General features: G+C 40.7%; 1 protein-coding gene and 1 long non-coding RNA gene across 36 annotated transcripts; both read left to right on the top strand.

Moving 5' to 3' along the window:
* Nucleotides 1-80,620: 80,620 nt before the first annotated feature.
* On the top strand, nt 80,621-221,779 carry adgrl2a (adhesion G protein-coupled receptor L2a). 30 transcript variants are annotated; one of them, XM_058074180.1, is made up of 28 exons: nt 80,621-81,290; nt 108,667-108,840; nt 137,615-137,828; nt 153,184-153,293; nt 155,905-155,964; nt 163,413-163,427; nt 166,940-167,740; nt 185,584-185,889; nt 186,215-186,318; nt 187,213-187,398; nt 188,788-188,826; nt 192,751-192,934; nt 193,395-193,517; nt 194,630-194,829; nt 195,454-195,627; nt 196,493-196,699; nt 197,811-198,031; nt 199,739-199,805; nt 205,975-206,066; nt 208,299-208,343; nt 208,471-208,497; nt 210,098-210,266; nt 210,374-210,502; nt 211,925-212,021; nt 213,907-214,035; nt 216,242-216,259; nt 218,835-218,854; nt 218,926-219,122. In XM_058074180.1, the coding sequence occupies exons 2-28, from the start codon at nt 108,777-108,779 to the stop codon at nt 218,977-218,979; spliced, it is 3,855 nt and encodes a 1,284-aa protein (XP_057930163.1). In that variant the 5' UTR covers nt 80,621-81,290; nt 108,667-108,776; the 3' UTR covers nt 218,980-219,122. The 30 variants fall into 30 exon arrangements, with proteins under 30 accessions (XP_057930163.1, XP_057930164.1, XP_057930162.1 ...); XM_058074183.1 differs by adding an exon at nt 217,207-217,245 and having other exon boundaries at nt 80,622-81,290; nt 218,835-218,983; XM_058074185.1 differs by lacking the exon at nt 216,242-216,259 and adding an exon at nt 217,207-217,245 and having other exon boundaries at nt 80,622-81,290; nt 218,926-218,974.
* A 1,441-nt stretch (nt 221,780-223,220) lies between these two features.
* LOC131129930 (uncharacterized) lies at nt 223,221-270,747 on the top strand. 6 transcript variants are annotated; one of them, XR_009129928.1, is made up of 6 exons: nt 223,221-224,383; nt 224,468-224,581; nt 241,659-241,706; nt 241,902-242,011; nt 267,258-267,326; nt 270,466-270,747. It is a non-coding gene; the product is annotated as an uncharacterized LOC131129930 (long non-coding RNA). The 6 variants fall into 6 exon arrangements; XR_009129926.1 differs by lacking the exons at nt 267,258-267,326; nt 270,466-270,747 and adding exons at nt 244,646-244,687; nt 244,845-244,946; XR_009129925.1 differs by lacking the exon at nt 270,466-270,747 and having other exon boundaries at nt 267,258-267,559.
* Nucleotides 270,748-288,358: the final 17,611 nt, after the last annotated feature.

Here is a 288,358-nt window from a genome sequence, read left to right as displayed (position 1 = left end):
AAAAGGAGTTGGAAGAAGCAAAGGTTATTAAATCCTACCCCTCCATCTGGTACTTTTACAATCAGTAACTTACATTTGTTCACTTCCTGCTTTCCTAATATAGTTTAAGATTTTTTAATTTTAATTATTATTTTTTTTTTTTTGTCATGTACCGAAGTACGAGGTGATATGAGCATCCAATGCCATAATGGGTACCATAGTAAGTGTCAATATAGTGATATATATAGCACATCATGACTGGTTCAAGACTCTTCATCCTTGTATTTAGCAAACATCAACTGCTTGTATTGTTTCTTGAATTGGCTCATCGTTGTGCATTGTTTGATTTCCTTACTCAATCCATTCCATAGTTTGATTCCACATACTGAAATGCTATGGCTAGCATAACGTAGTCCTAGCATACATAGAAGTGTTTCAAATTTAGTTCTTCCCTGAGTGTTTGGAGTTCCAAGACTAATGCATATATTATGTTTTAAACTGTGGTTGAAAATGTTTACGTTTGGCAAATACCGTATTTTCTGGACTATAAGTCGCACCGGAGTATAAGTCGCACAAGGCCGAAAATGCATAATTCAGTAGAAAAAAAACATACATAAGTCGCACTGTAGTATAAATCGCATTTTTTGCGAGTAAATTATTTTACAAACTACTTGACCAAAACAGACATTACGTCCTCTTGGAAGGCAAGTTCTAACAATAAAAGAATAGAGAACAGGCTAAATAGGTGTAAGATATGCTAACACAATGGTTATTCAGCTACACAAAAAATAAACATGAACAGAAAAGGTGTCCAGTGTTTATGTAACATAAACAGTTTTTTCATTTATAAGTCGCTCTGGAGTATAAGTCGCAGGAACAGCCAACCTATGAAAAAAGTGCGACTTATAGTCCGGAAAATACGATATATGTAACATTTCCTTAAATCCAAGTATTTTTGACTAATAATAGGCTGTAGTCAACCATATAAAGTTACCATATTTTGAAAAGCTGCAGAAGTTGATGCGCCAAGTACCGAGGGACGACTACACTTACTTTCTCGCATTGCAGACAAAAACAAGATTTAATCAAAAAATATGCTAAGTTGCTGGAAAGAATGGTTTCTTAACAATCATCTTTATTCTCATGGTTTAGAATATCTTGCCTAACTCAAATACTCCATTTGTGCAATTAGGCCTTTGTGTTGTGTTAAAATTGCGGGTAATTTTAAAAACAGCTTTTTTTTTTCTTATTAGCATTTAGATAGGCGTGCTAAATAGGACACCACACCCAGGACACGCCGTAAAAGCAACAACCGACCCACTGACTCCGCACTAACCACTCCAAATACATCAATAAAAACAATCTGACGCTGCTCATCCTTGCCGTTTGAATTATTTCAATTCCATTTAACTACACGCTCCCCCTCCCTCGCCAGCACCTCAGCAACATTCTAAGTGCTCGCTGACTTCTTATTTTGAACTAATAATCCAGAAAACAAATTTCTCCTTTCAGACCAGTAAGTTAAGCATCAATTGATAGTTAAAGGAAGACATTAGCATGAGTCGGTGCTTAATGATGTTGTTTAATGGTGTGTTCACTTTGTTAATATGGCTGACAACACAGACACATTACGCTACCAACTTTGTTCAACGCCGCTGTGACTTTCCAGCAGGAAAAGTCACTTTCGGGGGCCAAGTTGAAACATCGTCGACAACAGTTTTTTGTCTCTAAATGACTTTTTACCCAGAGGCGTGTTTACAAGACGAGTGAAGTGATGACTGGATTTAAATAAAAAAAAAAAAAGTGAAACGTAATTAGCAATGAGATCGCCCAATTGCATCAATTCCCGGAAAAAGACTGATAGGTGCACAATCTTTCAAAAGATAAACTTTCTTTCCTTTGTGCTGAATTTACGTTTGATTTAAGAAGCGGGTGTTGGTGGTTATGTTGAGTACAGTCGGGAGATCTGGGTTGGTATCTTCGTTTGGGCATCTCTGTTTTTGCATGTTCTCTTCCTCCATGTGTGGGTTTTCTCCAGCTACTACGGATTCCTCCCACATTCCCCAAATATGCATCTTAGGTATGAATATGAATGGCAATGTTTGTTTGACTGTATGTGAGGACAGGTGCCATAGAAAAAGAATGAAGGAGCATTTTTATAAAGACACCCCCTTCAGTTCTGGCCATTTAAGACTGACCTTAAGGCACATGTTGTGTCCTATGGTTATCATCTTTTATCAGAATTTTTTTTTGTTTGTTTTTTTACCTATTTCCATTCAGTAAACAGCAGTGGAACATACAGTAGATAAGTTTCAGGAAAATATGAGTTCCTAACTAAAAAGGGAGAAAACTAGCTTTTTTGTTAAAAGATACATTTCAAACACTTTCACTTTAACACATTTATTTTCTTTTTGTGACAGCTCTTTTATATCTAAACGGTGATACATTACAGTTACATTGAAATAAAAACATGCTAGGTTAATTGGCGACTCCAAATTGTCCATAGGTATGAATGTGAGTGTGAATGGTTGTTTGTCTATATGTGCCCTGTGATTGGCTGGCCACCAGTCCAGGGTGTACCCCGCCTCTCGCCTGAAGACAACTGGGATAGGCTCCAGCACCCCCGCGACCCTCGTGAGGATAAGCGGTAGAAAATGAATGAATAAATAACTATTTACAAATATAACACCATAAACTATTTACAAATTTCACATTTGGAACTGAACTATGTGTCTTTTCTTCTTCTCTAACCAACGTTACACTACTAAAATCTTTTTTTTCCTTTTTCCTCATAAATTATGTGTTTATTATTTTTTTTGCGACTTTTTCTTCTTGTTAGAATGTATTGTTTCTGCTTAATATTTGTACTTTATTCTTGTGAAATTATTTTTCCAGCTATATACATATTTCTTGTAACTTTTCTTCTCAGATTTAGGATATTCCCAAAATATTTAGGCCTTATTCCTATTATTTATTTATTTGTTATTTTTTCAGCAACCTAATTTTCCAAAAGTTTGATCTTTATTCATTGTTTTATTTGTTTCTCAGAATTGTGACTTTGAAAAAATAAATATTTAATATTTCCACGTTATGCTACTAATTCTTTTTTCCCCCCCTCATAAAGCTACAGCGTTAGTCAGTCTAACATTTTTACTTTTTTAAAAGTTACCTTGTTCATCTGCATTTTTTACAATGTGCCGCGGGTCAATAAAAAACAGCTTTGGGCCACATAAGGAGCGCTACTCTGTGCTATATGTTCATTCACAATGATAATACAATAAAAATTTGATTTTTAACCCCCCCCCAGTTCTTGGGGGCAACTAGAATCAGGGTTTTTCGCTAGTGTACCCTTCCTGACACCACCTTTCTGTTGCATTCGGAGCAATTTTAAAAGCTTGGTGCACTCAACCTTGAGAACGTATCAATAATTCAAACACATCATCCTCTCATGATTGTGGAGGGGAGGGGTTGGGGGGGCTGGGGTATAATATTGCACGCTGTCACATCTGACAATCGCTGTCACCTGCCGGAGCGTGCGTGGCGGCACCCTGCTAATACATGCACAGTCCACAGGAGCACATTTCCACACTTTGCAGTGCGGTGACGGCTGTCCTCGGTGGGAAAGGTGACTTTGAAATCCGACGTTGTTGGATATTTGGAGCCCAGGACTGCCACGGCACTTTGATTTCTGCTCTGCATTAATTAGAAGTGTTTTTTTTTTAAACTACGTCTACATTGTGCAAATCAAGCCTTTTTGTGTAAACCAGATTCAGAATCTCATATCAACTGCTTTTATGGATTCCCGACTAAGCTGCTAACCTGGCCAGCAATTAGCAATTGCAAATTGTGTAATCTTGCAAAGGATGAAATATCACATGACCTGAACAATGACTTGACTTCACTACTTCAGCATGTAGCGATCCCTCATTCGACACAATATTCACTCTACTTAAAGGGGACCTATTATGCTTTTTCCACTTTTCTGACCTATACATGTCATTAGAATGTTGTATTCTCGTGTTAAACCATGCCAAAGTTTTAGATAATGAAGTTTCGCTCGATTGCAGGTTTTTTTCTAGCCTTCCTTATATGGAATATTTTGAATATTATCCACTCTGTTCCTGATGGATGTACTATGTGTGCTATCTATAACAGACATAACACACTCATACACTCCTAAGACTTTTCACCTGGAACACAAACCTTGCTCATTATGACGTAGACAAACAAATCGTTCATAGGAAGCTGCTTGATTATTGGGATCGCCTCCACAGCAGGAGGAAGAGGAACTCACTTTCAGTTTATAGACCTCTTGGACCTCGCTAGGCCTTGGCTGGAGGGGCTGACCGTTCTCTCCAGGCAGGCATTTCTTGCATCTACTCATTTTAATTGCAAACCTTGAGAATTATTTCTAGGTGGATTTGTGCCCTACTAAAAGGGCAGGTCCATGGCATATCGGAGATTATGCATTGGAAGATTAATTGGGTTAACCGAGGTTAACTGGGTTTTGTGCTTGATTAGTAACTGTATTAATCTTCAATGCACAAAACATCCCTTTCTCTCCATTGCAATGTCTTAGTAGAGGTATTCAGACTTGAGTTAAGTCGGTGAAGTCCTCAACTGAAGGCCCAGGTACCAAGCCCGCCACTGCCATTTTGATATTATGTCCTAAAACTGGGTTATTGCTCATGTTTATTCCCACTTCACACGCTACAAAGATTTTCATTTGTCACAGTCTCTTAAAAGCTATCAGTGAAATCCATCAACTAAGATGGCAGCCGCAAATCCCATCGTTACATCTGTTGTCATTCGTCCTACTTAATACGTGAAAATTGATTGTGGAGTGTCAGTACTTTTTAATTCATTCACTTATTGGTTGAAAATTATTACAGTAGGGTTCGCTTGATCAGATTGGCTTCCTCCAATTACGGTCTTGTCCAAGATAACCAAACCAGGATAATGAGTAGATTCATTGTCATTTCCAGTATCAGCAGCACACAGAATGTGACACCCATGTAATGCTATCAGAAATGTCTATCCGAAACAAATATTGGCACAATTAGCTCTCCTGAACACTCAGCAATGGCGTGCTGTGCTCATTTTGTCCTCCATGCAGCACCTGCAGGGCTGTCAAGCCAAGAAAATAGGCTATCACCAATGAAGCACTGATAAATTGTTCAGAAAATAATAATCGCCGCTATCATTTTGGGTTGAACTGAAAGGTTGGCAATGGACAGGATACTTGATGGAGAACTGGACGAGGCAACTTGGTTCGTCACATTACAGAGTCGTTACTAGGGACTGGTCAATCAGTCTTCCTGGGAACCTGCCATGCTTTCTTTGGACTGGGATGGCTGAGTTAAAAATCGGCCAAAAGTCTGACCAATGACTCGTTTGACTTTCAGCGCATTTCATAAATAATCTGCCCCGGTGGGTAATTAGTCCAGGTGTTTACATATATATCTGCCACCAAGATGCAGAGTAAGATCCCAGTTGGATGAGAAGGTTTTGGGTTATTAAATGGGGCCCCCAAGTAAGCAGCAAGAAGGATGAGCTACAGTTGGGCAGGTATGGAAGCAACATGTCTGCCTATTCATCATCCTTCCCTGGTTAAGTTTCTCCTCCCGGGAGCGGATTTTGGGGAGGTACTTAAAGGGGGTTAGACAATGAAATATTTCAATTTCTACCATTGCTGTGTTCCCGTCTGAATTACAAGCAAACATGAAATGTACCTACTACCAGTGCAGTTGGATGAAAACATTCTAGTATTCAGCAGTTGCTCACTTTGGAAAGTCCTCACAAATCCTGTCGTATTGTGTCATCAAAATACACATTTTCCTGCATTTCACAATTTTCTTTTTCCATTTCACAAACATTTGTATCCATTTCCCAAACAATGAAAATGAATGAGATGATTTTCAAAGAAGGATGAACATTTTTGCATAGAGGCCTACTATCAACAACTGTCAGTCCACCATCAATCTCCTGGTATGGCTGCTAATCCAAGTTCATCATTTTATAAGGCTAATAGATGATTAGAAAAGCCATCTAAAAATTGTAACTAAAACTAAAATCTCTTACCGTGCTGTTAACTACTCCCTTCAGAGAGCAGCACAAACTGGGTCTAACAAGGACAGAAAAACGACACACAACTGTGCAAGAAGACAAATATCTGAGATGCCTCACAGTACTGTCAGTATCAACAGTGAAGCGGCGACATCAGGATGCTGAACTTCATAGCAGGACTGCCAAGAAAAAGCCATATCCCAGACTGGCCAAAAAAAAATCCAAGTGATCCCAAATTTTTGAAAGGTAGTGTATAGTATTTCATTTGTTTACAAAGTATTAGGCCACCAATGGTGTTTCAGGACTTTATCCTAAGTAGAGTGTCACTCATACTTGTTTTTTTTGAACAAGCAAAGAATGCATGTAGTGAACATTCTAACAGGAGCTGCTGTCAGCCGCTCTCTACATTGCTAACCTGCTGATAATAAAAAAAACATATGCTAATGATCAACTCTAACCGGCTGACGACACATGTCACTTTCCAGGCCACGCTACTGATGTGCCTTTAAATATATATATATATATATATATATATATTATATTTGTATTTTTTTTTTATGCTGAATTTAAGTCATGAACGCTTTTATGTATTTTAGACGGCAGTATTGTTTCATTAGGACACCAATTACTGTATGTCTATCTATCTTGTAGATTGTAGCTGCTGTCCGCCACAGCATAAACACACATGGATGATTTTCAGTCTATTTTAATTCCTTTGTTTGTTTTGATGTTAAAATATCACAGTTGGGGGTGATTGGTTCCAACAACGATCATTATTTCCTTGGCAATACCAGTCGTCATGATAAAAAAATCAGTTTTCAGGTGAGGACGTAATCACTCCCTCTGACAAGGGGTCAACTGTCTGCAATTGCTGTTAAAGCAGCAACGCTGCATAAAGTCTTCATGTGATGACAGGCAGGTCTCCCGAGGTCCGTGTGGTTATCCTGTACCCCCCACTACCCCCACATGGAGGACAAAACTATCAACTCAAAACACACATAGTACTCTCTATGTTACTTAGGGAGGATATAGATACACTACCGCTCGCTCAAAAGTTTGGGATCACTTGGAAATGTTTTTTGGGCCAGTCTGAGATATGGCTTTTTCTTGGCACTCTCAGATATTTGTCTTCTTGCACAGTTGTGCAGCGTTTTTCTGTCCTTGTTAGACACAGTTTGTGCTGCTCTCTGAAGGGAGTAGTTAACAGCATGGTAAGAGATTTTAGTTTTAGTTACGATTTTTAGATGGCTTTTCTAATCATCTATTAGCCTTATAAAATGATGAACTTGGATTAGCAGCCATACCAGGAGATTGATGCAGAGGTTGTTGATAGTAGGCCTCTATGCAAAAATGTACATCCTTCTTTGAAAATCATCTCATTCATTTTCATTGTTTGTGAAATGGATACAAATGTTTGTGAAATGCATGAAAATGTGTTTTTATTTGGAAAACAAAAACATTTGCAAGTGATCCCAAACTTTTGAGTGGTACTGTACCCGGTCATACAAGACCCCATCAAACTTGAAAAGTTGAAAAATTGCTAGAATATGTGTTTTGCACATTTGGACCTTAATGAGGTTTTTAGTAGAATTACAATATGCACAAGCAAGAACCTTGTTATCAAAAAAAGATGAAATGTGTTGTTTTTCACATGATCAGGCATTCAGGGTCATGCCCTCCTGATGTTGAAAGCTTTCTATTCTTGAATATATATATATATATATATATATATATATATATATATATATATATATATATATATATATATATATATATATATATATATATATATATATATATATATATATATATATATATATATATATTCTCTATTCTTGTTTGTCGAGCTGCCTACGGAACAAAAAAGTCAAGTGGAAGACCCAAATTACACCTGTGCTGAGCTGGTGGTTCCGATTGGCCATCCGTCAAGACACATGGCGGTCCTCGACCTAAATTAAGGCCCTTCCTGGTGCCGACTGCAGCTTCTCTATCAATGAGGGCCATAATGAAGTGTGTACCAATCTTGGCAGGCTGTCAACCGTTTAATCATGAAGTCCAGTCTTGACGATCATGAAGGAAGAATTATAATATTTGCTTTTCGGTTTATTAAGCTGATGAGGTCCACTCCTTACCCTTAAACACTGGCACATCTTTAGCAAGCTGCAGAGACTGTGAGAAGATCTGCTTTACACTTTTGATTCTATTTTCGTCGCTGGGCACTTTCAGCAGTCAACCGGCGATGATTTCACAGCTCTACTGATGACTTCAAACTTGTCAGAGTTCCGCACATCACAGTCCACTACTGTTTTTTTTTTGTTTTTTGTTTTTTTTTACATGCACATTTTACCACGAAAATATTGGCACCTGCATTTTATCATATGCTTGCTGTAAAATGAAAACAGCATTACTTGATTTCATACCTCATTAGATGCTATATTTAAAGGGTCCCTGACATGATTTATAAACTCTGTCACACAGGTGACATCACTTCTGGAAACGAAACCGAGGAGCGAGAGCAAGCTTGTTATGGGTGGTGCCATGAACTACAAATATAATTTATGCAAATTTAGCAACTGTATAACATATTTAGGAACAATATACAGTAAAAAAAAATATTTAAGCAAAGTCTTGCCAGGGACCCTTTAATGCCACCATTTGACTTTAAAATTTTTGAATGCTATAAACATCCCATAACATCCCTGTCTTCAGGTGAGAAGCGGGGAACACTCTGGACTGGTGGCCAGCCAATCACAGGGCACATATAGACAAACAACCATTCACACTCACATTCATACCTATGGACAATTTTGAGTCGGCAATTAACCTAGCATGTTTTTGGAATGTGGGAGGAAACCGGAGTACCCGGAGAAAACCCACGCATGCACGGGGAGAACATGCAAACTCCACACAGAGATGGCCGAGGGTGGAATTGAACCGGTTTTCCTAGCTGTGAGGTCTGCACGCTAATCACTCGACCGCCATGCAGCCCAAAATAAAATTTAAATCTACAAAAAACTTTTTTCTTTCCTGTTTCTGTACAGTAATTCCTGAGGTGGCTATTGTCTCATCCATTTATTATTACTGACACCTAGTGACCAGTGTGGAATACTACATGTCCTCACAACATATTTGAATGCGCCTTTTGAACGCCTTATATTTGTATTTTACTACAATTAGCCATTTTTTATGCTTTGAAATGCTTCATTGACACCAGAAATGTGTAAAATGTGCATAAATACGTATGCATTTTTTATTTTTTTTTTACCAATAATAGGCTTTATTTAACCTCAAAACTGCATGGTGTGTTAAGTAGTATATTTAAAAAAAAATAACTGAGAGCGATAGACTGAAGCTGCAAAATTTAGCTCAGAGACCCAAAAGTCAACACATGACAAGTGTGAAATAAAGTGATGAAGCCCGGTTCTCTTGAGTGTCAAAAAGTAATGGACTGCATCGTTGCAGAGGTACAGTGACCCTCATGTTGCTGAAAAAACATTGAGGCAGAGCATAATATATTTACAACTATTGCCGGAGGTGTTGCTTTTGGTTTCGGGGCTTTTGATAGGCAAATTACGCAAAAATAAAAGACCAATTTACATTATTTGTCAAAGAGTATGTCGAGCAATCCATTAAATTTGAATGTCAATGTGTGATAAAGGTGTAGTAAAAGAGTTTCACTTTTTGCCTTGACAGTCCACTTGCATTGGGTCCAAGTGGGGTAGTCACCCACCAGATCCAGGAGAGGTGGAGGCAGACACTACATCGGCATTGTTCAATCAAACAAATGTTCAGGATGACTTCATGACCTGAATAAAAAAGTCTGTAGAAGGGAGACTTACACTACCATTTGTATCCATTTCACAAACAATGAAAATGAATGAGATGATTTTCAAAGAAGGATGTACATTTTTGCATAGAGGCCTACTATCAACAACTGTCAGTCCTCTGCATCAATCTCCTGGTATGGCTGCTAATCCAAGTTCATAATTTTATAAGTCTAATAGATGATTAGAAAAGCCATCTAAAAATCTAAATTAAAACTAAAATCTCTCTTCAGAGAACAGCACAAACTGGGTCTAACAAGGACAGAAAAACGTCATCACCTGGCAGCTGCACTAAATGGTAGCCGTCTAACACCAGTGTCAGTATCAACAGTGAAGCGGTGACTTCAGGATGCTGGACTTCATAGCAAGACTGCCAAGAAAAAGCCATATCTCAGACTGGACAAAAACATTTTCCAAGTGATCCCAAATTTTTCAGCGGTAGTGTATTAAATATTTTGAAATACAAGTCACATCTGACCATAAGGGTGGGTCCAACCCTTGAATACCCCTTTTGTAAATTTGCTCCTATTTTTAAGAATCTCAGTGGACCTCTCTCACATTTTGGTGCAAAACCAGCAGGATGGTAGGGAGAGAATACCTGGATTGCTGTCCTCACTATTCTCAAATATGGCCGCCTGCCTGGATCTTTGGCGCCATGAAAAAAAAAAAGTGGAGCGAGAGAAGGAGAGTGAAATCCTTGGTGACAGCTGCTTTCCCCATCGCGCTCCATGTTGTAGAGATGTTACGCTCCGAGCCGTATTGAGACAACTGACCCATTGTTCCCGTGGTAATTAAAGAGACCGCAGCTGAAGACACCCAGCCGCACAGCCAACGGGTTTCCGCACACTATCAGATGTAAGTCAATGAAAGGTCAAACCCTGGCACAGATTGTACTCGCAGCTCGAAAATGTGGGCCAAGCGGAGAATAAACAGCATTGCGGAAAAAGGAAAATAGTTATTGCTAAATAATACCAGGCAATTTGCAATTTACAAGCATGTCATTACAGTGGATCCCTGCACATTTGCATTTCTGCATTCATGGCCAAGCAAATTTGTGGATTTTTTTTTTTTGTCAAAAAAATATGTTTTATTTTTCTCCAAAATAAGGCAGATTTATTTCTGCATAAACACATTTCATTCATTCTAAGTCTGTCATAATTCATAAATACGTACGCGATAATATAGGAGAAATGTAATTATACCACAGTTTGTCTTTATGCTGATAATTATTATTACTGATAATGTATTTTTTTAAACATTAAATTTCCCGACTTTGTTCGGCGATCCTTGTTTGCACAAATATTTGGTACAAAGTGTGGAATTGGAGAAAAATCTGATTATGTTGTAACATTGTCCAACTCTAGTTGTGCTATGTGAGTGTTTGTGTGCGTGTCAAATGGCCTCTTGTAAGCGACTAGATTGAAAATGCACCGAGCTAATAGACTGAATGTCAAGGTACAAGAGTCCGAGTATGTACACGTTATAATTGAAATAGCTTTAGCGGTAGCTTGACGACCAGGCTAAAGGCTACAGATACATACCTCAATACCGATTTTCAATTAGGCTTTGGAGCATTCTTGAGCAATATACGTATCTGATGGAGTTCAACAATTTTATCATACATAGTGACAAGCGTTCCATGCTCTGCGATCTGGTCGTCCTCAGCATCCCGTGAGCCCCGAGCAGCTGGAAAAACCAATCATTTCACAGTCGCGTGAAAAGCCGAAGACAGGCTTAGCAACAATGTCAAGCAAGACATTTATCAGCCTTGGTGACTATTTGATGCATATCTACTGGAGCTTTGAAAACAGACTCTCCTCGGCAGATAATGTCAAGAAATGTCTTTGCTAATTAAAGCCATGGTGTGGGCCCAAGCCACATTCCACAGGCAGCAATCTGATGGAGCTCTCATATTCACCAGGAACAGTGTTGGATCAGACTCGGCTTAATGAGGTCATACCTGGATGTCAATCATTCAGCATACCTGAAACCTATTTGATATCTGATATACATGTTTTTTTTTGTTAATATTTGTTGTGAGGGTATGGTCTCAGTCAGCCTCAAATGTATTTCTTACAAAGTTAAGAAGCCAAAAACCTACCACTTCCACACCGAATGGGAGGATACCATTTTTTCACTCTATCATGTGGGATGTGCCTTGACTGACTTCACGCAATGTGAAGTTCATGTCTCAATGTTTTGTGTCATTACTGCCACCGAGTGACCAAAATACTACGTCTCTTGCATTTTAATATGTTTTGACTAAAAATAGATAATAGTCGGCAAACGTTCATTAATTGATCAATTTGTGAAAAACAGTGATATAGCGAGGTAGTGATAATAGAACTGCTATATGAGAAGGGATTACTGTAATGCTGTAAAGTTACTGGTGTTTTATTGTGAAAGCACAATGCAGGAATGATCTTAGGGGTTTGTATTTGCCTCGTTGATTGCCACATAAATTACTGCACCTGCTGCTTATTAATGTGTTCAATCATGAGTTTAGAATTGAAAAAAGTAAACACAATTAAGCGAATCAACAGTTCGCTTTGGTTATTTTTTTTTTAAGTCTGCCATTATTATTGGCCTGACTTTCCCAGTATTTAAATCCCAGCTAAATTTAACAAAGACTTTCTCCAATAATGAGTTGTGCGCTGTGTGACTCCATGAGCTGTCTCCAGGCTGACGCTATTATGCACGGGAAAGACGATTTTTCCTTGACTGTTGGCCAAATTTACAGTCTGATAAGACTTGTGGGATCTTCACGGACATCCAGCTGTGCGGTGAATACACATCTCCTCGGGTAGCCAAACCGCCTCCACTTTGGAGATGCGCGAAATAGAAGCTTCAAATAAACGATGAGCTGGTTTACACACCGATGCTTGAATTGAAGTCGTGTCAAAGTCGCTCTCCTGCAGGGCTGAAATAATAACTATATTTTTATTCCCGTCATGAGGTGCCTCTTTTTAGCATTTCCAGTCAATGAAAAAGTGTTCCTCAGCGGGAGTAGAGCAAGGCCATGAATGGTCTTATGAATGAACTTCCTGACACACTGATATCTGTATCAGTGATATAGATAGCTTCAGTCGTCATTGGTCACTACACTGCAGCTAAATAGCTAAATAGCTAGTCATCAAGAAAACACTGCCCCTTGGTTTTGGTAGCAAATTGCAAGCCACAAGCCTAATGTGTTTATACTATAAATGCATGAAATACATCTTGCACCAATTTCTCAAACTAGGCTAGTCCGATCTAGTCAGACCGGAGCTCTCCTATCTAGTCATTGAGCATGAACTGATGAAGCCTCTCGGATGAGAATGAATGACCTCACAGTCACCACTGTTGTGGCTGTAAGCCATGCCAAACTGCGCGGTGGTTGAGTGGTTAGCGCGCAAACCTCACAGCTAGGGTTCAATTTCCACCCTCGGCCATCTCTGTGTGGAGTTTGCATGTTCTCCCTGTGCCTGCGTGGGTTTTTTCCAAGGACTCCGGTTTCCTCCCACATTACAAAAACATGCTAGGTTAATTAGCGACTCCAAATTGTCCATAGGTATGAATGTGAGTGTGAATGGTTGTTTGTCTATACTATGTGCCCTGTGATTGGCTGGCGACCGGTCCAGGGTGTACTCCGCCTCTCAACCAAAGACAGCTGGGATAGGCTCCAGCACCCCCACAACAGTATCAGTCGGATACTGTGAACATCCAGCAGCAACACAACATTTTGGCATGACTACTATTTTGATGAAAAATATACTGAACCAGGGCTGCACAGCCGGCGGGTGGTAAGCACACAGGCTTCACAGCAAGGAGACCCGAATTCAATTCCATCCTCGGCCATCTCTGTGTGGAGTTTGCATGTTCTCCCCGTGCATGCGTGGACTTTCTCCGGGGACTCCGGTTTCCTCCCACATTCCAAAAACATGCTAGGTTAATTGGCGACTCCAAATTGTCCATAGGTATGAATGTGAGTGTGAATGGTTGTTTGTCTGTATGTGCTCTGTGATTGGCTGGCCACCAGTCCAGGGTGTACCCTGCCTTTCGCCCGAAGACAGCTGGGATAGGCTCCAGCACCCCCGCAACCCTTGTGAGGATAAGCGGTAGAAAATGAATGAATGAATGAACACAACTATTCTTTATTTGTTATTTTTTCTTCTATCTATTATATTGGGTAATACACATATAAAGCTGCTCTGATATGTTATAAACTTGATTTTAAAAGGTGATAAACAGGTTTTCTGTGCTCACACAACAAAAAGATCCCATTAATAAGAAAAGGAATCCTACCAATCCACCGCAATAAACCAGAGATTACCGTAATTTGCGGGGTATCCATTCTACAGTCATCTTTTATAGAGAGAATATACAATCACTCCTTCAGAATCCCCTCATTAAAATGCACTGATTCATCTGTAAAAGTGGATATCTTGCACGTCTATATTTGGTATAATTAATCATCTATGCTAATTTCTCAATATGATACATGAAAGGTTGCAACCGGCAAGGCAAAGATGAGTGATATATCGTATTAACATTTAAGGGCCTCTCATCACAGTGTTGATGGGGATCTTTGGAAACAACTAAATGGTGACGTTATTAAGGAGGATAGATATTTAATCACTAAGTGCAGCACAGCAGCGTTATTATGACATCTATTCACCAGGACTCCAAGCTGTGCCTTATCAGCGTGACAAGATGGCGTTAGTGGGACGACATGTTCCAAAGAGCCATTAGTGTCCCCTTCTTCATTTGGACTTCTGGATATCTGCCATCACTTAATATTATATTACAGCTTAAAAAAAAATCCCTCATTTATCTTTATTACTGGCTCCTAATCGCTTGTGACAGTTAATCATGTTACAAGTTCTTCGGGTGGCTTCATTTTGTTTTACAGTGTTCATATTGTCTTTGTGTCTGCCATAATATTTACAACTCGGGATCACTGACTGCTTCATTATGCCGCGTCTTGCTGAGGGTCCGCGTAAGTGAAGTCGCCCGTGTTCCCTCAGTGCTGCTTAGCTGCGCAGTGATGAATGTCTTCATGGCTTGGTCAAAGTGTCGATATCTTCACCAGCTGGGCCCATCTGTCATGTTTTTTCCTGTGACACTCCTGAATGGAACTCAGGTTCTATCAGGGAGGCCATCCATCAAAGTGGTAAACAGAGACATCGCCCATTAGCGGCCCTGAACACTTCTCATCATATAGCATAACAGACAAGCGATCGTCAGGTATTATGTAGCGCCACAGGCTAATGTGAAATATTAACACAAATACTACAGCTGCTGATTGGCTGGTGCATCTGTGCAAAGCATCATGGGCGGATAACGTTGTGAAGACACTATATGTGTAAGGTCAGTTCTTTCTTTTGAGGTGCAATTAAAATATGTTTTTACACCTAAAACAGAGTCCAAAATGTTAAATTGTGCACACAGGCCACTGTATAATGTTAAGATAACTGGCAATTGATTTTCCATTCTGTCGCAAATTAGAGTTGCACAACACTTCAATATGACTCATGGAAAAATACATGGACAAGAGGCAAAGACACACAAGCTTAACTTTCACTTTCTAGAGGGAAGCTGCAGCTTTCGGTCTTCTTAACTGATGCTAAGAGTCCAGCGAGCTAACCAAATATATTGCTCTTATTTTCCAAAACAATTTTAACAACATTTTAACGCAATCATTGACAATTTCTCCGATAGGAACATGATCCAATAACTGGGAAGAAAAGAAGGAGGTGATACCTTATTGCAGTCATAGCGCTCAAATAGTGACCAGATCTAACAATAATAAATGAATTTCCGCGACATAAAATTCGATGTTGATGAATGAAACATTTCACAATTCCGACTTTGTTTTTAACTTCATTAGAGCCCTATAGACATGAAATAACACCCCTATAGTCACATTTACATTCCTGTTAGTCATTGTTTACATCACATTGTGCAACTCATGCGACAGGCAAGCTAGTGTGCTAACCAGTTACCCTCAAATTTATTTATTCTTCGAAGAAGAATAAATAAATTGAAGAAGCCAAAAACATCCACTTCCTCACGAAACGGGAGGAGAACCTTTTCTCACTCTGTCTTGTTGGACGTGATGATGTTTCAAGATATGTCTCGTCAATGAACACTTGCATCTCTGCAATCGTCAGGTATTATGTAGTGCTACTGGCTAATGCGAAATATTAACCCAAATCTGTGCAACATCGTGAGTGGATAACATACAGTATAGTATGTGTTGATAGAAGGTCAGTTCTTTCAATTAAAGGATGTTTCCCTACCTAAATGCTTTTTAAACTTACGGTTGAGTTTTTCGAGTATTGTGCACACGATACAAAATACAAAAAAAATTTGGCAAAATTTTGACAAAAAAAGGTGAACTTTTTCTTGTAAGTCACGGGCCGCTAATGCTAATGCTAATGTGCTGCAAATTTGTCCCAAAAAACTGATTTTCTGTTTCCCCTGCTCAACTGTTTACTCACTTCATTCGTCTCATCATTTTCGTTCATTTTCCCTGTGACGGAACTGAAGTTACATTGAGAAAAAAAAACTTCTTGTGATGTTTTTACGTATTCTGGTGAGACCTGCCTCACGCTTTCACCCCCCCTCGATCCAGTATGTAGTCAGGCAAGCAAAGTAGATTTGTAGAAATGTTAAATAGTTTCCTGTGGGGTTCAACACGTGAAGGCTAAGTTCAACATTCTTTTCATCTAAGCAATAAGCGATATTGGATCCATCACCGTTCCTGCTCCGTTAAATACCGGAGGTCATATTTAGCTTACCAGGGATCAACGTCCTCATTTTCCTGCCCTCTGTCGCCACGGCATCATGGTCAGAGTGTGCTTTTTTTTTTTTTTTTGCTGGAAAATCAAGATGTGCTGTGAAAGAATGAAGATAAGTAAGGTTTCCAGTGACTACATTTTTTTTGTATCCATAACTAAAACCCAGATAATCATCAGAGCAGCAGTGGGGATTCTGAAGGATAAAGCCGTTCAAGTTGAAGATGGAGATAAAACATCAGACATTTGGTCCGCGTGGTTGGCTATTTACATCAAGCCCTCTGAGAACCACATGGCATTTAAAAGAGAATCCTTTAGAAGGTAAAACAGCCAAAAATGAAGGACAGGTTTACAGAAATTGAAGCAAGATAATGTTTCTCTGACTCTTTGAAACCCAAGCATGATTTGGCACACATTTAGAAGAGAGGCGAATCGCTTCAGCACCTCTGCTTGAAAACCCAGTCACTTGTGAAAACTCTAATAGGAAACAGAATTCTCTTGTGAAACGCGCATCATTTTCACCCCCGCAGTCGGAATTTCTCTTGTCTTGAATTTGTATTTTTTTTTGCTGAAATTGTACCATTTGTAAGCGCACTTAAAAGAAACTAGTTTCATTTCCTTTGGTGTAAACAAATACTCCACGTTGTCCCCTGACCAGCGCACCGGGTAATTGGCCGCTGGAACTCAACAGAACGCTTTGCCCTGAGCTACACATAATACTTCCTGCACTTAACTAAATCCATTTCGCAAACCTCAGAAGAGTTATGACACACTAATGCATTATTGCGCAAATGTCTGACCAAGTTAGACCTGCACAAAAACACGAAACAGCAAAATCTAATCATCCGAGAGCTGTTAATTGTTTAAGAAGCTTCAAAGAAGACACTGCGTTTTTTTTTTCGTTTTTTTTTTTTTTGGGGGGGGGGGGGATTGGTTTCAATTCAAGGATGGTTTTGTTGATGTATTCTTGAGTAGATTGTAAAAAATGGAAATGCTCGGAGTCCCTCGATTTGAAGTTATTTTGTAAATATGTTAGCAGACCTGCCAACTTTGAAGAAATTTTGAGCGCTTTTCTATAGTTTTTAACTTTGGAATTTTTTTCTTTTTTTTTAATTCGATACATACAAATTTCATACATATCTAAATAGAAAGCTTTGTGTTATTATTAATTATTAATATCAACATTTCAATATTTTCTTGTAACATGAAGAGTTATGATCTTCTTCCATTGTTTCCGTTTGTAAAAACAATTCTAAAAACATATCTTTGTCATCTCTGTGATTTATCTATTATATTTATTAACCACATTAACAAAATAATGATTGCTGCTTTGTGGTGGAATGTGACCTATTCATCCAAAATATGCATATTCAATCAGGCTTTGTTGTATATGAATAATTTTGATGAATAATGAATTTTTGGATGAATAAAATGACTAACTGAATGAAGATATTGAGCTAACACTTTCAAAATGTATGTAAAATTCTACACTGGTCACTAGATGTCAGTAATAAAACTCTGATGAGGCAGGAAGTACGCTGTCAAAAAAAACCAAGGAACTCTTCTAATGCTAATGTGAGTCTCAGGTTTAGAGGGTTCCAATGTTTAAAAACCAGATAAGTTGTAAACAAGATTTCAATATATACCTACACTGCGTACACAGAGTCAACATTATGTAAACAAGACATGACTTGTTGACTCTTTTTGGTTTTGTTTTGATCGTTCTTTGTTGTCGTGTTTCGGTGTCTTACACGATGGCAAGTCTGTGTTCGAGTTTTTTTTCCATGGCAAATACTAGTAATACAAATAGGTTCTTCCTTTTGAATACATATTCTAAAATAAAGCTAAACAAATGTCCAGATTTAATCATTTGATAGCATCATGTCTTGAGGTGTAGCGTATTGATGTTATTTAGGTAATTTTATTCATTTTTGTAATTAATTATTTAATTTTACTTCTGAGTTATTAATCTTCAGGTGTTTGCTTGGTGTATTTAATATTATTTTGTGCTTATTTGTCTACTTTTTTTAACCTTTTTGTTTCAGACAATCACAGTGCCAACATCAGATAAAAACACGCCCACTTTGAGCGAAATATACAGTTCTGAAAAGAGCAATGCCAATAAAGGACAATGTATGTGGAAGTGGGAATACAACCTTTACTCTGAAAGCTGCAACATGTTATGGCATACAGCCAAGATTTACATTAATGGATTCATATAATTGTGGACATATTTGAAATGTCAGAGCTGGTGTGACCCACCTTTTTACATAAACGTTACAAAAACACATTTAATGGTGATTATTTACCTTGAGCTTTAGCTTTCATGTAGGTTGTGCGGTAATTTATTTATTTACCTCTCACCTCCGACTTGTTTGTCCACCTTTCTTGTTTGATTTTACATGACATTACATTATTGCCAATGACAGTCAAACGGCATAAATGTCGTATGATTCGCTTTGCAACAAACATTCACAGCAAATCTTTGCCTCTGCTTGGTTATTACACACCAATGGTTGTATTTTCTGAGGTGGACATGCTAACCACCCCGCCATCTTGTGGCTCCTCATGTGTGGTTGAATACAAGTATAAGGCATTTGAAGATGTTGATATTCTAAACTGGTCACTAAGGTGTCATTGATGTTCAATCAGACACACAAGCACCAGACATGATTGTTCTGCTTATCGAGGTCAGGTCACAGGAGTCCAGACTTACCTTTCCCCACCTATTTTGTCCAGCACCTCCCGGCGGATTCTGAGGTGTTCCCAGCCCAGCTGAAAGGTGTTCCCTGAGGCCTCCTACCAGTCCGGCGTGGCCTGAACGCGTCTCCAGATGCCCGAGCCACCTCATCTGGCTCCTCCCAGTGCGAAGGAGCAGTGGTTCTCCTCTGAGCTTTTCCGGGATGTCCGTACGTCTCAAATGGAAATAACTTACTTATACCACCTGCATTTTATTCTTTCCATCACTTCCCAAAGCTCATGACCACACTCAAAAGTTGTCTTCTTGCACAGTTGTGCAGCGTTTTTCTGTCCTTGTTAGACCCAGTTTGTGCTGCTCTCTGAAGGGAGTAGTTAACAGCATGGTAAGAGATTTTAGTTTTAGTTTAGATTTTTAGATGGCTTTTCTAATCATCTATTAGCCTTATAAAAGGATGAACTTGGATTAGCAGCCATACCAGGAGATTGATGCAGAGGACTGACAGTTGTTGATAGTAGGCCTCTATGCAAAAATGTACATCCTTCTTTGAAAATCATCTCATTCATTTTCATTGTTTGTGAAATAGATACAAATGTTTGTGAAATGCATGAAAATGTGTTTTTCTTTGGAAAACAAAGAAATTTGCAAGTGATCCCATCTTGGATTAGCAGCCATACCAGGAGATTGATGCAGAGGACTGACAGTTGTTGATAGTAGGCCTCTATGCATAAATGTACATCCTTCTTTGAAAATCATCATCTCATTCATTTGTTCATCTCATCATTGTTTGGGAAATGGATACAAATGTTTGTGAAATACATGAAAATGTGTTTTTCTTTGGAAAACAAAAATTTTGCAAGTGATCCCAAACTTTTGAGCGGTAGTGTACATATCACTATATTTTGTGGATATATCAAATTGTAAACCACATTTATTTATTGGTAGCAAACTAGCTAACTTTTCAAATAGGATGCTACTAAATCAACAAACTGTAATGCCTGTCCTCGTGGTTAAGGAAGATGTAGTCACCCATGCAATTCCAACGGCATATGAAAGACGAGCAACATTGAAAAATGTTTGTGAAATGCATGAAAATGTGTTTTTCTTTGGAAAAAAAAGAAATTTGCAAGTGATCCCAAACTTTTGAGCGGTCGTGTATGACAACAATAATGGGGAATAGGAGTGTCAAGGTGACTGTCGGGGTATCATTTCTTGGGCTCTAATAACGGTAAAACCAGTATTTAAATGGTCGTAGACAGGTTTTCCATTTATAAATTAAACCCTACTTTGCAGAAATTAATTTCAGTGTCAGGCCAACAATTCATTACTGCATTAGCATAGTCATAAAACAGTTAGTGTGTTTACCAATCAATATCCAGGTCAAAATGTCCAGCTTCCCCATGCAAAGTCGGTGGTAATCATCATTTTTCAATCGGAAGCTGCTTGGATCAGTTGGGTGGCAGATGGAGCAGAATCTCACCCAATCACAGGATGGTAGAGGGCATCTATTTGCCTTCTCCAGGTGGTATGACTCCCACTGTGCTACCTGCTGGACAAACTTGTCCCATGAACCAATGCAAATACATCTTTTACGCCTCATGCCGTTGATGTCATTTGTACAACCTTGTATTGGCTGAACTTGTAATGATGCTCGACGCGTTCGGAGCGTGTGCACGTTTCAGTCCATATCTCAGTAGAGAAGCAGTAGACAGGTTGGTCCAAGTGCCCGCTGTGAGGCAATGGTACATAAAGCACACGCCAGGTGAAAACATACAAGGCCACGGTCCATTAGATCACTCCCTATGCTATTCCTGAGACGGCATTCTCAATTAGAAGGCCCTTGGATCTTGCATTGGAAATGTAGCTTTTACTGCCCTCATAAAATGCGGTGGAACAAGGCAGGGGTGTACAGTATATTATGAATATATGCTGTAATTGACACGACTTTGCAAATGCTTTATGGCTTAATGTAGAACTTGTGCTTTCTGTCCGCCTTGTCTTTGGTGATTAGCCTGTTATCTACCTGTACTTCCTCCCAAGACAATGGCCCGTTCTGCTCATGCAAATGATTTGGTCGTGGTAGCAGAGCCAAATGAGTTGGCTGCCAATTAGGGAGGGACTGCACTTACATTTCATGGCGAACCCCACCCCCCCACTCCCGCCCGTAACTGCACCCTGTTGTGATACTGCTTCATAAGTGGACTCGAGCAGTTGCTGCTTATTCACTGCAAGATTATGCTGTTGTGTTGGCCTCTTCTGTATGAACTCACTGGAGACTGAACGGTAGAAATGTGGGCATGCAGTACATGCTTTTCAAAATGTTCTGTGGAAAGTCAGCGCTTATCACACGGGAGCAATGATGTTAGCCTTCACGTCGAACGTTTGGTTCAGGGCTGTTCTTCTCAAGTGCTGTAGGCGGCAGTAATCCCTCGTTTATTGCGGTTCATTGGTTCCAGATGACATATTTTTGTAATTAGAGTATAGAAAACCTGTAGCATGGATTTTAATATGCACGGCGGTCGAGTGGTTAGCGCGCAGGCCACACAGCTAGGAGACCCGAGTTCGATTCCATCCTCAGCCATCTCTGTGTGGAGTTTGCATGTTCTCCCCGTGCATGTGTGGGTTATCTCCAGGTACTCCGGTTTCCTCCCACATTCCAAAAACATGCTAGGTTAATTGGTGACTCCAAATAAATATAAGTGCATATAGTGCTTTTACACAACACAAAAAATAGACTGTCTATTTTTAATGTGGTTTTTTTAATGCGTTTACATATAAATTCAGCAGCAAACCAGTAGGAGAAAAAAAACACAAAACATTTTCTGGTGTTCTTCTATGTCTATCTTGTTTTGTAAAACAAACGAGTAAAATACAGCTGTATTCCAAAAATGAGATGAGAGTTGAGGATACATGACGGCTTGTGAATGTGAATTGAGGTTTTAAATCTACGTATACACTAACCGGACATGACGTGTTCTGTATGTGTCTGGTGTGAATTCTGGGTTATAGTATCTTTTGTTTGTTTACACCACATCACAGGTTGACAAGATGACAAGTTACCAAGCTAAATAATAAATTAAATAAATTAAAAAGAAAAGTATTTCATCAGGAAAAATCATGGTAATTAGTTAATCATGGTCAGGTCTAGAACCAATTAACTGCTATAAATGAGGGTCAACTGTATTGGGTAATACTAGCCTAAAGGTGAATATACACTACCGCTCAAAAGTTTGGGATAACTTGGAATTTTTTTGAGCCAGTCTGAGATATGGCTTTTTCTTGGCAGTCCTGCTTATGAAGTCCAGCATCCTGAAGTCGCCGCTTCACTGTTGATACTGACACTGGTGTTTGACGGCTACTATTTAGTGCAGCTGCCGGGTGACGACCTGTGAGGCGTCTTTGTCTTAAACTACACACTCTCATATATTTGTCTTCTTGCACAGTTGTGCATCGTTTTTCTGTCCTTGTTAGACCCAGTTTGTGCTGCTCTCTAAGGGAGTAGTTAACAGCATGGTAAGAGATTTTAATGGAAAAAAGTGTTTGTGAAATGCATGAAAATGTGTTTTTCTTTGGAAAACAAATACATTTGCAAGTGATCCCAAACTTTTGAGCAGTAGTGTAAGTGTGTTATTTCATGTTCAGGCCACTCTAACAGTAACATATTTAGGTCAAACAGGTTTTCTATTCTGACTATGAAAATATCCCATTTAAGGAATCCTATAAATGAGGGATTCCTGTACCGTAGGTCTCCACTATAATGTGAGTTATTGCTACACCCATAAAAAATTTCGATTTTTGACACACCGCTCTCTTGCATAAAAATCGATGCCGTAGGATGTATTTACCAACCTGTTCTTTGAATGATGCAAAAGCTTTAAATGAAAGGGGAAATCAATAAATGCTGGCCAAAATGGTAAGAAAAAAATACTGTCCTTTAAATGGAAATGTTGAGTTATTCCACTCAAAGGGAAAGCAGTCAGAAGAAGCTTACCGCTTTAAATCTCCACTCTCTACCTCTGTGATTGCCCAGTCCACCGTGGAATAACGATTAGAAGAAAATCACTAATCACGGCGGATGTCATTAGCATATTACCAATAACGACATGCAAATGGGAGAAAAAAAGGCAACCGGCGTATAATGCGGGTTAAAGTAGGAATTAATGCCATGTATGGATGCACACAGCTGCTTGACAAACAGAGACATTCACTTCCAAACATGAGTCAAGGAAGTGTCTAAAAATGATGTTTTTTTCCCATGTTTTGTCTGAATGCCTCGCTGAAGCACTTGATGCTAACATGGCATCTTTTGATCAGCTTTTGCAGCTGGGCTGCCCTGCTTCACTGGGAAGCATCAACAAAGCGTGAAGTGGCCACTCTAATCTGGGTAAGTATTGCCTGGTTGGGAAGAAATTAGGCAGATTCTTTTAACTTTTCAAACAAACATAATGCAGTCAAACTTGCTGGATGAGAATCAATAACATGAACTGGAGGGGGTTGGGGGGGTGGGGGGGGAGAAAAGGTTCAGCGAGCGATTTTGCTCATTTTGACAAATCAGCTTTGAAAAGCACGCTGCTGCTGTGGCGTTGCATGGTAGCTGTTTTTTTTTTTTTTTCCAGTCTGCTGAAATGAATGCAGCCGGCTGTTGAAAAGCAGCACCTCACAAATATTAAATCTGAAGAGGCTGTGGGGTCATATTGAATTTTATTGACAGTGGAAGCCCGAAGGTCAAACACCGTTCCTTCTGCATCGCTGGTCAACCTGTTGGGATTTTAAGGGGAGGCTCAAAGTGTGACTATTATGAAAAAAACGTCATGGTTTTAACTCAAATATCTTAACTATACCAACAAAAACACAAAAAAGTGTGGTTTTACATCAAAATAACAATGTATTTACAAACATAACCCCATGAACTCGTTACAATTTTCACATTTGAAACCGAGCTAGGTGCATGTGTGCATGCGTTAAAATTTCCCTACAATGCGTAACCTTATGCACGGTACACTCCTCCATGCGCTCACTTCTTCCACCTTGTAGCCATTTTTAGGGCTTAAAATTGCTCAGAAAGTGACATGGAATAGTGTAGAATTGCTTCATCACCTCTTATTGCTTCTGGCATTTTCTGGCATGAAAGACATACAAATCAAGCATTTAAGCATTTGGCATTTAAGCACAGTGGAGCATAACGGTGTTAGCATGTTTTTCAGTTTCACGTCAAAATTTACGACACAATTTAGCCTCTGTGTGTGTGTATGTGTGTGTATTCCCCACTTACTATGAATAAGTAAGTAAGTATAGTAAAGTGTGGCGCACATCCTGTCATGTTATTTTGTGTTTGTTTTTTCAACCCGACTGCTCGCTCCCAAAAATGTATTTATACGTTTTTTTTTTTTACACAAAGAGGTGATGATGCAACTCCACAATAGAAGAGATCATGTTTGATGCAGTTTGAAGCCGAAAATAAGGCCGAAGTGCATTTGTAAGAACTCAGCATGCGTCCCTCCCATTGAAAGTAATGGTTGAAATGTATCTTATCACAAAAAGATTGCTGCCCATACGACCCGGACGCGGAAAATGGATCTTGGAAATGTATCTTTTTTTTTTTTTTTAAAGACTTTTTGTTGAGAACTGATGTTTTGCTGACACAAAAGGTAGAAAGAAACTTTATTTTTCTGATAACAGAAGACAGTCTAGTTTTTGTTTTGGTATATACCATGTCTACATACTGTAGCCCTGGTACACAATATTCTGTGCGCCTTGAAAAATCAGTCAAATCAAATAATAATAATAAAAAATGGCCAGTCCAGAGAGGGACAGCTTTTGGAAAATGGCTGGGTTAATGAGTTAATGTACTTTAATTACAACATGTCCTTGCTAGCTTGCTAACAAAATCGAAACTGGATCCAGAAGTCAGTCAAGTCTCTGCTTTTCTTCGTGATCATTTCAGCAAAATATATGGAGCCAATGAAAGTTGCAAGTGCCAGGTGAGAAAGGCTATTAAACTCAAAAAATAACTCAAAACACAAATGAGTTCACAATGAGTTCGCTGACAGTCACTGAAGGTGAAATGAACCTTAAATGTTCATTTAGCTCTTTATTTTGTTGATTAACTATGATTGTAAAATGCTAAAAATGTGCTTTATGCTAAACTTTGAAAGAGTCAGCCGCTGATAATGACTTGCGCTTCCTGTTTCCATGTGTTAGCAAGCTGCTAACCAGGATGTTTTGTAAAAACAATACATTAAAAACACAGTTGGACTCATGCAGTGTATTACTAATACAACAATGCGTGTACACCAACCAGAAAATGTACTGAGCCAAAATTTTTCCACAAGTCCAAAAAAATATTTTCAGATAAAATAATTGCCCCCAAAAATCGATGTGCATTGACATAAAATTAAATGTATTTATTTACGGGTCCGTGGTCGGGGACGAGGCCATTTAGTTAGAAACATCTTCTTTCATCACGAGCCAAAAAGGCGTCTTTTCTATCAACCATATGGTTTCCTGGGAATAAAAGAAAGTGATCACAATGCAAACATTTTGGTATTGCTCCTATTGGATCTCAAGGCAGATTGTGTCGATTTTTCAACATGTCCAAGTCCTTTGTTGGTGAGAGCTCCGTTAAATCCGTCTTGCTGCTAATAAACTGCCTTTATTCCCCCCTCCACGGCTGCACTCATTAATAATGCTTCTGTCAGATGCCCATTCTCCTCTGTGAAAATAGAAAATATCATTAATTACAGTTTCTGTCACCCCCTGACAGCTCCAGCAATTGTTCCAGTCCCTGAGTTCTGTTTCATTGTGTCCACACCTAGTGGCCACCTATTCTTTGCTGCCTCAATGGGGATGTCCAGCATGAGAACCACAATGGGTCTGGGAGATCTCACCATGCATTGCAGAACTCTGGTCACAGCAACGCATTCGTCATCGAGTGCGGTAGGGAAATACAGATTTATCTCACTCTAGCAGATATTAGAGAGCAGTATCAGTATGATTGAGTCGCTATTCTTTTAGGATTTGGTTGCCGCTCTCACACAAATGCCTTTCCTGGGGAGACAATTTAGGATTTAAGTTTGCCGTGACTGAAGGAGTCTGAACATTCTTTTTCCTGAATCCAGTCAGATCCGATTGCATGCACAATGCAAATGTTTCCAAAATTTCCAAAAGGCACAAAGGAAAGCGGGAAGAGAGCCCAACTCTGACAACGTGATGACGTTGCATGATGGATTATTTTGTTTTACTTTACATTACAGCTCCATCATAGACTGAGACCACCACCATTGTGAAGTCATAGTGCAGTAATCCCTTGCTACTTTAAAATCTTACATACTTTATTCATTCCCACGAGAACCTACTAATTGCTATACTTTTATGAATTCATTATAATAACATATTACATTACAAATATTAATAAAAATATGCATGTGGAACAATTGTATAATTGAACACTTTTGTAATTGAAAAAAGGACTACATTAACTACAGTATACACTACCGCTCAAAAGTTTGGGATCACTTGCAAATTTCTTTGTTTTCCAAAGAAAAACACATTTTCATGCATTTCACAAACATTTGTATCTATTTCACAAACAATGAAAATGAATGAGATGATTTTCAAAGAAGGATGTCCATTTTTGCATAGAGGCCTACTATCAACAACTGTCAGTCCTCTGCATCAATCTCCTGGTATGGCTGCTAATCCAAGTACATCATTTTATAAGGCTAATAGATGATTAGAAAAGCCATCTAAAAATCGAAACTAAAACTAAAATCTCTTACCATGCTGTTAACTACTCCCTTCAGAGAGCAGCGCAAACTGGGTCTAACAAGGACATAAAAACGATGCATGTGCAAGAAGACACATATCTGAGAGTGTGTAGTTTAAGACAAAGACGCCTCACAGGTCGTCACCTGGCAGCTGCACTAAATAGTAGCCGTCAAACACCAGTGTCAGTATCAACAGTGAAGAGGCGACTTCAGGATGCTGGACTTCATAGCAGGACTGCCAAGAAAAAGCCACATTTCAGACCGGCCCAAAAAATTTCCAAGTGATCCCAAACTTTTGAGCGGTAGTGCAAATGCAAGACATTCAGAAAACACAATGAAAGATATGTAGTAGTCTACACTGTTCACTAGGTGTCAGTAATTTTAAATAGGCATCGGACTTGTACTCCTAGACGTATAAAAAAAAGACACAACAAGAAACTCTCCTAAATTATGTCTATTATGTCTAATTTTCTCTTACTTCTACGACAGATTATTGGCTAACATCGTAAAGGCGACTATAGGGTTTTTAGTACATTTATAGAGTGCTCTATAGTAATAACATTAAAAAACGTATTTAGAAGAGCGGCCGATCAACTAAAATTTCCCCAAAAGCACAGCAATGACTCATTCCAAGAGGTCATAAAAGACCCCACTATAACATCCCAACAACTGCAGGCCGTATTAAGGTCGGTGTTCATGACTCCACCATCAGAAAAACACTGGGCCAAAATGGAGTTCCAAGACCAAAAACATCTTGATGACCCCCCAAGACCTTTGGAGAAATAATATGGTCTGGTGAAACAAAAGTTGAACTTTTTGGAAGGTGTGTGTGGCCCATTACATCAACAGTAAAATATGGTGGTGGTAGTGTGATGGTCTGGAACCTGGAATAAATAGAACCATGGATCCGACTGTCTACCAAAACATCCTGAAAGATGATTTCTGATTTCTTTTGTTGCCGCATGATTCTTGTCTAACATACTTTGCATTATACATTTCTTTTTAACGCAGCATAAAAAAAATAAAAAATAGGTCATAAATATAAGCAGGAAGCCCAGTTATGCCTAAATCTGACTCTTACAAGAGAAAAAGGCTTCAAAGAGTAGATCTAAGTATGCTTTTTATTATTCATGTGTAGTCCAGGAAGAGGCCAAATAATTTTGTTATGTGTGGCTATGATAAGCCACAGAGTATTTATGGAAAAGCTGTCCAAATAGCATTCTCTCTCTTCCGTTATTGCTGATATATTCCGCTGTCACACACTGGATTATATGACACGATGGCATTATACAGCACCGTTTCCCAAGATGGATAAGCTTTGAAAGATATGATAGCAGACCCCATACAGGCATGTCATTAAACAAGGGCAAGTGAGCGAACACAATAATGGATCACTCACCAGAGCTGAGGTCCTGGCCCACGAGAAAGCAAAGCAGAGACAAATGGCTTGCTTCAGTCACCGGTGTTGCTTTTAACTTTGCATGGTGCTGCCAAGACAAATGGGCGGTCATGATAAAACTCGGGGTGAATGTGCTTTATTAAATATAACATAACTTTCTTACTGTGGGTTTTGGATCCCTTTGTTCATTATTACACACATGCATGAGTCATACCTGACACTTATATTTTGGATTTTCTTCTTTCCAGTAGTCATTCTTCCCACTTGATTGTTACCTACTCCTCCAAAAAACAAAAAAACAAAAAACTAAAGTACGCAGATCAAAGTAGGGCACAGCATTCTGTGTAATTAAGTCGGACAAAATGCACAGTGGGTTTAAACATGCATTTTCAAGTGGCCTAAATTTAGACACTCATTATGGTATCTAGTGGCAAATAGTGCTTATCTATTCAGTTACAGGATGTTCTGTTTAGACCATCCATGGAGGAACTGCTGACACGGGGGGATTTAGCTCTTATTGCATATCATTACATAAATGAAATATGTGTATGGTTACATGCTTGAGGTGGAAATACGAGTCGCCAATTTAGGTTTGTTTGCCCAGCTGATGTTAACTTGTCAATGCACTTTTGCCAGTAGATTCAAGATTGCATAAAACTCAATATACACTACCGCTCAAAAGTTTGGGATCATTTGCAAATGTCTTTGTTTTCCAAAGAAAAACACATTTTCATGCATTTCAAAACCATTTTTTTCCATTTCACAAACAATTAACATGTATCAGATGATTTTCAAAGAAGGATGTACATTTTTGCATAGAGGCCTACTATCAACAACTGTCAGTCCTCTGCATCAATCTCCTGGTATGGCTGCTAATCCAAGTTCATCATTTTACAAGGCTAATAGATGATTAGAAAAGCCATCTAAAAATCTAAACTAAAGCTAAAATCTCTTACCATGCTGTTAACGACTCCCTTCAGAGAGCAGCACAAACTGGGTTTAACAAGGACAGAAAAACGATGCATGTGCAAGAAGACAAATATCTGAGAGTGTGTAGTTTAAGACAAAGAGGCCTCACAGGTCGTCACCTGGCAGCTGCACTAAATAGTAGCCGTCAAACACCAGTGTCAGTATCAACAGTGAAGCGGTGACTTCAGGATGCTGGACTTCATAGCAGGACTGCCAAGAAAAAGCCATATCTCAGACAGGCCAAAAAACAGGGAATGATATCATACCAACAAATCTGATAACGATATTTTAAATCAATCAATAAATAAAATAAATAATAAAATAAACTCCAATGAGGCTAGATTACCCGTACCGTATGGGTGAGCAAATCACAGCGTTCCTTTTTTTAGTCATTTCAGGTGGGATTACCTCGTCGTGCCAGTAACATTGGAAGCCATCAACACCACCAAGGTTACATTTTTTCTCGTCAGAGAATAAAACTCTGATGATTGGTTCTTTTCTGTGGTTTTTGTTCTTGAAAGCCTCCCCCCTTAGACACCGTCTGATGGGTGTTGGACTGCACTCGGAACCAGTGACAACCTTCATTTGAGTCAAGGATCAACCCATGCCTTCACGAACAGCCAGGCCCGGTGACATTTTTGTTGGATCTATTGGACTTTTTGGTTTTCAAACAATCAGGCCACTGACGTGACAAAAAACAAAACAAAATTTCCATCACTAACATGAACTGCAATAGTTACTGCTAAGTGGCGACACATACGGCACCACACATTTTCACAGAAAACATCAGAAAAGAGAAGAAAAAAAACCTAGTTCACTTCAAAGAACCGACGCCTACTGTTTACTTCTAAAAGTCAGACCTGGTTTGTAAGAAAACGACCTATCACTGCACTGCGGTGTACACCTGCAAGTTGTGATTGACACTATCGTTTCCAACTGTTTTCCCAACCAACTGCGTTTTTGGGCAAATATAGCAGATGAACATGGAGAAAAAGAAAAACACATCTGCCTTGGAGGATTTCTGGATTCGTATCTCCCGATCAATCTGCACTAAAGTCAAAGCAAAAGAAAGGTTTTTATCACCAAATCGGTCATGGCCATGAGAAACAACCAATATAATCTTTTACATTTGACACTTCCATCCACTCCATTCTGACAGCTGTCTTCTCCCCATCTTTTATTCCCTTTGGCGGGTACTTCACACTCTCCAAAACATTTGTGTTCCTCTCACACGCGACGACAACACAGCAGAGGCCTGCAGTGATACCAAAATCATTTATAGCTTCGTATGTCCTGGGCGGCTCTCCAGGGGGTGCTACGTTGTGTTAAGGGAATGCAAAACAACCATTTAGACATACACTACCTGGGATGGATTCTTGCACACTAAAAGCCCTCAAAGGAGTCTTTTTATACAATATTTGTTCTGGAAAAGGTCATTGCTTTTTATGGCTTAAGAGCGGGCAAACTCTCATTTCACCCCATCAATTAGTCAGTCATTCCCATGAGTAATGTTGCACAAAAGCATATATTGCTCTTAGCTGAAAGTTACTGTGAGAATAGTTAATCAGCATATATTCACCAACAAATAGTCCGAGTCTTACTGTCAGTTATAATGAAAAACAATTGTGCTTGAAATGCATTCATTTTTATTCCCGTTTATTTGTGGCCGTTGTTTATAGTTTTACTTCACAATTTTCATTGTTTACATTATTAGTATTAATACACTTTGGGTGTTATCATTGCACATCAAAACCAAAAAGACTTTTTTTTTTTTTTTTACCTTTTTACCTTTCAATTAATCATGATATTTGTACCAGGATCAAACTACTACCATCATAAAAGCTCTATTTTCCTTATTTATCTTTATTTCTGTAGATCAGGGGTGACTTCGGGAGTACCACTTTGCTACTCCCTGTAACTTCACTGTCATGGACAGGTTTTCTAACGACAAACATACACTACCGCTCAAAAGTCTGGGATCACTTGCAAATTTCTTTGTGTTCCAAAGAAAAAAAAAATCACAAACATTTGTATCCATTTCACAAACAATTTAAATGAATCAGATTATGTTCAAAGAAGGATGTACATTTTTGCATAGAGGCCTACTATCAACAACTGTCAGTCCTCTGCATCAATCTCCTGGTATGGCTGCTAATCCAAGTTCATCATTTTATAAGGCTAATAGATGATTAGAAAAGCCATCTAAAAATCACAACTAAAACTAAAATCTCTTACCATGCTGTCAACTACTCCCTTCAGAGAGCAGCACAAACTGGGTCTAACAAGGACAGAAAAAACGCTGCACAACTGAAGACAAATATCTGAGAGTGTGTAGTTTAAGACAAAGACGCCTCACAGGTCGTCACCTGACAGCTGCACTAAATAGTAGCCGTCAAACACCAGTGTCAGTATCAACATGGAAGCGGCGACTTCAGGATGCTGGACTTCATAGCAGGACTGCCAAAAAAGCCATATCTCAGACTGGCCAAAAACATTTCCAAGTGATCCCAAACTTTGAAGCGGTAGTGTTTAGTTGTTTTCATTGGTGTGACTGATTTTTCAAGGTTCTAGGGCTATGTAAACATGTTTCATACCAAAAGAAAAGTTAGACTCTCATCTTTCATCAGAAAATACCTTTAACCATTCTTTAGTAAGCAGCAGTAGAAAATATAGGTCATTTCAGTGAAATTGCAGCTTTCAACAAAAGGGAGAAAAACAGCTTTTTGCATTAAAATTGCCCTCCAATGCACAACCTTTTGTACACTACAGGGCTCCATGCTTTTTAACTTCCTGCTTGCTGTGGAAGGCTCTACTACATGGGAAAGATGCACGCCAAGCTCTTATCAAATGCATGTGTGGCCGTTTTTATGGCTTCCAACTGCACCAAACATCATCACTGCCTGGGACTGAAAACCCATGTTTCACATCACCCGTATGATGTTCCCATATAAATGTGAAAGTGATGCTATGAATTACGTCAGATAAGTTGGCTTCTGTATGAGGCGTGTAATTTTGGGGCACTTCCTGTCGCCATAGGTTGAACCGGGATTAATTATATGATGAATTATGGAAGGGGCGTATGGATCTCTCCAGGGTGCCATATTCATCATACACACCAATTATGATCAAAGTCTGAGTCTCGTGGAGCAGAGTTATTCGAGTTATCAAAGGTGCGTCCTAGATGCGGTACTGAGTGAGTTTGGGCATTGGCAGTGGTGCTTGGTGCAAAAATGGAGGCAATTAAAATACTGATAATGATGTGTGCTGCACGGCGGGCAAGATGGCCGGCCATCTTTGTGTGGAGTTTGCATGTTCTCCTGTGCATGTGTGGATTTTCTCCGGGTACTCCGGTTTCCTCCCACATTTCATAAACATGTTGATTAATTGGCGACTCCAAATTGTCCATAGGTATGAATGTGAGTGTGAATGGTTGTTTGTCTATATGTGCCCTGTGATTGGCTGACGGCCAATCCAGGGTGTACCCCGCCTCTCGCCCGAAGACAGTTGGGATAGGCTCCAGCACCCCCGCAACCCTCGTGAGGATAAGCAAAAAAGAAAATGAATGAATGAATGAAAATGTAACATTTATGTTTGTGTCCACACAAGTACAATTTTCTTTTTTTAAAACACATTTTTCTTTTTTTGTGTTTTTTTTGTGTGTGTCCTGTCCAAACATGGGATGTTTTTAACTGATATTTGGAAAACTCCAGCCAGGGTTTTCCAAATATAATAATTTTATAAATTGGTATAAAATAGTATTTAATGTATATTAGTGTGCAAGCGTCTATTGCACTCGTTTGTGGTCTGTGTACTTTTGTTAGTACGCCACTGCTACATTGCAATACTATGTCATAGTTATTGTTTGATGGTCACTATCACACCTCTTCTTCTTTTAATGTACCTGTAGAGTTATACGTAAAATGTACCCACAGATGGTTCCACTATTTGTGTTTTGCAAACCTGTTGTCCATTTGGGGGATGTAAAATCTGCTGATTAAACAGCACAGTACATTGTGTTCCAACAAGAATGTTACAGGGAACAGAAGTGAAAGTTAAGCTCACTTATTAGATAAATGGACAATTATGGAGCTACACACATTTGCAAACGCTGTGTACTCCCAAATACGCATATCCTGCAGCTACATACTTAACACACATGCAATGGCCTGCTGCAGTATGATAAAAAAAAAAACTCAAAAATGAGTGTTTTGTCCTATTTACACTGTTACTTTTGGTAAAAACTCTCTTGAGGACATCTTCCCTAACAACCAGTGCGGCCCAAATATTAGCGACAACTCCGACGCTAATGAGACCGGGAGAAAGAGATGGTTTCTTGTAAGGCTGTCGCCCAATTATCCACAATGCATTTCCTCTCTGAGACAGGTAGTGTAGAATAAATGAAATGTAACTGTGTGTGCGTGTGTGTGGGGAGGTTGCGTTAATGTGCGCAGACAAGGTGCTGCGTGAAGGCCAGGCACTGTGGATTACAAGCAAGGCTGATGTTGCGATGCCACCGCAGACAAAATGACTCATAATCCCTTAAGAGCTGCCACATATGCCTGCACTGTAAATCCATTTGTGTTACGACAACATGACCTTTGGATTCGAACCCATCTGTTCCGCTCTAAATATTTACGTAAGAGTGCAGTTTTCAGAGCACATAGTATAACCCTAACACACAGTTTTTACTCAATAGTTTAAGACATTTTGACATTACTATTTGGATATTATTGATTAAAAACAGGCAGCATCTGCGTCACAGTCAAGAATCATGTGTGAATGCCTGTTTGCAGAAACACTACCAGTCCAAAGTTTTTTGTCAGTTGATTATATGAGAAAGTGTGTGTCTCCTGGAATTGACTACTGCCCAATCCAGGGTCCCAAAGTCAGCTGGGCTTAGGGTCCAGTTCAACTGTGACCCAGACGGGAAACACACACAGTACCTTGGTTTTCCTAGGAACATCGAAACATTGAAAGCTTTAAGTCTCTCTTAAGTCTTTTTTAGTTCTTTCTTTTTATTTTAATTGGTTTTATTTTTATACTTTTATTGCTTTGCTTCTTGTTTTTAATAATTTAATATCTATTTTATTTGATTTTTTATTTTTGGATTAAATTCAATTTGTCCCCTCATTTGTTGTATTTTATTTTTATTTTTTTACTAGTCTGTGCAGCACTTTGGAAACTCTGTTTATAAAATAGGCTATATAAATAAAGTGGATTGGATTGGATTTAGTTTTTGGGAGAAAAAAAAATTGCCTTAAATGTCCCTGTTATCATCTGGCCAACCAGTTCACAAACGCATAAAAATGAATTGTGATTCTTTTAGAGTTAGGACACTATAGACAGATTTCAACCTTCGAAGAAGCCTCAAATGACTTGATGAAATGAAGTGGTCCTGAACTTTTGATCAGCTGATGAACAACCTGTTTCACTTGAATGCTTGTCTGTAATATTTTTCACTGTCATTTATTTATTTTTAATTTTTTTATTTTGTATATTTTTTTTATCTACTTAGAATCTCCTAATGATCCAACAGTGGAAAATGTAAATTCCTGGAATTTTTCAACTGCTCTTAAACATTAAACATTATGAAGTTCTCAAACTTGATGATTTTAGTTGAATACCCCGACACTACAGTGTGTAGTTTAGGCTACCACTTACCAGACTCATCCTTCAGAAACCTAAAAAGGTTAAAGTACACAACCGTGCCGACATGTGGAACTGTTCGACGACATAGAACAGATACACGCAGACCCTAAACAAACCTTCCTTTGACAGTCTGTTAGAATCATGCCTTTGCTGCCCGTACAGCTGACGGTTGCCATTATTCTTACTTGACCTGGCCTGGAAAGCTATTCATCAGTGACAAATACCGACGTGTTCATTATAACCACTGCTCCGTCGACAATGTTGGACTTGTTGGGAATTTCATGAAATACAAAATGCAGATGACCATTTTTTGTTGTTTTCATCCAAAATGTGAGTTGCGGATATCAACATTTTGTTGACGTTGTGGCAAAACAAGCTTTAAATGGCCATTTTTCTTTCTCAGAAGAAAAAAAAAGCTTGGGAATCCCTGCATTAAACCCAAAAACAGCAATTATCTTGTCAATCGTGAGCTGTGATGCTACAGCTAAAATGTGCACACAGTAATAGCACTGATTATCTTCCTTTCAAAACATCAGGTAGTCAAGCAAGCAAGCAAGCAAGCAAGCAAGCGGATGTGTGAGGTGCCAACAATCGGTCGCCGTAAACAAGCCGCTCATGTGAAACAAGTATCTAACAGAGGAAGCTGATAAGTAAATAAGGCTCAGGGAAACTAAACGTCAGATAATGTAAAGGACTGGCAAGAGTTTTCATCCCTGATTGGATGTTTTGTTTTAGGTCAGGAAGTGACCCCCCGTCCCCTTTTCCTGAAGAAATCTGATCTAGTAACGGGGGTCAGCATCTTGCCACAATTATCCTGGAGGTCCTTTCACTTCCACGTTGTTGTCTCGGCCAGCTCTGGCCCAATCAGGAGTGTCGCAGCAACGGAACAAAACACTTAACAAATGCTTTATCTTCCCATCAGCACCAAGGCATGACACAGGAAGACAGCCAGACATGCTTCTCACAGGAGTGGGTCCTCTGCCACTTCACGATGGCTGATAGGAAGCCATTTGGAAGCCAGACATGCCTGGGCTGCCTGGAGGTGGCCTGAAGTGAAGGCAATAAGCAGATGCAGTCCTTATAATGAAAGTTCCCGAGCAGCAATGCTCAGCTTGTTTTGAAAGCGTGTTGTCTTTCCATCTGATGAAGGTCCGTCCGTCTGTTATGCATTTACCAGAGTGGCCAGAAGGCAACTTTGTCTGCAAAAGTGCACAGATGTGGTATGAAATATTGCAAGGTGTCATTGAAGGAGACCACGACAATGACACAGGGTATCACAACTAGGCCTCCTTTAGATATTTTGTTTTAGCAATACTTTAATGACTGCATATACTGTATTTTCCAGACTAGTTTGTCTTTGAGGTGCAGGTGGACAGCCGAGTCCTGACCTGAAGAGTCGGTCTGTGTTGTGGCATATGCCTGCTCAGTGGCTGCCCAGTTTTCCCGGTATAAAAAAGTGACTAACATCCTGAACAGTCCAGTTCAATGCTCTGAGAAGACCGGAAATGATCAACAAAGTTGGGGAAATAGGTTTACACAGTAATCTTTAACACCGGACAATGTAGAAGAGGTCGTATTCAAACACAAAACATCATGATTTATCAATTAATATACACTACCGCTCAAAAGTTTGGGATCAATTGGAATTTTTTTTTGGATCAGTCTGAGATATGGCTTTTTCTTGGCAGTCCTGATATGAAGTCCAGCATCCTGGAGTCGCCGCTTCACTGTTGATACTGACACTGGTGTTTGACGGCTACTATTTAGTGCAGCTGCCAGGTGACGACCTGTGAGGCGTCTTTGTCTTAAACTACACACTCTCAGATATTTGTCTTCTTGCACAGTTGTGCAGCGTTTTTCTGTCCTTGTTAGACCCAGTTTGTGCTGCTCTCTGAAGGGAGTAGTTAACAGCATGGTAAGAGATTTTAGTTTTAGTTATGATTTTTAGATGGCTTTTCTAATCATCTATTAGCCTTATAAAATGATGAACTTGGATTAGCAGCCATACCAGGAGATTGATGCAGAGGACTGACAGTTGTTGATAGTAGGCCTCTAAGCAAAAATGTACATTCTTCTTTGAAAATCATCTGATTCAGTTTAATTGTTTGTGAAATGGAAAAAGATTGTTTGTGAAATGCATGAAAATGTGTTTTTCTTTGGAAAACAACGAAATTTGCAAGCGATCCCAAACTTTTGAGCGGTAGTGTATGTTATTTTAGCAATACTTTAATGACTGCATATACTGTATTCTCCAGACTAGTGCAGGTTGATAGCCGAGTCCTGACCTGAAGAGTCTGTCTGTGTTGTGACATATGCCTGCTCAGTTTTCCCACGTGTAAAAAGTGACTAACATCCTGAACAGTCTGGTTGCAATCAACAGCATCATTTATTAATTAATATATTTTTGACAAATCGTGAGAGTGAAGCTGCAAAATCCGAAGCGCCAAGTGGTGAGGGACGTCTGCGTACCTTAAAAGCGGAGTGAATCAGCATTTGGTTAGCAACCCACAAACCGTCTGCACTGAACCAAGGTTTTTTTTGACATGTTTAGAGCTGGAGCTTTTAGATCTTAAACTAATATATAGCCTATTAATCAAATTTATGTGCCATATACTCTCTTCTTGGGGATGTGCTGCCTAATTAGCCCACACGATGAATGATATTGTAGTGCTTTATTAAGGTTCCAAGGCACTGCCAGGGAAAACCAATAAATATGACACTGGGGATTCTACCATATGAAATGGGAATATTTCAGTCTTTTAATGAAGCGCTGTCAATGCAAACCGCGCATACCCTTTAAGTTATTTAAATATGCACATGCTGGTATTATATAGGGATGTATAAGTGATGGTAGCTGGCTTCGTTTTTACAACCGAGGAGCTGCTTTGCCCAGCTTTAGGTCCTTCTTGGTAAGAAAAGCAGCTGCATACAGATAAGCTTTACTGCATGCTTTTTATTATGATGATATTGCTCACTAGGTAGAGCTAATGAGCATCTTGGGGCCCTGGAATAAGTAAAGTATCTCTTTCAATATGTCTAATTCTGTTGCATGTAATGGGAAAAGTTGTGGGGAGCAATGGGTGAGGACATCAAGGAAGCGAACTTGATTGATCTCACCTCTCATTGAAACATAATGGAAAATCAAACATCATTATTGGTGCATTGAACCATAAAAGACAAATGTGTCTTAGTGCTCACTCTCTGTTTTCTTCAGTGTTTTATGGGCTCCCATAGGACGTGTTCGGGCCTGTTGCAGGTCAGCTATAAATCCCCAACTTATCCAAAGGGGGGTTGGCTGTCTGGCCGAAGATGGACCGTGTATCAGGTCTGGATAGAGACCTCGATGACAGGCCCCACCGAGGATTGAATGGATAGCCGTGTCTGATGAATGGTCGACCTCCTCTCTAATCGCCCTCCTAAAAGGCGCTCCGAGAGAGACGCCAACACGGGGAAGGTTGGTAAGTTGGAGCACAGGAACGATCTCCCTGCAGGAGTCCATTATTCATAACTAAGCTTATCAATTCATCTTTCCCAGTGACTAGCTAGTACACCTACGGTGTGATAGTATCACCTACAAAATCCTTCTGCAAGTCCATCCATAACCTTGCCCCCCCTTACCTCTCTGACCTCGTCCACATTCTCAAGCCATCCTGTTCCCTCAGATCTTCCTCCTCCCTCCATCTCACTGTACCCACTGCACGCCTTAGCACTATGGGGATCCCCAACTCTGGAACTCATTGCCACCAGACCTCCGTAACTCTGCCACCTTTCCCATCTTCAAATCCAAACTCAAAACTCATCTGTTCAAACTTGCCTATTCTCTTTAACTGCTTCACATGCCCCTACATACTGGTAGTGCTCGGTATGCTCTGGTTGTCAGCGTACTCTATAACAACTCAACTCTCAGCAGTACAGTTCAAATAGTATATAACTTATAATAATGTTGGCACACATTTTATTTGTAATTTTGTCTTTGTTCTTTTATCCCATTTGCTTTTATAAGTTATTTACAACACAAACACATTTAGATGTAGATTTTGTTTTTTTTTCCAAAAAGTATTAATGATGCAACTGCACAAAAGAAGTGATCATGTTTTGTGCAGTTTTAAGCTGTAAAAGGTGAAAGAAGTGCATTTTATAAGAACTTGGCATGCATCCCTCCAATATAAGAGAGCGCCACAGCAACCAGGAAGTCAAAAAGCATGGATACATGTAGAGTCCACAAGTTTACGCAGTTTCAATGTATGCACACACAAACGAGTGCACACACACACAGTTCAGTTTTGCATATGAAAATTGTAAATAGTTCATGGTTTTATAGTTGTAAATAAATGGTTATTTTCATGAAGCCATTTTTTGTTCTGTTTATGTTGTGGCATAGTTGTTTAGCTATTTTTGTCAAAATATATATGGCTAAATTTGTGCCAAAGTGACAGTTATGCTTAAAATGACTCTTTTCACAAGCCTTTTTTTAGTTGGGAACTGCTATTTTACCCATGTCCTCCAGCTGAGTACTATAGAATGGAAAAAGGCAGAAACAAACTCTTTTCTCTGATTCTCTATTGGTATGTACCATTTCTTTATAACCCTAGAACACAATATTTTGTGTGCCTTGAAAAATCAGTCAAAATCATCAAAAATGGCAGCTACTGACAGGGATGCATTTAAAAAAATGGCTGGTATTGAATGAACAGAATGTACAGAGATTCTATTTATGTGATATTTTACCATTCGCAACTGTGTAAATATGAGCGTAAAAAAGAAGTTAAAGGATAAATCAAAATGTACAAGTCGTGTTCATACTTGAATTTTGTGCGACATTAAGAGCATGTTTTTCTTGAATTCTGAATGACAGGACCTGAGTGGTTTCAACATTTGAGGCTACACTGTCATTTTCAGGACAGAATAGCATGATCAACTGAATTGCACGTGTGCATGTTTATTTTAAACGTGCCAAACACTCGATGCTGTGTACCGAAAGATGAACGCAAGAGTCCCCGGTTTGTTCATGCTTCAAGTGTAGCAAACAACCCCTTTTAAAGTGCTAACGCTTGCTCTTGAGTATCAATTTCAGCAGTGCATTTGGATAAATCGTCCCAAAATGCTGTGAACTCGTTGCACACCTCCCGATATAGCAATGTGTTTTCAAGAAAAGCTTTTAAGCAGTTAGTGTGCCTCCCATTTGACAGTGAATTCTGAAATGCAAATCCTAATAGTCCGACAAAAAAGCTCCTGTCAGTGGAAAAAGGTGACCCTAAATACATCCTTCAGTGGCTGCACATTGATGAGTCAAAGGAAGCAAAATTGTCCTTCAGAGCCTGTTATTATTTGAGCAAGCTAATGCGATGCACGCTGCACACTGAACCCGGAGCAAGAGCTGCATTTGCTGTACACTCCACTGCAAAATGAGACTAGTCAAGCCCTAATGTAACCAGCAAAAGCTGGATAAAAATCTATACAAACTCAATTATGAATCAATTTGAGTTTGTGTCAGACAGTCTGGTGCCAACAGAGTGGATTTTTTATTAACTTATGGTCTGGGAAGAATGAAACACTTTTCATTTGTGTACTTCACTATGTTGCTTCATGATTCAGAGGCAGGGTGTTCACATTTAGTCTCATGTGGAGGACTAGCTTGAGAAGCCTGATTATGACATCAAAAATGTTTTTTTTTCTTTTGTATTACTGCTAAAGATATACAGTAGCGATGATGCGGTTATGTGGAGAAGGCCTGGTTCATTGAGCGATGAGATCAAATCCCTTCTATTTCACTACAGTGGAAGTTTGGTTGGATTTCTTCAGTGCAGCACCATGTCCTGCATATAAAATTAGGTCACTGGCTTGAATATTCATGATCCGCTATGACAACTCCCTGCTAGTCCGTGTCAAGACCTATGTTAATTCTTGGATTTGCACATGAGAGCCTATACTTGGAACTCTTTACCGCCGCAAATGTTCAGAGTTTGACACTTACAAGCTTGCTGAAATACAAATATGGAGATGTGACACATTTTTCGAACCTAGTACTGAACATCCAATATTTGGATTTGGCATGTTTTTAATGGTTTGCGGGACATATGGCGGCCTTTTTTTTTTTTGGAGGGTCACAAGGCTACAGCTGTTGCCAGGAAAATATGGTTTGTTATTGCCCTTACAAAATATCTTTTGTCCACTATTTTGATAGGTTTTACTAATATTACTTGTAGGGGTTTCGTCAGATCTTGTGACATTAAAACGTGACAAGATTTGTAATTTGGAAAAAGCAGTATAGTGGGCAGGGCAGCCAGAAGCCAATCAGACTGTGAATTGTGGAATGGCTACTTTGAATGATGATACAGTATTTTGGAAGTGGCAGGATGGTAGGTGTTATTAGGAGTGCACATTAAGTGCTTTAGGCAAACCTTGCAATCCAACCCACCTTGTGTTCACAGGCTGTTTTTTCTATCATAGTTAAACCGCTGCTTGCACAAGCTGTAGTAAATTGTACATTTGATTAATTATGCGTTAAAATTTGTCACATCAACCCATGTAGATGTTAGGACTTGTCTGCAGCCTTAATCACTGGTTCTGTTTCATAACACACCTCATACATAGAAGAGATCCATGTTGCATTTTTTTTTGTTTTCCAAAGAAAAACATTTTCATACATTTCACAAACAATTGTATCCATTTCACAAACAATGAAAATGAATGAGATGATTTTCAAAGAAGGATGTCCATTTTTGCATAGAGGCCTACTATCAACAACTGTCAGTCCTCTGCATCAATCTCCTGGTATGGCTGCTAATCCAAGTTCATCATTTTATAAGGCTAATAGATGATTAGAAAAGCCATCTAAAAATCTAAACTAAAACTAAAATCTCTTACCATGCTGTTAACTACTCCCTTCAGAGAGCAGCACAAACTGGGTCTAACAAGAACAGAAGAACAATGCACAACTGTACAAGAAGACAAATATCTGAGAGTGTGTAGTTTAAGACAAAGACGCCTCACAGGTCGTCACCTGGCAGCTGCACTAAATAGTAGCCGTCAAACACCAGTGTCAGTATCAACAGTGAAGCGGCGACTTCAGGATGCTGGACTTCATAGCAGGACTGCCAAGAAAAAGGCATATCTCAATGATCCCAAGCTTTTGAGTGGTAGTGTAGATGGGCAGGAGAGCAGGAGTGAGCTACACTCTTGTACAGCCGTGCAATGGTAAAAAAAAAAAAGGTTAAAAAAAACCCTCCACAGTGCAACCCAGCCCTTGACCAAGAGAGCCAAGAAGGTAGGGTTTGAACACAATCTGTTGCCTCTCTGCACCACACCTTCCTGACAAGTGTGTTGCAGGGGCCATATTTGGAACATGGATATTGCAGAAACAAAATAAAAGCTGAGAAAAAGTGAAAAAATTTAGCAAAAAGGCATAATTTAACTAGCAAAACCTACAAGGTCGATACTAATATCTAATCGCTCCTGAAAAGTGACTTCTGCCCCCACGATCCAGATCCGGATAAGCAGAAGAAAATGGATAGTCAAATATTTGTCAAGAAGCCGTATGTTCAGCTTTTCACCTGGAATTCAAGTTTTATTAAATTGTACCTCATTATTGTCAAATGTCCTTTCTGGTCTCTCATCTGTTTTGAGCCAATTTACAGCCAAACCAGACCAAACAGCCAATTTACCATTGACAGCCAACTGGTACCGACTGGAGAAGAAATTAATGGGTATATCTTAATCTTATATTGATATCAGATATCAATATCATATATCATATATCAGCCTGCAGCTAAAATCTCTGATCGAAGCACTCTGACACAGGCAGTCCATTTCGTAGTCCGCTCCAGCACTTCTATGTAGCAGAGCCCGAACCCAGAATGCAGACCCTCTGTGACCATAACATCAATGTGTTCTAATGAGCTAACAAAGTTTTGGCAAGGATGTTTTGTTCAAGTAAAAAAAGAAGATCTTGCAGGTTAGTCAAAAACTTGTCATGCACAAGTTTCCGTGGTGGCGGAGAACCAGGGAAGTTTATTACAACCAACCTCATTGTGCAGATCCCAAGAAACAGCATGAGCATTTTGGCAAGACCGCAGCTCCCTCAAACATCCAACGCTGTCCGAAGCGTTGGAACTCAATTCAGCGTTGGAAGCTGAGGAACTCCCATGAGACGGGAATATGTTTATGAGCTATAACAGAAAAGAACCAGCACCTGTTGGTTATGAGTAATTTTGGTTTTAAATTCTGGCTATTCGTTGAGTCCTTCACTGATTTGCGCTATCAGTATCAGTGAGTGAAAAAGTTGCATCCGAACTACAGTAGTTCCTGTTTTAAACACAACAACCAGGTGAGCTATGGGATTCCATGGAATGCTGTCATACAAAACAGATATCTCTTTCGACGTGAATCCAGTGTATCCCGAAAAGCAGTTTGTTATACCCGCCCATATATTCTACGCATCGCAATCCAACTGTCAGTCGAACTATTATTTTCCTAGTTGTCATAATATTGTAGTGTGTGTGGACAACGCATTTGGACAGGCACACAAACACATACAGGTCCCATTGGTTCTATTAAAAGTTGCCCTACAGTAGTTTGTTGTATTTTCTCCATCTCATACTCCACGCCATGAGGCAGGAGTGCCTGCTATGTCCCTTAAGGTCGAGAAACTACTGGAGAAATGACAGCGTTTTCCCCCAGACATTTATACCCACAGTGTGATGGCCTCTCATTAGTAAGAAAGTGGGTCACAGAGGACAGAGTGGTTATCAATTGTTGGATGAGGAATGGAAGTTTGTGTCAACCCCATCTTGGGAAATGAAACAACCCTTCCAGTGGTCATTTACTACTTTTCTGCCAAGAGCAGCACCTAATGCAAGAAATGGTGTGGGATTTTTGGCATGGCCATTTTCTAACAAGCTGACACACAATTTGGGACTTTCGGCCCAACGTCGGGTGCATACAGTCTGCAGAATAAAGTATGCATAATGGCTTGTGCGTTCAGATGAAAAATTAGACATTTCTGTGGATGGGTTTCCCCTACAGTTATGAAATGTAATTTACTTTTAACTCACCATGGTGAAAACGTATTCAACAGTAGTTAATGAGTATTTGTTGACCAGCTGACTCAGGTGAAACAAGTCAGTTATTGGCTATTGAACACTGCCGTTTCATGGACCTGCTAAATAATTACATAACTCATCTGTTATTACTTTTGGTACCACAGAGACTGGGCGGCACCATGACCAATGTCTGTGTAGCAATTAAAGTGGTTCTGGGTTTTAAACCAGTCCAGACTTTCTGTGTTCTCATAGGGCTTACATGGGTCAAAAACTGTTTTCCTGTATTGGGTATTTTAATTACTGCATGTTCTCCCTGTGCATGCATGGGTTTTCTGCAAGTACTCCGGTTTCCTCCCACATTCCAAAAAACATGCTAGGTTAATTGGTGACTCCAAACTGTCCATAGGTATGAATGTGAGTGTGAATGGTTGTTTGTCTATATGTGCCCTGTGATTGGCTGGCAACCAGTCCAGGGTGTACCCTGCATCTCGCCCGGAGACAGCTGGGATAGGCTCCAGCACCCCCGACCCTTGTGAGGATAAGCGGTAGAAAATGAATGAATTAATTCATTAATTACCACAGTGGTACCTCGATTTTTTTGTTCCAAAATGTCTGATAAAAAACGTTTTTCCCATAGGAAATATTGTAAATCGATTGACGATTCGATTAGAGCACCCTCCCAGAAATTAATTAATTCATTAATGACTACTGTTTCATGGTAGACTATGGTCTATTATTTGTCAAAACATATTAAATACAAGTGATATGTAGTATTCTGACACAAAACATTGAGACATTAGCTTCCATTACATTACGTACTGCAGTATAAAAGTTGCGATGGGTGTAAACAATGACTAATATGTCTGTAAAGGTGACTATAGGGGTGTTATTTCATATCGACAGGACTCTGATAATGTCATTACGTCAAATTACATTGTTAAAGTTACTTACATGAAATGTAGTGCGCTATTTTCTGCGATAATAGAAATGTCACTCCAAAAGAACAGAGTCTACTATGACACTATGACAATGACAACAATTTGAACATATAATAAGATACTGTATAAAAATAAGCAGTTCTTACTTGCACCTGGGAATCGGCTTCCATCAACTTGAAAGACACATAAACGTCATGGGACGGGAACTCGATGCAACAATGGTGAGCCAAAGTGTTGTGGAGTTAAAAGTGTGGTTTTCAGGATGTACTATAAGCTTTATAAAGGTGCGAATGCCAGTGTGAATGGTTGTTTGTGATAGGGCAATAGTCTTGGGCGTACCCCATCTCTCACCCAAAATCAGGTAGTATAGACTCCAGCCCTGAACAAGTGGAAGGAACAGAGACAGAGGACATTACAAGCCAATGTAGCGTCCACATTTGTAGCTGTTATTCGAATGCAATTGCTGCTTTAAAGTAACGACTTCCACTCAGACTATCAAGCTGACATGAAATCTACCGTACAATTGTTTTTACTTTCACTTTGTCTTGGTTTCACTGTTTTTTGTGCCCCCCCCCAGTCGCTCCGAATCACAAGCGCTCTGTTGGTGCATCTTGAAGATGATTATCCACTGAGATTGAGCTTCTCTAGCTTAACACGCCCAAGGGAGCCTCATCACCCCCACCGTAATAGACGAGAACAAAAGAAGTAGAGAGAGAAGGAGAGGCAAGAATTCCACCGAGTTCCAACAAAGAACACAGCGGAATCTTCAACACCCTCTCCCTCTCTGGCTTACACTGACTTTAGCAGCCATTAAACCTGCGTGCTGTGCGGATACCGCCACCTTCATCTCATCCAGGGAGAGAAATACTGACAAGTATCTACCGACCGCTATCATTAATTGAAGTATCTGTGTGATTATGAGGTGTGTTGTGTCCATACACACAGAAATCTTGGAGAACTGGGACTGCCGTGATCAATTCCCAATTGTTTGCTTGAGACTCTAAAGTGTTCATCTGTGTGAACGATTGTTGGTCTGTATGTGTTCTGTGATTGACAGGTTCACAATCAATCAATCACACGTTCATCCAAAGTCAGATAGAGAGATAGCGAGAGAGGTCATTGGCTGTGTTCGAAACCGCATACTTACCTACTACTCATAGTAACGTTTTGAGTATGCAGTGTGTCTAAACTGGCAGTATGTGATTTTTGAGTATGCAAGATGCATACTGCATTCGCCAGAAATGTTGATTGCGTATCGTCAGCTTACTACACACACACTCAAATTACCCAGGATGCAATGTCACCATGGAAAAAAAAAAAACCAAAAAACGTTGGATGAACACTGAGCAGCAGGATGGACCAAACGGCGGTGTCAAGCAGGATACATTGCGAGTTGGTTCGCTTCTTGTTTTCAAAGTAAAAGCAGTGATTTATCACTATGGTTTTTCGTATGAGAAAAGTAAGGGGGTGTTTTATTTTGTGAAAATAACCGGAAGTGGTAATGGTAATGGTTTTATTTCATTTGAACATGCATCAGATTACAATTGAGTGCATCCCATAATCAGTTCACATGCCCAAAAGGAGTAGGAAGAAGCAAAGCTTATTAAATCCTACAAATCGGGTACTTTTACAAACAGTAACTGTTACATTTGTTCACTTCCTGCTTTCCTAATATAGTTTAAGTTTTTTTTTAATATTTATTTCATGATTTTTTTTTGTCACGTACCGAAGTACGAGGTGATATGACCATACAATGACATAATGGTTACCATAGTAAGTGTCAATATAGTGATACATATATATAGCACATCATGACTGGTTCAAGACTCTTCATCCTTGTATTTAGCAAACATCAACTGCTTGTATTGTTTCTTGAATTGGCTCATCGTTGTGCATTGTTTACTGAAATGCATACTGAAAATGCTATGGCTTTTTAACGTAGTCCTAGCATATAAGTGTTTCAAATGTACTTCTTCCCTGAGATCATATTTCTCCTCTTTGCATTGCTAACTTCGGCTAGCTTAAATTTGCAGAATTCATTTGAACGACATTGTAAACAGTTGGTATTTGGACAAATAAATGGCACACTCGGGATCTAAACGGCCACTTTCTCACCTGATTTAAAAAAAAAATAATCTCAACATGATGTATTTAAAGCGTTTAGAGCTAAAGTGCAATGCATTGTGGGTTATCATGTAGTACGCTGTAGTGTAAACGCTTTGCATACTGACTGATGGATTGGGTATGCAGTATGGAGTGTGGATAGTATGGGCATGGAAGTATGTAGTAGTTAGTATGCGGTTTCGAACACAGCCATTATCTTATGTTTACCCGGGTGTGCGTCTTGGGGGCTGCATTGTCAGGAACTGCAGACCTCCCTGATTTTGGCTCCCTGTTCCAGCTCCACCAGGGGGGATACTGAGGTGTTCCCTGGCCAGCGAGTCCTAGATCTAACGCACGGCCTCCTCTTGGCCGGAACACCACATCAGGGAGGCCCAAGCACCCTAGCTTGTGTAATGGTCGCTACCAATAGCTCATGACTATAGCCAATCAGGATTTATTTACATATGAACTTTTCACTGGACTGCTGGTATCCCAGTGAAACTATAGCTAACCATGTTGTTGGTGTGAGTTCAATTCCCTACGAATGTCCCGTTCATTTCAGTTTACTCATAACCAGTCCCAGATGTCCACTGGGGTATGTTCTAGCTCACGAGGAACCCTACAGAAAATCGAGAGATGAGCCAATACCTTTGGACTACAATGGCTTCTTGGCTTGAAGTTACATCACCACTTGTTGCTTTGTGGGGACGCTATTTGTGTTTTACCCTCGCTGTTGCTATGAATGCCTAGCATACACCTCCGCCTAGCGTGACACGGATGCTATCCCTGTCCACCTCTGCCAGCCAAATCCAACGTTTAAAGATTTATCTCTTAAATGAGAACCTGTGGTACACAAACTAATCTGTTTGGCGGCGCTCGTGGTCATGGCTGAATAAAACATTTGACAGCACTAAGCCCCTGAATCGTCCTATCTCTCGCCGGCAAAAGGCTTCTCTCCGCCTCCCTTCGGGGCTCCTTCATTGTTAATCCCACCGATTGCATTCTTTGCCCTGCTGCAGGGGCGTGGCCAGACTTTTGTCTTGTCTGGCATGGAGTTCATTATATGATTGGCGACCGGCTAATGCAATCACGCAGATCATGTGCCTCATAGCGGCCATTCTAGAAGCGCTAGGCTCATCTTTCCTCTCTTCTTCTGGAGGCAGGCTGTCACCACCAGAGAGGTGACAGCTTCCCTCTAAGGTATTTAACCACTTGTCTTGCAAAACCTCTTTTAATTGAAATTAGCCACTGGCTGATAAGCTGCCGTAGCTTTATCGAAGCATTGATATTGTGGTTCAGGTCTGTCAGGTGCTAGCTTCTTCTCAATGTGAACTTTGTCTTCTTGCACAAATAGACGCTCAAACGTTTGTTTATTTCTGCCTGCTTCTCTTTACATTCAGAGTCGAGCAGGTACTGTTGATGGAGATGTGTGTCCAAAACACCACGCAATCCAGCCATTTTTACCTTTTGACAGTTACGAGTTTTGATCATTTGGTTAACAAGATTACACAATAAATTATGGTTGGTGCACAGAATAAATAACTCATAAATAAATAATTTTACTGCAATTTCTGCATTTTTAATATATGAATACACTACCGCTCAAAAGTTTGGATCACCTGGAAATGTTTTGGGCCAGTCTCAGACATGGCTTTTTCTTGGCAGTCCTGCTATGAAGTCCAGCATCCTGAAGTCGCCGCTTCACTGTTGATACTGACACTGGTGTTTGACGGCTACTATTTATACTTTGTCTTAAACTACACACTCTCAGATATTTGTGCAGCGTTTTTCTGTCCTTGTTAGACCCAGTTTGTGCTGCTCTCTGAAGGGAGTAGTTAACAGCATGGTAAGAGATTTTAGTTTTAGCTTAGATTTTTAGATGGCTTTTCTAATCATCTATTAGCCTTATAAAATGATGAACTTGGATTAGCAGCCATACCAGGAGATTGATGCAGAGGACTGACAGTTGTTGATAGTAGGCCTCTATGCAAAAATGTACATCCTTCTTTGAAAATCATCTCATTCATTTTCATTGTTTGTGAAATGGATACAACACATGTAGATACGGTATATGAAAAAGTTGTATATCGTTCAAGAAAAGACTGCATGTCAGCATTGTGATACTATACTATGTGAAAAAATCTATTATTAGTATTATTAACTATTATTAGTAACTTTGATCTCTGCTCTTTTCGTCACATTTTTGGTGTTGTAAAATTATTACATTTTTATGTTAGATTACTAATTTTTTGTCAATATTTTGCCATTCATTCATTCATTTTCTACCGCTTTTCCTCACAAGAGTTGCGGGGGTGCTGGAGCCTATCCCAGCTGTCTTCGGGCGAGAGGCGGGGTACACCCTGGACTGGTGGCCAGCCAATCACAGGGCACATATAGACAAATAACCATTCACACTCACATTCATACCTATGGACAATTTGGAGTCACCAATTAACCTAGCATGTTTTTGGAATGTGGGAGGAAACCGGAGTACCCGGAGAAAACCCACAAATGCATGGGGAGAACATGCAAACTCCACACAGAGATGGCCGAGGGTGGAATTGAACCCTGGTCTCCTAGCTTTGAGGTCTGCGCGCTAACCACTCGACCGCCGTGCAGCCATTATTATTATTATTTGTGTAAAATTACTGCTGATTTTCCCATTTTTGTGTTGTTTATCTGGCCTGTCATTCCCTATGAACCAGAAAGTAAACTGCAGGGTCTAAAAGAGTATTGAGGCAACATTGGAGAAAAAAGGAGAGATTTTAAGAAGAAAGTCATACCATAAAAAATCATACATTTATGAGAAAAAAGTCATAATATTACTTTTGCCCAAGGCTAAAGTCACATAAGTTCCCCGTTGTCTCAGGGAATGCCAGACTATTAAAATAATCTGAGATATCAATAAAGTCAGATTTATGAGAAAAAGCTAATTAATTTATGTTACAGGCATTGACTGAGACAGCTGTGAAAAGGGGGTCCTTACAGTATGTGACCATTGTACCTGGGCAAAGGTAATATTCTGACTTATTTTTACAACTTTTTTCCTTCTGACACATGACACGGAATTTTACAACTTTTTTTCTCGTAAAGTTACTATTTTTTTCTTGTAAATTGACCACTCTTTGTCTTGTAAATTACTACTTTATTCTTGAAATCTCAGGGTTTTTTTCAATATGTAGTCCGAATATTCCATCATAGCAGGACAGCAAACTGGCTAGTAAATATTTTTTTTTGCAGTTGGAGTCACACAGGACGCATTCTCCCCCGCACCAGAATAAAAGAAAAACAGCGTCATCCTCAACATTACTAGAGACAGCTTAATGTCATCAATCATCACTCTCTGTGTTACTAAATGTTATTGTTCTTTGCAGTTGTTGTTTTTTGGGATCACTTTAAATCTGCAGGCTCACCGCAGCCATTGTGAGACTTTCTGAGTCACAAGTCAAGTCAGAGTCATTACTGTTGGCCTGTTGTGTTTTCAAAAATAAGTCTCATCAGTCAGCATAATTAGCAAAGTGCTAATTTCTCATTTTGCTGGTTATGGCCCATTAAACACTGATGCAGATGTCCCATAATTAGGCCAGTAGGAATCTGTTATTTAAATTCTGTGCAAATTTGTAAACTCACACACACACACACACACATTTTAAGACAGGCAGAATAAAAGGCAGCAAACCTCAACTTCATGTTCATGGACTCATAATATATTTTATGATTAGAGGCCCATGTCCAACAACTCACAATGCCTTGACAAATTATTCCGTGGTCATTTATGATGAAAATCTGTGTTTCTGACTAATATGAACAAATCAATGTCACACATGTGAATTATTCATCAGCTGTTATTATACCCCGTCGTTTGCATATTGTATTTTGAAAGACGACGCTTAGAGTGGATGAAAAGGCTCATAAATCCCATAAGTTCACGTGGTGTGAGCACCAATATGCCAGTGGTTCCCAACCTTTTTACAGTAACGTACCCCTTGACCCGAAGCCATGTACCCCACTACTCCTGCACACGTAAACATAAACCTTATTATGTTAATTAACTTGAAATATTAAACATAAATCAATGGTTTATTGGTAACTCCGAGTGAAAAATGTGTACTTTGCATGGTGACATTAGGATAAAATTTGACATGATCACTGATGAATAGATAAATCATCATCCTACTATCTTTTATTCCACTCTGATGTTGGCATCCTTCCATTTCAATCCATCTCATTTGAATAAACTTCATTTAAGCTTCGCTTTCAGGTTTAAGTCTGGCATATTCATTTCATACCGAATTGGAGGGGAAAGTTTCACAATCATGATAAAGCACAGACCGTCCAAAGGTTGGTGTAACACTGATGTCTGTTAGAAGTAGAACATTTTCCAACATCACACAGCAGTTTGCTAGTTTTGATCCTGCTTGTTGAGAATGAAGTGTCCGTTATCTGACTGGAATCTTTCCATGGTGTCCCAACTGTAGAATGTAGAACCACACTACCTCCTTCTTAATAGTATCTGAAATTAAAAAAAAAATACATACAACCATCAATAAAGCCTCATTTTCAGGTGAATCTCCACTCACAGTGCCAAGGTTTTCAACACTCTTAATGCACAAAGTAATCTTTCAAACTTACTTAATTGTTGAGGAGTTTGGGTGCACTCGTAATTTTGAGTGTTAGGTGCTAATTATTTTTTCATTTTTATTCACATACCCCATACCTCAATTTGGCAACCATTGAAATATGCAATCTAATTTTTTTTAATCAGCACAACCAAAAAAATAGACAAAAATAGGAAAACTATTTTACTAAACTAAACTAAAACTAAACTAAAACTACACACTTACTGAAGTCGAAATTTTGTGACATTTCCATTCACTTCAGTCTCAAGGAAACTACTGTGGACGCAGCCATTATCCATCCCAAAAGAGGCTGTTTCAACTTTAATACAGTCAAATCTCGGATTTCGTATGCCCTGGTTTTTGTTCAGAGGCAGTAGGCAGCCATTTTCTACCACAGATTCTACCACATCACGCAACTTTGTTTTCATCAACCCTGTTACTGCTTGTGTACTGTACCATTTCCATTAGTGACTAGTATGTTAAATACAATTTGTCTTTCAACATTTTTGACTAATAGGCCATAGTCAACCACTAAATAGTGATCATATATTGATTATTTTGAGAAAAAAAACAAAGTGAGGGCACAACCGTGAAGTGATGAGGGACGACTGTATTGAGCTACTTTCTGTGGTTCTTCCGTTTTCATACGGTACTGAATTCGTTTGACTTTGGAACCAATTTTGGTTGAAAAGTTGGGTGAAATTGTTTGACTGATGGCTGCACGGTGGATCGAGTGGTTAGCGCGCAGGCCTCAGAGCTAGGATACCCAAGTTCAATTCCACCCTCGGCCATCTCTATGTGGAGTTTGCATGTTCTCCCCGTGCATGCGTGGGTTTTCTCCGGGTACTCCGGTTTCCTCCCCCATTCCAAAAACATGCTAGGTTAATTGGCCACTCCAAATTGTCCATAGGTAATGTGAGTGTGAATGGTTGTTTGTCTATATGTGCTCTGTGATTGGATGGCCACCAGTCCAGGGTGTACCCCGCCTTTTGCCCGAAGACAGCTGGGTCAGGCTCCAGCACCCCCCGTGACCCTTGCGAGGATAAGCGGTAGAAAATGAATGAATGAATGAATGTTTGACTGATAAACCGTTGGAAGTCTGTAATGCTGTACTGTAGTGTTCTATGACATTGTATTAGGTATGAAAAAATAGTAGAAATTTGTGCCTGACAAGCAAAATGTACATTTTAGTTTAGTTATCGTGGTGTTAATTTTAGATATCCTAAATGTCCAGATTGGAGACAAAGTTGAATAATGAAGAACGGAAGGAGGTAAGTACAGCAGATGGACTGCGGTGTGGAAAGGTGAACGTTTCCGGACGTGAGTGAAATGCCACGTGGCGCTGGAACGGCCCACCGGAGCTACCTGAGACTCAAGTCTGTCTGAAACAGGAGTGCTTTGTTGACAAGCCGTCACTGGGAGACTCCGACAAGGGCTTTCAGCAGACCCCCGTGCACTCGGGCCATTCCCACCCCAAGACACCCGCTTGAACCCGACACCACGACATATGTCAGCGCTGTCATTAGCGTAATTGCTGATCATGGCCACAATGGTCTCACCCAAGTCTTGCAGGCATGCGTCAATCCTCAGCCGGCTTTTCTTTACAACAACAGATCTGGGCAAACATCGTTCACAATCTTGACTTCTTCCTGTTCGTTTTGTAGACCAAGGTTATTCTACTTTTACTCGTCTTTGAGTCAATGTTTACGTGCCCTTTGTGAGAAATGCCTCACCAGATGTTGCGGTCTCCAGATGAAAACTCTGAGACCTGCTGACGGATAAGAGGACAATGTGTCACGCACAGGTAGCTGTGAAAAATTGCCCTTGTTATTCTTGTTGACAGTTGTCACGGTTTGGAATTCAAAGCGGTGAAAGTCCTTGTGGATTACCGCCCCCGTTTTCTGTGAAAGACATCGTTTGTTGACATTTTGCCCTTCTTAATAGCAGGATCACATACATATCACAGATAGGGCTTCTGTTGAGCTTTGCAATACTGCTCAATTTGGATTCTACCGATGAAGTTCCTGTCTGAAGTTTGGAATTACAATGGAATCCCCAGGGTAGAACAGAAGCAAGACCTATCAGAGCGAAGGTCAACAGTTTTATTATTTCTGTTTGACAGTAGTTAATGTCTTTCCATGCCAGAACCAGGCTGTTAAAAAAGTTTTTGCCCTTGGATATAATAAAATACATTGGCGTCTTGGTTAGCATCATTAACCCATTGCAGAAAATACAACGGTGACCAAAACACTTCTTTCTCTTTTGGCTTTTCGCAGCGATTCTATCTCCTCCATCCAACCTTGTCTCTCTCACACCAACTACCCTCATGTCCTCATTCAATACATCCATAAACCTCCTCTTTGGTCTTCCTCTACACCTCCTACCTGGCAGCTCTAAATCCTTCTAGCAATATATTCACTATCCCTCTGGACATGTCAGAACCATCTCAGTCTGGCCTCTCTAACTTTATCTCCAAGGCCTCTAACATGTAATGCCCCTCTGATGTACTCGTTCCTGATCCTATCCATCCTGGTCACACCCAATGAGGACCTCAGCATCCCCATCCCTGCTACCTCCAGTTCTGCTCCCTGTCTTTTCCTCAGTTGCACTGTCTCTAGACCAAAGTCTCTAGGCCACAGTTTTGCAAGCTAATAGTATGCTAACAAGGATGTTTTGTGATACAAATACATGAAGAACTCATTTGACTCACCCAGTGTATTACTGATATACAGTGTATACAAGATGTGTGTCATATTGTGATAACTGGAAAATGGCCAAATTTTACATAAATGTTCGATGTTAACTAAAAAACATTGTAACTGTGGCGTACGCTAACCAAGGTTCCATTGTATAGATGTGTATTTTGGGGCAAAAATCTGCAAATTTGCAGTCCATTTTCTTCTCTTGTTCACCGTCTTCTTCTTTTGCACTGAAAGTTGTAAAATTGTCAGAAAAACAAAAAATCTAAACACTCGAAGTTCAAGTTTTGATACGTCTGGGATGTAGAAAGTGACAGCTGATCAAAGTCTGAAGTGTTGTGTGACTTTGGTGGCATATTTTGCTCCATATGGTACAAACTAAGAAGCATGAGCACTTAATGCTCCACTATCATTATTTTGAATGAAAGGGCTATCATACGTACTTCTCCTGTTTTTATAGATATGGCATTACTTCATGACACCTGCAAGCATTCACACACAAGCTGACATTTTTATGACAACAATTTGAAAAGGAGGCCATCAAGTGTGGATGACATTGAGTTTCCCATGTCTTATTTACGTCAGTCTGAGAACATAACTTGAGGAGAAAATTGCTCCTTCGTCAAAGGTTTGTGCTTGCTGATGTGAGGTCACAAACCAGTGGAGGTGGTCTGGTCCAGACAGCCGGCCATGATGCCGGAGGTGCTCAGTCCCCCATCAGCATCAGGTGATGAGTTTATGCGTCCTCACTCCCCATCGGCCCTGAGGCCATGACCTCCTATTCTTTGCATGATTCTTCATTCATTCCACTTTCATAGGCAGCGATGATGACTTCAGTGAGAGGAAGGCTGATACACTTGTTGGATGAAAGTGGATTTTTTTTTTCTCTCTTCAAGATGGGAACTGGTGGTGTGTACATGCAGACGTATCATCATTACCCAGGTCACATTGGATGGAAACAACATAATCATTTACACCTTGTGTATGTTCCTTGCTTTACACAGCTGGCACTCCAACAGATTGACACATGCCTAAACGCTGGCATGCATGTACTGACAGCACGTGCGTCCACAGTGGCTGACTCTGTGCATTGTAATATGCTTGGAGCATGTACGGGGATTAACAGCTCATTTCAGTGGCTGCAGAGTTGGCTCTCACTGGGTCCCCGAGGAGGGAAAAAAACGACTGTGCGGGGGTGCTGTTTCTGTTTAGAGAGCGGGTAGTGATGTATGTATGAGTTTAGGGCGGCGGGGGGGGAGGACATTCCATGGCATATATATATATTTATCTGACACCACAGGGCATATTTGAGATGATCCAACACCAGGTTAACCATTACACTTAAAAGGGAGTGTGTGCAACTGGTTCCCCAGAGAACATTCAAATGTGCTTTGAGCTTTATATCCCTCCTTTTCCTGCTTGGAGTACGCAGAGTGGGAAAATGTTGTAGATAATATTCATTCATATAGCTTATGTAGCATGTAGCTTATCCTCACGAGGGTTGCGAGGGTGCTGGAGTCTATCCCAGCTGTCTGGCGGGGAACACCCCAGACTGGTTGCCAGCCAATCACAGGGCACATATAGACAAACAACCATTCACACTCACATTCATACCTATGGACAATTTGGAGTCACCAATTAACCGAGCATGTTTTTGGATTGTGAGAGGAAACCGGAGTACCCGGAGAAAACCCACGCATGCACAGCGAGAACATGCAAACTCCACACAGAGATGGCCGAAGGTGGAATTGAACTGGGGTCTCCTAACTGCAAGGCCTGTGCACTAACCACTCCAGCACCATGCAGCCCTGTAGATAATATATATATATATATATATATATATATATATATATATATATATATATATATATATATATATCCAAAACCAATCTACAAAATATTCCATTCCTAGAAAGAATGACCAAGAAAGAAAACTAGGCCATATGAAAACCGAGGTTTGACTATTATAACATGAACATACAGTGGGACCTCGGTTAGTGTCTGCCCCGGTTAACATGTTTTTCAGTTAACTTCAAAAATCGATGCCAAATCCGATTAGTGCACAATATGGCGTGCACCTTGTCATGTTACTAAAAACTGCCCGAGTCCAACTGTGTTCTTAATGTACTTTTCTCACAAAATGTTAGCAGTTTGCTAATGCATGCTAACGTCAGCTCTATCCAAAACCAATCTACAAAATATTCCATTCCTAACAACAAGAAAACTAGGCCATATGAAAACCGATTTTTGACTATTTTAACAACAATAAGAACATACAGTGGGACCTCGGTTAGTGTCTGCCCCGGTTATCATGTTTTTCATTCATTCATTCATTTATTTTCTACCGCTTATCCTCACGAGGGTCGCGGGGGTGCTGGAGCCTATCCCAGCTGTCCTTGGGTGAGAGGCGGGGTACACCCTGGACTGGTTGCCAGCCAATCACAGGGCACATATAGACAAACAACCATTCACACTCACATTCATACCTATAGACAATTTGGAGTCGCCAAATAACCTACCGTGTTTTTGGAATGTGGAAGGAAACCAGAGTACCCGGGCGAGAACAACTCCACATAGAGATGGCCGAGGGTGGAATTGAACTCGGGTCTCCTAGCTGTGAGGCATGCGCGCTAACCACTCCGTGCAGCAGCCCTGTAGATAATATATATATCCAAAACCAATCTACAAAATATATAATTGCTAACAACAAGAAAACTAGGCCATATGAAAACCAAGGTTTGACAACATGAACATACAGTTGAACCTCGGTTAGTGTCCGCCCCGGTTAACATGTTTTTCAGTTAACTTCAAAAATCGATGCCAAATCCGATTAGTGCACAATATGACTCTCTTGCTAAAGACTGCCCGAGTCCAACTGTGTTCTTAATGTACTTTTCTCACAAAATGTTAGCAGTTGGCTAATGCATGCTAAAGTCAGCTCTGTTGCCTGTCTATGATATCATCAGCAGTAGTTCTTTTTTTAAACTAACAGAAAGCTGTGATTGACAGTAATATTAATCAGACTGAACGGACATTTTTATGCGGTTCAACTCGTAATTGTAAAAAATATACAAACCACCTTGAACTGACTCCTTCCTCTTTCTCACCATATCTCAGTTTAAACAAACTACTTGAGTGGATGTGACAAAAGCGCCCATGCTGAAGAAGATTTGCCATGGATCCCTCGGAGATCCCATTTAATTTTAAAGAAGTCTTCCGACTCATTTAAGAAAGACAAACACAAACATTGGTTTCTTTTCTCAACAAAGTACTTTGGCTTCACAAGACCCAGACTTTGTTGTGATAATTACATGTGAAACCACTAAGTTTAATTACATTTTCAGCAGACAAACTGCTCTGGTGGCTTCTGGTTATCGGATCCAGGTGGGACTTATTATGGAAATGCTGGGGGTGCCGAGAGGTCATGTGAAGATGTGCCTTGACCGAAACCCAAATAAATATTTAAGTACTCTTCTGTTCTGTCAGCTGGGCCGGGTTTCTTGACTCCTGGCTTCTGGATTGACAACTTATGAATTTTTAAGTTTTGCTGACCTGCACTTGAGCCTCTCTTGACTCACCTTGCAACTCGTGCAAGTGGTTTTCTTCTCCAATGAAGACAACCACAGTAGTTGTATTTTCCTTTGCCATCATCGTCTCATCATTTAGGATTTTTTTGTTGATGTTGTTCTTGCAAAATGCTGGACTTTGTTGGTCCAGGTTCAAATGTCGTGTCCGCCGCTGGGTTTAAGCAAACACTGCCAAGACCAGCAAAAGTGAATTCAAGAACAAATACAGAGTTCAGGACTTAAAGAAAACCCCTGGCAAAGTAAGACTTTCAAACAATGAACTGCATTTCCTGGCCGCTGTCAGAGTTTTCCAAAAGTCAGACTAGAAAAGTGCAAACCTCCAACCAGGTTTGCACACAACAATTGCATTCACTGTGTTGTTTGTGTTAAAGAAAAACACACAGCACTTTTGACATCACATCAGAACACAGCATTAATGCGACTTTCCTGATAGGGTGTCCAAAATGCAGCCCGGGGACTATAAAGCAGCCAGTGTCTGGTTTTATGGACTCACTGCAATTTAACAAGAAAACAAACAAAAAAATGGGGAAATTGAAAAAACTCAGTCCAGACAATAATCGGAAAGAGTTGTAATCTCAAAAAAAAAAAAAAAAAATAGGCTGTGGACAACATTACGTTACGAGAACAAAACCGTATGCAAATAAAGTCATAATAATATACAAGAAAAATTTGGATATACATGGAAAATTCAAAAAACAAAATTAGCAGAAACTGAAAAAAAAACATTTTACAGGGAATAAAGTCAAGTAAAATTCCTGGCTAAAATCGTCCCCTTTAGCAACCTGCTGTTAGCATGGAAACCAGAATTGTCAACTGTCTATGATGACAATGGTTGACTCTAGTTTTTTGCAATCTAACAGTTACGCCAAAAGTTTCTGTGTTTTTCTTTTATCACAGTTGTAAAATCACTCAAAATGGAGCCAGTATTTTGACAAAGTAGGTGAGAAACACTATTGAATTAAAAAAAAAAAAAAAACTCATGGCAAAACACGAAGGTGGTGTCTGTGTCGATCCCCCTGCTTATAGCCATCTTTGTCAACAATGAAGTCTTCAAATAAGGTAAAAGTGATCTTATATGTTAATGTTTCCCTGTCATTCGGAATTTATATGAATTTCAAACTGTTTTGTGTAAAACTAGAATTATAAAACAATTTTTTTAAAGGTTTTATTTATTTATTTATTTTTACATTTTTGGGTCCATGAAGTGACAAGATCCAAAAACTTCCAGGACCCACATATTCATTCAAATTCAAATCACTAACGAACTAACAAAAGTGATGTTCACTTCTGTAATTTTGTGGACAGCAAATCTTTTTGGGGAGGGGGTCAAAGCCTTTCGACTGTGTCGCATACGACGACCTGGGGTGGCATTTACATGAGAACTAGGACCGGTGGTGTGCCGCAGCGCCATCGCACAGTTTGCTATCGCCCTAATCCAATCTCGTCCTACCGTGCTGGCAATGCTGTGCCAAGGCTGCAGCAGCGGGGGACTGCTTTGTGCGGAGAGGATGGGTGTTAGAACCTTGGGAAACCAAAACCATGGAGTGGTTTCCCTTTCTATGATACCACCCGGTATGGGATCGGGCGGCATTGTGAAGTCAGAGGTTCGCTTTGAATCGCTTGTCATATACAATCTGGATATGACAAAAATGATGACTCAATTGCACGATAAATATTTAACAGCCATGCAAGTTTAAAAATATATTGATAGCAAAATGATGCCATAATTCATTGTGAACTGAGCCTTAAAGATCCCCCTACTATAAAAGACTGACCATTATCTTAACAGTCCCTAGATCAGGGGTGTCCAAACTCTGGAGCCATTTATAGCCTACAACTATGTTTTTATTTGTGGTACATTCTGAAAAATATTTAACAAGAAAATTACAAAAAATGGAAGAAGCAGCAGTAAATTTCCAAGAATAAAGTCAAAATATGAACAGAAAAATAGTTGCATTATAACAAGAAAAAGTCATATTTTTACAAAAATATGAAGACTTAAAATAGGAATACTGAAAAGAAACCTGAAATCAGATTTTAGTTTCTGGACAATTAGGTTGCGGATAATATTGTAATAAAAACATATGAGAATAAAGTCATACAGTAATTAATACTTGAAATTGTTGTCAAATAAAAAAAATAATGCGAAAAATGAAAAAAAATCTGTATTTTTTCCAAGAATTAAGTAAAAATATTACAGAATTAAGGCGTATTCAAATGAGAAAAAAGTCACACTTCTACAGGAATTAACATTAAAAAATAAGGTCATTTTAGTATTACATTTAACTTTAATTGTAGTATTTTAAATATGATACAATTTTTTAAATATGTAATATCGCTACACATATTAAAATGTATTTTATTTTGACGATCCATCAGTCGGCTGCAGACGCGAGAGCTGTTTGTTTGCTCTTGTTGTTTTTGCTCTACAAACAGGCTAACTCTGTTAAAATGCGACTGCACTGTTAGCATTGCAATTTATTGTTGACATGTGTCACTGAGCAGCTTGGACAAATATTCATGTACTGCCTACAGTACATTTCCTCTTCTGTGGTCATGATGTAAAATGTGTTTGGAGATAGTAGATAGCAGCTTGAACTCAAACTTGAACTTTTTATGAAAGTATTTTCATGTGATGTTCCACACATTTCCTGCTTTTGTAGCCATTTGTATTGTAGGACTCAACCTTTTCACGTAAGACCTTCATGTCGCTCAAAAGCAGACAGAAAAACCCATCAGTATTTACTAAGCCCTCACAGACAGTTCAGTTATTATGCAATTGTGTCCATCAGACATCCGCCTATTGTGGTCCCCCGCCACTCAAACACACATCTTCTGCCAACGCTTCTCTGTTTGGGTTCTGGAGAGGCTTCCGAAGAGTCCTGGCCTCATTGTCCCGAGCACAACAGCTGTGACTTAATGAGTTCATTCCAAAGTGCTCACCCCGTGCCCGAGTCTGAGCTGATTCCACTGCTGCCTCCTCATTGACCACATGACCATTGTGGCCAAGGTATTCACTGGGTCTTAATGGTAAGACACACAAGAATGCACAAGTGGTTCAGCCTTTGGCACCTCGCCGCCTTGGTGGGAAAGCTGCTGAACTCAATTCCAGCAGCTTATGTTTACCATGACAAACCGGTGACCTGGGGGTTCACTCTCTTAATTTGGGGGAAAACCACCCACACACACACACAAATATTCACCCAACTTTCTTGAGGTCGCTCAATTTATTATTTTTTAGTCTCTCTCAAAATGTTACAAACTCATTTTGAGTTAAAAATAGATTATACTATATGTCGGATACTGGGAACAAATATTCCTTTAGAGGGGACAGAGACAATCCTGATTTGTATCCGCATAAAGTTGTACTGTAAATACCCACCTGTTGCCAATTTGGCGACTTTGTTTCAAGTTGTCTTGAACTACACACTTTCAGATATTTGTCTTCTTGCACAGTTGTGCAGCGTTTTTCTGTCCTTGTTAGACCCAGTTTGTGCTGCTCTCTGAAGGGAGTAGTTAACAGCATGGTAAGAGATTTTAGTTTCAGTTTAGATTTTTAGATGGCTTTTCTAATCATCTATTAGCCTTATAAAATGATGAACTTGGATTAGCAGCCATACCAGGAGATTGATGATGAGGATTGACAGTTGTTGATAGTAGGCCTGGGATATACATAAATGTACAAGAATGTAGTACATACTTCTTTGAAAATCATCTCATTCATTTTCATTGTTGTGAAATGCATGAAAATGTGTTTTTCTTTGGAAAACGAAGACATTTGCAAGTGATCCCAAACTTTTGAGCAGTAGTGTATGTTAAAGTCATCAAACAGTACTTATGGTCCACTTATACTCCACCTAGGTTCTCAGTCATTCAGGTCACGATGATGGTAATCTGTAAGAATTGAATCTGGGCAACTGGAGTGTTCTTGTTTCTTGAAGACATTTCACCAAAAATAAAATGTATAAATTTAGAATCACCCTACTTGTGTATGGATATGGCGTGGAGGTGGGTGTGTCCCCTGGGGGTGGTGACATCAGGGTATGTTAAGGATGAAATATTTCCAATCTGCTTTGAACAGAGCTGTTGAAGGCTTGTTGATAGCAGAAACATGACACACTCTTTCTAATAGCGATATTGCACAAACACACAGTTTCTAGATATGTCACCATCTTAAGCTCTGTCTGAGGAGCGATTAGCTGTCCAACTGAGACGGACTGGTGCTTCACGTCCTAACAATGAAAAAAGGGAAGTTTACACTCATTGTACCATGTCTCTGACAATAGTCATAAAAGAAAGCTAAACTGGATTCCTCTTCAGAGAAAACCTTCATGGCAGCTCATCGCTATCTCCAGTGTTGGCAGTACAATTGCTTGAATCGACTCCGGTTTGAATTAAATTGTATACTGTCCTTGAGACTTCTAGACTCATTTCACTGCTGTTCGAATAAAATAATGTGAAGGGACTTTTGTCCTGTAAAAGGGCCGGTTCCAATAGGTAGTAGTTCTGGTTTGTTTCCAGGCATGACTAGTTTGCCCCAAAGACAAAATCCCAACAAAATGTTGTCGTGAGGAGTCTCATGACCCTGACATTGGAGGGATCAAAACAACCTTATACAATGGCATAGCAAAACATAGTTTGGACTAGTTCGCCCCAAAGACAAACTCCCAACAAAATGTTGTCGTGAGGAGTCTAGTGACCCTGACATTGGAGGGACCAAAACAACCCTCATACAATGACATGGCAAAACATAATTTCGACTAGTTCGCGCCCAAGAGAAAACTCCCAACAAAACGTTGTCTTGAGGAGTCTAGTGATTCCGACATTGGAGGTACCAAAACAACCTAATACAATGGCATGGCAAAACATAGTTTGGACTAGTTCGCCCCAAAAACCAAATCCCAACAAAACGTTGTCGTGAGGAGTCTATGGGCCCCGACATTGGAGAGACCAAAACAACCTTTTACAATGGCATGGCAAAACATAGTTTCGACTAGTTCGCCCCAAAGACAAACTCCCAACAAAATGTTGTCGTGAGAAGTCTAGTGACCCTGACATTGGAGAGACCAAAACTTGCTTTTGTGTCTTTGAGTATTTTGAAAAGCGCTATACAAATAAAATGTATTATTATTATTAAAATGTATTAAAACAACCGTATACAATGGTATGGCAAAACATATTTTCGACTAGTTCCCAACAAAACGTTGTCATGAGGGGTCGAGTGACCTCGACATTGGAGAGACCAAAACAACATTATACAATGGCATGGCAAAACATAGTTCCTCCCATCTAAGGGAGAGCCCCGCCACCCTACAGAGAGAGCTCATTTCGATCTTGTCCTTTCGGTCACCACCCAAAAATCATGACCATAGGTGAGGGTCGGAACATAGATGGGCCGGTAAGTTGAGAGCTTTGCCTTTGGGCTCAGCTCCCTCTTCACCACAACGGATCGATGCAGAGTCTGCCTCACTGCAGACACCCCACCCATCCGCCTGTTGATCTCACATTCCATCCTTCCCTCGCTCGTGAACAAGACCCCGAGGTGCTTCAACTCTTTCACTTGGGGCAGGACCTCATGCACCTGGAGATGGCACTCCACCCTCATCCAGCAGAGATCCATGGACTTGCACTACTGCTGTTTCGGATGAACACCAAAAGTCACAGTGCCTACCACTCATGCCTTGCACGGGCATGGTACATGTCCCTGGCTCAGCATGGATTCAAGAGGCGGGGTCCAGCAGGGAATGCCTGCCCATGCACGTTATAAATGAGTTCGGGTAACTGCTAAAGCATAGTACCATAAAACTGGCACAAGCATCCATTCCAGTCATAAACATGTCCGCCTGACCCAATGGATTAGAAAATGGTGGGTGCTGGGTGTTGTTTCATCCTAAAGTGCATTCCAAAGTGGGTGCCAACTGCCGCACACAGCAAACCTTTTTTTTTAATTCATATTTTCCTTGGATGTTTTGTGTGAAAAAAGCAACCCTATATAAAATGTAAATGTAAAAGTCTTTCCCTGCCAATCCAATTGCTCTTTGTAAAGCTGGCTCCTGTGAGATCGCCGTGGCAGCAGATCAGCGTCGCCGGAGAGAAGTTGGGAAGTCGTCACTGCAATTGAGTTGACATGCAGAAGTAGCTCTTTTACTGATTTCATCTTATTTTGTGACAATAAGCATTACGGGTCCATTTTTGCGGAACCACTCCTGAATAGACGTGATTTGAAATGGAAATGAATGAATTCTGTTTATCGTTGTCTCAAGGCAGTAATACAAAGCCGTACATCAAGTGACCAGAATTCTTATAGTGTTGTAATCTATATTCTGCTAAGTGGTACCACAACAATACTCGTACTGTCGAGGCTGCACCGGAGGAGACTGTCTGTCACCGCCACATATGCATACAAATGGGTGTACTTGTGTATTAATGTCTGAACAAACAAGGCTGTATTAAATGCCAAAGATGATGTGGAAGAGCCTGGAGTCACACCCCCTTAGCCCCAGGAATTACACAGCATGGGGCTGTCACTTGAGTCAGGCGTCATTATCGCTGCAGGTCTGAGTTCTTAGTGAAGGCTGACAACTTTATAATTTGATTCACTTGAGGTGAGAAGTAATTAAAAAGGTAGCGCTGAAAACCCATAATGAACAGGTATTATTCATGCATTTTATTGCATGATGTTATGCAAATGCATGAAATCTGCGCACAGTGAGGGCACACCAAAGCATATCTTAAATCTTACATTTGCCACAGTTATTCGCCTTTCATTGCATACGCGTGAATTGTCACTGCTATTGTGTGCATGAATATACAGTACATCGCATTTCATACACGTCCGCTCAAAAGTTTGGGATCACTTGGAATTTTTTTGGCCAGTCTGAGATATGGCTTTTTCTTGGCTTTCTTGGTCCTGCTATGAAGTCCAGCATCCTGAAGTCGCCGCTTCACTGTTGATAATGACACTGGTGCCTTTGTCTTAAACTACACACTCTCAGATGTTTGCCTCCTGCACAGTTGTGCAGTGTTTTTCTGTCCTTGTTAGACCCAGTTTGTGCTGCTCTCTGAAGGGAGTAGTTAACAGCATGGTAAGAGATTTTAGTTTTAGTTTTGATTTTTAGATGGCTTTTCTAATCATCTATTAGCCTTATAAAATGATGAACTTGGATTAGCAGCCATACCAGGAGATTGATGCAGAGGATTGACAGTTGTTGATAGTAGGCCTCTATGCAAAAATGTACATTCTTCTTTGATGGATACAATTGAAATGCATGAAAATGTGTTTTTCTTTGGAAAACAACGACATTTGCAAAGTGATCCCAAACATTTCTCAAACTGAAGCTTTCACAGGGCACATACAGTAATCCCTTGTTTATCGTAGTTAGTATTTGGTCCCAGACCCGGCCGTGATAAGTGAATTTCCACAAAGTAGAATTCCTTTTTTCATAAATTAGAGCATAGAAAGCCTGTTTACAACTTCATAAATATCGTTTTTCACATGATAAGCCCGTTCTACATGAAATAACACCTCATCATTCTCATGATATGATTGGGTTCTTTTTGTTGTGGCTTTAATAATAACCAATTGTAATTAGATCTTCTATAAGGAGTCGACCTACTTGTTTATTTTTTGTATTCATCCAAAAACTCAACCAAGATAAAGTTCCTGTAAAAGAACCAAATCTAATTGTCCAACTCCATGAAAACAACCCTCCCGAAGGTAAAATATAATATTATATATTATATAATATTTCCCTGCTTAACTCATTGATGCAAAGTAAATGGCATAATATTAGAACACTTCCTCATCAAGAGATAAAAATGTATATTTCCCATGCCCGAAGGCAGTCAATTATATGACAAGTACATCTAATGAACAATGCAAGACTAGTCAGAATTTAATCAAAAGGCAGTGACAGGGTCCCAGTGCAGATGGGGAATGATTAACACAGTTAATCAAACATCCCAGCGTTGGGTTAAACATGGCCAGCCTTTGCCATCATCTGAAATATGGATGCTGTTCCTTTCATTTCCTTTTTCGTCTTTGGAGCATTTATAGCATTTATCATGTTTAGCCTGTTTGTTCTGCTGCTTTTGTATAAAGGTACTAGTATTTATGTTAGTCCTGGTGTATTTAATGTCTTCTCGATGGAGAAACCACTTACATTACATTACATCACTACAATTTCCAAACACTCTTTTGCAGCCAACTGGGTTGAGAAGATGAGGTGAAACAAAAGTATTTCTATTAAATTATAGTCCTGAATTTTTCTTCGATCATGTTACTGAAAATTCATTCAAAATTCAACCGTTTATCCTCATGAGGGCCGCGAGGGTGCTGGAGCCTATCCCAGCCGTCTTTGGGTGAGAGGCGGGATACTGGTTGCCAGGGTACTCCGGTTTTGTCCCCCATTCCAAAAACATGCTAGGTTAATTGGCGACTCTAAATTGTCCATAAGTATGAATGTGAGTGTGAAAGGTTGTTTGTCTATATGTGCCCTGTGATTGGAGACAGCTGGGATAGGCTTCAGCACCCCCAGCGACCCTCGTGAGGATTAGCGGCAACAAATGAATAAATGAAAATGTATTTCCTACGATTTCCGAGCATACTTAAATGCAGCAAATTTTACTTTTACAGTAAGAGTTACACTCAACTTTTGACAAGTCAGACCACAGAATATTTTGCCAAAGGTCTTGAGGATCATCAAGATGTTTTCTGGCAAAATTGAGACAAGCCTTAATGTTCTTTTTGTTCAGCAGTGGTTTTGATCTTGGAACTCTGCCATGCAGGCCTTTTTTGCCCAGTGTCTTTCTTATGGTGGAGTCATGAACCAAGACCTTAACTGAGGCAAGTGAGCCCTGCAGTTCTTTGGATGTTGTTGTGGGGTCTTTTGTGACCTCTTGGAGTTGTCGTTGCACTTTTGGGGTAAATTTTGTCGGCCGGCCACCCCTGGGAAGGTTCACCACTGTTCCATGTGTTCGCTATTTGTGGTAAATGGCTCACACTGTGGTCCCAGAAAATGGTTTCATAACCTTTTCCAGAATTATAATTTCAATTTCAATCAACGTTTTAATGTGCTTTTGTTTGATTGACGGCGTTTTCAACACACAGAAATACCTTGATAAGATCTTGAGGCCCATTCTTGTCCCATTTATCCCTGACCGACAATGCATGGCTCCCTGCAGAATCTGGAATCTGAAACATCCCAGTTGATGTCACCCATTGACCAAGTTTGGGGTGCTTTCAGCGTATACACTATTTGAGGCAAATGGTGGTCACACCATTTCACACCACTACTCCAGCGAATGGACTCATGAGGAACATAGTCCAGGGACTATGTCTCTCACCTGGCCTGGGAACCCCTTAGTATCCGCTCGGAGGAATTCGACAAAGCATCCGCTTGGGCTTTTTGTCTTGGGCTGCTGCCCTCGTGACTCGACCTCGGATAAGAGAAAGAAGATGGATGGATTGGTGGTCACACTAGCTACTGACACCAGATACTGACTGTTATCTGGGAGTACTTCTTCTTATTGATTTGGGGCTGTTTGTTGGTGCGTCGTCACATCCCAGTAGGTTGCATTACTGCGCGATGGAAAAGCAGCAGTCGAAGAATACCTGTCCTGCGTTCAGATCAATCTGCCTCTCGTGGAGTTCAACCATCATCTCTCTTTTTAGGACAGTATCTAAAAGTGAAATGAACACAACCGTACATATTTGTCAGTGTTTTACACAAGTGTACATTTGTCTTTTATGCATCCTCCTCGTCGTCGGCGGCGTCATTCCTTTGTTCATTTTGCAATTTACCATGCAATGGTAATTAGCCATGATTACAAAGTATCTCTTGAGAAATTGGGACGGAACAATTTAGTGCATTGTCCTCAGGAATGAAGAGATGCCCTTCCCTTACATGTCGTTCTCCACTCTTGGATTCATTCGTTCTCTCATGAAGACACACTACTAATCAAGAAAACGATTTGATTGCCTTCTTTTGGCATAATTAAGTTCAATAATTAGGATGACTCGTTCCACACTTTAAACTGTGGAAATTAAATTGTTTGATATTGTGCACAGTGCCATACTTTATATGCATATGTGAATGGGAAAATATTTGCGCTTTTCACAAGTTTGGATTAAAGTTTGTTGACTTGGTAATAAGCTCCGGCATCCATAGCTTGTATCATTTTTCTTAAACCCCAGGGATCACCTTCTGTGTTTGGAACAGTAATGTTTTATGGAAATAAGCTATATGTATTTAAAACTTATAATTGTGTTCCTTTATACTTGGACAAAGCAGTTACTTTTAATTTGGCAGAATTAATCGGAATCGAAAATTGAAGGGAGGAATGTCTGTCCGCAATGATGAATGCTTAAGTAAGATTTTGCCTCAATTAAATTTCAGGCAATTATTCTGGAAGATTATTGACCTCTAAAGGGACTGCCGAGGTCACATACTGTCCTCTGCCTTTGCAGTATTCATCTTCATTAGGGAGAACAATTGAAGTTGTTTCCTGCTCAAAGTAGAGGGTATTAACGCAGACAGATTATCCCCTGCACACTTCACTAAGAAAGTTGATTTCTCTTATTGTCAGTCCAGGTAAAAATGAGATTTTCTAGCACTGCCTTTTTTTATATTGACTTAATCATCAACGTTTTTTAGGCTGGATTTACGCTACATGGTACAGGCGTTTATCCCAGTTGGAATATTTGTCATTGCTGTGTAGAGAGAAAACAAATGCATGGAATCGGATATCCTAACGTTGGCATCAGGTCTCTTTAAGATGTGGATTATGGTAGAAAGACCCCGGTATTTAACAGCGTGATTTGCAGACTCGGCCAGACAACTAGATCGGAAGGGAACTAAATGCTAACTATATGTCGTTAGGATACTCTCAAAGGGTTAGCATTACAGATCTGACATTAATTAGGGTTAGGATTAGAGACCTGACATCAGTTTGGGTTTAGTAGGGTTAGAGGCCTGACATTACTCTAAACCTGACATGGGTATGGGTTTGAGTTCGGGCTAGAGACCTGAGATTAGTTTGGGTTCGGGTTAGGTTTAAAGGACATTAGTTAGGTCTAGGGTTAGCGAGCTGATAGTAGTTAAGAGACCTGACATTAGCGTGGGTTAGGGACCTGACAATAATAAGGGTTAGAGTTTGGGACCTGACATTAGTTAGGTTTAGGGTTAGGGACCTGACATTAGTTAGGTTTAGGGTTAGGGACCTGACAATAATAAGGGTTAGAGTTTGGGACCTGACATTAGTTAGGTTTAGGGTTAGGGACCTGACATTAGTTAGGTTTAGGGTTAGGGACCTGACAATAATTAGGGTTAGAGTTTGGGACCTGACAATAATTAGGGTTAGAGTTTGGAACCTGACAATAATTAGGGTTAGAGTTAGGGACCTGACAATAATTAGGGTTAGAGTTAGGGACCTGACATTAGTTAGGTTTCGGGACCTGACATTCGTTAGGTCTAGAGTTAGAGACCTGATAGTCGTTTAGAGACCTGATATTAGCTTGGGTTAGGGACTGACCTCACATTAATTTGGGTTATAGTTAGAGACCTGACAGTGGCGTGGGTTCAGGTTAAGGACCTGACATTAGTTAAGTTTAGGGTTAGGGACTTGACATTAGTTAGAGTTGGAGTTAGGGACCTGACAATAATTAGGCTTAGAGTTAGGGACCTGACATTAGTTAGGTTTAGGGTTAGGGACCTGGCATTAGTTAGAGTTAGAGTTAGGGACCTGACAATAATTGGGCTTAGAGTTAAGGACCTGACATTAGTCAGGGTTAGAGTTTGGGACCTGACATTAGTTAGGGTTAGAGTTAGGGACCTGACATTAGTTAGGTTTAGGGTTAGGGACCTGACATTAGTTAGGGTTAGATTTAGGGACCTGACAATAATTAGGGTTAGAGTTAGGGATCTGACATTAGTTAGGTTTCAGGACCTGACATTAGTTAGAGTTGGAGTTAGGGACCTGACAATAATTAGGCTTAGAGTTAGGGACCTGACATTAGTTAGGTTTAGGGTGAGAGACCTGATAGTAGTTAAGACACCTGATATTAGCTTGGGTTAGGGACTGACCTCACATTAATTAGGGTTATAGTTAGAGACCTGACATTGACGTGGGTTCAGGTTAGGGACTGACAGTAATTAGGGTTAGCAATAGAGCACTGACATTAGCGTGGGTTAGGGTTAGGGACCTGACTTTAGTTTGAGAGAATCGCTGTTTATATTGGTATTGGTAGATATTGATATATAAAAAAATGAGGTGCTTCTGCAAAGATTAGAAGTGGCTGAGACTAAAAGAAAATAAGTAGGACTTTTACAACAAAGTAACAGAACCTTTCCCATGTGAAACCGCATGTGAGACCACAAGTATGCAAAAAAAAACACAAAAGACCACAAAAAAAATAGCGACAAAAAACCATCATGTATCGGCACAAAATCCCAATTAGTGGCTTTGACTTGCAGTTTAAATCCAGCCTAAGTCACCTTATCCTGTCATTAGACACAGGAAGGATATTTGTGCTATGGTGCCAATATGTCGATTATCCGTACCGTGATTTCTAGACTTTTCCTCTGAGGGAAAAGTAAGTTGTTGCATGTACTTTACTGGAAGGTAATGTAGGGGCTTTGTGAAAGAATGCCCTTATACAACAAATATGTCAGCTTAATATTTTTGGAATGCTGAGAGTCATTCATACACAGTGGTACAGTATTGCATTCGAACGTCTACTTTGTCAGTATTTCAACCAAATAGAATCATTTTAAGGAGGGTGACAAAAAAAGATGGTGGGAGCTCACTGGATGTCGCACATCAAACCATGAAAGAAGCCTCCATGGCGGTGTTGATCAACATACATCGACGTTCAACACGGCTGCTTATTTACATACGATCGTCCACATGCCAGGCATGAAGATTTTTGAACATTTCAGGTCAAAAAGGAAAATAAGCCCCAGCCCAGAGCAAAACCAACCATATGAACTACCCACGCAAAACTAATCGCAGGAACGACAACTCTTATAAGATGACTCATTCTGTACTTTAACGCCGCATTGTCGCCTTCTCATTTCCAAATGGCTTACATCAAAGAACAAAATGTACAGCTCATTCTGGACATTTGAATAAAATGTGTTGATTCATAGCACATTAAAGCAATTGAGGTGAAATGGTGTGTGCTACTTGGCTGCAGCCAGCAGAGGCGCTGTATTAGCTCATGGTGTCAGGAAGAACACGATTTTAGCTATGGAAAGCTAACAGACTTTTTTTGGATTTATCCACAATCCTTATGCGAGCCATGAATGTGTCTTTCTGATATAAAAACTGCTAAAAAGAGACAGCTAAGAATGCACGAAAGAGGATGCACCTATTCTGCTTATTATTATTATTATGTAATTCTCAAAGATTTTTAAAGAAAAATATTGAAATATGATATTTTGAAAATTACCTTAAAAAAAAACAAAGACTGAAGTTCACGCTGTCTTAATAGTATGTTTTTTCACCGATATCCCAAAGCCATCCATCCATCCATCCATCCATCCATTTTCCTCTGCTTATCCCGGCCCGGGTCAGCAGTCTCAGTAGGGAAGCCCAGACTTCCCGGTCCCAAAGCCCTCGGAGGAATAAGTTAGCACACTGCTATTCTACAGGATGACTGATGGCTCAGTTACTAGATTGTTTGTCTCCCAAGCTGGTGGTTGCTGGTTCTATCCTCGGTCATTGTTTAACTGTTGAACTTATTCATGCATTTTAGCAATTGCAGTTTTTTTTATCCGATAACTAGTTCCACACATGTAGACATGAAAACTCACATTAAGCCTTTTTTAAAAATCAAAAAAAAATTTTTTTCCATAATTCAGTATTTTCTGTGACATTTATCTCATTGATATGGACAATTTCAATGTTAAATTGATGTCACAGTAACATTCTGCCTATTCTGTGCACGGTGGAATGGCCAAGGTGGTTTTTCCAACCTGATTGTTGCTGGTTCTATCCCAAGTGGCTGCATTGATTTCAGCACATTCCTAGGATATGTCAGCATTTATTTTACATTTTCACACACAGTTTCAACTAAAATTGCTTCATCAATTCCTGGTTGTCAGGTCTTTCTGTGTTTATTTTTAGTCCGTCTGATTGCTGCGTTACTGTTGTTGGCATGACACGTGTAGTCTTCCACATTCTTGTCGTGTGGTAACGATTGTGCATATTGACGTCTGGAGACAATTGGAGAATAACTGCCTTATGATGAAAAAGTGATGCTTTATTATTTCAGATTACTTTCGAAAGCCTCGCAGGACGAGCAAAGCTCACAGATGTTCTCGTTGGCTTGAGCCGTGTTTTATAATTTCTGATTATGATACATTAGCTTGATGGATTCTAATTATGATAGCTGCACTGTATGGGTGTCTCGCTCAATCATCAGGGGTTGGGTTTACAGTGGAAATGCCACATCTTTTGAAAAATATGTCAATTTTTCCGCGGGACGGAGTTCTAGCGTGGGCAAAGTGAAGCAAATTGGAAGTGTTGGCCTCTGCTGAACCATATTACTGGCGACCATATATCATTTTTTATAGGTCACAAGTGAAGCACATCTGTTTCCACTTGCCCAAGTTTCCATACAAAACATTTGAATAGAGATTCTTCATGTATATCCTTTGCTCCCCTGCTCTTGTGCCTCAGACATTAATCCCCTCCTGAAAAGAGCAAAAAGGCTGCATCGCGCTCCAACTTTCCCAGTCCGTGTGATGAAAGAACGCAGCTGGAGAAGGTGCACGGTGTTTACTCCACAACACTGTTTGCTCCCTGTGATTTGTTTACGTAGCGCCGACTTTTAACAGTCAACTTTTCTGACAGTTGTGCAAGCCAGAGGCCAATATGGCCACGTTGGACCCAGGTTTTTCACTCAAATTTGATCTCAAAGCCCCGCATGTGTTTGACTTCTTTTTAATTACTTCCTGTCTGCTGGGTCAATTAGAAGTCCTGGGTTCTTTTAAGGCAGGGGGGTGGGGGGGTGTGCTGGCTCCCAGCAGCTTTTTGAACAGACAGTGATTAAATAACTGAGATGTTATGAGCGCAACGATGAGATCATTCATTGGGGTTTGATTTGACGGTACTGTATGTTAGCTTTTCCAAATGTACGCTTTTATGTTTCGACAAACGATGGTAACTCGCACCACACTCTTGGATCCATTTTAATTAAACAAGGAGAAAAGACAAAGAAGTCTTTATCGATTCAGGTAAGTTGAAGACTTAAGTCTGACTCTGTTTTTCCATGATTGATTTCAGTTGCACGGCTGCCACCCTATTCGGATTTAATTAAGTGATCACATTTAACAAAAACTGATTAGAAGATGTGACAGTACTAGACAAAAGAAAAAGACAGATTAACCCAAAAACAATTGGACAGTGTCAGTCTGCAGTCTGTGCAATTTGGGGATACTTGGGCAATTATTGTCACCGACACTTCAACAAGTAAAGTCACCAAAAACTTTTGATGTTTCGTCCAAAAGTAACACTCCAGTGTCAATATATCTTCTATTCATCATCAAAGTTAAGGTAGAATGATGTATTATTTAAAACAGAGTAGAACTCTTGAAGAACAAGCTAACTCATTCAGTCCCAGTCATTTTTCATAATACACCCCCTAGACGGTTTTGACTGATCTTTCAAGGCACACAGAATAGTGTGTTCTATGACTATATGAACACGGAACCTACCAAAAGAAAGAGCAGACTACGGGTTTTCATCAGAAAATTAAATTTGTATTTACACTACCGCTCAAAAGTTTGGGCTCATTTGCAAATTTCTTTGTTTTCCAAAGAAAAACACATTTTCATGCATTTCACAAACATCTGTATCCATTTCACAAACAATTAAAATGAATGAGATGATTTTCAAAGAAGGATATACATTTTTGCATAGAGGCCTACTATCAACAACTGTCAGTCCTCTGCATCAATATCCTGGTATGGCTGCTAATCCAAGTTCATCAATTTAGATAGATTGTGAGAAAACCCATCTAAAAATCTAAACTAAAATCTCTTACCATGCTGTTAACTACTCCCTTCAGAGAGCAGCACAAACTGGGTCTAACAAGGACAGAAAAACGATGCAAAATCTATTAATAAATCATGCTGTTTTGTGGTATGTTATTAAGTCACATAGAATATTGTGTTTTAGGGCTACACTACCGCTCAAAAGTTTGGGATCACTTGCAAACACATTTTCATGCATTTCACAAACAATTTTTTCAAATAAAACTAAAATCTCTTACCATGCTGTTAACTACTCCCTTCAGAGAGCAGCACAAACTGGGTCTAACAAGGACAGAAAAACACTGCACAACTGTGCAAGAAGACAAATATCTGAGAGTGTGTAGTTTAAGACAAAGACGCCTCACAGGTCGTCACCTGGCAGCTGCACTAAATAGTAGCCGTCAAACACCAGTGTCAGTATCAACAGTGAAGCGGCGACTTCAGGATGCTGGACTTCATAGCAGGACTGCCAAGAAAAAGCCATATCTCAGACTGGCCCAAAAACATTTCCAAGTGATCCCAAACTTTTGAGTGGTAGTGTAGCTTTTTCTGTTCTTTAGTAATCAGCAGCAGAGCATAGGTACTGTACGTTTCAGCCCCCGACAACAGCGAGCATTCATGGTGATGCAGCCACATATCCAATAAAACATACTATAAAAAGCCCTTTACACTCATTAAAAAGCCAATTGAAACCAATAATTGGAGGATAAGCAACTCCGGAGTAATTTAGCCTTACCATTTTGTGTTTTGAAGGCAACAGATGTTCTCTTTTTCATCTTCAAATGTTCCTTCCTCCTGGAAAACCAATGACTTATCACTCAAATCGTCCTCTATCTTGTGCACCACCAACAGAATAAATCTCAAGGCAGTTTACACATGCTCCTCATCAGCTGAAGCCCACACAAGCTTTGGCAATCAAGGAAAGAACTCCGCCTGGTACTGGGCGGCCGTCTGCCTCGAATGGGTTCCATTAGGAAGACATGTCATTATTTTTTAAAGATGCAAGATACATTCCAGAAGTACAGTAATCACCACAAGATCACCCGCCCCCCGACAACAAAACATCCACTTTCTAAAAAAAATAAAGAAAGATCATCTTGCCAACACAAAGGAAGCCCGGTTCAAGCAGAGTAAAAACAGGGCAGCTCCTTGTAGAGGTGGAGAAGTGAGGTCAAGTCTCCCAAGTTGCATGGTTGCCCGTGGCTACATAAATATTAACCGAGTCTCCACTGTGTTGAGACAGGCCTTCTTTGATTGGGAGTCTGCTCCAAGAGCTCGATATCCAAGGAGACCACTCCCGTTTTCCCAGAGAAACTCACGTATTTTGCCCTTCTTTCTCGGCATCCAAACGTTTTGATAGTTTCCTGTATTTTAACTTTCGTGACAAAAAAATGGTATCGCAGGAGCAGCACAGCCTCCGGTCTGCTCTGCAACAATCTGGCAACAGTGTGGCATCAGAAATATGCATCTTTAAGCAAAGTTGACTTATTTTTTTAAATTAAGCATTTTCAAGGCTAAAATGAACTAAAGTACAAATTATAAAGTCCAAGCATAAAGCATTGTTACTATATAAGCATGTAAGGGTATGAAATGTATGTGTGAGTGTGTTTTGTATATCTTGCAAATTAAATAAGCATAAAAAATATTAAATTAACTATAACACAAATTATAATTATGTGTAGTAAGAGTTTCAAATGAAACAAACCTTGGGGTAGCGATATGATCATCACTCTATATTATGTCTTATTTATATTTTTATTCTGACTGTAAGTGCTAAATCGGATAATATGAGTGCACTGGTGATAATAGGGTGGCATTTGAAAACCGTCTTTAGAATGGCGTAGATAGGTTTAGAAATAACAATTCCTACTGAAGTTAGTTATTATTAATTTATTATTATTATTTCATATTTTCGTGTGTTGATATCTAACGTTACTTCATCGCTTGCCACAACAAAGCCTGCAAGTAAAAATAGGCAAATATTGCAAATAGGATGAAAGGTGCAATTGTTGCTTTAAAGTATATGTCATGTCCTACACCATCGAACTGTACACGGTTCAAGGTCAAGACCAATAAACGTGCATCAATGTCACAAGGACTCCAGCAGAAACGATTACATGACTGGAAGAAATTGAACAATGAGTCATAGTACTTAGAAGCTGCTTTGTTAATTGTGCTCTGAAACTCTAAACCTGACTGAGCTCTAATTTATCAGGGTCAGTCTGGCAGTCCTGTGACTGGTCATGTGTGCCTGACATGTCAATCATGTGCAAATATTTTGGGAAGGAACCAATAAGCATTGTTAGTGGAACAATTGGAGGTTAAGAGGCAGGCTTTGAGCCACATGGGAAATGGGGAGACATGTTTGCGCTCACCATGGATGACTGAAGCCCGTCCAAAGCATCTTCACGTGATAAGACAACGGAACAACAACAGCAGTCGTGTCTGTACAATCAGGCAAACAAACCTTTTTCTGGTTTTTACCAGGAGAGATTTTGTGTTTGGAGTACTTGACAAATCTGGCTGATATTGCCCCCTCAAACCATCCAACTAGCTTGACATTGATGTTAACCTCATTTACAATAAAAGTGAGGAATGACTCGGGTGCTTGAAGAAAACTCGAGTTTCACTAAATCGCGGTTACTTAATGAAGACTCAAGATTCATTGATTTCAGGGTAGTCTACAAAGCCAGTTACTCTACAAATTACACAAGTTTTACTGATGAGCGGGTGCTTGATGAACACTCAAGTTTCACTGACTCTCAGGTGTTTGAGGAAGACTCTAGTTTCACTGACTCACGGTTACTTGACAAAGACTCGGGTTTCACTGACTGGTAGTTACTTGACAAAGACTCAAGCATTACTGACTCATGGTTACTTAATGAAGACTCGAGTTTCACTGACTCGCGGTTACTTGACAAAGACTCAGGTTTCACTGACTTGTATTTACTTGACAAAGACTCGGGTTTCACTGACTGGTAGTTACTTGACAAAGACTCAAGCATTACTGACTCATGATTACTTAATGAAGACTCGAGTTTCACTGACTTGTATTTACTTGACAAACACTCGGGTTTCACTGACTTGTAGTTACTTGACAAAGACTCAAGCATTACTGACTAATGGTTACTTAATGAAGACTCGAGTTTCACTGTCTCACGGTTACTTGACAAAGACTCAGTTTTCACTGACTTGTATTTACTTGACAAAGACTCAAGCATTACTGACTCATGGTTACTTAATGAAGACTCGAGTTTCACTGACTCACAAATAATCAATGAATACTCGAGTTTCACTGTCTCACGATTACCTGACAACGATATGAGTTTTAATGACTCATGGCTGCTAGACAAGGTCTCAACTTTCATTGACTCACGGGTGCTTGACTAAGACTCGAGTTGGTTACTTGATGAAGACTCAAGTTTGATTGACTCACAGGTCCTTGACAGAGACCCAGACTTCACTGACTTATGGTTAGTCAATTTTCACTGATTCCAGTTTCACTAACTCACAAGTGCTCGGCAAAGATTTGAGTTTTACTGACCCACGGGTAGTCCACAAATACTTAAGTTCCATCGACTCTAGGGTGTGCGATAAAAACTCGATTTTCACTCACTCACAGGTATTTGACAAAGATTTTTTCTTCTGGTGAATGATAACTGAGATAACTGTGAGATGATTCATGAACAGATGGAATCAGCACACAACTGTGGTGCGTTCAAGGACTGCCATACATTAGTGCAGCATCCCAAAACATGACAAAAAAACATTATCAATGAATCATCGAGATGTAAAAATTATGTGCTTTTTTTTCACTGGTGGTACATGCATGCTGTACATTTTACCTGTATTGTCACATATTTATAAATTGTGAGATGTTTTTGGTGAAAAAAATGCCTATTTTTAGAGGAAAATTTGGAAAAAATCTGCAAAACTATCTTTCAGCACTTGGTAGTATTGCGCCTCCTTTTGGAAAGCAATATCCCCGTATCACAAAGCTTGCCGTGGCTATGTAAGAAATATGGCACAAATAGGTTTAACATGCAAAAACACACACAAATGGGGTGAATTACTTCACAATTCCTCTGATAATGCTGTCTTCACCTCTTGATGTTTTCTGTTGAGTTATGTGTCAGCTATCTTTTCAAAGGAATAGTTTCATGCCCTCTGTTGGCAATTTAAGGCTGCAGACTAGAATGAATACAAAATTGCTGTTTAACAAAGTCCTATGAAGACACCACATGTGTTTTAAGTCTCCGCTTATAAATAAACATGTTTCCAGCTATGGATGCTTGCCACGAGGTGACCTTTTATTACATCTGTTTTCTCTTTTTTTTGCGCTTCCCCTCCCCAAAATATGGCATGTATATTATTATGTAAAATTATGCTTATGAAAACATAAGTCGGCCCCCTCTCCCGCGTTCACCTTCACCTGGCAAGCATGACTCAACTTCACATTTCCCCACCGCGGGTGAAAGACAGTTTTTATTGAAGCCAGGTGGGTACCCATGTCCTGCCTCATAATGTTTCAGGACACAACTGCTCGGCCACGTCACAACGTCCCCGATGCGGAAGCGAACGGGGAACTCTTGTGCATAGACTTGCTTTGTTTCATTCAATTTGTAAAAACACAGTGAATAGTAACAAACTCGCACCTCAACTTAAGGTAAACTAGCCGAACCTAATCAGATACTTGTCTCCATTAACCTGTTTACTTAGTCACCCTGACTCACGTGTACTTGACAAAGACTCTGGTTTCACTCATGGGTAGTCAACAAAAACTTGTGTTTCACTGACTCACGTGTACTGGACGATGACTTGAGTTTCACCGACTCTGGTGTAGTCGAAGAAAAGTCCAGTTTCAGGGACTCACGGTTCCTAAACAAAGACTCGAGTTACACTGACTCTCGGGTCATCATCAAAGACTTCTATTTCATTGAGTGGGTAGTTGACAACGACTCAGTCACAGTTACTAGATGAAGACTCGAGTTACACTGACTCACAATTCCTTTTTGTAGACTATAGTTTCACTTGACAACGATTCTCACTGACTCATGGGTGCTCGATAAAAACTATTGTTTCACTGACACAAGGCGTAGTTGGCAAAGACTCGAGTTTTAGTGATTCATGGGTAGTCAACAAAAACATGTGTTTCACTGACTCACGGGTACTGGACGATGACTTGAGTTTCACCGACTCTTGTGTAGTCGAAGAAAAGTCCAGTTTCACTGACTCACGGTTCCTAAACAAAGACTGGAGTTACACTGACTCCCGGGTCGTCGTCAAAGACTTAGACTTCTCAAGGTTACTTGATGATGACTTGAGTTTCACTGACTGGGTAGTTGACAACGACTCAAATTTCACTGACTCCCGGGTACTCCAGAAAGACTCGAGTTACACTGACTCGCAATTCCTTTTTGATGACTCTAGTTTCACCTGACTAAGATTCGACTTTCACAGATTCATGGGTGATCGACAAAAACTATTGTTTCACTGACTCAAGGCGTAGTTGGCAAAGACTTGAGTTTCACTCATGGTAGTCAACAAAAAATTGTGTTTCACTGACTCACGGGTACTGGACGATGACTTGAGTTTCACCGACTCTCGTGTAGTCGAAGAAAAGTCCAGTTTGAGGGACTCACAGTTCCTAAACAAAGACTCGAGTTTAATTGACTCCCGGGTCGTCGTCAAAAACTTAGATTTCATTGACTCAGGGTTATTTGAGTTTCACTGACTGGGTAGTTGACAACAACTCAAATTTCACTGACTCCCGAGTACTCCAGAAAGACTCCAGTTTGACCGACTTCACTGTGTTACAGTTACTAGATGAAGACTCGAGTTAGACTGACTCGCAATTCCTTTTTGTAGACTCTAGTTTCACTTGACGAAGATTTGACTTTCACTGACTCGACAAAAACTATTGTTTCACTGACTTAAGGCTTAGTTGGCAGTTTCAGTGACTCATAGGTGCTTGAGACAGCCTCATGTTTTACTGATTCACGGGTCCTTGACGTTGATAAAGACTTAAGTTTCACTGACTCACAGCGTCTCGATGTAGACTTTTGACGTAGACTTGACTTTCACTGGCTCATGAGTGCTCCATGAAGATCATAACTTGAAGACTTGACTTTCAACAAAACAGAATGCCAATTCTTTTACATGTAGTATTTGAAGGTTCTGGAAAAAAAGTGTAGCAGTAATTACTCTCCCTGGTAACTAATTTTGGTCATATAATTCCATTATAAAAATACTTATTTTGAAAAGTAACTAGGAACTAAAATTACTTTTTGACTTTGTGTGAGAAGGTGGAATCCCTATAATTCCATCATATAAGTGATAAGTGATAAAAAAAAATGCTGATCCATAGTTGAGTTTAAAGAATGTGCTTTCATAAATGCTTCAAGTCACCAAATCCTCCTTTTCATTGGTTGAGAGTCAGGACTGCCCACCATTGCATGAGCCTGCTTGCACGAAAGCAAAGAACACATCTCACAGTAGAAAAAAGAGCCAACAATTAATGTATCGATAACATCATCGCTGTGATTTCATTAGAATTTTCCCCAAAAGAAGATGGCGAGCTAATAAGGCGCCTGCTGCTACTCCTGCTGCTGCGCTCATCAAGTCCAGATCCGGTAAAGTCCAGTCCGTGCTTTCGTCCCGACCCTGCTCTCAGTGGGTGCCCGCACACTGCATCCTGCTCCCGGCCGAGGCACTGACTGGCTCTGCTTACTGGAAGTCTGCCGCTCATCGCTTCCTCCACTAACGGGTGAGCGGGCTCCCTTTCGGCTTCATAACTTCCACGCGTTCGACCCACGGACAGAGCACACGCCTGGGATAGAAGCGCCATCCAGCCGTCACTTTTTGCTTTTTGTTTCGCCGGGGGTGCCGCTCCACAGACTAGATGGTGTCGGCTGGGTTCCGCAGAGGTGTTAATGAGACTGGACTGTGAGCGACTGTTGGCTATGGAAGTGTGCCCCAGGAAGAGAGGCACGGCCGGGCTGAGAGGAGGACCCGTCGCCGTCGCCGCCTGAGAAGCTGCCCATGAAAGACCCTCACAGGACCGCTCCATCACACACCACCTGACTTATTTTCTTTTTCATTCTTTCCCACCAATTCCCATCCATTCTGACTTGCAAGGTACGTTTCCTTTCCACACCTTTAATTCATGAATGCTGCTTTTAAAGTTGAATGCAAAGTCACTTTCCTCTCTCATGCGTGACTCAATGAAATAGCTTTTTCCTCTTGCAGCTTAAAAAGTCACAAGCAAATAACCCCAAAATACAGAAAAATCCCTGAGCAACAGATGTGCAGCCTTGTGGAGCCCACAGTGCATTTCAGTGATGGAAGCATTTTAACTTTGGTCTTTAAAAAAAACAAAAAAAAAATAAAGCCATTGATGCTTTTGTTGCATTCAGTGGGGATTTCTGGTGGAGCAATGTGACCTGAAGTGATTTCTAATCCTTCATAATTGGACCAGAGCTATTTTTTTCCCAAGACATGGAAGAAAAAGGGGAGAAAATGAGGCAATAATTAATTTGGAGGTAGCCTATGTGATTTAAATGGTCCATGTAGATGAGTAGAAAAATGGCTGCGCAGAAAAGAAGCATAATATACATATGTATATCTTATAAAAGATGTTAAATGCATGCGTTGAGCAGCACGCCGTGGCGGGTTTGGTGATGCACGGCACCCCCCCTCTCCAAACACAGCAGCACTCATCGGTGATCCATCACTGGATTATTGGTGAAATGTAGCCCCGTGCTTGACATAGTCTCAGTTTTACAGGTTGGAAATAGTCCTGCAAATTCCTGCATGGATTTACGTCTCCGGTGTGCTTAGCGGACGTCACATATCGCCACTAGTATTTTTGGGGGGATGTAAAAAGAACACCATTTGGAGGATAAAGTGCCACAAATGTGAGTCCAAGTGCTTTTGTGAGAAAACGTGGTGACCTAATGCAAAGAGGTAGGTCGCCACTCCTGAATGGATTTGTGTTTATCTGCATAAAAAAGTGCAACATTCAGCCTCTCGGAAAATAAACACATTAACATATCAGAGGGGTCTTTTCTGCTTTTTTGGAGTCTCTGTTGGCTGGAATGTTGCCTCGTCTCACCCCGTTGTGTTGTGCTGCGTTTGCCAAGCTTCCTCGTACAGTGACTCACGGCTGGTGAGGTGTTTTGTAGGCCAACAAAAGTGGGTCAATTGATGAAATTAATGAAGAAAACGTCTTTTCCAAGTCTGAGTTCCGGTGTATTTGAAAGGAAGTAGAACTGGGCCTGGCTTATGTAGCGTTTTGGCTTCTCAATACGGATCGATTACGGACCGTCTCACTTCTCAGAAGGGTTTGGTTGCAGTCACAAGTGCCTTCCATCCATTTTCTCAACTCTGTGATTTTTTTTCATTATTTCACACTCCGGCTAGTGAGTGTGAAAACGGAGGGAGCGGGTGTGAGCTCATCAAAATTTGTGACATTATGGGCTGTTGCTTGATTCTCCGCACCCGCCCAACCCGCCCTTCCTTCTTTGGCTCCCTTTTCTCTCACAATAGACAACAGCATCCCAGATTGGCTTCTCTTGACGAATCATATGTTGTGATCGGCGCTCGGCTACGGGAGCCTGGTTGGGGATTCTTGAGTCGGGTACTTTGGCTTTATTAAGCTAATTTGTTATTTATTTAATATTGATTTATGATTGAATGGAGTCTTTTCCATGTCACATTGTTGTAAACGCACCTTGATGAGCGTCCACATTCTTTTGTCCGCCTCTTCACTAAAGCCTGATGTCAGAATGGTGTCTTCTTCCATGAGCGAGGCTGCCGATGCCTCAGAAGTCGGCAGAGCAGGGAGTGGATGCATTAAGATTTACACTCTGATGCTTATTTTGGCATATAAATTGTGGGTCTGCTTTTTCTCCCTAAACCACCTACATGGAGTCATACTGGGCGGATAAGTACTTGCCATTAAATGGAATAAACCCGGCTGTAAAGAGGTCGAACGTAACGGAAGGCGCACGTTTTGTGCTTCGCCTTCATAGGACAAATTTTATTTTACGATTGCTGATCGGTAAAAGACTGAGAGAGCTACTGTGTGCACCCCCCCACACTCTTACGCCGCCCACCTCCAACACCAAACATTTGTTTCCACTTCCCTAAAGGCCCTGCAGTGCAGAAAGGTGGAGGGGTGCCGGCGGTGGTGGTGGTGGGGGGATTCGATTTGCGGGTTTCGGCTGAAGAAACTTCCGCTTGCCGAAGTAATTTCATAGCGAGACGTGACGCGATAGCTTGCGTTTCAACTCTGGTGATGAGAAACAACATGGATGTTAGCCTACAGGGCAGCTCCACGCGCTGGTTAGGCAGCTGCCTTGAGTGCAAAGTCTAAGATACGACTGGCAACCTGATTGTAAGTCATATTTTACAGCATGTTGCGCACATGTTTGGCTTTCAAAATGCTGTGCATGAGTAAAGCTGAGGATTGGTCACACCCAACATGGGGAAGCAGGAGGAAATAGAACCAAAAAAATCAAAAGCAACCGTGCACCGGATTTTTATTGAAAAAAAAAAAAAAGAAATACATTGCACAGATTTCACAGAATTATAAGAAGATGCAATTCATTTAAAATATTTTATTCATTTAAGAACAACACACAAACACACACACATTTATTGTGCTATATGTGAACAAGACTCGTGCTTATCTGTGCACAGCTGCAACACTGTTTGGGGAAAATATTCAATTTGTGCGTGTCAGAGGAGATGGGAGGCTGTGAGCAAACAGCAGTTATTGCCGCTCCGCCATAGCAGCCGGGAGCAGGGCGTGCATTGGGGGAAAAAAGGGGGAGCTGCACACGTCTGCCCGGGGAAGGGAGTCATGTCTCGGCAGGATTATAGCACAGCGAAGCACTTAAAAGCCCCTCTGCCGACAGGACAGGGATGGTGTGGGTAAACACGGCCGAGCGATATATCTGTCCTTGACTATTGTTGTTCATGGCGCGTGACTAAAGTTTTAGTTTCAGTCATATAATGTCAGGTTTTTAGCGCTTTAGTAGTGGGAACCATTTTTGGTAACGTATGACCTCAAAACAATTTACAATAAATTAGCGATCAATGTATTATAAATAGTTTCATATAAAAAAAGTGAAACAAATATAAAAAAATGCAAAACAAGAATAAAAAATATTTATTAAATAAAATCAGGTTAAAAAATGATTTACCTCCTGTTTCGCTAATTAAAAGTTCAAAAGTTCATAATCTGCATTATTTGATCATAAACGTTTATTTGACAGTATATGAATACACCCACAAGTTTTTATGTACTTTGCAGACTTTTTAAAAAAAATAACACACAGCGTCCCATTGAATTTGATATGTGGCTCTTTAAAAGTTAAAATATGTAAAAAAAAAAAAAAATCATATCTAAGGCCCTGAAAAAAAGAAATAAAAATATATATTTAAAAATACATATATTTTTTATAAATTATTCCGGTTATCCTTTCCTCTGAAAAAAAAAAATTATCACCTGATTTATCTAATTAAAAATGGAAAAAAGTTGATTTACTTTGCAGACTTTTTAAAAATACCACATAATGTCACATTTAATTCGTCTGTCCAGTACTTTAGGTCTCCTAAGTTGCTTAAAAAAAATGGAAAAAAATGCAAAAAAAAAGAAAGAAAAATATATATTAAAAAAATAGTTTTTATGAAATATTCAGGTCATGCTTTCCTTGGTAAAAATATTTGCCTCCTGATTTATGTTATTAAAAAAAAATACTAATCTGAGTTTCAGTATATGAATACACACTCCCATTACACACTCCCATACAAACCTTACGAAACACAAAAAGTTTGAATGTACTTTTCAGACACTCACCGTCCCACTGAATTCGATATGTGCCTGTCTGGCGAATTGGGTCTCCTAAGTTGCTATTGTACACTGCAGCGTGTGCTTGGCTGTGTTGGGCGCTTTGTTCTTGCACGGCGGCCTCGTTGCCAACTCAGATGGAGCGCAGCGTCTGGCCTGGGACTTTCAGAGGAATATCACAATATCACAGGCCTGCTAAGTTGCCTAAAAACTAAGCTAATCAAGAAAATAATTATCTGTTCAATTGCAAGCATGCCAGAGACATCAAACACGGAGGAGGAGGAGGGGAGGGAAAAAACAATCAAATTATGTGTTAATGATTGCTCACGCTGACAGGAGGCGCGGTTTTATTATTATTTTTTAAGTGTACGCGAGGAAAGATGGAGCAAAGAAAAGAGTTGAAAAAAATGGAGTGTACGTTTTTCAAATCAACATAAACGTCCATCATCGCCTCTAATGAGCTTCTTACGTGGGTTTTTTTGGAATTGAAACAGAGAGAGAACAGTATTAGTCTATTAATTTCCTGCAGTGAATCATGGAACCTGCTGCTTTTATCATCACACTGCGCTCCATGTGTGGGCCACCAAAAAAAGCTTTATGTTTGCCTCACACACTCACAAGTTTGGCCTGCTGAGCGTCCCCCCCCCCCACCCTTTCACTCTGGGCATAGATAATGTCTCTGCATATGAATCAACCGCCCTCGTTGAGCGTCTTCTTTCCAGTAATTGAGCAAGCAGACGCCGTAAAGCAATCGTCATAGTATCACTCCTGTGTGCTTCGAGGAGCTGCGTTCCACTTCTGTTTGGAGTTCACCCTCCCTGTTGGAGAATGAAATGGTTTTTTTTTTAATTTCCTGGGTGCAGTTAGAATGTTGTGCTTGATTGAAATCTAGCGGGAGGTAAAGTGCAGCCTCAGGAGGAATGGCGCCGGTCTTCTGCCTAATTGTAAAGTGTTATGATAATTGATCAGAAATGCGGTTTTGACAGCAGAAATTAGGATGAAATAGGGCTGTACACTGCATTAACCACGCCCACCACCGACCTGACGCACGTCCGCCTTCACAAAGACAACAGAATCGTAACATTGATAGACAAATATGTTGAGAATGGCGGTGGCTGTTTGTGCCTTAGACATAAACAACAAAGAACGGGTTACAGGGTTTAGAAGACTTCAACAATTAATCGATGATTAGTCAATTATCTGATTAATCAACTATTAATCAACTAATCAACAACTATTTTGGACTCGTTTTCTGGATTGACACACATCAGCTTTGACTTTGGACAACAGCGGTGGACATTTTTTGGGATATGTAGCCAACCAAACCATTATTTAACAGCAAAAATGTCAACATTTTACATGAATAAAGTCAAAATATTTAGAGATGAAAGTTGGAATCCAATGAGAAAAAGACACATTTTAAAAAAATGAAAATAACATCGTAATATTATGATTAAAAATGTAATTTTACTAGCATAAAGTTGAGATATAAAAAAAAAAACATTTTTTACGGTTGTAACATCCTAAGAAGACAAATAAAATGGTCATTGTTGCTTTGCTGAAAAAGTGGTAATGTGAGAATAAAGTCAAAATATTATGGGAATAATTTCATGCTTAAGATAATAAACTTTGCTAGACAAAAATTGAAATAGCTGAAAAAAACAGCTGTAATTTTACAAGCAAGGTCAAAGTATTAAGAGAAGAAATCTGTAGAATGAAAGAATGTTGTAATATTTTGAGGTAAAATGTCAAAATTTTATATTAGTTGAAATGTTGAAAGTGTTGAAAAAAAAGTGAGAAAAAAACTAAAGTAAGTTGTAATTTTCGTTATAATATTTAATTAATTTAAGTTATAATATTATGGGAATAAAGTCATAATATTACATGAGGAAAATATTTGAAGAAAGATACAATATTTGTATCTTTGTATAAATTAGAAAGAAAATCAGTAAAAATTGATGCAAAGAGTGACGTTCATGCTAATAATGCTAATAATAATAATGCTCTTTGAACTATATCACATACACGTGCTGCTTTACAGAGTATCAAAGTGCCCAAATCGCATGCTTTCATTTTTCTTCATACTGTAAAAAATTTGGACACCCCCGGTCACGGACCTGACCGATTCCTCCAGATTAATCGACTAAGAAAACAATCGTTAGTTGCAAAGGTGCAGAAAACTAAAATTGAGTTGAGTTGCGTGTAACACCATTTTGTTAAAACACGTTTATTGAAATAAGCAAAGTAAATAAATGTGACAAAAGAGTCGCTCTTGGAAGATAAAAGGCAGGATATCCCTTCTCGAAAATCAGTGTGCATGTGTATCCAATCACGATCAGTGCAGTACAACAATTCAGATGTAAATACATGCCATGTTTGTGAGTTGGCTGGAATTAGTTTTGTTGTTTTGGCGATGGAGCTTTTGATTGTGTTGCGGCGGCGGCACAGTGTGTGTTTGTGTGTGTGTGTTTGCGTGTCAGAATGATGTTTTCTCTGCTGTCTTACCAACACAACACTCCTCGCAGAGCAGAATGGCCCGAGGAGGAGTTGTTGCTGACAGAGATGCATTGTTCCAGGCGCGCACTGAGTGGCTACATCTGTGAACCTCATCTTGACTACAGTGTGGGCCGAGCGACAACATGGCAACTGTCACAGCTGCACCTGCTGCTCTGTCCTCGCGCACGGCCTCTCTCGCCATGTGCCGAGTCGCCACCGCCACCGCCGCCGCTGCCCCATACCGCGTCTCCGTCTCCACCGTGACCAACTGCCTTTGCTCGGGTCAACTAGACAGGAGCTTCTTGAGTTAACGCGTATAAAACAGAGGAAGAGAGAAATGAAATTGTTACCCCCGGGGGGGTGGCTGTTCGGATTTAGTCGTGCTGGTGTGCAAAAAAACAAAAAGAGGTTCAAGAGAGCTGGTTTAATAAACTGACCAGTCTGGAGAGGGATTTCAAAGCCAGTTGACTCTCTGTTAGTGTTGATGGAGAATAAATCTACACACACACACACACACACACGCTTACTTTTATAATGAGGACATTAAGAGCATTAAAAATAAATACGTGCTTATATATGCTACACTGCTGTGAACTCAACTCATTTAAATACTGGCAAATTTACCATTCCAAACCAAAACATGGAGTGCTTTTTTTAATTTAGATTTTATTTTTTTGCTGATTTATCCAATGTTTTATCGATTAATTATTCCATTGATATTGCTCCATTTTGTTTCATAATTTCGTCTACATTTTTGGCATTTTTCCCAACATTGCGGTGGTGCAAGGAAGCCTAGGTGGGGCTGACGTCAGTGTTGTCAGGTACAGCGGATCTTTACTTATTAGCGATTCAGTACACGCCACCCTCAATTTTGTGATGTAATTATTAGACCTTTTGGGGTTTTTTTCCGACGAAAATAGGCTTTTTCTGCAAAGTGACTCTGAAATAATTGATTCATTCATTCATTTTCTACCACTTTTCCTCACGATGGTAGTGGGGGGTGCTGGAGTCTATACCAGCTGTCTCCGGGCGAGAAGCGGGCTACACCCTGGACTGTCGCCATCCAATCACAGGGCACATATAGAAACAACCATTCACACTCACATTCATACCTATGGACAATTTGGAGTCGCCAATTAATCTAGCATGTTTTTGGAATGTGGGAGGAAACCGGAGTACCCGGAGAAAACCCACACATGCACGGGGAGAATATGCAAACTCCACACAGAGATGGCCGAGGGTGGAATTAAACCCTGGTGTCCTATCTGTGAGGTCTGCGCGCTAACCACTCGACCGCCGTACAGCCCTCCCTGAAATAATAATTTAAATAATCATTTTTAATGTATTTTAATTTTATTTTATTTAAATATATTTTAATTTAATTTATTTTTTATTTTAATAATTTTTAATCACATTTTTAAAATGTAAATAAAAAATTCAGAAAAATTACCAATTTTTGCGTAAAGTAAAATAATTGTATCACTGAATTGCGAATATGAAAAACCCACAATGTTTACGCGTTTATGTCTTTATGATCTGATCATTGAGATTTGGCGATCCTTGAACGCACCAAAGTCATATGCTACGAGATGCAAAAAAATAGTAGCTACGCAAGCCCTTGCCTTGGACAGTCACGGTATCATTCAGTCGTGGTACCTTTACAGGAAGGTAAACTACGTTAAAATACGCCCTTGACTGATATTTGACCGATTTATTTGGGGACAATGGCGGAACCTTGAACAGGCTTGTGACAAAGCGGTGAGGCGTCAAAGCCTGATGTGAGCGTCAACGTCATGGACTGACAGAGTTGGGGGCTGAGATTGACTTCCCGGTGTCAGCTCTGCTAGTACATCTGTGCCAGGCTTGGCTGGCATTGGCGTCTGCCAACGCCTCCACCGCGGGGGTGGTTAAGTAATAAACATCTTTAACGTGCTTGATAAGTAACCCCCCACCTTCCAATTGCCATTGGGTTGACGGAGATGTCAAATGAGTCACGTATTTACAATGAAAATTTGGATGAAGAATATTGACGTCTCTGATTTGTTTATTTTTTTTGGCCCGTGAAGGAAAGGTACATGTATGAAGGCTTGTCTAATAATGCAGCGTGATGAAGCCCACACATCCCCTCGCCGCTGGCTTCCTAAGGCTTCCTACACGTATTGTTCTTTAATATCCTGTAAGTGAGAGATGCGGATCACACCTGTTTTGTTATCACCGCATCCACGCCTGAATGTGACAAAGCAATAAATATATAACACTTAACATCTGAAGCGGCTGGACGTCCATCTTGAACTCATTTGCATGCAATACTTGCAGTGATTGTTGGAGTTGGATGAACACAAGTGTGTCATGAAGATGGAACAATCCTCTTAGCATCTTCTTGTGCCAAGAACTCGTAATTGTACATAAAAAAAGTTGTAGAAACTTTTTACAGACTGTTGTTATGCAACTTTTAAGGCTGTCTATAAAAACAAAATTCACCATGTCTTGTTTTTCAAAACTACATTATTGGTGGAAAAAATACACATAGTTATTCACATTTGACACATTTCATTGCCTAAATTATGCATTTTCAAGCATAAAAGGGGCTAAATGAAATAAAATACCGTATTTTCTGGACTATAAGTTGCTCCAGAGTACAAGTTGCACAGGGCCAAAAATGCATAATTGGGTGGAAAAAAACATACCGTATTTTCCCGGACTATAAGTTGCACTTTTTTTCATAGGTTGGCTGTTCCTGCGACAGAGCAGGGGTGCTCATTAAGTCGATCGCGAGCTACCGGTCGATCGCGGAGGTGGTACTGGTCGATCGCTGGTCGGTCGCGGTGTGACATTAAAAAAATATCATCCCAGCATCAATGCCGTCACTTGATTGATATACAGGGCAGCCATTCAGATGACAACTGAATGTTGCCCTTCGGGTGACCAATCAAATCAAACAACGTCTCTAAGTGCAGCAGAACTTACGATGTCAGCCTATCATCCATCGCCGTTACTTGATTGACATACAGGACAACCAGTCAGATGACAACTGAATTTTGACCTTTAGCTCACCGCTCATGCGTAAACAACGATGCAAAGTGCTAAGCTAGTCAGCGAATTGCGAGATTTTAAGCCCTCGCTAAAGTTTATGGTCACTAAAATGAGTGAAGGAGCTGGACCAAGTAAAAAGGCAAAAACTGGACCAAGTAAAAAGGCAAAAAACATATCACTTCCATACGGATATGGAATATTATACGGATATTATGATACGGATATTATCCATGACTGATAAACATTTGGAAGTGTGCTTGAGGCTGGCTATCAGCAGCTACTGTTCGGACTATGCATCCCTGGCTGGTTCAATTCAGTGCAAGTCATCAAAGTAAACTCAGGTAATTACAAAAAAATTTAATAGTTAATTATGTGTGTTTTGCAATATTGGCTCATTTGGTTATGTAAGGTACATCAACATACATTGTACGTACAAATAATCCTCAATACATTTGAAAATAAATAGATGTTTTGCATTTTTGTAGTGGGTAGATCATTTTGACTCGGTCATTTTAAAAGTAGCTCGCATGCTGAAAAAGTGTGAGCACCCCTGCTCCAGAGCGACTTATAAATGGAAAAAAAAAAAAAAAAACTGTTTATGCTACATAAACACTGGAGGACGTAATGTGTCGGTTTTGGTGATAAAATAAATTACCCACAAAAAATGTGACTTATACTCCAGTGCGACTTATGTATGTTTTTTTCGACCTAATTATGCATTTTTAGCCTTGTGCGACTTATACTCCGGAGCGACTTATTGTCCAGAAAATACGGTACATAAGTCGCACTGGAGTATAAGTCGCATTTTTTGCGGGTAATTTATAATAACCATAAAATAATAGAGAACAGGCTGAATAGGTGTAAGATATGCTAACACAATGCTTATTCAGCTACACAAAAAATAAACATGAACTGAAAAGATGTCCAGTGTTTATGTAACATTACAAACACTTTTAAATACAGTAACTGTTTTGTTTTGTTTTTTTAAGTTTCTCACTTACTCCAAACTTTCTCACTGATGCTCGATTACCTATTTTCAGCTGCAAATTTGCAGCTCGTATTCTGCAGAATATGATTTTCTTATGGGGGGGGGGCATTTGTGTTCGTTCTCAATTGTCTTTGTAAGCTAATGTTACTGTTTAAATATTGAATTAAGGAGTAGGAGATATCGCAGGAACAGCCAACCTATGGAAAAAAAAAAACGTGCGACTTATAGTCCGGAAAATACGGTACATTCAGAAGATGCTTTCAAAGACGCTGTGATATTCCGTCACAATATTCAGTCAGTTATGTTATTATAAGGTTTAGTGAGACACACAAGCACCAGACAAGAGGCAAAGTAATCCCTAATCCTGAATTAACTTTGTTTTTTTTACAAGAACGACATAAGAAAAAGCCTGGCGCTGAACATCAACAACGTTAGATATCTACGGTACGTTAAGTACACATATGTTAAGTACTCAGTAGTATAGTAGTGTACTACTGAGTTGTACTGATGCATCTAACGTGAATTGAGCTTTGTTAATCTGCACGTGTAAAACGCTATGTGAACGTGACATGTGTGATTTGGAAGGTGGGTGGGAAACCGGAGTACCCGGGGAAAAGGCATGAGGCCAAGATGCTAACCACTCATAGTAGACACCAGCGGTTCTTTGCATCCTCCATTGATTCTGCAGTACCTTGAACTTGAGCAGCAGTTCACCAGAGTGATGAGCATGGGTCCATATAGGAGCTGAAAAAGGAACAAAAAGCACCCCAGAGAGGTCAATCAAACACGGCGGGAGAGCAAAATATATATATATTTTTTTTTGTCATTGCCTTGGCATTTGTGGCATCATTCATCAACCCTAGCTGATTACAGCTGAGGCTGGAGAGACAGGATGCGGCTGCTGTAACCATTTCCATCACAAGTAGGTCCGGCCCCCCTGCAGGTAGACAAGAAGCCACAGCTCAGAAGAGGCCGAGACCTGCCCAAAGGGTGTCGTTTTTTTTTTTTTTTGCCTGATAGCATCTCCCTGACTGTGGAGGTGAGTGTGTTCCCTATTTAGCATATTTAGCTACTACCTATGCTACAGCAGTGGACCTTACGCTATGGAAATGTTGCAACTAGACACAGAACAACGCCTACTTAAAGGTTTTTTATGCTCTCACCTTTATGGGCCACGCGGTTCCTTGTGCATAATGGAGTTGCAGACATACTGTAACTTAGGTGCCGTAAGGAAAGTGACAAAAGCCACATGGTTGCTTCAAACTTAAAGAGAACTTTGTGCCCGGATAGAAATGTTTAATGAAGCTGTGGTAACACAGTGCATCCAAGTAGAGCGTGCAGCTGATAGCCTCAAACTAAAGTGCTAATTGATGCTTGGGATATTTTTGGCATGTAAGACAAACGGGGGATGACAGAGATGGAAAATAATCACACAGCCGGGGCGGAATATTTATTAGCCGGGCAAGACGGACTCTTTTGAAGTGGCAATGTGTTCCCGTTTATAATGTGGAGAGCTTTGTGTACGTTTACAGACAGATCCTGCAAAGATATGCAGTCATTTGCTTTAAATGGCATCATTACAGTTTGTGCTGTGCAGATGGAAAATGGAAGATGTTCTTCATTTGGGGAACAGCGGAGCCTCAGTTACGTAAAAACATTCAAAGTGTACGTCACAACACACATCTTGTTATGAATACACTGCATGAATCCAACTGTGTTCTTAATGTATTTTTAGCGTGAAAGGTTCTTGCTAGCAGCTTGCTAATACATGGCGACAGGAAGCGGAAGTCAGGGCTGTCACTCGTTAATGACGTCATCAACGGTTGGCACTGTAGTTCTTATATTTTACATATTTTATAAAAAAATAGATGCATATAAATAATGAGCATTAAAAATTGAAGTTACTTTTTTGATTGTTGGCAAAGACACTATGTGACAGTGAGATCAACACAAACACCACCTTCTTGTTTTGCCATGAATTATTTCTTGAAGTCAAGTGTTTCTAACCATCTTTATCAAAATGTTGGCACTTTTAACTTTTTTTGGCTCCATTTTGGAAGATTTTGCAACCGTGATCAAAATAAAAGCAGAGACTTGATGTGTGAATTAAAAAAATAAGGCATGCAAAGCAGGAAGGCGTTGTTAATCTCGCTTCCAAATCGCATCTTTGATAAAAGTCAATCCAGGTAAAAGTAACCTGAAATGTTCATTTATCTCTTCCATTGATCAATTATATGTATTTTTTTTAAATTATTTTCTGCATGTAAAACTATAAAAAAGTATATTGTGTTAACATTTGTTATTTCTTATGGGAAGAATGGATTTGGTTAGAGTACATTTTGGTTAGACTCTGACCTTCTGGAGCGGACTAATGTTGATTAATGATGCTAACCAAGGTTCCACTGTACTGGGGTGGGAGGATACCCAAAGTGGACAGTCTTGGCTCAACGACTACATTTGACTTCCAACATTGCAATTTGGCCCTTTCTGCTCCAGCATGACGGCGGCCAATGCAAGGTCCAAAAAGTCAATCTCAAATACCTGTGAGGTTTTTGTATTCCATATAAATATTGTGCATCTTTTTCACGTTTACTAGGAATAAAATGGACATTCTTAAGACAGCGCTCCTGCTTTCAGATTGATTATTATCAAGACGACCTGTGTTTGTCTCAGTTGGCGCCACCCCTCGCCGTTCCTGTCTTTGGAAAAACAAACATGAGTTGCAAAACGTGATGATGATGTAAATGACAAACGTGCGGCCCTGGAGCCCAAGAGATGACGTCAGAAATAATGCATGGCTTGGGACTACAACAAAAATTATTAATTTAGTTATTTAACTTTTTTGTGATTTTTAAATATAATGGGTCTCAAAGAGGACAAAAAAACCCAAATAATTTAGCAAAATCCTTCATGTCCCTGATCCTTCAGATGTTGAACAACATTTCATGTATTTATTTTATAATTTTGAGGACATTTGTGCACACACACACACACACACATTTATATATATTTTTTTATTTTGCCAAAAGATTAAAAAATGTGGTACATGTTGTATTTATTTATTTATTTCACTTTTTGCTGTATTTCTCCAATTTTAGGATTTTAGATTTAAGAATTTTTTTCAATTTAAAAAAATAAGCGGATATGAATACTTCAGTCACTATTTACCAAAATTTTTACATTTAATAGGATATTTAAGGATTTTTACATCTTAAAAAAAAAGATTAATCAAATTAATTGGATAATTGATTAATCATTGCTTCATCAATTAATCCCCAAAATATTCACATTTGAGAGGCTAAAATCAAAGTTTATGTACGTTTTTAAATAAAAGATTCTCCAATTTTCTCCAAAATAATCGAATATGAATACTTACTTCAGTCACTATTTACCAGAATTTTTACATTTAAGAGGATATTTACATCTTTAAATAAAAAACAATTAAACAAATTAATTGGATAACTGATTAATCATTGCTTCATCAATTAATTCCCAAAATATTCACATTTGAGAGGCTAAAATCAAAGTTTATGTACATTTTTAAATAAAAAAATTAATTGAATGTCAAAGTATTTGTTGATTAATTCGATAATTTATTAATCATTGATTTAATTGTTGCAGCTGTACTTACTTGAGTGTGTAGTCCCCCAAAATATTCACATTTGAAATCAGCGAATATTTACATTTTTGGAATTACAATATCGTTGAGGATTAGTTAGACAACTGATTAATCACTAATTAATTGTTGCAAGTGCAGTAGCGACTGATGCACATCATTCATATTTTATTCCCTGACCTTGCCATGAACATCGACTTTGTATTCGGGGCGAGCCGTCCCCCCCCCCTGTCGTTGTTTGGTACCAGCGACATCAGTAGCTATCACCCTTTGGTTTGGATTACCCATGCAGAGATCGTGACCTCCATTCACGTCCCAACTTCATACCCGCTCCCAAGCGGCGGTTCAAAAGGTGCGACCTGAAATTGTTCTGCTTTTTCTGAGTTTGTTTGAGAATTGGAATCCCTTTTGGTATTCAAAGCGCGGGGAGATAATTTGCCAGTGGATGTTTTATCGCTCTCTGCTCGACTGTCTTGTGTAGCTTTTCTCCTTGTGTCTTTAGATTCCCTGAAAATTATTCACTGAAAGGGGAAAAAAAAGAAAAAAAAACGAATTATCCTTCCCCCTTTGCTTATCAGCAGAAAGCAAGCACATATTAAACACACACAAGGTGGAACACAAGTGATTGCTGTATCTGCTGTCCAGCTGTGGGTCTTAGCAGATGATAACACAGGCCATGAATGCAAAATGTGTTTCAATTATACTTGAATCATGTTGGAAGGGCGTGATATTTGTTTCCTCTCTTTAACAAACACAGTAAAAAAAAATAATCATTTTTTCTATTCCTCCCGTCATTTACCCATGTTGGGCCGGGCCACTGTCATCATCTCATGAATTTAAATACGAGCCTGACAACTTCAGCCTGAGCTGGCAAAGCGTCATTGTGAAAAACTGCAGCAGCTCCCGGCCTTGTGGCGCCATTGTACAGTCGGCAGAGCAGCGCCGGGTTCACCAGCACCTTAGTTATTAAAATGGAGGCTTGAAGGGTGAGCTTGTTTGCATCACAATCCGCCACTCCGTCCTGATGTTATGCTAATGAACACGGAGACGACTCAGCCCCCCCCCCCCCCAAAAAAAAGTCCTCTTCTTTTCTCCCAGCCGAGGGCGGGGCCGGGTAAAGGGAGCTGTGACACCGAAACTGCTGGAGGAAATCTAATGGTGCACCTCGGAAATTTCAAAGCATGGCTCCTTGTGCCGTGTTGCTGTGAATTAATGTTCGGAATAGCATGTTTTTACTTTTGCTATTGCTGTTCTAATGCATTTTCTGTAAGGAACAAAAAAAAAAAAAACAAGCCAAATATAGCTTCATCAGGTTTAACAAGCACCATTACCTGTCCGGGCACTGTGATTTAGGGCTGACAGGTGATTGGATTTGGGAAAGACGACACCCGGCTCTTTGTGTGCATATGTGAGTGTGCGTGTGTGAGAGAGCTTCTTGACGAGACACAGAGCCATACCTTGTTTTAGGTTGACATAATGTGCTTCTCTTGTCGGATGAAGGCATTCATGGCGCCTTTGGGTTTGAAGATATATCCGGCAGCGGTGCGGGATTTGTAATGTGCCAGGATGAAGCTGGCGGTGGTCGATTTTAAATAATTACTCGCTTTGTTTGTGTTTTGCTGGACGGAATCAACCCTTTGCATGGATTGCTTCCATTATGAACTGAATTTTGTTCAAATTTTAGCACGTTCTTGTGTTCCAATAAATGTCAATTTTTCATTGTAATTACAGTCATCTCTCGCCACATTGCGGCTTCACGAACTCAATAATATACAAATTAATAAAACATGCAGTTTCGTGGTTGAATATGGCCAATTATTACAGAAGCTCGAGCTTCAATAACTAATTGCTTAGTCGATTCATTTTCTACCGCTTATCCTCACGAGGGTCGCGGGGGCGCTGGAGCCTATCCCAGCTGTCTTCGGGCAAGAGGCGGGGTACACCCTAGACTGGTGGCCAGCCAATCACAGGGCACATATAGACAAACAACCATTCACACTCACATTCATACCTATGGACAATTTGGAGTCGCCAATTAACCTAGCATGTTTTTGGAATGTGGGAGGAAACCGGAGTACCCGGACAAAAAAAAAAACATGCATGCAAGGGGAGAACATGCAAACTCGCTAACCACTCGACCGTGCTTAGTCAATGATTAACCCAATTAATTGAATACTATTTTGGTGTTTTGGTGATTTATTTTTCTATGTAAATAGCCTCTGATTTTAGCCTCTCAAATGTGACCACCAAATCACTAACTGTTCGATTTTGAATCATAGTAATTGATGATAGATTACCCGATTAATGGAAACAGCAAGCTTCAGATTAATCAACAAAGCAACTAATTAGTTGCAACCTTAAATTTAAGCAAATTGTCAGATATTTCATTTCATATTTCATATTATCTTGCAAACTGTATTTGTATATAACCCTGGGTAAAATTGTTGCCAGAGATGGCCGAGGGTGGAATTGAACCCTGGTGTCCTCGCTGTGAGGTCTGTGCGCAAACCACTCGACCCCTCTTCACTATACTATATTTATTATGAGGGAATTGTACAGACTGGAATCAATTAACCGTTATAAAGGAGGGATTTCTGTACACAAAGATCTCTATCAGTGCTTCTCGGAACCTGTGTTATTATTAAGTGTAAGATCGTCATGCTTTGTTCTGTTTAAGTGCCATATTGTGGCGTCTCTTCGAATGTCCTTCATCCGGACAGTAGAAGGTTAAAAGCATCAATTAGACAGCGAGTCACGTTGGCCACATTCAGACCAGTGCCTTTAATCTCACAGTATTAGCACAGAGCAGGTACTGCTTTCCAAGGTATAGCATTATTGTGTCTTCAATTATGCGCAACATGCAGAGAAGCTGGTATATTAGGACATTGTTCAGCGTAAGGATGAGGTGGACGAGGGTCAGTGGTGTTACGGAGCTTCCTTAAGGTATTAGTCACTAAGGAAGTAATGGTAATGGTTTAATTTCATTTGAACATGCATCAGATTACAATTGAGTGCATCCCATAATCAGTTCACAGTTCCACAAGCAAAGCTTATTAAATCCTACCCCTCCATCTGGTACTTTTACAATCAGTAACTGTTACATTTGTTCACTTCCTGCTTTCCTAATATAATTTAAGTGTATATATATATATATATATATATATATATATATATATATATATATATATATATATATATATATATATATATATATATATATATATATATATATATATATATATATATATATATATATATATATATATATATATATTTTGTAATTAAAAAAAATTGTCACATACATTTGTTCACTTCCTGCTTTCTTTTTTAAAAGTTTGTTATTATTATAATATTTTTAAAACTTTATTTTATAAAAAATGTTTTGTTCTCTGTAGGCGGCATTATGAATTATCCTTACTGACCTTTTTTGCAGTACATTTAGCGAGTGAAGATTGCTTTTAGAGTTATTACCCCATATTTCCACACAATAAGTAAGATACAGTAGAACCAGAGAAGTGATGGAACTATGGAAGAATCTCAACGTATGCCAACATAACCTGTCAATAGTTTTGTTATTGTCACTTTATTTGTGTTTGTAATGGTAAACTTTTAGTCGGATTGTTTTTTTGTTGTCTGGTCAACAAATCCTAGGTTTTACAAACCAATGTCAATTTCCCAACTCCCAAATAATAATCCATTAATACGTTGTTCCTGGCATAGATAGCGTTTGACCTGAGAGGTTCCGCCACATTTGGGTTTTATCTTCCGTTTGAGTCAAGAATTTCCGACCAGTAACGCATCTTTCATTTCAGATGGATTTCCAGTGTTAGCTCTTGGTAGATGACTTATTTTCCCTTCGCTTCCATTTTATTTTACCAGCATCATGATCTCAGTTACCTTTTTTGTGTTTTGTGTCGCTGCCCGCTACCTTAAAAATTAATAATCTGTTTAATAACGCCTGGCGATCACAGTGCATTATTGATGGTGTGGCCCTGAATAGAAAGACGAAGCCGTGTTTTTACCCACATAGCTGCTCATTTTGAGGGGGGGTCAGCCAAGCTGCTTACTGGCGCACATCCGTGTAAATACAGCAGCGTTATTATCTAACACAAAAAGCAAGCCTTGTGCATCTAAAGGCCGTTGCTCCCTTTTGGCAAACAAACACGGACATGGAAACACATAATAGTCACTGAGATATGACCTGGTTGTTTGTTAGCCGACACGGTTGACTCGGGAGCCTTTGACATGACACCCAGAGTCGCTCACGTTGTGTGTTTTTTTTTTTTTTCCTCGTGTAGTAATGACACGCTCGTGCAGAATCCGAGAAGACTGATTCAGGGAAGTGTTTTGGCCGACTGCCGAGCTCGGTTTGCATCATCCCCCAATTTGTTTGGACTAGTTTAGCCACGGCCAACTGGGCCCCACTGTAAATGTTACTTTTATGATGTCCTGATGTACTCTCTAGCAACAACCCCACAGAGTATTTATGTGCACATTCTAATTGGATTGGGTTTCCGGTTACATGCATTCTGGGTATTTCAAGGTGAATCAAACCTGGTCAAGGACCTATTGGACTTGATTGGCAGCTCCTATCACTGTGAGATGCCCGTGTAATGGCCGGGCTCCCGTTCCTGACCTTCCTATTTATCTTACTGTATTAATGTCAGCCTATTAATTCCTAAGCGTGGGTACATTTGGCAAAGACACCGTTTAATGGTCCTGGCTGAATCATTCTTATCTGAACGGAGCTGAAAGGAGTAGTTTTGTGCTATCAGCAAGTGGAAATGACATTTTGAAATTCTCTTCCAGATAATCCACTTCACTTGCCAGTAAAACATCAAAATTACAACTCACATTTATGGAACCTGTATTACAACTTTGTTGCCGTGGTGAATCATTTAGCTATAATCCGCACGGATGGACAGGTATGGGTATCTTACGGCACAAATAGGATTTTGGTGCATTACTAAAGTGATTATGATGCTATGGATATCATATTTTCAGGCAGAGGGCTATACGGGGGAATCACAGTGCACAACTTTTCCAATTTTCACCTATTTGCTGCAATTTTTTTCTCTTCAAGCCGAGCTCGAATGGATTATCTTTTTGTGTTTGTGGATAAATCTCCAATATTTGTCTCCACACAGCCAACCATTTGTATTGTTCCAAGCGATGGCTCATGATTGCTTTATTTAGTAGCCATATGTCGCGATCGGTGGGGAGCACAGCTCATCGATGAATTGAGTGGCTCGTAAAAATGATGAATGGCGCAAACACTAAAAGCAATGGGGCTGACAAGCACCATGCTGCTGTCACACGCTTCTTGTGTGCGTTTGTTTTTATCTAGGAAAGTGACGCTTGCATAGCAATAAAATCATAATTTATTTCAGCTAAGATGACCTCATCAGGCCATAATGGGTTTGATCAGGCATTACTTTCCCCATAAAACGGGGAAGCTTTGGGAGAAGCTTGAATTCTTTTGTCCTCTGCTTTCCTTTGTTTTGTCCTTTTATTATAGAGTCCCATCTTCCACCCCCCACCCCCCACCCACACCCTGAAACAGTCACCCCATCCTACACCCGACAACCGCCCCAATCCATCCTGTTGCGCGTTGTGCAAGTGTGACCCGATATTCCCGTTGCGTGATCCCCGGTCAGGGTCGTTGTTTTGGAAAGGATTGTATATGTTGTTTGGTGCGAGTGACAACTGGTTGCACTTTGTTGGAAGGTCCTTGAACGCACCATCAAACTTTCTCAGATTGACTACTATCGTTCTGGTGGACGGTGGCTCTTTATTTTTTGGGTGTTTTTGATGTTGTTCCTGTCTGGTTTTCCATAATACATAATATGGTAATGGTAATGGTAATATTTCATTTGGACATGCATCAGATTACAATTGAATGCATCACATAATCAGTTCACAGTTCCACATGTCCAAAAGGAGTAGGAAGAAGCAAAGCTTATTAAATCCTACCCCTCCATCTGGTACTTTTACAATCACTAACTGTTACATTTGTTCACTTCCTGTTTTCCTAATATACGTAGTTTAAGTTTAAAACAAATTTTTTTTGTTTGTAATATTTTGATAATACATAGCTACTATTTACATTCTTCATCTTCAGTCACGGTAAGCTAGGACTGATTCTTATCGATCTTGGAGGCATCCACCAGTGCGAAGATATGTCTTGTTTGCAAAACTACATATCCGTTCTTTTTTTTTTATGCATTTTGCCGGTTTCAGTTTCAAAGTCTCGGAAATTTGGATTATCCTCCTGTTTTGTTTTGTAGCATGACAAGCACCTCAGAAAAAAATCAAACTTTGCAGTCCATGAAGGCTATGATTTATCGTTTTGTGGAACGTGACTTCCTGTGAAGCTAAGAAGCTAAATCGTCGTGTTGTGTTGCTCACAGAGTTGACGTCACGATAAAGCGCTATGAAAGCAAATTGCCAAAGTGTGAGTCGTTTTTATCGGCCCGCGACACAATGTAAAACTAGCATAAGAGTAACCAGGCTACTAAAATTGGAGCCTAACGTAACCAGAAGTGACATGTAGATGCTTCTAACTAATAAGACAAAGCTTTTTCTTTGTCTGGGGGTGGGCAGTCTGTCATCCGGGGCTGCTCTCAATCATTCCCTCACCAAGAGGTCAAGGCCTGATTCCTCGCTGCCCCATATCGGGCCCAGCGGGGCTCCAGACTCATCCGATCAGCAGCCCAATCGCTTTCCTCTGGAGTAGGACTTTTCCGATTTCCCCTTGCAAATTGTACTTCTTCAGCCATGTCAAAACATGAAGGCAATCTCTTTTAAAGGGGGGAATATTTTTCTTGCTCTGCAGTGTTTGGCTTCTCAGCTCAGAGTCCCCAGGTAGTTGAGTCTTTTCGAGATCGGAGATGAGAGGGGGGTCTTACAGTATGTATGAATTCACATGTGAGCATGCCGTTGGAAAGAACCAATAGAAACAACCCCCCCTATTCAACATGTGCTGGTCTGTTGGCTCAGATTTACATTTGAGTGAATATCCAGGCCTCTCGCCAACCCCCCCCCGGGCCCCCCCACCCTTTGCATCCCTGTGATGTCCGCTGACAATTAACATCCCAACTCTTTCTTGGGTTTTGTTGGAAGCTGAGGGGCTAATTCAAGGGTCAAGCAAGACTTGCAAGCTGTCAATCTTTTATTGTAACTTGAATCCCCTCCCCCACTCAAGTCCTTTATTCTGAGGACACCACCCCCTCGCCCCCTTCTCTCCTAGACCTCGTTTAATAGAAAAGCCCAGCTCTTCCTCTATTCTCCTGTGGCCCTCTAACAGCCAAAGAGGGACAGCCAAAAGCTTTGTCTTGGAGAAGCCAGGCATTCTTTCACATCTGCCTCTTGTTTTCAGAACCCCCCCATTCAAATTTCAAACTGCCCTTTTCAATCAGCTCTCCGCCTGTCTCTTCTAATAACCCCCTTCCTCTTCGCTACTAAGCCCCCTTTTTTTTAACTCTATCAAAACAACGCATCCATCGCAGTTTGTGTGTATATTCGGATCTTCATTTTCCGAAGAATTAAAGATCCGCAAAAGCAGTTATCGATCTGCCACCTGGCCGATTCGTGCTTAACAATCACACAACCGTTGCCTCAATCGGGTATTTGGAATGGAGCCACACGACCAACACCGATGCCCTTCGTCATCTGTCGCGCTCGAGCCCTGCAGATGCAAACACCTGTTCTTAGATCACGCCAGCTCCGATCACTAGCGGCGTCTCTGTTTCAAGGCACGGGGAGGGGAGAAAAAAAAGCAACCTCCAGCTGAGAGGGGAGACCTCGGCACGTCTAATGAGGAGAACGCCGGTCGTATAGTCTCCCTCCGGTCTGCGCCTTTGGTGTCTGCGCATGTTGAACACTCACAGCATGATACAAAACGCACTAAGTATACGACTGTTATCATCGATTTACTGAACAACCACCACCATGTACGAGGGATGTACACTCTGCATTTACTTCATGGCGGGGGGGCTCGACTGCCTCCGAGGCAAAACATTTAGAGGCATCTGGTCTTTGTCTTCAGACACTTGAGGTATGTTGAGCACGCCGCCAGCAGACGATGGCAGCGAAGAAAGAATTATTTATGGATCTGGTAATAGTTTGTTTACAGACTGGATGTAAAGGCTGTCTTGTCAGACGCAATTAAAGTGTCTATGGGTTTGTTTATGAAATATAGACGCTGGAGCACGCGAGGATTAAATTAATAGTTTGGTGCTGAAAGGGAAGCAACATGATTTAGACGGAAGATGTGCGAGCGTCCTCCTGATAACTCCAGACAAGTTTAAGGTTAAGCTTTTAATGCAACCCATTAATCTCAACCGTAGCGGGGAAATCTTTTTGTTAATGTGCATTTCCATTAAAATTAGAGGAGGCCAAAACACAGACCGGGGATGCAAACACCGTAACCCGTCCATTGCGCTGGCTCAAGGTCGTGAGCTCCTCGGCATTGGTATTTCAAATCGCACTTGACACCTGAATACTTAGTGTATCCCATAATAACTTGTTGGGGATTCTATGCATGCTCGGGAAAGGTCAGAGTGAACCGCATTCTAGATTTGTGGTGAAATCGTGTCAAGGATGCGGGGGGTAAAACTGATTTCAAATGACATTGGTACAAATATATTCATGTTTCCCTTTGGCCGGAAAGCCGCCATCGCAGATGATTGTTTTATCTTTACCATTCTTTTAGCGCACAAGGTAGCTGTTGGAGGAGATTATCGTCATTGCTGTCGTCTAAGTCTTGTACAGTAAGTGGACAAAACAGTCACTGCTAAGGCTGTGCATGTTTGGAAGGATCTTAAAGGAAAACTGCACTTTTGGGGGGAATTTGCCCATCATCTATAATTCTTTTCTGTGCGTTGTAAAGATACAAAAACAGATAAAAAGAGACAGCTCGGTTGAGTGGTTAGCACGCAGACCTCACAGCTAGGAGACCCGAGTTCAATCCCATCCTCGGCCATCTCTGTGTGGAGTTTGCATGTTCTCTCCGGGTACTGCGGTTTCGTCCCACATTCCAAAAACATGCTAGGCTAATTGGCCACTCCAAATTGCCCATAGGTATGAATGTGAGTGTGAATGGTTGTTTGTCTATATGTGCCCTGTGATTGGCTGGCCACCAGTCCAGGGTGTACCCCGCCTCTCGCCCGGAGACAGCTGGGATAGGCTCCAGCGCCACCGTGACCCGCGTGAGGATAAGCGGTAGAAAATGAATGAATGAATGATTAATATGAGGCTGCACAGGGCCGAGTGGTTAGCACGCAGGCCTCACAGCTAAGAGACCCGAGTTCAATTCCACCAATTGCATGTTCTCTCCATGCATGTGTGGGTTTTCTCTGGGTACTCCCGTTTCTTCCCACATTGCAAAAACATTGCAAAAACATGCTAGGTTAATTGGCGACTCCAAATTGTCCATAGGTATGAATGTGAGTGTGAATGGTTGTTTGTCTATATGTGCCCTGTGATTGGCTGGCCACCAGTCCACAGTGTACCCTGTCTGTCGCCCGAAGACAGCTCGGATAGGCTCCAGCAAGCGGTAGAAAATTAATGAATGATTGAATGAATGAAGAGACAGCTCATAACTGCATGTAATGGGACACGCCGTTCATATCTCACATAAGGATTGTGGATAATGGGCAAAATTCCAAAACAAGTTCAGTTTTCCTTTAACGCCTTCATGCCCCCGTGCAGCTTTATTCCATGTTTTCATGATACTGCCGGGACTTGCATTGGTCAACTATCATGGCCCTGGATCACCGACACAAGAGCTACCCCTTCATATATACCAACCGTTATACACGTCGCCACTCTCTGGCTTTTTGTGAGCTCTTTTCAGTTTTCTTGTTCAGGTCTGCCAAAGAAGTGTTGCTTTGTGTTTGCTTGTACATATGGCATGTGTGTGAGAATCTATATTACGTCTTATATGTTTTATTTTCTTATATATTGAGTGTATGATTGACTACGGGGGTCTTTTTCTCCATTTTAGAGGGCTCTAATAATGTTACAAACCGTATTAAGAAGGTCGTCAGCAAGCTTTTTATGCTATGTTAATTATAATGGTAATGGTTTTATTGCATTTGAACATGCATCAGATTACAATTGAGTGCATCACATAATCAGTTCCCAGTTCCACATGTCCAAAAGTAAAGAGTAGGAAGAAGCAAAGCTTATTAAATCCTACCCCTCCATCTGGTACATTTGTTCACTTCCTGCTTTCCTAATATAGTTTTTTTTAATTATTTTTGTCACGTACCAAAGTACGAGGTGATGTGACCATACAACAATAATGTTTGTTCAAAATATGCATATTTAACTAAATTTATTGAATTCCAATAATTAAGTATTATGACTACATAAGTGTGGAGTAAGCATATGTGTGGGCGTGTGAGTCTATATTATGTCTTATTTTCTCTTATGTGCACTATATTGGGTCATTGGAGTTCAAAGGTCACTATAGGGGTATTATTTCATGTTTAGAGGGCTCTAGTAAACCCAACCGCACACCCCATTGAAAAAGGAAATACAATGGTGTAAAGCTAATTCCTCTCACAGAGGTAATGAGCCTGTTCGGAGCCTTGTAAATGTTATTAAAATGAACATTGCTGAAAAACAAAACAGGTTTTGTGTTGTGCAATCAAAACCCATGAAATTCCAAACTCAACGTATTAATTCACTGAACCTAAACATACAGCGATGTCGTGCCCCATACTCCCCCTAACCCTTTTTTAATGGCTTTGAAATTAGAGGTCTCACGTGAGGCATAATGTCACATTAGATGAGGTGATTATGGCAGGCTTAATTACAACTTTGTTGCCTCATGTGTGTGTATGTGTGTGTGTGCTGCGTGTTTTCATGCTCATGAAGCACTCGGCTGTCTGGGAAGCAGCAAATGCAAAATACAGTAGATCAAACGCTCTGCAGCCTGTGGATATTCTCCAATGAGAAGGTGCCGGCCCAAGCTGACTTTTACATCTCTGGCTGCATGCGACAAGCTGAGTGTCTCAGTCGTGCATGAAGGCTAACGTTCACAGAAAAGTTGCAGACACATAAAAAAAAGGACATGGTTGTTTTTGATTTGATAGCGCTAAAAAAAGACGAAGGGAAAACAGTTTCTAATGGGGTCCTGTGCGCCTCGTTGGCTGAGTGATGCTGTATCCCTTGGTAAATGTGCTAATGGTTCATAGGGGCTGAGAGGACGGAGTTGAACCCAGCAGTGTAAACAGGGCGGACAAAAGGGAGCCGTTAGTAGTGCGAAACGCATGCCTGGGCGCGCAGGTCGGCATTCGGTTTCACACAAGTGTATCCATGACTCGGGAGGAGGCCATTGGCTTTTGTAGTAAAAGAGACCGAAAACAAACATTCAAACAGAGTCGTACTAGCGGGACAGGTATGGATGAGGTATGGATGAGGTTTGGATGTGGCATGGATGAGGCGGGCGGACAGGAATCCTGCTCAGGAGTGATGGCAGAGAAAGGGAGGGGAAACAGAGATAAGTTTGTGGTCAGTCACAACAGAGAGTGTTGACCATTTGCTCTCAAGTGTTTATTTGTTTGACAGGGCCTGGGGGGTAGAAAAGGCAATTCTTCTTCTTAACTTGCGGCCAGAATATCTCAAGCTGAAAATAGTGGAAAATATTCACTCAAGTAAGTAGAGCTGCAACAATGAATCGCTGATTAATCGATTACCCACTTAATGTGCAACTATTTTGGTAGTCAAGTCATTGTTTTTAATGAAAAGTGGAAATATCCTCTGATTTCAGCCTCTCGAATGTGAATATTTATTAATTTCTTCGGTCATTCATGATAGCAGATGCAAGCGTTGCAGACCAAAGCACTAAATGTTTGTGTTTTTTTGCTTGTTGGGTGTCCAAAGTGTAGCTCATAGGCCTTTTGCAACCTTGCAACATTGTAGAATTTAACAAGAAATCTGAAAGAAACAACAGCAGTAATTTTCCAAGAATAAAGTCAAAATAACAAATATAAAAAAACAAAACAAGAAAAATATAAATTTTCTGAGAATAATTATTAATATTAATTATTATATTTTTTATTATTCGTTTTTAAGTCATCTTTTAGTTTTAATGTAATTTTAATAATACATCAAAACTAAAAGATTTTTTATCTGAACATGCACCAGATTTTTAAAAAATCTGAAAGAAACAACAGCAATAATTGTTCAAGAATGAAGTCAAAATGTATGTTAAAAAACAAGAAAAATATACATTTCTGAGAATAATTATTAATATAAATTATTATTTTTTAAATTATTTGTTTTTAAGTCATCTTTTAGTTTTAATGTAATTTTAATAATACATTAAAACTAAAAAATGACTTAAAAACGTTTTAAAAAGTTTTAATGTAATTTTAAAATACATTAAAACTAAACTTAGACTTAAAAACGAATAACATACTTAAAAATATAATAATTAATATTAATAATTATTCTCAGAAAATTTATATTTTTCTTGTTTTTTTTACATATATTTTGACATTATTCTTGGAAAATTATTGCTGTTGTTTCTTTCGGATTACTTGTTAAATTGGTTATTACAATCGGTAATCTGAGGAAAAAGTATGTCATCATAGCCTCATGGTGTTGAAATATATATATATATTAATATTTTTTTTGTAATACTATGATGAACAAACAAAATAAAACAAAAAATAAGTTGGTTAAGTTATTTTATTATGGGAACAAAGTCCAAATATTAAATAAATCAAGTTTTTGTTAATAATAATATGTTTTTTCACTTATATGACAAAGCTGAGATGCAGGTTTTTCTTTTTAGCATATGAGCATGTGTTGCTTTACATCATGCATGTGGCCCTCGCTGGGAAAACTTTGGATGCCCCTGAACTGGGGCAGGCCTGCTTACTCGATTAATCAAAGCAGCAAGCTTCAGATTAATAAGAATAAGAAAACATTAGAACTCCGCTTCACCAAACCGTAAGATTTTTGCATTTAACGTTGCTGTCAGTGGATTTAGTATCTCCAGTCCAAGTGGACGCAGAGAGCATTTGGGCTCACAGTTGGCCGCTTCCTCTCCATTTGGAGCGTTTTCACTCTGGGCTGGTGTCAACTTTTTGTCGGCGAGCGAGAGCCGACTCCAAATGTGAGATGTCTTCATAAATCAACGTGGCTTTAAAATCTTTATGATATGTCTGCTGTGCTGCTGGGTGGTATGATTTATAGATGTGGATGTTTTGTGTTTTTTTTTTCCCCAAAAGTACAATACTGGAATTTGATGTGGGGTTGATAAGGTGTAGCATCCGTCTCCTGCGGGTCGGCGTGGGTCCGAATGAGGGCAGGAAACACTTCCTGCAAGTGAGGTGGTCCGCATATGAGGGATTTTCCTCTCTCACGATTATTGACCTCATTTGCTGGTGTGTGTGTGTGTGTGTGGTGGCTTCCCCCCCTACATTTCTGAAGTGAGAGAGTTCCCTGTGGAATTTAGCACGGCGCTTACGTTTCCTTTTTTTTGCTGTGCTCCCCCATTTTTCCGCAGGTGAGAGAATCAATGATGACCGTCTCCGACCACGTTTGGATTGGACTTTTTTAATCCCAACCCTTTTGTTGCTGCACAAAACCTGCAAGAAACCACCAACTGTCGGCGCCATGTGGAAACGACACACCTTCTGCTGGTTTATCATCACCCTGGCCCAAGTCCACTTCGCTGAGGGTAAGTGCACGTGGAACGCGGTGTGGGCCTGTAAAAACACGGCACTTTGTTTTCATACCACTGTTTTACAGCGTCCGGCGAAAAGGAGTATTTCAGGCTCGGTGACAGTCAGGCACCCAGTGGGGATTTTTCTCTCTTACCACTTATTTAGGGATTCTCGCATGAGCAATGAAAACGGAGCGCTCACACCGCTCCTCCGAGGTCCTACCGTGCATGTGTAAGTAATGTGGCTCCAAGGACCGTGGGCTCAGGCGGATCGCGAGCGCTTTCATTAGTTGGTCGATCTCGGACAAATTGTGATTTGTCAGATATTTTCTGCTTGAGAGCGCCGGTCGTTCCCAGTGGCGGCGGAGCTGGACGCATTGGGAGATTTTTGGGCTAAAATGTTTCTGTCTCGTGGCCAGCGCTCACAGATTTCACACCTCAGAAAACTCTTTAACGCGTTTTAATCATGGCTCTGATTGAATCACTCTCAGCTGTATCCTAATGGCCAGATTTATGCGTCTAAACTGCATATCATAAACGCTTTCCTCTACTTATTAGTGTTTAATCACTGCAGTAGTGGTGCACTACTTGAGGTAATTGATGATTGCTTTAAAAATTGGCTTCTGTTTAGTGCAATATTTCAGAAAAGCTATTACAGATTTGTTTCCTCTCTGCCAACTCTCGTGGCTCTCACCCAGTATTCCCTTTTCATGGATTTTTAAGAAGTTCTTTCATGTAGGATTATTGATACAAGTTTGCGAGTTGATGAATTCTGCATGGTTGAACCAACCTACAACAATTAATCCATGAAGCGCTCATTAATCGATGCCTATTTTGGTATTTGTTTCATCGCTTTTTGGTATAAAAATGTAAATATGGGCCGCAAATGGCCCCTGGGCCGGTGTTTGGACACCCCTGTCATACTGTGTGTAATGGTAATGGTAATGGTTTTATTTCATTTGAACATGCATCAGATTACAATTGAGTGCATCACATAATCAGTTCACAGGTCCACATTACAATCAGTAACTTACATTTGTTCACTTCCTGCTTTCCTAATATAATTTAAGTATTTAATTTTTTTACTTGATGTTATTAATTTTTATTTTATTTTTTATTATATATTTATATATATTTTTTTATTACCTGGCTTGGATTTGATGGATTTTTAAGACATTCTTTCATGTTTGCGAATTGATGAATTCTGCATGATTGAACCAACCTACAACAATTAATCCATGAAGCGCTCATTTATCGACTGCTATTTTGGTATTTGTTTCATCGCTTTTTGGTATATAAAGTCTGGTTTCAGGCTCTCAGATGATTTATTTTTATTTTTTTAATTGTTTATATATATATATATTTTCTTTTTTTTCCATCTGGCTTGGATTTTTTTGCATTGACACAAGAAGCTATCAGAGGAGTGTGTGTCTCTTTTCAGCTTCAGCGGGCTTGGCAAACAGGGAGAGGCAGAATTGCGTCAACGCCAACGACATACATCATCTCAGAAACATCATGCGGTGATAAGAGTCTGCAATTTCAAGGCTCGGATATGTGACTACACCTATTTAGAGCAAAGGGAGATAGTTGGCACTCTCGAGAGCTTTTAGACCTCATTGTAGCACATAGAGCTGCAGCAGTTAATGGATAATGCAATTAATTGACAATAATTTTGGTGTTCTATTAATGTTTTTATTGTTTTAAAGATGCTAATATCCTCTGATTTCAGCTTTCAAATGTGGATATTTTTGTAATTTCCTGAGTCATCCATGAAAGCAGCCTGTTATCTTTGTGTTATAGATAACATATTTACACACATCAGCTTTGACTTTGGAAACCAGCCATCAGTACATACTGTGTGTTGCGGACCAAATCACGGACTGTGTTTGATTCCTAATGATTTGATTTGTCTAGGGCGAATAAGAAAATATTCACAGCCCAAGTGGCACTTTAGCTTCTTAAATGGTATTTTTTTAAACATTTTTCACCCAGAAACCTTTGTCTAAACACCACCAGGAATAGGATATTAAACAACCCAACACCGGAAATACTATACAAGACCTTTAATTATTTTATTTTTAAGGAAATGTGGCAAAGCTCAGAGTCTTCCAAACTTTTTTTTTTTTTTTACTTTCATGCAACATCTAAATAGAGGTAAGCAAAAAAACCAACAAAAATCATTAAATAATATACACAGTTTTATTATTGATAACATTTGTCATTTATGTTAGTTTGCATGCCCCCCCTACATCAGTGCCATTTTCCATCACGGCTGCCGAGATCAGCCCTGAAACAGTTCATTACAAACAATATCCCCAAGTCTGCATGCTTCATTAAACTGCGTCTATCCCTAATATCTTTTTAATGCATTTTTATAATTGAATTAAATAGTTTAGTGGAATGTTGTAAATAGTTTAAAGTTTGTATTTGGAAGGACAAACTCCATATATCCAACATTGTTTTCGCTGTAGGGGTCTCTTGTTATGGCCCCCCACCCTCCTCCCCCCACTTCATAACGTAGTCTCATCCTCTGCATCCGGCGATCTTGCTTGGACTGTGTGTATACATGTCTTTCATCTATATTTGCACAGCTGGTTCGCTGTCATCCTCAGCCTTTCATCCCATATTCCATCTTTTTTTTTCCCCATACAATCTTATCTATGAAAGGAAAACGGGCTCTATAGCGTGAGCGCATGAGTGACGAGGGTTTGTTTCAGAAATTGAACTACATACTTCAGAAATGAATTATTGAGTAAATGGTGTCTGTTTCCTGCCAGACTATTGTCTGATGTATTGAGATAAGTCATATGTGGTATTCGGGTCACTAGGTGGCAGTACACACAGACACAAAACATTGAGACATTACATCACATTAAAATAGGGTTGGGCGATGAATTGAAAAATAACCAAAAGCGACATTTGAGCTTCTAATGGATGTAAAACTGCTGTGTCGGTTATTTCGTTTATTTTTATTATATACACTACCTCTCAAAAGTTCACTTGCAAATTTCTTTGTTTTCCAAAGAAAAACACATTTTCATGGATTTCTCAAACATTTGTATCCATTTCCCAAACAATGAAAATGAATGAGATGATTTTCAAAGAAGGATGTACATTTTTGCATAGAGGCCTACTATCAACAACTGTCAGTCGTCTGCATCAATCTCCTGGTATGGCTGCTAATCCAAGTTCATCATTTTATAAGGCTAATAGATGATTAGAAAAGCCATCTAAAAATCTAAACTAAAACTAAAATCTTTTGCCATACTGTGAACTACTCCCTTCAGAGAGCAGCACAAACTGGGTCTAACAAGGACAGAAAAACACCAGTGTCAGTATCAACAGTGAAGTGGCAACTTCAGGATGCTAGACTTCATAGCAGGACTGCCAAGAAAAAGCCATATCTCAGACTGGCCAAAAACATTTCCAAGTGATCCCAAACTTTTGAACGGTAGTGTGTATATATATATATATATATATATATAATGTTAATCATAAATATGTGGTTGACTATGGTCTATTATTAGTCACTAACATTCATATTGAAGCAATTTTTGTAATTTTGTAGTCTAAATTATGCATTTACAATCATAAAAATGAACCAAAAATACAAATATAAGAAGATGCATGCAGACGATGCATTAAAATACATGTTGTTGTATTCTACACCGGTCAGTAGGTGTCAGTAATGGCACACTGATTAGATAGTAGCCACCACAGGAAGTAATGGTAATGAGTAACTCTCCCTGTGCTAATGTGCAAGTCTTTATTTTGTCTCATTTTGGTCTCTTATGCCTACTATATCGGGTAACACAAGTGTACAGGTGACTATAGGGATGCTATTTCATGTCAGTGGGGTTCTGATAATGTTAAAAACTGTATATAGAAAGCTTTAAACATGTTTTCTATGGTCTAACTGCAAGAATATTAAAGTTATAATATTCTATTTATACTTTAAATTTCACTTATTGTGGTTTGGTCTGGAACCAATTAACCACGAGGGATTACCGTAATTGGAAATATTTCCTTTGTGTCACAGGTGACAACATTTCATTCACATTCAGTGTTTATCAGCACATTCTGTTGTTATTGGCTAATTCTGTGATTAGGAATCAAACTATGGAATGGATTGAGTAAGACCCTTAAACAATGCACAACGATGGGCCAATTCAAGAAACAATACAAGCAGTTGATGTTTGCTAAATACAAGGATGAAGAGTCTTGAACCAGTCATGATGTGCTATACATATCACTATATTGACACTTACTATGGTACCCATTATGTCATTGGATGGTCATATCACCTCGTACTTCGGTACGTGACAAAAAAACAAAAAACCCCAAAAAACGAAAAAAAAAACCTAAACTATATTAGGAAAGCAGGAAGTGAACAAATGTAACAGTTACTGATTGTAAAAGTACTTCTTCCTAGTAGCTTCTTCCTACTCCTTTTGGACATGTGGAACTGTGAACTGATTATGGGATGCACTCAATTGTAATCTGATGCATGTTCAAATGAAATAAAACCATTACCATTACCATGTAAAACAACAGGAATCACAAGGCCCAAAGAAAACTGAGGTACCACTGTACCAGTAAAGATAGTCTGGAAAGAAACTGTGAATTCAAGACTACTAATCTGATGCGCAAGGTGACCAGACATCCACTTTTCTCTCGCACCAGTCGGCCATTATATCAGTCATGCCGACTGCATGCTGCATTACCCCGTTTGGAGTCGGTATATGAGGTCAAAAGTCAGTAGTGGCAGGGAGTCGTCAGTGTTTACATTGCTTCAGCATTGAGACTAATTGTTTCTTTGCCTCAGAAAGCCTTCATTATTGGGGTGTGGCGCTTGAATGACATGGGCGTTTACGAGGCAGACGGTTGTCTAACAAAGGACCCCGACGGGTCCGTGTCATTCTCTCTCATTCTTGACTCACAGAATTGCACATTCTTAAGTGAGACGGAAACCTGTTGGGCAGTTTTCACGTGTAATCACTCAAACAAGCTTATTCTAAGTACACTATTTACATGACACCAAATGGGGATTTAAACCATTCATTCATGTTCTACCTCACAAGAGTCGCGGGGGTTGCCGGAGCCTATCCCAGCTGTCTTCGGGCAAGAGGCGAGGTACACCCTGGACTGGTGGCCAGCCAATCACAGGGCACATATAGACAAACAACCATTCACACTCACATTCATACCTATGGACAATTTGGAGTCGCCAATTAACTATTGGAACAATTGGAATGTGGGAGGAAACCGGAGTACCCGGAGAAAACCCATGCATGCACGGGGAGAACATGTAATTGGAATTGAACTCGGGTCTCCTAGCTGTGAGGCCTGCGAGCAGCCTTTGCAGCCACTCTTTAAAATAGTCCAGAAAACAAGGGACATGGAGGTCTCTCAACTTTATGAAAAATACGATGAAATTGACCGCATAGCGATGTTTACATGACCGTGTTTGTAGTATTACCTTGATCACACCGATGGGAATACTGATATTCACGCAAACGCATTCAATGATGCTGTACTCGGAGAAAATCCACGCATGCACAGGGAGAACATGCAAACTCCACACAGAGATGAATCCAGGTTTAAACCCAGAAATTCCTTGTGAAGTATAAAATGTATCGGTACTCAAAACTAATGAACGATAATAGGACGGAATCGGAGTCACAGTTGAGCCTTTAGCCTGGTTGTCAGGCTAACGCTGCAGCGGAAGTAGCGCAACAACATTTTTACAGATTTTTAGTATGCTTTATTGTGTGTACAATACTATACTATTGACTTGGGGAAAATTACATGTTTTTTCTGGATAAAAAGAAAAAAAAAACTATTTTGGGAGAAAAAAAATGCAAATTTGCCCCAATGTGCAGAGAGCCACTGTTTAGGGAATTAGATTATTTCCAAGAGTAAGGAGGCATTCGATGCTCACCACACCGGCCAGCACGCAGCATGATACTGACGATTTGGACAAAAGCACATTTAACAAGCAATCTTTTTGTCTTTCATCAGCACACGTCTGACTGCAGGTCCATTTCCTTTGTCCTGCTGGTGTCCTCTGTGAACGTCACTATGGCAACCGGGACAAATTTAGCCGAGCGTCGACTTACAAAGAAATAAGTGTTTTCGGCAACACTTAATGCAGCGATGATTTTCTTCTTTTGTGTCACGTGATCAAATTGGCTCGCGAGTCCGCCTGCGTTATTTAGTCAGGCTGAGGGGATTTGTCGGCATCAGCAAGCGAATAACAATTCACACTTAGCTCCGGCGTGCACTCTCTTCAAAGACTTCACCAAATATTGTTGGAATTACAGAGCGGAGCAAGGTTTCTGTGTCAAGAAGAAGGGAGGATTGCAACATGTCACAGGCACAGCTGAGAATCAATCAGGACAAAATGTGCTCCATTTCTCTGCTAGCGGTGCTGCCAACTTGATTCCTTCTTTCTTTTAAGCTGTGAATAATCAGAAAAATAAAAGCAAATAGACTTAGAGATGCTGGATACGGGATTTCTTACCAATGCAGTAATTCCTCGTTTATCACAGTTAATTGGTTCCAGACCTGACCGTGATAAGTCTATTTCCGCCAAGTAGGATTCCCTGTCTTTGACAAATGGACTATTTTTATAGTTTGGGCATAAACATCCTGTTTACTACCTTCTAAATACAATTTCAACCACTGTTAGAGCCCTCTAGACATGTATTACCCGACATAGTAAGACAATCTAGTAAGACAATATACACTAAAAGTTTAGGATCACTTGCAAATTTCTTTGTTTTCCAAAGAAAAACACATTTTCCTGCATTTCACAAACATTTGTATCCATTTCACAAACAATGAAAATGAACCAGATGATTTTCAAAGACTGATCTACATTTTTGCATAGAAGCCTACTATCAACAACTGTCAGTCCTCTGCATCAATCTCCTGGTATGGCTGCTAATCCAAGTTCATCATTTTATAAAGCTAATAGATTATTAGAAAACCCATCAAAAAATCTAAACTAAAACTAAAATATCTTACCATGCTGTTAGCTACTCCCTTCAGAGAGCAGCATAAACTGGGTCTAACAAGGACAGAAAAACGACGCACAATTGTGCAAGAAGACAAATATCTGAGAGTGTGTAGTTTAAGACAAAGACGCCTCACAGGTCGTCACCTGGCAGCTGCACTAAATAGTAGCCATCAAACACCAGTGTCAGTATCAACAGTGAAGCGGCGACTTCAGGATGCTGTACTTCATAGCAGGACTGCCAAGAAAAAGCCATATCTCAGACTGGCGCAAAAAAAATTCCAAGTGATCCCAAACTTTTGAGCGGTAGTGCAAGACATAATAAAAACTGACACATTGGCATCGGGGGTGTTCTTTTTCTTTTTTTGCTTCCTGGTCTGTGCAGTACTTCCTGTGGTGGCTATTGTCACGTGTGCAGATACCTTACAGCAGTGCCTGTTTGTCATTGTTTAGGTAAACATACACTCAAAGAGCTAAAGGTTACAGTTTACTTTACAAATTTAATATAGTGGAACCTTGGTTATAGTTTGCACGGTTTAGTGTGTTTGTTGGATAATGTTGAAAATTTCCGTGAAAATTTTGCCTCGGTTAGGGTCCAATATGTCATGCGTCTTGTTCAAGTTTTTAATAAACTGCATGAGTCCAACGTCCTTGTTAAAAAAGGCAAGCGGGACTGAATGCCATCTCCGATCACAAAACAGCCTTTTGTAGTTTTATAAGCATAAAATAAACTAAATGCACCTAAACGGGGAATAAACGGGATAACTGAACATTTAAGCTGAGGTTCCCGATTAATTAGATTTACATTATTTGTTTTGGAATGGGAAAAACGTGTTTGGTTAACATCCGTTTCAGGCGAGAAAGAATTTATGAAGTAAACCAAGGTTCCACTGTATTTACTGGAATTAATTCCACACGGTGAGCAAACTGTTGTGCAGTTTGACGAAGATGCATTCGTCCACTGACACCATTATTGGCAGAAAAATCAATCCCAATACGATCCAGTGTCTCCTTATTATAGGACATACCTCCAAACAATACAACTAGGATAACAGAACTCTGTTTATCTGTGGGAGTTTTTTTCCGAATTGTATGTTTTCATTCCATTTTGCTGGCGATGTCTCCAAGTTTAATGGAACATAAACATGCCATGATATAAAAGCTGTTGTTTCAGAGGCTGAACTTTTGTGAGCAAGCTTGACACATAAAGTGTACCCCCTCCTCCAATCCTCCCCAGACCAAACTCTTGTTTCTTGTCACAGCTTGAATTGTTTGAAGTACATGGAATTTCTCAAGGGCATCAGAGAAGAAGGGCACCTTTAAAAGTCCTTTTTTTTGGAGCATGTGAAAGCAAAGGAGAAGAGGCTTTAAACCTTAATCTCAAAGTGAATGGAGTGAAATAGACAATCAAGGTGTTCCGAAATGTAATTACACGAAGTAAAAGCTGAGGGCTTAATGCCAGCCAGAACCTGTGAGAACACCATCTCGCACCACCCACGTCCGTGCCGTCACCTGTTTGCTCTGGTGAGTGCTACCTGCAGGCTTCGAGCAAGCCCATCGGCTAATTTAGACAGCGGAACCAAAATACCCCTTGAGACGTACTGTTTCCACTGGGCGCTTTCTTCTTATGAAAGGAAAAGAAAGCATAATAGTATCTGTCAAGCAAGCATTTGTGGAACCACAGGCATTTTCTGTTGCAATACAAAGGAAAAGTCAACCACTGTGGTACAACATTCCAGTTGGCTCACCATGCCGCAGCAATCTGGCGTGTGAGGCATTAAGTACGGCATATAAAAGATGGGGTTATTTCTAAATATACACCATAAGCTGGTTGCGATTTCTTTTTCAGTGCATCAAATATAAGGGGTCTTTTTCATGGTACACAACTGTCATTTTGACTACAAAAAGTAAAGGTTTTTAGCGGTCTCCAGTTGAAGGCTTAAAGAAAAACAGCTGCTTAATTGTTTCAATTGAAATAATGATAAAACCCTCATCTGAAAAAAAATGGCGGAACAACTGTGTTGCAAAAACGAAACTGTCAGCTTAACGGTGTCAAAACTACAGGCCAAGTCGACTGTATGCAGAATTGGCAAGTCGCTGCAGTATCCTTGAGCATGTTAAAGGATCTGCTACAATGAACATTAGACAATAATATCCAAGCATGGTTGTGGTCTTATTATTGCAATGGAAAGTTTGCTAGTGCTCTGGAATGGAATTTACATATCAGATTCGACTTACACCAAAACTCGACTTACATCACCGGCAAGGAATGGAATTTGTACGCAACGACTGCGGACCACCTGTACAGCCATGAGTAAACAAGTCCTGTTAGCTTTGTCTCCCCTTCTCCTGCTTGATGTCATTGTGGTTGTTTGCAGCCAACTGTTGATTCGGATCCCCTTGGAGCCGGGCGGGCGTGGGGCCTTGTGTACGGAGGCCCACCTTGCTGTCACGTCTCTTTCATCACCAGCCGGGCTTACAGATAAGGAGACAATGAGCGGGAGAGTAAGCAGCGGCAATGTGTAGCCACAGCCCCTGGGTCTCCTCCCTGCCGAGCACTTCAAATCCTCATTAGGATTTTTCAGCAAAGGAAGGAGGGATTTTGTTGGATTAGTGCTTTGTCACAGCTGGCCCCAGGTTGGTGTTTGTCATGCAGAGCGTTGCGGAGTGCTGACATGCTCCCACCCAACCCAAACACAAACCACCTCTACCCCCAATCTCCTTTCACCTGGCTGCTGAGGGAGGGAATGGCATGCCTCCATCAAGCAGAACAACTCTGTTCTGGGTACTTGTTTTTGTAATATGTAAAGTCGCTAGACGCAGTCCGGTATGTCAATTGGTCTACAGAGGTTGAAAATAGGGCTGGGTTAAACGATTATTTCTGTAATCGATTAATCTAGACAATAGTTTTTCGATGCATTGATTAATCCCTGCAGTCCCCACTGCATTGTTACCTTTTGGCGTGAAGTATTCCCATACTTTGGATACTCTGTTGCGCGATCTTTTCTTCTGGTCGGACTCACTGACTCGGACTCGCCGCCATGTTTTGACTCTGAGTAGTGGTGTGGCGTTCGTGAACGAAAGGGTCAAAAGAACTAGTTCTTTTTTGCGAACGAATGAAACGCCCATAAAATACCGTTCAGTCCGCCGGCCGTTTTGTTCATGACCGACACAGCACTAGTTAGTGAGCTGTTGAGTCGGAACGAACGTGAACATGAGTGAACGGACTGACTCGACACGAATGACCGGGTGTATGCACAGGGGGAGATCACAGGCTAACGAACAATTGACTGAAATGAACGGCTATTTTTACTGAATGAAACGGAATGATCCTGTTCACTGAAATGAACGGAAGGCACATAGACATGCAGTTTTTGTGTCAACCTATTTTTTGTGTCGATCTCATCGATATATCTCGACACGTCGTCCCAGCCCAAATTGAAAATGAAAGTAGTGGCGGATTTGATTATGACCAGGTGACTCTAAGCCATTTTCAACTTGCTGAATATTAGCATCCAGCACATCCCTGAGCTGAAACGCAAGTGACACCAACAACGGTCGAAGAGCACCTGTGATCCATGAGCTGGCTCGTCGCAGTCACCTTCAATATGATGCCGTCCAGACAGGAACACACTGCTTTCTTTCAACACCAATATTGTCTCATGCGTTCTAACAAGAAGATTACAATTTGCTGCAGATGTCTCACAGACTGCAACTTTGTTTGTCAAAGTGTAGCTGAAGCTCTAATGCGGTTCTTAATTGGGTTTCTGGAGAGAAGATTGGTTTAGCGTGACAGGGCTTCCATGTTGGTGTAAAAGCTACCTTCTCTCATCATTCTCTGCTGATCCTTGTGGATAATGTGCATTCAAGCCGGTCCCTCTAGGCCCTCACTGGGTGGGATCTCTGGCACTCTTGATTAGTCATCTACCCTCATCATGTCCCTGTCGGCCTTGTATTTTACCGTCACGCTTTGTCTCACTTTGTTCTTGCTCAGACGGAATCATGGGGCTTTCTAACAAGCATATCTTTAAGAATCTGTAAAACATGTTTTTATAACCCAATGAGTCTCCACCGTGAATCCCAAATGCAAGCAAAGATGTATGACATATCTCCAAGCTTGTGGTCTACACCCAAATTCATGAAACATGTCTGAGATCTAAGGTTATGTTCTATACCTGTGACTAATTGCTGTACGGTTGATTTTACTCTATAAAAGGACTTTAAAAAGATGCAGAATATAACTCTGCTTTTAAAACCGATGTGCTGAGGACATAAAAGGCGGCAGCAGATATGCCTTATATGATTGCTGATCAAATGCTCTCTGGAAAGGGCAGATGAGGAGACTGTTTTTGATTATGTACTAGATGGTATTTCAAAACGAAACCAGCATGGAGGCTTCAAGCCAGACAAATGAACCAGCTCGACTGGGTCAAAGGGTAGATGTAGCTGGGTTTCCTGTTTGCTACTGTATTACTGTGGAATTTTCAAGGTAATGTTGGGGTCACATGGAGCTGCAGTGGTCATCTTGAGTTTCTTTGTGCTCTGCCAATTAGTGACCCGTACCAAGATAATAATGATGCAAATACTACACTGTATAGAGAATTGAGAATCCCATGCATTTATTACAATTTACCCATCTGCTACTTTCTGCTTCCATTACTCAAACTGTGTTTTATGAAACAATTGGCTCATGCCTGCGAGTTTTCCCCTGAACGTGAGCTGTGAAAGCAAATTTAGGCACATGTCCAAGAGAGATGTTGTCACTGCTGTTGAAAGGTATTTTCATCCCAGTACATGGAAGTGCAATTAGTTTGCTGTTCTCTTTCTAAAAGCAATACTTCCACAGGATTCAGATTTAGCTGATTTTGCAGTTTGGATGCAAGATATTGAGGCTTTCCTCCACCGGAGTCCTCTTTGTCCTTTTGCTTTGCTTTGTCCTGATTTAGAGCAGCTATAAATCCAGAAGAGGCTCCTGTAAACGAGGGGTGGTGAAACCAAAGTCGTAAATATAAAAGAGGTAGTAGTAGACCCAGACCCGGAGCCTTAAGGAGGCAGTCTGAGTTCCTTTTTAGGAAGTGTTTACAAGTTTTGTTGGTACATGGTAGGGACGGGCATTGAACAAATGAACATTAATGGTCAGTTAATCACATAATAATAATAATTGTTCTGTGATAATATTGTCACCGGTATCGGGGGTTCTGTAATGTTTCTGTCTCTCAGGATTCATGTCTGTAATGGCACTCCCTTTTACCTCACTTGCTTAGCCACAGGTAATCAACTTCAGGTATTCCATACACAATCGACTAAAATGCAGAATGACCGATAAATTTGCAGATTCAGCATTGACAACCCTTTGAATCTGTGCCTTTTTCATTTGGAAACCTGCCATTTGATGCTTATAATCTCCATAATCGGGCTGTGCATTGGTAGGATATGTCAAGATCTTACCCCTTCATGGCCACCACAACTATGTTCTCTATAAACCAAATTACATAATAAACTGTAGTGCGTTCTTATGGTGAGGTTCATCTACTCATTGGATTTGTTTACAAGTGACCAAAGGCTATATCCCACAAAAACAAACAAACAAACAAAAAACATCTTGGAGCTCATTACACAATTTCACAAAGTCACCATTTCGAATAAAAGGTCATGAATTGTTGGTTTGCTTGCTGTCAGCTTCAACTTGTCATCCCAGGCCATTTGTCCGGTGACAGATGACTACGTCTTGACCCCATGTGACTCAGCTTTTGACCTTGTGAGTCATGATGACCCCTAAGTGTGTCCATATGTCAAAGGCTTGGCTGTCTTTTCTTTCGCCCCAAAAGTAAGCGATTGCCTGATGAAAAAAGCAAGCCGAGGTTTCCCATGTGGAAACATTACAAATCAATATCAATAGAGTAAGTCATCTTGAATTAACTTAGATAGATGTCCACTGGCAGACTGATTCGGCTTGACAGGATTATTATCTCTCTGTGTGTTACAATAAAGTCATTTCAATCATGTGGTTTACATATTCTGTTGACATCCAAAAGTATGTTTGAACATCGGAAGCTAAAACATCTCATCTAACACCTAATACATGGTGAAAAAACCTTTTTTCACACATGTACAGCAAATGTGAATATTAAATGAAGATATTATTTTTATAGACTGGACATTGTACCAGACTTTTCCTAATGATTTCTCAATCTGTAATGTCCATGTCTTTATAGACTGCGCTGGAGTGTATTGATCAATTTAACCTGCCACTGCGGGAGGCAGAGTCAAAAGTTCATACCACCCGAAGTTACTAAACTACTGTACTTTTTTAGGATGTAAGAATGAATCGATCATTAAGAATTCAGTCGATTGTGTGGAATTGCTTGTTGATTAATCACAGCCTGAAGCAGGGTGTTTAGAATGCAGTACATGGCTTCAACCAGCAGAGGCGATGTTGATTCAGTCTCAACTCACTTTTCCCCTCCTCACAATGACAGTGTTTCATGTCAATTTCCATTAAATTCCATATTTAACATTAGATTTTGCTATTCTTGGCCAATTCTGAGATTCTGTCCTCCATTCTGCTAGGAATCGGGAATTATAGGGCCCTGTTGCAGCTATGTATCTCATATTTCCATGTTCTGGTTTTTCGATTGTTTTTATGGTCTGAATTGGCCAAGCATTTCCCGCCGGTGCCTTTGAGACTAGGAAAGAACTTCACAGCCAGCAAGATTCCAACCCTTTTGATGGAAAATTGCCGACATGCTCCATAAATAAATGCTCTGGGACTTGGTTGTTTAACAACACAGATCCAAAATTTTGGTTCTAATATGTTCAACACATAGTCTACTGTTGTGATGTACTGTATACAACTCAAACTGAAAACAACTCTTGGCAGTGTTTCAGTGAAACAGAAGATGTGTTTTTCAAGTGGTGCTTGTAGAAATGACTGACATACATTCTCAAATGAAGGTAATTTCAATCAAATCTGGGAGGACTAAGACTCAGGATTGTACTGAATGTAACATTTTTGATCCGTTGTGGAAAATACTAAGCTTTGTCTTGAGCAAAAAATGAGAAAAATATACACTACCGCTCAAAAGTTTTGGGATCGCTTGCAAATTTCTTTGTTTTCCAAAGAAAAACACATTTTCATGCATTTCCCAAACATTTTTTTTCCCATTTCCAATAGATGATTAACACAAAAACATTTCCAAGTGATCCCAAACTTTTGAGCGGTAGCATATATATATATATATATATATATATATATATATATATATATATATATATATATATATATATATATATATATATATATATATATATATATATATACTGTCATCATGGCAGTGGTCAGGGGACTTCAATGCCAGGTGGGGGTCAGCGGAAGTTAACTGAATAATGTAGCACAAATTCATGCACATGAGTGTGTGGGAACAAGCACTGGTCTGCTTGAGGAAGTGCACCTTGGGAATGCAAAACCAAGCAGATGGACTTCTCTCATTTGTGTGTGCCGCCACTAGTGACCCACTGGGAAATGCTTCCTTATTGAATCAAGGAGCATCAAACGCTTCATTGGAGCACAGAAAGAACTGAGTTGGAGCCCGCCCGACGTATATGAGTTCATTTTTTCATCATTTGTATTGGAAACAATAGCAATGAGCTGGCAAACACTTCCTAAATCCAGTTTGAAAGGCCTTTCAAAGAAATTATGGCACACATCCTTATCGCATTTAAACTCCGGATCATCTGATAGAAAATGAAATATTGTTAGATATAAGGCAGTGTAATGGGGTCAAAAGTGCCTGCTCTCGTGAAAAGACTGAATTAAGCTTTGAAGGAACTGCTTAATATCTGGAGTCTTAGGAATAGCCCCTTGGTTCAGTTAACTAGGAATTAAACACAAAAACATCAGAAACGACTTTAAAGACACCCTGTAAGTTTACGTAATGTCTTGCTGAAATGACTTCAAGAAACAAAAGTGCAATCATAGCTGAAAATACTGGGAGGTATTTTGTTAAGGATCATGGGACATAGTGTGATATCTGATGGCCATTGCAGCTATTTCATTACAAGAACATGTCCTTGCTTTTTTTGTATGACCTAAAAAGCACTCACCCTTTCTCTCTCTCTCACACACACACACACACACACACACACACGACGGCCCCAGGGCGATCCGATATTGGACGGTGAGATGACAGCGTGTGCTTGTGTGAGTGCAGCCAGCCGACATGTGCTGATGATGGGAAGTCAATAATGCATTATGAAAAAAGGGGGGATTTATGACCTTGATGAGCTCCATTGAGCTTAATTAGGCTTAGAGGTTGATTTACATAAAAGTGTACATGGTGTCTGTCTGGTTAGGCTGTGTATTTCAGTGCACAGCATTTCTATCTCACCAGCACCACTTGGTGCCTTTGACTTTGTGTGAACATAAATATAGACCGTCATGAGACCACAACTGTTGGCTACAGTGGTACCTTGGTTATTGTTATTAATTTGTTCCGGAAGATCAGATGAAAAAAACTGAAATTTAGCAAACTGAAAGCAATTTTTTCCTTCAAAAGTAATGTAAATCCAACTAATCCATTCCAGACACCTCCAAATATTGACACAAAATACTGTGTATAGACAATAATTATTTTTACACTCAGGAAACAATACGAAATAATTTTAAATGATGACTGAAATTGATCGGTGAACATTTTACATCACTTTTACTCGTATAGAAGACTTGGGTCAAAAACCAAGACATGCTCAACCCGGGGTGTTCGAAAACCGAATCAATTTTTCCCGTAGGAGATAATGTAAATACAAATAATCCCTCCTAGACACCCAAAAATTATTACTAAAGCATACGTACATTTTATGGATAATAATTATCGTTTTAAAAGGAGAAAAAAATGTGAAATAATTTTAAATGACGGCTGAATTGGCTTTTGTCTTCTTTGAAGACTCTTGACAAAACCATGAATCATACGAAAACTGGAATTCGAAAATAGAAAACAATAAATAGAAAACATGGAAAATAATAAGTAATTCCAATTAATCAGCTCCAAAAATTTGTTCCAAAAATATTAACTAAACATACATTTTATAGAGAATAATCTAAAATAATAATAATAGTCTAAAAATAATCTAAAATAAAATAATTTTAAATGGTCACTGAAATGGATAAATGCACATTTAATATCACTTTCACCTGTACTAAAGACTCTTGACAAGAATTTTAGACAGAAAAACGAAAACTAGACGAAAACTCTCTTCAACTAGCATGCCACCAACTCGTTGATATATGGGACTTATCTGGTCGATCACTGTAGTACATTCCCTAATTATACATCTCATGTTTCATGGACTTCATGTTTCTTACGTCAGGGACCTTGCAGGGTAGCTAAGGATCTTTCTTTGGACCTTTCTTCCTGCCATTGAAATTTGTGTATATGTTTATGTCTGTGTTGTTGACAAAATGTACGAGACAAATACATCAGACGTTAGATCAATCGATATCGATGTTCCATTGTCAATCTTGTTTAGGTTCATGGCTGAGACCAGGGATCTTGGGCTCATAAAGGTCAGTGACTGCAGAGCTAAGACCTACAGTACATCCACGTCTGCCTGCATAATTATTTGGTTTAATATTATATCCTATACAAATGTATCCCTACTTTGAGTTGTCTGACAAGAGTAAAGCCAGCAAGTACAAACAGAGCCAAGATCAGGTATCTCTTGTGTGCATTAATGGCATTTCCCGAGTAGGCTTTTGTTTCCTCAAGTGGGTGGGTGAAGAAGTGGAAGAGTGTGGTAACAAGTACCCGGCAGGGTACACACTTGGTAAAGAAGACCACCTTAACATCGAAAGTGTGTGCGAGCAGATAAATGACAGGCTGTAGTTCAGAGTCATGTAACTATATCAAAGATGCTCTTGATAGCCCCCCTGCTGTTGCTATGGAAGTAGCAGAAATGTAAATGAACTGAAGGCAGTTGGATGGTAGAGAATACAAATGAGGCTCAAACACTTGTTTCCCTGGTGCTCTTTGCCTCGTCGTCTTCCTCGCACACTATCATCTTTTTTTGGGTATCTTTCTGTCATGGCAACTTTTCTGAAACGTGTACCACGACAAGAAATATTCTGTGATGAAATTCCAGTAAAATTTTAATTACATTATATTTCTGTAGTGCTAAACCTCTATAGACGTTCTCTCAGAGGCATAGAACCAGGTTCCTCATAAAGTAAAGCAAGCATGGAGGCAAGGAAAAACACCTTCCGGGGAAGAAACCTTGAACAGAAATCAGGCTCTGTGGGGCGGCCATCTGTCTTGACCGGCTGGTTTGAATGGACGGGTGGTCAAAATAGGTACAACAACAGTAATGATCCTGTGATGCCGACGCAACGCTGATGGGCCGAGCTTGGTAGGCTATATCAAGGGAGACCCACCAGATTCTCCAAGGGAGGAGTTTCCCATTCTACTTTTGAAAAAGATTCTTGAAACCACAAGTAGGTGTGTGGGAACATAGTGTTCTGATTTCAAATGAGGTTCTGAGCAACAATCCACCATGTCACTAAGAAGAGCTCATCTCTTTTGAGAGACTTAGCTGGCACAAATCCACAACATTTAGTGCTTTTCTGACAGCAAGCTGTTGTTCTGCAAACAGTGTTGGCGTCTGGTGTGATATTCTCACATTGTGCCAGCTTTCCCTCGAATGTTGGTTTGGGTGTGTGACTACCTTCCTTGCCGGCTGCATGGAGGTACAATGGCCACCGTTATTTTATTTTGTTCCTCTAATTGGTCATATTTTTTAAATTTTACCACTTATGCAGATGCTAAAGGCAGAACTACAATGTACCGGGAATGGACTCAAAAATAATCCCAATCAAACATGGTAGCATTTACTCTGAGAAGCTATGGAAATGTTGCCAAGACGACATGTTGGATGCAATATGAATCGAGGACTAAAGCACCAGTTTTACCCTCAGACACCAGGCAAATATGCCCCCTGTGTGAGTATTACGAGGCATAGGAGTCAAACAATCAGATACTTAGGCTGCATTTCTGACTGCTCGGTGGAAAGAAATATTCCACTTGGAACTTGAGCAGTCCGACCTCAAAGTAAATTGATTTGCATGCAGAACAAGATATGATAAAGGTTGTTTTAGTAGTCTATATTTATGAATCCAATAGATATTAGCCTACTTTTCAAAGTCAATTTTTTTGCACAAGTCAAGTTCCAATTGCTACCAAACCTAATTTCTAACCTAACTTTTCTGTAAAGCAGCGCTATTGATTGCTTTGATGCAATGACATCATTGGTTCATTGTGTCTTGCTTCATTCGGAAAAAAACAAGTCCGGTATTTAATAACCAAGGTGTTGTTCTGAAGAGAAGCCGTAGCACAAATGCCTCAAATCGGCTGCACATTTTGTTCTTGTGAATCAGTCGAAATCCCGACTAACAATCGCAACTAATACGATTAAGGAAGGGAAAAATAAACAGTAGGATATACTCTACTGCTCAAAAGTTTGGGATCACTTGGAAATTTTTCGGGCCAGTCTGAGATATGGCTTTTCCTTGGCAGTCCAGTTCATTTTAATTGTTTGTGAAATGGATAAAAATGTTTGTGAAGTGGAAAAAATTGTTAGTGAAATTTGTTTTTCTTTGGAAAACAAATACATTTGCAAGTGATCCCAAACTTTTGAGAGGTAGTGTATGTTGGCCTCAATCACACACACAAAAAAAGAAAGAAAGTGAAGGGAACATGTTTCATACCAAAGTTACAATTCATTCTCCACAATAGGGGCACAGAGTCAGTAGTCAACCTCATACCCTGCTGTTTGCACGTTATATGAAATATTTGGTTTCTTCACCCCTGGGTGGAACTGACTTCTGTTTTTGTAAAGGATATCTATGGATTATAGAATCAGCTCTGTGGGAAGAGTCTTAGCTTTAAGGTTTCATTTCCCTCATAGACTCCTTTTACTTGGAGCACAGAGAAAGGCTCGGGGTGGCAGAACTTGGGGGACTCAAGCTGTGCTTCCTGTAGCTCCACACTAATGCTGTGCGTTCTTTCACCCCAAATCCTCCCTCAGCAAGAGACCTTGTCCGCTCAAGATTGCCAAATAATAGCCGGTCAAGGGGAGACACTTGCTCATTTAAAGGCAGCTGTTCAGCTCTCACTGGAAGGGAAATCAAAGGGTTACGCTAACAGTTGACGACAAGCATCAGGAGCGTCCGTGTCACACTTCTTGTGGGCTCTCGACTGAAAAATTATCTGGTTTCACATCAAAATAAGCTGGGGACCTTTGTGCTCTGGTCAGAGTGATGGTGAGGGTAAGTGGGTGAATAGGCCTTTTGATCAGCCTGAGGCCCTGGACTCTCCCTGGAAGCATGGGTTACTCAAGTTACAAAGGGTCATTTTAATAAGAAAACCTTTAGTGTGTGCAAAAAAGACCCGATCAGAAGCTGAATAGTTACTCATAGTTATTTGTGCCACTGAGGTTACTACGTATATGTGAGTAAAAAGGGGAGTATTTCTTTTTTTTGTTGTTTTTGAAATGATTCACCAACAGAAAATGCTGTCTTACGTATGCTATGTTCATAGCTGACAGTGACACTTTATCGAGACCCAATTGTTGTGGGTTTGGTCTAGGGATGTTCCGATCAAGGTTTCATGCTACTGATAACAATCAAACAATCAATGAGTGAAATCGTCCAAAACCGATACCAATACTTAACACATACTACTGCATTAATTGGCCCTATACACTAGAAACCGCCCATGAATGATACGGGAAAAGGCCAAAATGATACTGATAAAATATAGAGTTTAACCATGTCCAGTATCAGGCCCGTGAAACAACCAATCAGAGAACAGCGCACTAGCGTGTACATTCCTAATGCTTCTCCAGTAGCCAAAAAAAACAAAACTTGATTAATAGAACTTTAATTGTAAGACATATTGATAAGATAAGACTGTTGATAAATTGTTGAAATATTGTTGAAATTATTGTGTTTACATTGTTTACATATGCATGTAATACATGTAATAAACTTAACAATTTTTTGAAATAAAATGGTCTTTTGATTAAATAGTATGTGATAATAAGATCATCACATGGTTTGTCTGGTATCAGGCCCAGTATCATGCCCCCAAGTGCCAGTATCAGCCCGAGACCGAAGACTGAGACTGGGCCTGATGCCAGACAAACCATGTGATAACCATGCGATACATTCATTCATTTTCTACCGCTGGAGCGGTGCTGGAGCCTATCCCAGCTCTCCTCGGGCGAGAATGGTCGCCAGCCAATCACAGGGCACATATAGACAAACAACCATTCACACTCACATTCATACCTATGAAACAACTGAGTATCCGGAGAAAACTCCATGCAACATGCAAACTCCACACAGATGGCCGAGGGTGGAATTGAACTCGAGTCTCCTAGCTGTGAGGTCTGCGTGCTAACCACTCGTCCGCCGTGCAGCCTGATCACATACAAGCAGTGTAAATGTTTAAATGTACTCCATTATATAACAGGCTGTAAAGAGCCCGTTTAGCTGGGTATGCGGTGGATTCTTCGGACGGTTGCAGATGAACCATGTGCGGGGAAAAAAATAATCTTTTGTGGCTTAGAAACGTTGGTCGTACTTTTCACAGCGAGATTCGAGAAAAGATGAAAGTTATAACTGTTTTGCGATCAGATACAACAAATTTCAAGCAATGGCTGTTAAACTGAATTATGCTTGTGTCATGCTGATAGCTGACTGCAGTGTAAATACACTCCAACTTTCTTTTTCCGCCCTTTCTTTCCAACACACAAACCTAAATCTTTATAACCGGCGCCTTGCCGACAACCTCAGGTGGACGTATGTTTTGCACGACATTCACTAAAATAATGAGCTAACCATTTAACATTGCAAGGTGTAACTTGTGGTATTCTTATAAGACCGCAAACCACAAGATAATTTTGGACATTCATGGTTCAGAGGTTGTTGCCTTTTGGTTTAGTATGTTCTCAATGTCCTTGGTATGTCCAATAATGAGTCATTCTGTGGGAGTACATGGTTTAAGATTTCTACATGGCCGATGAAGATCCTAATGACTCCCTATTGCCATGAAATAGGGAGGTGCTTTGCTCATTACCCCTGCTTCAGTGACACTCATATCCGACCAGATGGTCACTTTCCAATTGATTTGGCTCATCTGCAAAATAAAATCATTATTATATTATTGCACCAAAGAGACTGTGCATAATGGCTTCGTCTTACATGTGGGGATACCGTGCAGTTCCTAAGCTGCAGATTCCATATTGGCCTGATGTCATTGCAAAGGTGACACACAGTAATAAATGTCAACCAGGGAAGCTTTAAATAGAGGTTCCTCATTGGTGTAATAAAGTGCTATAACCCATGGAAATGGAGGTCCTTTGCACCAATCAAAGTCAATTAACAGCATGGTATAACAATATGTACAATAATGAGATGCCCACTTGAGTTGTCACACTGTGGACGACAATATCACTTAAATAAGACCCCAATGCTCAAAAGTGAGATTTTTGCTTAATCCTGATAGTAACAGATATACTTTATTACTGAATCACGATACAAAAATGGCTGTTTTATTGTTGGTGTAGATATGCGGCAATGTACATCCTACTGAGCCAAGTGGTGTTAGCTCTTCATTTAATTTGTCACCTGTCTCTGATGGAGAAGAGGCTTGAATGCTTTTCAAGTGCTCGGATGGACGGATTGACCAGAATGCCTGATTAGAAGGCATGTCGACAAGACTATGATAAGGATCTGGCCAGTTATCTCTGTCTCTCATTGATGCTGCGCCGAGTTGCCATGGTCACAGGGCTGTGCTTGCTTCATGACATTCGACTGATCATGCATTTGAATTAGGTTTTTGCAGTTTTAACACATCATGCAGACATGGTTTTTGTTTTACTGATGGGCATCAGTCTTTCATCAACATTTTTGTTTGGTGGTGTTAAATATATTTTCCTAGCAGTAGGGATGCTTACTGAAAGGCTGTAATGATAATAGAACAGCAATATTTCCAGGGATGACTGTAAACCGAAAAACACGCTAACCAGAGCGTACGCTAACCAAGGTTCTACTGTAGTTAATGCCCTCTTATTACGACTGTGTTCCGCTCGACTCCAGCATATAGGATTAACATTGCCACAATTGTGTATCAATTCCCAATATCTGCTTCAGTTGTTTTGCTGTTTTAGTTTTGAATTTGATTTCATTTTGGTGAATTGATTTTTTATCAAAGTACCCATTTGGAACTGGTATTGGATAATAGAAGAGGAACAATAAACACAATGCCATATTCTTCTCCAGCACTGTTTGGTTCTCATTGCAGCTTCTTCCCAAAAAACAGAAGCAGACGCAAACGCAGCATGACAAGTCACAATCAAAACAAAATGAACTGTTCTGATCCGTCTGGATGCTGAGAAGAAAACATTGTCAGAGCCAATATTTGAACATCAACTATATTGATATCCCTGACTTGCATTACTGTCACCATATGGAGAGTAAATTATTTTCATATCATTGACCTGAATAATTATGTTTATGATTCCAAGCGCAAAATAACTCTTAGTTTTATGGCTCATTTGCATAATGAAATTATTTAGTTAAATGAGACAGTAAGCACCGGGTTTGGTTTATGCGAGATCACACGGAGTGATCAAATTATTCTCTTGTAATTGCGATTCATGGATACACCAGTCCGAGACTGATGGTGCTGTGTCGTTTTCATATCTTTGGTGTGTGGAAACCGAGACCTGAATTACAGCTGCATAAAACCCCAAACGGCATTACACAACGTCAAATACTACACGCTGATCCCACATGGAAAGGTGGGCCTCAGTTCATTTGCAGGTCGGGATGAGGGGCGTACTTTTTAGTAGTAATGTAGTTAGGGCTGCAGCTGATGATTATTTTCTTAGTTGATTAATCTGAGACTTGTTGCTTTGATTAATCGAGTAATCTGTGAGGCCCGAGACAGACCAGTTGTTTGGTCTGTGACACATCACTCTAGATCAAGGGTTTTTATATTTTTCAATCAAAAAACCTTTTATGGAATACGGAAATAGTTGACGATTAATCGGATAATCAACTCATTGATCAATTGTTGCAGCCCTACACGGCGGAATGTTGCTGGGATAGTACACCTGTAAAGGCGAGGGCTCAGTTCATTTGCAGGTCAGGACGAGGGACGTACTTTTTAGTAGTGATGTAGTTAGGGCTGCAGCTAATGATTATTTTCTTAGTTGATTAATCTGAGACTTGTTGCTTTGATTAATCGAGTAATCTGTGAGCCCCAAGACAGGCCGGGTGTTTGGTCTGTGACACATCAGTCTGAAATCAAGGCTTTTTATATTTTTCAATCAAAAAACCTTTTGATGGAATACGGAAATAGTTGACGATTAATCGGATAATAAACTCATTAATCAATTGTTGCAGCCCTGCACGGTGGAATGCTGCTGGGATAGTACACCTGTAAAGGCGAACACAATCCAACTACCATGTACAAGAGTAAAATTACAACCTAAAGAAGTACCTGGAGTACTAGGTACCAACTACTGTTGAAATTAAAGCATCAAAATAATACTTTACAAAGCATTAGAGTCGCACCCTAGTTTTTGTATGATTCAGTTTAGGACACAAAAAAAAACGTATACCGTCTCGGTTATCACACAATCAAACACTAAGTTGCTTATCATTCCACAGAGAGAATGAATTGTCAAGTAAAATGTTTTTTGTTAACATTTTTGAATGTCTGGAATGGATTAATCGAATTTATCGTGTTTGTTGTATATTTGCTTCTTGTACGATTTGGTTTTTGTGAGACCTATTGGAACAGAACCGCTGATACCGATACCGCTGCAGTTAAATTTAATGACTTTTGAGGAGAGGGCCAAAAGTTATAACCACTTGTAAAAGAGAAAAATAAAACACTATATAACTTTGACAACAAATGACAGCGTATATAGCTAGTAAACCTGCAAGACATTAGGGGCATTCCACTGTCAAGGCCCCGGCGTGATCCAGGGCTTTTTCTAAATGTAGATCTCTATCTAACAAGTGATATTCATGACCTCAACTAAATACAATTTCTTTTATTTCTGTATTGTGCATTAATACTAATAATAAGCATGACTGTATATAGGATTTACAGTGTCTGATATAGGATTGAGCATCCTTGGTGGAGGTCTGTTCTGACTTCCATTATAGTTGTGCTTAAAAAAAATCTCTAGCCTGCGGAGTTACTGATCTGTTGACTTTTCATTTGTCCCACATGTAGCATATACCAAAAGAATAAAACCCGACACCAGGCTGAAAAACTAGTCCAGCCTTGGGGCCTAATCAATGGAAAGAGGCTTTTTTTTTGGACAATAATGTACCGAGACAGCTGAGGAATTTAGTTCATTTAGGGGACATCACATTATAGACAATGTCTGGATTTTAACCCAATAATCAAGCGTTATTACAGAGCCTGCGTGGTCGGAACTACGGTACTTCATATTACCGGAATGCATCAGGCTTATAGCGTTCACACGTGTCACTCTTACTGCTTGCAGCCTGTTTTCGTACTTAAGAAGAACGACTACGCATCCGTTTGGAATCATAAAACCAGAAAGAGATTTCAAAGGCTCTCCTGAGTGATTTAAGTATTTTAACAGCAATCGCTCCACGCTGAGCATGGGTGGGTTTGGCTGTTGAGTTGGCGATCAAACTCAAAAGTCCTTCCACGTGGCCACAAAAACCCGAATCACATGCACTGCGGGGCCCACAAAGAGAAGCTGAATTCAGGCTAGAAAATAACATGCTGCATCGCCCACATGTGCGTACTCTCCGAAACCTTTTTCTAAATGTGAAATAAGGTTTTAGAACAGGTGTCTCAATCTCAATTTACCCAGGGGCTGCTGGAGGGAGAGTCTGGTTACAGTACAGTAGAACCTTGGTTTTCATCATTTTCATCATTACAGTACATTACAGTGGCTACATTACGCTGCTTTTGCATGTTTTGACTAAATAAGTATTTTCAAGCATAAAAATGGCCAAATAAAATAAAATACAAACACAAGGCACTCAGAAAATGCTAGTACTAGTGTAGTAATAGTGTAGTATTTTATACTGTTCATGAGGCGTCAGTAGTACTTTACAGAACAGGAAATAAAAAAAAAAAAAGTTGACCTCTCCTAAGGCTAACATGTGAGTCGATATTATGTCATATTTATGTCTAATGTCTTTGTTTCTATTATTATATCCACTCTATCAGTGCATATATGTGTAAAAGTCACTATAGGGGTGTTATTTCATGTCTAGAAGGCTCTAATAATGTCAGGTTAAAAAAAAAAAACACTTATCACAATCCGCTCTGGAACGAATAATTGTAATTAATTCTTCAGACTTCTTCTTATATCTTCAGGTCAGACAGAAACCAAAACGTATGAAAGCCTTCTACTCATAGGAAGTCATGTGAATCGAATGAATTCTTTCTCAACACCCATTTTTAATTTTTGGGTGGGTTGCAAAAACGTCCACATAGTGTTGCATTAGTAAATCCTTGCATCCACATGAGGAAGGATTACTGGGTGAAAAGGATGTAATACACAAGGCTATGTAGGCTAAGGGTACGTAGGCTACACCTACTTACACTACCGCTCAACAGTGTGGGATCACTTGGAAATGTTTTTGTCCAGTCTGAAATATGGCTTTTTCTTGGCAGTCCTGCTATGAAGTCCAGCATCCTGAAGTGGCCGCTTCACTGTTGATACTGACACTGGTGTTTGACGGCTACTATTTAGTGCAGCTGCCAGGTGACGACCTGTGAGGCGTCTTTGTCTTAAACTACACACTCTCAGATATTTGTCTTCTTGCACAGTTGTGCATCATTTTTCTGTCCTTGTTAGACCCAGTTTGTGCTGCTCTCTGAAGGGAGTAGTTAACAGCATGGTAAGAGATTTTAGTTTTAGTTTAGATTTTTAGATTTTCTAATCATCTATTAGCCTTATAAAATGATGAACTTGGATTAGCAGCCATACCAGGAGATTGATGCAGAGGACTGACAGTTGTTGATAGTAGGCCTCTATGCAAAAATGTATATCCCTCTTTGAAAATCATCTCATTCATTTTCATTGGAAAACAAAGACATTTGCAAGTGATCCCAAACTTTTGAGCGGTAGTTTACGACAAAGTGAAATTATTGGAATAACACAACAAAATATCAGGAAAACGTTGACTGGGTTGGGTCATGTCGAAATATTCAAACATTCTGTTGGCTTGTGGTCAAAGTGGACTTTCAGGTCATGTGACGGTGACGGTTTGGCAATGTTATTGATTTCATAAACCACTTGTTTACACACAAACAAATTGTCAAAAAAATATCATGTCAGAGCACCCAGAATGTCATTTTTCCGTGTGGATGAAAGGCTGAAACGATAAAATAATTTTGACCGTATAACATTTCTGTACTTGTTACATGTTGTTCTGTCATTTTTGTGCCTACTCTGATTGTTGGTAGTGTTGTTTTTAGTGAAGCCCAGTGTTGAGTTCAGTGTTGGTTTTTGCTTGCCCAATTTAAGACCCCTTTGCTGTGCACACTTAGACTAAACGTTGAAGTCAAGTCGCGGGTTACCCAACATCTAAGTATATCTAAATTTTTATCTTGAATTAGAAATAAAACTTTTTGAGTGTCATGACTCTGGTAGCAGCAGACCTGATTCCACTGTACAGGTTAGTGTTTGCACATGAAACGTGGCACTGACTGATGTTGTACAACGGTCGTTCTCGACCGCAACGGCATGAACTCCAGATTGGCTGTCAAGCCCTGTTCCTAACACGCCATGTTTTCTTTTTTTCCTTCTTCGCCGCTCGCAGATTTTTGTCACGAGCCAACACAGATGATAAATTGTTTAGCACCTTAAGCATTTCTTTTTTGACACATGGGTCACAAACATGGAACAAGTATCATGGTGCTTGTGTTGTTTGTAGAAAAGAGCCAGGAGAGTAAAAAAAAAATCCTTCCTTGATTGGATGCCCCGAAACAAATGAAGTCTTAGAGAGGTTAGCAAGGCTCTGGCAGCTGCCCCTTCAAACAAATATCTCCTTTGTTTACCTTGATCTCTCCGCTGAGCACCTTTAGAGGAAGAGCTTTCACCTGATTGGTGCACAAATGGGGGATCAGGCAATACAAACTGACATTTATCTTCCTTTGTGAAATACCACGGTAGCATTTTCGAGTGAGGGCCACAATCCAGCAACCTTAATCCCCTTTCAATGTAGCGTAGCATTTAATCAAACAAAGATAATTGCATTTTCACTTAATTGATGAAGTATCCAATAAAGTAAAATAAACTCAGCTATTCCGGGTGGTTTCAGCAGGGATGGAGTCAGTAGTTAAGGCAACTGCTGCCACATAAACAGATTGAAAGTCGAAAAAAAATACTTTCCAAACAAATGTATGACTGGATTGGTCTCATTTGTCCAGGTGCCAATGCAATACAGTGGAACAAGTGCATGTAAGCAGCCACGAAAGCTCATTAGAGAGGCTGCGGCGCCGCGATGTAGCTAACAGCCAGGCTGCAGGTTACACACGCTGGCATTTATGGGACAAAAAAAAAGGCAACAGATGCTGAAAAAATGGATATTATTATTATTCACTGCTGCTTGTGGTTGAGAACAGAGGAGCAGCTGGCAGTCTGGTTAGGATATACAGCGCCGTGCCGCAACACTTGGCACTTGGCGAGCGAGTGCGTTTCTATATGTTCACTTTCTGTTGAGAACTTGTGGCTTCATTCAGCTGAAGTTTTTTAATTGCATGTACGTATATAACGCTGATTTCCGCTTATTATTTTAAAATATGCTTTCTTAGTGCCTTGTATTGTGATGCAACACAGGACAGGAATTGAGGACCCACTCAAGCTGACCGTGTTTACAAAAAAAAAAAAAAAAAATACAGATCCATATTTTGCTGGGCAGTTGTCAGATTGTGTTAGTTGTGTTTATGCGTGTTTGCTCATTTGGTGTATTGAAAGAACCTCCAACTGACCTGACCTTTTTTTAAGCCTACAACCAAACAAAAACATATTTAAAAAATCACATTAAACTTAAAATATAACAAATTGTGGACTCGGTTTACTAATACTAATTGACAAAAATCTGAAAAACTTAATGAAGCTCAATTAGTGTCCACCCCGGTTAGCATTTTTTTTAGTTGGCATGGAAACCTTGTAAGTCAGCTTCGTCGCCATTCCATTGCTGACTCTCAAAAATTGCAACACATTTTTATAGTTTTACATGCAGAAAACAGTTCTAAATTATTAATTAAAGGAAGGGCTGCACGGCGGTTGAGTGGTTAGCGCGCAGGCCTCACAGCTAGTTTTCTCCGGGTACTCCAGCTTCCTCCCACATTCCAAAAACATGCTAGTTTAATTGGCGACTCCAAATTGACCAGAGGTATGAATGTGAGTATGAATGGTTGTTTGTCTATATGTGCCCTGTGATTGGCTGGCCACTATCCTCGTGAGGATAAGCGGTAGAAAATGAATGAATGAATGACTACTAAGTACACAAAATGGAGTTGATTGTTTTCGTCAAAGCTGGTGAACTATAACTATACCAAGTGTGCCTAAGTATGTCTAATTGATGTGAGCAGAATACCGTATGTAAGACTACAAAGACATTCCCATTGCTAGTGTCTCCCATGTTAGTGTCAGCCGAGGTCCGCATTGATTTGCTCTGATGATGCTCTCTTTCTACGCCCTCAGGCTTCAGTCGGGCCGCCCTGCCATTTGGCCTAGTACGGAGAGAGCTGTCTTGTGAGGGTTACCCCATTGATCTGCGCTGCCCAGGAAGTGATGTCATAACCATCGAAAGCGCCAACTACGGGCGGACAGATGACAAGATCTGCGATGCTGACCCATTCCAGATGGAAAACATCAACTGTTACCTTCCGGAAGCCTACAAGATCATGGCACAAAGGTAAAGTAACACCACGGAGTCTGTACTGGAAGTTGTAGTAGGTGTATGGAATGCTCTGATGCCTGGTTGCCCCGAGTAACCACCTCTGGATTGCTGTCAACTGGTTGTTTTTTGGAAAGTTGCCCCTTTTTGGCTGACCTTTTTTCAAAATCCCTCTGCTTCCTCGCTTTTAGAGGAAAATCAGCGCGGTTGCAGCCCGATTGATTGACTCCATCAAAAATAGACAAACTCAATATAGCTGTGGAGTTGGGGGAGGAGATCAGAGAAGGCAGTGAGATCACATCAGCATCAGTAACCTGCTAGGAAAATAATATCGACAGTTATGCTAGGGCTACTGTTTATGGTATTGGTAGAAATTTGTATTAATCTGTATTAATGCCAGTAATGGATGATACATTCAGTGTGGAAAGTAAACTCATCCATCCATATTTCAGTTGCCTTTTAGCACGTTTTTTCCCATTCAATATTTTTTCCATGATAAATGCAAACATAAGCATCATAGCCAGCATAAGGCCAACATTTCGGCGGCAGTACCTCAGCAGGTGGAGCAGGTCGTCCTGAAACCGGAAGGTCGGCGGTTCGATCCTCGCTCCCTCCACCCAGTTACTGGGCAAGATACCCACCAGTGCTGCTCACACTGGTGTACGGATGTGGATGAATGTTTGGTGGCGGTCAAATTGGCAGCCATGTTTCCGTCAGACTACCCCATGGCAGCTCTGGCTACAAGATGTAGTACCACCACCAGTGGGTGACTGAGGAGTGAATGAATGATGGCTTCATGTGAAGTGTTTTGGGTACTATATAAAATCGTTATATGAAATTGATTTTTATTTTTATTTTTATTTTTATTTTTATTTTTATTTTTATTTTTATTTTTATTTTTATTTTTATTTTTATTTTTATTTTTATTTTTATTTTTATTTTTATTTTTATTTTTATTTTTATTTTTATTTTTATTTTTATTTTTGTAGGTGTGAATGGTTGTTTGTCTATATGTGCCGTGTGATTGGCTGGTGACGGTCCAGGGTGTACCCCACCTCTCGCTTGAAGACAGCTGGGATAGGCTCCAGCACCCCCACAAACCCCCCCCCTCCCCCTTGTGAGGATAAGCGGTAGAAAATGAATGAATTATTATTATTATTATTATTATTATTATTATTATTATTATTATTATTATTATTATTATTATTATTATTATTATTATTATTATTATTATTATTATTATTATTATTATTATTATTATTATTATTATTATTATTATTATTATTATTATTATTATTATTATTATTATTGCCTACACTAATCCCTCCTTTATCACGGTTAATTGGTTCTCGACCTGACCATTATAAGAAGTAGGAGTCTTTGATAAGAAGTAGGAGTCTTTGTTTGTAAATTGAATATTTTTAACTTCCTCTAGACATGAAATAATACCCCTATAGTCACCTTTACAATAAAATCTAAGATTCCCAGAAGAGGGAAATTGGCACAGCCGCACTCCTATTTTAATTGCATTTCCACTTCCTTTTGGTCTTACGTACGGCCAGGTGTCCTAATACCAAGCATGGTTTAGTGTGGAATTGAACATGTGGCGTGCCCATATGCTCCCGTAGGCTTCCACTACCAGCACTGGAAATATGAGTCCTTAAACATGAGAGCAGTTGTCACGCCGGGATGCCATCGGAGCCAAAGTGCACAAGATAGAATGACATATGAATGCCACCGAGAGATATTGGATGATAGAGGGGCGTCAGCAACTTTGGCAAGCCGCCTTGGGAAATGAAGGGGAAGAAACAATGAAATAAAACAGCAGATCCTGTGTATGCGGGGAGCTTATTGTCAAGCCCAGTTTGATGAAGTCAGATAGCTGACTCACATTGTCTGTCTTGAAAGGCTGCCGCCTGCCTGCTCGCTTCTCGTGGCCGCGTGCCTTACGCAGGCCTCCACCCTTTCGTTCGGACAACAGAAATAGTCCACTGAAACACAAATCCCGCCAGGAGGACTGCAGTTCTGGTCGTTTTGCACATTATGAGAGTACATGTTATCGTCTAAGGCAGTGGCTCTCAACTGATTGGGCTGTTCTGTGCCGTTAAAATGGCCGTTGGTGCTCTTTGTTTGTGAGCTATTAATTATTATTATTCATTCATTCATTTTCTAAAACTTTTACACACAAGGGTCACGGGGGTGCTGGAGCCTATCCCAGCTGTCTTTGGGCAAGAGGCGGGGTACACCCTGGACTGGTGGCCAGCCAATCACAGGGCACATATAGACAAACAACCATTCACACTCACATTCATACCTATGGACAATTTGGAGTGGCCGATTAACCTAGCATGTTTTTGGAATGTGGGAGGAAACCGGAGTACCCGGAGTAAACCCACGCATGCACGGGGAGAACATGCATCTCCACACAGAGATGGCCATGGGTGGAATTGAACCCTGGTCTCCTAGTTGTGAGGTCTGCGCGCTAACCACTCGACCTATGATTATGATTATGATTCTTATTATGATTCTTCTTATGTATTGTTATTATTTATTATTATTATTACTTTTTTCTTCTCATTCTCATTCTTATAATGTTATTATAATAATAATTATTATTATTTTTATATTATTATATTATTATTATTATTAATTATTTATATATATATATATATATATATATATATATATATATATATATATATATATATATATATATATATATATATATATATATATATATATATATATATATATATATATATATATATATATATATATATATATATATATATATATATATATATATATACATATATAATTTTATATATTTTTTATTATATTATTTTAATTATTATTCTTATTCTTCCTCTTTTTCTTCGTCTCATTGTTCGTCTTCGTCTTTTTCTTGATTTTTTTAAATTATTATTTCACACAGGTACTTTTATGCAGGTTTATGCAGAAAGAGCCTATAAGGGAGTGTGAACTCAGTCTGCCGACCCAAATAGGCAGACCAAGACCGCATGAGAAATGGGTCTCAGCCCGCGTGCAATCTCATAGGTTATGTTTTGCCGCATAATTTAACTTGAGTACATTGATGCTGTACAGTAGTCACAAAACATCTTGTCTCTGGAGTAGATTAAATGTATTAAGTACAAGCATAACACCAATAAATATTTTAGCTTTTGAATAGAAAACAACATTCTCTCACTTGGCACGGTTTTTCCTATTTCAGAATAGCATTATATTTCATTGCTGAAAATGTGTGATCCATGCTGCTGTTCATCTATACTTTAACGGAATGCATATTGAATATCTAAACGCAGTGTTGGTGTGAGCAATGCCAACACTACCCACTGTTAATTCTTAAAATAAATCAATACAAATAATTTCCAGTCTTGTAAAGTCACCTGTCAAATAAAAACATAATAATTCGACCATGGAGTTCATGTTCACACCCACATACAGTATCATATATGGTCAAGAAGCAAGAGGAATTGGAAGGAGCCTCCGCCATGTTTGATAGATCCTGTTGGCACTCCTAGCGTTTGGGTATATTCCATCCATTTGCACAGTGCTAAAATGGGAATAGCTGAGGCTCAATTAGGACGTTCATTCATTAGCGATCAGGTGGCTGATCATCTCAAGGCCGACCCCAGCAGATGTGACGGTTCGATAGTTGTATATAATTCATATTTTAAAAATATAACAGAAAAAATATACAGCAGTAGGATACGGTATTGGATTTTGATTAGAATTCTGAACATTATCAACACAAATATTGTGTATTATGTGTTAATAACAATGTCAATGATTTTAATAATAATGAAAAAGTATTGCTTCACGGTACTAATAGATATGATGATGACAATGCCATTAATGATGATGGTAGATCAAAGACATTACAAAAGAAACGATGAGGGCTCTGACTGATCAATCTCCCAACAATAGAACTCAAATGAGACAAGAAGCCGTCTCTCCGCTTTGTGGAAAATGAAGATGCAAGACTGGAAATAGACCACAAAGTCATAGAAATTACGGTAATCAGGCCCCTCGCAAGTCGTCAATGAAAGTGGCAATGTAATGCAAGATACTGAAAACAACCCTAATTAACACTTGGAATAGTCCACAAAGTCAGAGAAATTGCAGTAATGCAGCGGGATAAAAGACGTTGTTTAATCAATGGGATCGCAAGTCAATAATGACTTGAATCTTGGGAAAAGATGTTGAGGGACTGTCTTGGCTGACACGTCTCTTCAACATTGCATGGAAGTCGGGAACAGTACCTTTGGATTGGCAGACCGGGGTGGTGGTCCCCCTTTTCAAGAAGGGTGACCAGAGGGTGTGTTCCAACTACAGGGGGATCACACTCCTCAGCCTCCCTGGGAAAGTCTATTCCAGGGTGCTGGAGAGAAGGGTACGACCGTTGGCCGAACCTCTGATACAAGAGGTCCAATGCGGTTTTCGTCCTGGTCGTGGAACACTGGACCAGCTCTACACCCTCACGAGGGTGCTTGAGGGTGCATGGGAGTTTGCCCAACCAGTCTACATGTGCTTTGTGGACCTGGAAAAGGCATTTGACCGTGTCCCTCGTAGCGTCCTTTGGGGGGTGCTCCGGGAGTACGGGATTGGTGGCGCGCTACTACGTGCTATCCGGTCCTTGTACAAACGGGGCAGGAGTCTGGTTCGCATTGCCAGTAGTAAGTCGAGCCTGTTTCCGGTAAACGTTGGTCTCCGCCAAGGCTGCCCTTTGTCACCGATTCTGTTCACAATTTTCATGGACAGAATTTCTAGGCGCAGCCAAGGTGTTGAGGGAGTCCAGTTCGGGGGCCTTAGAATCTCATCTCTGCTATTTGCAGATGATGTGGTTCTTATGGCTTCTTCGGGCTGCGACCTTCAGCGTTTACTGGGACGGTTTGCATCTGAGTGTGAAGCGGCTGGGATGAGACTCAGTACCTTCAAATCAGAGGCCATGGTTCTCAGTCGGAAAAGGGTGGAGTGCTCTCTCCGGGTTGGGAATGAGGTCCTGCCCCAGGTGGAGGAGTTTAAGTATCTCGGGGTCTTGTTCACGAGTGAGGGAAAGTGGGAGCGTGAGGTCGACAGACGGATCGGTGCAGCCTCGGCAGTAATGCGGTCGCTGTACCGGACCGTCGTGGTGAAAAGAGAGCTGAGCCGGAGGGCAAAGCTCTCAATTTTCCGGTCGATCTATGTTCCCACCCTCACCTATGGTCATGAGCTTTGGGTCATGACCGAAAGAATGAGATCGCGGATACAGGCGGCTGAAATGAGTTTCCTCCGTAGGGTAGCGGGACTCACCCTAAGAGATAGGGTGAGGAGCTCAGCCATCCGGGAGGGGCTCAGAGTAGAGCCGCTTCTCCTTCACATCGAGAGGAGTCAGTTGAGGTGGCTCGGGCATCTAGTCCGGATGCCTCCCGGACGCCTCCCTGGGGAGGTGTTCCGGGCATGCCCAGCCGGGAAAAGGCCCCGGGGCAGACCTAGGACACGCTGGAGGGACTATGTCTCACAGCTGGCCTGGGAACGCCTTGGTGTCCTCCCGGTGGAGCTGGAGGAGGTGGCCGGGGACCGGGAAGTCTGGGCTTCCCTTCTAAGACTGCTGCCCCTGCGACCCGGACCCGGATAAGCGGAGGAAAATGGATGGATGGATGGATCTTGGGAAAAGGTTGGAAATATTCCAAAAAGTCATATTAATTGAAGTTCTACAGCAGCATAGAATGTTCCATATTATTAATGCGATCACGTCTTGATTTAAAAAAAAAAGAAATAATAAGAATTCCAGATAAGACTGGAGATAGTCCACCAAGTCAGATAAATTGCAGTAATGCAGCGGGATAGAAGGCGTTGCTTAATCAATGGGATCACCTGTCTCGCAAGTAATTAATAACAATGGCAATCCAGGGCAAAGGCTGGAAATATTCCACAAAGTCATATTAATTGAAGTCATAGAGCAGCATATAATGTTCCATATTATTAATGTGATCACCCGTCTTGTTTTTTTTTTTGATAAATAAATAATCAGAATAACTCTAGATAAGACTGAACATAGTCCACAAAGTCAGATAAATTGCAGGAATGCAGCAAAATGTCAATCATGCAATTACCACTTTTGCAAGTCATTTAAGACAGGAAATATCTTGCACAAAATAAACACCAGATAAGGATGGAAATAATCCACAATGTCATAGAAATTGTGTTTTTTTTATAGCAAAATAGAAGGTGTGATGTACGTAATTAATGTCATTGCCCTTTTTGCAAGTATTCATGATGGCACCAATCTTTTTAGAAAACGGCACAATCAGAAGGACTCCCGATAGGACTGGAAATAGTCCACAAAGTCATATTAATTGAAGTTATACAGCAGCATAGAATGTTCCATATTATTAATGCGATCACCTGTCTTGTTTTTTTGTTTTTTTAAATAAATAATCAGAATAACTCCAGATAAAACGGGAGATAGTCCACAAAGGATGGAAATACTCCACGATGTCATAGAAATTGTGTTGGAAAACACAATTTTCTTGTGTTAGAAAACCGCACCATCAGAAGGACTCCGGATTAAGACTGGAAATAGTCCACAAAGTCAGAGAAATTGTAGTAAAATGGCAGAATAGACAGTGTCATATAATTAATGTGATCTCTTTCTCGCAATATTCATGACGGCAGCAATCTTTTTGGAAAATGTATCATCATCAGGACTCCAGATAGGACTGGAAACGGTCCACAGAGTCAGAGAAATTGCAGTAAAGCAGCAGAATAGAAGGTGCCATTTCATTAATGAGATCACATCTCTTCAAAAGGTGATTGATAACATCCACAGCAACTCTAACTGCGTTATCAGAGCGATGGCGATGGTCTATTTTATGTTAAAGTATGAAGACATTGTGACGTAACCTCCGGAAGCGGGATTAAGAGGAGCTCTTCATGGCCTCCCAAAGGTTCTTTTGTATCAAGATCTCCCCCCCAGCATTTGAACAGTCCCAGACCAAGCAGGGGGAAATATAATCACCTCTAATCAGACGTTGATGAACACAAATTAGGGCTGGAAAGGTTCCCACATGACATGCTATGTTATGCAGATATTCACCAAAGAAGTTCTCTCAGTAGCGTGAATCACTCTTCGACACTTTTTTGCCACACGTTAGAAGGTCAGCCCCGCAGAGCTCATCTCACCGAGTATTCTTGGCTTATTTTTAGTCGGACGCCATCTCTGGTTCAGGTGTTTGGCGGTTTACACCCCTCAGTCTCTTGACATTAATACACATCCCGAGTGAAGCACATGAGGATACACAATACCAATAAGTGGCTTCCATTGATTGATTTGTTTTTGACTCACAAGCTTCATTGCGAGCATTCCATATCAAAGGCATTGATCTCAGCGCTCTAACATGGCTGAGTCGTGCCATGCTGGCACATCATCGCTTTTCCAGGAGGTGTATCATTCACAAAAATGATCAATGCTCATAGCGCTCTAATAGATGAGGTGAAAGTTATCAGTATGAACGTAAGACCCTTACGGCCTGGACTGACATGAAAATCGTTATTAATAATCATGCAAAGGAACATTGCCGTTCAAATAAATAAAAGAGACATTGGCTGTAATAACATTCTGGGTATTGTTTGTACGTTAATCCCTTTTTCATTCATTTTCTACCGCTTATCCTCACGAGGGTCACAGTGGCACTGGAGCCTATCCCAGCTGTCTCCGGGCGAGAGGTGGGGTACACCCTGGACTGGTGGCCAGCCAATCACAGGGCACATATAGACAAACAACCATTCACACTCACATTCATACCTATGGACAATTTGGAGTCGCTAATTAACCTAGCATGTTTTTGGAATGTGGGAGGAAACCGGAGTACCCGGAGGAAACCCACGCATGCATGGGGAGAACATGCAATTGGTGGAATTGAACTCGGGTCTCCTAGCTGTGAGGCCTGTGTGCTAACCACTTCTCCCCGTGCAGCCTCTTATTATTATTATTATATTATTAATTACTTCATTTTCGACCGCTTATCCTCACGAGGGTTGCGGTGGCGCTGGAACCTATCCCAGCTGTCTCCAGGCGAGAGGCGGGGCACACCCTGGACTGGTGGCCAGCCAATCACAGGGCACATATAGACAAACAACCATTCACACTCACATTCATACCTATGGACAATTTGGAGTCACCAATTAACCTAGCATGTTTTTGGAATGTGAGAGTCAACCGGAGCACCCGGAGAAAACGGGGAGAACATGCAAATTCCACACAGAGATGGCCGAGGGTGGGATTGAACTCTGATCTCCTAGCTGTGAGGTCTGTGCGCTAACCACTTGACCGCCGTGCAGCCCAATCCCTGGTTTATAATGCTAAATTGTTTCCAGTTCCGGCCTTTTTGATGCTGCTTAATCCTCATTACAGTCACGGGTCACGTATACTGGAGCCTATCCCAGCTCACTTTTGGGAGAGCAACCCCAAAAGTGGGGCACCACTGTGCTGCTTCACTCTTGTCAATCAATCCGAGGCAGCGGTGGCGCTTAAATGATAGCGCCGGCACTATTTATATCGGTGACCGCGGCGCATGCACGGCTCTCTGAGGAGCTCCATTGTTGCCGCTTGACAGCGCAGCGCCTTGTTCCTCTCCGGCGTATGCACGGCGAGAGTTTTATTTAAAGCGAGGCAGATAAACATTTCATAAAGATCCACATGCAGCCCGGCTGTTGCAGAGGGGCGTGCACAAGTTCATGAGCCGTGAAACTGCTCCTCGCTCAACACTTTATTGATGATGATGGCCTCAACGCCAAGCATTTTAGCAGTCGTCTTGTTATTCTCAGCGGGCAAACGTCTGCTAATACCAATAAAAGATCACTTATGGGCTCAATATTATTCATTAAGGAGACAAGTTGAGGAGATTGAAGTCGGTGGGTGCTGCATTTATCTTCGCTTAATGCAAATAAAAGTGTTGGGGCCGCGTCAACAATCAAACGCGATCCGTTTTGCCATGCCTTGCCCTCTTTAGCTGCAATCAGTCAACCGTATTTATTGTCGGCAAAGGAGTACCGTATTTTCTGGACTACGAGTCGCTCCGGAGTATAAGTCGCACAAGGCCAAAAATGCATAATTAGGCAGGAAAAAAAAACAAAAACATACATAAGTCAATAAAAGAATAGAGAACTGGCTGAATAGGTGTAAGATATGCTAACACAATGGTTAATCAGCTACACAAAAAATAAACATGAACAGAAAAGGTGTCCAGTGTTTATATAACATAAACACTTTTTTCATTTATAAGTCGCAGGAACAGTTCCATATTATCTGCATACTGTATTTGTATATAACTCTGGGCAAAACTCTTGATTTTGTTGTTTATATCGTCTATTTTTCTATATTGTGTATTTTGTACTGCTTAACTGATTCTGTACTCTTGCTGCTGTGCAATGCAAATTTCCCCACTGAGGGACGAATAAAGGCATATCTTATCTCTAACAGCCAACCTATGAAAAAAAGTGTGACTTATAGTTTGGAAAATACAGTATTAATTATTGTTTTTTGAAGATGACAAACAATAACTTCCACTGCCAGGAATTCCTTTAAGACCAATGCTGGAAAATGGTACACCTGTCAATAAATGAAATGTGTCATTAATGGTGAAGAACGGATGTGAGTCAGACGCCATTATCCAAGTTGCGCCAGTACACTATCGCTCAAAAGTTTGGGATCACTTGCAAATGTCTTTGTTTTCCAAAGAAAAGCACATTTTCATGCATTTCACAAACAATTTTTTCGATTTCCCAAACAATGAAAATGAATGAGATGATTTTCAAAGAAGGATGTACATTTTTGCATAGAGGCCTACTATCAACAACTGTCAGTCCTCTGCATCAATCTCCTGGTATGGCTGCTAATCCAAGTTCATCATTTTATAAGGCTAATAGATGATTAAAAAAGCCATCTAAAAATCATAACTAAAACTAAAATCTCTTACCATGCTATTAACTACTCCCTTCAGAGAGCAGCACAAACTGGGTCTAACAAGGACAGAAAAACGATGCAGACAAATATCTGAGAGTGTGTAGTTTAAGACAAAGACGCCTCACAGGTCGTCACCTGGCAGCTGCACTAAATAGTAGCCGTCAAACACCAGTGTCAGTATCAACAGTGAAGCGGCGACTTCAGGATGCTGGACTTCATAGCAGGACTGCCAAGAAAAAGCCATATCTCAAACTGGCCCCGAAAAAATTCCAAGTGATCCCAAACTTTTGAGCGGTAGTGTATATAAACACAAGCACATGACAGTAATTACGCCTTCCTAGACGGCCTTACCCGGATATCGGCTCAGGCTTAAGTTGAAAGCAGGATGCTAATGGTTAATTCCTAACAGGGTATTTCCTGCGACATTATTGGGCCACCCCCTGAGAAAAAGCCGGTGTTGGGGGGGGTGACCGAGCAAGTGTGTGCACCGCATGGCGTGATTAGAGTTTTTTTTTTTTTTTTTAGTTCCAGCCCTGGAAATGATTTTATTGTCTCCGATCAACTGGCCAGACGCTTGAGAGGCATGTCTGCTTTGATAATTGCGCCTCGGACCTCATCAGCATTTGAGATGAAATGGAGCTAGACGGGTCACTTTGAGTTTAAGAGATGCTAATTTGATTGAAATTCAAACTGGGAGCGCCGGGAAGTAGACGGCGCCATTTCTGTTAAGCCCCCCTCCCCCATCTCTCCTGTGGTTGCAATTGCGATTGTTTTTCATCACCGCTTACTTCGTGACTTCCAAATGGCCTCTTAGGATCTTATGGACTTTTGAAGGATGGAGGGGGGGCATCTTCACATGAGAGGTATCAGATGAGCCACATGAGCGGCTGTTCTGTGTGTGTTGGGACGCTTTCCCCACTCCACAATAACGCTGATAGCTGTACATTTACTAGCATTGCCACAACAGTGTTACTGGTATGGAGCATTATGCTCAACAAAAATATCGTTTTTGCTCCCTCGTTTTATGAGCTGAAGTCAACCATGCAAAACTTTTACACTCTAGGGTGACTATAGGGGTGTTATTTTACGTTTAGAGGTTTTTTATGCTCCAAATACAAAGAAAGTGGAAGTATTTGGAAAATAATACAGCAAAAATGTGGGGAAAAGGGTCTACTGGCCTAGTTGATACTAATAAAAGTATATATAGAAAAAATATATATTTTTTCTTGAAAATATACACTGTAACTTCGAAGAAAATATCCAATTGGCCCCTGCTTCCTTTCATTTGCCACTATGTGGCTCTCAGCGGAGGAAGTTTAGACGTCCCTGATGTCGTCTTATTTACGCTATCAAACAACATTTTCCCCTTAAAATGAGTTTTCATTCTCCAGACAGTTCTTCTCCTTCTTCTACCGTCTGCACTTGTTTTCCTTGTTACTCCCAGACATTCCTTCATTTGAAAGTAAACTGTCATTTCTTGTATATTTGCCGTTTAAAACCTCCCCGATGTCAAGCGGGTACGTGGCGGTGTTGGGGATATCGTGTCAAGCCAAGCCTTTTAAGTGCTCTAATGACGGTTTGAAGCATTTTCTCACTCAAGGTAATGAGGTGCAGGCCACGGAGGCTGACTGGCCATGTAATGCCATTGTCAGTACCCCTGCCTCCACCCTTAAGCCGCAATGCCAAAGGCCGCTGAGGACTTAATTGAAAGTGTAACGGCGCCAAAACACAAGACCCACTCTTCCAAACCACTGACACCCCCCCCTCCTAGACACACACACACTTCCTTCCTTTATAGTTAGATTTAGGCCATTACGTCTCTGTCCAATTATTCCTTCGACATGCTTTATGACGGCGGTGGAAAAGGTTAAATTGCATGTGGATATGCGCTATCAGGAGAGGCATCAGTTACATCTTGTTGGCACCTCATCACACTCTTACTTGGCAGTGCACACCAGATAAACCTTTGCATGCCATGCAAGCTTTTTTTTTGAGGTAGTTACTTGAAAAAAGGATGTACGAGAAAAAAATAGCATTTCCAATCATTAATCCTGATGAAACGCCAGAAGGTGTTGAAGTGAGTAGACTTTGTCGTTGACTTTGTGGTTTTGATTCCTGTTAAACAATTGGAAACTGCAAGCAAGATACACTACCGCTCAAAAGTTTGGGATCACATGGTAATTTTTATGGCTAGTCTGAGATATGTTTTTTTTCTTGGCAGTCCTGCTATGAAGTCCAGCATCCTGAAGTCGCCGCTTCACTGTTGATACTGACACTGGTGTTTGATGGCTACTATTTAGTGCAGTTGCCAGGTGACGACCTGTGAGGCATCTTTGTCTTAAACTACACACTCTCTGCAGCGTTTTTCTGTCCTTGTTAGACCCAGTTTGTGCTATTGCTCAGGATTTTTTTGTTTTTTGTCTTTCATGATTACAGTGACCTCTGGCTTAATTAATTGGTTGAAGATCTGCCAGCGATAAATTCATTTCCACGATATAGATTCCAAGTCAATAAATGGAATATTTTTGTAGTTAATGCATGGAAAATCTATTTATGACTCGAGGGATTTTTGTTGCCGATTTTGATACCACTCATCCATGAGTGAAACTGACCGATTCCGACACCGGTCATATGGAATAATTCTCTTGTTTCTTCTTGCACAGTTGTGCATCGTTTTTGTGTCCTTGTTAGACCCAGTTTATGCTGCTCTCTGAATGGAATAGTTAATAGCATGGTAAGAGATTTTAGTTTTAGTTCAGATTTTTAGATGACTTTTCTAATCATCTATTAGCCTTATAAAATGATGAACTTGGATTAGCAGCCATACCATTGATGCAGAGGACTGACAGTTGTTGATAGTAGGCCTCTATGCAAAAATGTACATCCTTCTTTGAAAATCAATTTTCAATGTTTGTGAAATGGATGAAAATGTGTTTCTCTTTGGAAAACAAATAAATTTGCAAGTGATTCCTGACTTTTGAGCGGTAGTGTATTATTTGAATTTTTTGTAGCAATATTAAACTTCTTGACGGTTCCAAATTTGAAAATACATTACAGAAATGTTAAAATATGTATTGACATGCACAGTAAGATGCAGTATATGATGGCATAATCATGAGGCATAATCCTGTAAATTTGCTGATTTTTTTTTTTTTTTCTAAAACGTTTTGGCTGTCCTTCAACATGCCTCAGTTTCTTGGAAATAGGCTGTTTTCCCACGGTAAATGCATCTGACTATATCAACGCATCCCTTTGACCCCAAGTGGATCATATATCAGAAATAGATGATAATATCAGTAAAACATACAGCATACATAAACCATTGTTATTCATGCTTCATTTTCCGGCAAGCTTTGCAACGTCACACTTTGTGGGGCGGTCCATGAACACACCATATCTCGCATATTTAGTAATTAGTAAAATACCAAAAATCTGCAGCAATTGATACCGATGCCTTTTCTTTTATTCCAATTGTACATTAATTAGCATATGGCCTCAGACGATGAAAAGATAGAGTAATATGATATCGTATATGTATTTAATTGGGGTGCACGCTGAGACCTGTGCCCTGGCAGGCTACTGCACTTTTTTTTTTATATACCAGGGATTGCAATTACATGCACAATCACAGATTGCGGGCTCCGGCTTTGCATAGACGTCATTAAATCTTCTTCAGTTGGTCTCGGGAGAAGCCCGAGGTTTCACAGATGAGACAACCAGGGTCCCTCACTCCCATAGATCAGGACGCCCCGTCTCCACTGCTCCAAAATGAGGCCAATGCATCAGAAAGCTATCAACTCTTACGTCAACATTGTTACACAAATGGGAAGTGTTTTTTTTTGTCTTCCTCCTTTTTCTGCTTATGTCCTCTTGTTTAACACGCATACCTCTGGAACAATTGCAAGACTCATTAGTGTCACCATTTTTATTTTGGGCATTTTTCTGTTTCAAGAGCCGCTAAAGCTGTAAGGCTCCTGTGCGACGAGCTTATGCATGAGCAAAGCTGGCAGCGTGGTCACAGTGACCCTATAAAGTATAGGCTATATACGTAGCAAGCACAGTCACGGCGTATTAAGCATTGTGTTTTATAGCTGCGGGTTGAAATGAATTCATGAAACGGGTTTCTTCATTTCCCTACAAAGCAGTCATAAAAGATATGATCTGTTATCACAGTAATGACGTGAAAGGTGCACACATATAGACTAAAGAAACAAAGCAGTAATATATGTTTGTGGTGTAATACATTTCTGCCATTACGAGTATATACAATATGTATATTTTTTAAAAAAGGCACACAAGGAACTAATTTTATTCCTTGTCATAAAAATGCAATTTATCATGTGCCAAGAGAAGAATATTCCCACCCTAAAGGTGGTAAAGCACGACATATTGCATCTATTCATGACTTTATGTAAAAAAAAAAAAAAACAGAAATACAGCTGTATTCAAATCCTCCTCTTTGTTCAGTGCCTTGACTGGAACCAAGCCGCCTCTGTTCCAATACTCCGCAGCACTCCCTAATATTATTTTAATAACATTTGGACACGGCAATGATGACTGCAGCATCTCAGAACAAAAGAGTGGGGGCACAATACGAGGCGGCCTATAATATACTTTTCAATGATGCGGTGGGGGGGAGACGACACAAATGTTATCTCCGTTGCCACTAAATCAGCAGAACACCGTTATTGATCTACAGCGTTCATTCGCCAATAGAATTATGTGTCCCCTCGGCACCAAAGATGGTTGGGTTTGGTGTATTGACGCCAGTTTCGGCGGCCCTCAGGGTCCTAGACAGTGATTTTTAGTGTAAGGGGAAACGGTACTGAAATCCTAGGTCAAAGGACACATGAAGGTCATATAAAAGGATGAAACGCAAGAATGCAATGAAAAAGGGTCCTCAAAGAATCGTGCTTAACTTGTCACTGTCTCGTTTTCGTCGACAAAATAATTAGCATAGTCAATAATTTTGTCATTGTTGACGAAAACATCACTGCACAATTTAAATAATTTATTTGAACAATTGCAGGCTGCAAGGCGGTCGAGTGGTTAGCGTGCAGACCTCACAACTAGGAGACCCCAGTTCAATCCCACCCTCGGCCATCTCTGTGTGGAGTTTGCATGTTCTCCCCGTGGGTTTTTCCCAGGGAACTCTGGTTTCCTCCCACATTCCAAAAACATGCTAGGTTAATTAGCTACTCCAAATTGTCCATAGGTATGAATGTGAGTGTGAATGGTTGTTTTTCTATACACTACGACCGGTCCAGGGTGTACCCCACTTCTCGCCTGAAGACAGCTGGGATAGGCTCCAGCAACCCTGCGACCCTCGTAAGCGGGAGAAAATGAATTAATGAATGAATTTGAATAATGAATAAAAATTGCTTAATGGTGAACTCCTGTCCACAGATGCAACAATCGGACCCAGTGCATCGTGATCACGGGCTCAGATGTCTTTCCGGACCCCTGCCCAGGGACCTACAAGTACCTGGAGGTCCAGTATGAGTGTGTCCCATACAGTAAGTATATACAGTAGCCATACCTTCCCTCCACCTTGGTCATACATTGAAAAGTTGGAAAAGTCACCCTCCTCCTGTTTCCTGCTCGGCATCACCGTCCCATTTCTTGCTCCGACCTTGTCTGGATGCTCTGCCCGCTTTGTCTGCAACCCTTTCCCCTCCATCTCCGCTTCCGTCTGTGTCACGTCATGAACTTTTCATGAAATATGACCTGTGAAACACTTTGGTACTTTGCTGTATTATTGATGCGCTCGCCATGTTTTCAGCCAGTCCGACGAGCCAGGTTATGAGTTGGCAGAATGGAGAGGGAGGGGGAATGGAGGAAGTCATGCTGACTCTTCGGTAATAGCCAGCGAGCGTTTCATTACTCTAGCTCGGAGACGTCTGTCAGGCAAAAAGCGCAGCTCACCTTGATGGCTTAATAGAAGTCAATACAACAGGTGTGGAGGCACGCTAACAGATGTTTCATTATGTAAGAGAACAGAACGGCTGCACTCATAAGTCAGCGCCGTAATCTTTCCTACGAGGCGATATTGTCAGCATTTTTTTTTTTTTTTTACCTGTTCCCTGGTTGCTAAAATATTCATTGCCATTCAGCTCCCAAACAAAATTTAGATTGCCCTTTGCATTAAAAATCCCCGTTGTCCTTTGAGCTGTCATGTTCATTAGCAATTTGTGAAGAATATTCCCCCATGTAACCTTTACAACCTGATTAACGACATAGATTTACATGAATTGCCAGACTCGCTAATCAGGTGGAACTGAAATAATTAGAGTGGAAATAATGGGAAGATGATATTCGCTGGCTCTTTTCGATGAAAATGAATATTTTGCTCACCGGTGTCAAATAATGACACGGACGTATGCCGTATTTCTCTTTGAGATTCTACAGCGGGGCTGTCCAAACTTGGTCTACTGGAAAATTAAAGGATGTAACTTTGCCACTTTGATATTTGTGAAGCAACACTTGCAGATATGATTAAAAGTTATATATATTCCAAGAAAAAAAAACAAAAACAAAACAGCATCTCAGCTTTGTTTTACAGGTGAAAAAGCCTCTTCCCATTTTTATTTTATAGATTTCGTCTGAAATAATCTTTGTGACTTTTCTTTTTGTAATATTAGGACTTTATTTTCATAATATTTTTGACTTAATTCCCATAATATTATATTTTCCCCCCACATAATTTTCAAAAAGAAATTGTTACTCATTAAATTTTGACTTTTTAAGTATTTCTTTTACTCTATGCAACTAAAACTAGATTATTTTTCCTCATTATATTTAGAGTTTATTCTCATTATGAAATTGCAACTTTTTCCCCTCCTTTTTGTCTCTTTTTCTTAAAATATTCCTTTTAATATTTGGACTTGTGCTCAAAAGAGTCCAGCTGTTTTTTTGTTTTTTTTATTTGTTACTGTCCGCACTTTCTTCTTGAAAGTTTGTTCTTATAAATATGACTTTATTGCCATAATATTTAGACTTTTTTTTTACAATAATGGCAAATAATAATGACAAAAAATAACCCAACTAAAAGAACTTTTTACTCATAAGATTACATCTTTATTCTCGTAAAATTGCTAATTTTTTCTTATCATACAACATTTCCTCTTAATATTTTTGTCTTCGTACTTAAAAAAATCCAGCAGTTTTTTGTAAATTTTCCAGCTATTTTAACTTTCTTGTTGGAACTTTGTTCTCGTAATTTACTTTAATGATATTTTGTATTAATTATGAATTAATTACTGATGAATTACTAATTAATTAATTTTATTAAATAATTCATTAATATTTTATTTTTTTCCACAACAAAAAAAAATCCCAATTCATTTGATTTAATTAAATAATAATAATAATACAATTACTACCTTTTTTGCCTTCCTTGTTCTTCCTGTTTCAACTTTATGGAACCGAAATGATTATTTTACGATGTTATTCTCATACAATTGTGGCTTTTTCTTTTTCGCGTCCATCTTTTTTTCACCTAATATGACTTTATTCTTGTAAAATTACTGCAGATTTCTCAATATTTGCTGTTTTTTTGTTAAATTTTGTTTCCAGCATGTGCTACCAGCCAGTGAAAAAACAACCAAGGGCCCCAAATGGCCCCTATGTCGCACTTTGGCCACTCCTGCTCAATAGGGTTAGCATTATTAGTGTACCTGTGTGAGCTGACCCCATTAGTATAGATTCAGATTCCATTGGTGAATATCATTAGATGGTGAACGTCTTGACAAGTGAACGCCCCACCTCCCCAGGGCTTGAAGGACCTATGGTTCAAAGGAATGAGTCATAATGAGTCGTCAGTTCTTGTTCTTCAAATCAAATCCTGTTGTTTCACCTCAAACACGCATTTGTTGCTTTTATTTATTTTTTTAACCTTGCCTCATTATTAAGTATTGATGATATGTCTTCCTGTGTCACCTGAGGCCTTAATGTGGGGATTAGCTTAAGAAGCATTTGCCTCCACCCACTCTTTCGACGTGGTCTTTCTCAGAGGATGCAGTCAGGACTGCTCCAACACGAGAAAACAGAACCTCCTGAGGGATTCACGAGTTTATTCTAAGTCTTCAATCTATGCATGTCTGTAGCGCCATGTTTTTGCCTCTCAAGGTCCATGCCCAACCAGAATAGGACCAAGAACACAGAATGTTTCCTATCGCAACTGTCCTGGTAAGTCTTCTTCCAGTGTGACCTCCCCGCAGTCAGTCCGCACGAGCCCGACTTTTCCCAAACTAGTCCGACTGGAAGTGTTTAGTGCTCTCCTTCAACCGATCCTCTGTTTCCTTTTGTCCGTGTGTGTATCCCCCAAAAGAATCCTCGAAAGACTGCCAACTGATCAGATAATCATCAGTCAAACATGATTCAACCCAGGAGGACCCTCTGAGGGGAGCAGTTTTGGCGTAGCCAAATACGTCAAAAGTGACAAGTGTAAAAACAATGGTAGTTCCCAGAGGTTTTGTCAGAACGGACGGTTCTTCCTCAAAGAAGAAACAGAAATGATGTATTTTTCTAATCTCCAGAATCTCAGTCAAACCAACGGTACATGGTATACGCTGACCCTAATAGACCGTTTCTGTTGGTTTTCTGGAACATATTAGTGTGCAACCTCTCGGGTCGAGCACAAGACGCTGGTTAACCTCTGATCTGTTTGGATGTTGCAACCTTTTTTTCCCATCGGAAATAAAAAACAATCTGTTGGAGTCAAAACAGAATGAAAGAGCGAGGGAAGGACGGAACGCCAGATTGTTGCGGCCTCCGCATAGTCACCCACAAAACAGTGATTATGTATTAATTGAAAAAATTCAATGCAGCGCAGAACAACTGTACCGCAGAATCAGAATCTTTTGTGGACATCATATCCCAAAAATATAAAACAAACAGCAGAAAATCTACAAAAAAAAAACAAAAAAACGTAAACAATGTATGTATTCCATAGGCCATTCCCAATCGGAGGATTCTCAAGCTAACGCCACAAAAAGATGAAGAAGAAGAAAAAAACAAATGGCTAAATAAGTCAGCATCCAAGCACAGAAAATAGGCTTTTCAATAAAATAACAAGATTAAAGGTAGTGTCAAGCATTTCCAGATCTTGGATCGGAGAATAACTCGGTTTGGACTGCATGAGATCTACCATCTAGTACCATGCAGTTGTCAGTTGTTTGCAGACACGGCGGATCACATGCCAAATATCGAGATTTGTGATTAAAACATTACAGTGGCTCAGAGGCTTAGAGGCCGCTGGATTTACTGGGATACAAGACTTGAGAAGTTGATTTACAAGACAACATATTAAATCCCTATTAAGCTGATCAACGGCGGGCAGGGCTGCAGACAGTGTCCTCATTTCGACTATAGCACCCGCAGTCCCTCAAAAGCTTTCAGGCCAATGGAACAAATAATATGCGGTATTTAGCGGCCTACTCAATGTGATGGAGTTGGGAATTGAAGTTTTTGCATTAATGCAAAGCAATTTGGGGGATTTTTTGCGTATGTGCGGGTGGCCTTGGCAGCATGTTTCCACCATTTCATCCTTTTTGCTTGTCATAAAGTGGCCTCATTAGAGACATATCTTCCATGTTTCTGCCAAGAATGTACATTCTGATTTGTCTGAAATAATGGCTTGAATCGGGCAGCACGTAAGCCAAGATGTATTTTTATTAGGACTGAACTTTGCACACTATTTTCAGTTGGCAACAAAAAAAGACAAAGACGTCCCTGGTGATTTTCTGTGCTAATAGCGCTAGCAGAATGTCCTGCCTTTAGTGTTTTAGTGGGACTTATTTGCCAATTGATATAAATTAGACCTTTAGGTTCCCTTGGGTATTTTTGTTACTCAGTTATTCAACTGTGTGATATTGTATTGCAGCTTGCATGAACCTAACAAACTCAAAGGGTCCTTGACATGATTATCAACTTTTCTTCAATCTGTTATATTTTGTTTGTAATTATGTTCGACATTGTTAAATTTTTGAAAGTGGATGCTAATTTTGCAAAAGTTCCATTTGTAGTTCATGGCGCTATCACTCAGCAACACAAACAGATGATGTTTACATTGATTATAGTGAATATTTGAGCGACTTGACAATATTTTTTGAGGGGCAAAACAATTGGAAATGAAATGACTAAAGTCTTAAGACATGGATATGAAGATTGGTGGCCTTCAAATCAAAGAATGGTAAGTAGAGTTGTTTATCCTTCAATTATTGTTTCAAATCAGGTTCTTAATGAACGCTAAGGGGTCTTTATATCCTAATTTATGTTATATTTTGTCATCCGCCCCCCCACACAGTAAACATACATACTGTTTATATAACATGTATATAACATTTATATTAGAGTATCACTCGCACATTATGAACATCCAGCAGCAACACAACATTTTGGCATGACTACTATTATGATGATAAACCACCATCTACTGTTTATATAACATGTATAATGCTTTACAGACTTATCACTATCATGGAATATTATTTAGATACATTATTTTAACAAGACATGACAGATCATCAGGTGGGCATCCATCCGTCTCTCATCCTTTGCTCTTGGTGCGTCCATTTTGTCTTAAACCGTTTTCTGGAAAAGACAAACAAACTTAGAGTATCACTCGCACACCATGAACATCCAGCAGCAACACAACATTTTGGCATGACTACTATTTACGTGAAAAATATACTGAACCAAATCCACCATCGACCCAGAGAAGCGTTTGTTTACTCGGTTTTAACTGAGAGCTTCTGGAAACGGCGGGAGCGAGCTTGTCATTGTTGGCGCCATGCACTATGTCATATCTGTGAATTTACCATTCACGTTCAAAAATGTTGCATAATTACAAAGAATATATAACATATTTGAAGCAAAGTTGATTCATCATGTTGGGGACCCTTTAAGATCATTTAATTTGTTGTTCCTAGTGTAGTTTTTTAAGATGATAAATGGAGAAATAATTGTTATTTTTTCAGTGGCTAGTGGAAGCCGTTTAGAATCTCGGGGGTTGATGGTGAGGGATGGGAGTGTCTCGTGTTTCATTGTTGCTTCAGTCAAAGTAACTGACTTTCTTCCCTTCCCCTGTGCAATCCGCAGGAAATCTCCCCCGGCTGCCTGATTGCCTCTTTTCATCCATTGATTTCTGATCATACTGATTCATCCTCTTTATATTTCTGACTAACCTCATTAGCTCTTCTGTCACGTGTGTTGTTTTCTTTCCAGACTCCGCTCTCTTCATCTAATCTAACGTGATCTAGTGTGATGTGGCTGAGGAGGATCCTTAGAACTTAACTGGTGTTACTTGGCTCATTTCCCTCGCTGTGTCTGTTCTCTTGGTTGCAACACAACGTGTTTTCTTCAGCATTCACAGATCCTGGCTAAACATGTAAAAAATAAACATGAAGCAGAAACTTGGGAAATGTGTGCCTGGTAGATTATGTCTCTGTTGTAACAACGCTTCCTGCCTGGCTTGAGGAGTGGGATGCCATTCCACAGCATCGTGTGACCAGGCTGTTGTGGCTATGTGCGTTCTTCCAACCAACTGCGTCCAAAGTATGAGTTAAGGCAAAACTAAAGCAAACCCTTGGCAATCGCGGATAATTAGATCCAGACCCGATTATGATCATTGAATTTCCGCAAAGTAGGATTCTGTATATTGTTTTAATAGAAAACACGTGCACTACCTTCTCATTTTTTTTTTTTACATTAGTGGGCTAGTGCTCTCTACACCTGAAATAGCACCCCTATAGTCACCTGTACACTTGTTTTACTCAATATAGTAGATGTAATGACAAAATATAAGACATATTAGACACTATTAGACACAATAAGACATGTTTTTGTGAAAACATGTGTACTACCTTCTAAATTGTTTTTCTTTTTTAGAGCTCTACACCTGAAATAGCACCACTATAGTGACATTTACACTTGTTTTACTCAATATAGTAGATGCAATTACAAAAAATAAGACATATTAGACACAATTACACAAAAAAGACATGTTTTTATGAAAATGTGTACTACCTTCTAAATTTTTTTTTCTACATTATTAGAGCTCTTTAGACCATAAATAGCACCCCTATAGTCACATTTACACTTGTTTTACTCAATATAGTAGATGTAATGACAACAAAATAAGACATATTAGACACAATTAGACAAAAAAGACATGTTTTTGTGAAAATGTGTACTACCTTCTATTTTTGTTTACATTATTAGAGCTCTCTACACCTGAAATAGCACCCCTATAGTCACATTTACACTTGTTTTACTCAATATAGTAGATGTAATGACAAAAAATAAGACATATTAGACACAATTAAACAAATAAAGACATATTTTTGTGAAAACATGTGTACTACCTTCTATTTTTTTTTCTTACATTATTAGAGCTCTCTACACCTGGAATAGCACCTCTATAGTCATATTTACACTTATTTTACTCAATATAGTCGATGTAATGACAAAAATAAGATTTTTTTTTTTTTGTGGACAGCATTTTACTGTGGTGGTTATTGTCTCACCGAGTGACCGGTGGAGAATACAACCTATCACATGTTTGAATATGTCTTCTTAATGTCCTATATTTGTATTTTTGTTCATTTAGCCATTTCTATGCTAGAACATGCTTATAATATGTAAAATGTACTTGCATGTGCATATTTTTATACTAATGATAGGCTGTAGTCATCCATGAAACAACGGTAATTGATTAATTCGTTTTGAAAAAACACGGTAGAGTGAAGCCCAGATGAAGTGGCGAGTGACGGCTGTATTCCCGTGCCTCCAAGGTTGTTGTATGTCTCAGTGCACTGAATCAACGCCAACCGGACCGTTCAGGTTGTCTTTTAGTTCATACTCAAAGACTAGATTGGACAGCTCTAGTCTGAAAGGATGGGGCCGCATCCAAAGTATTCCCCCTCAAACATGGCAAGTTTCACTCTTTTGTGCTGCAAAACGTCGCTAAGGCTCCGACCCCTCGGACTACAGCTATCCTAGCTCGTCTCGGAGAATTCTGAAGAGTCCCGTCTAAATCAGTTTAATTCCCTGAGAGAAAACGCTATCAACACAACAGAGAAATAATCTACCAAATAAAATGTCAAAATATGAAGCACCTCTGTTCTGTACGAATGCAAACTGAAAACGGGGTGCTTTTTGGTGCCATTCTTCTGACTTTTCATTTATTGCCTGTGGAATTTTGGCAGAAGGAGCAGCTAAGCAATTGTCAGTATGATATATGACTTGGGAGTGAAAAAGCACTGATGAATTACAAGTCGGTGTCAGACTAAAGCACCGATACCGAATGATCTTGCAGTCTAATGTAGACTTTGGACTTCAGGGTATCTTATATCAGAAATTAGAAACCCAACACGTTTTGTTTTTGCTCCCATCTTCTATGACCTTACAGTTGTAAAACTTCTTCTATGTACACAAAGAACGTCTTTGGGGCGGTGTTAAGGTTTTCAATTGTCGGTTTTCTTAAGCTACACTTAAAGTGGTTCCAGTGAAACAAATTGTCCATTTCCCTTTAAATTGGAGGGCATTCAAAGCAGATGGGGACGAGAAACTGAATCACTTTTGTCCCCATCTTCACTCCTTTCAGTTCTCACGTCTGATATTGTAGCATTCAATAATGTTCGATACTGATATCAGTGAGAATCATACATATTTTTATGACTTATTTTGATGTGTGCAATGTTAGAAGTAATATCACTCAAACAGAAAACAATAATCAGCAGTAGCAGTAGTAGGTATGACCAAATTTGCTTCTTTAAGCATCTTCGGTACAGTTTTATCCACAGTGCAGTAGCATCCAAGCATAATATAGCAATATTGGAGGTGCTCACCGAAGCGTTTCAACCAGACTTTATTCACCGCCAACAAAGGCTGGTCATGTTTTCTGCTAAAGCTAATTTTGGCCGTAACGCCGCTTCAAATGGGTGACAGATTTCAGAGAACTATGCATTTTTTTGTACATACACTACCGCTCAAAAATGTGGGATCACTTGGAAATTTATTGGGCCAGTCTGAGATATGGCTTTTTCTTGGCAGTCCTGCTATGAAGTCCAGCATCCTGAAGTCGCCGCTTCACTGTTGATACTGACACTGGTGTTTGACGGCTACTATTTAGTGCAGCTGCCAGATGTCTTAAACTACACACTCGTAGATATTTGTCTGCATCGTTTTTCTGTCCTTGTTAGACCCAGTTTGTGCTGCTCTCTGAAGGGAGTAGTTAACAGCATGGTAAGAGATTTTAGTTTTAGTTTAGATATTTTTAGATGGCTTTTCTCATAATCTATTAGCCTTATAAAATGATGAACTTGGATTAGCAGCCATACCAGGAGATTGATGCAGAGGACTGACAGTTGTTGATAGTAGGCCTCTATGCAAAAATGTACATCCTTCTTTGAAAATCATCTCATTAATTTTAATTGTTTGTGAAATAGATACAAATGTTTGTGTAATGCATGAAAATTGGTTTATTTTTTTGCAAAACAAAGACATTTCCAATTGATGCCAAACTTTTGAGCGGTAGTGTAATTAAAATTTTATATATTTCAGCTCAGGATAAATGGCCACAGAAACAAGTGTTGACACTTCTGCTGAGTGTATTTAATACCAAATGTATAAGATGGCATTTTAAAAGGCACCCATATACACACTGTAGGTACAAGACGCACTGTGACTGTTCCTTATCATGATTGCATTGAAAAGGCCTTGATCATGCTAGATTAAACATGCAGAATCCAAAGGGATGCATGTTCTAACATGCATGGCAAATAAATGATTGAACATTTTGTGTTCCATTCATTCCCACTAATGACCTGCTTCCTCCTCTTGTATTTAGGTACACAACATTTTAAATGTTCATGAATCCTTTTTCACATATTGTACCCGTATAAGTTTGGTAAGTGTGTGAGCGTTAAAATAGATCTTGACAGTGAAGTTGTCGGTCCATGTTTGTCCCTGTTGTTTTGCGCCTGTATTTTTTTAAGCAGCAGTAAAACGGTGATGGGTGGATTACATTTTTTCTTTGACTGCAGTCATGTAGTGCACAATTTAATTAAAACCTATTTGGCACACGCTAATATAATTATGCTGGAAATTACACTTGAATAGTCAGTTGATCCAACAATTAGGTGCAATAAATGTCTTACATTTTCAAACAGAAAGACTGAAATTGAAAATGCTTGAGTACTAATCAGACATGAAAAACTTCATAATCCTCATAATCCATCCAGCACTGCTGTAAAGCAATTGCAAAACTAGCTTTTTTTTTATCTCATGTTGATACAACTACAGTGGGTCCCTGCATATTCGCGAGTCGGCATTCTCAACCAGGCAAATTTGTAAGCAAATCACATATTTTTTTTTGCAGAATGCAACCATCATGAATAGCAGGGATCTACTGTCCATATACATGTTCTAATGTTCTAATGGATGTCTCTATCTAAAACAGGACCGACACAAGGAGGTGTTGACTTTCTCTTTTTTTCTGATTAGATCAAGTCATCTTTGTTTGTGTCACCAGTTGTCTGCTTGTGTAACCGTAGAGATGAACATGAATACATATTAATCTTTTCCCCCCTCCTCCCATCCTTTTCATTCTCTCTTTCCAACGCTTAAAATAGAAGTGGAGCAAAAAGGTAAATAACAGACACGATCCGAACCCTCTAGCTCCTTTTGTTTTGTGACATCGAGTTGTACACTTCTTATTGTGGTGGCTCCTACGAAACTCGTGGACGACAGTGGAAACTCTAAATTCGAACCCCCTTGAAGAGTTTAACCAAAAATTTTGACCCCCCCCCCCCCCCAAAAAAAAAAAAAAAAAAAAAAAAATGAGGAGTTTAATTGCTATCATGCGTTTTTCTAATGCCAAAACAGAAGTGATGTCAAATGGGAAAAATATGATTATACTGGTAGCATTGGAACACACGTCTGTCCTGGCTGCTCAGTCTAACTCAGCTAAGTCAACAATAGACTAATTATACAATGAAAATGGAATGTAAATATTTCATCTTCGGTAAAACTAAGCTAAGCAACTAAGGAATGCGGCACTGGTCAGTCATTTGGTACGCCCGCCTGTCCAGGCTGCTCAGTAATAACAATAGTCAAATAATACCCAAACGAGAAGAACAGATTGTACACCTCAAAGTGAGCTGCGCTTTAAATATGTATGCAAAATGACTTGCAGCATCCCTTTGCATGTTTTTTTGTTATTGTATAAAGGTGCACACACATGCACGTATGTACTGTCCATACACGTAAAGCACTGTGTGCAGTCAATTAACTGCATTAGATGGCTCACTCTACCGTGGTGTCTCCATTTTGGTTATTTATCCGTCCCAAAAGGTCAGATGAAAAATCAAATGCACACTACCACTCAAAAGTTTGGGATCACTTATAAATTTCTTTATAGCACAAACTGGGTCTAACAAGGACAGAAAAACGCTGCACAATTGTGCAAGAAGACAAATATCTGAGAGTGTGTAGTTTAAGACAAAGACGCCTCACAGGCCGTCACCTGGCAGCTGCACTAAATAGTAGCCGTCAAACACCAGTGTCAGTATCAACAGTGAAGCGGCCACTTCAGGATGCTGGACTTCATAGCAGGACTGCCAAGAAAAAGCCATATCTCAGACTGGCCCAAAAAAATGTCCAAGTGATCCCAAACTTTTGAGCGGTAGTGTATGAAAACTTGTAGATTTAACTTTATCAGTTCCAGACACTGAAAAATGTTAATAAGAAAATACACTTTACAGAGAATAACGTTTGTTTTACATTATCAGGGCGTCCAATCGATGGCGACTGGTTTGTTCAGGTTGTCTTGGAAGACATTTTGCTTGTCAGTTGATGCCGAATGAGTCGTTGGGACAAACACTACCACCCCCCTAAAATATTCAATCTCTAATAATAAATAAGGGTGATACCACCCAAAACTCCATTGCATTTTAATGAGTGTCGTTTCACACCACAAAAGCACCAAACCGTTTTTGTCTGGACAAACCTCTACCTTTAGCACAGGGGGTCAGATTTGGCTGGAAAGCCTGGAAACAATGCATGCCAATTTCTCTGTCAATTTTCTCGGAAACTGGAGTTTTTGTGGTAGTTTGGTTGGGATTATTCTCATTCCAGCCGAAAGACTTTCATTGGTATACAGAGGTCTCACTTCACTGTATCTTAATTTTTCACTACCAATGAGTGAAACCTTGATTGGTTCTTGCCTCGACCTGAAATAATAAATGCTTAGATCTTGCACCATCCTATCTAGTCTTTGTGCATGAACTATTGAACTGTTGAAGCCTCCATGGATAAGAGGCAAAATGTCTTCTAAGACCCCCTGATGCGGCTCTCTGGAGGCGACCATAACTGTGATGTGGTCCGCAGTTTATACCAATTCGAACCAACCGCCAACTCCTGCCCCACCTAGTCAGACAGGGGTGTGTCCCACCTAGTCATTGAGCTTAAAATCAAATCAACAGGCATCACATCTTCTAACGTAACCTGAAGAGTCCAGTTGTGATCGATTCAATTCCCTTCAAGGTCATTTTTACCAATTTAAAGACTCTTGTTGGGGAATTCTTTGATAGTCCTTCTCACATTCTTGATCAAATTCCTGGCGCAGCAAGTCAGCAAAGCATCCTTTCTTTGGGCAGCTGATTCTGCGGAATAACACTACATGGGGCAATAATGTAGACTACCGCTGAAAAGTTTGGGATCACTTGGAAATGTTTTGGGCCAGTCTAAGACATGGCTTTTTCTTGGCAGTCCTGCTATGAAGTCCAGCATCCTGAAGTCGCCGCTTCACTGTTGATACTGACACTGGTGTTTGACGGCTACTATTTAGTGCAGCTGCCAGGTGACGACCTGTGAGGCGTCTTTGTCTTAAACTACACACTCTCAGATATTTGTCTTCTTGCACAGTTGTGCAGTGTTTTTCTGTCCTTGTTAGACCCAGTTTGTGCTGCTCTCTGAAGGGAGTAGTTAACAGCATGGTAAGAGATTTTAGTTTTAGTTGGGATTTTTAGATTTTCTAATAATCTATTAGCCTTATAAAATGATGAACTTGGATTAGCAGCCATACCAGGAGATTGATGCAGAGGACTGACAGTTGTTGATAGTAGGCCTCTATGCAAAAATGTACATCCTTCTCTGAAAATCATCGCATTCAATTTCATTGTTTGTGAAATGGAAAAAAAAATTGTGAAAACAAATAAATTTGCAAGTGATCCTAAACTTTTGAGCGGTAGTGTATAAGGACAGTGTACAAAAACCTATAGGTGAAATCTGAATCATACCAAAACTGGGGGGTTCGAAAACTGAGGTTTGACTGTATATACTCACAGTCCACTAAGTATTACGTAAGACTTACTGTAAAGAAAAGATAGCAAACAGGCAGCGGGAAGATGTAAGTGGGGTACATTGGCTGACTTGTTTTCTCCTCATTCTGCCTGGATGCTTTTGCCATTCAGCAAAATTTGCCTGGCTTCCAAACCCCTTTTCCATAGCATGCCTCGGTAACAGTTGAAACTGTCATTTTCTTCTGTCCCCTTTTTTCTCCAAGGCCTCTTTCCTTCTCACCTCCCATTATTTCTCACCTGACCACGTGCTGCTTCTTTCTCTGTTGATTCTTATGCCTTAGAACCCAGAACCAAAACACCTCAAGAGACTCTTTACAGAAAGTTATTTAAATTTAGTAGTGGTTGTGACGTTTGCATCACTTGCTAATGACAAGCCTCTCAGGTCTTTACCGTAGAAAAGGTGAGACGAGTATTTGACAGACGGCTGAGTCCTGCTCTCTCGTAACGTCTCATGTCTGTCACTTTAGTTGGCTTTATTTCTTTTAATTACAGGACTGTTTGAGTTGTGTTTCCTTTCTCTTCCCGTCATTTGTTCTTTATATTTCTTTATATTTCAACATTCTGCTTGACAACCTTCCTATTTCTTTTGTGTCATTGTTATGCACTAAGCCAAAATCCTTGTACTGCTTGTGAATATCGGAAATAGCTTGTAGTTGTTTCAGGCTACTTCTAAACATGTCTGTCCTCATTAATTGTGGACAACTCATAAGATAGATTTTGTTTTGATATTGCATGCATGGTGCTATTGATGACGTATTAACATTTCTGCTTCTTATTCTACTTTCTTCTATTACTAGTTTTTATTTGTCCCGGGACTCTGAAAGCCGTCAGCGAGCCCTCCTTTCAGTTCGAAGCGGAGCAACAAGCTGGCGCCTGGTGCAAAGATCCACTGCAAGCTGCAGACAAGATCTACTTCATGCCTTGGACTCCGTATAGGACAGACACTCTTATCGAATATTCCTCCCTGGACGACTTCCAAAATGCCCGGCAAACGGTAACCTACAAGCTGCCCCACCGGGTGGACGGAACCGGATTCGTGGTCTATGACGGGGCGGTGTTTTTCAACAAAGAACGCACCCGCAATATTGTCAAGTTTGACCTGCGAACTCGAATCAAAAGCGGGGAGGCCATCATCAACAACGCCAATTACCACGACACGTCGCCGTACAAGTGGGGTGGCAAAACAGACATCGACCTGGCGGTAGATGAGAACGGCCTGTGGGTGATCTACGCCACTGAGCAGAACAACGGCATGATCGTCATCAGCCAGTTGAACCCCTACACGCTACGTTTTGAGGCGACGTGGGAGACGACCTACGATAAACGCTCGGCCTCCAATGCCTTCATGGCCTGTGGAGTACTCTATGTGGTTCGCTCCACCTACGAAGACAATGAGAGCGAGGTCAGCAAGAGCATGATCGATTACATTTACAACACCAAACAGAACCGTGGGGAATACGTCGATATCCACTTTCCCAATCAATACCAGTACATTGCATCTGTGGATTATAATCCGCGAGATAACCAGCTCTATGTGTGGAATAATTTTTACATCCTGAGATATAATTTGGAGTTCGGACCACCGGATCCAGCTCATGGTAAGAACCTTTCTCTATTCCTTACAGTGTCATTGTTCTTTTCCTTTATGTTTGCTTCTCTGTCCCTTGGACATCGAAAAAACTATGTCAAACAAAGGAGTGCATTCGGGTCTCCATTATATTTAATTGAACGATGGGCTGTACGGTGGTCGAGTGGTTAGCACGCAGGCCTCACAGCTAGGAGACCAGAGTTCAATTGGCCATCTCTCGGCCATCTCTGTGTGGAGTTTGCATGTTCTCCCCATGCATGCGTGGGTTTTCTCCGGGTACTCCGGCTTCCTCCCACATTCCAAAAACATGGAACATGGAAAGCAATGTCCTTAGGTATGAATGTGAGTGTGAATGGTTGTTTGTCTATATGTGCCCTGTGATTGGCTGGCAACCAGTCCAGGGTGCACCCCACCTCTCGGCCGAAGACAGCTGGGATAGGCTTCCGCACCCCCTGCGACCCTCGTGAGGATAAGCGGTCGAAAATGAATGAATTAATGAAATTGAACGATCACAGACCAAAGAAATACAGACAAAACCACCGACTGTGTTTGTTCCGTTTTTCTTTATTATCAAAAAAGAGGCGAAAAAAAGTCCATCACTGTTTTCCAGAGTCAAAGCTAATGTGTGGGAATATCTTGTTTTGCCTAAAATAAAATAGATGATAGATAGGTTTGCTTTCATGGATGACTAAGGAAATGAAACAAATACTCACATGTGAGATGCTGAAATCAGAAAATATTTACATTTTTCAATCAATGATTAAGTGAATTAATTGGGTAATCGATTAATTGTTGATCACTAATCCATTCATTGTTGATGTAAAGGTGAGTAGTTTTCATCGCAAAACATTCCATGATTGATATGTTTGAGAAAGTTTTGGGGCTCTGCGGTAAACAACACCTTCAAGGTACTTACCCTATCATCCACAATCTGTATCTTGGGGATTTAGGGAGGTTTACCATGTGGGCATTCCCCGAGTCCCTTGTGCTAACGCTCAGGGGGAAACCCTCCAAGCCTTTCTTTTTTTTTTTTTCATAACACAGAGATATACTCACAGCCCTGGAAACATACATGCCCAGACAGGTGCAAAGTCTGGCCCGGGGCAAGGTTAGCTCGTTCCCCCAAGTGATGCTGGAAATCTAAATCTCTACTGGCCATTAAATAAATACTTCACACACTGCGGTGGAGTGTAAGGATTCAATGGTCTGCATGAGAGACTGATCAACCATGCAGGGTCTCATAAGAAGCATGTGTTTTTAAATTAGCTGTGGGGAAGCTGAGAAGGGGGCTAGCCTCGACCTGTGATAGACCTTATCCTAAGAATATAATAACAGTAATTAACCTAATCCCTCCACACCCCGGGTCCTAAGTCTGTGTTGGGGCCAATGCAGTCAGTTAGGAGTCAGGGAGGTCAAGCAAGTTTTCCACAGATTATCACCGGGCTCAGTATTTGGTAATGTGTTTGCTTGTGCATTTCTGAAGTGATAGGAGTAGGGCTGGGGCGGCTAATATGGGTTCAGCCAGTTGAACAACATTAATCAAGTCAAAGCCAAGGCCAGCAAAGATGACAATTATCGAGATTTGTGTATGTGTGCATGGCAGGGAAGACTTTCAATATCACTGCAGACCTGCCAACATGTATGACTTTGTTGTACTGTTGAATATGCTTGTCTGTAGGTCTGTCATGATAACAAATTTTGCTGATCGATAATTGTGTTATATTCAATAATTTTGACTTAATAATAATTCCTATTATCAATAAGATCATTGCGTCACATCACATTTGAGCCAATAGATGGTATCCAAAAGAACTATACACACACAGCAACACAGTAGGTGGTTGGAAACAGACAATACACTACCAACGTATAATGCAGAATATTAACCAAATACTATGTTAGCGCTAAACATTTGCTTTGTAGCCCTCTTGTCATTAGACTTATACGTCAATTTATCCAAGGCTCATACATACCGACTTTTTTGGGGGGGGTTTCTTTCCATAAATTGACATCCATTATCATGACAGGCCTACTTGTTTGCTTCACTGCTCCCCAGTTGGTTGCCTTTTGCTGGTTTCATGAGGTGGGCGTGTTCCGTTTGTACCCCAGTGGGGGCATGACGGGAAATAATTGACAATGACTGAATTAGCCAGAACATAACAATCGGCATCAGACTCCAGATAGTGCTTCAAACCCAATTTGCGGGATTCAAACCCGCATCTGTGACATTTGAGTAGATTTTGCTTCGAAGGATTCACAACATTTGCTTTCCTCTACTGCATCGTACAAGGACTGGTATTGATGCCAGTGAGGACTTTCTAACAAATGATGCGTTTGTGTGTTCTTGCTGCCGACTAATGTACGTATGTTGAAAATCAGTCGATGAGCGCAGGGGAGAATTGTCTGAGATGATCATCAAGATGTCAGTAAACTTGTCCTCCCACATGGATGATGATGATGATGATGATGATGACGATGACGATGATGACACATAAATGATGGGCACTTTCTTCCGCCTGTCGCTGTACGGCCTCTTTGCGATATCTTCACGCTCGGCTCATTGCCTCCCTCACAATGGTACATCTTTTGAGCAATGATGTACAAAGACACAGCAATAATATTGCGGCTTTGCCGGAGCCATGAAATGCTGATGACAATGCGTTAACATGTAATTATGCAGAAATTATTCTTACATGGGCAATTATGAAGGTAATGATGATGGTAAGCTACAGACAAACGATGAACTGGGTGCTTTAATCACAGCACACAAGACGGGGAGATACGGTTACGGTATCTGATGTGTTCAGCGCTCAACACTCCACTCCACGCCCACCCCATTCGTCCCTTTGAACGCATTTGTCAAGTTGCACAAACACGTCACGTTACTGGTTCATCATGGAATCCAAGTGATGTTGGGACCTTCTGCGGCAGACAGTCGGGTCTGCTCGAGTCCAATAACGCCGCTCATGTTGAGGCGAGATCATCTCCTGTCGGATTACGAGGGAGTGGATGGGGTCGCATCCAACAAGCAGGCTCGGCTGGAAGTGGACATGAAGTGGGTCAGTTCTTTGACCAGCAGCACTATAATCCACTCATGTCCGCACATGTGTCCTTGTGTCTTTGTTCCTTTCCTTGCATATGGGAGCTCGGAAAATAACATATTCCTCTAACTGAGATGATTAAATTGATTTAAATGCGCCATTCTCACGGAGATCTCATTATGCGGCGATTCTATGGGTCGTTTATTCACGCCGAGCTCTGATGTGTGGCATCAAACTGTTGAGTAAGCATATCAAAAGCCATTTTTTCGACTACAAATACGCGCAAACTGCCTATATTTGCTGCCTCGATGGGACACAGGTGAGCTTTGGAGGGATTTTTATTTATCCCGTGTTGCAGAATTAAATTCTGAATCACCCCCATACAAAAGCCCCTGGCGCCGCGTTTAATGCCCACACAAATCAAGACCTCCTCTTTTAATTGCTGAAATGTCAATACATTTGCATACAAGCGGCGAAGCACCCTCAAATTATACAACTGCAAGCAAGCAGGGAGGAGAAAGACCCAATTTATTCAAAAACGGGGTGGCGAGGCTCATGACTGTGCTTGGCCAATTACTTTACAGTGCTCCCCATGCGGGCTAAAAAGTTCCCCGCCGTTTTAGGTGTAATGGGAGTGCTTTACAACGTGCAAATGCCGCGTTGTTACAGATGCACAGACAAGCTCTTACCCCAGAGATCCTCTTAGCGTTTGATGAATATAAAGCTTTCTGATAAGCACTGCTGTGATGTGTTCCTGTCTTCCGTGGCGTTTACACGGAGGTCAAACTTCCCATGGAAGCATTTCCAGGGAAAACAGAGAAAGACTTTTGAGGTGACTTCCTGCTTCTCGCGGGAGAGCAGCAAGTACGCATTCAGATGCGTTTTAAAGCGGACAATTTGATTGTTTGCCTCGACAACACCCCGCCCCCCTTCTCTCCATAACCTCATGTCAGCTGTCCAAGTGCACACAGGAGTGAGAAAAGGAGTGTGCACTGATGTGGAAAATCACCCTTTTTGGTTTTGTTTCTCGGCCTTGTTTTGTTGCTGTCACTCTTTATTCCTCTCTGGTTCTACCATATCTTACTTATTGTGTGGAAATGTGGGTTAACAACTATAAAAGCAATCTTCACTCGCTAAATGTACTGCAAAAAAGGTCAGTAAGGATAATTCATAATGCCGCCTACAGAGAACATACTAACTCCTTAGTTCTAAAATCACAAATACTTCAACTTGCTGATATAGTTAATCTTCAAACAGCTAAAATAATGCATGAGGCTAAAAATAACCAATTAGCTAAAAATGTCATCCAATACTTCTCTACAAGAGAGGAGAAATATGATCTCAGAAAATTTTTTAATTAATTAAAATTAAAATTAAAAACTATATTAGGAATGCAGGAAGTGAACAAATGTAACTGTTACTGAATGTAAAAGTACCAGATGGAGGGGTAGGATTTAATAAGCTTTGCTTCTTCCTACTCCTTTTGGACATGTGGAACTGTGAACTGATTATGGGATGCACTCAATTGTAATCTGATGCATGTTCAAATGAAATAAAACCATTACCATTACCATTATCATTACCATGACAACCAACCATCTGAGCGTCTCATAGAAGCAAACAGGACAATTTTTCCATTCAAGATGACTTGGAAACCGACTGTTTGAGGACTACTTCACTCAAAAGTGAAGCCAACAAGCATGGAGTAAAAGAAATTCTAGGGCAGGGGTGATGAATGAAATAAAACCATTACCATTACCATTGTTCTCACTCACCATCTTATTGTCCGCCTTTCGCTTTCTCTCTTTTCTCGTTTCTGTTCATGTGTTCGCTCTTTTCTGGACTTTTCATTTTAAGGCTACTCTAAAAGGTACAGCTTTATTTTAGGAAAATAATAGCTTGGGGAAAAAAATGCTAAAAATGGCTCTCTGGGTGTTGAATCATTCGCAGCCCATTAGTGTTGCTTGTACCTCCGAGGAAATGGACTCCTACTGTACCTCAGTTTCTGACACTGTTTGTCTTTTTCATTCAGGAGTCACAAGTACACACATCGGTCATTTAATGTGCTTTTGCTGGCGTCCATCCCGAAGTGAAGTCGTAAAGCCTACAGCCAGACTGTTCAAATCATACCAAATGAGACCACTGCGGACCAAATGACAGGATTTAAGTCAGTCCTGAGCTGTGTCTTTGGGAAAATGTACAAAGAAGGTTCTCACGCATGTCAAGATTTCACATTGAAAAATATTTACTCAATGGTGGGAGAGTTTTATAGAGAGGAACAATTCCATTGAAACTTGAATGTTGTGCTGCAAAGGTTTTGCTTTAACTGAAGCGACTCTTCTTGCAATGCCAGTTTTAAATCTAAATGTATCACCACCAGTCATTCTCCGTTTGTTTACTCCATCCTAAACTTTTTAAAAAAGGGGCTTTCCCTTCTTGGGAAACACTGTGATTAAGTGGTTGGTACTGGTGCCTCACTACAAAAAGGCTGCGGGTTTGATTGACCTTCTGTTTGTTTGACTTCTCCTGGATACTTGGCTTTATAACATGGTCCAAGGATGTAAGATCCATTAGAGACTGGAGGTCTGAAGGTGAAACGGTTGTCAGTTTCAAATATGGTGGTTTTTGCACAGCCTGGTTCTCGTTTTTTTTCAAGTAAAATTTATCCGGTTTTCCTACATGTCAGTAGCCACGTTTACATGAGGAGTTTTTCTCTTTCCGAATGACCTTTCCGAAAGCAATGGTATCCATGGAAAGGAATATTCCAATTGCGTGTCTACATGCGCCGCTATAATCAACCAGAATAGTCAATGGGGCATGCCCAGTCAAGCGTAAACACCAACATCACATGATACCGACTTCCTCGAGTTTTTCTTTGACTTGTTGGAATAACTCCGTATTGCCAGTTTTTCGTTCATTCGGTCTTGAAATTTAGTTTGAATGAAAAACAAACTTTCCGCAGCAGTCCAGTGCCGATTGGTCACCTCCATTTTTTTAAATCGAAGAACGTCTCGAGCTGCGTGTTACGTCATATCCCAACATTCGCTGAAAGAACGCACCCGGGAACAGGAAAAGATAAAGTTCAATCTTACTAATATTTTATAACATGTTTTATATAGATATATATTTTCTTTTTTAATAAAACTGGACTTGTGAATGGCGTATAGAAGGGTTTAGATTGCCAACCACCAATAAACAACAGAAGAAGAAAAACATCACGAAGAAGAACGCACCCTGACAACTTTCCGTTTGAGCGGGTACAAGATACCTCAATCAGATTGGGGAAAGGAATATTCCACCCCTGGGAATCCGATTATATATTCATTCGGATTGGCACTTTTCTTTCGGAATGAGGTGTATACAAAGGTTACATTCTTTCCGTTTGAGCAAATAACCTGAATGGAATTGGAATATTTGGGTCCATGTAAACGTGGCTAGTGTTTGGCTGTCATTTTCGAACTGAGGTTCCACTGCGCAGTACCTACTTGGTTCTGCTTGCCATTCGGGACTCCAAGGCATCATTTCTTGTAAGTGGTCAGCCTGTATTCCATGTGTGTCGAGGCTACTATGTTGTCGATAGCCTTGCCTAAGCACCAGACATTGACTTAATACTCAAATCTATACCTTGCCGCAGTGATCCGTTTTCTTTCTGTGGCCAAATACACAAGACCCTCGTTTTCCTCTATTGCTGTTCTTTGTCTCTATACTATAGTCGAGTCCGGTAACTAATTGGTGATCATACCAGGGTGTGCCCCCCAAATAAAGTGGATAGTCCAGCGGATTGATGAGCAGCATAGAAAACGACTGATGCAAGAATGTTCCCATCCCCAATAAAGGTTTTGAAATGCACATATGTCATCAGATCCGTAGTGTCGAACCCCCCCCCCCCCCCCCCCCCCTCCCAAGTGACCTAGAGTGCTCGACATGTTGAAGGCATCTAAGTTGCCACTTGGTGTGCACACATCACATGATGGGTAAAGTTTCATCTCAGCTTACGGAGATAGTAGCTGAGACTAGGAGGAAGAGCGATGTGAAGGAATGACTGGGTGAAGGCCAACTTCACCCAGCTATAACATTTTTTGAGCAGGTTTCAAATTGTGAAGTCGTCACGCTAAGTTACGATGCAGGGGCGAAGTTAACTGAAGCGATGATCAAGGGGAGGAGGATTGGGGTCGGTCAAATCCCACGATGGGGATTTACAGTGCTGCTCACAGGTCTGTGATGTTGTGTTATGTTGGACGCCCCCCGCCACCCCACCCGATGTCTGGCGGCTTCAGCGTATCCTCCGTGCGTGAGGTGAGAGGGTCATCTGTTTCCTCTGAAATCTGATGATCATCTCCGCTGCTCTTCCAGCACGGAACATCGGAAGGCATAAAGGCCAGTTGTCGTTTGACACCCCCCCCCCCCCCCCCCATACCACACATTCACGCAAAAACACCTCAGGATGTTTTCTCGAATTATCAAGTGGCAAGTGACATTCGCCCAATGCTAAATACAACTTGGTCGAATGACACATTCACAAAAGAGTTGTTGCACATGAGAGAGCGGAGTACGTGATTATAGTTTCACTGAGCTTTACAGCCGAGGGGATCCGCGGTCTCTTGTTTGATTCCAGTTTGAGAGGGAAATAAGGCGTATTAAAAGAATTATTACTCAGACTTTACATCGGTCCCCTGTCACTCCCGACACACGCCTTTGAAGAGATTTACTCGTGCGGCCCTTATTGTCCTCGCTAATCTGCGTCCGTGCACAACGTCTTATTGCAAAAGGTGCGTATAGTGCATGCACGTCTGTGTCATGTACAGTCAGGCTTGAAATAGACCCCCCCCCCCAACCCCCTTACCCACCCACCCGACTACCCTTGTCTGCACAGCATTAAATATCAGTCTGCTTGGCACACTTTGAGTTAATACTTGAAATTTGAGGCACGTACAGTACAGAGCAAAGCTGCAAGGGGGGGTCGGGGGGGGGGGGGCAAGCTGTAGTAGTCTGGCAGCTGCTGCGTCTGTTCCTTATACTTTGCTGTCATGGTCGAGATCACTGCGTACTCGTGTATGTGTTCTTATATGTATATTACAGACAACTGACTACGGCTCTCAAAATCGATGCGTTAATCTGGATTGATCGCTATTAATCTCATTACAAATTCAAACACAGTTAACCCATAGCTCAAAGTCACTGAAATATATGGGGTAGTTTTGTCCAAGTACAGTTGATGTGGTAGTGACAGACTCCACAATCAAGCTAAACCAGAGCTGCAACAAGTAATTGCTGATTAATCACTTACGCAATTAATCAACAACTATTTTGGTCTTGGATTCATTTTTTTTAATGTAAATATGTAAATATCCTGTGGTTTCAGCCTCACAAATGTGAATATTTTTAGGCATCCATGAAAGCAGACCGACTATCTTTGGGTTTTAGACCAAACCCAAACAAGATGACTTTGGAAAACAGTGATTTTTGTCTCTTTTCCGTTATGTCATGGATCAAACCACCGTTTGTGTTTAATTCATATTGATTCGGTCCGTCTAGATCCTTACCGATTATTCGATTAAACGACAAACCTTCAATTAATTGAAAATAATCAGTCCTATGCTAAACAGACGTTTGTCCTAGTCGACGGGAGCTTTCCATCCATCCATCCATCCATTTTCTATGCCGCTTATCCTCACTAGGGTGGCTGGGGGTATGCCTATCCCGACAGGCTGTCTTCAAGGCGGGGTACACCCTGGACTGGTGGCCAGCCAATCACAGGGCACATATAGACAAACAACCATTCACACTCACATTCATACCTATGGACAATTTGGAGTGGCTAATTAACCTAGCATGTTTTTGGAATGTGGGAGGAAACTGGAGTACCCAGAAAAAATCCACGCATGCACAGGTTTTCGTGATGGAACAGATGACCGGCATCAAGTGAAGGAGTTTTTGTTTCAAAATACGACATAAACGCGGAGCGTAGCTAGTCTGGGATTCTGATAGCCCTTTCATTCTTGAATCTCTTTACTTATGCAATATGAAAACCAAAACAAAAAATTAATAATATTGTTCGAACCTGCCCTTTTCCACCCTGTCCACCCTGATTTGTTTGCTCTACCAGCTGTGAAATAATGCTAATAGTCTCAAGTAAGTTTTGCAATCCAATATTAAAATGAGTAGATGCAAATAATGACAATGCCAGCACTGGAGAGACTGGTCAACCCATCGGCCAAGGTCTTGGCGAGCTCTAAGTGGCGTCTAAAGTGAAACTTCCTCATATGCCTGCTGTGGAGGCGGTCCCAGTTAACTGTTTGTCTGGTTTCATCCAGTCATTGGCCGGGGGGCTGGGCGTCTCAGCCAGGAGACTAATTAAAAAAAACAGGGTGCCTGTTGTTCCAAGTGAAAGGTCTTATGAATGTGTCATCTGTGTTTTAGATAAGCCCAAACCATCCATACCAGAGTGGAAAATATTCCATTCCTAAATGAATCCCCAGGAACCCTGTGATTAATCTAATTTAAATTTGTAATCATTTGATGGCCTTATAGTAGACAAATTACCTATTAGGTGATGTTCCCAGGGACATAAACATGCGCCATACGTCACCTACATTGTGCCCCAACGCCGATGGGCATGGCTCATGGGAAATTATTTGATTTTTTTTTTGCTGTGCCTTCCTCATATTTCCTGTTGATTTGCAAGCAATCAAATGTACTCTTCCCCCATCACATCTGCAAATGCAGCGGCGAGTGAAAGACATGTAATCCAATTTCCTTCGGGTATTATTGCTGTTATTGGCAGACATCAAAATGCATCACAAACATATTACGAATTACAGCACCGCTCTACCATAGGTGCTGGGTTATATCCAGAGAGGACTGAATTAAAGGTATGTCGAGATGGAAATGATTTACACATTTCTTTTTTTTTCTTTTTTTTGATTCCACTGTTCAACACCTTATTTCAATTAACCTTCACTCTATGCTGCATGACCTCAGCGCTGATGGGGTTATTCATTTGTCATCCAGCTACTAGGCTCTCAATGTCCTTTCCATAAAGACAAAGCCTGGCTTTTCTCCGATGTCAGAAATGTCCCTCTTTGAGGTTCCTTTCACTTATTATACTTTCCAAACTCCTACCCCATTAGGAGGCGATTACCACCCGAGAGCATACAAAAAGTACAGTAAGTCTTTCACAGAATGGGAACAAGGAGGTAAAGCTTCTAAGCTTCCTTGCATCGCATCAGGAGATTACGCCATGCGACAAAGTCTCATTAGAATTTACCAGGGAATTTTATGCAGGCTTATGCTGTGTAATCGTAATAATTGCAGGGAAAAAATGACAAAAAAGCACGTCCAAAAATAGTGAGTCATAGACAATACTGATAAAAAAAACCTCACACACACAATTTCACTGTGATTTTGAAATGGAGTTAAGATTAGGATTATCCTCCAGAAACCTTTCGATCTTGTTTGGGATGTATTTTTAAATTCCGCTATCTGGGATTAGTTGGACATGAGTGCAAATCTTTACAAGGAACTTTACTAAAAAAAAACATTTTAAAAAAGGAAAGGAAAAAACAAAATTTAATTAAAAAATACATAATAAATAATATACTATAGAATTTATCAAACTATTTTGTTTTGTTTTTCATAATATTCCAACATTAATATATTATTTTTCCTATAATATTTCAACTCTATGCTACTAGAATATTTCTTTTTCCTGATAATATTATGACTTTATTTGTTTAAAAATAAGAAAAAATATTAAGATTCCGGATAAGCAAGGAAAATGGATGGATGGATGGAAATATTAATAGTTTTTTTTTCCTATTAATATTTTGACTTTATTGTGGTAGAATTGTAGCTGTTTTTTTTTACTTTTACTTTCCAACTATTCATACTTTTGTCTTGTAAATTTTGTTGTCATAATATTTTGACATTAATTCCATAATAGTATATTTTCCCCTGTCTAATTTTACAAATATAAATGTGTTAATGACTTAAGAAAAAAACACTTTTTTTTTCCTTTAATGTTTCAAGTTCAGTTTGACATTGTTTTGTCTTAGAATATTACCATTTTATTTTTGCTAATTTTCTCGTTAGATTACTACTTTTGTTTTTCATTATGGTGTGACTGTATATTTTACCATTTTCCCAACTATTTCAATTTTCTTGTAAATGTTGTTCTCATAATTTATTGACATTATCCATCCATCCATCCAATTTACTATTACTTATTTACCGACCTTTATTTTGTTGCGCTTTTTTCCTCATCATATTAGGACTTTTACAAGACAACATATTTTTTCTTTCAGATTTCGACTTTCGACTGAATTTTTCTTAATAACTTTTCAACATTCTCGTAATATTTTGACTTTTCTCATTAGATTACAACTTTGTTTCTTAATATTTAGACTTTATTTTTGTAGCATTGCTGTAGATTCGTCCATTTTTGTGCCTGTTTTTGTTAAATGATATTTATTTTTTATTATTAATTTTGTGTGTGTATGTGTGTCCCATCCAGCCAAAATATCATTTAACCGCCCCAATGAGATTACCAATATAGTCTTTGGTGAAAATTAGCTGCGTATGCTCACAATCTTTGACAACTAATTGAAGTTCCCCTCGGACTGAGAGCAGCACGGACGTGATCATCAAGCATCCTGTCCCGCTTTAGTGGAATTTTTGTCCGACTCCCAGCCAACAGCAGCGTGACTTAAACGTGTCCATTTAGACATCTCTGTGGCTCTTTTAATACCTTTAGGTTAATTCCTCGCAGCTTTTATTGGATTAAATTAAATCCAGCTCTGGCATAAAGGTAATAAGATTATTGTGCTGCCGGCTGGCTGGATTACGGGCGGGCAAAGTACGCAACGTACGGGAACAGCGGTGGTCATAGTGGCTGCATTGTTTATGCATGAATCTCTCCGGGCAGCCAACCCTGCATTTATATTAGCCTCTTTTTCACACAGGAAGGATTTGTCTTCATTAAAAAATCCCAAATGGAAGGCTTTGGCCTTTTTATTACTATTACTGATTTTATACACTTTATCATTAATGAAGACACTTTATGTTTTCAGCTGGGAAATCCTTCACCATTTAGATAAACTAAATAACATTTGGCTGGATGTCCGTGTTTAACGCCACAAAAGTTCGATCTTGCATAGGGCCGCAAATAATCACAATTTTCTCTGTCGATTTATCTGTTGTTTTGATTAATCGGATATTCGAGTGCCCAAAGTGTGGCTCGGAAGCTGTTATTGGCCCACAGTTATATTCTTTTCTTTTTCACTGGATCATGGCACATTGTAAAAAAAACATAAAGCAACAAGAAAAGTGAAAAAAAAATTGTTGGAAAAAATTTAAAAATAAAATTTGGAATATTAGGAGGAAAAATCACATTATTTTAGTAAAATAAACTTGAAATATTAAATATTTTTTTACAAATATTACATCAAATAAATATTACATCAAAATATTAAAAATATTAGTCATATCTCGTATTTATGTGTTTTTTACTCATATTATTTCAACTATGTTGGGTAATATGAGTCTCAAGGTGAATATAGGGATGCTATTTCATGTCAACAGGGCTCAAAAAAACGTATCCAGAAGGCTTTCTTGACTTTCATTCATTCATTAATTTTCTAAAACTTATGATCATGAGGGTCGCGGGGGTCCTGGAGCCTATCCCAGCTATCTTCGGGCGAGAGGCGGGGTACACCCTGGACTGGTCGCCAGCCAATCACAGGGCACATATAGACAAACAACCATTCACACTCACATTCATACCTATGGACAATTTGGAGTCGCGTGTGAGTGTGAGTGTGAATGGTTGTTTGTCTATATGTGTCCTGTGATTGGCTGGCCACCTGTCCAGGGTGTACCCCGCTGGGATAGGCTCCAGCACCCCCCGCGACCCTCGTGAGGATAAGCGATAGAAAATGAATGAATGAATGAAAGATTGATTCCTGACCCAACTGTTCCCAAAGACACAAATTGGCAGTGAGATCAACACCTTCCTCTTCAATACCGCATTTCTGTTTGAGTTATGTTATGGGTTATGCCTTCAATCCAGTCGTGTTTGTAGCCAAACAGAGATGGCCGAGGGTGGGATTCTTTGTGTTATTATTTTGACTTTATTCATGTCAAATTAGTGCAGATTTTTTTCGTTTTTGACAATAAAAAAACAACCATGGGCCGGAAATGGCCCTCGGGTCAAAGTTTGGGCACCCATGTTGCAGGGCCTAACTGCTTCCTCAAAAACAAGGTTGTCCTGCTTTACGATTCCAACTTAGGTGAGCAACTATGGTTCCTTGCCTCATAAAGGTCTGTGAGAAACACACTCGGTTTTTACAAGGAAGGGATAGAATGGGGGGGGGCTGTTCCTCAGCATGTGTATTGGATCAGGAGTAATGCAAACAATCATCTGAATATCTCAATGCAACACTCAATTACATTTTCATTGGCCGCAGAGCAGGCGGCAGTAAAACATGTAAATGTGAAAACAAGCGAAAGGTATTTTACGATGAGATGTAAGCGGAGCGTACGGCTCCCCCCCCGTAAGCCTGACAAGCGGCCAACCGGACGATGTTGACAAGATATAGTTGTAAAATTGACATGCCAGAGGAATGTACTTGGATTACAGCAGATGCCGCTGTGATTTACTGGCTGCAGTCGCCAGCCCCTTTATCTTAAATCATGCTGCCGAACGACGGATAAAGTTGCATTTTATTTCCGTCTGGATTCAAACCTCCCCACCCATTGAGACCACAGATCTTATCATCGGATACTCTTTGGACATTTTCTGTAGAGCGCCGGTCCAGATATTGATGTGATATTTGGAAAATTAGATTTGGGAAAAATTCATAATATGATGGGAATAATTTCAAAATATTCCAGGAAGAACGCTGAAGTAATTTGAACGTTTAAAAAACATTCAAGAGTAATTAAATGAGCAGAATTACTCTTGCCACCCGACAGAGAAAACTCATTTAGGGTGCGTGTACCCGCCATCTTGTCCTTTCGATCCTTTCGGTGCGGGGGTGCTGGAGCCTATCCCAGCTGTCTTCGGCGAGAGGCGGGGTACACCCTGGACTGGTGGCCAGCCAATCACAGGGCATTACTTTAAGTATCGCTAGTGAGCGGACGCTAAGCACAGGTTGTCAACTTGAGGGTTTCGACAGGCGGCGTCGACGTTGGATTCTTTGTTTTGAGTAAAAGGATGCAGGGATAGGGATGCGTGGCAGGAAGCCGAGGTTAAAGCAGACATCTCCAGCAGCTACCGCATGTCCGCCTTGATGTCAGCGGCTTTTATGTGGACGTGCGCTGCACTGTGTTGCCCCCACGGATACGTTCCTGCAGGTCAACGGTGCCTTATTCGCCATGGGGGGGCGCAGCCCACCTCAAACAGGGAATCAGTCAGCCTCATTATCCAATGGAGAGCAATAGACACAGAGGTGTTCCTGTCTCTCCTCCAATTCCACCCAAAGACAGAAGCTGTCTTCTTTGTCTCCGACTGGAGAGGAATTTTCTTGTCATCATCTCGACGTGCACTTCCTCAATGCCCCGGCCCCGACTCCCTCCTCGTTTCTCTGGCTCGCTGTCAGCTTGTTTCATCGATGTTTTTACGACAGAGGTTGCGCCGCTGCGTGCGACCGGGCCTCGGCTGGCACGCCGGGGCAGCGCCTCTTGCCGCACGCTCTGCAGGACGCCTAATGGAGGAAATCAAAGTATGTACGCAATTAGATACACCCTGCACATTGTATGCCAATTGCAGCCCCCACCATTGGTAAAAGTTGCCCCTTTTACACCCCAGCAGCAGAGATATGTTGTTTACAGATATTTAAATCAAGTTTCTTTTATTTAATCGAATCCTACCAAGGAATACAAAACATTTTTTTGTACTTGTGTTCAAGCTGCCGTCATCTTTCCTTCTTTAGACGACAAATGAGTTTCCAAGTACTCCACACTGTTTTGCCTTAATCGCACAATCAACCTATTTTTTTTTAGCATCTTTTCACTGATTGGTTGAATATTATGCCCAAAATATTGAGGTATTGAACGTGTTTTTATTGTTAAAGTAGTAAGACGCTTCTCTATCTTGTGGAATATTGGAATATTTTTGTAGCATAGACAACATGTATACAACCTTCTAAATCTGCTTTTTAACATTATTAGAGCCCTCTAGACATGAAATAACACCCCTACAGTCACCTTCATCCTCGTATTATCCAATATCATGGATATACAGTAATAACAGAAAATTAGACTTTGTAGATGTAATCTAGACTCACACACATTAGCATTGGGAATGTTTCTTGTTTTTGCTTCCTGTTCTGTAAAGTACGTCCGTCTCAGCCATTGCGTGTGTGTCTCAGCCATGGCGTGCCTTAGCCATGGCGTGCCTTAGCCATGGCATGCCTGTCTTAGCCATGGTGTATCCGCCTCAACCATGGCGTGTCCGCCTCAGCCATGGCGTAGCGAGGGATGACTGTAATGTGTAAGTGTCTATTTACGGTTGCACCGTGAGTGAGCATTGCTAAGCTTCATGTAAAGAAGTCCTCCTCCAGCAAGGCGATGTTTCCCTCTGACTAGCTTAACCACTGCAGGACAAATGATACCGGCTTTCTCTCAATAAACGTCCTAATTATGGAGATTATATGCACAAAATGGAGGGTTTTCCCACAGTTAGAACGTAATCATTGAATTGGTAATTCTGTATAAAGAAAAAAAAAAGCCAAACCCTTCCATCACAGTGTTAGGCATGGAAATGAATGTATTCTCAGAACGTGATAGCAATCGCATGATGTCCAGTGGGATACATGGCGGTTACGATATCACCTGGAAAGCCTTTTCCTCGTTTTCCCTTAAACATAAGGAGTGAACTATTTTCTGGCTTTCCCGGGACCGAAGCGCATTGTTTTGGCTCGAGGCGTTGCAGCGAATGACTGCACCTTACCTGCTTCATCAGAGTTGCAGACAGTGAAATGGATGTGGAAGCAGCACGGCAACACTAAGAAGCGTTTTGTGAAACGCAATCATGCCGTGCCTCCAAAATCTGCGAGGCAGGAGTGATTGCCGGCTAGGAGGAATGTTGTAATTATTGTTTTGTCTGTGACAGACTGAGTGCCGTGGATAAGCCATCGTCCACTGGAAGGCAAATACGCTTGTTGAACAAAGCACTTAGCTGCAATTTACACAACAGGATATTTGGAAGTATACGCATTAGAGCGTTGAACATGACGAGGAAAAATGAGGTTGGGGGTGGGGGGGTGATTGGGAAGTGTTACTTATGGAGGAACGCCATTAAAGCTTGGCTGTACACGAGGGCATCTGCCCACCGGAAGGTTGGTGTTGACTGGCTGATAAAGTTTTATGTATATACTTGATATATTCCACATTGGGACCATGGGGGGGCACACTAATGAGCTGACCTTAAGGTGCACCCGCACAGCATATCATGCTTCTGCAGTTTTGACTAATTCATGAGAATTGCACTGATATTTTTCTTTTTTTTTGTATTTACTTATGCATTTATTTTAGTCCAAAGTGGGTTCAAGTAAAAAGAAATGCAGAACAAAAATGAAGTATTTGACAGTTCATGTATATGACAAGGTTGTTATGACAAGGCTGTTATTAAGCCCGAACATCCAAACCACTTGTAGATACATCACCTGCAAAACTATCAACTTATGTAGTTTTCTGCATGGTGGACGAGTGGTTAACACATATGCCTCACAGCCAGAAGACCCGAGTTTGATTCCACTCTCTGTGTGGAGTTTACATGTGTATTTTCTCCGAGTACCCCTACATTCCAAAAATATGCTAGGTTAATTGGCGACTCCAAATTGTCTATAGGTGAGTGAATGAGTGAATGAATATTATTATTATTGTTGTTTTTTTCATAATGGCCACCCCACAACAGTGTTTTCTTAAAGTGGCTTCTTTTTCTGTCTTTTTCTTTTTTGTTGATTTATTATTATTATATTATATTATTATTATATTATTTTGTTTTTTTTAGAAGGTCCATCCCACAGGAGTTGAGTCGGACAAATCATTTTCCGGCCCTGATTAGTACCTATAATTTCTTTTTAATTTAAGTATGCATGTATACTGAAGCTGAAATTTCTTCTTAATTTTTATTATTTTATTAATTTATTTCAGGCATGCATACTATGTTACATTAATGTATCTCACATGTACTTACAATACAATGCACTTACAATATCTATTTATATACTACTTACATATATATACACACACATACATACACACATATACATGCAGCATACATACACATATTCATACATATATACATATACATATATATATATATATATATATATATATATACACATACATACACACACAACACCTCATTACTACACATGTCTGAAAAAGCAGGAAGAAGCAAAGTTCAGTTCACTTTTATTGCAAAGGTTTAACGTCAATATCAAGTTGTCAGGAGGGTATGGAAGGGGGAGGAGCGAGATCATTTTCATGACCGCATCAATTACTAGCAGATTTTTGCCATTTGGTTCTAGAAGGTAATCTACTGCGAAAAGTGGGATCGACTGATTAAGAGTTTCAGTTTTTGAATTTTACTGGGGAAATAGCGTCTTATTGTTATTTGTGTGATTTATTGTATGCTGCGGCTTGTCAGATTAGTGTGTTCATACTTTTGTCTCCCCATGTATAGCAAAAAAATATAGATAATTTTTTTGAGTGTTTCTCAGACACCTCACAGTGTAACTGTACCAGATCATTGTTGTGTGCATGCACCCATAAATAAAACGCCAATTTATCCTGTCTCTCTTTGCAGCTCCGCCTCTGTCTCAGGCCACCGTGTCCCCCCAGCCCCTGAGAACGACAACCACCACCACCACCACCACAACAACGACGGCACACCGAGGCGTGGCCAACACTACCACCACAACAGGGCCCAAGGAGGGCGGCAAGGGAGTGGCCAGGCCCCCTCCTGTGATGGCGCAGACTACTTCCCCGCCGCCCCTGGAGTCGTTCCCTTTGCCCGAGCGTTTCTGCGAGGCCACCGAGAGACGGGACATCATGTGGCCTCAGACCCAGCGGGGCATGCTGGTGGAGCGACCGTGCCCCAAGGGAACGCGAGGTAAACAGGGCTTCTGTTGTCTCAGTACGTGTCGATATTCCAGAGTCACCTCTTTCCTCTAATGGGAGCGCCGGGAGTCGGTGAAGACGTTTTTTTCTCATCGCATGTCGCCGCGTCCAAATGTAATTAAGCAATCTGTAGCGGCTCCATTGCAGGCTCAGCTGTTTTGGGCTGGGAAGTCGGCGTAGCAACGTGGCCCCTCATTGGACCGTGTGTGAAATTGGGCTCATTTGACACGAGGCTAATTAGGAGAGAAAAATGTCAACCCACGGTAACACCCCTTTTGAGTTGATGACACTTTCTGGTCCTCTTTTTCCCCTGACAGGCACAGCGTCTTATTTATGTGTCCTTTCCACCGGGGCCTGGCACCCTAAGGGCCCCGATCTCAGCAACTGTACCTCCCACTGGGTCAACCAGGTAGCCCAGAAGGTGAGTCTGAGCTCCTTATTTATGTTTTTCTTCTTAGTGGACTGTTTCACGCATGCCAAATAAGGACTGGAATGATATTTTCCGTCACAGTAAATACTGTGGAACTTCTGTTTATGTAGTAAATATAGTGTAGTATAATCTACAGCTTTTTAAATTTGGCAGCTTTACTTTATCACTGTTTTCAAAATTAGAATAATTAATAAATCATGCTATTTCCAGGTTGCCAAGGTGGCCTGTTATTTGAACAAAAATAAGTTAAATTAAATTAAATTTAAATTAAAAAAATCTAACAAATTTAACAAATTTAAATATAGTTTAGATTAATAGCAATCACTAAATATATTTTAATTAATAAAACAATAATTAATAAAGTAATAAATAATATTAATAAACTAGAATATTAAAATATTAAAAAATAAAATAGTAATGATAATATTGCTCAATTAATACAAATTAAAAATTTAATTCAAATAAAATTAAACAAAATCTAAATTAAATTAAATTGTCAAGCATAAATGAAGTAAAAATACAAATACAAGGCACGAGGTGTCACTAATCTTACTGTGATATTGGTTGAGAAACACAAGCACCAGACATGGTTTGAATGATCTCACAACAGACATAGCAATCCCTACTCTCGGGCCTTAAACTCAACTTTGAACCCTCGGCGTCACTTCCTGTCTGCCTCCAACTCAGCTCCCAAGCACGAGTCTGGAACCAATAAACATGGGATTATTGCAGTATAATGTAGTAGAGATTAACCCATTAATCTAAGCATAACATAAGACTCAAGAATACGCAGTGCGCTCGAACACCTTGTCAGTGTAGGGCGTCGTACTTTATAGGGTGTGTGCATGACGTTATGGACTCTACCCCTTAACCCCCCCCCTGCAGATTCGCAGTGGTGAGAATGCAGCTAACCTGGCTAACGAGTTAGCCAAGCACACCAAAGGCCCCATCTACGCCGGGGACGTCAGCTCCTCGGTGCGCCTCATGGAGCAGCTGGTGGACATCCTGGACGCTCAGCTGCAGGAGCTCCGGCCCAGCGAGAAGGACTCCGCGGGGCGCAGCTTCAACAAGGTAAGCCCGCCCTCAAAAGGGCAAAGCGGCTTGGAAGTGGAACCTCCAAAGTTGAACAAAATTTGCTGTTTTTTTGTATTTATTTATTTTGGAGTAGTTGAAAACCATAATGGGCTGCACGGCGGACGTGTGGTTAGCGTGCAGACCTCACAGCTAGGAGACCCAGGTTCAATTCCACCCTCGGCCATCTCCGTGTGGAGTTTGCATGTTCTCCCCGAGATGGCAGAGCGTGGAATTGAACCTGCGTTTTTTAAAGTTCTAATATAATGAGAAACAATACAAAAACAATGAATAAAGTTGTAATTTATGGAAAAAATAATGTTAATGTTGCAAGAAAAACTCAAAATATTATGGAAATTGAGTGATAATTACCAGAAGAAAATGTACAAGCAGAAAGTGGAAATAGTTGGAAAATTATTAAGAAAAACAGAAGCCATGGGGGAAAAAACTGTAATAAAATCTAAATGATTAATGAGATAAATAAGGGCAAAAAAAATAAATGTTACCAGAATATTTTTTTCATATTATAAATTGAAATATTAAAGATAAAGTTGTAATTTATGGAAAAAATGATTTGCAAAAAATGTTAATGTTGCAAGAAAAAGTCCAAATATTATGTAAATTAAGTGATAATTACCAGAAGAAAATTCACAAGCAGAAAGTGGAAATAGTTGGAAAATTATTAAGAAAAACAGAAGCCATGGGGGAAAAACTGTAATAAAATCTAAATGATTAATGAGATAAATAAGGGCAAAAAAAAATAAATTTTACCAGAATTTTTTTTTAATATTATAAATTGAAATATTAAGGTTAAGTTTTAATATGAGAAACAAACACATATATATATTTTTACATTTCAATTATATTTCTGGGAATATTATGGTACGAAAGTCAAATTATTATGATTTCACTCGAATTAACCTGTAATCGGTTTATGGTATTCATCACAATATTCCTTCTTACCCATGACGAGATTAAGTTTCAATTTTAATAACTTCCCATATTTTAAACTTCATGGAAAAAATGAAACCTCACACATCCTGTCGCCGATAAAGTCAGGCCTTCAACGCATGGCAGTAAAATAACACAGCAGGAAGTCGGGTCTTCCGGTGCCAAATCCTTACTTGAACAACAATGGAGGTTCCACTTTATTTTCAATATTTTGTTAAAAAAAAAAAATTAAAAAAATAAATAAATAACGCCATTGCTAGTGTGACAGAGCCACATGTATGACTATTATTACTACTACACTACACATCATAAACACGATGCCTATTCATTCATCTCCAGGTAAGAACGTGAAATTTGTTGTCAGGCTTCGACATCAAATCATGTCTCTTTTTCTTATGTGTTCTTTTTCTTGATGAATTGTAACGAACAAAAAAAAAGCTTCAAAAGCGAGAAAGGACATGCAGGGCGTACACAAAGGTACTGGAGCGATGCTATTGCCCCCATGCTCCCCCTACCCTGCTTGCTGCCAACCACTGTCCCGACCCCCCGCCCCCTTTATGCTGTGTGCCCAGCTCACATTCAGCAGCATGAAGCTTCTTTTTTTTTCTTGTTTTAACTGTCATGTACTCATTCCCCCGTGTGTTCTTTTTAAGTTCATTCCTTACAGACGCCTTAAAGTCAGCTGTAAGCCCGGGAAGTGGATCATAAACGTGTCTTTTTCATGTCTTAATTTAGATTACAACCCGAGATTGCACATCTGGAGTCATAAAACGCTGATGCCGACACCCCGCTCTCACATTTCTGTTTTGGGTTTTAGTTTTTGGGCTGGCTTAATGTCTGTGTGGACAAGGGAGTTCATGCTAATGCAGGGGTGTCCAAAGTGCGGACCAGGGGTCATTTGAATAATGTCAAAATATCAAAAGAAAAAAGTTGTAATGTTTCAGAATTTTATGAGAATAAACAAGTCATATTATAAGGAAAATTATATATTTTTAGTAGCGTTAACTTGAAATATTTTATTTTTTTAAAGTTCTAATATCATGAGAAACAATACAAAAAATGAATAAAGTTGTAATTTATGGAAAAAATAATTTGCAAAAAATGTTAATGTTGCAAGAAAAAGTCAAAATATTATGGAAATTAAGTCATAATTACCAGAAGAAAATTTACAAGCAGAAAGTGGAAATAGTTGGAAAACTATTATGAAAAAAAGAAGCCATGGGGGAAAAACTGTAATAAAATAATTAAATCTAAATTATTAATGATATGAATAAGGGAAAAAAATAAATTTTACCAGAATACATTTTATTATATTATTATTATAATTATTTTGTAAATTGAAATTTAAATTGTAAATAATAATTATAAATAAATATATATTATATTATTTTATTATTATTATATTATTTTATTATTCTAATATATTATTATATTATATTATAAATATTATTAATAACTTGCAATATTAAAGTTAAGTTTTAATATGAGAAACAAACATTTTTTTTTACATTTCAATCGGGGAATATTATGGTAAGACAGTCAAATTATTATGATTTCACTTGAATTAACCTGTAAAACTGTAATTATGAGGACAAATTATTTTGTATTTTTGGAGCAGGGAGTTGAATTATTATTTTTTTTCCACTATGTGGCCCTCGCTGGAAAACATTTGGACACCCCTGATCTAATCCCACTTTACAGTTTTCTTTTTCAAGGACCAACATCAACACCTGACTTTTTATTGTCCACAAAGTCAAAGCCGTAGCTTTAGTTTCACAATAACAGCTTTGAGGTCAGAGGAGTAATTGTTTTCTGTAAATGGGTGCAATTTGTTCCACCTGGATAATAGGGTTACTTTATTTCTTTATTTATTTCAAGCGCAAATGCTGTCAGGTTGTGTTCATGCATCACGGTATTTTGTCCAAATATATCCCTCTACCACCACCACCAGGGACGTCGGTGTCCTCCGTCTGTCACCAAAGTCAACCCCCCCAACATCCTCCCCTCCGCCCCTCCCCGCTCGTAGTGCAGATCTGTCTTTTGGGACGGTATTAAAACAGATTGAGCTAAGTCATGCTTTTAGGACTTTGAGGACTTAAAATGCATGATTGGGGGGGGGGGGGGGGGGGTAAATGACTAAAAATATTCCCCACATTTTTGTGTTCTCCAAAATATTAGGACATGTCATAATTTAAGAAATACTGTATGTACTTACATACATATACATATATGGGCAATTTGGAGTTGCCAATGAGCCTAACATTTTGCATGCATGCTAGCATGCTAACCACTCCACTCCTCAAAAGTATGCATATATACGTAAGTAAAGGGTGCATATTTGTACAAAATGGCCAAATGAGGTAAAATACAAATATAAGGCATGTTGTGATAATATGTAGTACTCTTGGCAAGTAATGTTACTGCAATGTTCTCCAAGACACACAAACAACAGACTCCATCCACGGAACAATTTTATTGCAGGTTTGAATGATCTCATAACAGGCACAATAAAAATCCATCATAAAGACACAGGCTACGTACCCTAAAAATCAACACCCCCCCGACCCCCCCTACAGCAACAAACACGAGCACAAGTCTTATTATGTCGTATTTTTTTCTCAATATGTCTGCTAATACACATGTAATGGTGACTATAGGGGTGCTATTTCAAGTCTCTAATAATTAATAATATTAATAATTTGATAAATTTATAATATAAATAAAAGCAGATTCTAATAATTGTAAAGCTTCGAATTGTCCCAAAGGTCTTGTTCAGGTGACTATTTAAGACCGGGAAGGTACAGCCCAACCCCTGATTGATGAAATAATTGATTAAGCAGACTGTACCAATAATTGAGTCTATGTAGCGGCCGTGCTGTAGAAGATGTGAGACAGAGATTGATGACACGGCATTATCTGATACCTGCCATGCTTGATGCACACACATCACATTTATCCGCCCCTCCATGCACCGCATCCCTTACACTGCCCGTCCCTGGCATCGATTACCCGATTAGACATATTGATCCGGTTATTTCCTGAGGAAAGACCAGCATCGCTTCAATCTGACGCCTGATAAAGTGAACACACGCTGAGGTTCAGGCCACCAAAAATGTGTAGAGGTGTACCATCGTCCCTTTAACTCTGACCTATGACTTGTTTTTTCCAGAATACGTTAATAAATCATCTCTATTAAAATACATATTTAACCATATTACATGAAGAATTCTAAATTAATCATAATACAATTATAATAATTAATAAATCATGCTATTTCTAGGTTGTCAAGATGGCCTATTATTTGAACAAAAATAAGCATTTTCAAGCATAAATGAAGTAAAAATACAAATACATTATTATAATTAAAAAAAATAAAATAAAAATAATTATTATTGCTCCATTAATACAAATTAAAAAATAAAATTAAATTAAATTAAATTGTCAAGCATAAATGAAGTAAAAATACAAATACAAGGCACTAGGTCACTAATCTTACTGTAATATTGGTTGAGAAACACAAGCACCAGACTTGAGAATGCAGCAAACCATGCAGCGAAGCACACCAAAGGCCCCATCTACGCCGGGGACGTATTCAACATTGGACACTAGGTGTCAGTAATGTTACATTGATGTGACAATAGCTACCGCAGGAAGTGCTGTACAGAACAGGAAGTATGATAAGAACAATAATAACAGGAGTATAAATGTGACTTTAGGGGTGCTTTTTTATGTCTGGAGGGCTCTACTGGTGGTAAAAACTAGTTTGAAAGTATGTGATGGATGTTTAAGGCAGTCGGAAAACATGTTGACGTGATGATATGTAGTACTCCACACTGATCACTAGGTGTCAGTAATGTTACCTTGATGGATAGCGGATGTAAAACAAAAGCAGTCCCCCCACTGCTAATGTGTAGGTATGTATTATGTCTTATTTATTATGTCTTATTTATAGTTTATATAAATATTTTATTTATATATATGTCTACTATGTTGGGTAATAGGAGTGTGAAGGTGACTATAGGGGTGTTAGTTCATGTCCAAAGGTCTCTACTCGTAGTAAAAGTTGTACTTAGAAGGTGGTAAACATGTTTTGTGGGCTCTAACTACAGAAGTATTTCAATTAGAAATATCGACTCCTACTTTGGGGAAATCGATTAATCACGATTAACCGCAATAAAAGTGATAGATCCCCCTGCTAAATTTGTGTCCTTGAAAAAGAAAATCTGCTGCAGTTGCAGTTCATGTATTTTTAGTACTCTTGTCGTTTTCATTTTATTTATCTTGATTGTGTCACTTCTACTCATGCATGCACCTTCTCATGCTCTCACTATTTTCGTTTTTTCGTCCTCCACGATATGCAAGGGGTTTTTGTTTCTGACTTTCTTCTCCGCTTTGACGCAGGCGATTGTGGATACGGTAGATAACCTGCTCAGGCCGGAGGCTTTAAAGTCCTGGCAGGACATGAACAGCACGGAGCAGACGCACGCCGCCACCATGCTACTGGACACCTTGGAGGAAGGCGCCTTCGTCCTGGCGGATAACCTGATGGAGCCCGCCATCGTCAAAGTTCCTGCAGACAACATCAGTGAGTCGGGAAGGATTCTGGACTGACGCGGGTTGGGTTTATTTGATTTGACCGAGGGGGTGACGGGTGATAAGGAAACAGGAGCGCGGCATTAAAAGGGGATTTTGTTTTCATAATAAGCATTTCGACCTTGAGGGAATGGAAAAAGAGTCTCATATTAGGTTTAACAAGTTGCTTACTGACAAAATGATGAATATCAGACAATTAAAGAGGCTGGAATCTCTGATTGCGGATGCTTAGTTTATAAATGCATGCGGCTAGACCTTGTAACTCTATACATTAATGTGAACATTTGCTCGCTGCTGCAGGGGATGTTGTTTATCCGCATCCTCTCGTCCTCGTTAGCGATATGGGCTCTTTTCCTTTTCCAAGTCGGCTTTGCAAACATAGATTCCTCACTCCCATTGTGTCGGGATTGTCTCCTAACTTGTTCTCCTTCTTCTTCTCACTTCTCCGCCAGTCTTGGACGTCTATGTGCTCAGCACCGACGGTCAGGTGCAGGATTTTAAATTCCCACAATCCAACAGGGGCGGCATTTCCATCCAGCTTTCAGCCAATACGGTCAAACTCAACAGTCGCAACGGTGAGCTGGAATCCTGGAAATACACGACCGGATACTGGATACGTGCTTTCAATACCACCACAGTATTAATACTATCATATTGTTGTTTTATTGTAAGAGGACCAAAAATACTGTAACTACTGGGATTACTGCCTATTATTATTATTATTATTATTATTATTATTATTATTATTATTATTATTATTATTATTATTATTATTATTATTATTATTATTATTATTATTATTATTATTATTATTATTATTATTATTATTATTATTATTATTATTATTATTAACAATAAAAAATGTATTTTTATGCATTACTTTATATTTGTGTTAATATTATGAAAATGATCAAGCTTTCAGCCAATACTGTCAAACTCAACAGTAATGTGTACATACATGACATACACATTTTCTGTCCTGAATCTTTGGAAATATTACTATGGAATTGTCCCATAATAAAAATAATAATAATAACTATTATGATTAAAAATGATTATTAAAATATCACCAGATACTTTCTATATTTGTATGTAGATATTTATTTTATTGCCATAAGAGGTATAAATTAATTTTAAAAATACAATAACATTATTAATGATATAATGAATGATAATAATAATAATAATAATAATAATAATAATAATAATAATAATAATAAAATAATAATATATTAATTTTTATCATCAATATATGAAATATGAAAAATATAGGACCAAATATTATTAACTTTATTATTATTAACTACTAATTAAATACAATTAATTGATGATTAATGATAGCATTACTGATGGCAACATAAAATAATAGATCACACAAATAGAATAATTGTAATAATAATTCTTATATTATATGTTACATACATTATATGTTATTTTTGCTACTATTCATCATGGAAGTAAAAGTAATAAAAATGATTATAAACAATAAATTCCTGAGTTACTGTTGTTATTTTTATTTATTTGGATTTCTAATGACACAATAAAACTCAAACACTTACTCTATTGTACTCTATTGTACTTTATTCCTGTCTTTTGTGACTGTGATTGTTTATTTTGTTCTTTTGAACCGACTTTACTGTACTGTACTTTATGACCCAATCTGTTCCACTGCCTGTGTTTTGTGCAGGCGTGGCCAAGTTGGTGTTTGTGCTGTACAAGAACTTGGGCCAGTTCCTCAGTACGGAGAACGCCACCTTCCAGATGGACGGCGACGCTTACGTACGCAACTTGTCGGTCAACTCCGACATCATCGCCGCCTCCATCAACAAAGAATCCAGCCGTGTGTTCATCAACGACCCGGTGCTTTTCACCCTGGAGCACATAGACGTGAGTGGAGGTGGATGCGGTGGCGGTGGCGGTAGTACTTTCACAACAGACGGAAAAAATGTCTGCGGCAGTCAGTCTGTAGTTTATTTAAGTCATTGAACATCAAATTAAAGCAGTCTTTAGAACTTAAGTGAATTCTTAATGAAAACTAATTCTTTAATCAACATTGGGATATAAATGATAGCCATTTTCTTTTATTGTGGGGGGGGGGGGGAAATTAACTCCTAGATTAGCTGTACAATCTAGGATGAAATTGCTGGAGCACCAATTATCTTTCTTTCTTTTAAAGTTGTCAGTGGAGTTCCCAGAGGGCTGTGCGGGGCTCCATTCTTTATCTGAGAAATTGTGCAATTCCAAAGACATGGCGTCAAACAATTACGCCGGGCTGTTATTAAAGCCTCATATATCCGAGCGTGCCTCGCTTGCTTTGGCAAGCACGTGCCAAATGAGACGCGGCGTATGAATTGCTTCATAAGAGCCGTGATGTGAGAAATCCTCGTCCGTGTCGGTGCGGAAAAATACTTTGTACAAGCGGGGGGTAAATGGCTTCCGTGTTGTGCGTCAACTTCAATTCCAGGCAGTCACTTATTGGCACACTTTAGCATATCTCTTGTTATCTCACAGATGGAGCACTACTTCAACTCCAATTGCTCCTTCTGGAATTATTCGGAGAGGAGTATGATGGGACATTGGTCCACCCAAGGCTGCAAGCTCCTGGAGTCCAATAAGACGCACACCACCTGCTCCTGCAGCCACCTCACCAACTTCGCCATCCTCATGGCCCACCGCAAAATCTCGGTACGTCACGCAAGTTGTTGTTGAGGCACGGGCGACATTCGGTCTCAAGGATTATTGTCAGTGGTGGTAATATTAAAAAAAACTTTTTAATTTTTATGGAATTTTCTGAAATACATCCAATTTTTAAACAAGATGCTTTGATAGAAATATTTAATTTAATCTGGACCTTGTATGGTTAGATACACTACCGCTCAAAAGTTTGGGATCACTTGCAATTGCAAAGTTCTTGTTTTCCAAAGAAAAACACATTTTTATGCATTTCACAAACATTTTTTTTCCATTTCACAAACATTTTTATCCATTTCAGAAACAATGAAAACGAATCAGATGATTTTCAAAGAAGGATGTACATTTTTGCATAGAGGCCTACTATCAACAACTGTCAGTCCTCTGCATCAATCTCCTGGTATGGCTGCTAATCCAAGTTCATCATATTATAAGGCTAATAGATTATTAGAAAAGCTATCTAAAAATCCTAACTAAAACTAAAATCTCTTACCATGCTGTTAACTACTCCCTTCAGAGAGCAGCATAAACTGGGTCTAACAAGGACAGAAAAACGATGCAGACAAATATCTGAGAGTGTGTAGTTTAAGACAAAGACGCCTCACAGGTCGTCACCTGGCAGCTGCACTAAATAGTAGCCGTCAAACACCAGTGTCAGTATCAACAGTGAAGCAGCGACTTCAGGATGCTGGACTTTAGAGCAGGACTGCCAAGGAAAAGCCCAAAAAATTTCCAAGTGATCCCAAACTTTTGAGCGGTAGTGTATTTTGGAAGAAAATATCTTATTCTCTATGCTTCATGTTGTTCCAAAAATGTTGTTTTTGCCAATGATGAGCATCAGCGCTGATTATTCTTTTAGGTGAACAGGCCACACGAGCTGCTGCTGACAGTCATCACCCGCGTGGGCATCGCCGTGTCGCTGGTCTGCCTCAGCATCAGCATCTTCACCTTCTGCTTCTTCCGAGGCCTGCAGAGCGATCGCAACACCATCCACAAGAACCTCTGCATCAATCTCTTCCTGGCCGAGTTAATATTCCTAATTGGTATCGATATGACGGAGCCCAGGGTAAGCGGCGAGGGCGTGCACCGTAATGATTTACTTTGCATTCATCCTCTCTCACTTTATCGCCGCCCCAATACGAGGCAAAAGACCCTTCAGAGTTAAACGGATGAGACTTTAAGTGTTGCTTGTTGCGTCCCTGACATGACATGAGTAGGACAGCACCATTAATATAGATTACTAAGGGGCCGTGTCGTCCACTTGACAGCTGCTTCTTTTTGTCCTCTTAAAGCTGCAGTCCAGCACTTCATTTCTGATATGGCTATCAAGCTATACTGATCCAGGCAGCGGCTCTTCCCTTAAACTAAATGTTTGTGACAACGTAAGATATACAAAGAGCCCTGTATTTATTTGAAACAGTACACCAAATACCGTTTGAACATTATTAGAGCCCTGTAGACGTGAAATAACACCCCTATAGTCACATTCACACTTCTATTACCCGATATAGTAGATTCATCCATACACTCCTCACGAGGGGTGCTGGAGCCTATCCCAGCTGTCTTGGGCGAGAGGCGGGGTACACCCTGGCCAGCCAATCACAGGGCACATACAGACAAACAACCATTCACACTCACATTCATACCTATGGACAATTTGGAGTCGCCAATTAACCTAGCATGTTTTTGGAATGTGGGAGGAAACCAGAGTACCCGGAGAAAACCGACGCATGCACGGGGAGAACATGCAAACTCCACACAGAGATGGCCGAGGGTGGGATTGAACTTGGGTGTCCGAGCTGTGAGGCCAGTGTGCTAACCACTCGACCTCCGTGCAGCGATAGAGCAGATATTATGAGATAATAAGACCTATGTATAAGATATGCTATACATGTATATCAGAAAACTGTAATAGAGTGAATCCGCGAAAGTTGAAGTGCAAGGTGGATAAATGTGGATAAATCTATCAATAAATCTGTAAATCTCATTTTTATGCCAATACTAGTCATTTTTTTGCCCTTTAAATCTTCAAGTTGAACCTGATTAGGAGTTTTTATATTTCTGCTGATGCAAAACTCATCACTGCCTTTCTAGTTTTCACTCATACATGAATTGCTTTTGCACAACTTACACCCCTTTCCTTTTTTTGGTTTGGTTTTTGGTTTGTTCCTACTCAGATCGGCTGTGCCATCATTGCGGGGATCCTTCATTTCTTCTTCCTGGCTTCCTTCTCCTGGATGTGCCTGGAGGGTGTCCAGCTCTACCTCATGCTCGTGGAGGTCTTTGAAAGCGAGTACTCGCGGAAGAAGTACTACTACGTGTCCGGGTACCTCTTCCCCGCCATTGTGGTCGGCGTCTCTGCAGCGATCGACTACGGCAGCTACGGGACCGACAAAGCGTAAGCGACTAACTCACCGGGGCCTACTTCCTACTTCCTGCTTCCTGTTCCTGCCAGCAGTGTTTCTACCTTGGTCCGTATGTGAATCCCCCGATGGCAACACCGGACCATTTGAGCTGCTCTTGGCAGCTGTTCAATTTTTCATGTCATTTGAAAGTGTCTTGACGGACTCAACACTGCGGTTTGTGGAGGGGGGGGGGAATGGGGTGTGCGGCTACATTAATGCCTTTTTGCTCAAAGACCCTCCTGTGACCTTTTGTTTGTAAAGGCCCTCTTAAAGAGAGGAACCCGGTGCTGTAAAGAAAAAGCTTTTTACATAGATTAATGACCACACCGTAGCTAAGACTACCAAGTGAGGCTACTTAGCCCCCCCCTCTTTGTTCTGCATTAATGCTCAACTTGTGAAAGGAGCTCGTCAGGTTAAATATTGACGAGAAAGCATCCAATCAATCATCCAAAGGATAAGAAACAGGATACAAACGCCTAGCGATGGGCAGAATAATCCCCACTGATTAATCCCTGGCCGTTTTTTTTTTTTTTTTCTGAAGACATCATGATGTCAGCCACCCAGGATTATTCTGCTCAGTACAAGCCTGGCATAGAAACAGGAGCTGAGAACATTCAGAGCAAGATTCCTCCCATTCCGTTAAAAATATGAAAATATAGGTCGTTGCGTTCTCGGGGCACTGAATCAAATACTAGGGGGGTACTATAGAGAATAAATAATAGAATCCCCCCACCACCATCCCTTCAGTCTACAGCTGTCCTATCTAGTCATTTAGCATGAGGAGAGAGGCCAGACACAAAGACTAAATAGGCCGACTCTAGTCTGAGAGGATGGTGTCGCTGAGTGATGGGGGGGGGGGGGTACATTATAGCTATGAAAAAACAAGTCTAATCATTCATTCGTTTTCTACCGCTTATCCTAACAATAAGGCTCGCAGGGGGTGCTGGAGCCTATCCCAGCTGTCTTCGGACGAGAGGCGGGGTACACCCTGGACTGGCCGCCAGCCAATCACAGGGCACAACATTTGGGATCACTTGGAAATGTTTTGGTCCAGTCTGAGATATGGCCCTCTGAGATATGTGCATCATTTTTCTGTCCTTATTAGACCCAGTTTGTGCTGCTCTCTGAAGAGATTTTAGTTTTAGTTTAGATTTTTAGATGGCTTTTCTAATCATCTATTAGCCTTATAAAATGATGAACTTGGATTAGCAGCCATACCAGGAGATTGATGCAGAGGACTGACAGTTGTTGATAGTAGGCCTCTATGCAAAAATGTACATCCTTCTTTGAAAATCATCTCATTCATTTTCATTGTTTGTGAAATGGATATAGATGTTTGTGAAATGGAAAAAAAATGTTTATGAAATGCAAGAAAATGTGTGTTTTTTTTGGAAAACAATGACATTTCCAAGTGATCCCAAACTTTTCAGTGGTATTCCATAGACAAACAACCATTCACACTCACATTCATACCTATGGACAATTTGGAGTCCCCAATTAACCTAGCATGTTTTTGGAATGTGGGCGGAAACCGGAGTACCCGGAGTAAAAAAAAAACACGCATGCACGGGGAGAACATGCAAACTCCACACAGAGATGGCCGAGGGTGGGATGCAGCGAGTACATTTTTAGTAAATTTAGTAGGGCTGATATTTCTCTTTTCCCAAACTGAAGAGTGTATTTTGTGTCTTCTCCTTCAGGTGCTGGCTAAGTGTGGATAATCATTTCATCTGGAGTTTTATAGGACCTGTCACCTTTATCATCATGGTAAGCTTGAAGTTTTCTTTTTTTTTATTTTTTGACGAGTGAGCGAGACGCTCGGTGTGCAAGATGAAGGAGATGCAGGGAAGAGATTAAGGAACTGAGATGGTTGTGGGGGGGTAAAAAAGGATTCAGCGGGATTTTCTTTGCTCCCAACCTCCTTGCGCCAAAGACATTTGGAGTCATCCAACAATAATCTCTCAGCAGCTGACACAGATCAGGGCGCCAGTGTGCCGGCACCTGGACGCAGATGCAAGCTGGAGAGCGACGATGCGTTCACTGTCACGTGCATACAGGTAGAATGGCAGCTGGGTTTTATTGCTGCTATCTTCCCGCTTTGCACCAGCCTCCTTTTCTGTTGTGTGTAAATGGTAAACAGCAGATGACAGCATCAGTGAGAGGCAGACAGCTTTGTTTGGTCAAGGGCTGTTAGAGGTGAAGGACATATAGCATACGTCCCATTGAGCCATGCAATTATTTACTGGTCATGACATTATTATCTCCCGCCCCAGACCAGAGTGCGCGTTCCCACCTCTGTGTACAAAAGAGAAAAATATATCATCCCTGCTTACCAGTGCATGTTTAAGCTTGCCCTCGTGCACACCGGGAAATGAGGAAGCTCTGCAAACTTCTGGCGGCTTTGCCGGGCAAATGGGTTACATTTACAAAGCGCCGTCTTCATTATCCAGCATCATGCTGGATCTACACCGATAACCACCTCCTGTTGAACATCACACTCGCGCAGAACATGTGCTACACAGATTGGGGGTGGGGGGCTGGGAGTTTGGCAACCATGTCAGATCTCAGCAAGTCTCCGGTAGACCACAAAGTGCTTTAAAAGCAGAGATACGGCACAGCGTTTTGTCTTTGTGTGAACGGAATAACAACACAAGCACAAAAAGGAAGTGCTTTGCTCGGTTTTCTCACAAAGAGAGGGAATGGCTGATCGCTGTACTTTTTAAAAATGGAAGAGCTAACCTGGAGGAGATGTGCAGAGAGTTGATTTCAAATACAACATATTGGAAGCCATTTTTGGGGTGACTCAAACATCTCATTCACCTCAAGTCACCAGTAATCCATGAATACGTGATAGCACGGGTAAAATACACGTGAAACACGTTTACGTTATGTTTCACCGATTTTCACTTCGTTGGGCGGTTCATAGTTGCTGTGAGATGCAAAAGTAAATCTTCTATATTCTACACTCTACACCAGTCCATGCTGAAAGACTACATAGGACAGAAGAAGGCTTCACCAGTCCATGTTCAAAGACTAGATAGGACAGCAGAAGGCTTTACCAGTACATGCTGAAAGACCAGATAGGACAGCAGAAGGCTTCACCAGTCCATGCTCAAAGACTAGATAGGACAGCAGAAGGCTTCATCAGTCCATGGTCAAAGACTACATAGGACAGCAGAAGGCTTCACCAGTCCGTGTTCAAATACTAGATAGGACAGCAAAATGCTTCACCAGGACATGTTCAAAGACTAGATAGGACAGCAGAAGGCTTCACCAGTCCATGCTCATAGACTAGATAGGACAGCAGAAGGCTTCACCAGTCCATGCTCAAAGACCAGATAGGACAGCAGAAGGCTTTACCAGTACATGTTCAAAGACCAGATAGGACAGCAGAAGGCTTTACCAGTACATGTTCAAAGACCAGATAGGACAGTGCAGTGCTAATCTGACAGTTCTACCTCTAAGGTACTCCATCAACAACTCTAATACTGGCCTATAAAGAGCAATAAAATCATATTTAGAATAATACATTAATAATAACAATAATTTAGAAGATTGTAAAAGGGCTAGCTATGCTTTAAATATGAAAGTAGTCAAGAAAAATTCACTTATAATGATAAACGATGGATTGTTTTCAATGAAAAGTGGGACATTTGAAATGACTTTTCCATGTGTTGTCTCCAAATTGAGCCCTCATTGTTTTCCAATCGCATGTTGTCTGCGGAATGATTTGCATGAAAAATGTCTCCGCAGTGGAAATGATGATCAGGATCCCGGCGGTGATGACCGCGCAGATAGAATCATGACCCTGCGAGCCGCTAATGTATCGGAGCGGAGCTAACGTGTGACAGGAATGAGGTTTCGCAGAACCCGTGCCTCTGATTCCGTTGCAACAAATGACTCAAAAAGACAAAGTACCGTGGAAAGGCCGATCTCGGGGGAATGTGCGGGAGCAGGGTTTGCCTGCGCCACCCGTGACCCTGGCTTTCTCGACAAATTGGCTTCGTCCTTGTCGATGAGGGAGAGCAGAAACGGCAAGAACGAGCAAATGAGAGAAGCTGTGTTGTTGTGGCTAACTTCTACACCCCCACCCCTACACACCCCCCCAGCACATAAACCATGTTGGTTCATCAGTTTTCATCAAGGGTGGCCGTGCTCTCCCTTTGAATGCTCCTGCTCTTTTTGTCCCATTTGCACTAAACGCAGCAGTACTTGACACCTCAAAAATGTCTTCAATTTATTTTTTTTCTTATGTTCCAAAATAAAGATTAAATAATAAATATTTTACATTCTATATTTTATATCTATATTTTTATACCTGTTACATTTGGAACATGGCATAATGTTGCTGACTGACTAATTTTGATTGTATAATGCGTGCAATGACAATAAACATCCATCTATTGATATTAAATACATTATAGCTATGGAAAAAAACACATCCAATCATTCATTCATTTTCTACCGCTTATCCTCACGAGGGTCGTGGGGGTGCTGGAGCCTATCCCAGCTGTCTTCATGCGAGAGGCACATATACACATATACATATTGGGATCACTTGCACATTTTTTGTTTTCCAAAGAAAAACAAATTTCCATGATGATTTTCAAAGAAGGATGTACATTTTTGCATAGAGGCCTACTATCAACAACTGTCAGTCCTCTGCATCAATCTCCTGGTATGGCTGCTAATCCAAGTTCATCATTTTATAAGGCTAATAGATGATTAGAAAACCACCTAAAAATCTAAACTAAAACTAAAATCTCTTACCATGCTGTTAACTACTCCCTTCAGAGAGCAGCACAAACTGGGTCTAACAAGGACAGAAAAACGATGCAGACAAATATCTGAGAGTGTGTAGTTTAAGACAAAGACGCCTCACAGGTCGTCACCTGGCAGCTGCACTAAATACTAGCCTTTAAACACCAGTGTCAGTATCAACAGTGAAGCGACGACTTCAGGATGCTGGACTTCTTAGCAGGACTGCCCTGAAAAAGCCCCAAAAATTTTCAAGTGGTCCCAAACTTTTGAGCGGTAGCGTATAGACAAAGAACCATTCACACTCACATCCATACCTATGGACAATATGGAGTCGCCAATTAACCTAGCATGTTTTTGAAATGTGGGAGGAAACCAGAGTACCTGGAGTAAAAAAACCCACGCATGTAAACTCAACACAGAGATGGCCGAGGGTGAAAATACTATGTTAGTTTGGAGTACATGATCTCATACTGAAAATAGTAAGCGTGCAACATTTCAGACTGTTTCCAACAGTCCAGCCAGGTAACGAGTTACAAAACAAAAGTTACCATACTCGCCTCGGTTGGTCTGACTGCTGAAGATTTCGACCCTTCTTGTAACTTCCAACGACGTTCCTAACTTTTATTTTTTATTTTGATGTGTCGTTTTATTATGACACGTTTATTATGACTCGTTTTATTGATACGCGAGGCTGCCACCACCGCAGCCATTTATCGTTCCCAAACCATCATACCGCTACAGCTTGCATGTTATGTTGCGTGGGGGAATTACACCCACAATGAAGGCTGCTCAGGTTGGAAATTTAGTGGGGTCACGGCTTGGCATTGACGGGTGATTGTGGGCTTGCGGGTCTTTACCGCTGGTCTGTATCGCTCTTGTTTGTTTCTCAGCGCCGGGCTGAAGGGAAAGCTGCTGGAAGGCACTTAGATCGTTGCCCTGTCTCCGGGCACGGGGCGGCGGCGGGGGGAGGGGGGGTGTATTAGCTCCATGAAAAAAGGCAACATGGAAGGAATGAGTGTGAGCAAGCCGTTAGTATGCTTGAGCTGCTTCTGAACACAAGGCCTTTTGGATCATGACACGTCGCAAGCAGTTCTTATCATGTGGACAGCTCCATCTGCACCTTTAATATTTTATCGCCAGCAGTTCATTTGGAGTTCAGTGTGTACACACACAGTACACTTTGGACAAATGTACCGTAGAAGCGGGGGGGGGGGGGGGGGGGGGGTAGAAAAAAAAAACAGCTTTCTCCGACTTGCCATCCCTGTGTGGCTAGGTTGCTTCTGCATGGCTTGCAGTGATGATTCCCAGACAGAGAAGACAAGAGCGAAGGATGGAGGAGGATGGAGGAGGAGGGTCCCCCGGGGATGCGTGTCGATGGGGGTGGGGACATGTGCCGTGCGGCTAGGTTACTTTAAAGCTCCGTGTCACTCTCCTCTGTCTCATTGGATCCATGTCACCACTCCAGGCTGTGTGAAAAGGAGGTTTTCAAAAGTCATCCCGTCTGTCTCCTCCTCCTCCTCCTCGCTCTCCATCCCAAACTGACTCATGCAGGCGGTGATGGAAATAACGTCTGATAGCTGTGAAACAAAACATAGATTCATCACCGTTTGTGATATGAACCACGGCACTCCATTTTTTTTTTCTTTATACCGCCTGCGTTATTGTGCATGGCACCACGAGTTGATTGCATGAGGAGGGGGTGATGTATCGATCACGGGCGATCTTTTCATAGCAGAACACACACACACAGAATGTATTTAAGAGTGAGTGGCCATGGTCTGAGTGGCACCCGCAAAGGTCATTTATTTCATTCCCCTCCACCAGGCAATGAATGCATCTTCATTTCTCTCCTGGCAGGGTTTGTTCTGCCTTGGATAACCTAACTCTTTCAAGTTGCGTTTCAAAAGTTGGGCTACACGTGTCTTTGATGGCTGCACACTCCAATTCATCTTTCTCACATATTCCACGCTTTTTATTCATTTTTTTATTTTTTTTTTGTCTGCCTGTTTGAGTGCATGAAGAAGCTAGGTCGGGGTCTACTTGAATATTTTTCAAAGTGAATTTATGTGAAGCGGCTCCCTCCAGGCTTTGTGTTTCTAAATCACTGTATTGATTTTTAAGGTAAAAAAAAAAAAAAGAAAAAACTTGAGATTTCTTTTTTTTCATTCTGATATGTGCCACTGATTCCCTTAAGGTTTCATACACTAAAATGCTGCCCCCCCCTCCCTGTCCCTCCCCCATTCTCCTTCTATTTGCAGTCTTTTCTCTAGCAAATCAAAAACTATACCATGCTCCCCAAAGCCTTTTGTAGCTTGTTATAATGTTTCACAACGTGCATAAAATGCTGCTTGTTTTGTACAACAAGAGGGTTTCTTATTACTCCTTCTCTTTCCCGTTCCCCTCTGAATTCCTCAGACGGAGGAGCTCCTTCTCTCCCCCCCTCCCCCCTTTTCTCTGATGGATTTTAATGCTTTCCCATGCTTTTATTGATATAGAATGACACTAAATTTGGCGGCAGTTGGCTTGCCCCCCCCCCCCCCCCCCCAATGGAGCGATGTTTATTGGATTAGTCTGTGGGCATGCTGTGGGCATGCAGGGGTTGGCAACCTTGCGTCTCTTTCTTACATATTCCATGCCTTTTATTCATTTTTATTGTTTTGTCTGCCTGTTTCAGCACATGAAGAAGCAGGGCATGCAAGGGGTTGGCAACCTTGTGTCTCTTTCTCACATATTCCATGCCTTTTATTCATTTTTGTTGTTTTTGTCTGCCTGTTTGAGTGCATGAAGAAGCTAGGTCGGGGTCTACTTGAATATTTTGGGGCCAGTTGGCCCGTCTCCCCCCCACGACTGCAGCGATGTTTATAGGATTAGTCTGTGGCCATGCAGGGGTTGGCAACCTTGCGTCTCTTTCTCACATATTCCATGCCTTTTATTCATTTTTTTTGTCTGCCTGTTTGAGTTCATGAAGAAGCTGCCCCCCCCCCCCCCCCCCGCCCCCCCCGACTGGAGTGATAGATGATTATTGGATTAGTCTCTGGGCATGCAGGGGTTGGCAACCTTGCATCTCTTTTTGTCCGTCGTTGAAACTTTGATACAAGGTGGACCGAGAAGTCTTTCTTCTGGTCGGTGGTGTGTTTCTGTGCAGTAACACCGTCTTTCCTCTTCCGATTGACAGCTCAACCTGATCTTCTTGGTCATCACGATGTACAAAATGGTGAAGCACTCCACCACCCTGAAACCAGACTCCAGCCGACTGGAGAATATCAAGTAAGTAACGCCTCCGATGTTAAATAGCCACATCCTGCTTATCAGCAATATAACGCTGCTGCTATTCCGCCGCCACCCCCAGGAGAACGAAGGCCCCTTAGTCTTGAGGTAATGATTTGTTATTAATAATTTACAATATGGGAGCAAACACATAGTGGACAATACGCACATCAATGCCAAGAATCAGACCTGGAAAACTCATTTTTTTCTTCAATAAATCATTGATATTACTTCATAGTTCATGACACGTTCACTGAAATTTGCAAGTCATCAGACTGAAATCTAAGATGGCTTCCAAGTCATTTGGTGATGCTGTCAAGTCGAGTCATGTCATCAAAATGGTGACTTGAGTTCGCACCTTTGCAAACTAACAAACATACTATGTTATATTAAGGCTGCACAGTGATCGAGTGGTTAGAACGCAGGCCTCACAGCTAGGAGACTCGAGTTCAATTCAATTCAATTCAATTCTCCATGTGCATGCGTGGGTTTTTTTCCGGGTACTCCGGCTTCCTCCCACATTCCAAAAAACATGCTAGGTTAATTGGCCACTCCAAATTGTCCATAGGTATGAATGTGAGTGGGAATGGTTGTTTGTCTATACACTACCGCTCAAAAGTTTGGGATCACTTGGAAATGTTTTTGGCCAGTCTGAGATATGCCTTTTTCTTGGCAGTCCTGCTATAAAGTCCAGCATCCTGAAGTCGCCGCTTCACTGTTGATACTGACACTGGTGTTTGACGGCTACTATTTAGTGCAGCTGCCAGGTGACGACCTGTGAGGCGTCTTTGTCTTAAACTACACACTCTCAGATATTTGTCTTCTTGCACAGTTGTGCAGCGTTTTTCTGTCCTTGTTAGACCCAGTTTGTGCTGCTCTCTGAAGGGAGTAGTTAACAGCATGGTAAGAGATTTTAGTTTTAGTTGGGATTTTTAGATGGCTTTTCTAATCATCTATTAGCCTTATAAAATGATGAACTTGGATTAGCAGCCATACCAGGAGATTGATGCAGAGGACTGACAGTTGTTGATAGTAGGCCTCTATGCAAAAATGTACATCCTTCTTTGAAAATCATGTCATTCATTTTCATTGTTTGTGAAATGGATACATTTTTTTGTGAAATGCATGAAAATGTGTTTTTCTTTGGAAAACAAAAAAAATTGCAAGTGATCCCAAAATTTTGAACGGTAGTGTATATGTGCCCTGTGATTGGCTGGCCACCAGTCCAGGGTGTACCCCGCCTCTTGCCTGAAGACAGCTGGGATAGGCTCCAGCACTCCGGCGAACCTCGTGAGGATAAGCGGTAGATCATGAATGAATGAATGTTATATTAAATGACACCCACAAGACATGCTGGGTAACTCCCTTTTGGGAAAGTGTACGTGTGGGCTTCCATGTAGCCAAGGAAACAGGGAAGTGACTACAAACAGGAAATTAAACTGGCTTTATGTTCTGGTGCTAAATAAGGCTTAAAAAACCAGATAAGGTCGCACATTTCTTATGATACAAATCGAAATGCTGAGATTTACCCGCCCACACACCAGCACTGAGGCCAGAGGTTTACAAATTCTGCTCTCTGGCAGAAAAGCTGAGTTTTAAGGACCTTCGTGGACGAGATCCGTATTCGTGCGGACATGGCCTAAATCTTTGCACTGTTGGCCCAGCTGGGGTGGGAAAGCTACCATATGTTCATTTTGAAGATGTCAGACTTTTTTTTTCTCGTTTAATCCGAGTTTCCAAACCAAGAAATAAATTCCAAAACACTTCTCACACGAGACGAGTTGTTTGCTCCTCTTCATGTTGTGCAGCAGTAATTGTTTTGTTTTCCGTTTGTATGAAAACAGTGTTTACCGGCGACTAATCAGGGGTTACACGCTTCCTTGTCAGACCGTAACGTAGCACTGCTATTCCCAGCCTGATTTCATTATTTACTTTTTGCCTAACGAATCCGTGCAGCATGGCACCACTGCGGTAGGAGTGCAATCAGGAAAAGGCCGTGTTTACGCATCTTGGTGCACTTGAACCCTTCCACCGTCATGTCAGGGAAACCACAATGTGTACCTATGTGCCGGGAAAGGGGGTGTTTATTTCCTGCGGGGGTATTCAGTACATTAATAGCTGCTTTGTGGTCTTTTTGTTTGTGCTCACATGCTGCATGTTGCATGAAAAGGCAAATTTAACACACATCCTCTCCTCTTCTCTTCTGTCACTCTCTTCTCTTTCGCCCGCCAGTAATTATCACGTTTGTGACGGCTACTATAATACCGATTTGCCCGGGTAAGCTTGGACTACACCAAGGAAATGTAATTGAATCGTAGTAACTCTCAGATTAGATATCTCTGCATACTAACCCTGGCTGTGATGTCATTGTGCTTCTCTCTCCTCTGCTTATCATGCTTTCTAGCTATGAAGATAATAAACAGTTTCTCAAGTAAGGACACATTGCCCGGATTTGCTCATCCTCTCCTTAATTCTCTCTCTCCTGCTCCTGCCTGTGTAGCTTTCCTTACTTCCAGTCGTTCCCGAGTCGTCTGTCCTCTCCCGGGCAGCAACCTCTAAACTAACATCTGTCCTTGTGAATGCTTCCTCTCATTTGTACGTGATGGCTGTTGTGTTTGTTTGACCATCGGTGTGTGGCTTCTCTGCATACACAATCCAGGTGGATTTTTGTCCTATTTCCTTGAACACCCCCCCCCACCTCCCCAACGCTTGTGGTCACCAGTATGGCTCGCTCAGACAGACGGAGAGATGCTGTAGCTCGGATGGCGCTGTTTGTTATTCTCCAACGTTGCAGGCTGTGAGAAAGGTCGATGGGAATTATTAGTTCCGCCAGGGAGGTGGGAGGGGTTTTGGGTTTCTGTTTGGGTTTTTGGAAGTTGCTTTGTGATCAGTTATCAGGATCAAACAATTTTACCACTTATCAATGATAATGTAAGATGATGGTGCTATGGTGCGTTCAAGGACAAACAAAGTGCAAAATCACAACAACAACAACAAAAATGATTACTGTGAATGTGATGTGATTCCTGTGGTAACAAAACGTCTATATTTGGAAGGTCCCATTTTGAAGACATGTAAAATATACACTACCGCTCAAAAGTTTGGGATCACTTGGAATTTTTTGGGGCTTTTTCTTGGCAGTCCTGCTATGATGTCCAGCATCCTGAAGTCGCCGCTTCACTGTTGATACTGACACTGGTGTTTGACGGCTACTATTTAGTGCAGCTGCCAGGTGATGACCTGTGAGGCGTCTTTGTCTTAAACTACACACTCTCAGATATTTGTCTTCTTGCACAGTTGTGCAGCGTTTTTCTGTCCTTGTTAGACCCAGTTTGTGCTGCTCTCTGAAGGGAGTAGTTAACAGCATGGTAAGAGATTTTAGTTTTAGTTTAGATTTTTAGATGGCTTTTCTAATCATCTATTAGCCTTATAAAATGATGAACTTGGATTAGCAGCCATACCAGGAGATTGATGCAGAGGACTGACAGTTGTTGATAGTAGGCCTCTACGTATGCAAAACTGTACATCCTTCTTTGAAAATCATCTCATTCATTTTCATTGTTTGTGAAATGGATACAAATGTTTTTGAAATGCAGGAAAATTTGTTTTTCTTTGGAAAACAGACATTTGCAAACTTTTGAGTGGTACTGTATGAAATTAACAAAGAAACACATCATTATTTTTGTTAACAGGCTGGCTGCAACAGAAGGACCTTATTACATTTCAGTCTGCCAAGCACAGCAGCGTGGAGTGATTGTTTATTTGTTGATGGGTTAATTTTTCAGACATTTTTTCACCAAACTTTTCGGAAAAGGTGGCAAAACTCTACCGACCAGGAAACTTATAGTGGTTTGAATTACTAGAGTGTCTATGGTGCACTTCACTGTCTGTCTATTTGTAAGTTCTTATGCCATGAAACAGGAAGTAGACTGCTTGCAGACATGCATCTGCTGTACTTGGTACTGCTGTACTGTACCCTTGGTCACACATATGGACTTCCTGTCACGTCACCTCCTGTTTGTGTCTTCCAGATCCTGGGTCATGGGAGCGTTTGCTCTGCTTTGTCTGCTGGGCCTGACGTGGTCCTTCGGCCTCTTCTTCATCAACGAGGCCTCCATTGTCATGGCGTACCTATTCACCATATTCAACGCCTTCCAGGGGATGTTTATCTTCATTTTCCACTGTCTCCTCCAGAAAAAAGTAGGTGTTGTGTCCCCGACAGCGCTCCGTAGAATGAATGGTCGTCCTTGCGGCATGCTGTAAGAGCTTTTTTGCTGAGTGGTGTCGTTTGTTTGCGGCTCTCTCAGGTCCGCAAAGAGTACAGCAAGTGCTTCCGCCACACGTACTGCTGTGGAAGGCTGCCATCTGAGAGCTCGCACGGGTCCACCAAGACGTCGACCACGCGGACGAGCGCGCGCTACTCCTCCGGCACCCAGGTAGACCTCTGAGCTCTCACAAGCAAGCATCCTCTAAGTTGCACAGGTTTCTTTCTTTTCCGTCTCGCCCTCTTTAGCTTTGTCACTTTTCTCACTAACTTCATGTGCATGTGGAACAGCAATGCACTTTTTAATGAACACTGCAGCGCAATTCACTGAGGGTCAAGCCAAAATTGATCACTGGGGGGCTTTGCATTGGACCTTCTTTGGGAAAGTGCAGGTTGAAAGTAGAAGAAAGTAGGAATGAGCATTAAAATGGTTCCTTGATTCATTATAGTACATAGCCTTGTCGTGGAACCTCCAAAGTCAAACACAGTCCCATGCACATGCATCCTATACACTTAACTAGATACATTTATGATATATAATAATCATCCATAGAGCTAGAGCTGTCCTATCTAGTCATGGGCATCCGTCCATGCTCATGGCTCGATAGGACTAGAGCTAGTCATCGTATCCCGTCATCCAAATTTAAGAGCACGACTAAATAGCGCAGCTCTAGTCCTATCCAGTCATATCATGGTCATGACTAGATAGGACAAAAGCTATCTAGACAGGCTAGATAAGATATTTTTGTCATGAGCATGACTACATAGGATTAGAGCTGTCTAAGCCAGCCTTATCTAGAACGGAGGAATGGATCTAGATGAGACTAGATAGGACAACTTCAGATTATTTACTATCTACTTCAGTCTAGGATAGACAGATTAGAGCCGTCCTATATAGTAATTTCCTAGACTATAGTCTAGGCTAGGCAGACTAGGCTGTCCTATGTAGTCATTTCCTAGACTATAGTCAATTCCTAAACTAGACAGATTAGAGGTGTCCTATGTAGTAATTTCCTAGACTATAGTCTAGACTAGACAGATTAGAGCTGTCCTATGGAGTCATTTCCTAGACTATAGTCTAGGATAGAGAGATTACAGCTGTCCTATGTACTCTTTTCTGAGACCATAGTCTAGGCTAGAGAGATTAGAGCTGTCCTATGTAGTCGTTTCCTAGACTATAGTCAAGGATAGACAGATTAGAGCTGTCCTATGTAGTCATTTCCTGGACTACGTATAGTCAAGGCTGGACAGATTAGAGCTGTCCTATACAGTCATGAGCATGAACTGACAAGAGGCAATGACCTGGATGAATGAGAATATTGACAGGCATCCTAATAAATAATAATCCCAATAATAATATAAATAAAATAATAATAATCCTAATAATACTCTTTATTAGTCAATAAAGGCCTGACTAAGTACAGTAACTCCCTGGAGATGAGCATTATCACCACGCTGCCTCACTCTAATTATAAAGTGAGAGAGAAGTGGTATGTGCACACAAACAACCGAAATGAAAGGAAGCCGAAAAAAGGAAATCTGAGCGGCGGGTTCGTTTTCAAGTCCTAATGACTGTCCCTTGTTGACCTGACAGAGTCGAATCAGGAGAATGTGGAATGACACCGTAAGAAAGCAATCTGAGTCGTCCTTTATCTCAGGTGACATCAACAGCACCTCCACCCTTAACCAAGGTCAGTTCACACCTCATTTCTCTGCACGCACACCTATGCACACATTTCATCATCCACTTGAAAAATACCTCCTCCGCACCGCCACAAAGGATGTACCCTGGTAATGGTAATAAATGTCTCCGCGGTTAGGAAGGGAAAAGAAATGATCTCGGCCTTTCCGTCTCGTCTCCCCACAAAGGATTACCAAAATCCGTCGTCCAATCATCTGGCCGGGAACGTCGGCCTCCAAGTGCTGCCGGTCCAAACGCCAACAGCATGCGTTTTTGTGTTATTTTAAGAAAGAAGCCATTTGTTGCCTGGCATGTCGTGACCTCTCTTACCTTCAAGGGAGGCGGAGGAAAGAAGAAAAGACGTGTCATTTATTATTTAACTTGAGCACAAATATGATGATGAGAAGATGATGTTCAACTCTGGCTGACCCGGAGCGCTTAGCGTGTTGCTCTGCTTTCTGCTGCCTCTTAAATGGCTTTTCGAGCATGCAAAGGAAAAGCGGGCATATTCCGAGGAAGTTAACATCCCGCCCTGCTCCGATGCCAATTCCTGCACTTCTCTGCCTTCTCTCTTTTTTCTTTTTTTTTTTTTTACTGTCACTTCCTGCAAGGTAACTCACTGCACCGCCGCCTCTGAGGCGCATTTTGGCTCGCTCATACATCTCTGACAAAATGGAAGTAGAGCTTTTCTTCCCCGCAATGCCAGGTTCCTGGAGTTGTTAATGTAAAGGTTGGATATTGATCACTCCGGGGTGGAGAAGCCTAGTTACCCTGGAGAGTCCCTGCGCTAAACGAGGGCTCTATCTCCTGGAAGCACTTCCTGTCATTAAAGCCATCCCTGAAGTCTTCCCAACGTGACAGATGGCATTTAACACGGGTGATTCATGACAGTGGACAGGTCGCCTTTCCTTAAAAAGCTGGTATAAAAAACAAAACACGACAGGAAGATGTGGTTTGGATCAGCGTTTATATAATCAAATTATTATTTTTTCATTGCTTCTGGTCACTGGTAAAACAAATGTGCTAGCTCAACACTGTATATCGTATTTTATTCATTTTTTAAAATGTAATATTAAAGATTTATATAAAAATGAGCTAATAAAGGAAGGCTGTGGTAAGTTTTGTGGGTAAAGGTACAGGTTATTCTATTCTCCATGCCTGCTAACTAACAAATATTAGCTTACACACTGATCAGAAATGATCAAGTTTGTTTATTATTAAAATGTTGTATTCATTTTTAATATTATTTTAAATGTATTTTTATTGTATATTATATTTTTTGTAATTTATTTGTATCAATATTTATTTTTTATTATGCCAGTTGAGGAGTGGAAAAAATAAATCCTGCGCATAAAGAAATGCCCCACTGTGATAAACTGCTGTCATGGTAGCATCCTTTTGCATCATTGGACTTCCAAAATAAAAGGAAAGCAAATCGAGCCGGTGCTTCCCATACATTCATTTATGCATCCTAACTCTGCTGCCAATATGAAACTGAAAGACAGGAAGTGATTCTTCCATCACGCCATTACTCTATAATATAATAATAATAATAAGGTGAAAGGTGAAGTATTCGCAGGCAGGAGCGGAGATCAGGGCATGCAGGGCACCTCCACAAGTAGGGGTAGTGCGCATTACCATCACACTTAATTAGCGGGAGTTTGATAAACCAATATGTAAACCAAGGGTGTCCAAAAAAAAAAACATGCACATGTGCCACGCTTCCACTCCACTCTGCATCGCACCACCACACATATCACTGCAGTCACTGCAAGTCAAGTGTTTGCTAGTCTCAAATGTCAAGTCAAAGCATGAAATCTCTGCAAATGTCCTTCTTTTTATGACTTCCACTGTTGGCTGAGTGCACCTTCTCTTCTTCTGCCTCTCGACTCCAGGAATGACTGGGAATTATCTACTAACAAATCCTCTTCTTCGACCACAAGGCTCTAACAACCCTTATAACACCTTACTGGCTGAGACAGTTGTGTGTAACACCCCCACGGCTCCAGTGTTTAACTCTCCAGGTGTGCTTACTTAATACTGTCACCCGCTTTTCATCACTTATCTTTTTTTCCCCTCCCTCACTCTTCACTCTTAGTGTTGACAGACCCGACAAAAGGAAGGATGTTCTACCGTGTCACATCATACTTGTCCACCTTCTGTGTGTCGTTCATTTCTCAACTTAAGCAATGTGTAAAGGTCAGCTTGTCGTGTAAACTGCATGAGGGTATTGGCTCATTTTTCGTTTTTTGAAGGGAGCTTTACCCCGATGGCCAATTCTCTCTGGAATATTTAGCGTTCAGGTTGTCCTTGTTGTCGTACATTTTCACAACCAGTCTGACTTTTAAGCCCAAATGTCTTCATACCCTGGCCACAATTGGAGTTGAAGTGATTTATTTACACTACCGCTCAAAAGTTTGGGATCACGTGGAAATCTTTTTGACGGCTACTAGTGCAGCTGCCAGGTGACGACCTGTGAGGCGTCTTTGTCTTAAACTACACACTCGCAGATATTTGTCTTCTTGCACAGTTGTGCATCGTTTTTCTGTCCTTGTTAGACCCAGTTTGTGCTGCTCTCTGAAGGGAGTAGTTAACAGCATGGTAAGAGATTTTAGTTTTAGTTTAGGTTTTTAGATGGCTTTTTTAATCATCTATTAAGCCTTATAAAATGATGAACTTGGATTAGCAGCCATACCAGGAGATTGATGCAGAGGACTGACAATTGTTGATAGTAGGCCTCTATGCAAAAATGTACATCCTTCTTTGAAAATCATCTGATTCATTTTCATTGTTTTTGAAATGGATACAAATGTTTTTGAAATGCATGAAAAAGTGTTTTTCTCTGGCCTTATATTTTCTGCAAGTGATCCCAAACTTATAAACTGAGCGGTAGTGTATATGTTCATTCGCATTTGCACTTTTCTTTCGGAATGAGGTGTATACAAAGGTTAAATTATTTCCGTTTGAGCAAATAAACCGAATGCCATTGGAATATTTGGGTCCATGTATACGTGGCTACTGGGGTAAACTTCGATGGCACCCACCTCATAGATTTGTCCAATTCTCACAAATTACCCGCAAACTGTGGCCAAACATCTCCATTTCCGCCAGTCGACTTTATTGTTCCAGAGTAGTGCTCAAAGCAGCAGTTGCCCACCGCCACTGCCGTACCCTTTCCTAGAACATGCATATCCAGTTGTCTGTGTGAACGGTACAATTCCCAATTTTCAAATGCAACTCAGGCCTTGTTCTTATGTACAACTTATGCATTCATTCGACTGCAGTCTGAACGTATAGGTTGCATAAATAATATATGTACTCTGTGTAGCCCAACGTTCTTCTTGTCAGTCGAAAATAATCTTTGACGTGGCAGCAAGTTCTACATGAACTGCCATATCCAAAATTCTTGTCCTCTTTCTTCTTAATCTCCTACATGGAATCCATTGGTTAAGAAAATGTTGACTCCTGTTGAAATTATCATAAACATGTAAATTGATATTTTAACTATATATGCATCAATATCTCACAAAATACAGGGTCAGGCAAAGTTATCTGACACATTTGTAGGTTAAATAAAACGCAAATAAAGTAAAGAAACAAAAAAGTGTTTTTATTTTCGAAAAGTATGTATAATGCCATTCTGTTTCATTATGTTTTCAAAATTAAAATCAATCCCGGCGGTGCGTGGTCGGCCAGTTGATTTTGGTTTCAATGCAGATCCAGTAGCTCTGAAGTTGGTAACCCATAACAAGATGGCGTTGGGAGCTGGGACAGGATCATGTCTACAGAGTTTGAAGTGCAAACGAAACGCTCGTTGTGTTGCAGTTACAGATTTGTTTGTTTTGATAAACGTTTCCACAATGAAAGCACGATGTTCACCAGTCTAATTTATGGCAGCAACTGAAAAAAAACAAAAAATAATGGCATTATAAAGAAAAAAATCAAAATGGCATTATATGTACTTTTTGAAAATAAAAACACTTTTTGTTTACTTTATTTGTCCTTCATTTAGCCTACAAATGTGGCAAATGATTTGCATGACCCTGTATAACACAACTTACTGTCTTTTGTTGCTTTTTTCTGACATTTCCAGTTAAAAGATAGCAATTCACGCAGCTAAAATGACTTTAAACTCAAACTCTGGCCAAGGCATTCATGATTTTGGGCTATTTTTCTCCAAATGCCATCTTTTATGACGTTTCTGTGCTCTTCCCTTGTGCTTCCCTCTAGTGACCTACAGAGAGACAAGTATGGGAGTAAAACTTAACTTTGCCTATCAAATGTAAATTTTTTTCAGCATGCTTACTTAAAAAAAAAACGAAAAAAACAACATCCCACCCTACCCCACCACCGGCACTTTTACTGGTTACTTTAGGCCATAAACACACTCGATGAGTAAGTGGTTCACAAAATTCTATGTAACAAAATTTGGATTTTAATTTTTTTTTTTTTGCCATACTTTCTGTCCGACTGTGGCGCTCTGCAGCTTGTCGTGTCCAGTAGTGATGCCCTGATAGCTTTTTGAAGGTCAAAATGACCTTCTTGAAATTCTAAAAACATGCCTGTCACAACAGCAGCTGTTAGATTCCCCCATAATCTCTCATTTTCCTGCATTTTCTCTCATAATCATCTGCTTTTAACTTGATCCCCTTTCTTTTTTAAATAAAAAAATCTTCCAGAATAAGCAAAACTTTGCAGTAAAAGCTCCCCCATTAGTCTTCCTGCTAATGTCCACATCTGTTTTGGTGCCGGGAGGCATTTTATCCCGTCTCTCCATCATGGAACAACTAATATTTATCCTTTTTCTAGTGCTGCTTTGTTTGACCTCTGTGCTTTGAGGCATTCTTAGCATGACTGCGTGTGACCTCTGCAGCGTTGGTGTTATTCCTCAGCTGCTCGGCCGGTGACTGGCGTCTCACTGGGAACTGTCACGGTGACGAATGCCAAACGCCGGGCTGAGGCAACCTCTAACCTTTGCCGGCTACGTGCGTGCAAGCTGCCGGGTTATGGACAGAAAGTATACCTAATTGGCCGTAAACAACTCCAAAAAGAAATATTTTAGTGACTACTTTTGTATTTATTTGCTGAACCCTTGCTCTTGTTATGTTGCTGTTACTTTATTTCTTTTTGGTTTGCTCTTGGAGTGATTCTTCATGTTCCAATAAATCATTTTTTTACTTTCTTTTGTACATCAGCTGCTCTTAGACCAGATAGGCTGAGCAGACAGACATGAAGTGAGTCTTTTCACCTGCTATGTGTGGTGATGGTGGAGTGCTGCTGTAGTCAGAACAAAGATGGACTTTCCCTTTTCTCGCCAGTCCTTCCGTCTTTGTGCTTCTTCTCTCCCGCCCCCCCACACATCCCACCTATTCGGTGTACTGCAGCTTTCCCATCTGTAGACCTCCACTCTGCCCAGTGTGTCGTGATGGTGGTTACCGTTCCGTTTTCTTAATGTTGTTTGGGATCTTTGTTCATCACTAAAGGTTCTGTCCCGCTGCGTCCTTTCACGATTCCGTCTGAAAAACCAAGGCGTAGGTTTTTTGGACTTTTTCCAGCTGGTTTACAGACGTATCTCGGTGTTCCAAATTGGAACATGATGAAAATTTCCGACAGCCAGCGTTGGGTAGCTAGACTGGTGGTCCTCGCATGTTACTCTGGTGGTTTCTTGGGCGGAATCTGACTGCTTTGTTGACTTTTATGGCGGTTGGGCAGGCAACAATAGCATCAAAAAACCAGCCATCTCATGCTATAGACGCACATACACTACCGCTCAAAAGTTTGGGATCATTTTTTGGGCCAGTATGAGATATGGCTTTTTTTTGGCAGTCCTGCTATGAAGTCCAGCATCCTGAAGTCGCCGCTTCACTGTTGATACTGACACTGGTGTTTGACGGCTACTATTTAGTGCAGCTGCCAGGTGACGACCTGTGAGGCGTCTTTGTCTTAAACTACACACTCTCAGATATTTGTCTGCATCGTTTTTCTGTCCTTGTTAGACCCAGTTTGTGCTGCTGGCTTTTCTAATCATCTATTAGCCTTATAAAATGATGAACTTGGATTAGCAGCCATACCAGGAGATTGATGCAGATGACTGACAGTTGTTGATAGTAGGCCTCTGCAAAAATGTACATCCTTCTTTGAAAATCATCTCATTCAAGAAATTTGCAAGTGATCCCAAACTTTTGAGCGGTAGTGTATCTCATGTAGGCAAAGCTGCTTGTCATCACGATCCCTCTCCTGCAGGGCAGTAGTCACTTATGATACTCTGCAAGTTCCTTATGCAGGACCTCTATGTGTTATGTGTGACAGTACTCCCAAATAATAGTATCCCAAGGTAATAGTTGTCTAAGTAATAGTACTCCAAGATAATAATGATAGCATTCAAAGTCAATGTTCATCACATTAGTAGTATTCCAAGATAATAGTACTTCCAAAAGGAGTGATGTGGATCACCCAGGAGATAGGACTGTAATGAGGCGATGGGCTGAGCTCGGCCTTGGCCTCAGACATTTTTCAGCCATTTATAAGGTAAATATTTAGACGCAGGCGGACGGAATGGATAAACGGTCGTACGGGACAGAGCCTTAAGTATCTTTGTGGCAGACTAATGCACAGACAGCTTACTTTGGATACATTTTGGCTTCAGCAAGTGAACAAAATAACATTATAATAATTTTTATAATGCATGCTGAGCATTGTGCCAAACTAACAGATTTACGGCATGGCTTTTTATTGGAACGCCACGCATCCTAAACAGCATTAAACATGGAATATGGCGTGTTGTTGAACCATGACGTAACATCAAGTTGTCTTTCCTTTGCAGGGCACTCACTGAACAATGCGGTGAGGGATACAAGTGCAATGGATACTCTACCGCTAAATGGTAACTTTAACAACAGCTACTCACTCCGCAGTGCGGACTTTGGCGACAGTGTACAGGTGGTCGACTGCGGACTCAGCTTGGATGACGCGGCCTTCGAGAAAATGATCATCTCCGAGCTCGTACATAACAACCTGCGTGCCTGCAACAAAAGCCACCAACAGCAACAACCGCCACCCCCTGGTTTACATCACCCGCCCCACCATCCGCACCAACCGTACCACACGCACCACCACAAGGCGGAGCGGGCTCCGCCCAAGGTGACACCATTATCTGGCGGTGACGACCAAGACGACGCTATCGTGGCCGACGCGTCGTCTTTAGTGCATATGGCCGACACGATGGGCCTCGAGCTGGAGGCGCCGCTCATCCCCCAGCGGACTCACTCGCTTCTGTACGCCCCCGAGAAGAAGGTGAGGACCGATGGGGGAGTGGAAACCTTTGTGGGCCAGCTGACACCCGACAACCACGAGCAGGAAAATTTGCAGTCCCCGAACAGAGACTCCTTGTACACCAGTATGCCCAACCTGAGGGACTCTCCTGATCCCGAGAGCAGTCCGGAAGTCGTGGAGGACCTGTCCCCGTCCAAGAGGAGCGAGAACGAGGACATTTACTACAAAAGCATGCCTAACTTAGGATCTGGCCACCAGCTGCAGGCTTATTACCAAATAGGCCGAGGGACGAGCGACGGTTACATCATCCCCATTGCTAAAGACGGCTGCATCCCGGAAGGCGATGTCCGGGAAGGACAGATGCAACTCGTCACAAGCCTTTAAACGCGTTTAGACGGATTCCTAAACTTCCTTCTCCTGAGCATTTGCAGCTGGATGGACAAGTTAGCAAAGAAGGTAGTGGGCGTGTCTTTCCAAACGAGCCACATCTGCTTTATCCCAAACCTCCTCTCTCTTTTCAGCCATTAATAAAACTGTACATAGAATACAGAGTCACGGTTCCATTTTTAGAGACAAGCCAATTATGTATTTAAATGTGCTGCTGCTGCTGTCAAAAATGTATGGTACCATAATAGAAATGGAAAAATAACAAAAAAAATAACTTCTGAAAAGCATTTAAAAAGGTTGTACATACACTTCACCACCATCCTGTGTTTTTTAATTTTTTGTTTGTTTTTTTGGGTTTTTTTTTGTAAGTAAAATGACACACCGACCGGGTCATGGACGCCTGTACAGACTTCCCATACCGCTGGTCATCCGTCATCTCTCCCCATGCTGTTTGCATTGCATGGCCACTAGCAATCAAGCCTCTGGCCTTATATTTTCTCAAGTGTACATTGAACTGTAGTCAAGAAGAATGGCTGAAAATATATATTTTGTTGTATTGCTAGTGTAAAATACAAATTCTTTTGAAGAAACTGCAAAACTGAACATGTGAGAGATATTGTCTACTCTAGAGGTTATACGTACAGTACATAGTGGTTCCAACTGTTGGTTCATAGTGAGTTTGAATGTGAAAGGCCTATGAACAGAAAGAAACACTTTATTAACCCCCCCCCCCACCACCACCACCACCACCACCACACACACACACACACACTTGTAAACAGTGTTTATACTGGCTGGGTTTCATTGGTGTTACCCATTAAAATATGTTTGTTCATGATCCCAGACAGGGAGTGGCAGTACAGTGGAACGCTGGTTAGCATGTTGAAAATTTACGCCATCATTTTACCTCGGTTAGTGTACAATACTGCTCACTGCTTGTCACGTTGTTAATACACTCCATGGGTCCAACATCCTGTTAGCATCCTTAGCTTGCCTTAACAAAATACTCCGACAACACCCGTCTATGATGTCATCAACAGTTGACTCTTGACAATGTTAACACAAAACAAATCTTTGCAGTTTTACAATTGTAGTTTTACATTTTGGACACATAGAAATGACAAATGAAAGCGATAAATTAATTAACTTTTACCTACATTGACACTTCCCAAAGACGCAATCAACACCACCTTCCTGTTTTGCCATGAGTTATTTCTGGAATTCCATCAGGTTTCTCCGTTCTTTATCAAAATGCTAGCACTTGCAACTATCTGCGGCTCGCTTTTGGGTTATTGAGGTGAGAAACACACGCTTGAATTTGAGAAATAACTCATGGGAAAACAGGAAGGTGATGTTGATCTCACTGTCACAGCATCATCGGATGTCATCCGTCATGTATATGCATCGTGAATTGTTTTCTGCTTGTAAAATTATAAAAACATGTTTTGTATTAACATTTTTAGCATTTCGGAACAGATTAATAGAGTGACATTATTTCTTGTAGGAATAATTGATTCAGTTCACTCTAACCAAGGTTCCACTGTATGTTTATTTCATTATGCCTGAGTGGCGTTACTTTATTCAGAATGCAATGGGTTTGACAATGAAGGTTTTTTTTTTGTTCTTTAATCATTACTTCATCTGCCTGGGTTTGAAAAGTTTATTTATTAAAATAGCTCCAAAAAAAGAAGAATGGGGAAATACGTGACTATTTCCCAGCACTGGTATACATACTGTACTGTAGCTCATGATTTTGTGTAAACATGTTACAACGGGCTCTCCACTCTTAAAGACTGATGTAAAATTCAACACTTGTTTGACAAATGCAAAATAAATGTGAGATTTTTTGTCAAAATGAATGGTGTTTTTTGCTACTCCATCAGATCAGTTGGACTTGATTTGGATAAATTTCACGTTTGACTCAGGTTATTCGTCCCTCAGCACCTTGAAAGGTAAACCGCTGAATTGATTTTTATTTGACTTGCTTTTTTTTGTCCTGAGCCACTGCACAGTTTGAAAGAGCTAATTTCACCACATTTGTTCAAAGAAGCAAAATCTGTCCATGTGATTCAAAGATGAAAAACTCAGGTAGGAAAAATGCATTGTAAATGCTTGTGTGTGGTTGTAACACAAATAAAAAGTTCAAATGACTCATTTACAGCATTCCATTTAGTATATTTTTTAATAAAATCATGTTGGATTTTGGATTTTATTAGGACAAAGCTACCTTGGTTTTCATTATTCATTGAAAACCAAAAATGATTTTTCATGTAAATAATGTCAATCCAATTAATCTGTTGCACAAAGCCAAAAGTGTTAACACAAAACATGTCATAGTTTTCCAATTGTAGTTTTACATGAAAAATACAATTGAAAATGCATATAAATCGGTAATTAAACGGATAAATGAACAAAATAAAATAAATTTAACGTTACTTGCCCCTTCACTGAAGACATAATTGCTGCCGAAAACCTGATGTGGCAGCAACATCAACACAGACTCTACCTTCTTGTTTTGCCGTGAATTATTTCCTAAATTCAGTCGTGTTTCTCATGTAAAAGATCTGCTTTTATTTGGATTACGGCTGAAAAATGGAGCCTGAGTAAGTTGCAAATGTCATCATTTTGATAAAAAGGTTTGAGCCACAATTTAATTCAAGAAATAACTCCTGGCAAAACCAGAAGGTGGTGTCCGTATTGAAAAACGTGTTTTGTGTTTACATTTTTGAGACCTGTGGTGTAACTGTGTTAGCTAGCTAAGAGCTCCAGAGTCAGCCGTTGACATCATAGATGGGCAGAGTTGACGACATTGACTTCTGCTTCCTGTTTCCATGTATTAGCAATCTAATAGGATGCTGACAGGGACTTTTTGTGATAAAAGTCCATCAAGAACACAGTTGCACTTGCATAGTGTATGAATAACATGACAAGGCACGCCATATTGTATGCTAACCAGAAAATGTACGCAAAATTTTCAATGTTGACCAACAAACACGCTAACCACGGTTCCACTGTAATGTAAATACAATTAATCTGTTCCAGACACCCTAAAATATGAACACAAAATATTGTATACAGACAAATGAAATGAATCCCTTTTACCTTTATTGAAGGCTCGGCACGAACTCCACAAATGACTGGTATGTTGGCCACAGTGTTTCAAAATTGCCAATTTTAATAGGATGATTTTATAAGATTTTGTAAATGACTTCTGTCAAAAATGCAATAGTGAATAAACGTTTGTTATAGTTTTAAAGAGGAACCTATATTAATATTGATTCAAGCACCACTATTTAAGGACTAAAACAGTCAGTGCCTCACCAGCCATAACATTGCTGTGCGGAGCTAACAAGTGGTCAATGTTCCACATGGTTGTGCTCGTAGACACGTATATATTATACAAGAAGTGTCTGAGTAGATAGACGCACAGTCGCTCTAATTGTCTGCTACAGCTAAAGCCCGCAGTCAGTCCCTGCCCGTGTTCCGCCTCAGGTAATGCTAATTTACGCAGCACTGCAATGTAGCGCCGGTTGAGGCGGCGTGACAAGATCTCAGCAGGGTGGCTGGAAATTGCACTGATTAGCATTTGGCATTGAAGTAAACGTCTCAGGCCTTTGACAAAGAAAATGCTTTCTTTGTCAAAGCTGCACAACATAACAACGCTGTTTCAGACGTACGGTAACTGGAGTACAATAGTGGGCCTTGGGACAGAAAATTCACAGAAGAAAATGATGATTTCATTCATGAACATAATGCTGCGTTCGACCAATTTGGTAAGATGGGAAATCAGATCAGTAATTTTTAAACACTGCTGGTGCCCACACAGATGTACTAAAAAATAATTACAATAACTATTTGTTTTTCACACCATGTTAGGGGTGTCAGTGTCCACTCTTGGAGAGCAAATCCTCTAAGATTTCTCAACGTCAACCTCAACAAACACACAGCAACATCGACAGAAGGAGTCGAAAAGCAAAAACACATAAACACCCTAAAATAATTAACTGTAAATTACATAAGTTAGCCGTTTCTACCAGGATGTTAGCCAGATCTATGAGGAAGTTACCAAACTACCAGGAAGTTGGCCATTTTTACCAGAAAGTTTGCCATTTCTCTCAGGAAGTTAGCCAATCTATCAGGATGTTAGCAAGGTTACCAGGAGTTAGTTATCCCAATACGTTAGCTAGACCACAGGGAGTTAGCTATGCTAGCTGGAAGTTAGTCAACCGAGCAAGAGATTAGCCAGGCTACCAGGAAGCCTAACAGGAAGTGAGCCCAGCTACCAGGAGGTTAGCTAGCCTAGCAGGAAATTAGCAAGTCTAACAGGGAGAGCCCAGCTACCAGGAGGTCAGCTAGCCTAACAGGAAATTAGCAAGCCTAACAGGACGTGAGCCCAGCTACCAGTAGGTTAGCTAACCTAGCAAGAAATTAGCCAGTCTTCCAGTATAGCTAGACCTAATGGCCATGCATCTTTAAAAACATGAGCGGGATGGAAGTTGGTGGAATGAATAGACAGATTTCAAGGTCAATAAATCAGTTTATGTGATAGCAACATTTTTAATTTGAAGTCTTTTCCCCGCTGGATGTGTTTTTGCTTTTGGATCATTTCTGTGTTTGGAGCATTTGTACGTTGCTGCGTGTTTGTGACTGAACGTAGCGGGCCGGCAAGTTTTGTTTTTTATGCTTTAAGGACATAGAATCATATGATCCAAGGTAGATCATTTATCTGTTATGAGGACTTTGCGTGCGGCCTTCTCGCCACGTGAGGCCTTCTCTAATTCCCCATCTCTTGCTCAGGGAGCGACTCTGCCTTTGTCAAACATCGATTGAGAAGTAGGCCAGGAGCCGGGGGGGGCCGCCAGCTCGGATGTTCCCACAGACGAGAGAGGAGGCCAGCGCTGAGGAACAGAGGTAGGCAATGTTGTCAGCAGAAGTGGGATGAACTTGATTTCAAACAATGGCTACCGAGCAGGGATGCGGTTGACTTTGGAATCTGCAAAGCCTTTGTTAGATATGATGCAATTGAACGGAAGACATTTTTCCTGTGTGTGTGATGAATGCGTGCGTCGCTGGGATCAATGAAACCGTTCCATATAGTCCAACAGATAGGTATTGATTATCCATTTAGAGCAGTGAAAAGCCCACACTGCCTACATGGTTCTTTCACCCCACACACACTTTCAAAATTGCAATATTGATGAAGTAAAGACGAGTTCAACCATTATTCACTCCCACGAGAGGCCATTTACCGCTATTATTTTCAAAAGAAAAGAAGAAAAAGTGCTTGTGTTTGTCTTTTATTGGTTTACATCACAAAGGCATTAAAGTATCTACAAACCTTTTGAATGGAGTTTCAAAAGGATAGGGAGAATGTTCATTTATCCAATTTATTCCTTTTTAATAATTAATTTGCATTGCTATATGCATGTAAAACCTTTATTATCCTCTTTAAAATTTATTTTTGTTCATATTTTGGGGTCTCTGGGACGGATTAATTGGATTTCCATTATTTCCTATGGGACAATGAGTTAGTATTATTTGATTTTGGAAGGCTTTATACAATATATTATAAAAGTGTTTTTTTTATGTGTTGGCAAAAGGGTACATGAAACAGTTTTTTCTGCTGTTTTTGGTGTATTTCTATGTCTTCTCAATTGTTTTGTTAAAACTCCTTATTTAACTCCTTATTCTAACTCCTTATTTCTAAAATGACAAATACTTGCTGATATAGTTAATCTTCAAACAGCTAAAATAATGCATAAGGCTAAAAATAACCAATTAGCTAAAAATGTCATCGAATACTTCTCTACAAGAGAGGAGAAATATGATCTCAGTGAAGAACTACATTTGAAACACTTCTATGCTAGGACTACATTAAAAAGCCATAGCATTTCAGTATGTGGAATAAAACTTTGGAATGGATTGAGTAATGAAATCAAACAATGCACAACGAGGAGCCAATTCAAGAAACAATACAATCAGTTGATGTTTGCTAAATACAAGGATGAAGAGTCTTGAACCAGTCATGATGTGCTATATATATCACTATATTGACACTATGGTACCCATTATGTCATATCACCTCGTACTTCGGTACGGGACAAAAAAAAAAACAACATCCCAAAAATGTAAACTATATTAGGAAAGCAGCAAGTAAACAAATGTAAGAGTTACTGATTGTAAAAGTACCAGATGGAGGGGTAGGATTTAATAAGCTTTGCTTCTTCCTACTCCTTTTGGACATGTGGAACTGATTATGGGATGCACACAATTGTAATCTGATGCATGTTCAAATGAAATAAAACCAAAATTTCTATCTTTCAAAGTGTTGTAAGGTTGGGAGTTGAGGTTGTTTTCTTTCATTTTGTGAATAAAATATACTAAATACATTTATAAATTGTGTAACAAAGTTATTGCATAGATGTGGTACCATTGGTTTATCCTTCACAACCCCAGTCGCACTCAATAAAAAATGCACAGATGGTAGGTCAGCCTAGGGTGCTTTGATTGGCCAATTTTGCGTAACGATACTGTCCTAAGTTTGTTGTACAAAAACCAAGGCAACATTTTTTGGGAAAACCAAGGTTTGACTGTATTTGCAAAGGTTTTACCTCCATCCCTTGCTGGATCAGCAGTCAACCGTTACTTCAACGGTACCTGCGTCTGTGAAAGGAAAAAACACAGCACCACTTCAAGATGTCGTCAGCATTGAAGAAAGCGATTGTGTTCTTAAGTTGGCAGCTCAAAAGTAACTTGAGTCAAAGGGGTAGACTTTAAGTGCTCACTCTTTCTTTTGTCCTGTCCCCAACTTCAAATGCGCAGATTTGTGACCCATCGGCGACTTAGATTCGGTCCCGCTGAGGTGAAAAATCCAATTAACCTGCAGCTCGAGCTGCCTTCGTTATAATCCCCTCCCATAATTATGAAATAACCAGATGCAGGATTTCAAATGAAAAAGGGATGAGAGCGACCGGCTGAGGAAGAGAAGATGAAATAAAACCTTCTGTGCCAGTGGACTGAGTTCCAATTTAACCTCCGGGGGGAACAGCTAATTCTTAAGACAGGTTTTGAAGGTGAGACCTGCAAAAGTCGTGGTAATCAGGAAAAGAATATCCTAATTATATCCTGACAAAAACAAGATGGTTGCATGTTACATAGTTAGACTGTATAAATCTTCCATATAAGCTGAGAATAAAGAGCGCAGGGGGAGGATCATTGTAAGTCTTCCACAGATGCTCAAAGAAGGCTTTAAAATGATTCCGCAGGAAAAAAGAAAATTAAAAACGGCTACAATGTTTCTTCCTCTGTCATATTGTTTGGAGTAGAATAACACCACAGTGTGGGGGGTTCCTGGGTGATAAATTACCTAAGTATAAAAACACCTTTAGCTCATCCATTTAAAAGCAATTATGGATGTTGTTGCAGCCATTTAGCATGAGTACAAGGAAAACAAAGTTACACGTCACTTTTCAATGCTTCACATTTATTCACGTGTTTTTTCAGCAAACACGGCGTCCTGCCCGCAGTGCCAGTCTCATTTATCTTGATTGATGGAAGCTTGAAAACTTTTCGCGACAAGCATGAGGTTATTTACACGAGAAGTTCTCTTGTCCATTACACAACCGAACCTTGGTTAGCGTTCGACCCCGGTTGCCGTGTTTTCCATTTAACATTGAAAATTCTCAACAAAATGTTGCCCCCGTCAACTCGCATGCCTTGTTGTTTTATGAATGCACCTGTGTTCTTCATGGAGATTTATCTCACAAAACGTCCTGTTAGCATGCCTGTTAGCAATTTGTTAGCATTGCTAACAACGTGGCAATCAGAACAGGAGGTCAGCCAAATTTTTTGACATTTGTTGTTTTTTGGGGTTTGTCTTTTTTTGTGGTTATTATCGAAATATATAGTGCCCTGTTATGTTCATTGTGAGCTACCACATGCTATCTTTTTTTTCCTCTGCCTTTTAGAATGGGCATAGCAGAGGGGTGTGGCTTGCCATGATGTTCATGCGTTAATTATGCTAAAGATGTCAAGATAATTGGCTGCACGGCGATCGAGTGGTTGGCACGCAGACCTCACAGTTAGGAGACCTGAGTTCAATTCTACTCTCGGTCTTCTCTGTGTGGAGTTGGCATGTTCTCCCCGTGCATGCGTGGCTTTTCTCCGGGTACTCCGGTTTCCTCCCACATTCCAAAAACATGCTAGGTTAATTGGCGACTGCAAATTGTCCATAGGTATGAATGTGAGTTTGAATGGTTGTTTGTCTATATGCCAATCACAGGGCTGGCGACCAGTCCAGGGTGTACCCCGCCTCTCGCCCGAAGACAGCTGGGATAGGCTCCAGCAACCCTTTGCGAGGATAAGCGGTAGAAAATGAATGGAATTAATGGAATTTTCCAAAAAGTCTTTAAGACTGCAATAAAATACATCTTGGGTGTTTTAGCCATCTTTAAAAATTATAACCCACAGAAAATTCCGTGAGGGTGTTAGTACTAAAAATATGTATTATTTAAAGTCGTCATATTATATTTCCACATGTACTTCAAAAATGCAAGTCATAAGGATCTGGGAAGGTTTCATTATTATTAAAACATCGCGTCTTCTTTAAATACCACGGGAACCTCGGCCGCTCACACTCGGACCGGGATGAGATCCATAAAGCAGCCAGTGGACTCTGCACTGTGTTGATAATTAATAAGAAGAGGGAAAAGAGTTGTAACCTTGAGTGCCGTTGAGCATTGACACGGAATATTGATTCACAATTTCCTTGCTGGTGGCAAAGGTGCTCTGTGAAGACAAGATAGAAAATATATTATGGATGTCTTTGTTGGACTGCACTTTCTCATTACCATTCCAAAGAGTCGGACAAGAGGAAACCTTGTCATGATGATCCCGGCCAAGTGGTCCCAAAGGGTCACAATGACCGTGAGCCAGTGGACAACTCAAAGGACAATTTCTACGTGTGATCTTTGCCACATGACTTGCACTGTGATGTCATTATCCTGCTTGGATAGCATTGTCTTGTTAGCTTGCACCGTTTCTTTAGCCTAGACTGCATTTTACCTTGAACTAAATGAACCGTTCTGAAGTACCGATACAGTCATCCCTGTGTTAATAAATGGAATATTTTCATAGTTAGAGCCTGTTTTTGACTTTGTAAATGCTGCTTTTAACATTAGTATATATGAAATAAGACCCCTATTGTCACCATTACACTCCTATCATTCTTTGTTTACACCAGATTGCACAACTGTCATGTTGGAGGGACTTGAGACGGCTTAAGGTTAGAAACACTCTAGAGTTCAAGAAATAACTCATGGCAAAACAGGAAGGTGGAGTCCGTGTGGTGTCTTGCTGCAACGTCTTACTAAAGTCAAGAATCACATCTTCAGCGAAGGTAAACGTAAGCTTAAATGATCGTTATGCTTTACATTCATCATATATATATATATATATATATATATATATATATATATATATATATATATATATATATATATTTGTTTACATGCATTTGGAGTTGTTTTGTTAGTTTCTTTTGCATAGAAATAACACAAATCTGATTATAAAATTGCAGAAGTAAAGAAAGTCTATCCTCATTTGACTTTTGGAACCTTAGAGAAAGCTTTTTTTTATCAGTCCTGATATATACGTACACTACCCCTCAAAAATTTGGTATCACTTGGAAATGTTTTTGGCCAGTCTGAGATATGACTTTTTCTTGGCAGTCCTGCTATGAAGTCCAGCATCCTGAAGTCGCCGCTTTACTGTTGATACTGACACTGGTGTTGTACGGCTACTATTTAGTGACGACCTGTGAGGTGTCTTTGTCTTAAACTACACACTCTCAGATATTTGTCTTCTTGCACAGCTGTGCATCGTTTTTCTGTCCTTGTTAGACCCAGTTTGTGCTGCTCTCTGAAGGGAGTAGTTAACAGCATGGTAAGAGATTTTAGTTTTAGTTGAGATTTTTAGATGGGTTTTCTAATAATCTATTAGCCTTATAAAATGATGAACTTGAATTAGCAGCCATATCAGGAGATTGATTCAGAGGACTGACAGTGGTTGATAGTAGGCCTCTATGCAAAAATTTAGATCCTTCTTTAAAAATCATCTGATTCCTTTTAATTATTTGTGAAATGGATACAAATGTTTGTGAAATGGAAAAAATTGTTGTGCAATGCATTCAAATTTTTCTTTTGTTTTTGCAAGTGATGCCAAACTTTTGAGCGGTAGTGTAACTCATGGCAAAACAGGAAGGTGGAGTCCGTGTGGTGTCTTGCTGCAACATCGTGTCTTATTACGTCAATAATTATAATAATCTTCAGTGAAGGTAAACGTTATTTCTATTTGTTTACATGCATTTGGAGTTGTTTTGTTGGTTTCTTTTGCATAGAAATCGCACACATCTGATTATAAAATTGCAGAAGTAAAGAAAGTCTATCCTCATTTGACTTTTGGAACCTTAGAGAAAGCCGTTTTATCAGTCCTGATATATACGTATGTACTGTATACACATACACACGTACAGTATATAGCCTTTAGAACCTGCTTCCTTTTGAACAATTCACATCTGATGTCTTAGAGGGGACAATGGGAGGTCTTGCCAATCACGCAAAATTCCATTTCCTATTCAATGGATCTCAGCGCAGATAGCCGAAGGGAGAGGAGCATTATGTTGACGGGAAAAAAGGAGACAGCGGACAAGCAATTAATGATATCTGAGCTGAGGTTTCATATCGCCAGCAATCAAAAATAGATTTAAATGATCGTACGGTCGAATGTCAGGCGTGCTTGCTCCTTTCAAGCCATTCCCCTCTTAATACAGGGGGCTAAATTGCTTCGGCCATATTTGTGATAATCACAGCATTGAGAGACAGCGCAATGAATGGTTCCTTTTTAAAAGTTCCAGCACTAGTCCTGGAAATAGACTTTTAATATGAATGTATTTCAGCAACCGCAAGTGTAATGGATTTCGCTGGATGATTGATTTAGTTTCACTCTTTAATGTCCACCTGCATGTTTTTACAGGTAGTGCTTTAATAACGGTGTCTGGAAATGTAATGCATCAACTGCATGAGCAGTGTAATTATGCTCATAAACACTCGTGTTGTTTTTTATTGGGACCTACGATATTTCCTTCACGCACTTGCAGGGGAAAGCAGGGCTGGGGGGAGGGGGGCTTGACAGATGCTGAATGGTAGTTTTGTCATGGGTGCATCAGGGATTTCAGCTTTAAGGTGAAATCAAACAGGAGCTGCATTACAGCTCGCTTTGATGCTATGGCTTCCAGCTGCGGCTGGCACACAGTGATGTACGGCTTGCGTGGATACGATGTCTGCAAGGACCTTAGTCTGGCCATATAGTCTTTTTACATGGCTGCTTCCGGGCAAACAGGGAAGAACACGGAAATCTTTTTTTATGTTATTTTAGGAGCAAGATTAAAAGAAGGCAGGGAAAAAAGGAGAAGTTAGCTAAAAAAAACAATGCTATTGAGATCAGCAGGTGGCCACGGTATTATCTTAAGGCCCAAGTGCCTAAACCAGGGGTTTCAAAGTGCGGCCCGGGGGCTGTTTGTGGCCCGCAAACAATTATATTAATTTTTCATCATTTAACAAGAACACAAGCGTAGAGTCAAAATAGGTACGAGAAAGGTTGTCATCAAATGGGGAAAGAGGTATAACAAATAAAAGAGGAATAATATAGCATTATATAGTATTATTATGAAAACACCTTTAAAAATTAATGGTTTTTTTTTTTATTTGTCATTCTGAGAAACAAAACAAAATAAAGTTGTAGTTTGAGGAAAATCAGGCTTCGGGAAAAGTTACAATATTATGGGAATAATGTCTAAATATTATGGGAATAAAGTCAGAATATTACAAGAAATACCTTTTCTCCACATTAACAGCAACTTCTCACCATCTTCCATCATTGTCCACATTTTTATTAATTTTTTACTCATTTTTATTAATTTTTATTAATTATTTTATTAATTAATTAACCACAAGATTCTACGAACCAAAGGGTAAAATTTTACAATGTGATACGTGCAATAGTGTACGAGAACCGAGGCAAAATTAAGTTGAAAATGCTTGTTGAAAACTGAATCATTTGAAAACCAAGCTTTGCCTATACTTACAATACAAAATAACTTGATCTGGCAAAGGTGCAAGTTTGATGGAGATAGTCCATCCCGACAAAAACGATGTATTCGGCAAAAGGTAGGACGGAGCTGAGAAGAAGCACACTCTTGTGGAGTTTGCTAAATGAGGCAACAATCCGCCATTGCTACTGTGCAAAGCGCCAAATTCTCAGGATCAAAAGGAACAGACAATGAGGACAAAGAAAAAATAAACAACAAGCAATCCCCAACCAAACACAGAGGCAATGAGAAGCGTGACACTCCTCATTCTAGTACAACTAATGGAATACACTGTTTTCAAATGTATTATCACGACCAATTTTTTTTTTTTTTTTTACTGAAGTTTGTGAAGGTCAATAAAGATACCAACAAAACACTGAAATGTTTCTTTTTTCTAACATCGATTTTTGCAGCTCAGCAATTGGATAAAACACTCACAGCAGCCGCTCCGGCCTCTGTTAGAATTTATGAAATCTTAATTTCACTTCTCGGAATGCTTCTCAGAGAGATCTTTGAAACGCGGCATTGGATTTTATTGGATCGCTGATCTTGCATTATTGTTGTCAGTGGCAGGTTAAGAATTGTTAAGGGGAGCCTGCCTTTTTATATTGTCATAAAATCTGCTGTAGTATCCGTCATTTTTGTTTGCTCTCCAGGTAGGCATTTTGCTAACTTTTGCCGGCATTTAAGTCTTTGTCTGTCGTGTCACGTTCACTTTAAAAAAAAATCCTGAGCTGCTGCAACTTGGACCATTGTTATTGGTCATCTTGAAGTACATTATTTGCTCATTCCTCCGATTTTGGATCTACTGACTGGTGTCACGCATCGTCCACAGCACATTTGGTACTGGCCCGTTGCACATTGTAGAAATACAAAAAAAAACCCCAGCAAAAATGCCAAAAGATAGACCAAAAGTCATGATGTAACACAAAGCTTTGTCTGTAAATATGTATCATGCCCTGCATCACCCCCACCGACATCCTTTGATATTTCAAGTTGGCAGGGGGAGTACTCGAAAAATTCTTCAAGTCTTCAAGGTTGGCAGGTCTGTGAGTCAATCTGAATGCAGGCTCTTGTTTTGTAAGTCATTGAAGATCACCCAGATGACTAGCGGAGGCTGCAGTATTTACATGTGTCACCCGTAGAGACGTGTCTATTTAACCCGTGCTTCATGCCGTGTGTTATTCCTCCAACTGTGCATTAATTTCCTGTCGGGTTCAAATCGTTTGTCACCCTGTGTCAGTCACATCGCCGCTTTGTGCTCAAGGATCTTACCGCCGCATTTGCAGGAAGTGTTGTTGTCGCTGAATGGTACACCGGGTCACATGGTCGATAGTGGCAGAGGTCCTGTGGGGTCAAGGCAGCTGACAGGGCCCCCACGGTTTGCCACTGCATGATAAATGTTTTAGCTTTAATGGCGGGACTGCATCTTGGGAAAGATGTAAAAGATGCAAAGCAGAGTGGGTGGAGTCACGTCCTCTGGAATGTGTCACTCATCAATGACTGATAACTAATGAGTCTTGGAGATGCGGGTCAGTGAGGACAAACAAAGTCATGGGGAGAAAAACAAAGGTCCACTTGATTAAAACAGCACAGCAGATTAACCAGACTGCCTGTATATATTTGCTCAGGCACATTAATCAACACTGGATAGACTCAGCGCCGTGATTATGCTGTTTTGAGTCTGCAATTTTCCACACAATTCAGAGCATTTGCTAGTTTGCGAGTTGCAAAAAAAGATGTAATAACACCAATTGTGACACAATTGCAAATCAGTGAGCACTGTGCTTGATTTGCCTACAGTTTTGCACAGTCGACAAAACACGATTTGACTCATAACTCGGTGACAGCCAAAATATCCATGTTAGTATTAACTCGTATTACATTTTTCAAGGTAGCTTGGCAATGGAATTTATCTCAGTGAAAATACTGCTAGGAAAGGGGTGAGACTAAATAATACAATTTAACTGCATTTTTCTATTGTTTGCTATTATTATTATTTCAGTCATTCCTCGTTTATCATTGTTAATTGGTTCCAGGCCACCCTCGGGCATCTCTGTGTGGAGTTTGCATGTTCTCCCCGTGCATGCATGGGTTTTCTCCGGGTACTCCGGTTTCCTCCCACATTCCAAAAACATGCTAGGTTAATTGGCGACTCCAAATTGTCCATAGGTATGAATGTGAGTGTGAGTGGTTGTTTGTCTATGTGTGCCCTGTGATTGGCTGGCGACCAGTCCAGGGTGTACCCCGCCTTACGCCCGAAGACAGCTGGGATAGGCTCCAGCACCCCCCGCGACCCTCGTGAGGAAAAGCGGTAGAAAATGAATGAATGAATGAATTGGTTCCAGGCCCGACCGCCATATGTGAATTTCTACAAAGTAGGAGTCAGAATATCTTCATATAGAACATAGAAAACCTGTTTCTAACTTTCTAAATACGGATTTTAACATTATTGTTATGGGGTTTTTATTCTGTGTAGACAAGGAATATATGTTTTGTTGGGATGAGGTTGGAATCTGGGTGTTTAGGGGGGTGGGACTAGATAAGTCTTGACTTCTTCCCACTCCCTTTCAAACGTGTACATTTATATATACATAGGTATTTTTTTATTTGTATTGATTTTGGTTGGTTTGTTGTGCTTTGGATGTTTTTCCGTTCGAAATGAACTTTAAAAAAAAGAAAAACTTTTTTTTACACTCGATCTCAGCCATGGCATATTGCCTCGATTCGGCTGTGTGAAAGGAAATATAATCTGATGTCCAGTGGCCACAATACTAAAATCAACTTTTTTTGATCACCGCTTATCCTCACGAGGGTCGCGGGGGTGCTGGAGCCTATCCCAGCTGTCTTGGGGCATGTTTTTGGAATGTGGGAGGAAACCGGAGTACCCGGAGAAAATCCACGCATGCACGGGGAGAACATGCAAACTCCACACAGAGATGGCGGAGGGTAGAATTGAACCCGGGTCTCCGAGCTGTGAGGTCTGTGCGCTAATCACTCGACCGCCATGCTTCTTTCAATATTTTTGACTAAAAATAGTCAACCACGAAACAACAATCATTTAGTAATTGTTTTTGAAGAAACATGATATAGTGAAGCTACATTACACTTTTAGAGTCGGTCTATCAGTTTGGTGCATTGTCAGGTTAATTGTTTCTCGTAGAGGCCTTAGTGAGAGAGATGTACTTTACTCTAACTTGTTAAGCATATTCGAAATATACAAAACCATCATCATTCACATGCAAGTTATACTAAAATTCACTTGTATTTAAACTCACACCAAATGTGTGAAAGTCAGCTACGCCAACGAATACGCTACCCTTTGTTCCGAATGGCATTTTAAAGCTATATTTTAGCTACAGCGTCTTGACTTTCTGCAAAGCAAATGAAATACTGAATTATGTTCTGGTGTCTGGAAGTGATTAAGTGGGCGGTGGTCCACCTCTGTTGGCAACAAGTGCAAGATGTTTCAGAGAAATGCAAGAAAAAGCCAACAAGAAGCAATTTATTGTCAACTATTTACTTGTAAATTACAAGCATTCAACAGCGGCGCCAGCCAGAGGAAAAAGCATCGGCTTGTAATATCTATATACTGTAATTGGCACTCATTTGTAATCTGACACCTTTCAGTGCTTGTTGTTGCTTGACAATAGGGGAAATAATGACAAAGTATCACTTTAGCACATCCTGTAATTAACCTCATGAATATATATTGGCTTGTTTGTTTTTTCCGACGACATACATTTTCACCTTTTGCATTTCATCAACACCCTCAGAAGCAACTCAACGCAATCCAGCCTCAACCTGGAGGTAAAACTGCTGACTCATGTCTGGTCACAGTACCACCATATTTCTTTGTAGTTAAAAAAGTCTCCTAAGACACATTTGATGGATTTAGTGACAGTTTCTTCTTACAGTTCCTTGACTCACAGGTACATTAGACTGGTGATCACTTTAAATCCGCATGGTTGGATTGCAGCAAAGTACTTGAGATAAGCACTAATTGGGGTCATATACTTTGTGCTAAATTAACATTTACAAGTAGACGGTGGCACGAGTCTATTGGTGTCAGTCAGTTAAATCCATGACATCACTCTACATTACACACTTCACAAAGCTGCTACACAACTCTAATGCGTGTCATAAACTGCTGTATCTGACGTCTGTGCTTTTTTTAAAATTATAATTTGGTGCCACATTTAAAAGCATATACACTCCTTTGACCTTGCCATGTCTTGCATTCAGAGGAAACTGTGCTACCCACTGATCAATTGTGACTTTTGTGGAAGATTGTCTGACTGAACAGTTGCATCATTTTGACTGTATTAGGCTGTATTATATTTTCCCAAGCAGTAACTTTTTCACAAGGTATACAAGTCAGACGAGAATGAAATAAATGATTTTGGACGTTGTTATACTTTTTATATGGCATGTCTTACAAAAAGGCTATTTCTTTCCGGTAATACCACAGAGTCATTAATTTTCATTAAGGTCGCTGGGGTATGCTGGAACTTATCCCAGCTCACTTTGGGCGAAAGGCAGGGGTCGCCAGCCAATACACTACGACTCAAAAGTTTGGGATCACTTGCAAATGTATTTGTTTTCCAAAGAAAAACACATTTTCATGCATTTCACAAAAGATTTTTATTCCATTTCACAAACAATGAAAATGAATCAGATGATTTTCAAAGAAGGATGTACATTTTTGCATAGAGGCCCACTATCAACAACTGTCAGTCCTCTGCATCAATCTCCTGGTATGGCTGCTAATCCAAGTTCATCATTTTATAAGGCTAATAGATGATTAGAAAAGCCATCTAAAAATCTAAACTAAAACTAAAATATCTTACCATGCTGTTAACTACTCCCTTCAGAGAGCAGCACAAACTGGGTCTAACAAGGACAGAAAAATGGTGCACAACTGTGCAAGAAGAAACAAAGAAACAAACAAGAATTATTCCATATAATCGGTGTCAGAATCGGTCAATTTCACTCATGGATGATTGGTATCAAAATCGGCAACATAAATCTATCATATTTACGAAGTCAACAGATTTTCCGTGCTCAGACTACAAAAATATTCCATTTATTGACTTGGAATCCTATATTCTGGAAATTAATTTATCGCTGGCAGGTCTGTGACCAATTAATTAAACCGGGGTGACTGTAATCATGTCAGAAATCATGACAGAAAAACGCTGCACAACTGTGCAAGAAGACAAATATCTGAGAGTGTGTAGTTTAAGACAAAGACGCCTCACAGGTCGTCACCTGGTAGCTGCACTAAATAGTAGCCGTCAAACACCAGTGTCAGTATCAACAGTGAAGCGGCGACTTCAGGATGCTGGACTTCATAGCAGGACTGCTGAAGGAAGAGATTGTTATTTGTGTTGTCCTGAGCTGACCCACATGGCTATGCAATGCATGTTTTGTACTTGTTTTTTCTATATAACTTGCTTTGCACACTTTTTGACTTTTCACACTTATATAACTTGTTTTTAACTTGTTCCGGCAACGGGATAAATATTATTCCCATATCCTGATAACGAACTAGAATGTTGTGAGAAACGAACTAGAATGTTGTGAGACATTGAGGTGCCTGAGGCAGAGGACGGAGGTGATGACTCCTCTCCTGCGGAGACAGGCTGGCCACCTGTTTTCGCATGGGTGAGTCTATAAAGCATTTGTTTTCTCAATCCCGGTTAGAGTCTGCTGTGAACTGTGCACGAGTGTCCAGCTTTCGGTTTCCAGATTACTCTACCGGGGTGTTTTTGGCTCTCCGCCCTCTGTCAACGGTAAGGTATGCTATTCTGGATCTGAACTGTGTTGATTGGAGTGTTATGTGGGGGCATGGGGGTGACAGCTTGTGTCTAGCATAATAACTCATGATGGGAAATGTTGTGAACTGCTGTGTGTTTTATCATTAAATATCATTAATATACATACAGTCGTTGTTTGTGGTCATTTCTCTGCTGCGATCTCTCCAAACCTGTAACAAGTTATTTTGTAAAACAACTGCCAAGAAAAAGCCATATCTCAGACTGGCCCAAAAAAAATTCCAAGTGATCCCAAACTTTTGAGCGGTATTGTACATACAACAACTAAGACCAGCATGGCTCAGGTGAGAGAGTGGTGCTGAACGAGTGGTCGTCTCCCAACCTGAAGGTTGCGGGTTCAATCTATCGTCCTCCTGTGATCATGTTGAAATATCCTTGGGCAAACCCCAAGTTGCTCCTGATGTTGTGTTATCAGAAGGTAACTGTGCTAACTGTGTCAAAGCAGTTTGAGTGCCTTGGAGGTTGAAAAGCACTATATCAGTGAAAGACCAACCTTTCACACTCAAATTCCTACCTTTGGTATGTTTAGAGTCACCATTTAACCTAACATGTTAATGGTGACATTACATATCGTATGTCATCATGTGTTTCCCCAGAGAAAACCCACGCACTAAGATTTAAACCCAGATCTTCCAGATCTCCCGACTGTGTGGCGGGTATGCTAACCACTAGGCCACCGTGCGCCTGTAATACCACTGAACACAGCTTAAATGATCATGCACAGAAGACATATCTAAAGTACAGGTGGTCCTTGGTTTACAGTGTTCCGTGTTATGTCCCATGACTCTTGTCAAGGCTTCGAAATACGTAGATAGGAGACAAGATCATTTTGACATGTTGTCATTGGCACAGTACGAGTGGAAAAGGAGCCGCTTTGTAAGTGTCTGCCAAAAAAACACTACCCTCACTTGAATATGAGCAAAAACAGTGTGTTTTGGAGTGGCCATGGAAAACCAGATGAGTGGGGGCAGATCAGGTCACTTGAGCCCACAGAGAAGAGGGAGAAGGGCAGGGGGATGCAGGCTAATTCGGAAATGGAGTGTCATTGCATTTCACCTTCATTAGTCAGAGTCACCACAGGTTCTCACCCAGTCTTAGTTGGTTAGTTAGCCATCACAGCTGCTGCCTTGCATAATGACAAAGTGCAGTAAATGGTCAAAGGCACAGGGTGACTGTTGCCTTGCCAGGAATTGGCTGGTGGATAACATCACCCTTCACCACTCATTTATTTCCCATGGATGTCCTCACTGTGGGAGGGGAAGGAACCACGCGGACACGAAAACTATTTTATTCTGAATATGAACTGGAGCACAAAGCTTCCCATGTTAGATGTTAGCGCGGCAAAAACAGTCATAATGGAAACAAGCAACACGTTGTTTTGAGAAGCCAAACGCTTTACTCAAGTGGCCCCATCAACGATTCCTCTTCACTGAAATCCGACCAGAATTCACTGTTGAGGCACTACACTGCTGATCGTCTCCCAACCTGAAGGTTGTTGGTTTGGTCCTACTCCCCTGACCGTGTTGAAGTATGCTTGGGCAAGGTATGGAAGCCTCGGTTTTTCCTGATGTTGTGTCATCAGAAGGTAAATGTGCTAACAGTGTCTTGTAGTACAAGGTAGAGACGTTCTATACAAGTGAATGTGATGCTTGACCTACAACCCTTGTGTATATGAGCCACCTGTATCGCTGTGTTGTCTCCCAGATTGCCTTTGGACTCCTTAGACAGCATTCAATCAGTCTTATCACATGATCTCACATGGCTTCCTGCCTGCATTTCTTTTTTGTTAGTTTTGTCTGCTTGAGCTATTTGTTTGCTAGATTTATTTATCTTCCACGGCTCTATTAAATATTTCTGGGGCCCTTTATTTTAATTTGTTATGTTTACTCTGCAGTTCTTTGCCCAGCATGCTCATTCATATAATTCTTGTAATTGGCATCCTTACAGGGACACATCAAAGCAGTTTCCTCATTCAAGTCTTCATTGTTATCAGTGCGTTGAATACAACGGAATGGAACCGCTTACGCCAAACTACAGTAAAGTCTTGTTATATCGATATCGGTTATAACGAATTACTGCTTATTACGATACTATTTTCATTTCCCGGCAAATTTCTAGTCTTTTATGATATAATTAGTTCCGTTAGTACGATACCCGGTTATTATGATAATCCGGTTACTACGATGCCCTTTTCATCTTCCGCCAGCCAATTTGGTCTGCTTATATCGATACAAAAGCAGCTTAAATCAATCTTTGCTTAAGGATTTCAATACCAAAAAAGAACACGGCGAACGGCTGCTTCCAGTCAACTTTATTTTTCACACTTCCACCACCAGAGCGCAGCACACACACCGATTCCCGCACTTCCTGGTTCACAGGTCATGCTCAACCCGCCCCACATAGCTGGCCAAACACATGCCTGCAACAGAAGAACCAACTGACATAGCATACACACCTATTCCAAGACACAAGCGTACAAATACATGTATTTAATTGTGTTGTATTCAGATATCTTTTTATCGCTTGCAATAATCACTGTTTTTCATATGTACATGCTGGCGTTCGTGGTTTCTGTGTGTGTATAGAATCTATACACACGAGAGAAACTGTTGCAGGCATGTGTTTGGCCAGCTATGTGGGGCGGGTTGAGCATGACCTGTGAACCAGGAAGTGCGGGAATCGGTGTGTGTGTTGTGCTCTGGTGGTGGAAGTGTGAAAAATAAAGTTGACTGGAAGCAGCCGTTTGCCGTGTTCTTTTTTGGTATTGAAATCCTTAAGCAAAGATTGATTTAAGCTGCTCGACATTGTTCTATACTATAGAACAATGTCGAGTGCATTATTGCCCACTTTTAATGCAGTTCGGCGCAGGATCGGATATATCGACAGTCCGGTTGTATCGATATTTTTTCAGACTCCCGACAATATTGATATAACGAGACTTTACTGTATCTAGATTTCCCACTTGTGATTTTTGAGAAAGTTTATCGAGAGGGGTTTGATCCCACCCAAAACACAGCAACATTGTCACTGAATTAGTAACACTAGCCACGTTTACACAAGGAGTTTTTCTCTTTCCGAATGGAATCTTTCTGAATGACTTTTCCGAAAACAATGGTATCAATGGAAAAGGAATATTCCAATCTCTTGTCTACATGCGCCGCTATAATCAAACAGAATAGTCAATGGGGCATGCCCAGTAAAACGTAAACATCAACATCACGGGATACCGACTTTTCCGAGTTTTTCTTTCACTTGTTGGAATAACTCCGTATTGCAAGTTTTTCGTTCGTCTTGAAATTTAGTTTTGATCAAAAACAAACTTTCCACAGCAGTCCAGTGCCGATTGCTTGCCTCCATTTTTAAAACTAAAGAACGTCTTGAGCTGCGTGTTACGTCATATCTGAGCATGCGCTGAAAGAACGCACCCGGGATAAATGTAAACATTCAAAAATAAAATTCAATCTTATTTTATAATTAAGATCGGCACATGTTTTATATAGATGTATATTTTCTTTTTTAATAAAACTGGACTTGTGAATGGCGTATAGAAGGGTTTAGATTCTGTTCAACAGATGGTGGTAATGCACACGAAAGCTGCTTGCTAACCGCCAATAAACAACAGAAGAAGAAAAACACCACAAAGAAGAACGCACCCTGACCACTTTCCATTCCATTTCCATTTGAGCGAGTACAAGATACCTCAATTGGATTGGGGAAAGGAATATTCCACCCCCGTGAATCTGATTATATGGTCATTTGGATTGGCATTCAAAATGAGATGTATACAAATGTTACATTCTGGCTGTTTGAGCAAATAAACCGAATGCAAATGGAATATTTGGGTCCATGTGTACGTGGCTACTGATCTGTTGTCTAATTCCGAGACAGAACAGGTATGTATGAGGTGTGTTCCATAGACAGTCCCATTATGTGTTTCCCAAATATCACTATTAAGTGTCATTTTATGATCCTTGAGATGACTCAGTGAATTCTATTCTATTTACAGCTTCAAGAACTTCTCAAGAGTTTCTCAAATACACCGAAGCCAATACAGGTAGGGATTTAATAAGCGAGCAACAGCGATAAAAAATGTTACATGAAATTGAAAGGAGCATAACAATGAAGCAGGTGTTAACTCATTGTGATGACGGTAAAACACAGCGTTTAATGAAGAGCCCCCCCCGCCCCCCATTTATGGATAGTTTTTATGGTGGTCTTTTATTGCTGCAGCTGTTGTTTTCCATGTCAGGTGTTTTAAGGCGTGAAGAAAGATCCTCTCTCATCATTGGACACAGTGACAGCGTGGTGACTGATAATCCCTGTGAATAATCTGAGAAACGCACACAATCTCTGCAGAAGGTATGACTGATACAGAGTTCCCTGGTTTAGATGAGTCGTTTTGTATCGGGTAGGATCGCCCCTCAGTAATCTGGATTTGCTTGGGCTGCATCGAGTATTACTGTGCGTACTTTGCTTCCGTAGTGCGGGACTTCCACACCTCCAAATCTTAGTTTTGCTGACTGGGCTACACACTAAAAAATGAAAGGATCCAAATTGATATTTTTTAAAGCATATGCTAACAAGTTATAATGACTGTATCTCAGCTTTTCCATGTAGGTAAAAAAGCATGTTATTAATGTCAGCTTCCGTAACGGCTCTTTTACCTAATTTATGTTGTTTTTCCCCCCGAATATTTCAACTTCCTTAAATATTTTTTTTGTAAATTTTCCTCTTTCATATTTTAAAACCTTTTTCCCCAATATTAGGACTTAAAACTCTTTAATATGTCAACATATGGCTGCTAAAATGACATTTTCTTCGGCACAATATTAAACATTATTCTCATAAAATTCCAAACTTCATTTCTGTGAGGTGGGGGGGACCCCTCAGCAGCAACAGGACAGCAGGAAAATACGTGCTATGACTTAGTATATCAAAAACCAGTGCTTACACTAAGTCTCTGACTACCAATCCATACATTTTTTTGCTACTAATTTTTGGGAAAATAAGTCACCAAGAGGGCTACACGGCGGTCGAGCGGTTAGCGCGCAGGCCTCACAGTTTGGAGACCAGGGTTCAATTCCACCCTCAGCCATCTCTCCGTTTGCATGTTCTCCCCGTGCATGCCTGGGTCTTCTCTGGTTTCCTCCCACATTCCAAAAAAAAAAAAATATGTGCCCTGTGATTGGCTGGCGTCCAGTCCAGGGTGTACCCCGCCTTTCGCCCGAAGACAGCTGGGATAGGCTCCAGCACCCCCGCGACCCTTGTAAGGATAAGCGGTAGAAAATGAAAGAAGCCACCAAAAGGGTTTGGAAAGTCACCAGATTTAGTGAGAAAATAGTTGTTCAGAAAAATATCAGAGCATCCATCCAACCTTCTTATCCTCACTAGAGTGCAGGGGTACGCTGGAGCCATTCCCAGCTGTCTTCGGCCCCCCTGGGCTGGTTGCCAGCCAATCACAGGGCACATATAGACTAACAACCATTCACACTCTCATTCATACCCATGGACAATTTTCATTCATTCATTCATTTTTACCGCTTATCCTCACGAGGGTCACAGGGGGTGCTTGAGCCTATCCCAGATATCTTTGGGTGAGAGGCGGGGTACACCCTGGACTGATGGCCAGCCAATCACTGGGCACATATAGACAAGCAACCATTCACACTCACATTCATACCTATGGACAATTTGGAGTTGCCAATTCAAAAGGCTTACGGAGTTCAGTGTTACACATGTCCCTTGTCACACTTTGTTCCGTTGAATTTGCTTGTAACAGGTAACATTTGAAAAAAACATTTATTTTTTTTTTCCCCACAAGTTTATAAGCCGTGTAATGTTTGGTGGCTCAATGGTTTTTTTTGTTTGTTTTACTGGAAGAGGAGGCAAAATGTCTCTTTTGACGCTGAAGTTTGCCGACCCCTGGTATAGCGTGTTCGCCTTGAGGTTGTATCAAATATGTCTTTTCCCCGTACTCCACATTTGAAGACAATTCATACATCCAACAGACCTGCTCTCCTCCGAGGCCTGCCCGAGATGAAACAAAGCATACACCTCAATAGGTCTCCATAGGACTGACCGCTCTCAGACTGGCGCCTGGAAGATTGACAAGTGAGCATTATTTTTCAGTGGAAAGTGGCAGGCGGTCCCTTATGTGATATAGAGGCATGTCAAGGGCTGCTCTCCTGCTATCTCTTTGTGTGTAACCCCTCCACTCCCCCCCTCTCATCCAACTCTGCTCTTCAAGCGTGCCTTTGAGCATTTAAATGATCAGAATTGTGCAACGAGGCTGTCTGCCCCCATGCTGTCAAACGTGGACGGATATGTTTCAGCAAGTAAAAGAGACGGACGTGAACGGTACACACTCTGCCGGCCTATATGTGAATACACACATTGGGCCGGCAGCGATTCTACAGACAGGCAAACGCCTGTCGGCGTATCCGTGAGTTGATCCGGGCAGAAAAGTGGAAAAATGGGCTCCTCAGTGGAGATGCAGTCAGTCATAAAACTGTCCAAAGCCAACAGCGTTGTGTTTAGTGGGAGAGCAGAGGGTAAACAGCCTGCCTCCTTTTATTCCACCTTTGCTCATCAACTGTAAAGTCCCATTTTGTCCAATGGAGGAAACACAGAATGGACTTCCTTAACTTATTTTATTGGCAAGATGTTTAAATGGCCATGGTTAGCCACAGTATAAATGAAAAAAATACTTATACACGTCATACTTTAAATTTTGTGGCTTCACTCTATCATGATTATTCAAAATGACGAAATTAATTTTGAAATCATGTTGTTTGGTCATTGAATATGGCCAATTATTTCTCCAAAAATATGCATATTTAAGCAAATTTTTAATATTTTTTTCCCCAAGCTGAGCATAAAAATGGTTAACGAAACTAAAATGCAAATATAAGGCATTGAGAATACATATGTATTATTCTACACTGGTCACAAGTTTACGGTAATGTGACATTGATGAGACGATACCCTTCACAGGAAGTACCTGGTGATAATGAGACTCCTACAGTGGAAACATGTGTAAGTCTATCTTTCTTTTATGTCTTATTGTTTCCTACTATATAGAGTAATAGGAGTGTAACGGTGACTGTATTTGATGTCTAGAGGGATCTGATAATGTTAACAATTTAAAAGGTTGTAAACCGTTTTTATTAATTCATTCATTCATTTTCTACAGCTTATCCTCACAAGGGTCGCACAAGGGGTGCTGGACCCTATGCCAGCTGTCTTCAGGCAAGAGGCGGGGTACACCCTGGACTGGTCGCCAGCCAATCACAGGTCACATATAGACAAACAACCATTCACACTCACATTCATACCTATGGACAATTTGGAGTCGCCAATTAACCTAGCAGGATTTTGGAATGTGGGAGGAAACTGGAGTACCCGGAGAAAACCCACGCATGCACGGGGAGAACATGCAAACTCCACACCGAGATGCCCAAGGGTGGAATCGAACCTGGGGCTCCTGGCTTGCTAACCACTTGTATGCCAAGCAGCCCCAACAGGTTTTATATGCTGAAAAAAATCTGATTTATAAATAAGCAATCATTCATCGGGCTGCATGGCGGTCGAGTGGTTAGCGTGCAGACAACTAAGCTAGGAGACCTGAGTTCAATTCCACCCTCGGCCATCTCTGTGTGGAGTTTGCATGTTTCCTCGTGAGGATAAGCGGAAGAAAATGAATGAATGAGTAATTTGTCACCGTTGAGTCGAGAACCAATTAGCAGTGATAAACGATGGGATTGCAGTACCTCGGTTTTCGTTATTGATTTGTTCCAAAAGGTCAGACTAAAACGGAAACATACAAAAATATGCAACAATAAGCCTCCCATCCAAGGGCCATCCTGAGATGAGGGAGTTATTCCATCCTGCATTAGATGGGGGAAATGCACTGATCTAACCAACTGAAAGTATAATAATGACAAAAACGTTAAGCTTAGCATGGCTCACCACCCATTGGATTGTGTCTGAAAAGAACATTTGTGTAATTATGGCTAAAGCTCGTCAGGTCCTGGCTGCCGTAGCAGGTGTCACATTTTCACTTTTAAGAGCTTTCCAAGTAACTGCTGACTGCATCCAGTAGACAGGAACTGCCAGGTTTCTGCATTTAATGAAACTTGGCCTGTAAGTCACTGTAAGTCCTGTTTTCTCTCAAGTCTGACAGAGGAACATGAAAAGTCTGTTTCGGGAGTAAAGAGTAGATGTGCCCACTGGCCACAGTCCAGTTCTGGTCACACTGGAAATCATAAATCATTTGGGTGATTTATATGCAGGCAGCTATTACGCCTGTATTTTTTTCCCCTCAAAATTATGATAATACGTTCCTGAAATCTGGAGCATATTTCATTTACATTTAGTAAATAGAAAAGTAAGCTAAGGTGTGTTTTGCTTGTTTGCCACATTAATCACATTCAGCGAGTTATCCAACATTCCTCGGTGGGGTGTTTCTTGAAATTGGATGTCAGTAAGCAGTGTCACACTTCAATTTGCTCCGTCAAGAAGCCGGGTCCAGTGGTTAGCCTGTCACCGGGGCAAAGGGCCACTGAGCATAATATGCCCACACCGAGATCTGAAGATTTTCCTGGTCAGCAGAACCCGTGTTTGCTTAAGCTGCGAGATGTCAGACTCTACCTTCCTCGGCCCTTCAAACGCGCTGGAAAAAAATTGACACGTTGGTCGCAAATAGATTCATCAGTCGGGGGAAATCCAATATCCCTTGGAAATCTCTGGGAATCATCCGTTTGACAGTGTACGCAGGGTTCAGAAGAGACCTCTGAATCCAGAAGCGGGATATGTGAGCATTACGATGGCTATGATACACAACATTGACATTCTGAAAACAGCCTTTCTTTGGATTTTCACTGGGGTGAAATTGGACAAATCAAATATACGGTATCTTGACAGTGATCTAAATCCTCCGAGTCCTTTTCAAACTATTTGGAAATGAGATGCACCGCTAACTTCCAGTCCAAGTGCCTCCACATGTCACGCTGTTGACTTTGACCCTGTTGCAACCGTGTTAGGGGATAGATCGAGTTTCATTCGGTGGAAAAGTTCCATTTTGTGGGTGACCTGACGTCTCTTGTAACGTTTTGGAAGTTAATTCCACGTCCCATTATGGGCTCTATATTTGTTAGACTTGAATAAACAAGGAGTACATGTCTCCCATGACTCTAACGCAAGACATTTTGGAGTTTCACATCCCTTGGCATGAATGCTGTCAGGGTTTTTAGAGGAGAGAACAGCTGCAAGCTTCCTGTGCGTATACAGTGCAGACAATGTGTGCGGAAATATTTACAAGGGATCTTCTCACTGCTGGCTTGCGAGAAATAAAGCACCCTTCACAGATAGCTCATAAAGAAATCAAGGTCCGACATGACTGATCTCGTAATTCTCCGACAAATACACTACCGCTCAAAAGTTTGGGATCACTTGCAAATTTCCTTGTTTTCCAAGGAAAAACACATTTCCCTGCATTTGACAAAAAAAAATTTTTCCATTTCACAAACATTTATGTCCATTTCACAAACAATGAAAATGAATGAGATGATTTTCAAAGAAGGATGTACATTTTTGCATAGAGGCCTACTATCAACAACTGTCAGTCCTCTGCATCAATCTCCTGGTATGGCTGCTAATCCAAGTTCATCATTTTATAAGGCTAATAGATGATTAGAAAAGCCATCTAAAAATCCTAACTAAAACTAAAATCTCTAACCATGCTGTTAAGTACTCCCTTCAGAGAGCAGCACAAAATTGGGTCTAACAAGGACAGAAAAACGATGCACAACTGTGCAAGAAGACAAATATCTGAGAGTGTGTAGTTTAAGACAGACGCTTCACAGGTCGTCACCTGGCAGCAGCACTAAATAGTAGCCGTCAAACACCAGTGTCAGTATCAACAGTGAAGTGGCGACTTCAGGATGCTGGACTTCATAGCAGGACTGCCAAGAAAAAGCCATATCTCAGACTGGCCCAAAAAACATTTCCAAGTGATCCCAAACTTTTGAGCGGTAGTGTACATGAGATGTGACTAAGGAGGAGGAGAAGGTACAAAGCCATCAAGCTTAAAGGGAAATTACAGCCATTTAGGAATTTTGAGACATGTTCTCTTTTCTGTTGTGTTCTAAAGATATAAAAACAGATAAAAAGAGACAGCTCAAGCTGTCCCATTGAACATGAATTGACAAGTTCAATGCTATGGTGTAAATTCATCTTACATTACATGTAACTTTCTGCTTTCTGCTTTTTCTGTGCATGGTCGTCTCCCAACCTGAGGGTTGCCGGTTCAACCCTCAGTCGGTGAATAGATTTCAGCACATTCCTAGGACATTTATACATTTCATTTGATTTTGCATTCACACACCATTTCTCCTGAAATTGCTTCATATACTTACAAGTATAATTAGGGCAAAATGACATTATGGATACAGCATCTTTGTTTGTATTTTTACCTACAGTATTATAGTATGCTAAAAGTGTTTCCAAGGTTTGTCTATCCAAATTCTACCAAAATTGTCTGATGATTTGCTGCTGAGCTGAGAGAAGTTTGGGAAAAGTTGCAAAGACCTCATTCCATAAAAAGTAATGTTTTGCTGCACTTAATTCGAGTCTCTCAGCGCTGTTGACTTCCTTGTTATAAGAAGATCAAAGACAAGGCGCTAATTAATATGTGTTCAGGAGTGTACTTTACCTGGATGAAAGGCTGGATGATTACGGCATTATCCTCGTTTCCAGCCAAGAGAAAGAGGATGCAATGCAGTGCGAAAATGTCGCACTGTCACGTTTACTGATGAGAAATAACCAGCAGTTTGCAGACTTTGAAAGCAAAAAGTGAATATCTTATTAAATGTGTTATAGAGATTCTGTGCTTATTTGCTTGCGTTATAAAATGCACATTTTTCTTTCACTTTCCTCTGTCAGGGGGTCGCCACGGCGATTTAATTTGGTTTCGGCTTTTTTTTTTTTTTCTTCTTACACCGGGTTCCATTCCTGATGCAACCCTGGCCGTGAAAGGCAGAAGCGTGTACCATTACGCCACCAGGGATGGAATAAAATCCACATTAAAACTCAAAAATACTATTTTTAACAGGCAAATGCAAAGCATGTGGGTTTCAGGATGGCAAATGTCCTGAAAAGTGTTTCAAAAGTGTCAAAAAAGTATATTCAAACCAAAGTCAAGCCAACATTCTTTTAGGTGTGATGAAATTCAAGTCACTTTGAAGGATGCACGGCTCATTTGTCTGACTCGGATTCCCGAAGCCTCACGTATACTTCAATCCAACTGAGCAGATCTTTTCCACAGCATGGGGGCTCTGGAAAAACTCTTAACAATGGAATCACAGTGGAAGGGGGACTTTTCCACTTTCCAGTATAAACTGGAGGAATGATTGCCGAGACAATTAAGTCATAGAGTATGTACATATGCACTCCTGAACTCCGGAGTCAGATGAATCATTGAGTGAATGATAGAAAACACTAGGCTGCCCTGGTGTCTATATCATGTCTCTAATCACTGGGCTTACCCAGTAACTTTCCAATGGAAGTTTATGATATTTTAAAAAGAGTGGGACATTGTTTTTTCAGACGTAAACCACAGGAATTCAGATTCAGCAAATCGTGGACGGTATGAGGTGATTCACTCATCGAATCTACCGAATGACGCTGGGAATGCCGAGAGTAGGTAGGATTGCAAGGTTTATAGTGCTTCTTTCTGTGTAAATATCCCATGTTACAGCTGCGACTTATTGACAAATATGGACTATACTGTATATGTACACATTTTAATCATCTTAAAATTTACAGAAATCATTTGTAGACACCCAAACTTAACAATAAATACATGTTAGTTAGAATAATTATAGTTGTAAATGCATAAAATAGCTTTCTTTGGCCCAGGTTGTGGGTAATTGATCAGAAGTCTATGACTATGCGCGGTCATGAATGTGCAGGGATCCACTGTATTCCAATTAGAACTTTCTACATTCAGGGTTTTTTTCCCCCCATATTTTTCTCAACTTGTGGCTCATAAAAAAAGTAACCAAAGAATGATCGGACAGATTATGGGAGTGAGTTCCCGTCACACAGCTGCTATTGAGTGTACACAGTTTGCCAACACAGAAAAAAGAAAGAAAAACTAAATTGCATAGTCTGTGCAGCGTGTGACTGAACCATTGCGCATAATAATACTGGGACGAGATGCACATCAGTCTTATCTTCAGTATCGTGCACTCATCTAGTGCAAAGCCTTGTGACACAAAAGAAAAAGAGAGGGGGGGGGGGGCATCAATTTACAGCTGCATGTCCTTCTTTTCCTGCTGGGTCTGCATTGATGTGTAGCATCAATCCATTTAAAGTGGGGAGAATGTTGCACAGTCAACACATGCTGGGGTGGAGTATCAAGCACGCTCGATGTACATGTAAGACATTTTCAACCAGTTGCTAATAGAGCTGTTTGTCTGCAGCTCTTTTGTCACTGTTTATTATTCCCTTTCTTTGCCACTTTCCATGCCCCCCCCCCCCCCTCCCCCTTTTTTTTGTGTGATACGTCAAAGCCTTATTTCCATGTCCTGGCACCACTTATACTAGCACGAGCGGGTACTGCGTGTTGATGATTGTCAGCAGTGGCCATTCATCATCTGTCAGGCTTCTGTCCTCTGAGGAGGTAAATACACCCGGTGAATTATGGTTGTTTGAGTCTGGAGGTGGACTCTCGCATGACAGCCCGCAGAAGGCTGTGACAAAATCGTTTAAAAGGAAATCGTTTATCATAGCCATGGTAAACAGCGGCCGTCACATGTGAGCAGAGCAATGGCTCTCCTTTGAGACATTTGGGAGATGAAGTGAAAGCATGGAGGGTGTTATTTGTGGGTTATGGCGACATACTTTTGTATCGAAGTTAATCTCACTTATCCTTCCATGCGTTGGTCATGTGAGTTAACATAAATAGAACAACATAAATATTATGTATTGTCAATTACACTACCACTCAAAAGTTTGGGATCACTTGCAAATTTCTTTGTTTCCCAAAGAAAAACACATTTTCATGCATTTCACAAACATTTTTTTCCCATTTCACAAACAATTAAAATGAATCCCCAGTTCATCATTTTATAAGGCTAATAGATGATTATCTAAAAATCTAAACTAAAACTAAAATCTCTTACCATGCTGTTAACTAGAGCGGCACGGTGGTCGAGTGGTTAGCGCGCAGACCTCACAGCTAGGAGACCAGGGTTCAATTCCACCCTCGGCCATCTCTGTGTGGAGTTAGCATCATGTTCTCCCTGTGCATGCGTGGGTTTTCTCCGGGTACTCCGGTTTCCTCCCACATTCCAAAAACATGCTAGGTTAATTGGCCACTCCAAATTGTCCATAGGTATGAATGTGAGTGTGAATGGTTGTTTGTCTATATGTGCCCTGTGATTGGCTGGCGACCAGTCCAGGGTGTATCCCGCCTCTCGCCCGAAGACAGCTGGGATAGGCTCGAGCACCCCCCGCGACCCTCGTGAGGAAAAAGCGGTAGAAAATGAATGAATGAATGCTGTTAACTACTCCCTTCAGAGAGCAGCACAAACTGGGTCTAACAAGGACAGAAAAACGATGCAGACAAATATCTGAGAGTGTGTAGTTTAAGACAAAGACACCTCACAGGTCGTCACCTGGCAGCTGCACTAAATAGTAGCCGTCAAACACCAGTGTCAGTATCAACAGTGAAGCGGCGACTTCAGGATGCTGGACTTCATAGCAGGACTGCCAAGAAAAAGCCATATCTCAGACTGGCCCAAAAAATTCCCAAGCTTTTGAGCGGTAGCGTAAGTGCTATGATCAGTACATAAATATGGCTTCTTAAAACAAAACACAATCAGCTCTATTTTCAAAACCGAACAAAAGGAGATCAGTTTTTTCAAGTAGAAGTACCAAGAACCAAGATATTCTGTGACATGGCATCACTCAGTTTTAATAGTATTTTCAGGTGAACATAGTAAAACATCCCAGGATTTGTATGAAGTGGGTTTCTGCCAAAAAGTGTTATTGTACTTTGAGGCGAACCTGCTTGGGAGCATTGAACTTTGCGGTGGAATTACTGATGGTTTCCCAGTTAATGAAAGGAATCTAGCCAGTTGTTTACGCAGTCAAACCTGGGTTTTCTACCATCTCAGTTTTTATATGATTTGGGTTTTCCTAACATGCGTATTTATGGAATGTGGGAAGAAACCGGAGTACCCAGAGAAAACCCACACACCCATGGGAAGAACATGCAGACTCCACACAGAGACTCCCAAATGGAGATTTGAACCCAATCTCCTGACTGTGTGGCCCACATGCTAACCACTAGGCCACCATGCAACCCTTAATGCTACATTAATAAATTACTAATATTGAATCCTACTTCAGCTGCATTGAAGTCAAGTGGTTAGCATGCAGGCCTCACAGCTAGGAGACCCGAGTTCAATTCCACCCTCGGCCGTCTCTGTGTGGAGTTTGCATGTTCTCCCTGTGCATGCGTGGGTTTCCTCCCACATTCCAAAAACATGCTAGGTTAATTGGCGACTCCAAATTGTCCATAGGTATGAATGTGAGTGTGAATGGTTGTTTGTCTATATGTGCCCTATGATTGGCTGGCCACACGTCCAGGGTGTACCCCTCGCCCGAAGACAGCTGGGATAGGCTCCAGCACCCCTGCGACCCTTGTGAGGATAAGCGGTAGAAAATTAATGAATGAATGAATCCTACTTCACAGAAATTCACTTATCATGGTTCGGTCTGGAAGCAATTAGCAGCAGACAACTGTATTAATAAATCAAGCTAGCAACAACCCAACTTTGGGTTTAAAATCCACTTGTGTGACGGATCAAGAGAGCTGAACAATCAGTCACTCTGTTTCACCAACCATGTCAGCCGATAACATTCAAAATAGCTGAGATAACCAATCATTTTAGAAAATGCTCCAATGAAGCGAGATTAGCCATACTGTGCAGGTGAGCAAATCAAGCTTGTTGTAACTTCCCCTGACCTCACTTGTAAACAACAGAACATTTTGCGTGCTAATTGTACCACTTTGTACTCCGCTTCTCCTGATTTCCATAGCGGGTAAACCGACTGCTTGGAGCATGTACCCAAACGTAGTGCACTTTGCCGGGCCACCACAGCAGATGACTCCCTGCGCTAAACGCTGGTTCTACTGATCGTAGGGATGCGGTAGTAGTAATGTCATGATATTTGATTGGGACAAATCAACAAGTACAAATGATCAAATCTAATGGTGTGTCGGTCATGAACGAACGGGTCAAAAGAACTTGTTTTTTTTTTTGTGAACGGAATAAACAAGGTCACCACCCCTAAAATACCCGTTCAGTCCATTCAGTTGCAAATGCCTTTTTTTGATTGGCTGGAGAGTCAGTTCACCGTTCCTTTTGCAGGGCGGGACTATCTCTGTGCTTGCCTGTCTTATCCTATCGTCGGGCTTTTAGTGGGTGGGGTTAGTTGACTGAAAAACCGAGACCGGGAGATTGACCGACACTGTCGGTGACCTCATTTATTCTGTTCACAAAAAAAGAATTAGTTATTTTGACCCGTTTCTTCATGACCGACACACCATTAGTCATCATGTGCGCTATGTTGTTGCGCTGTTGAGTCAGAACGAACGTAAACATGGACTGACTCGACACGGCTGACCGGGTCTATGCACAGGGGAGATCACAATTGACCAAAATGAACTGATCTTTTTTCTGAATGAACTGGAATGATCCAGTTCACTGAAATGAACGGTTTTGCCCACCACTAATCAAATCCTAATTGGTGCCAGTGCTTCTTACCTCCCCGTGTGCACAAACTACATTTTCTTATCTAAAGAAAAGAAGTAGATATAAAAACATTATCGGTTAACAGCACCATACTGGTCTTGAGAAGCAGAAAATTATCGGTATCAGTTTAAAAAAAGATAACATGCTTCTCTTGTTCTGGCCCTTGCTGTTTTTTTTCGGAGAGCCGTTGGGCGATCCCAGCAAATGGCCTCTGACATATGGAGAAACATCCGTGCCACGAAAAAAACGATTTAGGGTGCTGTTATGGAAGCCAGTCACAACTGTGGTTGACTGTAGGGGCATTAGGAATTTGCAGTTGTCAAATGTGTTAATCCGTGCCGTGGAAGTGAAGGCCGTAGATGGTCCTGCACCATCTGTGTGCATGAAGCCGGTTGTCATGCTGGTGTGGTACTGTGTGATGTCCAACTGGGCCACACTTGCGTTGGTAGTCACTCACCACTAAGTGTAAAGTCTCACAAAAGGTTCTGTGGAGTGACAAGAACTTGATTGTTTTTGTGTCTAATCTCCTTTTGGAACTGGTTCAAACCGTCCTGGAAGCAGTGGCTGAAAAAATAATGACTATTTCCTTCAGTCATCTCGTCATTTGGGCGGCACAGCACGCCGTCCGGCGCCATTTGTTTTGAAAAAAAACTGTGAAAGTCGCTCGTTTCTGTTTCAACAGTGCCTTTAATGACGGGTTGGAAACCGCATGGTCTGTCAAAGCCTAAAAATGATATTTCAGATGGGTGGGATCATTAATGATGAAGGAATCTAATCAGCTGACCCGCAAATGTCGCGCTATTGGTCGGCGTGTCTGCATTTTGCCAAAAGTAAATAGCACATGCAGCCATTTGGATCACTTTATATTCCATTTAGAGAATAGAACTAGTCATGCATTGAAGGCTATGAAGCTGTCGCCCTTTTTGAAATGTTTTCAAACTCTGGAATATGTACAAATCAAATCACTTACTCTGTCACTCTGACTTTTCTTATGAACCTTATTTTTATTTAAAATTTTTTTTCCCGTTATATGTTATATGTTAATTTGATCATGATCTGCATATACAGTAATTCATCTGGACAAATTCCAATTTTAAGATGAATAAAATAGTCATGGAAATCATCAGTTCAACAACCGTAGTATTCCCACTTTTGTATTTTTCATTCAATGAATACAGTAATCGCTCATTTATCCCAATTATTTGGTTCCAGACCTGACCTTGATAAGTGAATTTTTGCAAAGTAGGAGTCCTTATTTATGAATGGCATATTTTTGTCTGCGATTGGCTGGCGAACAGTCCCCCGCCTTTTGCCCGAAGTCAGCTGGGATAGGCTTCAGCATACCTCCGCGACCCCAGTGAAGATAAGTGGCATCGGAAATGATGGATGGAGCATTTTTGTAGTTGGAGTATAGAAAATCTGTTTACAACCCTGTAGAACCCTCCAGATATGAAATAATACCCCTATCGTCAAACCTGTTGTGGCGATCCAGTCTGGTGATTGTGTCTCACCACATTTACTGACACCTATTGATCAGTGTAGCATACTGTATATCATCAATGTCTGAATGAATTTTCTTAAATGTTTAATTGTGTACTAATAATAAGCCGTATTCAACTGCAAAACAGCATGATTGATTGATTTTTGAAAAATGAAATCCCTTGTGGCAAGGGACGTTACTATATCATAAAACCTTTACACATGCTAACATCACTTTTGTCAATGGACAATTGTTTCTAATTTTGCAAACATAAAATAGTGCTGATTTGCCATAAAGCTATAGAAAGGGGGTGTAGGGTACAAATGTCTATGTATCATGTTTTCAATGCAGCAATGACAAATATGCATTGCATCATTTTTAACAGTAACTGAGACTGCATTGCTAAGCACACCGTGCATGCCAAACATTTCAGCAGCAAATGCTGGCAAAGGGTGTTTCTCTCAACCAAACTGAGAACTGCGTAATGCGCATACTGCTACTGTGGTCCAAGTATCCATTATACCTGACACACAAATTCTGGGAGGTCTATTGACTCATTCCTGCTGCTACATCATCACTGGTGGAGCCGCTGGGTAATGTATCAGTGTTCCCAATGCGCATGCAACTTTTCCTTGGAAACGCACCAAAAAGTCTATTAAGAATAACTACATTGGGCCTTTTCTCACTAGGGTAATCTATACATAGCTACAAGTCCATTTTCTCTCGTCATTAAAGCTCAGATATAGGTCCAATATCTGCAGGGCACTTATCAAAGTCTAAATTTAGTGCAGTGTTAAACTTTCCAGTTATAGTAATAACTCTTGTGGCAACGTCTGGCGAGTGGGAATTGGTAGTAAAGAAATTGAAATAGGTTTGCATTTAGAAAGGCTAAAAATACATTTAGGCTACGTTTTACATTTAATTGACCCCGTATTAGTGTTATACATTATGTACCATGGTGTATAAGTTAATTGTATTACTTATAAGCAGATGCCCCATAAGTTATCCCTGCCTAAACATCCCCTATTATACAAACCTATGATTTGTAATGTAAAGTTTACATTTAACAGTAGTAGTATTCTGCAGTAACGTCTCTCCAATTTATTTGCTCCACTTTTGCAAAGACTGAGAAGCAACATCAGGGGTGTCCAAAAGTGTGGCTTTTTTGGGGGGGACCTCTGGATTTGTTTCATTTTTTTCATTTTTGATGTTTTTTTTCCCAAACAGTTATTTTTTTATTTATGTTGATCTAATTTGTTAACTGTGTCTCACAGAGTCACTAACATTACATTCTATCCATGCCTTTTAATTGACTTGAATTCTATTAGTCAAATAGTAAAACATTCATGACCTCAAACAATGCACAACAATGAGTGAATTCAAGAAACAATACAAGCATTTGATGTTTGCTAAATACAAGGATGAAGAGTCTTGAACCAGTCATGATGTGATATATATATCACTATATTGACACTTACTATGGTACCCATTATGTCATTGGATGGTCATATTACCTCGTACTTCGGTATGTGACAAAAAATAAACAAATAAATAAATAAATTAAATAAAATAGAAAAATAAATAAAAATGAATAGTTACTGATTGTAAAAGAACCAGTTGGAGAGGTATGATTTAATAAGCTTTGCTTCTTCCTACTCCTTTTGGACATGTGGAACTGTGAACTGATTATGTGATGCATTCAATTGTAATCTGATGCATGTTCAAATGAAATAAAACCATTACAATGAAGAGAAACTATTTCCACTGCCGTCCTCACACATTTTTTGCTCTCAAAACGCTGTTTTTTTTGTTGACGAGCCTTTTGTTAGCGACTCTTCCCGTTGATGATCAGGGATGAGGGAAAGAGCAGATAAACAACTTGTCAAGTGAGGTCAGCGTGGCTTTATATCACAGTGGTGCTGTTTAGTTTAAGACCTCCGGTTTTTCAACCACCAACCGGAGAATATAGGCCACCTGATTGTTTATTTTCGAATCTTGTGAGAGTTTTCTTATGCAAGGAGCCAAACTACGAACAGCGTGGTTTATGTGGATGCTCATCATGCAATCAAAGGGGTTTCATCAGACTCCTCTGTAAACATTGGCATCCGTCAGCAAACCGCGCAGTGATTAGGACGAGTCTGCAATTTTTTTTGCAGACTTTCAACTTCTGCCAACTTTTTTAAAATGATTAAGAGAGGCATGTTGTTTTCTTTTGCCATCTTCATATACTCTTCAGCCAGTCGTTGAAATTAGCCCACCACCCTCAAATAATACTTGTAATATTTGTATTTGAAGGTCGGTTGTGTCATTTGCTTTTTTGTTTCAGTGTGTATTAGTGACTAAGCAATAGTATGTGAGTCCCCGATGCTTTAGAGCTGCACTGGATATAAGGTTGACATCCACCATAGCCACCATGTGCTGGGCTGGACTGAGCGGATGACCACTTTTACCCTGGCTCTAGATCCACCTTGAAATCATAATGTTGAATTTAAAACCCAAGTGTATCTGGTGAATCGACACTGAGCCGCTTAGTCATTTGGATCTGGTGCGTAACATCCTAAACCATTTTAAAAAAGGGAAGTTTACGCCCATTTTTACCACCTGGACATCAATCGGATGGCTGTGAAGTCTTCTTCCAAATTCCTTTGGACTCCAGGACTCATTTCAAAGCTGTTAGAATTTGAATATCCGGAGGGACTTCTGCCTTGTTAAAGGGCCATTCCCAACAAGACAGTAGCTGCTGCAGGAAGTACGCTGTCCAGAAAAAAACAACAAGGAACTCTCCCAATGCTAATGTCGGCGGCCGAGAGTGGTTAGCGTGCAGGCCTCACAGCTAGGAGACCCGGGTTCAATCCCACCCTCGGCCATCTCTGTGTGGAGTTTGCATGTTCTACAGGTGGGTTTTCTCGGGGTACTGCGATTTCCTCCCCCATTCCAAAAACATGCCAGGTTAATTGGCGACTCCAAATTGTCCATAGGCATGAATGTGAGTGTGAATGGTTGTTTGTCTATATGTGCCCTGTGATTGGCTGGCGACTAATCCAGGGTTTACCCCGCCTCTCGCCCGAAAACAGCTGGAATAGGCTCCAGCACCCCCCGCGACCCTCGTGAGGATAAGCGGTAGAAGATGAATGAATGTTTGATTTTCTGTTATTGTGTCTACTATATTGGGTAATATGAGTTTAAAAGTGATGATAGGTCTGGAGCTTTACAAACTTTACGAGACTTCAACTCAGAAAGCATCAGAGGACTAACTATAAGGCATGTTTTGCTATTTTTTTTTTTTTGCATTAACTCAAAAAAAACCCACAAAGGTACAAACAGCTGAGTGCTAGTCAATTTAATGGCGAAAAACACGACATGTTGCAAAAACTTCACTAGACTCCATATTTCCAATATTACCAGTAATGACATATGCTGTATTTTATCTCTATGAAAAATGATTACAGGGGATTAGTGATGTTTCCCTGCCTTTGCCGTCGCTATTTAGATAACTCATGAAAGAGCCATCCGTCTAAGATGTGTACTTTTGTTCTAATGGCCACTAATTTGGAAACTGTGGGTTTCCATCAGGCCTTGTTAACAGAGGCTTCAGGCTCAGTGAACTTTGCCATTGCAACACAAGGCAGCTCTGTCTTCTGAGGAAGAACGGGGCAGGGCTGTTGTGATGTCCCAGGGCTACTCCATTACATTCATACACAAAAGCAAGAAACTATTGGATAGAGTATACAAAAATACATTTCATCAAGCACTACTGAAGAAGTGGAACAGTGGGGAGCTTCTGCTTTTCCCTGAAAAATGTCCGCTGAAGGTGATCAATAGATCTTTGATGAAACCAACATGCCCCAGTGTGTGGTCTGTTTTCATTTACACAGGAACCGTGTTTTCATCTGAGGAGATTAATCGAATACACAGAGGCGGCCTGCTGTGAGAACATCTTTATTGAGAATGGCTGCAAATTAATTAAGATGGGAAACAGTAAGTAGAATGGATAGGAGCGTTTGTGGTGACGTTGCATGGCGGTGGTGAACACTTCTCTTGCCGCTTCGGTTTCATGCGAATGGCAATGTAAAATGTTTCCTTTCCATGAAACTTGCTCCACATGTTGTGCACATTCATGAACCGGCAATCACATTTCATGTGATACAGTAGGATCCCCGCAGGGGTCGGGTTAATTGAGACGCTCATAAAAATGTCTATTTTTGATCCACGGCCCCCGCCTTTAAAAACATGTGTTATAATATGAGTAGTATTGTAGTATTCCATGCTGGTCACTTGGTATTAGTGTGTGTTAATGTGACTCTCCCAATGTGTCATATTTTCAGTTATAGTGTCTACTATATTGACTAATATGAGTGAAAATGTGACAATAGGGGTGTTATTTCAGGGCAAGAGGTCTCTAATAAAAAAAAATGCATTTAGAAGGTCATAAACAGGTCTTTACCTACGGAAACATTTCATATACTATACTGTATTTTCTGGACTATAACAATGAAAATATGCATAAAATGTATAATTGGATAGAAAAAACATTCATACGTCGCACTGGAGTATAAGTCGTATTTTTTGCGGGTAATTTATTTTCCAAAACAGACATTACATCCTCTTGGAAGGCAAGTTCTAACAATAAAAGAATAGAGAACAGGCTGCATCAGTGTAAGGTATGCTAACACAATGGTTATTCAGCTACACAAAAAATAAATAATAATAATAATAATGAACAGAAAAGGTGTCCGGTGTTTTTGTAACAAACACTTTATTTATAAGTCGCTCAGGAATATAAGTCGCAGGAACAGCCAACCTATGAAAAAAAAAGTGTGACTTATACGGTAAAAATACGGTAAACAAATTGACATTGTTCCGTCAGATCTGGAGCCAATTAACCATAAGGAATGAGAGATGGCTGTTTTAACCTGGGTTTTGTTATATTTAAATTTGCAACTACGGTGCATTGAAGAAAGTGCAAAATCTCAGCGCTTGACAACAAAACACACAAGTCAAGCAAAATGATAAACATGTAAAAATGTAAGGCTTTTTGAAATGAATGAAATCAAAGTTAATAAATTGAATATTTTTGTATTTGGGCATAAACAAGTCTGTAGAAAAGGCAGCACATTTAGAAGCCATTGTGGAGTTTACATTAAAGTAAAGATACTTTCCACTGTGGAAACCCATGTGAGAAACACAACAAGGATGGACGCCAATCAGTGCTGAGGATTTGAACTATAACTTTCTGTTCTGAATAGTACACATGTACCCAGGCTTTGTATCTTCTTTCAGTTAGTAATTTTTATGCTGGAAACCACAAAACAACCGCAAAACAGCACCAAATATCCAGGAATTACAGGAATCCACCGTATATAACATGACTACAAACTACTACAGACTATTTAGTGTGTTGGTTTTATGTGTGAAAAGGTTGGCTGTCCAATTTGTGACACTTTGGCATCAAAGCTTCATTCATATTCTCATATACTCTATGTGCAATGAACTGTTTTGTTTTTCAATGCATTCATCAGACAAATATATAAACATAACATGCCCACATAACTTATGCCCAAACCGTTGCGGACCGATGCCTCTCTTGGGAGTGTTCACATGCAGCCTGGACGACTGATGGCCGCCACAGAAGCCACTCTCTGATGGGCTTTGTATAAGCAGAGATTTGGTAAATAAAAGCTGTGAAGATATATTGCTGGCCACTAAATAGCTCACTTCTACAAAGGGGAGAACTTACCTTGCCTAAAAACAGAGTTCATTTTCACACTGATTACAAGTCTGCCTTGAAAGACTATTTGAAAGCCAACACACTCTCATTTTTTTTTAAATCCTACACACCAGTATTTACATTTGTTTTTATAAGTGTGTGAAATAAACATCCCGACCACCTCAATTGGCTTCCTTCACTTTTCAAGACCAAAATACTTTTACTGTTTGTTTGGGTATATCAGACACACAAAGTTCAGCACCGGCACTGCTTTTACCTTTGACAGTGATTACATGTAACTTTGTATTTAACTTAAAGGAAAAGTGCACTTTTGGAGGGAATTTTGCCAATCCTTCACAGCTTCATGGTTTAAAATATATGAATAAAAAAACTGTTTTTGGTGTTTCGTTGTTGCATACAGTCTATCCATCCGTTTTCAATCAGACAGAAAATCTATCCATTCATTTTCTATACCGCTTATCCTCATTAGGGTCGTGGGGGTATGCTAGAGCCTATCCCAGCTGACTTTAGAAGAGGTGGGATACACCATGGACTGGTCGCCAGTCAATCGCAGGGCAACAACCATTCACACTCACATTCATACCTATGGACAATTTAACCTAATGTGTCTAATTTGCCATCTTCGAATGCCCCGTTTACACCAATGTCCAGCAGTTGGAGTTTTTTTTGTTAATCCTCCTGGAATGATGGGAAGCTCCAAATTCATAAGTTTCACTTGTTTTTTCACAGTAGCGGAGAGATGGGCGATATGTTGTTTTGCAGAATACCGATAGCACAGTACCTACCGGAAGGGTGGTGGAGGTTAAGCGTACACTACGGCTCAAAAGTTTGGGATCACTTGTTAATTTCTTTGTTTTCCAAAGAAAAACAAATTTTCATGCATTTCACAAACATTTGTATCCATTTCACAAACGATGAAAATGAATGAGATGATTTTGAAAGAAAGATGTACATTTTTGCATAAAGGCCTACTATCAACAACTGTCGATCCTCTGCATCAATCTCCTGGACTTCAGGATGCTGGACTTCATCAAAAAAAAGGATGAACAACAAGAAACTCAGGAATACAACCTAGTAGACATTCACTTGTCACTTTTGAATCTTGAACCAATTACCAGCGAGAAACAAGGGATTACAGCATCCACAATGGGCTGGGTACCATTTCCTTTAGTTAACTGTGTATCCGTCAGTGTTTCTGAAGTCCAGTGCTCTCAAGCAGGTACGCCTCATAAAAAATTCACAGCATTGTCCTAGGCAGCCGTAGCCTGAGGCTCTCAAGGTTTGTCTTTGTAAGAGTTTGATAACGCAGGTTACATAGCACTGCGTGTCCTTGAGTGCCTACAAGGGCAAGATATTTGTTTCCCCAGTTCATATAGACACAGCAGAAAAAAAAACGAAACAATTACCCTCCATTGCAGAAATTTGCTGCAATTGTTTTGAGTGACAAGGTTGGGAATTATCAGAGTGCTTTATTATTACCTTTCAGAAGGAAGCAAAAGAGCACTGGAGCAAAACATTTGATAAAATGGCGAATGGACAGTATATAAAGCCCAGAATAAACATATGTAATAGCATCAGCTGCCATCCAACAAGCAGGAGAAATGATTTACATCACTGTTACATGATACAACGGTGTATTATTGGCTTTATGAAATTCAAATGTGCATGCATTATACTGAATAGTCTGTGAATTGTCTCTAATTGTGTTTATGCGTGCATGGTATTTCCACTGTTAACCCTTTCACCATTGCCAAGGAGAGCAGTTATCAGGCTAAGTGATGACTTTCTGAATCCACTCAGTCAGCCATTTATACAAAAGAATGTTATCTATTCTGCTTTACAATCACAGATTGCATTCATCTTTGTGCAACAAAAGCAGAGTGGCGTTTTTGATGAGTACAAGAAAACAACGCGCTTCTTAGAATCTTATCAAGCTTTGGAAATGTGTGAACATTTTTTATCGTAATGCCTCTTGGCATTTAGAATAAAATGTGAACTCTTGCTATTCTTACTGACCTTGAGATAAAAAAGAGGGAGAAGAGTCTGCTGTATGACTGTCTTCTTATTCCGGAAATAAATCAATAAATAAGACAATATCATATTTCTGGGCTAGTTATTAGCATGTCGGCCTGATACTCAGGAGGCTTGGAATCAAAATATGTCTGTGTGATGTTTGCGTGCATGTTTACATGGGTTTCCTTCTATCAGTCTGTTGTGGTGAAAAGGGAGCACAGCCAAAAGGCAAAGCTTTCAATTTACCGGTCGATCTACATTCCTATCCTCACCTATGTTCGTGACCGAAAAGACAAGAGTACAAGTGGCCAAAATTAGGTCCCTCTATCGGATGGCCAGGCTCTCCCTTAGAGAGAAGTTTGGGTTGAACTAATTTTCAGCCGATATTGGTGGCAGATGAATCAGAGCACACCTACTTTTGACCAATTACCGTATTTTCTGGACGATAAGTAGCTCCGGAGTATAAGTCGCACAAGGCCGGAAATGCATAATTAGGTAGAAAAAAAAACATAAGTCGCACTGGAGTATACACTACCGCTCAAAAGTTTGGGATCACAAATTTCTTTGTTTTCCAAAGAAAAACACATTTTCATGCATTTCACAAACAATTAAAATGAATGAAATGATTTTCAAAGAAGGATGTACATTTTTGCATAGAAGCCTACTATCAACAACTGTCAGTCCTCTGCATCAATCTCCTGGTATGGCTGCTAATCCAAGTTCATCATTTTATAAGGCTAATAGATGATTAGAAAAGCCATCTAAAAATCCTAACTAAAACTAAAATCTCTTACCATGCTGTTAACTACTCCCTTCAGAGAGCAGCACAAACTGGGTCTAACAAGGACAGAAAAACGCTGCACAACTGTGCAAGAAGACAAATATCTGAGAGTGTGTAGTTTAAGACAAAGACGCCTCACAGGTCGTCACCTGGCAGCTGCACTAAATAGTAGCCGTCAAACACCAGTGTCAGTATCAACAGTGAAGCGGCGACTTCAAGATGCTGGACTTCATAGCAGGACTGCCAAGAAAAAGCCCCCAAAATATCCAAGTGATCCCAAACTATGTGAGCGGTAGTGTAAGAAATAGAGAACAGGCTGAATAGGTGTAAGATATGCTAACACAATGGTTATTCAGCTACACAAAAAATAAACATGAACAGAAAAGGTGTCTCGTGTTTATGTAACATAGTTTTTTTTTCATTTCTAAGTCGCTTTGGACTATAAGTCACAGGAACAGCCAACCTATGAAAAAAAGTACGACTTGTAGTCCAGAAAATACGGTATTCCTTGTCCGGTATCCAATACAAAACTATTCAAATCGTGTTTTCAAGCATTCTCTTTCTTGGTTTGCAGCATTAGTTGAAATGGTGAAGTCATAATTGCTCCAAATGAAGACTTTTTGTCCTTTTTCTTTGAGAAGGTCGGAAGTTAAATATCAGCTTGTCAGTAATTATGCGACGGTCTCTGAGGAAAGGTTACGTGAATTTAGATCAGTTTGATGAGCACGTCTGACACTTCAAACTGTGCATGATCTCTCCTTTTCCTGAGCTTCATTGGCAAACTCGGCAAACAATAGTGTCAAGTCAAGGTGAAGTCAAGTGGAAAAAAGCAGAGATGCAATTAACCTCGGGCATATTAGCTTGACTCTGTGTAAATTATGAAAATACTTCAATGCATGGCAACAAATGGCCTTAATACATCTCTGCGATGAAATGAGATTCCACAATGTCAACTTGTTTTACGTTTGTGTTGTGTTTTTTTTTTTTTTACCTTCACTTATTCTAACTTTGCGGAACTTTGTGTGCAAATTCTGGGATGGATTGTTAATTTTCTTTCTAATTCCCTTTGTCCTCAGGCTAAGAATGTTACTACCGATCCGTCTATGTCTCTCTTCTAAAAACCCTCGCTCCTCTCGCTCCCTGTGCACATATCCAGATAATTAAACAAAGCAAACTATTTGATTAAACAAGTAAATGTGCTAATCTGCATTTGCAATAATTAGGATAAGCCAGAGTTTCTATAAGAACATTAACTGTGATGGATGCTTCATTGGCGACTTTGAGCAACTGTTCCCCATCAGCCCACGGGAATAAAGAGTTGCATTAAGATGCCAAGGTTGAATCTGTTTAGTAATCTTGACCCAGATGGCCCGGCGAGGCCATTTGGTGAGGATCAGCATTGTAGACATTGCATATGCGCAACATGTGCACGCTTCCCATGTGGGCTGGGCCCTCTCTGGAACTTCCTCTTATTAACTTTACGGTGAAATCTTGCGATTTACGACGACAGCTGGCGAAATGGACGGAACCGGCAATTATCATTCCTCTACCAGTACTCCAAAATATGGGACTCTATGGTAGTAGTTGAGTTTATTTTGAACGTGTATACAAGTTACATTACAATACATCACATAGTACAATTCACAGTTCCACACTTCCGAAAAAGAGAAGAAGTGAAGCCTATTTAATCCTGCCCCCTTTCCATGTCACATCAGTACATATGTATAAATACATTTGTTCACTTCCTGTATTCCAAATACTCTTTGCTCATTTTAAATACACATAAAAATGATAAGGCAGCGCTAAGGAGTCAAGATTTATAACCACTGTAAATAAATGATATGACAGTCATGATGAAAGTCACTAATGAAAAGGTTAGTTGACACAAATGATCGGATGACGATTGAGTACAGACAATGTACTCACAAAGAAACAGAAAGAGTTAACGTAGTAGTTGCAAAAATGCCAATTACACTGTTGAAATCGCTCCGTTTAGTGTGTTTGACTTTTCTACTGAATTCCATAACTTGATTCCACATACTGATATACTAAAGAAAAAAAGAACTAATCAAAAAAGAAAACTGATTCTAACCAAAGCTAATTTTATATAATAATGTAAATCCAATTAATCTGTTCCAGACACCCAAAAATAGTAACACAAAATACATTTTATGGCAGTAATCAGGGGTTCTGAGGATGGGGGGGGGCGACTTAGCCCCCTTGAGATGCACAGGATATGAATGAATGTAGTAGACATTTAAAAAAAATCCAAAAAACAAATAAGGAGCAAGAACCAGGATATAACTTTCCAACAGATTTAGTAGAGATACTCAATAGTTTTAGGCCACCATTAAATTATTAATTAGCCTATTATTATTACTATAATTTTTTTTTTTAATTACTATCATCATTATTCTTTAAAAAAAAAAATATATATCAAATTATTTAGGGGAGCTAGGCCTAATGACGCCACTGGCAGTAATTATTGTTTTACATGCTGAAAATAATGCAGAAATAATTAGAAATGACTACTAGACAACTGGACATTTAACATCACTTTTACCTAGTTCTGTTGGAAAAAAAACACAAAGCCATCAATTAACAAAAAAACACAAAAATAAACCCATTCTGCTGCAACCGCAACATGCAAAAATGTAAACTATCAAGCTAAATGTTAACCTTCTAGAACCGTTTAATATAGAAAATGGGTGGAAACGAAACTTCTTTGTTTTTGTATACTGTTTGGTAATGAAAGCAAGCTGGTAGCTAACAGCAGTAGTCCACTGCTGGCACAGTAGCTCAACACATTTTTACCTCCTTATTCTTATTATTCTTATTCCTATCGTTTGTAAGACGAGATCGGGGGATTAAAGGGAAAAGAGGAGGAAGGAAGGGGGTCGTCGTGTCCTAGGCAGGACTTGATTAAAGACAGTCTTTGTTATGTAATTAGCTCCAAGTGAAGAAGGCCCCGTCGCTGCAAGAGTGTAGAGCAGCTGGCCTGATGTTGTCTAATTGCCTGGTGGGATTCTTTCCATGCCTCATCCTCTGGAGTTTGGCGTGATGACACACATATTTACTGCTGGGAAGGCAAGAGTGTGCGTTTCTTCTTGTATGAATTTCTTCTATTGGTTGGATGCCCTTCAGGTAAAAAAAAAAAATATCGCCTTTTACTGGCTTTACTTGAGCTTTCAGTGATATGACAGCATCCTTCTGACCGCCTTTAGCACCACATATTCAGTCCTTGAGATCAGCAGTGCAACAAAAATGTGACTTATGGTCACAAGAATGCACAGGCAACAGTGAAGTACACGGATAGGAGAAATATAACGAGTTTTTTTTTTCAGGTAAGCATGTTTGTGGTGTGAATGCATTGCTCTTTTGAACGCATATTGTTTTGAGATGGCAAACTTCTTACTACCTGGAACTACTTTCGTCATCATCCGACCAGAATTGGATTTAGAAGACCAAGTGGGGGGAGAGTCTCTGTTGACGGTGTCATACAACTTCATGTCAAGAAATCCGGTTGACCATCACATGTATTTTTGGTTTTAATATGCCTACTTTTACATGAATGACTGATCTGGTAATGTTCAAATGAACAATGTGTGAAATGGACTTCCAAATTCTAATCTAATGTAATCTCAACCAATCCAGCAACCTGTGTGGTACAAAACCGTCTTCACATGCAAACTCCAAATATACTTTCTGATATATGCAAGAACAAAGCTGGTCTGTGATTTATTTTCATGCCGCGAATGAAGGTTGTGTTTATCTTGCAGGCTAGTGTGCGGAAACTCGTGGAGGCGTGGGGCACGGGCCAAGGAAGAAGACATTTCATTGAGGTCAAGGTGCGGATACATGTTTTCTTTCTTTACCATACTTGACATTGTGAGAGAGCGCATTAAACATCTCTGTGACATTCCTTGTGACTAATGCACTCATGCACAAAATTCAGTTGAAGACAGAGGTCTTTACTCCACTTAATACCATTAATTGTTTCTTCAGGCAATATAGTGTGTCTGTGTTTGAGAATGAGATGTACTGTTGGTAGCACAGCGCTTTTAGATGGAAGGCCTTGTTGTGGGAGAAAAAAAACATCCATCCTAACCAAAAAATAAATCACTGAAAAAAAGACATACAACTTTTTTTTACTTTATTCCTTTTGCAAACGGCTCCGATAAAATACAGAATCCTTAGCGGGCTGCAGATGTAAAATATACACACACTGTATATATATATATATATATGTTCCACTATATTATATATATTTACTGAAACTAGACTTAAACATTTTTAGTTTTTTTCGAATACAATAGTCGCGTAAGTCTAGACTAAAATCTGGTAATGGTAGTACTTTATTTATTTATATTTAAAATGCTAAATGTGACTAAAACGACATGCATTTTCATCCAAAAGACTACTGTGCTTTCCAAAAAGCAACATACTATAAAATCCTGCATAAATGCTGAATGGGCCTGCCAGTTGTAGGCTGCTAGCATGTTAACAGGGATTCCTAATCAAGTGGCCCGTTTGCAACTGTGTTCATCAGTTAGGCCGTCACACTTACACAGAACGTTATAAATAAGAATAAGATATAAGATGAAGAAATTATGCTTGATAAGTTTGCTGATGCGCTTTGCAGTGCAGGCCCATAATTAGACTTTTTTTGCAAAGATCATTTGCAGTCCCTCGTCCAAATTATCCAAGCACCGTCTGTGCTCATTTACATCAGTGTTTTGCATTCGCATTACACTTTTTAAGCCGGTGTGTGACGTCCAAAACACACACACACACACACACACTGCACCTGTTTGACGGAATCCAGCCAAACACCTGCATCCTCTTGTCTCCCCCCGGTCTGGTCTGCCCACACCAACTTTTATTTTTCTCATTTCTGTCTGACACACAGCTTGTAGGCCTCATATGAGACACATTTTGATGACCAAAACCAGCCTCCTACACACACACACACACACACTTTACTGGTTGTAGCTTTTGCTGACATTAAAAAAAGAGGAGAGAACCAGCTGGGTCTATGCAGAATAATGAGGTCAAAGCCATTCTAATAAGTCTGGGGGATGAGCCCGATGTGGATAGGGGCAAGAGGAATTAGAAATGAGGAGAAAAGGAATAAAAAGGGAAGAGCAGTGCTCCAGAACAAATAAAGCCACGGTTGAAGGCACCATGGTTGGCTGCCTCGTCTCTCTCGGGCTGCCATTGGCTGCGAGTTTGAACCCTCGCCTTCACTCACGCTTACTCAGAAAGACCCGAGATTGTTCCCGTCTGTGGTCATACTTACTTTAGGCTTCAATGACATTTTTTAAGAGATACGCTCTTAAGATTTGGACCATCTCACAGAATTTAATGAATATTCATTAGAATATTTTTTATATCTTCTTCACAGATACTGCAATGCACGTAAAGGTACAAATATTTCCAGGAAATAGACTATACAAATTATTTTACATATCAAAATTGTTTTCCTGGAGCTGTCATATTTAAATCTGGAAATAAAAATTAATAATGACAATGTTATCTGATATTTAGTATAAACATTACATACTCATTGGAATGGGTATTTTTGTATTTTGTATTTTTTTTTTATTACAAATACTACACATATTCCTGGAAATAGACTATTAAAATTTAAATTACAACTATTTCAAATGGTAATGTTTTTTTTTTACAAATATATACAAAATATTAATTTAAAATAACTCTACAAAGGAGTATTGAGGCCTTATTGCAACGGTGAAAAAAAAAACATTGTTATGAGAATAAAGATGTAATATTTCAATAAATAAAGATGTTTCCAGAGAAACACACACTGAAATCATTTTTTTGATGTGTGTCAAAGTAGCGATAACTCCAATTCTATTTTTATCCTGATGTTACACACGTATAAATTCCATTCGGTCCATCTCAGGTCACCGCGTTTAGCGAATCCCCAAGGAATTATTTCCCGACTGTTGTGATGAATGTGGGGAATAAATCAATGGTTAATGATAAGTGTTAATGATAATGATCATAAAGTGTCATCTCACGCAAGAATCCAACGCTGCAATCTGTCTCCTGCTCCGTAGCTCACAAGCTACTTCCGCATGCTTGGCTTGCTCCCACACACGTATTGTATGGTGGAATAGTATCATATAGTACCAACCATTTGTCATCTTTCCCCCAAAATGAAGTCTTTTGTCAGCATCCGCGGTGGAGCAAACAGCCTTTTGTTGCCTCGCAAACTGGCAGCCTGAAAGCCACTCTGCAAACCAAAAGTTGTACTCTGAAAAGGTTGATTCTCTCTGAATTGAGGGTGTAATTTACCCCGCGCCGACACTTTTGAATTATGGTTGTATTTGAAAGGATGGGCGAGGCTGTCAAATCCATCCCTGCCATGATAAATAGCCATTTACTGTGCCATGGCAGCGGGATGGAGCAGGTACACACCCTGAGACGCTAGCCGTGTCGTTTTGGAAGGTTTGTGCAGACAGGCGGTGCACTTAAACCCAGCGTCAGCCACACATGTCCTTTCTTCACACTTGGCAATTGCCATTGACTTTGACAGATTATCCTGGCTTTGGCAGTGGCGTCTGGAGATCACAAAACCTGCAGCTACATTTGTGCCACGCATCCACAAAACTCCATCTTTTCACCATTTAGCTGCCAAGCTAGCACTCTGGGTCCATGTGAGCTTCAACAAGTCAAATGTAAGAGTTTTAAAGACCTTTTAAGACAATAATAATACGATTTAAGACACATTTCACACCCACTCGGCCTACTTTAGCTCCATTTTGTAGTTTCCTCAAAAAACATTGAAAGCAATTCTGAGGTTTATACATTTTAGAAAATTGTAGACATTTTAATGCCTTAAAATGGCCAACATTTTGGCGATAATCTGTGAAAATGAGGCATAAACCAAGGAGAGCGGAAAGCAGCCACCAAAGGCAGGAAACATTTTGGTCACTTGTACCCACCATCTTGTCCTTTCAGTGACAACCAAACCAAGGTTTTCAGACCAAAGTCCGTGGGAGAATCTGTGAAAATGACGCACAAGCTGCTGCTACTCCATTGGTCTCCAACAGTAAGCTTCGATTTTGGGGAGCTGCTTCACGTTTTAGTATTTGTATGATTGTCCAGTTCAGACCAAATGCCTCTATTTGACACATTACTACAACATAGCACAAAGACAATGACCGCAGTGTTTGAGCGAATACCTGCTTCACTAACACAGTACCAAGGTTGCCAGTGTATAAATAAAAATACCAAATAGCTACACTACCGCTCAAAAGGGATCACTTGGAAATTTTTTGGAGTACCATATTTTAAGACTATAAGTTGCACTTTTTTTCATTGGTTGGCTGTTCCTGCGACTTATACTCCAGAGCGACTTATAAATGAAAAAAGTGTTTATTTTACATAAACACTGGACACCTTTTCTGTTCATGTTTATTTTTTGTGTAGCTGAATAACCATTGTGTTAGCATATCTTACACCTATTCAGCCTGTTCTCTATTCTTTTATTTTTAGAACTTGCCTTCCAAGAGGACGTAATGTCTCTTTTGGTCAAGTAGTTTGGTAAATAAATTACCCGCAAAAAATACAACTTACACTACTGCTGAAAAAGTTTTGGATCACTTGGAAATTTTTTGGCCTTTTTTTTGGCAGTCCTGCTATGAAGTCCAGCATCCTGAAGTCGCCGGTTCACTGTTGATACTGACACTGGTGTTTGACGGCTACTATTTAGTGCAGCTGCCAGGTGACGACCTGTGAGGCGTCTTTGTCTTAAACTACACACTCTCAGATATTTGTCTTCTTGCACAGTTGTGCAGCGTTTTTCTGTCCTTGTTAGACCCAGTTTGTGCTGCTTTCTGAAGGGAGTATATAGTATTTAGATGGCTTTTCTAATCATCTTATAATAATCATCTTAGCCTTATAAAATGATGAACTTGGATTAGCAGCCATACCAGGAGATTGATGCAGAGGACTGACAGTTGTTGATAGTAGGCCTCTATGCAAAAATGTAGCTCCTTCTTTGAAAAGCATCTGATTCATTTTCGTTGTTTGTGAAATGGATACAAATGTTTGTGAAATTGAAAAACATTTTTTGTGAAATGTATGAAAATGTGTTTTTCTTTAGAAAACAAAGACATTTGCAAGTGATCCCAAACTTTTGAGGGGTAGTGTATGTTTCCTTTCATTCTGTCAAAATAGACCTCATAGCAGTGAAAGTGGCAGATCCCCGTGCTAGCTTCTAGGCCATTTAGTTGTTTTAACACCTGTTTGGGATTTGTCCGGCTCTAAATCAAGTGGACAAAGAAGCATACTGTACAGAACCCTTCCCCAAAAAATGGCTTTCTCCTCTAAATTTATGACTTCCAGAGAGATGAATGCAAGCTTCATCCCCAACAAAACTCCGTTGTATTCAAGCAATGTCATCCATATAGCTGCTTGTGAAACCCAAGTCACCCCTTCCAGTTGATTAAATACCTGAAAGCATTACCCTGAAAAGCACAGCTGCAGGAATGAAATGTGTGCGTTCCATCTGCAGCCTCTAATTTGATGAATGTGCTGCATTTAATTATACATGGGTCAAACACCATGCATACCTTTTGTTAATTAGTTGAATCATCCGATGCTGCAGGAGAATCTAACAACATAGATACACAATTGTCTTGGTTATTAATGAGAGAAGAAAAAAACTTCCCACATGTTAACCACTTTGACTGGGAACTTGTTAGGCGTAGCGCATCCTGCATTAGCGTGGACGTCACTGTAAATGTTGAAACTTTATATCTCCATTGCAGTATACATGTACAGTATATGTAGTATAGATTTCAGTCTTGATAGGACTGGTTCCAGAGGCCTTGCTGTGCATCCCACAGAGTCAGACTATACTACTGGTAGCTTTTCCACCTCAGGATCCCCACCAGAGAGAAGACATTCCAAGTACCAAGTACTCCTGCAGCCGCTGATCGGACCACTGGATCGGTTCTCAGCCAAGTGTGAAGAGGCTGAGGGAAAGATGGAATGCGAGCTCATAACCTCACCTATGGTGATGAGCTTTGGGTAGTGGCCGAAAGGACAAGATCTTGAGTAGAGTCAAACTAAATTGGGGTGCTGGGTTCTCAGGTGATGAAGTGAAAAGCACTATCATCTGGAAAAACTTGGAATAGAACCGCTAGTCCTCCTGATTGAGAGGAGCCAGATGATACGGCTACAGCATCTGGTAAGGATGCCCCTTTGGTGAGGTGTTCAGGGCACGTCCGAATGGTGAGAGGCCTCAGGGAAGACCCTCTTAACTGGCATGGGAATGCCTCAGGATCCGCCGAATGAAGTAGCCAGGGAGTCTAGCTTCCCTGCTTAGGGTACTGCCCCTGCAACCCAACCTAGGATATGTGATGGATGGACTTCAGATAGAGATATCATATTTAATAGTGCATTTAAGTCACATTTAATTTTAAATTCATTTCACTAATTTCAAGCTGGCTGCATGGCGGTCGAGCGGGTAGTGAGCAGACCACACAGCGAGGAGACCTGAGTTCGATTCCACCCTTGGCCATCTTTGTGTGGAGTTTGTTCTCCCCGTGCATGCGTGGTTTCTTCCCAAAAACATGCTAGCTTAATTAGCGACTCCAAATTGTCCATAGGTATGAATGTGAGTGTGAATGGTTGTTTGTCTATATGTGCCCTTTGATTGGTACCCCGCCTCTCGCCCGAAGACAGCTGGGATCCAGCACGCCCTCGACCCTTGTGAGGATAAGTGGTAGAAAATGAATGAATTAATAAATTCAAGATAAGCATTTAATCTAGGAATTGAATAATGTCTGGTATGTTAGCGTAACAAAATAACAGTTATACACAGATCAAGAACAGGACTGGCTGACTCAGTCAACAATACAGCAAGTCCAACAATTAAATTACCAGTTAGCAACTTCAGCGAGTTCTCGATCTCAAGCCATGGTAATGTTCACTCCTTTTGTCATGACAGTCAGTATGAATGACATTTTAAATTGTTAAATGTTAAAACATATATAGTACTCACTGGCAGAACCAGCCAAACTATGAAAGAAAGTGATATTTGTAGTCCAGAAAATTCGGTATTACAGGACAGCCCTGCTTACAAAAAATGAATTAAAAACGTGAGCAATTGATGTTGTGATAGAAATATAACCCTAATATGACCCCCACCCTTCAAATATATATATATATATATATATATATATATATATATCATTTATATATATATATATACCATATATACCATCATTTATAATATACTAATTTAGGATGAATGGCCTTTTCTGCTAGAAAGAAAACAGCCTATTTTGAAAAGTGTAGGTTTAGACAACCACTGCACTGCAGACTTTCTTGGAGCTAAAAAGTGCTCCATTGTAGCAAATATTCAAAGTGGTTCAATTTTAATACACAGTTCTTTCTCACGTGGTGGTCAAAATTGCATTTTATTTCCGGGAAGAAGTTACTTATAATACCATGGACTGCAATTTTTGCTTCATGATTATATTTAAAGGAAAATGCGTTGCTACCTTTGAGCATTTTCCTACTGTTACTTTTGGGTCGATTTAGAAAATATTACCTCAGATTGCAACATAATTCAATTCAGGATGTAAGATTTGATCAGATGAGATTTAAACTTGCATATGCTTTGGATTTCCAAGTCAGTTTCCTGGCCCCTATTTCTAGCCATGGTGTCCCCCGTGGTCCCCATTTTAATGGCAAATATGCCTACCAAATGTCTGCCGAGCCTCCCGAGGACGGAGCAAAAGCATTCCGTAGACACGTAGATGGGAACATTCAAGTGCGCGTGGGGCAGATTCGTGTTAGGCACCTTTTTTGTTTCAGACAGCTGCTTCTTGCACTACTGGAGCACATATGGGAGCCGCACGGTGTGTGGAGAGAATAGAGAGCACACAAATTTGCTGACAACTGTCTCTTTTTCTGTGTGTGTGTGTGTGTGTGTGTGAGTGGGTGGGTGGCTGTGTTGGTGGGGTTGTGTAAGTACATTTCCATATTGTCTTGTTGACAATGGCTTTTTATTGTAATGTTTTTCCCTGTTCTCAGACGTGAAATGATAATAATGGACGTATAGCGCTGTTGCCTGTCTTGTTCAAAGAGCATTTCAATAGCCACGTTTACATGACGAGATTTTCCTCTTTCCGAATGGAATCGTTCCGAATGACGTACCAGAAAACAGTGCATACATGGAAAGGAATATTCCAATCTCCTGTATGCACCGCTATAATGAAACGGAATAGTCAATGGGGCCTGTGCAGTAAAATGTAAACAACATCACATGATTCATCAAAGATGGCGGACGAGAGTGTGATTACCACGGTTGTTGGGACAGTTGCTACGCTTTTTTTAAAGCAGCAACTTGAAAGCCATGCGATCCTGCGGAAAATGACAGCGAAGAAGAGATGTAAGCGGATGGGATTAATTTTTAATAATAATAAATTAAATAATTATAAATTAATAACAATTAGTTTTTCGGCCATCCAGTCTTGCAATTACGTTCAGTTCTTTTAAACTTTTAAAAACGAACTTTCCGCTGTAGTCCAGTGATGACTGCTCGCCACCATTTTCAAAACCTGAGAGACGTCTGCGTGTTACGTCACAGCTGCGCATGCGCTGAAAGAACCCTGACAACTTTCCGATTGAGCGGGTACAAGATACCTCAATCGGATTGGGGAAAGGAATATTCCACCCCTGTGAATCCGATTCAAAGTTAAATTCTTTCCGTTTGAGCAAATAACCCGAATGGAATTGGAATATTTGGGTACATGTAAAGATGGCTATTGTGAACTTTTCAGGACAAAGACAAGTGGATAAGACCAAAGCATTGTTCAGCAGAGACGTGAAAAGCGGAACTTTGAATGCTGCACTACAACCATTCAGAAAATTGACTTTATTACAGATAAAATAATTGTTCAAACTCTTAAGCCTAGGTTACAACCGGTTGCATGGGCTCCAATGGCCGGTCTACTTGCATTGCAGCCAAGTCTTCAGCCAATAAGGAACACACACACAACGATGGAAGTGCGGTGATACGATGGGAGGCCCCAACAACTCAGTGGGAGGTAAGTCACAGTTGATGCACTACACCGCTGATGGGGATGGTGAGGTGTCACTACGGCAGTAACGTAGTTCTTGTGCGTAACAATGTTAATAACAACAATAATGACAATGTTGCTGTAGCTTGGTTGATATGCTTTGTTGACACTTTTTCAGAAGGGTGTAGGCTCATGTAAGGATTGTGGACGGTTGGCAATAATAATACAGGACAGTAGCCAAGTTTACATGAGGAGTATTTCCCTTTCCGAAAACAATGCTATACATGGAAAGGAATATTCCAATCTCTTGTCTACATGCGCCGCTATAATCAAACAGAATAGTCAATGGGGCATGCCCAGTAAAACGTAAACATCAACATCACAGGATACCGACTTTCCCAAGTTTTTCTTTCACTTGTTGGAATAACTCCGTATTGCCAGTTTTTCCTTCATCCAGTCTTGAAATTTAGTTTGAATCAAAAACAAACTTTCCGCAGCAGTCCAGTACCGATTGCTCGCCTCCATTTTTAAAACTGAAGAACGTCTCGAGCTTCATGTTACGTCATATCTGAGTATGCGCTAAAAGAACGCATCTGGGATAAATTTAAACAGGAAAAGATACAATTCAATCTTGCTAATATTTTATAATTAAGCTCAGGACATGTTTTATATTGATATATATTTTCTCTTTTAATAAAACTGGACTTGTGAATGGCGTATAGAAGGGTTTAGATTTTGTTCCACAGATGGCGCTAATGCACACGAAAGCTGCTTGCCAACCACTAATAAACAACAGAAGAAGAAAAGCACGACGAAGAAGAACGCAGTCTGACAACTTTCCATTTGAGTGGGTACAAGATACCTCAATCGGATTGGGGAAAGGAATATTCCACCTCTGTGAATCCGATTATATATTCATTCGGATTGGCACTTTTCCTTTGGAATAAGGTGTATACAAAGGTTACATTCTTTCCATTTGAGCAAATAAACCGACTGCAATTGGAATATTTGGGTCCATGTATACGTGGCTAGTGTGTCATTTTTCAACTTATTTTTTGTTTCTAAATTCAGCTTTTAAAGGGGGAGTTGTCTGTTTATTTTTTCAATGAATTCATATAATCTAATATCCTGCACCCAACATATGGATGCATCCACTGAAAATGCGTCAGCCGGGGCTTCCTTTATGAAGGGGGAGGTGAAACGAGCAGCAGATGTACGGTAGAGTGTAATGTCACATGACAGCTCCGCATGTATGAGCAATCTATGACTGCTGCACTTATATAAAGTTTACGTTCATTTTTCCATCCGCCTATGTCAGAAATAGCGGGCTGTTAGTCTCCAGTACATTCTCTTCGAGAATTTTGAGAATACATTTTCAGTATTCAGCAGGAAATATGTTAGCTCCTTGGGGGGAATCATTGCTCATGATATAACCAAAAGGTACAAATGAAGGCAGTGAGTGAAGGATTTTCCGCAGCTCCACACACGCTATTTTGAAAGCACATACTAGAATTGCAAAGTAGTCGGTATACATCGCGATCAAATATTTTTGCTGCAACATTCAGTTTGGACACATTGTGAATTCCAGCAGTCATTTGTTACACATTTGAGTTTGATATTCACAACTCGGTCCTGGTCAGCTTCGGACCACCTGCTGTGGCAATGACGGATGCCAACGTAAGCGGCAGGCTCGTTGCCTAGAAGTACAGTCAATGACTCACATTCAGAATGTTTGCAAGTGTGTGAATTTGTCAAAGCTATTTAGCATCACCTGCTGAGAGCCTCAGAAGCACTGAGCACTTTCAGCAATGCCAAAAAAGACTTTTTAGTCCTCTCACAAATTGCACAATGACAGTTGTTTACATTTTTTTTTCATTTGTCACTTTTGTCAAGCGGTCTTTGAGAAAGAAGAGAAGAATGCCAAATGTGTGGACAAAGCCTGCTCGATTCTGACCCTTGCTTGTCCAATAATTAGCCAACTCAATGTAGAGGCATGCCCACACGGTGCAAAGTTTCTGTTTTAGTTCTAACAATGGCCACGGAGGCACCTGGAACCAAGGTGGCTGGGTTGTGTTGATTCATTAGAGGCTAAATGATGAATCCTTTTCGTAGGGATGGAAGAACAGCATTGTGGGGGAGATGTGTGGTGTCGCAGACCCCCCCCCCCCTTATGTTGATGGCTTCTTGTCTTTCATACCGTCTGTCTTTTATACCGTATTTTCTGGACTATAAGTCGCTCCGTAGTATAAGTCGCACAAAGCCTCTAAAAGTCAATTTGTTTATTAGTTTTGCATTTAAGACTTCATAACATGGGCTGCACGGTGGATGAGTGGTTAACACATAGGCCTCACAACGAGAAGACTTGTGTTCGATTCCACCCTCGGCCATCTCTGTGTGGAGTTTGCATGTTCTCCCCGTGCATGCGTGGGTTTTTTCCAGGTACTCCGCTTCACATTCCAAAAACATGCTAGGTTAATTGGTGACTCCAAATAGGTATGAATGTGAGTGTGAATGGTTGTCTATATGTGCCCTGTGATTGGCTGGCCACCAGTCCAGGGTGTACCCCGCCTCTCGCCCAGAGACAGCTGGGATAGGCTTCAGCACCCCCGTGAGGATAAACGGAAAAAAATGAATGAATGAACTCCATAACATAACACATCAGACAACAAGCATTACGGATATAAATAGAAACACATGAATTTATGGAAGACTATTCAGAGTGGAACCTCGTTTAGCGTACGCCTCTTTCAGCGTGTTTTTCGGGTAATGTTGAAAATTCATGGCAAAATTTTGTCTCTGTTTGCAGACACTGTGATGTCGTGCACGTGATGTCAATCTGCAGTTCTTTACTAAGTACCGTATTTTCTGGACTATAAGTCGCTCCGGAGTATAAGTCACATAAGGCCAAAAAATGCATAATTAGGTAGAAAAAAAACATACATAAGTTGCACTCGAGTATAAGTAGCATTTTTTGCGGATAATTTATTTTCCAAACTACTTGACCAAAACAGACATTACGTCCTCTTGGAAGGCAAGTTCTAACAATAAAAGAATAGAGAACAGGCTGAATAGGTGTAAGATATGCTAACACAATGGTTATTCAGCTACACAAAAAATAAACATGAACAGAAAAGGTGTCCACTGTTTATATAACAAACAGTTTTTTTCATTTATAAGTCGCTCTGGAGTATAAGTCGCAGGAACAGCCAACCTATGAAAAAAAGTGCCATTTATAGTCTATATATATAGTATATAGAAAATACAGTATTCTTTGTCTCGTATCCAACACAAAACTATTCAGTGTTTTCAAGCATTCTCTTTCTTGGTTTGCAGCATTAGTTGAAATGGTGAAGTCATAATTGTTCCAAATGAAGATTTTTTGTCGTTTTTCTTTGAGAAGGTCGGAAAAAAAAGTGTGACTTATACGGTATTTTTGGCCCCGCAGGAGTTCTGTTTCTCTTTAAGGTGCAGGTAGACAGCAGAGTCTTGACCTGAAGACTTGAACACGAAGGGGAAGTCTGGGACACCATTGACGTTGCGGGTGTCCGGCCATCCTGAGGAGGACATCCTGTGTTTTGGTCTTGACCTTAGCTTGTACCTTGGTCTTGATTCGTTGCCTACATGAGTTGGTCTTGCACCCTTTCTCACTAAATACACAGATAGACAGATAGGGGAGGCCGCTAGGGCACATTACCGCCTGCCCCTCTATCCAGCTAACCCTTAGATAGCCTGTGTGACTTAGAAGCAGAAACGGGCAGGCTAAAGTTCTTCCAAAAGAGCTTGCCAGTATCAGCGCTGCATTTGAGTGAACAAATACGCTTGCTTTGCATCATAACACATCTCGTGCAGCAAGCAGGACATGTGTACTGTGGTGCGGGGGGGGGGCAAACATGTGTTGACAAACACAGGTATATATGTGCTTTGCTGGCCGCTACCGGAGCTGTTTGCTGAGAAACCTGCTTGTTAGTTCTGCTGCTTTTTACTTCTCCAACATTCTGTCAGCGCAGACAAGGAGATTTGCACCAGACATGGTGTGTGTTTTTTTTTTTTTTTCATTTTTGGATGAAAAATGTGTTTGATGAAAGTATTACCCTGACAGCTGAGCAAGCTGTGTGCTGCAACACCCGCAGACAACTACTTGACTACTTTTTCAACATACACACCAACACTAATGTCATAAAATGCTGTTACTGAAAGCAGAAAAAATGTTTGTACTCGATCCCTGATTTTTCTGTGCAAAGCCGACTAGCTTTAAATTGTTTTTCTGCCACCCCTGAAAGAGATATTGATTTTTAAGACTGTCCCTCACACTGTATCTGCAACATTCAAACTACAAGTGCACAGTCGTCCACCAGTACAATCTGGGATTATGCACCAAATATTTAGCACTCAGTAATGTCAACAAAACATACTTTCATGGATTTGGGACTAACGTGCGAGAAAAATACAGTACAGTACAAAGTTATCACATGTGGTGCATTCAGGGACGTATGGGTCGCTGATCGCTGAAACTCGATGAAACAACATAAACATGGAAACATGGAACATAAATGTGCAAAATCTGGGAGATTTCCAAGTGTGTGTAAAATAATGGACCATGTTTCCAAAATTTGAATGCACATAGTCAGGAGAACTGGAAGATCTGGCTTGGAATCTCCGTTGAGCATCTGGTTTATTGTGCCCTGCCATTGGCTGGCGACCAGTCCAGGGTGTAGTCTACATCTGGCCCAAAGTCACTTGGAGATTGCGGCTGGTGTCTATCCCTGCAATCCATCCATCCTCGATGCCGTTTATCTTCACTAGGTTTTGTAGGGGTATGCTGGAGCCTATCCCAGCTGACTTTGGGCAAGAGGCGTGGTACACCCTGGACTGTTCTTCTGGATCTTGGTCTGGTCTGGAACCAAGAAACTGTGATAATTGTTGCAAAAAACAAAGCACTTAAGAAACTAGCCTTTTGGCTCCTGTATCAGTTTGCGGAAGAGATTATTAATTATTTCATTCATTTTCTACCGCTTATCCTCACCGGGGTCGTGGGGGTACTGGAGCCTATCCTTCGGGTACACCCTGGACTGGTGGCCAGCCAATCACAGGGCACATATAGACAAACAACCATTCACACTCACATTCATACCTATGGACAATTTGGAGTCGCCAATTAACCTAGCATGTTTTTGGAATGTGGGAGATAACCCATGCATGCACAGGGAGAACATGCAAACTCCACACAGAGATGGCCGAGGGTGAGATTTAACTCGGGTCTCGTAGCTGCGAGGTCTCCACGCTAATCACTCAGCCCGGTTGTAAACATTCATTCATTCATTCATTTTCTACCACTTATCCTCACGAGGGCCGCGGGGGTGCTGGAGCCTTTCCCAGCTGTCTTCGGGCGAGAGGCGGGGTACACCCTGGACTGGTCGCCAGCCGGCCAATCACAGGGCACATATAGACAAACAACCATTCACACTCACATTCATACACAATTTGGAGTCACCAATTAACCTAGCATGTTTTTTGTACCCAGAGAAAACCCACGCATGCACGAGGGGAACGTGCAAACTCCACACAGAGATGGCCGAGAGTGGGATTGAACTCGGGTCTCCTAGCTGTGAGGTCTGCGCACGAACCACTCGACCGCCGTGCAGCCGCGGAAGAGATTAATAACAAAAAAAAATGCTTTAGACTCCTTTGCTGATGGGAACCATATTCTTATTTCTGCGTTACTGAGACACCTAACCTCATGTTAAGCCCAAGGGACGTAATATGGGACCTCAATCAATGCATCCAGCTGCATACATCCACCTGCTGCACGGAGATGTCATTTACCGGTGTGACCTGGTAATACCTCTAAGCTGTGTCAAGGTTCAGCAGCACTTGGTGACAGAGATGGACTGAGCTGTTAATCTCCCTAAACTGATCTCCTCAGACACACTCGCTCTGTCACCGATACCCCGAAGCAGGATCTACCTCTTCCCTCTTCCCTCGTCTCTCCCTGGAGAGCAATGACAGGTGAAAGAACTGGATAAGTCTTATATCTCGCTATCTCGTCAGATCAGTCAGTATGGGGATGTGCGTCTGGAACCGAGTTCTGTCAAGGTCACTTTTAGTGTCACAATGAACACTGCTGTCGTTGTTCTGGAACAAAAACCCGGCTTGCATCGGCAGGGTATGATATGAGGGCGTATGAAGAGAGAGGAGATAAGGAATTGTCACCATTGTTCATACAGTCCACCGCAGAGGTTATGTTTTGGTCACCATTTGTGTGCATTGTTCATTCATTCAACGCTTTTCCTCACGAGGGTCGCGGGGGGTGCTGGAGCCTATTCCAGCTGTCTTCGGGCGAGAGGCAGGGTACACCCCTACTGGTCTCCAGCCATTCACAGGGCACATAGAGTTGGAGCCATTTGCGGCTCTCGGCACTTTTGAAAAATAAAGTAAATAAAGTTTTTTTTTGGCCCGTGGTACATTCTATAAATACAATTAATTTTAGATTTCTGGAGCTGATTCATTGGATTGACATGATTTATTAGGGGTAACATTTTCTTTCTGCAATGAATTAGTGATGCTAACAAAGGTTGTATTTTACACTATATCACAAAGCTGAGATGCAGGCTTTTTTTTCTTTAAATAGAGAAACATCTTAACAGATCTACTATTAGGTAAATTATATTATTATATAATTATATAAATATATATATATATATATATATATATATATATATATATATGTATATTAATATATAATGAATATATTATTAAAATTATATTATATTAGCGTAAAATATCAAAGCAGCTCGCCCAGCCTTCAAATTTTTGCTATGTATTGTAGACTTTTTGTTACGCTCCCGGAGGGTCTGGATCCCGGACACGGAGACTGGAGACAGGTGAGTGAGTTCAGATGGCTTTATTAGGCCAAAAAGGTGACAACGAAAAGCGATGGTGTCGGAATGGAGCACCATGGAAAAACACAAAGGGGGTCGGCTAGAGGCGAGCGCTGCTGAACGCAAAAACACAAGGTAACAAGAGACAGAGCAGCGGCATGTGTAGCGTAGAGTTTGCAGTGCAATAATCCGGCGTTCCCCAGCTGTCTGCAGTCTGCTTACGTGCAAGTGGCGTAATTGGCCTCAGGTGCGTTCAGCAGCTCCGCCTCCAGCCAGGAACAGAGGATCTGGGGAGACACAAAAACAGGGAGGAGACTGGGGAACAGAGCAAGGGCACCAGGATGTGACAGTACCCCCCCCCTTAAGGACGGGCGCCACCTGGCGGCCTACCTGGCTTCTCGGGGAAACGACGGTAAAAGTCAGAAAGCAAATCCGGGTCGAGAATAAGCGCACGAGAGACCCACGAACGGTCCTCGGGGCAGTACCCCTCCCAGTCGACCAGGTACTGGAAACCCCTGCCCCTTCTTCTCACGTCCAAAATGGCCTTGACCGAGAATGCGGGGTGGCCGTCGATAAGCCTGGGAGGAGGAGGAGGCACCTCTGGAGGGCTGAGGTCGCTGACTCTGACGGGTTTGAGGAGGGAGACGTGAAACGTGGGATGGATACCAAGGGAGTCCGGGAGGGTAAGCAACACCGAGGAGGGGCTGATGACCCGTTCCACGGGATAAGGGCCAATGAACCTAGGCTGGAGCTTCTTGGAACTGGTGTGGAGGGGCAGGTCGCGTGTGGACAACCAAACCCTCTGTCCCGGCTTGTACTCTGGTGCTGCCACGCGGTGGCGGTTGGCCAGGCGCTGGTTGCGCTCCGCTGTGCGTGCCAGGGCCATCCGGGTGTTGCGCCAAGCCAGGCGAGCGCGGCGCAGGTGGGCGGACAGCGATGGGACAGCTGCCTCTGCCTCCAGAGAAGGGAAGGCTGGGGGCTGGTAACCATATGCTCCATGGAACGGAGAGAGACCTGTGGCATACTCGATCCAGGGTAAGTTGATGGCCCAGGAGGCAGGCTGCTGGTGGCACACGCAGCGGATGGCGGCCTCCAGGTCCTGGTTCGCTCTCTCGGACTGGCCATTTGTCTGAGGATGGTAGCCCGAGGACAGGCTGGCGGTCGCCCCCAAAGCCTTGCAAAAGGCCCTCCATACGGCTGAAGAAAATTGTGGTCCCCTGTCGGAGACGACGTCGACGGGGATGCCGTGGAGCCGGAATACGTGGGTGACCAGTAGCTGGGCGGTCTCAAGGGCTGAGGGGAGCTTAGGGAGGGCGACGAAGTGGGCCATCTTGGAGAAACGGTCCACAATGGTGAGAATGACCGTGTTCCCATTGGATGGGGGAAGGCCTGTGACAAAATCCAAAGCCACGTGGGACCACGGCCGGGAAGGGATGGAGAGGGGGCATAGGAGGCCTGCAGGGGCCTGATGGGAGGACTTATTGCGGGCACATGTAGAGCAAGCGGCCACAAACTCTGTGACGTCCGAGCGCAGGGAAGGCCACCAGAACCTCTGCGACAGGAGAAACGTGGTGCGTGAAATTCCGGGATGGCACGCGAGCTTGGACTCATGCGCCCAGCGAAGAACCTCTGGGCGAAGGTCAGGGGCAACAAACAGGCGTCCAGCCGGGCAGCCCCCCGGAGGGGAAGCGTCTTTCAAGGCGTCGATCACCCGCTTCTCCACGTCCCACTGAAGGCCCCCCAGGATGCGGGACGGTGGGAGGATGGTCTCCGGATGAGGTATGTGCAAGGGAGGGGAGTACATCCTTGACAGGGCATCGGGCTTGCCATTCCGGGAACCGGGGCGGAAGGTCAGAGTAAAGTCAAATCTGGCGAGGAAAAGGGCCCAGCGTGCCTGCCGCGGGTTAAGTCTATGGGCAGAGCGAAGGTAAGCCAAGTTCTTGTGGTCCGTCAGCACAACAAAGGGGACCGCCGAACCCTCCAGCCAGTGCCTCCACTCCTGTAGGGCCAAGACGACGGCCAGTAATTCCCTGTTGCCAATGTCGTAATTGCGTTCCGCCGGGGTCAGACGGCGAGAGAAGAAGGCGCAGGGGTGCAGCTTCTGATCGGCGGTAGAGCGCTGGGAGAGGACCGCCCCCACGCCTGTGTCGGATGCGTCCACCTCGACAAAGAATTGAGAGAGAGGGTCAGGGTGGACAAGAACAGGAGCAGAGGTGAAGCACGACTTGAGACACTCGAAGGCGGAATTAGCGTCTGGGGACCACCCAAAAGGTATCTTAGAGGATGTGAGCCTGTTCAAAGGTTCTGCGACCCGACTGAAATTCTGAATGAAGCGACGGTAGAAATTAGCAAAGCCCAGAAACCTTTGAAGGTCCTTCCTTGATGTAGGAGGGGGCCAATCGACCACAGCCTGGATCTTGGCCGGGTCGGCTCGGAGTTGCCCCTTCTCCACCACAAACCCCAGAAAAGAAACAGACGACGAATGAAAAATGCATTTCTCAGCTTTGACGAAAAGCTTGTTGTCGAGGAGCCTACGTAAAACCAGCCGTACTTGCTGGATATGCTCCTCGAGCGTGGCAGAAAAAATCAAAATGTCATCCAGATAGACAAACACAAACCGACCCAGCATATCACGAAGAACATCATTAATGAGGCACTGAAAAACTGCAGGAGCATTGGTGAGTCCAAATGGCATAACTAGGTATTCGAAGTGGCCTATGGGGGTGTTAAACGCAGTTTTCCACTCGTCCCCCTCACGGATGCGGACAAGGTGGTAAGCATTGCGGAGGTCGAGCTTGGTGAAAAACTTAGCAGAGTGAAGGGAGTTGAACGCAGAGTCAAGCAAGGGAAGTGGGTATTTATTTTTGACCGTGATATTATTGAGGGCACGGAAATCCACGCATGGGCGGAGTGACTTATCCTTCTTCTCTACGAAGAAGAAGCCGGCAGCTAGAGGAGAGGAGGAGGGGCGAATGAGGCCCGACGCGAGAGAGGAAGAAATATACTCTTCAAGTGCCTCTCTCTCCGGCTTAGACACGTTGTACAGGCGTGAGGTGGGGAGTGTGGCACCAGGGTGAAGATTTATGCTGCAGTCGTACGGACGGTGAGGGGGGAGTGACATGGCCCTGCTTTTACTGAACACGTCACGGAGATCGTGGTATGCGGAGGGAACCGAGGAGAGATCAATGGGTTCGGGAGTCGCGGCGCGAGTGGCTGGCAGCCGGGGACACGCCCCCCTCAGGCAATGTGTGTGGCAGAAAATGCTCCAGTTAGCAATGGCTGGCTTAGTCCAGTCAATGTGAGGGTTGTGTCTGTTTAACCAATTAAGCCCTAAAACCACAGGAGCGGAGCGCGAGGGGATGACGAAAAAAGTCAGGTTTTCGACGTGGTTGCCAGATAGGCGGAGCACAAGAGAGCGGGTCTGGTGAGTGACCTTAGCGAGGTGGCGCCCGTCCAATGAGCGTACAATTTTGGCCGTAGATAGCGGCACCACAGGGATAGACGAGCTAACCACAAATGCTTCGTCGAGGAAGCAGTCGTCCGAGCCAGAGTCGATAAAAGTCTTGATAACTATACTGATATCAGACCAGGAAAGTGTACCTGGCAGCTGCAATCGGCTGGCAGCAGGCGTGGTCGAGACAGGAGGCGCGGCCAGAGAAACCACAGACGAACCAGGCGAGGGCGCGCCCGTAGCTTGGGAGCGTTGGCTGTCTGGGCGGAGTGGACAGCGGGAGATGTTGTGGTCGGGCTGTCCACAGTAGATGCAGAGACGAAGCCGAATGCGACGCCTCCTCTCGGCCGGCGTGAGGCGATGTCCGCCGAGCTGCATCAGTTCCTCCGGTGCCAGCGTAGGTGTTGTCCCCATGGAGGCGGACGGCCTGTTGTTGAGATGGAGCTCATCGGGGAATCTCCGAACGAAGGTCGGCGCGGCGCGACGGAGGAGCCGGTCCTGCTCGCGGAAGTTCAGGCGCTTTTCGATGCGGACGGCCAAGGCGATCAACTCGTCCAGATCGCTCGGCGTCTCCAGGGGGATCATGTGGTCCCTGATTCGTTCCGCAAGCCCGTCGGAGAACACATCCAGGAGAGCGGAGGGGTTCCAGTCGCTCATGGCTGCGAGCGCGCGGAACTCGATCGCGTAGTCCGAGACGCTGAGCCTGTCTTGGCGAAGCCTCAGGAGGGTCCGAGCTGCCTCGCGGCCGGGAAGATTCCGTTGGAATACTTGCTCCAACGCCTTTGCAAACGCGGAAAAGGAGGAACAGATGGCCGAGCGACGGCTCCATTCCGCCGTGGCCCAGGCGCCCGCCTTGCCCGTGAGGTGGGAGGTGGCAAAGGCAACTCGAGCGCGTTCCGTGGGGAACGCGGCCGCTTGGAGCTCGAAGTGCAGCTCGCACTGAGTCAGGAAGGTGCGCACGTCACCTGAGTCCCCGGAGAAGCGCTCCGGTTTCGAGAGCTGGGGGCACACGACTGCAGGGCTGGGCACAACCGGCAGAGGGGAAGGATCCGGAGGGACGTCCGCAGCTGGAGGAGCGGCGAGAGCCGGGTGGGCATGCAGGGCCGAGAGCACGGCGTTGAGCTGGGTCTCAAGGGCGGTCATGCGTGCATCTTGCCGCTCGGCCAGGTTCTGCATGCCAGCGCCGAGCGCGCCGAATTGTTCCTCTTGTTTGGAGAGGCGCATGGCTTGAAGGCGAAGGGACTTCTGGACCGGGTCCGCGTCGCCGGGTTCCATACCTTTTCTTTCTGGCCGGATTATTCTGTTACGCTCCCGGAGGGTCTGGGTCCCGGACACAGAGACTGGAGACAGGTGAGTGAGTTCAGATGGCTTTATTAGGCCAAAAAGGTGACAACGAAAAGCGATGGTGTCGGAATGGAGCACCATGGAAAAACACAAAGGGGGTCGGCTAGAGGCGAGCGCTGCTGAACGCAAAAACACAAGGTAACAAGAGACAGAGCAGCGGCATGTGTAGCGTAGAGTTTGCAGTGCAATAATCCGGCGTTCCCCAGCTGTCTGCAGTCTGCTTACGTGCAAGTGGCGTAATTGGCCTCAGGTGCGTTCAGCAGCTCCGCCTCCAGCCAGGAACAGAGGATCTGGGGAGACACAAAAACAGGGAGGAGACTGGGGAACAGAGCAAGGGCACCAGGATGTGACACTTTTTGTTGCTTCAATTTGTTGGTATTATGATATAGCATCCGAGGGGAAACGCCTTCCACGTGTCTTTACTGATACTTGCTAGTTTGTAACTGATTATAATTATTCATTAATACTAATCCATTCATCATGTGGCAAAATGTGTTCCAGCATTTCGTCCACATGATGATTTAGTCGTCCCTTGTTTAAAGCGATTAATTGGTTCCAAACCTGACTGCGATTAATTAATAGGATTCAAAGTTCATTCATTTTCTACCGCTTTTTCCTCACGAGGGTCGCGGGGGTGCTGGAGCCTATCCCAGCTGTCTTTGGGCGAGAGGCGGGGTACACCCTGGAGTGGTCGCCAGCCAATCACAGGGCACATATAGACAAACAACCATTCACACTCACATTCATACCTATGGACAATTTGGAGTCGCCAATTAACCTAGCATGTTTTTGGAATGTGGGAGGAAACCGGAGTACCCGGAGAAAACCCACGCTTGCAGGCACGGGGAGAACATGCAAACTCCACACAGAGATGGCCGAGGGTGGAATTGAACCCTGGTCTCCTAGCTGTGAGGTCTGCGCGCTAACCACTAGACCGCCGTGCCGCCCAGGATTCAAAGTTAATAAATGTAAATTTTTCATAGAGCATACATAATCTGTTTGACTTTCTTGATATGTTTTTTAACATGATTAGAGCCCTGTAGACATGAAATAACACCCCCATAGTCACCTTTACACTCCCATCATTCATTGTTTACAGCACCTTGTTCAACTCTCTTGCAGGGTCTCAAGACGGCCACAAC

The sequence above is a fragment of the Doryrhamphus excisus genome, chromosome 5 (genome assembly GCF_030265055.1).
Source record: "Doryrhamphus excisus isolate RoL2022-K1 chromosome 5, RoL_Dexc_1.0, whole genome shotgun sequence".
NCBI lineage: Eukaryota > Metazoa > Chordata > Actinopteri > Syngnathiformes > Syngnathidae > Doryrhamphus > Doryrhamphus excisus.
The sequence above is the reverse complement of the archived record's forward strand: the minus strand, read 5'-3'. Positions and strand labels throughout refer to the sequence as shown.

Bases quoted from the DNA above. Each gene is read 5' to 3' on its own strand.
- adgrl2a (XM_058074168.1), top strand. From the start codon at position 108,777: ATGTGGAAACGACACACCTTCTGCTGGTTTATCATCACCCTGGCCCAA. The intron at 206,067-208,298 runs GTAAGTAACGCC...TTCGCCCGCCAG, and splicing joins AGCCGACTGGAGAATATCAA to TAATTATCACGTTTGTGACG. The intron at 210,503-211,924 runs GTAGACCTCTGA...TTGACCTGACAG, and splicing joins GCTACTCCTCCGGCACCCAG to AGTCGAATCAGGAGAATGTG.